The 250,227-nt window shown below is 46.9% G+C and overlaps 3 protein-coding genes across 6 annotated transcripts in view; 2 read left to right on the top strand and 1 right to left on the bottom strand.

The window, feature by feature from the left end:
• MAJIN (membrane anchored junction protein) overlaps positions 1 to 19,384 on the top strand; it is a 40,925-nt gene extending 21,541 nt beyond the window's left edge. The window contains exons 7-10 of the mRNA XM_075325385.1: positions 161 to 190; positions 15,968 to 16,007; positions 16,107 to 16,222; positions 19,313 to 19,384. Coding sequence (XP_075181500.1) covers positions 161 to 190; positions 15,968 to 16,007; positions 16,107 to 16,222; positions 19,313 to 19,384 — 258 coding nt within the window. The remainder of the gene's footprint in view (positions 1 to 160; positions 191 to 15,967; positions 16,008 to 16,106; positions 16,223 to 19,312) is intronic.
• Positions 19,385 to 65,876: 46,492 nt separating this feature from the next.
• Positions 65,877 to 71,248, top strand: GPHA2 (glycoprotein hormone subunit alpha 2). The gene is made up of 3 exons (XM_075326297.1): positions 65,877 to 65,973; positions 69,100 to 69,284; positions 71,147 to 71,248. The coding sequence occupies exons 1-3, from the start codon at positions 65,877 to 65,879 to the stop codon at positions 71,246 to 71,248; spliced, it is 384 nt and encodes a 127-aa protein (XP_075182412.1).
• Positions 71,249 to 77,266: 6,018 nt separating this feature from the next.
• PPP2R5B (protein phosphatase 2 regulatory subunit B'beta) lies at positions 77,267 to 204,553 on the bottom strand. 4 transcript variants are annotated; one of them, XM_075326762.1, is made up of 15 exons: positions 204,119 to 204,553; positions 203,517 to 204,013; positions 202,293 to 202,635; positions 159,700 to 159,896; positions 137,378 to 137,479; positions 127,708 to 127,800; positions 119,076 to 119,206; positions 115,631 to 115,690; positions 102,141 to 102,249; positions 100,291 to 100,344; positions 99,826 to 99,876; positions 94,775 to 94,894; positions 90,050 to 90,177; positions 84,786 to 84,887; positions 77,267 to 80,303 (listed from the first exon to the last, which is right to left on the bottom strand). In XM_075326762.1, the coding sequence occupies exons 3-15, from the start codon at positions 202,483 to 202,485 to the stop codon at positions 80,168 to 80,170; spliced, it is 1,476 nt and encodes a 491-aa protein (XP_075182877.1). In that variant the 5' UTR covers positions 202,486 to 202,635; positions 203,517 to 204,013; positions 204,119 to 204,553; the 3' UTR covers positions 77,267 to 80,167. The 4 variants fall into 4 exon arrangements, with proteins under 4 accessions (XP_075182877.1, XP_075182876.1, XP_075182879.1 ...); XM_075326761.1 differs by having other exon boundaries at positions 203,517 to 204,553; XM_075326764.1 differs by lacking the exon at positions 203,517 to 204,013.
• Positions 204,554 to 250,227: the final 45,674 nt, after the last annotated feature.

The following is a 250,227-nucleotide window of genomic DNA, read 5'->3' as shown; positions in this document are numbered from 1 at the left end:
CCGCTGCAGCCAAACAATGGACACCAGGGCAGTGGTGGAGACAAAGCATGTTTTTTTTTCCAGTTTTTTTTTTTATGAACTATGCATATAGAGAAAGCTTTTCTGAAGCAGGACAGGTCTATGGCTGCAACATAATTGTCTTTTATATTTTTATATTCAGATCAGGGAAAATCCAGTAGCGGAAACTCAGGTGAGTGCACTACTTCTTTATTCACCCCACACACTAACCCTATTGATCTCCGAATTTGGCATCTATGGCCAGATCTAAATGAATTATTATAATAGCAATGAATAATGCAAAATCCTCTTTCTTTATATTTACAGGTGAATTAAAATCTAAAACTAATCATGTTCATAGAACAATTACTGACCATTGACTCATCAGCTAATTAGATTATCACACTTAATTACATAACAGACTACGGGGAGTTGCGCACATTACCTGCAGCACGTACACAGCTTAGAAATTAATAAACTGTGATTTGCCTTATCAGAAAAAGACAAGGCAGAAAGTGTACGTTGTGTAGATCTATTATGCCGTTCATTGTTAAAGTGAAGGCTGCTTTAAAGACAAATTATATTTTTTGTGAGTACTTAAAACCTGGGTGAACTTCAGTGAAAAAATACAGGATGTTAATAAGTTCTGTTCTTATGATTTTATTTACTAAGGTATTGTATTTCAAAATAGTTTAGCCAGGTTCACACACACCCTCACACACACCCCCACCCCCCCCCCCCCACACACACACACACCCACACACAAACGTGTTAGTGATGTACTGTAATTGGCGATTTAAAGGGCATGTCTAGAAAGTCACCATTGTTTATGCCAAGGGGACAAAGTGGTATAATAATAATAGATATGATACTCACCATACTTGTTCTACAGTTCTATAAATTCCCAGGTTCCCTATTTCCTGGTCATCTCTCCATATACAGGAAATGGAATCTTACACAGCCATGTCCTTGTAAAGCAGGGTCTCACCGCTGCAGGCAGTGATTGGCTCAGTTTGCAATTCCTGATATTTTCTGTGTACAGGACACAGAAGTAGAGGCCAGCAGGGATCCTATACTTAGGCCGGAGTCACACTTGTGAGTGACTCACGCGAGTCTCACATCGCATCACCCGGCATGGCTTGCCACTCTCCGGACAGGGGCATCTCAGGTTCGTAGAAATACATACAGCTGACTCGATCCTGTCCAGAGCAAGCCATGCCAGGTGATGTGATGCGAGACTCGCGTGCGTCACTCACAAGTGTGACTGCGGCCTAAGGGGTACTTTGCACACTACGACATCGCAAGCCGATGCTGCGATGCCGAGTGCGATAGTCCCCGCCCCTGTCGCAGCTGCGATATGTGGTGATAGCTGGCATAGCGAAAATTATCGCTACGCCAGCTTCACATGCACTCACCTTGCCCTGCGACGTCGCTCTGGCCGGCGACCCGCCTCTTTATTAAGGGGGCGGGCCGTGCAGCGTCATAGCAACGTCACACGGCAGGCGGCCAATAGAAGTGGACGGGCGGAGATGAGCGGGACGTAAACATCCCGCCCACCTCCTTCCTTCCGCATAGCCGACAGGAGCCGCTTTGAAGGAGGTAGGAGATGTTCCTCGCTCCTGCAACTTCACACACAGCGATGTGTGCTGCTGCAGGAACGAGGAACAACATCGGACCATCGCAGCAAGGTAATTATGGTTTTCGCCGACGCTACACCGATGATACGATTACGACGCTTTTGCGCTCGTTAATCGTATCATCTAGGCTTTACACACTACGATGTCGAGAGCGACGCCAGAAGTGCGTCACTTTCGAAATGACTCCACCGACATCGCACCTGCGATGTCGTAGTGTGCAAAGTACCCCTTAGACTAGCAAAATCCATCTGGTACATATCTATATGGGGAACAGAGCCACTCTGCAATGACATTTACATCATAAACAAGGGGAAATGTAGACTCTTGAGGCTAATAATGACATGTTATTAATATAGAAATTTAAAACATTGATAATACTAACATTAAGAAAAGGATGGCAGGTTCAGTAAAGTGCTAGCCTTAAACCAAGTGCATCAAATGTATGATAAAAAAGAATGTCCACATAAGTACTACAAAGAATGTACATATAGGTATAATGCACATAATGGTCATTTTCTTTAAGAATAATGATTGTGGGCACACATAAATAATCACATATTGTGAATGTTACCAAAAGAGTTCAAAGTAGAAAGTTAGCACCAAAAAGGACCCCAAGGGACCCCTGACACACGTTTCATGTGTTCAAATTCTATGCTTATTCATGGGGATAGTCTCTCCCTGTGCCCTGACTGGACCTTAAATTTCCCTGGCAATTGGCTATGTGACAAGAGTGGCGGACAAGGAAAGTGAAGTAATATAAGCAATGCGCACCCACCGTGGCTGCCACATAAGATCTATTAGTTTATATTAAATAGGCTTTTCCCATCAACCAATCCAAAGGTGGTGCTGCAAGAGATACTGGCACACACAAGATAGTGGCCACACAGAAAACACCCTTAACCCGTTTTTCAAATTTAGCCTCAGTAGAGCAAATTCACTTCAGAGAGGTACATTGCAAGGCTGTTTCCAGTCTTGGGCCCCTTTCTGCTATATATGCCCTCCATCCTGGTATATACAGTATGTCCTCCCATCCTGGGCCCATTACTGGTAAATATGTCCTCCATTCTGTTTTATATGTCCCCCATCCTCGTATACATGCCCACAATCCTATTCCCCTTCCTGGTAAATATGAACCCCATCCTGATATATATATGTCCCCCATCCTGGGCCCATTCCTGGTAAATATGTCCTCCATTCTGTTATATATGTCCCCCATCCTCGTATACTTGTCCTTAATCCTATTCCCCTTCCTGGTAAATATGAACCCCATCCTGATATATATGCCCCCATCCTGGTATATGTCTTTCATCCTATGCCCCTTCCTGGTATATTTGTCCTCCATCCTTGTATATATGTCCTGAGTCCCTTCCTGGTAAATATAAACCCCATCCTGGTAAATATGTCCCCCATTCTTGTGTGTATGTCCCCCATCCTCGTGTATATGTCCCCCAGCCTCGTGTATATGTCCCCCATCCTGGTATTTATGTCCCTTCTCCTGGTAAATATGTGTGATACCAATGTGATATGACTGAAGTATGAATGTGATTAAATAGGGATCATTATCAAAAGATAGGAGTGATCCCAGATATTATTTGACCTATCAATAATTCAGTATCAAAGAGATGTCCTCTGAATAGCCAATATGATGACCAAGGAATACATGTCAAACAGATAATGAGGAAGTCACATTTACAGTTCCACTTACCGGAAACTTGTGGTTGGCTTAAAGACAGGTTTAAGGAAGCTTGCATATGAAATTTACGGCTCATTGCAATATTTCACTAACACTATGGTCAACTGGCAGGATGTACAAGTAAATGTGCAGGAAGCTGCTGGTGCCCACAGCAGCTTGTGGTCAAGTTACATGAACATGACTCAGCTGTCACATGCTGGTGACCATTTAAACACAACCTACAAAGTTTTCCTATAAAATTACACCGGACTCGCTTAATGTTAGGGGAAACCTTCCAGGACATTGAAGTGTATGTACGCACTGTTCCTGTGATGCAAGATGCCATGTTGTTTCCTTATCATTAACTCGAGTTCCCTCCGATGTGAAAGGATTGCTACAACAAACGGTAATGTTGATGCATATTTCTGTTATTGTATAAGATTCTATGACTAAAAAAATAGTTCTTATGCCTATGTACCATTGACTATATATTCATGTGCTATTAAAATAAATAAGTATCTTGCTATAAAGAATCTTAGTATTCGTGCCTGATTAGGATATGTGAGGTAGCGCGGTCGGCTGCGCAGCAGAAGACACGGGATCCAGGCATCAAGGTTCACAGCACACGGTGTTTAATGTCCAAACAAAAATCCACAGCAATATACATGTCTCTCCAGCAGAGACTCAGGGAGTTGTGATCACTCCCTCACACCCGGCACACCTGCCCTCGTTCCTGATTCTATTTAACCCTTCCTTCAGTCTGTAGGGAAACAGCATTAACCCTATAGTGGATTCACTTTCTATCATGGAGTGAGCACAACCTGGGCGAGACATACCGGCCGTCATAGATAACCCCGGTCACAGTCTCACATACCCCCCCCCTCAGTTCAAGCGTGTGGGGTTGAACTCCAGCCATCAAACACGGGCCGCGGGACAAGGCATCGGCGTTGCCCTGCAACCTACCGGCCCGGTGTTCAACCGTAAACCGGAAGTTCTGCAGAGAAAGGAACCACCGGGTAACCCGGGCATTCCGTTCCTTGGCGGACCTCATCCAGACCAGTGGAGAGTGATCCGTCACCAAGCGAAACTGCCGTCCCAGCAGGTAATAGCGTAGGGACTCCAAGGCCCACTTGATCGCCAGGCACTCCTTCTCCACTACGCTATAATTCCGCTCGGGAGGGGTGAGCTTCCTACTTAAGAAGGTGACGGGGTGTTCCTCCCCCTGAACCACCTGAGACAGCACTGCCCCCAGGCCGACCTCCGAGGCGTCAGTCTGTACTATGAACTCCTTCCGGAAATCAGGGTTGACAAGAACGGGCCGTCCGCACAGGACCCCCTTCAGGGCCCGGAAGGAGTCCTCGGCCTGCGGAGTCCAGCGCACCATGACGGACTTCTTGCCTTTGAGAAGGTCAGTCAAGGGGGCTGATAGTCCCGCAAAATCCTTTACAAACCTCCTGTAGTACCCCACGATACCCAGGAAGGCCCTAACCTGCTTCGTGGTCAGGGGTCTAGGCCACTTCTGGATCGCCTCAACCTTGTTAATTTGGGGCTTAATCACTCCTTGGCCTATCACGTAGCCCAAGTAGCGGGCTTCCGTGAGTCCCAATGCACATTTCTTGGGATTGGCTGTCAATCCGGCTGTTCGAAGCGCGTCCACCACCGCTTGTACCTGTTCCAAGTGGGTCTGCCAATCGGAGCTGTAAATAATGATGTCATCCAGGTACGCTGATGCATACGCCTGGTGGGGTTCCAGCACTAAGTCCATCAACCTCTGGAACGTGGCCGGAGCGCCATGTAACCCAAAAGGCAAGACAACATAGTGGAAGAGACCCTCCGGCGTAACAAAAGCTGTTTTCTCCTTGGCGGACTCCGTTAGTGGCACCTGCCAGTACCCTTTGGTCAGGTCGAGCGTGGTAAAATATCGCGCCTGTCCCAGCCTATCAATCAGCTCATCCACCCGGGGCATGGGGTAGAGATCGAACTTGGATATTTCGTTCAATCTCCTAAAGTCATTGCAGAACCTTAAGGAGCCATCGGGTTTTGGTATTAGGACAATCGGACTAGCCCATTCACTCCGGGATTTTTCGATGACCCCCAGGCGTAACATTGTCTTTACTTCCTCCGATATGGCTTGTCGTCGAGCCTCCGGCACCCGGTATGACTTCAGGCGTACCTTCAGGTGGGGCTCGGTGACAATATCATGTCGTATCAGACTGGTCCTACCGGGCAGCTCGGAGAAGACATCGGGGTTCTGCTGAACCAACCGTCTGGCCTCTCGCCTCTGTTGCTTGGTGAGGGCTTCTCCAATCCTTACTTCCGGTTCGTCCTCTCCGGAGGTCGCTGGAGCCGGATGTGAACGACCCGAAGAGGAGGGAGGTGGGGAAAAAACAGCCATCAGGCTTTCCCGTTCCTGCCAAGGTTTTAATAGGTTGACATGGTATATTTGTTCAGGTTTCCGCCTACCGGGCTGCAATACTTTATAGTTAACCACCCCTACTCTTTCCTTTATCTCGTAGGGGCCTTGCCACTGAGCCAGGAATTTGCTCTCCGCCGTGGGGATCAATACCAACACCCGATCCCCGGGTTTAAAGGTCCGCACGGTGGCTTGTCTATTGTAGCCGCCGCTTTGCGCGGCCTGAGCCTCCTGTAAATGCTCCTTCACAATTGGCATGACCGCGCTTATGCGGTTCTGCATTCCTAAAATGTGTTCGATCACACTTTTATGGGGGGTGGGCTCTTGTTCCCATGTTTCCTTTGCCAGGTCCAACAATCCCCGGGGATGTCGCCCGTATAACAACTCAAAAGGCGAAAACCCCGTGGATGCCTGTGGCACCTCACGGATGGCAAACATCAAATAGGGAAGCATCATATCCCAGTCTTTCCCGTCTTTTGAAATCACCCTTCTTAGCATGGTTTTCAGGGTTTTATTGAAACGCTCGACTAAACCGTCCGTTTGAGGATGATACACAGACGTACGCAACTGCTTGATCTGGAGTAGCCGGCATAGCTCTTTGGTCACTTTAGACATGAATGGGGTCCCCTGATCCGTAAGGATCTCCTTGGGCAACCCCACCCGGCAGAACACAGCAAACAACTCCCGAGCTATAAGCTTTGCTGCAGTATGTCTGAGAGGTATCGCCTCGGGATACCGGGTGGCATAGTCAACGATCACTAGGATGTGTTGGTGCCCTCGAGCGGACTTTACGAGGGGCCCCACCAGATCCATCCCTATCCGTTCAAAAGGGACTTCTATAATGGGTAACGGTACCAACGGACTGCGAAAATGGGTCAGGGGTGCAGTAAGCTGACACTCCGGGCAGGTTTCGCAGAACCGTTTTACCTCCCCAAAGACCCCGGGCCAATAGAACCTTTGCAATATTCGCTCCTGCGTTTTCTTGACCCCTAGGTGACCACTCATCAGGTGTTTATGAGCCAAGTCGAGGACCCGCCGGCGATGCGGCTGGGGCACCACCAACTGTTCTACCCCTACGCCCCGTATTTCATCTACCCGGTAGAGTAAATCCTGCTTAAGAGCGAAATGGGGGTACCTTACCTGGGCACCGGGCAGCTGTGCCACCCCGTCAACTACTGTCACCCGACTCCGGGCATGTATTAACGTAGGGTCCTGGAGTTGGGCTGTCCCAAACGTATCCGGGGACGCCTCCAACTCCGGGATGGGCTCGACCGTCTCAGCCTCTCCTGCCAATACCTCTAGGGGCGACCTATCGGGTTCACACTCTGTCCCTATCATGGTGACCCCTACGGCAGGTGTCCCGGATTCAGGATTGTAGGGCTCAGGTCCCGGACCGACCAATATCTGAGGGGACTTAGGGGGTCCCCTCCATAAAGTCCAAAAATAGGGCAGATCCCTTCCTAGGATCACGTCATAAGGAAGAGTGTTAAGAAGTCCCACCTCATGTTGCACCTGACCGCAAGGTGCTGTGATGGTGACAATCCCCGTGGGATAGTCGCGGCGGTCCCCATGTATGCAAACCACCCCCACGGTGCGTCCTGTGGCCTTTACTTTAGCTCTCAAGGTGGATCGCACAAGGGTCACTAAGCTTCCGGAATCCAACAATCCTGTAACCGGACATCCATTCACCTGTATTTGGCACAAGTGGGGCTCTGTCTCTGGGGAGACCAGGTCAGCGGTACACACCACCTGAGCATACATTGAACCCCGCCGGGTAACCCCACAATCCATGGGCTCCGTGGTCAGGGGACACTGGGCTTCCATATGTCCCACCCGCTGGCACCGCCAACATCTAATAGGGAAGGAAACCCCCTTGACAAGTTGTCGTTTAGGGTACATGGCCTTCCGGACCTCAGGAACGGCGGGCGCGGCCTCAGCCAGGATGGTAGCGGACTCCTGTACCGGTGTCGGCGGTGGGTCCTTGGCCCTAGGCTTGGAGGGGCCGGACCGACGGGCGGTACGCAAAGTCTCAGTGTCCCGTATCAAGTCCTGCGTAGCCACATGCCGCTCTACCAGGGACACTAATTGGTCCAGGGTACTCGGGTCACCCTGTCCTACCCACCGTTGAACGGTGACGGGTAAAGTGCGCACAAAACGATCCACTACTACCCTTTCCACCATTTGCGCCGGGCTCAGAGTGTCAGGCTGCAACCACTTTTTTACAAGATGTAATAAGTCATAGGCCTGGGAGCGTACGGGTTTGGCTTCCTCATAGAACCACTGATTTACCCGCTGAGCCCGTACATAGGTATTCACCCCCAACCGAGCCAGTATTTCGGCTTTCAGGGTCACATAGTCAATGGCGTCCTCGGTACCGAGGTCCAGGTACGCTTTTTGGGGTTCCCCCGTCAGATAGGGCGACAATACCTCAGCCCACTGCGGGGTCGGCAGCTTTTCCCGCTCGGCCACCCGCTCAAACACCGCCAGGAACGCTTCCACATCATCACCCGGGGTCATCTTTTGCAACGCTTGTCTCACCGCTTTCCGGACGCTGCCGTCGTCACCCGGTCCCGGGGTTGTTGCTGCCGGTCCGGCACGGATCGACTTGGCCAGGAGAACCATCTGTTCTTGGTGCCTTTTTTCCTGCAATTGTAAGGCTTGCTGCTGACGTGCATTGGCCTGCTCCATCTGTTCTTGGTGCATTTTGTCCTGCACTTGCAAGGATTGCTGCTGACGTGCATTGGCCTGCTCCATCTGTTCTTGGTGCATTTTGACCTGCACTTGCAAGGATTGCTGCTGACGTGCATTGGCCTGATCCAACTGTTCTTGGAGTTTTTTTTCCTGCACTTGCAAGGATTGGAGCAGGTGTGCATTGGTCTGTTGCTGCTGTGCATTAGCCTGTTGCTGCTGTGCATTAGCCTGAGCCAAATGCTTTAGTATGTCCTCCATGGCGTCGCCGGGTTTGGGCTGTAGTATAGCCGCTCGAATCCAGGACATGCGCAGCTGGGTCACCAGGGATGGATGCTACACCTCACCGGCTGTCATGCCCGCCGATTCTCCACCATATGTGAGGTAGCGCGGTCGGCTGCGCAGCAGAAGACACGGGATCCAGGCACCAAGGTTCACAGCACACGGTGTTTAATGTCCAAACAAAAATCCACAGCAATATACATGTCTCTCCAGCAGAGACTCAGGGAGTTGTGATCACTCCCTCACACCCGGCACACCTGCCCTCGTTCCTGATTCTATTTAACCCTTCCTTCAGTCTGTAGGGAAACAGCATTAACCCTATAGTGGATTCACTTTCTATCATGGAGTGAGCACAACCTGGGCGAGACATACCGGCCGTCATAGATAACCCCGGTCACAGTCTCACAGATATCAGTGAGCGCTTCGTAAGTACGGGCTTTCAGCCCCCTTTTTAGTAGAATTTAGCAAGACATAAATTGGCGTAGTCGGCAGGATTACTTCTATAAGAAGTAATTAACGAATTTTTGTAATTTAGAAGTTAAAAACATATATTTGGCAAATTTCCAGATATTTTTTTCAATCTTTTTGCATAGTGTCAAAATGTTCAAAAAACGTAAGGATAATGTTAAGGAGGTTGTTGTGGAGATCCCGAGCTGGATTGAGGCTCCCTACAATCTTATAGCACATGAATTGGTCAATTGTGGATTGGCAGAACAATGGCAGAATAAGCTCAAGGGTTGTGAAGCTACTGATGTTGTTAACGTACTCAGCGGTGCCCCTGTGAAAGCAGGTGATGTAGTGTCTTTAGCACGGCACAAACAATGGCAGGATAAGCTTAAGGGTAGTGAAGCTACTGATGTTGTGAATGTATTCGGTAGTGTCCCTGTGAAAGCAGGTGATGTAGTGTCTTTAGCACGGCACAAACAATGGCAGGATAAGCTTAAGGGTAGTGAAGCTACTGATGTTGTGAATGTATTCGGTAGTGTCCCTGTGAAAGCAGGTGATGTAGTGTCTTTAGCACGGCGCAAACAATGGCAGGATAAGCTTAAGGGTAGTGAAGCTACTGATGTGAATGTATTCGGTAGTGTCCCTGTGAAAGCAGGTGAAGTAGTGTCTTTAGGACGGCGCATCTGGATTTTGGCAAGTGCATATAGTGTAATGCATGAGCGTAATCTAAAGATAGAGAAGAAAAGTTCCCAGATGGAACAAAAGATGATAGAATCAGGTTGCCTGAAAACAGTTCTGGAATGTAATACCAGACTGTTGAAGGATAAATTGGAACATTATCAGAATGTGGCACAAAAAGCTGTCATAAAAATTGCTCAAAATAAGTACAAGAAAAGAAGAGGAAAGGTAAATAAAATCCAAATTGCTCAAAATAAGTACAAGAAAAGAAGAGGAAAGGTAAATAAAACCAAAGTACATAAAAGTATCGTCTCAGCTTCTATAAACTGGGATCCCGATACTTGGGATGGGGATGTGTGGGATTCATCTTCATCATCTGATGAGGAGGATTACCATAAAGGGAGCATTCAGGCTAACCCAGTAAGGAGGCGCCTAGAGAGGACAGAGAATGAGATCATCCGGGAACATGTCCGGGATGGTCAGGGGAATCTGCAATATGACGAAGATGGTAATGCCATCACAAATGAGAGAACGATTCCTCATGTAAAAAATCGAGTTACCATTGAAGATTACTCTCAGGGAGAAGTTGATAGCATTTTAACACAGTTTAGACAAAAACCAGGAGAAGGAGAAATTCCCTGGTTGGTCAGGGTGCACGATCTCGGAGGAGGTGGAGTGCACTTTGACGCCGGAGACGTGGCAAAATTTGTCACCATGTCTCGTGACCCAGAAATTCAGAGATCAATAAAAAATTATTTTGTTGATCATAATGAGCATGGTACTCAAAACTTAATCATGATCTTAGCCCATGCTTTTCTGGACAAATACCCATCAGAAGCAGACTTTCCTATCAATGGTAAACCTTGGTATACCTTAAAAGATGGTATGGAAAGACTGAAGGAAGAAGCAATGAGGAATGCTCTTCCTCTTTTGGGAATGGATGATGATGATTATCTCCAGTACCCATTGACAGCCAGCATAAGAAATAGGCTGGTTAAACATGCTCCTCCAGCATACAAAACAGTTATTTTAACCTTAACTGTAGCGCTGACTGGAGAATCAATCGGTGTAGTTTTAGGGAGGATGAGGGAGTCACAGGATATGGGACAGTGGGCTAAATCGTCCCCTGGAGGCCATGTTGGTAACAGTAAGCCAAACAATCCTGATTGGAAAGAGAAATCAGTAGGGAAGGCCCCACGGGTGTCTCGCAAAGACATGTTCCAGGCTTTGCTTAAAGCCGGGATCAATAAGGAAAGGATTGATGGAAAGGAGACAGGAGAATTATGGAAGTTGTACAAACAGAAAGTTTTATCTGCAAAGAAAGTGACCACTACAAATGTGGAAGGGGGTTCAAAAACCCCCAAGGTAAAGAAATCAGAAGGAAAAGGGGAAAACCCCCCAAAGAAAGTGTCTTGGGAAGATTTTCAGTCAGTTTATCCATGGGAAGGACTGGCTGCAGCCGTGGCCACAAAGGTCATGGAAGGAAGGGCTAATACACAGACTGAAGTCTGTGTAAATGAAAGTTCAGAAGGAAGTGATTTACCATAGGTAGCCAGCCAAGCCCCCCTATTGATAAAAAGGGACGAACGTCCCTACGTCAATCTTAGCATACATTGGAAAGGGGGAAATGTTCAGAGAGTCCCAGCTTTGATTGACACGGGGGCGGAGGCTACTTTAATTCATGGAAACCCAGAAAAAATAAAAGGACCTCGAGTAAAAATTGCTGGACTAGGTGGTCAAGTGATCACCGGGGTTCAGACACAGGTAGCTTTGAAGATAGGTAAATTACCTATCAAGGAGTATATGGTACTGGTAGTACCTATACCAGAATATATTTTGGGAATTGATATCCTAAAATGGATGACTCTTAATCTAACCGAAGGAAAATTCTCCTTTGGTGTTATGTCTTGTCATAAGGAAATGCAGATTTCACATTATATCAATGATATAATGATACAAGGACAAGATGAGCAAAGTGTGAGAGATCAATTGACAAAACTGGTTGCTCATATGAGGAGTAAAGGATGGGAAATCAATGATGCCAAGGTTCAAGGACCGTCTCAGGTGGTAACATTTCTAGGGATTCAGTGGAACAAGGGGCACAGAGAGATCTTGCCCAATGCCAGACAGAAAATTATTAATTTTCCGGTCCCTAAATTTAAACAGGAGACTCAGTCTTATATTGGATTGTTTGATTTTTGGAGACAACGTATCCCTCATTTGGGACAAATGTTGGCTCCTTTGTACAAAGTAACGAGGAAAAAATATGAGTTCCACTGGGGAGAGGAACAGCAAAATGTGTTTGAGATGGTCAGGGAAGTGTGGCAAGACATTGAAGGGATTATTCAATCTACCAAGACCACTGTATTTCATGTCGATGCTCATGTCCCTACTAACTCACTTGAACGTTTGTTTAATTCAGAAGCAGATAAAGCAGCAGCCATCAGACAAGTCAGTCCAACAGTTGACAAGGCAAGGTACAGCTGTTTGGGCACACCAGAAAGAGCGACACCTTATTCAGCAGGTGTAGCCCTCAGTACATTGGAAACTGTCGTGGTACCCCCAGGTAAGGTAAAACCAATTTCAACAGGATTGGGTTGCCATACACCAAAGGATCATTATGGTCAAATAGCCACTCGTTCTAGTTTAGTGTTAAAAGGAGCCATAGTGGTGGGAGGGGTAATAGAGGCAGATTATCAGGGAGAAATCAAGGTACTGATGCTAAATTTGGGAAATGAACCTTTGATATTGATGAAACACCAGAAGGTGGCTCAGATGTTGATAATTCCAATAAACTTGTCTGAAATAAGAGAAGGAACTGCCCCGGCAGAATTAACAATACGGGGTACTAAAGGTTTTGGATCCTCTAATATTACAAATCTAGGAGCAAAAATATGGATTCAAAACCTCCAAGGACCGCCCTCAGAGACAGAGGTAATAGCGGTCGGAAAAGATCGTACTCTCCTGATGAGACCAGGAGTGGAGAAGTGGGAATATGTCCCACAAGAAAAATGTTATTTACGAGAATAATAGTGTATCTTTATTTGCAGAAGGTGTTGTAAATAAGCGGAATCCATGGTATCGGTCACTGGGAAGAGCTCGACAGTGATGAGATGGAGAAATTCCTGTGTTTGATGTTTGCCTCTTTGGTCGTTGGATGGACAAGTCTACATCAGGAGGAACCTATGGCGAATAAATTTCTGATGCACCATCACATTTTCAACACACAGATTGCTGGATCTGTACACATTCTCCGGTTACAGCCACCAGTATCCCTTATCTGGATGTCCCGGTATCGATGGAGGAAATCTTAAAGTAGAAAAGTTGTTCTGATCATCTTGCTGATAAAGACACTCGAAGTGTTCATCTATAGAATGCGACAGTACCTATTTCCATAGTGGGATGGATCAATCTTCCATGGTGGCAAGGCAATTTGAATGCAACAGTCACCAATTTGCAATATCTGGCTTTTAAGGGAGGAATTTGGGTACCAAGAAATAAGACTGGACTGACTAACCTGGAATTCATCCCTATAGAGAATATAAAAATAAGTTTTGGGACAGCTATAAATACTGTAGATGCTTTTAAACCCAGCTTAGTGGAAAGGACAATTCATGATATGTTATGGCCTTATGCCAATATGTTCATAAATGGGAGTAGTGAAACTTGTAGTAACATATCGGGAAATGTAATGTGTAATGATTCCTTTGAATATCGAGCAAATGCCAAAACACATGATGTCCAAGGGAGCTTTTCAGATAATATTGCTTTTAGTTTTAATATACATAGTAGTGAAAGTGATTATATTTGTGATTCAACGTTTATCCAAACAAACCAAGAAAACAAAATTTGTGGCAAACGATATTTCTTGGTCATGGTATGGTATATTCCGAGTGATCTTCCTCTAGTGGAATACTGATGATGAAAAATAATCCCTGGGATCAAGGACCGATTGTGATACCAATGTGATATGAATGAAGTATGAATGTGATTAAATAGGGTTCATAATCAAAAGATAGGAGTGATCCCAGATATTATTTGACCTATCAATAATTCAGTATCAAAGAGATGTCCTCTGAGTAGCCAATATGATGACCAAGGAATACATGTCAAACAGATAATGAGGAAGTCACATTTACAGTTCCACTTACCGGAAACTTGTGGTTGGCTTAAAGACAGGTTTAAGGAAGCTTGCATATGAAATTTACGGCTCATTGCAATATTTCACTAACACTATGGTCAACTGGCAGGATGTACAAGTAAATGTGCAGGAAGCTGCTGGTGCCCACAGCAGCTTGTGGTCAAGTTACATTAACATGACTCAGCTGTCACATGCTGGTGACCATTTAAACACAACCTACAAAGTTTTCCTATAAAATTACACCGGACTCGCTTAATGTTAGGGGAAACCTTCCAGGACATTGAAGTGTATGTACGCACTGTTCCTGTGATGCAAGATGCCATGTTGTTTCCTTATCATTAACTCGAGTTCCCTCCGATGTGAAAGGATTGCTACAACAAACGGTAATGTTGATGCATATTTCTGTTATTGTATAAGATTCTATGACTAAAAAAATAGTTCTTATGCCTATGTACCATTGACTATATATTCATGTGCTATTAAAATAAATAAGTATCTTGCTATTAAGAATCTTAGTATTCGTGCCTGATTAGGATATCAGTGAGCGCTTCGTAAGTACGGGCTTTCAGCCCCCTTTTTAGTAGAATTTAGCAAGACAATATGTCCTTATCCTGGGCCACTTTATGGTTTATATAATCCTCATTCTACCTGTAAAAAAACTCAAAAACATTCTACTCACCTTCCCGGTTCCCATGTTGTGCAGCATCCTCTTCTGTAGCTGGCGCAGTGGCTAGCAGCTGAAATTGCGTGACTGCTGCTATGGCTATGCATGATATCACTGCTATGCGTATCCAGTCACGGGCACGCTGGTGTCAGCTGCCGATCTCTGTTTGGCCGACAGTGCCTATTGTAGTGCAGGGAGCCAGCTGGTCTCTGTGCAGCAAAGCATTTCAACTGGAAGTTAATTCTCGGACGCACATCCAACTAAAGTAGGGGCTGGTGTCTGTGAGTCCCCTCAACCCCTGGGCCTAGTACCTTGCCAACCACAATCATTTAGCTGCTTCACAGCTATCAAAGTCTGAAGCAGTTAAAAGTTAAGGGTACTTTACACGCTGCGACATCTCTACCGATATATCGTCGGGGTCACGTCGTTAGTGATGCACATCCGGCGCCGGTAGCGACATCGCAGCGTGTAACACTAATGAGCGACGATCAACGATCGCATAATCGTTCCAAAACGGTGATCGTTGACACGTCGTTAATTTCCTTAATATCGCTGCAGCCACCAGTACGCTGTTGTTCGTCGTTCCTGCGGCATCACACATCGCTATGTGTGACACCGCAGGAGCGACGAACATCTCCTTACCTGCGTCCACCGGTAATGCGGAAGGAAGGAGGTGGGCGGGATGTTACGTCCCGCTCATCTCCGCCCCTCCTCTGCTATTGGCCGGCTGCTTAGTGACGCCGCAGTGACGTCGCTATGACGCTGAACGCACCTCCCCCTTGAGGGAGGGATTGTTCGACAGTCACAGCGATGTCGCTGACCAGGTATGTGCATGTGACGCTGCCGTAGCGATAATGTTTGCTACAGCAGCGAGCACCAAATGTCGCACGAGCGACGGGGGCGGGAGCTATCGCGCTCGACATCGCTAGCAAACGCTAGCAATGTCACAGCGTGTAAAGTACCCCTTAAAAAAATCACCAAAAAAATGAATATAATGTATAGAAATGTCAAGACAACTTGTACATATGTTCTGTGTTTTGTAACGCTTTATCAGACAGCTTCCAGACATTGTGTGAACACACCCTTAGAAGTCTCACTGTTATTTAGTTTTTAGTGTCTGTTTTCCATATATTTGGCAGTGTCCAAACTTGCCCAAATTATAACATGTAAAGCTATGATGAATTTTGAAGGAAGCTCTTTTAGGGTATACTACTTCAGAATTACACTGTAGTGTAATAATGTTATAGTGCGAATATGTGTGGAAGTCTTTATAATGTTAACATTCATTTTTTTTTGACAATCTGTTCTGTTTTTTTCATCAAATTTTTTTGGAAAAAAAAAAATAAAGGATGAGGAAACACCAGACAGAGAAAAGTGCCAGGACAGTGGTGAGGACTGGAGTTACTGTCCTTTTCTCATACACGTATTTGCTTTATTGAGAAGGCATGACATGGTTTTCTTCACAAAATCTAACATTCTAATTACAGATAATGAAGAATGTCGTATAATTAACCAGCCAGATGATCTACAAAGCATTTCATGCCCAACTCCAGGTCATAACACTCAGAAAAATGAAGGCTTTCTAGATTTCTTTATGGGGCAAGTACTTTTAGTATGTGTCTATGTAGACTTTTTAGGCTAAATCAAAGAGTATATCTGGCCCATATTTGCTATGGACCACACACAATGCTATCCTATTAAAGAGGGTCTTTTTCAGCTCCCCTGACAAGTCTAGTTAAGTAAACACATGTATCAGAATAATAATTCTGATGGATCTTTTCTAAGAACTGTTTTTGTCTGTCTAAAAATGCGTAATGAAGTGATAGCCTGACATCGACAGCTCTGAATGGACTTTAGTAAAAAAAAACCTGTGGATATAAAAAGCGCATATAGGGTCTTACCAGGATAACAACAGCAAGGGTTAATGAAAACCACTCACCTGAGATAGTTGTGTGACACACAACCAGTATTAAATCATGTATCAGCTGCTGCAGACTCCACGTGCCAAAGGCAGAAGCAAGAAAAAAACAAGGATAAAAAGTGGAAAAACGTCCTCGCTGATGTGCAAATAAAGAGTTAATTCCAAATAAGAGCAATGCAGGGTGGTTTATTCTACGCGTTTCGGAGATAACCCCTCTCCTTCATCAGGAAATCCACAAAAAAAGGTGGATTTCCTGATGGAGAGGGATTATCTCCGAAACGCGTAGAATAAACCACCCTGCATTGCTCTTATTTGGAATTAACTCTTTATTTGCACAGCAGCGAGGACGTTTTTCCACTTTTTATCCATGTTTTTTTCATGAATAGACTTTGTCAGAGTGTTTAGGACATAACATAAAAAAGGTTAAACCTCTTAACAAAGTTAAATATATTGGCAGGCCTGAATCTGCTGTGACTGCCAACAAACACAAAAATACAACACAGCAACCTATGGGATCTAAGATATATGCCAGCGAGGGATATTTTTTATTATTTCATTCAATTTCAGCAGTATTTAGTATAAACTTGTGGCACATTGATCAAAATGTGTGAGCCCACCTACCACGCCAAGGCGATCTTAATCTAAACTGTATACGTCACTCCTTTCTTTTGCACCCACGTCTAACAAAGGTAACATAGAATAGGTAGGAATCACATTATTTAAATTAAAAAAAAAAGTTTTGGACAGATGTGATTAGAGGATGATATGTGCACATGTTAAGTATTTGCTGCAGAAATTTCTGCATCAAAAACAGGTTTCTTCGCAGGAAAAATACAGCATAAAAACATGCGTTTTTGCGGCATTTTGTTTTTCATGCATTTTGTATGGTTTTTTTTTTTTTCATTCGTTAAATGGATGAAAAAAAATCCTTAAAGAATTGACATGCTACAGATTTGAACCTGCTTCAAAGTAAAACATAAGCAACATGTGCATAAAATTTCAGAAATCTTATTGACTTTGACGGGATAGAAAAATGCAGCTTTTTTTCCACTGCAAAAAGGCGCAAGAAAAATTGTCTGAAAAACGTGGCAAAAGCGCAAAGTGTGAACATACTCTAAGATAAGGGCATTCACTGCCTCCGTTGCCAAAAATTCAACAGCTCCCAACAAAATTAAATATATAGGCAGTTACAAATTTGATCTGAGTGCAATGCAAAAGGAAGCCAAAATGTACAGCATCCTGTGCACATTATATGCAAACATTAAATATTTCTATTACTGTATTTTATATTATATTACTGCCTTGTTAGCTATACTTCAGGTTGTAACAATCAAAAAGACTGCTGGAACACCATTGTAAATGTGAATAGGGTGCTAGCCAAAATATACACAATGTATATGAAGTGAAAGCTGCACACCAACTGGTGTGCAGCTTTCACTTTATATACTTCAGGTTGTAGATATGTACATCGAGGTCAAGGGAATTGGTAACACCCAATTGTCAATTTATTCATACATTTCAGTAAAGAATAACAGAAACAACACAAGAATGGTTTTTAAGAAAATATACTCCACCATTGTAATTTTATGGAAAATACAACTATTTACTAGATCAAACATGTCAGGAGAGACAGCAAGTTTTCCTTAATCACCTTACTGTCACATGGAGATTTTTACAAACTTCGCCAACTGTCATGGTGGCTTCAGGTTCTATTCACACTATAGATTCTGCTGACACTCCGATACTTTTTTGGTGTCTTTGGTCAACTCAGGTAGACTCGGAAGTCGACCAGCAGAGTGGTGATTCATAGGCAAGCTAGAAAGAGTTGATCTCTGCTAGTCTGCTTGTTAGTCTCCTTTTTATATCATATGTTTTGGGGGAGCCAATCACATGTGCTCCCCTCCTATATATGCTGGCTAGATCCTTTCACCTATGCCAGCTATAAACCAAAAGAAAAAAATGGAAGCTCACCATGCTGTATGTAGCAGTTTCAGTCCATGAAATGGGTGCCAGATCCTCTGGTAAGGCTAGACCAGAAAGGTAGAAGTGAAGAAGTGAAGGAACGACATCTTCCAAGGAGCGATGAGTAAAATAAAAAATCTTTATTCAAAGCATTTTAAAAACACTAAAAAAAAACTGCAGCATCATGCATTTCTGGTGCACACAAAGACACCCTTTTGTGTCTTTTTGTGTGCCAGAAATGCATCAGGTGTTAACATACTGCAGGTTTTTTTTAGTGTTTTTAAAATGCTTTGAATAAAGCTTTTTGATTTTACTCATCGCTCCTTGGAGGATACCGTTCCTTCACTCCTTCATTTGTGACAGCTATAGTTTATCTTAGCTGTTCTGGTGAGGTGTTGTGATCCAGACTATCTGGTGGTTGCTATACTTGTTGTGCGGGAGTGCTTGTTGCCTTTTTGTTGCTACCTTCCTGCTCTTGCTTTACTCCTGAGTCTCTCATTATCTATTCCTGTTGTGTGTGCAGTTGGTTAGAGTTTTGGTTTTCTTTTGTCTGTCTTTATTTGTTTTCTATTAAATTCCTGCATCGCCCTTCTTTTCTGAGAGGAAAGTATCAGAGTAGTACTGTTCAGGAGCATAGCCAGGAACAAGACTCAGGCATCTCCACCATCAGGAGTAACCCTGATATCAGGGATAGCCTAGGGTCCCCTAGCGTGAGGGACAGCATAGGAGCCCCTATTCCCGGCTATCCTAACAGTTACCTTGTGACACTTACAGACTGGACTTATTCTCAATAATGTTCATTGATTTCAGCTTTACTCCACTCAGGTTCCTGTTCGGGAAATGATAATCTGCATAATACAGAACCTTCAGGACGAAAAGTGAACCCTTGAAGAACTGTTCATTCTGTTTTCTTGTTCAACTATAATTTTATTTCTGAATAATTGTTCTTATCTTATATACAAACAACCAAATAAAATGTACATGTTTAAAACCTTTTCCATTGTCAAAGAATATATTACGAGTGCTAAGCTCGGTCACAAAACATTATACAGTAATGGCTCATTAATCTATATTATAGACCTCAGGAAATTCCAAACATTCTTATTTCTGAGGGAAGTTAGAGAAGGGGATATTTAAAGAGGTTATCCTCAAATAGGTGTTAAAGACCTATCCACAAGATGGGTATTAATAGCAGATTGACGGGGGTCCAATATCTGGCACCCCCCAATCAGCTGCTATTTGCTCCAGTGGCATGTGAATACAAGCTAAGTTGACAGAGCAAATAACAGTTGATCTTCAGGGTGCCGGATGTTGGATCCGTATCTGCTATTGTGGAAAGCTCATTCAATGCTCTATCCAGCCATCGCCTTCAGTAATAACTCAATGCGATCAATATAATATGTTAAAACAAAATGAAACACCAAATTGCTTTGGAGGGAGGGGCAGGGGTAGCCACAGCATTTAGGCACATGCACATATTGATAATGATACCAGATAATTGTTTTCTATAACAATGTGTATGGTGAAATTTCTCTATTATTCCTCTAGGAAGTTTATGAGTAATTGACAACTGGGTGTTACCAGTTGGAGGCGTGTCTCTACACACTTTGCCCAATCAGAGCTGACAGTATCATATTGCATCAGGACAAACTCTTTGACAAGGTACAATGGTAATGTTAGGGTGAACTCTAACCCGAGATCACTAGTTGCCTACTGCCTGGCCTAATTGGTGTGGATCGAATGCATGCTTGAAAAATGAGATCAGACACACAGTCGGATATTCATCTTTCCTCGACAAAAGTCGGCCCGGACTCTCCTTTATTTCAACTGAAGCATGCCCTGATATAACCTTGGAAAGGGGCATGTACGGATGTGTTCATTGGTCAGAGGGTTGAACAATGTGTTAGTCCATGAGCTGATTGGTGGGTGTCATCGTAGGCAGGTCTATGATGTCATTGGATGGATCCATGGTGATGGGAGGGACGTCATCTGGTGGATCCATGCTGATGGTAGGGTCTGTGATGTTATCGGGGGCCATCTTGGGTTCCTCTGAAGACTGACTGGCTTATGTATAGAGAATTGATTTCATTGAACACACTTCTCACAGTGCTCTATGTCCAGAGGTTAATTAAGTATTTCATCTTATGGTTCTCCTCAACAGTAACACCCATTTGTCAATGTGTTCATAATTATTCAGGCAAAATAACAAAAGAATAGCACAATACATAGTTAGAGAACTTGCACCAAAATTGTCATTTCATGAGAAATACAACTCTTTAATAAAACATTTATTGCTTTTGTGATGACTGTCACAAGGTGGCTCTAGACAGGAGGGGTAGTCAGACAGGCTGAGATCATAAACCAAGAGGCCACGGCAGTACATGGGTAGCAGACAGAGACGAGGTTGAGATACAAGCCGAAGGTCAGGGTTCCAGGAGAGTACATGCAAGATACAGGGAACAGGCGAGGACACATTCAGGAGGAAATCCGAGGTCAAAAGCCAGGAAGTCACAACAGAAACGGGAGGACAGGCAGAGACGGGTAAACAGCTGTCCGGAGATAAGAGTCAAAGATCTGAACACTGAGCACCATGGGAGCCAACAGGACAACTGTAAACAAGAATTACGACTGGCGGCGTCCTGAGCTAATACGCTCCCTAAAGAAGCAGAGCAATCACCGGGTACGGGAAGCATCTGCGAGAGCACCTCCCAGGACCAGCGTGAAACCCAGTGCTGTGAAACAACCAGCAGAGCATTCATCCTGCAAAACGCTCTGCACCATAGGAAACATATAACGGCTCTCTGCAGGAGAGCATAGCAGAACAATATAGAATGTTCTGCACCACGGAATCGTGATAGTGTTCATTTGCAATCACCTTACATTTTGGTTAAATTCAGGGCATCTCAATGTACTGTAAGGCCTAAGCCACACGGCATGAAAATCAGTGCAAGTGCAGTGCGATAAAAAATCGCATTCCACTCGGACCAATATTAGCCTGTGTGTCAGCACAGATGAGCGATTATTTTCTCAGCCCTAATCGAACCAAGAAAACAATCGCAGCATGCTGTGATTGTAATGCGAGACTCTTTCTCTTGCACCCATTCAAGTCTATGGGGCGAGAGAAAAATCACACTGCACTCGCGGTACACCGGTGTACCGCGAGTGCAGAGTGAGAATCACAATAGCCAGCTACAGAGGAGAGAGGGAGATAAATCCCTCTTTCCCCTCTGCAGTGCTGGCCCGCCCCTCCTCAGTGACGGCCCGTCCCCCGCAGCTGAGGTCCGCTCGCACGGTCGGACATCAGTCGCAGGGACACTAGCATGACACTCGGCTCTGCTGTACTGCCAGCGTAAGCCGAGTGTCAAGCGAGGGGATCGCAGTAATCCCCAGGTGGCCCCAGCCTTAGTAGATGTATGTTTGTTTTTTGGAGCTGGATGTTGACATTTTGGACATATTCACTGATATGTGTGGGAACTCATCCTCACTATATAAAGTTAACAGTATTTTCGGACTCAAGTAAAACCCCAACTCCAAAAGAGTTGGGACACTGTGTAAAATGTAAGGAAAAGAAAACAGGAATGCAACGATTTGGAAATCTGTTCATCACCATATTTTATTCACTAAATAACACAGAATAGAAATCCTGACTGTTGGACATTTTTCCATTTACCGGCAATCAAAAAAAAAAACCAAAAACTAAATAAGAAACTGATGGCAGTGACAAATCTAAAAAAACAAACAGATAGGGAATTTAGATTGTGAGCCCCAATGGGGACAGTAAGGATAATCTCTGTAAAACATTGTGGAATTAATAGCGCTATACAAGTGAGAAAATGAAATAAATAAATAAAAAATGTTACAAAGGCAGAGTCTCTCAGAAGCAAAGATGGTCACAACTGTGTCTAAAAATTCTACAACAAAAATAGTTTGGGCTGTAGGTGGAGGTTATTAATTCTTATTTCTTTAAAATTTCAGTAGCCATTAGGGACATTGGACAAAAAAACCCCCATTTATTTCCATCATTATATTTTTATGACATAAGTTATATATATACAAAAGTCAGAGTGGTTCTCTGTTACTTTATATTGATGGCCTATCCTTAGGATAATTCATCAATATCATATTGGAGAGGGTGCACAACTTGGTAGCCCTGTCGATCAGCTGTTTTTGGTGGTAGGCAGATGTGCTCAGTTGCGGAGTGGAACTACACAACTTCATCATCTGTATAGTGGCCGGGTACTGCATGTACATGGCTATGTATTTGAATAGTGGTGGATGTGCAGTTCGGCCACTATACAGATGATAGAGCTGTGCTGTTGATCACTTCCGGTTGCCACTGGTATCATGAATAGCTAGCTGATCAGTGGGAGTGCCACGTATAGCACCCCCCCACTGATCTGATATTGATGAACTATACTACGGATAGACCATCAATATAAAGTACCTTTAAGCTTTAACTTGAATGTCCACCTAAATAGAGTTATCATGGAGCCTACAATTAATATTTTTAGTAGAGTGAGAATAAAGTTTTTTTTTTGCTCAGGCAGGGTACTGTGGTGAATGAAATTGTAATAAAATACTACTCATAGTTGCAAATACTCTACCGTTATAGAATGGTTTAGTATTACTACTTATTATTATTATTACTATTATAGCACCATTTATTTCAAGGAGGTTTACATTTGAAAAAGGGGGGGCATACATAGACAAGTACAATAATCATGAACAATACAAAGCACAGACTGGTACAGGAGGAGAGAGGTCCCTGCCCGTGAGGGCTCAAAGTCTACAGGGGATGGGTGAGGATACAGTAGGTGAGGGTAGTGCTGATCATGAAGTGGTATAGTGAACTGAGGCTTTTTGCAGGTTGTAGGCTAGTCGGGAGAGGTGGGTCTTCAGTTTCCTTTTGAAGGTTTCCACGGTAGACGAGAGTCTGATGTGTTGGGGTTGAGAGTTCCAGAGTATGGGGGAGGCACGAGAGAAATCTTGTATGCGATTGTGGGAAGAAGAGATGAGAGGGCAGTAGAGAAGGAGATCTTGTGAGGTTCAGAGGTTGCGTGCAGATAAGTACCAGGAGACTAGGTCACAGATGTATGGAGGGGACAGGTTGTGGATGGCTTTGTATATCATGGTTAGGGTTTTGAACTGGAGTCATTGGGTAATGAGAAGCCAGTGAAGAGATTGGCAGAGTGGAGAGACTGGAGCATAGCGAGAGAGGAGAGGTGGATTAGTCGGGCAGCAGAGTTTTGGATAGATTGGAGGGGTGCAAGAGTGTTAGAAGGGAGGCCACAGAGCAGGAGGTTGCAGTAGTTGCGCCAAGAGATAATAGGGGCATGCACTAATGTTTTTGTAGATTCTTGGTCAAGGATTGACCTAGTATGTTATTAGGGGTTCATTCAGACAAGCTCATAATCGGTCCATATGCTGTCTGTGTGCACCACGGAATACACACGACACCATTATAGCCAGTGTGCCAGTGGACATGGTGTTACGAACCGGCGCCGCCATAGCTGCAAGCAGCCTGCTGCGTTTCCTGTTGCGCCCAGGCGCCGGCTGCCGTTCTTGGCCGTGCTTCGGGTCGTCCAGTTGGCTGCTCCTTCCACCACGTCTAAGTGTGGAGAGGCGGCTAGTGCGCATGCGCGCGACGAATCACCCCAGTCAGAGTCTAAGTCCGGTGTTTTGCCTAGTGAGCATGCTCAGCCTGATTGTGTCATTTCTGAGACTAAAGGCCGCTTAACACGTATCAATTTATCATGCGGTCGCCCCCGCCCCCATTGTTTGTGCGATACGGGCAATTTGTTGCCCGTGTCACACAAACTCGGTAACCCCCGTCACACATACCTCCCGAACGACCTCGTTGTGGGCGGCGAACATGCTCTTCCTGAAGGGGGAGGGACGTTCGGCGTCACAGCGACGTCACACAGCGGCCAACCAATAGAAGCGGAGCGGCGGAGATGAGCGGGACGTAACATCCCGCCCACCTCCTTCCTTCCGCATTGCCGGTGGCCGCAGGTAAGCTGCAGTTCATCGTTCCCGGGGTGTCACATGGAGCAACGTGTGTTGCCTCGGGAACGATGAACAACCGGAGCACAGAAGAACGTTCGATTTTTTTAAAATGAGCGACATGTCAACGAGCAACGATAAGGTGAGTATTTTTACTCGTTCACAGTCGCTTATTTGTGTTACACGCTACGATATCTCTAACGATACCGGATGTGTGTCACTAATGATGTGACCCTGACGACATATAGTTAGATATATCGTAGCGTGTAAAGCGGCCTTAAGTCCTCAGTTCAGGCTACTGAGCATGCTCCCACAATTAATCCTAACAGCCTCTTTGCACAGGTACTTGGACTTCGTGCTGTGTCTAAGTTCTGGGATGTGCCTACTGAGCATGCTCAGGCAGATAGTCTGATTTCTGAGTCTGTTGGTCAGGCTACTGAGCATGCTCAGGCACTTAGTGCATCAGAGGCTAGGTCCGGTAAGGACCTCACTGAGCATGTCCGTGAGGTGGCAGGCCCTGATAGGGCAGAGGGTGTCAGGTGTCCTGATGACATGGCCACTCCGGACTGGCTCGCAGAGGCCCTCCCCTATCATCTGGCACCTCACCATTGGTCATCAGACTGGTGAAGTGTTTGGGGCGTGGCTGCCATGAGGTCATCAATGACGTGGCGGTTCCTGATAGGCCACTGGTGATGTCACTGATGACATGGCACTCTGCTATTGGACCTTGGTGGTTCCACCCTGTGTTTGGGGCGGACCCAGGTTATAAAAGGGGCTGAATACAACATGGAGGTGCGCAGTCTTCTCATATGCACTTAGAGTTCATGGTGGCATAAGCTTTGTTGGAAGTGGTAGGTAGGGCTAGGCAAACAGTGCCTCTCATGCCAAGATTCGTGGCTCAGCACATCAGGGTCAGGCGCCGTGCTTCCTTGCTGCCCTTCCAGTTGTGCTATAGCAGTCCAGTGGCGTTAACTGGACTGCGGCTGCTGCGTTACTTGTTTGTTTGTGCCTCTGATGCACACAGACAGCGTACCTGCTGCGTCACCTGTCCGAGAGTGCCCTCTATGCACACGGACAGCATACCTGCTGCGCCACCGGTTCGGTTGTGCCCTCTACGCGCACGGACAGCGTATTCCAGAACCCCTGTGGAGTTAACAGGGTGTTCCTGGATTGGGTGTGTGAACCCTATTTCCCTCCTCGGCTTCCCAGTCAAATGCTACTGGTGTGACTACCTGGTCTGACGTGTCTTTCACACACATCGCCAGTCGAGTGATGACCAGAAACGCTAATCGGAGGACCGCTCGGCCTGACAGGGCGCTGTCGCAGCGGTCTTCTCGGTCAACGCTAACTGGTTACCATCCGGCCTGACGTGTTCCCTACACACGTGGTCGGAGTAGCGCCCACTCCACGGAAACGCTAACTGGGTTGTCGTCCGGGTTGATGTGTCCCTACACACGTGACCGGTTCCCAGGTCTCCTGGGTTATCTCTGCGTCATCAGCTCTATAGTCTCTGCCTAACCCACAGGGTGCCAGCAGCTCCATTACCATCTGTAGCACGGAGGGCCCTGACTGGCGATTGGGATATATACTCCCTGGTCCTAATCTGCCGGTCCCCCGTAACACATGGCTGATTTTCCACAGGAACTGATGATCTCCTTGGAAAAAAATGCAAACCAAAGCACACAACTGCACCCTGTAAGCACTAACATGCATGCAACCATTGAATAGATGAAATTTGAATAGCATTACTGCTACATAGAACATACTAGAAAAATGAAGACACTTAGTGCACAAGTTGGCTATATTCTGAGAGCCCATCATCCACGACAAGGTGTGCCTTTCTTTGATTGAACCCTAGACTAATATACATCTCTTGTTCTAAAAGCCTACAAATTGAAGGGGCAGGTCGGATACAGCTATCAGAAATGGCCTTACACTGATGGGAGGAGTGCTCAGTCAGAAGGGAGAATGTCATAGCCTCCCAAAGTATGCTGAAAAAGCAAAAAAAAAACTGACCAGACCCTCCGAATAGAAAAAAAGCAAGTGTGAACAGGTGCAAGCTGCCATGACTATACATTATAAAAACAAAAGGATACAGCTGCACACTGTGAGCTCTAAGATGTATGCAAACATTGAATTTATGAAAATTGAGCATCACTAATGCTAGATACAATATACTAGAAAAATGAAGGTACTTAGCGCACAAAAGGACCAAATCACGAGAGCCCATCAAACCAGAATAATGCATGTAATGTAAAGGCAGCTCTGGCATCTGTCCACAATGCGGATGAGCACACAGAGCTGCACAGAGTCGGTCACGTCTGCAGTTTATGTACACAGCTTACTAGATATTCAATATGGCTGTGTGAACTCGGCCCGAGAGCAATGCCAGAAAAGAAACAGAGAACGCTGCTGTTTCTCTGAAAGTCATTTCTGAATTTGTGAAATATTAAATGTGTCATGTTAAACTAAGCATAAGATTCGTATTTAAAAGCACAGAGATTAAATAGTCGTATAGCTACTCCTCGCCATGTAATTCCTAAGGTGTAACAAGGAAACAGTGTTCTTTATCCAGTTTACACTTGACAACACTTCTCTCCAGAAAGTTTCACTTGCTTCCAGATGACTTGTCAGACGACCTACGGAACCTTTACTGCACAACATCCATTTTTTTTTTAATTATAATCTAAAGGTTATGTACTACACAATTGAATATTACTATTCTGAGGATTGTTGAAAAGACCACTCAGCAATGACAATAAAAAACTATAGCTGATCCCTGGGTGACATTTATAAAAGCCACTTGACCTTCAGACCGGATCACAGAGCTTTGTACATATGACATTTCTTGCCTCTTAGAATAAAGAATACATGTTATTTCAAGTTATTGCTCTGAATGGGACCGGATTTAGACAAAGTGGGGTCCTGGCATGGGTGAAGATTGAAGTGGGGCCCAATATGTTCACATATGACACCATCACACTCAAACATTTAAGTTGCATTTACATGCGTTGAGTTCAGACTGTTAAACAAGTGCGATTAATAATATTGAAGTCACTCAGCGCTTGTTTACCAGCGTCTTTACACAGGGTACCTAAGAACGAGGGGCACAGAACGATCACTAGCATATCGCTCTACAGATGTGTGATGCCCCTGAGGCTTCAGTCTGCACAGAGGTACTGCACCTTATCCAGAGGTGTGGTATTCCATCCTGGGTAAGGAGGAGGTCATTCACCGGTTCACACAAAACACAACACCCCGACTCAGCAACACCTCATCAGACATGGCAAGGGTGGGCTGTACCCAAAGTCAGGCTGGGGCGGTGGAGTCTTCGGCGTGGGAACACAATAGTGAAATGGGAGTTAGTTGGAGCAGAGACAGAAGGAGCAGTGGAGGAGCGAAGACCTGTGGTCTGGAGCTGGAGCAGCTCGAGCCAGGCACAAGACAGAAGGAGTCCCAGGGACCACGGGAAGTTAGCCATACCCTCGTGGTCCTGTTCCACATACAGCAACCGAGTGGAGCGACTTGGTCGCAAATCGGGGACTGGTCCCTAGGCTAGAGGAGAAGAACCTACGTGCTCCGCTAGTAAAACCAGCGGCCGAGGTGACGCACCGAGGCCACATCCACCCACAAAATCACTGGAAGGTGACTCAAAAGGGCCAAGGGATAGAGCTTCACGCTGCCCAACAAGGCCCACGGGCACTGGCTCAGAGTTCAGTGTGTGAAGGCGCAAGGCAGGAGGGCGAAGCAAGAGCAGGAAGACAACCAGGGAAGGGATACATAAGAAAGGTGCACTGGACTCGACCTCTGAACTACCTAGGATCGACTGGAGCCCTTTACAGTGAAACCTGGCACTCCAATGGTGGTCACTGACGTCGGGTTACCTTGAAACCTGCTACAGTGAGTAAACATTTTGAGACTACATCCCTGTGTCACTCCGTTATTCACCTGCGCCCGAGCCCTGCATCACCGCCATCATAGACTACTACTACCACCATCCGCCCTAGGGCCCAGCTCTACCTGTGGGGAGCTATACCATCTCAGCTGGTCCCCATCTGCCCCAGAGGCCCCCATCCCACAGCGGCGGCACCTAACTTGCCTTATACCACAGGTGACGTTACGACTAAACTGCCATCATCCCCTTCCTATTCATTAAATAACACCACTGGGGTCACGGAACCGGGCCTGGCCACCGCGGCACCCTAGAAGCAGGACGCAGCCCAGTGACGAGTCGCCCCGGTGGGCGTGTCAGATGGATCTCCATCCAGTATCATATTATCAGCAGCACCGTCACATGGAGTTTTGCACAAACTTCGCCAACTGTCATTGCGGCGTCTGGCTCTGTTCACATTGCAGATTCTGACACTCAGCCTGATGGTTTCTCTGGTGTCTCTGATTAACACAGGCAGACTCTGGCATCGACCTGTTGTGTGCACAGTCATTATCAGGCTACCAAGAGTTAACCTCTGCTAGCCTGCTTGTTAGGTTCCTTTGGTCACATGTTGTGAAGAAACCAATCACATCTGCTCAATTAAATCATCTACCTACAGCGGGTACGGAAAGTATTCAGACCCCTTTAAATTTTTCACTCTTTGTTTCATTGCTGCCATTTGGTAAATTCAGACTCATGGCTGTACTAGCTCAAAAGGGGGCTTCTACTCAATACTGAGCAAAGGGTCTGAACACTTATGAACATGTGATATTTCAGTTTTTCTTGTTTAATAGATTTGCAAAAATTTATACATTTCTGTATTTTTCTGTCAAGATGAAGTGCAGAGTGTACATTAATGAGAAAAAAATGAACTTTTTTGACTTTACCAAATGGCTGCAATGACATAAAGAGTGAAATATTTAAAGGGGTCTGAATACTTTCCGTACCCACTGTATACTGTGTTGGTATATGTGGTTTGGGGTACCAGACTATCTGGAAAGTGTTGCTTTTTCCCTGGAGTGGTTGTGGACTTTACCTGCTTTCTTGTTGTTTCCTCCCTGCTCTTGTTTTCCTCCTTATCTTTTATTGTCTTTACCCCTATGAGCGTGTTCTGTGCGACAGAGTTTTGGTTTCCACAGTCTGTCTATTTTTAGAGGTTTAATCTCACTCCAGTCCCAGTTCACCCTGAGGAAGGGGGAATCAGATCAGGGCGGCTCAGGAGCAGGACCAGGAAGGAGACTTGGGCATCCTCACATTTATGGGTATCCCTGAGACTAGGGACAGCATAGGGCCCCCTAGCCTGAGGGTCAGCTTAGGAGCCCCGGTTTCCTGCTATCCCACAGTCATTGTATCAAGCACATCTGCATTTTGCAAAGTAATGCTAAGAACAATAATTTTTGTTCCTCCTTAAACAATCCAATCTCCTAATGAATGAGCAGCATTTTTCTCAATCGTTGGCCGATTGCCGACATATTTACACCTATGAACGCTTATCTGTGCATCGAGTAATTATAAATGGATACTACATACACACAATATGTGACACACGCAATGCATATTACACAGACATAAGTATACAGACGCATAACGCACACACACACACATGTATACACTGTGCACATACATACACACACACACACACACACACACACACACACACACTAGCAAACATATATGTACACACAGAGCATCTTCATACATATCAAAAGCGCATACATATGTGACGCCCCTAGACTAGTCAGGGTGTCACAGGGTACTGCACTCTCTACTCTTTGGTGCAGGACTCAACCCCTCATGGTTCTGGGTTCCCAACCTATGGTACTGCCTCCATCAGCGTCCAAATCCCAACCACACCTCACACCACACCCTTTCAGGCACACCAGTGGACTGCCTGGCTGGAATAGGGCCGCACACCTAGGGGTCAGGCAGACTGTTGGGAGGGAAGTAGGAGAGTTGAGTGTTAGCCCTCAGAGAGTGAGGAGCTAAGGGAGTGGTGGCTCCCTGTATGTTGTAGGTTGGGTCGCAGATGGTGGTCTGGGCCCGGAGGAGTCGGAGATTCGGTCGCAGGGTATTGAGACTGGGTACCTAGACCCGGTCTTGGAGGACGATCCGCATCTCAACCCTAATAACTGGTCCGGGACTGAAAGCACGGCGGGGTAATGGACCCTAGGTTGGGGAGTAGCTTCAGGCAACCCGGCAATTAACCTGTGGAGGATAGTATCTCTATGGACTGTCCCCAAGAAGCTCAGAGATCGAGGGCACTAGCGCAACAAGGGGGATAGGGCTTTCCAACCCACGCAGCCAACTGAAATCTCAAGCGTGAGCCCTTGAGAGCACAGCTCCACTACCAGCAAGTAGGGAGCAGGGCCCGGACAGCTTTAATCCAACGGGCCACCAGAACACTTCTAAATTGTGCACGGAGGCAGGCTCCGGACCATCCGGCAGTACCAGATGGGACTGACACCTGGATGAGCTTCCCCAAGAGGGCAGCGGCCCCCAGAGACTTGGTTTACCTTTGTGTCAGAGTCTGCTTTGCGGTCACTTTACCACCAACACTGCCTGAGTGAGTACATGTGTGGCGCCCTGGACAAGCCAGGACGTCACAGGTACTGCAACAACACACCCCACACCCCGGTTAGGCACACCAGCCACACATACACAAATCCTTGTTGCCTCCCTCCAGGGGCTGATGTCCACACCAGGTGGGGCGGAGCCAGGCGGTTGGCTCCTCCCACCGAGGAGTTCACAGTCCTGGAGGCGGGAAAGAAGGTCAGATAGTAAAAAGGAGTGGAGGAGGAGAGTTTGAAGCTGAAGGAGGTAGTAGTGGAGGAGCAGACTGACCGTGTCCGGGTACGTGGCCCGGGCACATACAGCAAGGTTGGCAGACGGTGGTGACCGTCTGCAGGAGAGGCAGATTGATGCACAACCGTAAGGACCGGGGACGGGCGGTTGCCCGCCGGTAACGGATCGGGGAGCGAAGAGAAGCCAGCACCATCCGGCAGGGCCTACGGACACCGACCAGGCTAGGAGTCGCCGTTAAACCGGTCAAATCCGTCAGCGACGGGAACCTCCGGGGTTTCCCAACAATAAAGACCCGACTGAAGGCAACCGTCCAAACCGTGAGGGAGATAAAGCTACCGCCAGAGCTAGAGCTCCCAGGGCCGGAGCCTGCGGGCAACAAAAGGGGCTCCCTTAGCCAACACACCGCTGGGGAGCGGGTTACCGGTGGGAAGCCATCGGGACCGAGAACATAACACCGGTGCAGGGAGAGACCGTTAATGGCAACCGACCGTGAGTGACTGCCGCAGCCGTCTGTGGGACTCGTCCATCCAGCCGTTTGTTTTACAAGAGACTCCGTGTTAGTTACTGGCTGAGTAAGTACCACCGTGCCGTCTGGCACTGCGCTGCCCCGCGACCCTGCACCTGGCCAGGCCCCGCAATCCACCAGACAATAACTCCGGGCCCCAGGACTACCAAAATCCCCCTACCCACGGAGGGGAGAGAAACATCCCAGCTGCTCCCTGTCATCACTCCCGGGATCCCCGTACAGAGCAGCGGTGGTGCCCCAACCTCACCACACACCGTGGGTGGCGTCACGAACCGACATCCCAAACCCCAACAAACCACCCTTTTCACTCACGGGCGAGGAGCGCCGCTCGAGTCCCCGGATCCAGCCCACCGCTCGAGCCACCGAGCAGCAGCAGCGCCGGACCCGAGCGTGGTGAGCGCAGCGTCCCCTCCCCGCCCGCGACAACTTGACGTCACGAACAGGATCCTACCGCTCTGCCGTCTGGTAGAGGTGCGCCTTGTGTCTCACCAGAGGGTCCGGCCGAAAATTTTCAGTAGCCGCCATTTTGGGCGCGAAGAGTCCCCGCTCGAGCATCTTCCTGAGCAGTGGAGGCACGAAGCCGAAGCTCCGCCCCTGAAGAGGAGGTGCCGGAAAGAGACCAAGGGGGGACGGAAACAAGATGTCTGCGACCGACGGAGCCGCTGGAGGAGCGGTGGATGTAGCCGTAGGAGTACCTGTGGATGGGAATGGGCCCAGCCGTACTCCGGCCGCAGGAGCGGCAGGGGCCGCGGCGGCCGTGGCACGCTGTGACCAGGCCACCCAAGTTCCTGAACCAGCCCTGATTGAGTGGGAGCCGGGGACCGGCCCTGCCGCAAGGGGTCCAGAGAGAGTGCAGCTGATGGAGGAGGAGGTCCCAAGCACGCTGCCCCCGCTGCCGTTTCCAACAGCGATCAGTGGTTCTGGACTGCACTGCTTATGGAAGGAGAACCCGATGTACCGTCCGGTCCCGGACTGGGTCGACCCTCCGCGGTGGTAGCCGCCCCAGGGTCAGCGGTCCCCCACTGCAAGTTGTCCCCGTTGGGACCACCAGCACCGTTGTGATGTTGTTGAATGTAACCGAATGATAAGTAAAGTATAATCAACCGAACTGTGACCAGATTAACACCGTGATTTAACCGGCCGTTGCCGGCAACTAGTCCCCGTTGGAACTTTCTGCAACCGTTCCATAAGGAACTGCTTACGGACAAGCCCGAGAACTTGCAGGGCAACCACAAACTTGTGGAATGTAAATAAAAATGTTGGCTTGTTACCGTTGCCGCCTCCGGAGAGGCTGATTTGGGAGGATGGGCCTGGAGGAAAGGGATGGCCCAGGCCCGCCACTACCATAACCGGTGGCAATCCTCCGGGGGTTCAGGGGTTCCCAATGGACGTGGGTTCCCCTGAAAGAGACCGTACCCGCTCGGGCAATTTGGTTCTGGACTGGGGCAAGGGGTGCTGCCCACTTCTTAGGGGCAGCATCAGGGCCAGGTTGTTTGGGCGGGGGGTGAGCGGAAGCCGTACCGTTAATAAAACTGACTACCGTTTGTAACGTTAAAGGTACCGTGCCTCCCGTTATGGGAAGTTATAAAGAAAGCTTATGTTGTGTTTTTACATGTTTACCGTTTTTCTACCTTTTACAGTTAACAAAAATAAAACCGGTGATGGACAAGCAGCCCGCGGACGGTCTGCGTTTAACCAAGGGGGAATGTGGCGCCCTGGACAAGCCAGGACATCACAGGTACTGCAACAACACACCCCACACCCCGGTTAGGCACACCAGCCACACACACACAAATCCTTGTTGCCTCCCTCCAGGGGCTGATGTCCACACCAGGTGGGGCGGAGCCAGGCGGTTGGCTCCTCCCACCGAGGAGTTCACAGTCCTGGAGGCGGGAAAGAAGGTCAGGTAGTAAGAAGGAGTGGAGGAGGAGAGATTGAAGCTGAAGGAGGTAGTAGTGGAGGAGCAGACTGACCGTGTCCGGGTACGTGGCCCGGGCACATACAGCAAGGTTGGCAGACGGTGGTGACCGTCTGCAGGAGAGGCAGATTGACGCACAACCGTAAGGACCGGGAACGGGCGGTGGCCCGCCGGTACCGGACCGGGGAGCGAAGAGAAGCCAGCACCATCCGGCAGGGCCTACGGACCCCGACCAGGCTAGGAGTCACCGTTAAACCGGGCAAATCCATCAGCGACGGGAACCTCCGGGGTTTCCCAGCAATAAAGACCCGACTGAAGGCAACCGTCTAAACCGTGAGGGAGATAAAGCTACCGCCAGAGCTAGAGCTCCCAGAGCCAGAGCCTGCGGGCAACAAAAGGGGCTCCCTTAGCCAACACAACGCTGGTTTACCGGTGGGAAGCCATCGGGACCGAGAACATAACACCGGTGCAGGGAGAGACCGTTACCGCCAACGGACCGGGAGTGACCGCCGCAGCCGTCTGTGGGACTCGTCCATCCAGCCGTTTGTTTTACAAGAGACTTCGTGTTAGTTACTGGCTGAGTAAGTACCACCGTGCCGTCTGGCACTGCGCTGCCCCGCGACCCTGCACCTGGCCAGGCCCCGCAATCCACCAAACAGACAATAACTCCGGGCCCCAGGACTACCAAAATCCCCCTACCCACGGAGGGGAGAGAAACATCCCAGCTGCTCCCTGTCATCGCTCCCGGGATCCCCGTACAGAGCAGCGGTGGTGCCCCAACCTCACCACACACCGTGGGTGACGTCACGAACCGACATCCCAAACCCCAACAAACCACTCTTTTCACTCACGGGCGAGAAGCGCCGCTCGAGTCCCCGGATCCGGCCCACCGCTCGAGCCACCGAGCAGCAGCAGCACCGGACCCGAGCGTGGTGAGCGCAGCGTCCCCTCCCCGCCCGCGACACATGGTCCTCCCCTGCTTGCAATCAGCCCTGCTCTCCACTACACCACCCTCCAACCATCCAGAGTCCCGGGGCCTCCCCTACCCGTGGAGGGAACGTCATCTAGCTGCCCGACTCTATCTTCCCCGAGTACTCCCATCGGCAGCGGCAGTACTCTCCTTCTACCCATGCAGGGAACGTCATCTGGCTGCCCCACTCTATCTTCCCCGAGTACTCCCATCGGCAGCGGCAGTACTCTCCTTCTACCCGTGCAGGGAACGTCATCTGGCTGCCCCATTCTATCTTCCCCGAGTACTCCCATCGGCAGCGGCGGTACTCCCCTTACCGCTAACCACAGGTGGCGTCACGAACTCTTATCCCTAAATACCCCCTTTTCATTTGAAGTGGCCATGAGCCCCCGGGTCCGGAGACCCTCGAGCCACAGCAGACCCCGGATCCGAGCGGTTCGACCGCTGCAGGGGCGGCACACATACAGAATCTAGACACATACTGTATATACCTACTGGGATCCCATACAAAATGATGTCCTCATTAACCCCTTCAGGACAGAAACAATTTCCATATATGCAATTTCATTTTTTCATATGCACTCCCCTTTTTCCCAGAGCCATGAATTTTATATTTTTCTGGCCACATAAGCATTTGAGGGCTTGTTTTTTGTGGAACGAGATGTGTTTTTGAATGAAACCATTACATATACCACAGTGTACAGGAAAATTGGAACGATATTCTAAATGTGTGGACAATTCTGCCATTTGTTTTGGCAATTGTTTGTACATTTTGTGGTAAAAATGACCTGGCAATATGATTCTCTTCATCAGTATGATTACGGCGATACGAAACATGTCCAGATTTTTAATTATTTGATTGGTGAAAAAAAAATTGGAAGTTTGCAAAAAAAAATTAAAAAAATCTGGACTTGTGCCAGCATATTTCAAGACCTGTAACGTTTTCATTTATTGGGCAATGGAGCCGTGAGATGGCTTATTTTTTGCTTGGTGAGACATTTTTATTGGTACCATTTTGGAATAGATATGTTTTCATTGCTTGTCACAGCTGTTTTTTGTGGTATTGCAGTGATCCAAAAAATGGAATTTTGGCATTCTTGAATTTTTTTGTTTACTGATCTGACTAATTAATTGTATATTTTGACAGATCGGACTTTTCTGAACACAGCGATACCAAATTATGTGTATTTTTTATTAGCTTTCTTTATAAAGGGGGCAAAAAGGGGGTGATTTGAACTTTTATCTTTTCTAATACTTTTTTGTTTACTTTTTACTGTTTTTAATTTCCATGTTCTCATCATTTTATATCTTTACCATGTATATTAATCTTGTTATTTTCATAATTCCATAATTTCTCCTTGATGTTGCAGTTTTATTGCTGAGTAGTGTAAGAAATACAACTTTAAAGCTTTGAGCAAGGTATAAGAAGTGCCTTGTTCCCTGGAATCATCCAGGAATCCTTATGAGATGAGATTATTTTTAAAAACTATTTTATTGTAAACTAAAACATGTTTCGGCCCTTAGAGAGCCTTCATCAGGTAAAATTATAAAACATTTTTTAGCAAGATCTGATGAAGGGCTCTCTAAGTGCCGGTGGGGTGCTCGGTCCAGCGGATCCACCTCCTGGGTCTACCAGTCCTCCCGGTCCTGACACATTGGTCCAAGTGCAATGTGAGATTTTCTAGTATTGCACTCGTCCGAGTCATACGCTTCTGTGAGCGTATCCTTAGAGAGGTCCTCCATGTGGCCGATATAACTGTATCATCATGTTTGGTTACGATTAGTGGGGAATATTTTCTGCCAAAACCTGCAAATGGATTCACAAGGGATTTTAATTATCTCATGTGGATTACTCATTGTTTGGTATCCAGAAACTTTATTTTATGGGCTCTTCCATCTATATACAGTACTGTGCAAACGTTTCAGCCAGCTATGGGAAAAGGCTGCAAAGTAAGAATACTTACAAAAATAGAAGTGTAAATAGTTTATTTTTATCAATTAGGAAAATGAATAAACAAAATGGAAATCTATATTAAATCAATATTTGTTTTCACCACTTTTTTGGCTTCAAAACAACATCAGTTCTTCTAGATACACTTGTACACAATTTTTGATGGAATCTTGGAAAACTAACCACAGATTTTATATGCAAAGTGTGGTGACATCAAATATTGATTTGATATACAGGTGATATACAGGTGCATGAATATAATAAAAAAATTATTTATTTCAGTAATTCAATACAAAAATTATATAGCGTCATTACACACAGCGGGATCTATTCCTACAGTCATATGAAAAAGTTTGGGCACCCCTATTAATGTTAACCTTTTTTCTTTATAACAATTTGGGTTTTTGCAACAGCTATTTCAGTTTCATATATCTAGTAACTGATGGACTAAGTAATATTTCTGGATTGAAATGAGGTTTATTGTACTAACAGAAAATGTGCAATCCGGATTTAAATAAAATTGACCGGTGCAAAAGTATGGGCACCCTTATCAATTTCTTGATTTGAACACTCCTACCTACTTTTTACTGACTTACTAAAGCACTAAATTGGTTTTGTAACCTCATTGAGCTTTGAACTTCATAGGCAGGTGTATCCAATCATGAGAAAAGGTATTTAAGGTGGCCACTTGCAAGTAGTTCTCCTATTTGAATCTCCTATGAAGAGTGGCATCATGGGCTCCTCAAAACAACTCTCAAATGATCTGAAAACAAAGATTATTCAACATAGTTGTTCAGGGGAAGGACACAAAAAGTTGTCTCAGAGATTTAAACTCTCAGTTTCCACTGTGAGGAACATAGTAAGGAAATGGAAGAACACAGGTACAGTTCTTGTTAAGCCCAGAAGTGGCAGGCCAAGAAAAATATAAGAAAGGCAGAGAAGAAGAATGGTGAGAACAGTCAAGGACAATCCACAGACCACCTCAAAAGACCTGCAGCATCATCTTGCTGCAGATGGTGTCAATGTGCATCGGTCAACAATACAGCGCACGTTGCACAAGGAGAAGCTGTATGGGAGAGTGATGCGCAAGAAGCCGTTTCTGCAAGCACGCCACAAACAGAGTCGCCTGAGGTATGTAAAAGCACATTTGGACAAGCCAGTTACATTTTGGAAGAAGGCCCTGTGGACTGATGAAACAAAGATTGAGTTGTTTGGTCATACAAAAAGGTGTTATGCATGGAGGCAAAAAAACACGGCATTCCAAGAAAAGCACTTGCTACCCACAGTAAAATTTGGTGGAGGTTCCATCATGCTTTGGGGCTGTGTGGCCAATGCCGGCACCGGGAATCTTGTTAAAGTTGAGGGTCACATGGATTCAACTCAGTATCAGCAGATTCTTGACAATAATGTGCAAGAATCAGTGACGAAGTTGAAGTTACGCAGGGGATGGATATTTCAGCAAGACAATGATCCAAAACACCGCTCCAAATCTACTCAGGCATTCATGCAGAGGAACAATTACAATGTTCTGGAATGGCCATCCCAGTCCCCAGACCTGAATATCATTGAACATCTGTGGAATGATGTGAAGCGGCTGTCCATGCTCGGCGACTATCAAACTTAACTGAACTGGAATTGTTTTGTAAACAGGAATGGTCAAATATACCTTCATCCAGGATCCAGGAACTCATTAAAAGCTACAGGAAGTGACTAGAGGCTGTTATTTTTGCAAAAGGAGGATCTACAAAATATTAATGTTACTTTTATGTTGAGGTGTCCATACTTTTGCACCTGTCAAATTTTGTTTAAATGCAGATTGCACATTTTCTGTTAGTACAATAAACCTCATTTCAATCCAGAAATATTACTCAGTCCATCAGTTATTAGATATATGAAACTAAAATAGCTGCTGCAAAAACCCAAATTGTTATAAAGAAAAAAGGTTAACATTAATAGGGGTGCCCAAACTTTTTCATATGACTGTATATATTATATAGAGTCCTTACACACAGAGGGATCTATTTCTATATATTATATAGAGTCATTACACTCAGAGGGATCTATTTCTTTTTTTAAACATCTTTTTAAGGGATCTATTTCTATATATTATATAGAGTCATTACACACAGAGGGATCTATTTCAAGTGTTTATTTCTGTCAATGTTGATGATTATGGCTTGCAGCCAATGAAAACCCAAAAGTCATTATCTCAGAAAATTAGAATATTATATAAGACCAACTGAAAAAATGATTTTAAACTCAGAAATGTTGGCGCCTACTGAAAAGTCTGTACAGTAAATTCCTTAATACTTGGTCAGGGCTCCTTTTGCATGAATTACTGCATCAATGCGGCGTGGCATGGAGATGATCAGCCTGTGGCACTGCTGAGGTGTTATGGAATCTCAGGTTGCTTTGATAGCAGCCTTCAGCTCATCTGCATTGTTGGGTCTGGTGTTTCTCATCTTCTTCTTAACAATAACCCAAAGGGTTCTCTATGGGGTTTAGGTCAGGCGAGTTTGCTGGCCAATCAAGCACAGTGATACTGTGGTTATTAAACCAGATATTGGTACGTTTGGCAGTGTGGACACATGCCACATCCTGCTGGAAGATGAAATTTCCATCTCCAAAAAGCTTGTCTGCAGAGGGAAGCATGATGTGCTCTAAAATTTCCTGGTAAAGGGCTGCGCTGACTTGGTCTTGATAAAACACAGTGGACCTACACCAGCAGATGATATGGCTCCCCAAACCATCACTGATTGTGGAAACTTCACACTAGACCTCAGCAGCTTGGATTGTGGCCTCTCCACTCTTCCTCCGGACTCTGGGACCGCGATTTCCAAATGAAATGCAAAATTTACTTTCATCTGAAAACAACACCTTGGACCACTGAGCAACAGTCCAGTTTTTTTCTCCTTGGTCCAGGTAAGACGCTTCTGGCATTGTCTATTGGTCATGAGTGGCTTGATACAAGAAATGCAAAGTTGTACTCCGTGTCCTGGATACGTCTGTGTGTGGTGGCTCTTGAAGCACTGACTCCAGCAGCAGTCTAATCCTTGTGAATCTCTCCAAAATTTTTGAATGGCCTTTTCTTAACAATCCTATTGTCAGGGCCAGGTGGACGGGCAGACCCAGGAGGTGGATCCACTGGGCCGAACTCCTAGATGGTGGTAAGGGGTCCGGTAGCTGGAGCACTATAGGCAGCAGAACAGTCCGTGCACAGGAGTATAACGGAGAAGTCCCTGGGACTACGGAGTCACTGGTGGTAGTCCGGGTGACGCAGCTCAGGTTCGGAAGCCGAGAAGATGTCAGGCGGGGTCCGGAACCTTTGGAGCGAGATGACAGGTCACCGCAGGGATCCGAGATGGTACGGACTGTCAGGATGGCAGATGGACTGCGTTCGGGGTTCGGGATTCGGTCTGGACCGGATGGCGAGGCAGGCACGGCTCTACAAGAGAGATAGGTGAGTATATACACATATACACCAGGAGACCTGACTCCTAGCTTAAGAAACACGAAGATCAGGCCCCGCCCCCTTGGACATAAACCCCCTTTATACCCTGTACCTGTTTTGCATCATTTCCTGTTAATGGACGCTGGCCCTTTAAGAAAGGGTCAATGACCGCGCGCGCGCCCTAATGCGCATGCGCGCTGCCCGAGTGCCAGAAGCCAGAGCAGGAAGCTGCGAGGAGGAAGCAGCAGGGCCAGGATGGGGCTGTGAAGCCGACGGACGCCGGGTGCGGGGACCAGGACGCTGGGGACGCGCTGGCAAGGGGTGCTGGAGAGCGGGGAGCGGCGGTGACCGGACCAAGGAACCGGGAAGCGAGACGGGGGACCCGGGGAGCGTGACAGGTGAGCCGGAGGGCAGCACAGGGGACCCGGGGAGCGTGACAGTACCCCCCCCCCCCCACGCCCCCCTCCCCGCAACCGGGACAGGAAGGCACGGATCAGCGGAGTACCCACATTCTCCCGGGGCTCCCAGGACCTATCCTCAGGACCATACCCTGCCCAGTCCACCAGGAAGAACTGCCGACCCCGTACGGTCTTCATGGCCACGATATCCCTTACCGCATAGATGTCGTCATCGGCAATAGGTGGAGGAGCCGAACTGGCAGCAGCGGAGAAGGGACCCAGGACAACCGGCTTGAGCAGGGAGACGTGGAATGAGTTGGGTATCCTCAACGTGGCCGGGAGCTGTAGCTTGTAGGAGACCTCATTGATCTTGTTGAGGACTTTAAACGGCCCGATGTAGCGAGGACCCAGCTTGTAGGATGGTATCTTCAATCGGACGTACTTGGATGCAAGCCAGACTAGATCTCCAGGAGAGAAACATGGAGGATCCAGACGTCTCTTGTCTGCGTGTCTTTTCATCCGCAGGGAAGCACGCCCAAGGGACGCCTTGACAGAGTCCCAAATGGTTGCAAAGTCACGGGCTACAGTATCAGCAGCAGGGACATCCGAAGAAGGGGATACAGGCAATGGGACGGAGGGCTGAAGTCCGTAAACGACATGGAAGGGAGAGCTGGAGGACGACTCACTGATGTGGTGGTTATGGGAGAATTCAGCCCAAGGAAGAAGCGTGGACCAGTCGTCGTGATGGGCGTTGACATAGTGACGTAAGAAAGAGGTCAATATTTGATTGACCCTCTCCACTTGGCCATTAGACTGAGGATGGTATGCAGATGAAAAGTCCAGAGTCACTCCCAGATGGTTGCAGAGAGCCCTCCAGAAGCGGGAGGTGAACTGAGTTCCTCTATCGGATACGATGTGAGATGGAAAGCCATGCAAGCGGAAGATGTGATGTATGTAGGCGTCCGCAAGTTCCTGAGCAGAGGGCAATCCAGCCATAGGGACGAAATGAGCCATTTTAGAGAATCGATCCACCACGACCCATATGACTGTGTGTCCGGAGGACAATGGCAAGTCTGTAATAAAGTCCATCGCTATGTGTTGCCACGGAACTGAAGGTATCGGCAGAGGCAGAAGACGGCCATATGGCAAGTGTTTGGGCGTCTTGTTCCTGGCACAAGAGGAGCAGGCAGAGACAAAAGCAGTGACGTCCGTGCGAAGGGATGGCCACCAGTAATGGCGTACAATCGCACCCCATGTTCTCTTCTGACCAGCATGACCGGCTGTTTTCGAGGCATGACCCCAGTGTAACACTTTTTGCCTGTCAGTCTCAGAGACATAGGTCTTCCCGGGCGGTATCTGGGCCAGGGTGACAGGAGCCACTGGAATGATTTTGCTAGGACAGATGATGGGTTGGGTAGTCTCCTCCTCCTGCTCCATGGGCATGAAAGACCTGGACAAGGCATCAGCGCGTACATTCTTGTCCGCGGGTCGGAAATGGAGCTGGAAATCAAACCTGGCAAAGAATAAGGACCAACTGGCTTGCCGTGGGTTCAGTCGCGGAGCAGACCGCAGGTATTCCAGGTTCTTGTGGTCCGTGTAAATGATAACGGGGTACACTGCTCCTTCCAGAAGGTAGCGCCATTCCTCCAGAGCCAGTTTGACTGCCAAGAGCTCTCGGTCACCGATGGTGTAGTTGCGTTCAGGCGCTGAGAAGCTCTTGGAGAAGAATCCGCAAGTCACCATCTTCCCGGAGGAGGATTTCTGCATGAGCACTGCTCCGGCTCCTGAGGAGGAGGCATCCACCTCCAAGGTGAACTGGCGGTTTAACTCCGGACGGTGAAGTACAGGAGAGGAGGCAAATGCCCGCTTCAGCGAGCCAAACGCGGCGTCGGCCGCAGGTGACCAGTCCTTTGGATTAGCCTCCTTCTTGGTCAAAGCGGAGAGAGGAGCAGTCAGAGCCGAGAAGTGAGGGATGAACTGGCGGTAGTAGTTGGCGAATCCCAGGAAGCGTTGGATTGCCTTCAGTCCAGAAGGAGGAGGCCAGTTGAGAATGGAGGAGACCTTCTTTGGATCCATCTGCAGTCCGGTATCAGAGATGATGTACCCCAGGAAGGGGAGAGAAGACTGCTCAAAGACACACTTCTCATACTTCGCGTACAGACGATTCTCTCTCAGTCTTTGTAGAACCAGCTGCACGTTCTCTCTGTGGGTCTGGAGGTCCGGAGAGAAGACAAGGATGTCATCCAGATATACTACCACACAGAGGTAAAGAAGGTCCCGGAAGACGTCGTTCACCAGTTCTTGAAAGACGGCTGGGGCGTTACACAGGCCGAAGGGCATCACGCAGTATTCATAGTGCCCATCGCGAGTGTTGAACGCGGTCTTCCATTCGTCCCCAGAGCGGATGCGTACCAGATTGTAAGCACCCCGAAGATCCAGCTTGGTGAACACACGAGCTCCTCTAAGCCGGTCAAACAATTCAGGGATGAGCGGCAGGGGGTACTTGTTTTTTACGGTGATTTGATTCAAACCCCGGTAGTCTATGCATGGGCGTAAGTCGCCCTCTTTCTTCTTGACAAAGAAGAAACCTGCTCCAGCAGGAGAGGAGGATCTCCGGATGAATCCCTTAGCCAGGCTCTCTGTGATGTAAGTAGACATGGCCCTTGTTTCGGCTGGAGACAATGGATATATCCGTCCTCGAGGTGGTGTAGTTCCAGGGAGCAGGTCGATGGCACAATCGTAGGGACGATGTGGCGGAAGTACCTCGGATTCCTTTTTATCAAAGACGTCTGCAAAGGACCAATAGGCCGAGGGCAGCCCCGGTAGGTTCTCTGGAACCGGAGGTCGTCGGATGGGTTGTATGGTCTTCAGGCACTTCTCATGGCACGAAGAGCCCCATCGGGTGATTTCGCCAGTGCCCCAGCTGACTGATGGTTCGTGTGTCCGCAACCAGGGAAGTCCCAGCAGGATTTGATGGGACATGTGTGGGAGGACGTAGAGAGCGATGTTCTCGGTGTGCAGGGCACCGATACGCAGTTCCACCGGCTTGGTGATCCAGGAGATGGTGTAAGAGAGGGGTCTCCCATCCACAGAGGCAATCACGAGGGGCTTGTCAAGTGGAGTAACAGGCACCTGGTACTTGTCCACCGTGGCCTGCTGGATGAAATTGCCTGCTGCCCCGGAATCGAGGTATGCCTCAGCCGTGAACCGCGTCTCTCCCGTTGTCACTTGCACAGTCCATGTAACCGGGTCTGAGAGAGTCCCAGCACCTAGGGTGGCCTCTCCTACCAACCCTAGGCTTTGGAGTTTCCCGGCCTCTCAGGACAGGAGCGTAGCAGGTGTGTGTCCTCTCCGCAGTAAAAGCAGAGGCCCTTGGCGAGCCGCTCAGCTCTACGTTGTTCAGACTGCCGCACTCTGTCGATCTGCATGGGCTCGTGGACGGGGGCCCCAGCTGTTGATGACTGAAGTACGGAGGGCTTCTGCGGAGGAGAGGAATGCCGTACCGGACGTCTCTCACGGGACACTTCCTTGGACCGCTCCTGAAAGCGGATGTCCACTCGAGTCGCTAGGGTAATCAAGGCATCCAGGGTGGTCGGTACGTCACGACCCGCCAGCTCATCTTTAATTCGCCCCGAGAGTCCTTCCCAGAAGGCGGCGGTTAGGGCCTCGTTGTTCCACCCGAGTTCCGAAGCCAAGGTGCGAAACCGGATTGCGTATTGGCCCACCGTCAGAGTCCCCTGACGCAGCCGGAGAAGAGACGAAGCAGACGCGGAGGCGCGTCCGGGCTCATCAAAGGTGCCACGGAATGCCTGCAGGAAGTCCTGGATGTTCGTGGTCACAGGATCCCCCTTCTCCCACAAGGGGTTCATCCACGCCAGTGCCTCACCCTCTAGATGGGACATGATGAAGGCGACCTTGGCTTGATCAGAGGCAAACAAATGCGGCAGCTGCGTGAAATGGAGGGAGCATTGGTTTAAGAATCCCCTGCAGGTCTTGGGGTCTCCGGCGTACCGGGGTGGTGAGGCCAAACGAAGTCTGGAAGTATCTGAAGAAGTCGCCACGGGAGCTGGAGCCGTGGCTTGACTAGTGGAGGCCCGGGATGCTGAAGACGTGACTGCCGCTTGTAGCGTGTTCAGGCGGGCGTCCACAGAAGACATAAATTGCAGCATGCGGGTCTGAGTCTCACGCTGGCGTTGGAGTTCCTCCTGTACGGCTGCTAGTGCTGCAGCGGGATCCATGGCCTGATCTTACTGTCAGGGCCAGGTGGACGGGCAGACCCAGGAGGTGGATCCACTGGGCCGAACTCCTAGATGGTGGTAAGGGGTCCGGTAGCTGGAGCACTATAGGCAGCAGAACAGTCCGTGCACAGGAGTATAACGGAGAAGTCCCTGGGACTACGGAGTCACTGGTGGTAGTCCGGGTGACGCAGCTCAGGTTCGGAAGCCGAGAAGATGTCAGGCGGGGTCCGGAACCTTTGGAGCGAGATGACAGGTCACCGCAGGGATCCGAGATGGTACGGACTGTCAGGATGGCAGATGGACTGCGTTCGGGGTTCGGGATTCGGTCTGGACCGGATGGCGAGGCAGGCACGGCTCTACAAGAGAGATAGGTGAGTATATACACATATACACCAGGAGACCTGACTCCTAGCTTAAGAAACACGAAGATCAGGCCCCGCCCCCTTGGACATAAACCCCCTTTATACCCTGTACCTGTTTTGCATCATTTCCTGTTAATGGACGCTGGCCCTTTAAGAAAGGGTCAATGACCGCGCGCGCGCCCTAATGCGCATGCGCGCTGCCCGAGTGCCAGAAGCCAGAGCAGGAAGCTGCGAGGAGGAAGCAGCAGGGCCAGGATGGGGCTGTGAAGCCGACGGACGCCGGGTGCGGGGACCAGGACGCTGGGGACGCGCTGGCAAGGGGTGCTGGAGAGCGGGGAGCGGCGGTGACCGGACCAAGGAACCGGGAAGCGAGACGGGGGACCCGGGGAGCGTGACAGGTGAGCCGGAGGGCAGCACAGGGGACCCGGGGAGCGTGACACCTATCAAGGCTGTGGTTATCCCGGTTGCTTGTGCACCTTTTTCTACCACACTTTTTCCTTCCGCTCAACTTTTCATTAATAAGCTTGGCTACAGCCATCTTCTTTAGCAATGACCTTTTGTGGCTTACCCTCCTTCTGGAGTGCGTCAATGACTGCCTTCTGGACATCTGTCAAGTCAGCAGTCTTCCCTATGATTGTGTAGCCTACTGAACCAGACTATGGGACCATTTTAAACGCTTAGGAAGTGTCTAATTTTCTGATATAATGGACTTTTGGGTTTTCATTGGCTCTAAGCCATAATCATCAACATTAACAGAAATAAACTCTTTAAATAAATCACTCTGTGTGTAATGACTTTATATAATATATAGGAATACATCCCTCTGTGTGTAATGACTCTATCTAATATATAAAGCTAAATGTGTGTGTGTGTGTGTGTGTGTGTGTGTGTGTTCGGGATTGGCATCTGCACCGTCGCAGCTACAGCCACAAAATTTTGCACACTCACACTTCTGGACCCCGAGAGCGTCATAGGCTATGATTTGAGGGGGAATTTTAACCCCGCACTTTACAGTTATTCACCAAAAGACCTGCCTCCATTAAAGCGAATGGAGCTGGGAGCCGCAGTGCAGCCAGAACGTCAGAAGAATGAGCAGCCACGCCCTTAAATGGAATGTTGGTGTGTCACAATGCAGCCAGGGAAAGAGACAGACACAGACAGGGAAAGAGGCAGACACAGACAGGGTAAGAAACAGACATAGACAGGGTAAGAGACAGACACAAAGAGACAGACACAGACAAAGAGACAGACTGACAGGGAAAGAGACAGACAGGGAAAGAGAGGGAGACAGACAGGGAAAGTGACAGAGATAGACAGAAACGGAAAGAGATAGACAGACAGGGAAAGAGATTGAGACAGACGGAGAAAGAGACAGACAGACAAAGAGATAGAGAGCGACAGAGAGATATATTCAGAGGGGGAGACAGACATTATAATTACATTTCTATCTATTTGTTTTGTGTGTTTTGTGTGCAGAATACATTTTTGTTAATACATTCTATTTTGTTAACAGCAGTTATTAACCCGGGCGAAGCCGGGTAGTACAGCTAGTATAATATATAGAAATAGATCCCTCTGTGTGTAATGACTAGAATTGAGCGCGGTTCTAGGTTCGAGGTTCTCCAGTTCTAGGCTCGAGTGATTTTGGGGCCTGTTCTAGATCGAACTAGAACTCGAGCTTTTTGCAAAAGCTCGATAGTTCTAGAAACGTTCGATAATGGTTCTAGCAGCAAAAAAAACAGCTAATTCCTAGCTGGCTTTCCGCTGTAATAGTGTAAGTCACTCTGTGACTCACACTATTATGAAATTTCAGTGTATAGTGTGCGTGAACAGCGCCTTCAGATAACTGCTGTTTGTATAATGGCGATCGCCATTTTTTTTTTTTTTTTCCCTTGTCTTCCTTTCCTAAGCGCGCGCGTCTTGTGGGGCGGGCCAGCATGTCAGCCAATCCCAGACACACACACAGCTAAGTGGACTTTTAGCCAGAGAAGCAACGGCATGTGTGATAGGATGTCCATGTCACATGTCCCTGCATTATAAAACCGGACATTTTCCTCCAGCACGCCATTATCTGCCTTCTGCGTCCTTGGTGTCAGACATCACTGGCGCAGCTCCGTCCTTTGTCCTATCACCGATACTGCTGTATGCGCTCCATACACAGCGCTGGACAGCTTAGGGAGAGCACTTTCTATCAGTCCTTTTAAGGGCTCATACCGGCAGGGTCAGAGCCATAGGTGACAGGTCCTGAAAACAGAGACAGCGTCTGTGTAGCTAAGGTCAGGGATTTCGTCGCTGCATTTCCCCATTAGGAGGGAATAGAAAGGCAGGCTTCCATTCCTCTACCCAGAGCCCCACAATCCTGGCACTGTACCCTCCTGTCCTCTGCACACTCCAACTCATTATAACTAAGCCATTATACTAGCAAACACTCAGTGTACCTAGTGGCATCCTAAACGTGGCTATTGGACTTTTGTCTAGTCCCACTAGTGCAAAGATATTTGCAGCACGTCTGCATGCATTGCACACTCAAACTCCTTATAACTAAGCCATTATACTAGCAAACACGGAGTGTACCTAGTGACATCCTAAACGTGGCTATTGGACTTTTGTCTAGTCCCACTAGTGCAAAGATATTTGCAGCACGTCTGCCTGCATTGCACACTCAAACTCCTTATAACTAAGCCATTATACTAGCAAACACGGAGTGTACCTAGTGGCATCCTAAACGTGGCTATTGGACTGTTGTCTAGTCACACTAGTGCAAAGATATTTGCAGCACGTCTGCCTGCATTGCACACTCAAACTCATTGTTACTAAGCCATTATACTAGCAAACAGTCAGTGTACCTAGTGGTATCCTAAACGTGGCTATTGGACTTTTGTCTAGTCCCACTAGTGCAAAGATATTTGCAGCACGTCTGCCTGCATTGCACACTCCAACTCATTATAACTAAGCCATTATACTAGCAAACACTGAGTGTACCTAGTGGCATCCTAAACGTGGCTATTGGACTTTTGTCTAGTCCCACTAGTGCAAAGATATTTGCAGCACGTCTGCCTGCATTGCACACTCAAACTCATTGTTACTAATACATTATAATACCAAAAATTGAGTAAACTTAGTGGCATACAAGAAGTGGCTGTTGTACTCCATTAGTGCCCCACTGGTGCAAATCTATGTGCAGCACCTCTGCATGACACCCTCCTGCTCTGTTTTTAATAAGCTATAATGATAGCAAAAAATACTGCCATTTAGTGGCATCATAGAACTGGCTGTTGTATTCCATTAGTGCCCCACTGGTGCCAAGCTATTTCTAGCACTTCTGCATGACACCCTCATGCACATTTTGCTATGCTAATTTTATAGCAAACTCAGGGAATTCCTTGCTGCATTTGATCATTAGGAGGGATAGAAAGTGAGGCTTCTTTTACTGTCCTGGTACACACAGAACACGGCCACTGTACCCATCTGTCCACTTTTGCCACGCTATTTAATTTGCACAAAGAGCTGATTCTTTTTCTGCCTTCCTAAAATTGTCTGGAATACTAAGTTAGTGTTCCTTTGCTGCCAAGCAAGGTAGAACACATGTGCATTCTACACTCCTTTCCATTTCTGGAATGCAATTATTAACTGCAGGTAGTCCAGGCAATCTGTGACGAAGGTGCAGGCGTGGATATAATGTAGCCTGCATCCAATGATGGTTCTCTCGATGTCTGACAGCTCAACAATACCTTCTGTTTCCACTTCCAAAACAAGTGATGACCTGCCAATCACACTCCCTGTTGCGGGTTAAGGAGTGGAAGTTCAGTGTGAAAAACCATGTGTGACTGCTGTCCCCACAGTCACAGAGGATGAAGAGCACGCAGATGCACTTGATGGGGCAGGCGGTGGTTGCACAGGCACGCTAGGCCGCATTGTAGCACAGTGAAATTCACATTGCGACTTATGCTTCATTTTAAGTCGTGTACAGGGTGGGCTCCCCAGTATGCAGCAAAACCAGGCAACAGGAAAAGGACTCTAGGCAGTTGGGTTGATAAATGATTGTTTAACTTTACCAAAACAAACAATAACAACCATGCATACAATTTAAATAATTGAACAATCTATTCTGTTGCCTACTACCTGCTAATCCCTCTGTGTAGCAGTAATTGTGTGTTTGTGCGTGTGTGTGTGTGTGTGTGCGAACACGACTTACCAGTGGCGCATCACAAGAGCTTCCAAGTTATCTACCTAAACATAGACAAAACACATGACCCCCCCTGAATACCCTTGTTAGCTGAAGCCTCACAGATAATGCAGATGATAACAGTGTGAATGCAAACCACACAGCTCTGCAACACAGTCATGGAAATCTTGAAAAGCAACAGTCAATGCAAACATGTGTTGCTGTCACTCTATGATTTAATCTGTACGTGACAATTTGACAGTGCAGAGGCAGCAAGTCTTATTGTCTATATAGTCGGCCTACCCAGAACAGATATGTGTTTTGCTAATAAAACAAAGTGTTGCGTGCCCGCATTATTGTCTGGGCACAGCCTACCGTACCCGGGTACTGTGATGTCCAGTTGCCAGAAATACAGACTTTACACTCCTCTCACGGTAAACAGTATAGACAGCACCGTAAGAATGTTGGTCTGTGGCACAGGATGCTGCTCACTGACGTTACAGTGCTCATCATCAAAGTACAACACAACTCCCCTCACAATTGAACGAAGTGTTTCCGCGGTGGCTCCTTGCTGTAACACACACCTTTAGCTTTTCCTTCTGTTCATAGACAGCATCTCCAAGTCCACCCCCGAAGAGCAATTTTCTATTGCTATAGTGACCAAAGGCAGATCCAAAAAAACAGCAGCCCCTTGTGTGTAGTCTGCAACAATGCATGCAATGAACGGCAAATAAGCATATTGCGTTGACAGTTGCTAAAGCTGAGCAATACACCTTCACGCTGTCAATTCATATCCATGTGAATACTTCATGGAGGAAGTACTCAAAAGTGTGAGTTTTTGCCTTCTACTTACAGATTGTTGACAAATCTTACAGATTCCATGACTTGGGTGATCCTTTGCGATGTCCAAAAATTCACAGGCTAGGAAAGGCTTACAGCCCATGCGACCTGCATAGCCAACACGATATCTGCTCAGAGTCAAAGTTGTGGTCCAGGATTCAGTTGTTGACGTGCTTCCAGTACTTTGTCTCTGGCCAGGAAGACGCAACGTAACCTCGTCGTCAATAGCATCCTCCTCCACCTCCTCTGCTGACCTCATCGACTGGCTGACTTTGGTTTGACAGTAAGTGTGGTCTCCAACCTCATCAATAACCCTGTGTGTTTTCATTCCCCTCGTCCTGAGTCCTCCGAGACAACCTCTTCCTGCCCTGACCGAATAGTAAAGTTGTCCTTCCAATCAGGTATCTGTGCTCCTCATCATGTTCCCCATTGTCTCCACCAGGAGGATTTACTTTTTGGAAATGAGGGTGTAGATTAGGCTCAGCACCTTCTTCATCGGGGCCTGGATCCCAGTCACAAAGCTTCTGGCCATCTGCGCAGATCATTTCCCCTGTCTCATGGAACTCGCTACCTCAACACGTTAGATTATCTGCTACACACGCAAGCTTCAAACTGAATCTGAAAACTCATCTGTTCAGAAATTACTATAACCTTCAATGACACCACCACCATACGTACTTGACGCTCAACCTAAACAACTCCTACCGTCTCCTCCCAAAAATCCTTTAGAATGTAATCCCGCAAGGGCAGGGCCATCTTCCCTCTGTACCAGTCTGTCTATAGTTACTTGTATATGTATTCTGTATGTAACCCCCTTCTCATGTACAGCACCATGGAATCAATGGTGCTCTATAAATCAATAATAATAAAAATAATAATAGCTTCCTTGTCTGTACTCATTGCAGTTTTGGAGCAGACCTCTGATTCCCAGGCTATAGTGCGACTGAACAGCTATGCAAACTCAACCATCTCTGTCACCCCATACTCAGCAGGGCTGGTGGAAACTTGAGAGCTTTTAGGAAGCAAGTGCGATTGGATTGACACCACAGAGGAATGGAGTATTTGGGATCTTGAAATTGGGGTGGAGGAGAGGCCACTTTATGGAGCAATTCAGATCCATTGAAGCAGCTGCTGATTTGGCCTCATCTACATTTGTTAGCGATGGTCGTGTCCATGAAAAAAGGGATCATATCAGATTATCCATGGGAAGAAGTACACCTGTTCTTTTGGATGTTATTTGTTGTTACAAAACAGTGACGCCTTAAACGCAAGCAGCCTGCTGCGGTTTCAGTTGCGCCCAGGCATCAGCTGCCATTTAGGCCTGTGCCTCGGGTTGTCCAGCTGGCTGCTTTCTTCTCCACGTCTAAGTGTGGAGAGGCAGCTAGTGCGCATGCGTGTGCCGATTTACCCCAGCCGCAGCCTAACTCCAGTGTTTCGCCTAGTGAGTATGCTCAGCCTGACTGTGCCATTCCTGAGGCTAAGTCTTCATTTCGGGCTACAGCGCATGCTCCCACACTTAGTGCGAAAAGCCTCTTTGCACAGGTACTTGCACTCCGTGCCGGGTCTAAGTCCTGTGTTGTGCATAGACACCATGCTAAAGCTGATAGTCTTTTTTCAGAGACTGTATTTCATGCAACTGACCATGGTCAGGCACTTACTGCATCATAAACTAGGTCCGGTAATGAACTCTTTGGCCCTGCCCCTGATGTGGGGGGCCCATTTAGACGACAGGGCATCAGGTGTCCTGACGATGTGGCCAGGCCACTCCCAAATGGCTTGCAGAGGCCCGCCCCTATGACTTGTCACCTCATTATTGATGGTCAGACGATGACTGGTGAGGTGTTTGGGTCATGACAGCCATGAGGTCATCATTGAAGTTGCGGTTCCAAATAGGACGCTAGTTATGCCACTCATGACGTATCACTCTGCTTTTGTCTCCATGAGGTGCATTGTGGTCCACCCTGGTTTGGGGCGGACCCAGGTTATAGAAGGGGCTGGAGCACACAAGGAGGTGCGCAGTCTTCTATTATGCTCCAAAAGAGCACACCTCCATGTGTTGAACCCATTGCGGCTTTAGGCCAGAGGTAGGCAGGGATAGGGCGTCGATGCAGGCCGCCACCACAGTTGGTAACGCAGAACGGTTAAGACCAGCTCCTGTCCTACAAGTCCTGCTTGTGCAGCCCAGTGGCATTAACAGGCCTGCTGCTGCTGATGCGCCTGCTGTTCACAGGTGTGGCCCCAATGCACACGGTCAGCGTACTGAATGGCCCCTGTGATGTTAACAGGGAGTTCCTGGGCTGGGTGGGCATGTGGACCCTGTGACGCTAACAGGGCTCCCAGTCTCAAGATCCGAGTGGCGTCTAACTTGGTTCAGGCTACTATTAGTTTCATAGCCACACAGCTCTGTATCCTCCACCTAACCTTCCAGTTGCCAACCTCTCCTTTTCCATCTGGGAGCACGGTGGACATTGACTGCTGATGGGGATATATACCTTTCTCTTTCTTTTCATATTAATTTTCGTTATATAGCGGTAACATAGTATATACCACCTTATCCAAATCTGCCAGTCCCACCGTAACAGATGGTGTTTCTTCATCAAATGTTACTTTTGCTTAACCACCAAACCCACGGACCAAAACTTTTTTCCCCTTTCCAACACACCTGTTCCCCTTTTCACCAGCATCTGTCCTTTTTCAACTCATTTTGTATATGACCAAAAGTGCAACTCTGCAGGGACACCGTACTCAATGCCATCTCAGCACAGCAGCCAGTCCTCGGTCCCTCAGATGTGGACAAGTAAAAGACCATTTCCTCCTATCCAGGACAAACCGTTGAGATTCACTCTGTACAGCACTGGTGTTTAGTGGAAAAGCAGATCGAAGATTGCGTACCACCTTCTGAAGATACTCCTGTACACGTGCGTCCCTTTCTATGGCAGGAATTATTTCGCCAAATTTTGTCTTGTACCGGGGATCTAACAGTGTGGCAACCCAGTAGTTAGCATTACTTCGAATTCGAGGGTCATGTTGTAGGTAGTGCAGCAAGAAGATGCTCATGTGTCTTGTGCATCCAGGAGGACCAAGTCCTTGGTGTGTTGGTGGCAGAGAGGTGAGAATCGTGCCTCCTTCCTCTGCCCTCTCCCCCCAACCTCGCACAACCGAAATGTGAGCAAGCTCTCACTCATCTGCTGAGTCTTCCATGCCCATCGCAAGTTCGTACTCCATTTCTTCATGGCTCCTGCACCTTCCTCACCAATTTTTGCTGATACTATGCGCCCTTGTTAATCCCTATCCCCCACCATAACTGCTGCCTAGGTGCCGCTTACCGTATGGACCTTGTAGATCTTATTATCCCTTCTGCATATGACTCCTCCTGTACTTCCTCACCTTTCTCTTGGACCAATACCTGACTCCGAATAATGCTTACAGTGTGCTCCATCATGTAGATGACCAGAATTGTCACGCTGAGAATGGCATTGCCAGTGCTAAACATCTTCGTCGACATTTGTAAACTGTGTAGAAGGGTGCATAGGTCCTTGATCTGACACCACTCCAGCAGCGTGATCTGCACCACCCCTGGATCAAGTTAGCCCAGGGTATACGTCATACCGTATTTCAGCAGGGCTCTGCGGTGCTGCCACACACGCTGCAACATGTGCAGATTCCAATTCCTGCGTGTCGGAACATCGCATTTCCGGCGTTTAACCGCCAGACCCTAAGACTTCCGGAGCGATGAAAGTTGTTGAGCTGCTGGGTGCGAAGGATGAAAGTGACCACATAGCAGCGTGCCCGCTGCACAAGGCCATGTAGGCCGGGATGGTATTTTAAAAGTTGCTGGAGAATCAGATTCAACACGTGAGCCATACAAGGCCCGTGTGTCACATTGCCCTGACGAAGGGCCGCAGACAGGTTTGCATCATTGCCGCACACGGCTGTTAAGTCACCAACGTAGTCCACTCAATCAATTTGTACTCTGGTCCCAATGGGAAGACACCACACCCTTTTTTAGGCCCCTCCTGTCTGCAGACCACTGCCAGACAAAGCTATGAACCTCTTGTTACTGTTACCCCCAGTTCAGTTTCATGAGTTTGTGTGCTTGTTACCTGACTATGTTTCCTGCTTGCTGTTTATGTACCTCGTTGGCCGATCCGCATTTCACCTCTGCTTGTTTTCTGATTAAGTCCTGGCCATCCCATTCTGTTCCTCTTCCTCAATTAATGTTTTTGACCCTGCATGACTACTATTCTCTGGAACTGCAGCCTTCCACAGGTATTGATCAACTTGGGCCCTGTGTAATTCCAAATCACTGTATAGGGGTTAAAGGGTTTCAGGGTTCTGGGTGTCCAGCTTGGTGAGTGGCTTGCCTCTAGCCTATCCTTTACAGCCCATCTGAGTGTGTCGATCCAGGCAGGCGTTACACCGTGCCCTCTGCAGAAGGCCATGTAGGCCGGGATAGTGTTTTAAAAATTGCTGGACAACCAGGTTCAACACGTGAGCCATACAAGGCACGTGTGTCACATTGCCCTGAAGAAGGGTCGCAGACTGGTTTGCATCATTGTCGCACCCGACCTTCCCTGACTGCTGGTTGAGTGGAGACAACCATTGATGAAACTCGTTCTCACTCTCCAGAGCTAACCGTCCACAATTCCTCAGCGGTGTCTCACATTTCCCCTACATTTCAAAGTAAACATTTGACCGCCTGATGGCCTTGAGTTCTGCTGCCAGCATAGTAAGGAGGTGTGTGGGATTCCTTGGGCGCAGTTACAAGGAAGGGTGGCCTGACCACACAGGGTTTGGGCCGAGGTGGAGGACCCACACGAGGTTGAGGAGGCAGAAGCAGTGGAGGAACTTGTACATACAGAGGAAGGATTGACACACAAGTCGTGGGGACGGCAAGACTTGTACAGCAAACCCTTCTCCATCTCTCACCATAGTTACCCAGTGCCCAGTCAGCAACATGTAACTCCCCTGTCCATGCTTACTGGTCCAAGTATCTGTGTTGAAATGCACCCTATCACACACAGAGTTTCTCAAGGAATCGGTGAGGTTGTGTGCGACCTACTGTGGTAGCGCGGGCACGCCTTTCTTGGAGAAGGAGTGACGACTGGCCATCGGCTCTTGGGGCGCTGCAATGGGCATAAGGTCTCGAAAATCCTCGGTCTCAAAAGGGTGTAAAGGCAGCCTTTCTGTTGCCAACAAGTTGCAGATGATGAAACTCAACCTCTTAGGCATGTCATGCCCTTCGAAAATCATGTAAAACATAGCGAGGGGACTCCAACCACAGTCTCCCTCGTTGCCACTAATTGTGCCACACACACCCCACTTGACTGGCATCAGTTGACCCCCCTTTTGAAAAAGGAAAAGATGCTTTGCATGAAGCACTCTCAAAAATACGCGTGCCTTTCCCGTCCCCTGGCTGACCCAGGGGAAGAAAAGTCCTCTGAGAGCCATGACTTGTTCATCTTGGTTCTTTTAGAAACACAGCGAGGGGACTCCAACCACAGTCTCCCTCGTTGCCACTAATTGTGCCACACACACCCCACTTGACTGGCATCAGTTGACCCCCTTTTGAAAAAGAAAAAGATGCTTTGCATGAAGCACTATCAAAAATACGCGTGCCTTTCCCGTCCCCTGGCTGACCCAGGGGAAGAAAAGTCCTCTGAGAGCCATGACTTGTTCATCTTGGTTCTTTTAGAAACACAGCGAGGGGACTCCAACCACAGTCTCCCTCGTTGCCACTAATTGTGCCACACACACCCCACTTGACTGGCATCAGTTGACCCCCCTTTTGAAAAAGGAAAAGATGCTTTGCATGAAGCACTATCAAAAATACGCATGCCTTTCCCGTCCCCTGGCTGACCCAGGGGAAGAAAAGTCCTCTGAGAGCCATGACTTGTTCATCTTGGTTCTTTTAGAAACACAGCGAGGGGACTCCAACCACAGTCTCCCTCGTTGCCACTAATTGTGCCACACACACCCCACTTGACTGGCATCAGTTGACCCCCCTTTTGAAAAAGGAAAAGATGCTTTGCATGAAGCACTCTCAAAAATACGCGTGCCTTTCCCGTCCCCTGGCTGACCCAGGGGAAGAAAAGTCCTCTGAGAGCCATGACTTGTTCATCTTGGTTCTTTTAGAAACACAGCGAGGGGACTCCAACCACAGTCTCCCTCGTTGCCACTAATTGTGCCACACACACCCCACTTGACTGGCATCAGTTGACCCCCCTTTTGAAAAAGAAAAAGATGCTTTGCATGAAGCACTCTCAAAAATACGCGTGCCTTTCCCGTCCCCTGGCTGACCCAGGGGAAGAAAAGTCCTCTGAGAGCCATGTCCACATTGTCAGTGGACAGACACGTGTGCTTATCTGCCAGCAGACCCCCAGCAGCACTGAAGACAGGTTCCGAGAGAACGCTGGCTGCAGGACACGACAAGATCCCCAAGGCGTACGTGGCGAGCTCAGGCAATTTATCCAGATTGGAAGCCTAAAATGAGCAGGGCTCAAGTTGCTCAGTAATGGCATCGACGTTCCCTTGCATATACTCATATCTGTGTCTCCTCCTCTTTTTCCTTGTCCAGCTCCTTTGTTTTCGCATGAGTATATGTCCTTGTCACTTTCCCATGTGTTTGTGTTGTGTTGTGAGTTGTTTGTAACCTTTTGGACACCTTTGAGGGTGTTTTGTAGGTGTTTTTATGTGTTTGTGATTGCCTGCCATTGTTTCCTATGCGGTTCGAGTTCGGTTCGTCGAACGTTCGACGAACCGAACTCGAACGGGACCTCCGTTCGGCGAACCGACCTCGAGCCGAACCGGGACCGGTTCGCTCATCTCTAGTAATGACTATATAATATATAGGAATAGATCCCTCTGTGTGTAATGACTCTATATAATATATAGGAATAGATCCCTCTGTGTGTAATGACTCTATATAATATATAGGAATAGATCCCTCTGTGTGTAATGACTCTATATAATATATAGGAATAGATCCCTCTGTGTGTAATGACTATATAATATATAGGAATAGATCCCTCTGTGTGTAATGACTCCATATAATATATAGGAATAGATCACTCTGTGTGTAATGACTCTATATAATATATTTGTTTCCCTTTTTGTATTGAATTACTGAAATAAATTAATTTTTTGATGATATTCTAAGTTATTGAGATGCACTTGTATACTGTACTTGTACTTAGTTTTTGATGGAATCTTGGAAAACTAAACAGATTTTGTATGTAAAGGGTGGTGACATCAATATTGATTAAATATAGATGTTTCTTTGGTTTACTTTGAATTGTGTTAGTTTATAAAAATAAACTATTACCACTTCTATTTTTAAAAGCATTCTTACTTTGCTGCATTTTTTTCCTCACCTGCTTAAAATCGTTGCATAGTACTGTATTTGTTCCTTTATAACAAAGCAACGCAACCTACCACTCAGATTCGTTTTTGATATTGTTCAAAGTGAATAGGTCAGAGGAAAAAAGTGGACGGCACACGGGTTTCATTCGAGTTGCATTAGTGTTCTGTCCTATTATCACTGACAGATTGCTAAAGATCGGTTGGATCATAAACTCATAACCAAAAACGCATACATTAAAATCAGATGCAAAATCGGATACCGCAAACTGATGAAGAAATATGAACGTGTGAATTTTCCTTAGTAGAAACCTGTTACCATTTCTACCCTAAGTAGCAAATATAGGCAAGATTTTCATGTTAGATACTGTTCCAGGCCTGGACTAGTACAGCATATTTCTGGAGACCATTTCTTTTACCAAACTGAGGAATTTTTCGGCAGTGATCATTGTTTTCCATCAGGAAGTGGAAATTGTGACATTTCTGTAGTGGAGCGGGCTTAACAGATTACTAGCATTATGTTTTCTTTGCTGTAACCCTGTTCTCTAACATGCTTTTTATCATCAGCAAATGACATGGGCTGAGTTGTGTGCTCATCATCGATGTACATAATACTAAAGGATAACTGAAGTGAGCACCAATATGTATATATGTATACAGAGTGCAAGCCAAAAAATACATAATCAATAAAGATGAAGGCTGCACATCCAATAATATGAAAATGGTATAATGGTACAAGGATGCTGACAATTATAATGAAAAATGCAATTTGCTAACTGGAAAGTGAACATGTGAATAATGAAATGCATACCTGCCAAGACTATTAGGAAAAAAGAGATATTTAGCAATCGCATTGATCAATGTAACCGAGCCCCAATACCTCGCCAAGGTATATCTCTGTATTGGGGTCCCTAGCTCTGTGACCCTAAAGGGGGCTTTACATGCTGCGATATCGATAACGATATATCGTCGGGGTCACGTCGTTAGTGACGCACATCCGGTGCCGGTAGCGACATCGCAGCGCGTGACACCAAGGAGCGACAATCAATGAGCACAAAAACGTGAAAAATCGTTGCTCGTTGACACGTTGCTCATTTTCTTAATATCGTTGCTGCTGATGGTACGATGTTAATTAAAGAGGTAGAGGAAAAAGCAGGTTAAATACCGCGCCAAACTACAGAAGTCCAGATGTTGTTAGTAAATCCCTTTTTCTTTATTTTCACAGGTCTACGCGTTTCGAGGACATGTCCGTCCTCATCCTCAGGACAATGTACAGAGAAAAACTACATTGTCCTGAGGACGAGGACGGACATGTCCTCGAAACGCATAGACCAGTGAAAATAAAGAAAAAGGGATTTACTAACAACATCTGGACTTCTGTGGTTTGGCGCGGTATTTAACCTGCTTTTTCCTCTACCTCTTTAATTACCTCAACGCTGCGTGACCGCTGCCTTCCATGTTTACTACATGCCTGCATAGGGGTTGTGACTTGCACAACCTTACCAGGTGAGTGTTCTAGCCAACATTCACCCCCCGTGTGTCATACCGGGTAAGACCCTTATTTCTCCACAGCTTCTCTTGCCGATGGTACGATGTTGTTCGTCGCTCCTGCGGCAACACACATCGCTATGTTTGACACCGACGGAGCGACGAACATCTCCTTACCTGCCTCCACTGGCAATGCGGAAGGAAGGAGGTGGGTGTCACTTTCTTTCGGCTGCTCTCCGCCCCTCCGCTTCTATTGGACGACTGCTGTGAGATGTCGCTGTGACGCCGCACAAACTGCCCCCTTAGAAAGGAGGCGGTTCGCCGGGCAGAGCAACGTCGCAGGGAAGGTAAGTCCGTGTGACGGGGACCAATGAGGTTGTGCGCCACGGGCAGCGATTTGCCCGTATCGCACAACTGATGGGGCGGGTATGCTCGCTTGCGATCTCGCTAGCGAGATCACAGCGTGTAAAGTACCCTTAACTCTGTGTCATCCCATTGCAATTAAAAACTGCTGTGTGTGGAGAGGGGTAACCAAGGACTTGCTTATATAGGAGATGGAAAAAACATGGCTGAAAGGGGCGGAGTTGTGTTCACATTCAGAAAAAAACATCATAATACTAAAGGATAACTGAAGTGAGCACCAATATGTATATATGTATACAGAGTGCAAGCCAAAACATACATAATCAATAAAGATGAAGGCTGCACATCCAATAATATGATAATGGTATAATGCTACAAGCATGCTGACAACTGAACACAGCTCCGCCCCTTTCGGCCATGTTTTTTCCATCTCCTATATAAGCAAGTCCTTGGTTACCCCTCTCCACACATAGCAGTTTTTAATTGCAATGAGATGACACAGAGTTAAGGTCACAGAGCTATGGACCCCAATATAGAGATATACCTTGGCGAGGTATATTATTACAATTGTAAAGCGCTGTGGAATATGTTGGCGCTATAGAAATAAAACTCTATTATTATTGATTACACATATTTTGTAATACAAGTTTATTTCCTATGTTTATATTAGAATAACACAAAAATAAACTGAGAAAAAAAGGCAAATGGTACATAATGTCACACAAAACTCCAAAAATGAACCAGATAAAATTATTGACACCTTTCCTAAATTGTGGGTAAACCCCTTTGTTTCAAGCATGTGATGCTCATTCAAACTCACCTATGGTAAGTAACAGGTGTGGGCAATATAAAAATCACACCTGATACCTGACAGAAAGGGGAGAAGTTGAGTCTATCGCAATCTTTACATTATGTGTCTGTGTGTGCCACACTAACTATGGAGAACAGAAAGAAGAGAACTGTCTGAGGACTTGAGAACCTCAATTGTGGAAAAATACCAACAATCTCAAGCTTACAAGTCCATCTCCAGAGAAATGGGTCCAGTGAGCCGCGACCAGTCCGTGCATTGTGATCCAACATCGGATCGAATTGGATGGATGTGTGAAAGAGCGACTGATAGTAAGAAAATTTCACCTCACTGCAATCGTCACCCACGACACTTGGAGCACGGAATCGTCTCTGCTGGGACGTGAAACTCCATTGGAAAGGTGAAGGATAATCCAGCTTTATAAGTGAAACAATTTCTTTATTGTAGATATAATAAAAGTCCAGGAAGGATAACAAAAGTTAAAATCAGTCAATATCTATGACACTCTCAACGTGTTTTTGGTGTGGACACCCTTAATCATGATAGCGCTAGAAACGCTTCAAGAGTGCCATGGATATTGACAGATTTTAACTTTTGCTATCCTTCTTGAACTTTTTTTATATTTACAATAAAGAAATTATTTTACTTGTGAAGCTTGATTATCCTTCACCTTTCCATTGTGTGAAAGAGCCCTGATAGTAAAGTATTTAAAGCGCTTGTCTGGGTTAGTATTATCATTGTCACATGGTGTTTGGCGCTAAACTCGCCGAGTGTCATGGCGGCATCTGACGCTGTTCACACTGCAGAATCTGACACTCCTTATTATGCCTTCACTGGTGCTTCTGAGTTGCACAGACAAGCTCAGGCATCAACCAGCTGTGTGCTCATAAGGCTGTGTGCGCACGTTGCGTTTTTTCATGCGTTTACGCAGCATTTTAAACTGCAGTGTAAATGCATGCGTTCTGCGTCCCCAGCAAAGTCTATGAGAAGTTAGCAAATTCCATGCGCATGTTGCGTTTTTAAACGCAGCGTTTAGGATGCCAAATATTTGACAAAATTGATGCGTTCTAGAAAGCAACATGTCACTTCTTTTGGGCGTTTTAGATGCTTTTCCTACTCTGTCTGTGGGAGAGCAAGCATCCAGAGCGCATCCACACTGCATTCAAAATGCATTCAAAATGCATCCAAAACGCAGCATTTTGGATGCTTCTTTGAAACGCACATGCAGTGACAAAACGCTGCAGTTTATTTGTCAAGCCAGAACGCAATGTGTGCATTTACCCTTAGTGATCGGGCTTGCAGGTGTTAATCTCTGCTAGCCTGCTAGTTACCTTTTGGATCACATGTTGTGTGAGACCTATCACAGTTACTCCCGCCTTTTTAAGATGGTAGAGCTGTCTTCACATGTGGACTATAGCTTTTGCTAAATCGGTCCGTGTGCTGTTGTGTTCCAGTTGCTGGTGATTTATTGAGTGCTATGGAAATCCTCTTGACATGGGATTATTTTCTCCCTACTCTTTATTTCCTCTTTATCACGTATTGTCCTATATCTCCTTGTGTGCATGCTGTGTGATAGAGTTTTTGGTTTCCCAGTTTGTCTATATCTGTGGATTCAAGCACTTCTGTCCCAGTTCTAACCTGGGGTTTGGGAGAGGGGGTATTAGATGAGAGCTGGCCAGGAGCAGTGCAAGGAAAGCAGCCATCATCATTAGAAGTATCACTAGGATTAGTGACAGGTAGGGCCCCCTAGCCAAAGGGCCAGTCTAGGAGCCCCGGTCCCCTGTTATCCCCTCACATCCTGTGATATTTATGCTATTTAAAACTGACCATCTATGGCCATGTTTAAACAAATTAGAAAACTTTTACGTCAATTTGCATTAAACATGACTTCTGACATATGTATCTGTTGAAATATGGGCAATATCTCCCACCGATGACAGATGTCATGGGTATAATACTGTAACAAATTTCATTAGAAATAAGGTACCGGTGTGCTATACTGTTAGTCATATAAGACTGTTTATATGGTTGTACATAGGGAGTCTTGTGTTTATTGCACATGAATAATACTGACGTGTTCCACATATCACTTATCGCTGTATAGTAATGTACTATAAATTGAGCACCAAACAACATGCTAGATTTTCCAGTACAATGGAGATGAATGAAATACCTTTCAGTGATCATTCGGAAAGCCCCCGAGGGAAGGACATGTAGGACAGGAGAAGGACGGAGGTGTGAATCAGGTGTGGACGGGTGTGTCTAGTACAATACATGGAGGTGTATATATACTCCTGGGGTTGAGACATTTTCCTTAACATTTCATAACCATCTACTTATTACTCAGGTAAGGCATTTGATATTTTTTCTACTTTTAATCATGTTATTGTACATGGGCATCTAAGAAGAGGCGGCAGCACTAGTATGGGTTTATTATTCAGCGCCGATGGTTATTTCTAACTTAAAATATCAGGATATTTCTATTTCAGCAAATGTTCTTATTTTTGTACAAAAAAAATGTATAAAATATCCCAATATAATTTCTTTATTCCTGATTGTTTTCAAAAGCTCATTCATATTGACTTTGTTTGCTCCAAGATAATATATATATATATATATATATTAATTAAATAATATATTTATTATAATATATATATTATAATATATATATATATATATATACATATATATATATATTATAATAAATAAATAAATGTGTATATATATATATATATATATATATATATATATATATATATATATATATATATATGCAACATTATGCACAAGGGACCTCGGCACAGGACAACTCTGATGACCGCACTGTAATTAAATCAGTCCTATGAGGGATTTATCGTCAAGAAGAGTTATTGAAAATCAGGAAGGAATTGATAAAATTTGTTTTATAATTTTTTCAATAATTAAAAGGATCATTCACACTTTATTTTTTACAAATACATAATTATTTTTTGTGTTTTTATTAAAAAAATATTGCTAGCACATTGTTTTTATTATTTGCTTTTTTTGTTTTTGATATGCACATTTTTTTAAGTGTGTTTACACCTAACGACCGGCAGCACTAAATGCTGAGCTACTTCTTTGCCGATTGTCATTTATTAGCCTGTGTACACTGGTAGACCTCAGAGGCGCACTGGATGAATCTGTTTGGCTACGTTTCCACGATATGGATGACAGAGTTCTAGACGTAGTGTCATCCCTACTGCGGAGACACGAGTGTCCTTTGCGGGGAAAAGGCAGCGTCTGTGCCCACAATTAGACTTTGTACAGCTGTGGAGTCTTTTGCTGTTTTCTCCCCACACAGAACACTTGCTGTCATGGGGTCCTTCTCCCATATCACACAATCAACAGAGCAAGAGATGATTGAACACTCCAAAGAACATGTAGTCCAAGCAAGTCAGAAGGTCCATACAATAACACACCACAGAGAGGCTAAAGTAGTCCAGTAATGGGATAAATGTCCCGGGGATGAGTCACAATCCTCCAGCAGTCCTTTTCCAGGGAAATCGAGGTTTCTGAATGGCTCTCTGGGGTGCTGCCTGTAGCTGCAGCTTCTGCCCCAGAGGATGAATCTTCCTGCTTGTCTTTTCTCCTTCTCAGCCAGACTGAATAATCCCCCAGGTAAACAGAGAGTTTGGGTGGATTCCAGGCCCCCCACACTAAGGGACAGAACCACTGCAGGGGGTTATTAACCTGCAGACAGGACGAATAATACATAGAATGGACAGAGCAACACACCCTACACAAAATGATACACAGCCCACAATATCACACCATCACACTTGCGTCTCCGCAAGCATAAATGGACATGCTGAGGCTCAAGAAGCCAGCTAGTGGGCAAGGGATTTCTACAAGTCCCATCCACTGTGCTTGTACTGTAGAACACAGCGTTTTGGACGCAGTGAAAACACGCTGCATTCAAAACGCAGCAGACACTGATTGTGCAAACATACCCTAACAGGTTGATCAGTTCACATGGGCTATCATTGTTTTTGGCAACACTGGTCTCATTAAGAAAGGATAACATGCTGCCGAGAGACAGCACAAAAGATCATTTCCCCCCAAAGAGAATTTTGCTGTTATGTTGGGTGACTGTCAGCCTCTATTTAGATTGCAGAATTATCGTAAAATGAGAATTTGTAGGAATGCATATTGTTAATTTTGGAGTTTAAAAGGACCTTTATTTTCAGTACTTTGCATGTTTCAATGGATTATCATCAGAAAAGTCAGTGGGTTGCTTTAAGGCTATGTGCGCACTAGAGCTTTTTACCCGCGGATTTACCCGCGGATTTGCCGCGGAAATTTCTTGAGAAATGTCTGCAATCTTTGTGCAGACATTTCCCAGCAATTTCTATGGAAAAAAAAAAAAGCTGTGCGCACTTGTGCGGATTTTTCTCAAGAAATTTCCGCATGAAGAATTTCTCCAGAAACTTTCTTGAGAAAATGAACATGTCCATTATTTCCGCAGGTACCCTGCGGATTTCTGCAGTACAGCCTGCAAAAATCCGCAGGGAACCACCCGCGGGAAAATCGCGGCAATTCCGCGGCTAATCCGCGGCAAATCCGCATGCGGATTTGGTGCGGAATTTTTCCGGAGGTCCGGAAATCTTTCACTCCCAGAAGTTTCTCGAGAAATTTTCTTGAGAAACTTCACATCTCTCTAGTGCGCACATAGCCTAAAAGCCCATTCCCTGATTTTGCATGGAAAACATGCGTATTTCATCCTTTTTGTTTTTTTATTATCTATACATCATCAACATCGCATGCACGGCAAAAAAAAATAAAATAAAGTGAACTCTTTTATAAAGAACAAAAATGGAACAGTCCAGATCAAAACAGACAACTGAGCAAATATGTACAAAAAATGAATACAGAACAGAAAGAAATAGAGGAAAAATAGTTACAAAATTTGCATTTGAACAGTAGTTTTTGAAACAAATATAAAGAAACAAAAACATTCATTCCCTGAAATCAGAATATTCCTCTGAGGGCTCACACAAGCTCAGCTCTGCTCAAAAACATATGGGGAACACTTAAACAGGGATTTTGTATTTTGGTACCCCCTTTATTTTTTTGAGCAGTATATATGTATATATATATATATATATATATATATATATATATATATATATATATATATATATATATATATATATATATACACATATATATATGTATATTGCTCAAAAAAATATGGGGAACACATAAGCAAGGATTTTGTATTTCGGTACTCCCTCTACTTGTTTGAGCAGTATATATGTGTGTGTGTGTGTATATATATATGTATATTTATATATATATATATATATATATATATATATATATATATGTTTGTTTTCCACTTTTTGTTGAGTTTTTCTTTACTAAATGTCACTTGACACTGATATTGGAGTGGAGCAAATGAATTTGTGCTGTCCTGATCCAAAATGCAGTCTGATCCACCATGGCTGCCAGATCAGGATGATCTTCGCCTCTGCCCCCGGCATCTTTAACTTGCAATCCTGGTTGCCTCTTACCCTTACTAGGCCACATGACATCATAACGTTGCACTGTTATACAGTATACGTCCTGGATGCAGTAGGAGGACTAGTGATGTCATGAGATTCTGGGTCCTAGTAAGTGCAAAAGGTCACCAGAATACTGACCAAGGATCCCAAGCACAGAAGTGCTCAACTTTAATCAATATAATGTGTTATATAATATAAGTCCGAAATAATCATCCTGATGTCTTTTTCACTTTGACATTTAATCCTGTATTCATTGACTCCACAGATATTTTCACCATGTATCTTGCTTCAGTCTCAGTCTTTCTCATGTTGACTGTCTTGAGCTTTGAGACAAAGAGCATTGTTGCCACCACTCCAGGATGTCAGCTCCATCGTAAGTGATCTCTGCACTAAGATATGTTACAAAAACTAATTTTAGAGAATATGTCGCTATATTCAACACCTCACAGCTGATATAACTGCTGGCTAGGCGCAAGGCAACTATTCCTAAAGATGTGTTTAGTAGTTGTTCTCATTAGCGGTCTCCTTTTGTATTCTTGCAATCTCTCCTGACAGAGTAGTGCTTCGGAGGTAGAGTTGAATGAACCCGAGCTTCGTTGTTTCTACCAAACACAAACTTTACGGAAAAAAACATTCATAGTTTGGATGCTTTACATTTGCAAACTACCCGTAGTCAGTATTTGATTGGCTCGCACTGGGGGTAACAACAGTGTGATTGGATGTAATGTGCACCAAACAAAAACGGAAAAACCCATTCACCCCCGGAAGTGATCTGTTTATGGCTGGCTGTATGTGGGTGGAGACCCGAACTGCCCAATTAGTGACTTCCATTTGGGTTCAGGTCAAGTCCGGGTCCCAAACTGAACTTTATCTAAAGTACAGCAGAACCCGCCAAAGTAAACTTCCACGGGTCCGCTCATCTCTACTTAGGAGTCCTCTGTGCTGTTACCCTACATTTAGGAGTCTTCTGTTTTGCAATAACTCAAGCCGCTCCCCCAATCCAGCCCAATTCTTCTTTGATTAATGGTAGCCCAGCCACCTCTGGCACCGGCCAACTGCCACGGCACTAACTGAACATTGTGTGAGGTTGGCCAACAGGACTATATAGCGCTATTAATTTCACAGCTCTACATAGATTTGGCAATACTCTCCCCACTGGGGCTCACAATCTAAATTCCCTATCTGTTTGTCTTTGGAGTGTAGGAGGAAACCATAGAACCCAGAGGAAACTCAAGATATACAGGCAGAACATACAAACTCCTTGCAGATGTTGTCCTTGGTGGGATTTGAACCCAGCACCCCAGTGCTGCAAGACTGCAGTGCTAACCACTGAACTACTGTGCCACCCATGAAACTTTTACAAGCAGGGCTAGTGTGCACTATAAGGCTATGTGCCCACGGGACAACGTACTTACGGATTTTTCCGCAGGTTTGTCCGCAGGTTTCCTGCAGCTGCTTCCCGGAATTCGCAGCTATTCATTGCTGCGGGTTTCGAGCATTTTTGTTGCGGTAAACCTGCGGGACAAGTGCGGAAATACCTACGGTACTCTGGCCCGGTTTCTCGATAGTGGAGGAGTGGGAATTCCGCAGATATTTCCGCAGGAATAATTGACATGTAGTTACGTGGACATCCGCAGCATATTCCGCAGCCGCACATACCGCAGCATTGATACAGCACTGCCCAAATCCTATAGGGTAACATGGGGAGTGTCTGTACTTGCTTAAACCTGCGGATTTACCTGGAAAAGCCAGATAAATCCGCAGGTTTTCCACGGCAAAATCTGCGGGTACGTTGTCCCGTTGGCACATAGCCTAATAGTAGAAGTATATGTGCCGCCCCTGCAGCGGTCGAACCGCTCGGATCCGGGGTCGCTGCTGTGGCTCGAGGGTCTCCGGACCCGGTGGGTCGCGGCCACTCAAATATAAAGATGGGGGACAATTTACAGGGGATACTAGTTTGTGACGCCACCCGTGGTTCGCGGTAAGGGAGTACCGCCGCTGCCGAAGGGAGTACCCGCTGAAGATGGAGCGGGGCAGCCAGATCACGTTCCCTCCACGGGTAGAGGCCCCGGGACTCTGGATGATGGTGGAGTGGGGGTGCGCAGGGCCAGTTGGAAGCAGGGGAGGATCATGTACTCACTCAGGCAGTATTGGTGGTAGTGCGACGGCAAAGCAGACTCTGAAAACAAGGTGAACCAAGTCTCTGGGTGCCACTGCCCTCTTGGGGGAGCCTGTCTGGGTATGTATCCCCTGTAGTACTGCCAGGTGATCCGGAGCCTGCCTCCTTGCACAAATTTGAAAGTGTCCTTGTGGCCCGTTGGCGTAAAGCTGTCCGGGCTCCACTCCCTCCTTTTTGGTAGTGGAGCTGTGCTCTCAAGGGCTCACGCTTGGGATTTCTGTGGGCTGCATGGGTTGGAAAGCCCTATCCCCCTCATTGTGCTAGTGCCCCTGATCTCTGAGCTTCTTGGGGACAGTCCATAAAGTCACTATCCTCTACAGGTTAATTGCCGGGTTGCCTGAAGCTACTCCCCGGCCTAGGGTCCTGTACCCTGCCGTGCTTTCGGTCGCGGACCGGTTACTAGACTCAGATGCCTCCTGTCCTCCAAGAGACCAGGTCTAGACACCCAGCCTCAATACCCTGCGATCGGTCTCCGACTCCTCCGGGCCCAGACCACCGTCTGCGACGCAACCTGCCATAAACAGGGTACCACACACTCCCCAGCTCCTCACGTCTTGAGTGCTACTACAGACTGACTACTTCCCTCCCACCAGTCTGCCTGACCCCTAGGTGGGCGGCCCTATTCCAGCTCAGCAGCCCACTGGTGTGTCTGACAGGGTGTGGTGTGAGGTGTGGTTGGGATTTTGGATGCTGATGGAGGCAGTACCACAGGTTGGGAATTCAGAACCATGAGTGGTTGAATACTGCACCAAAGAGCAGGAAGTGCAGTACCCTGTGACGCCCTGACTAGTCCAGGGGCGTCACATATATATTTTAAGATTATGTCATAATTGTAGAATATGTGGGTACCACCAATGAAACCGGCATATTTCTGAAGAACAAGACCTCGAAATTCACCGCTGTCAGCTGTGAGGGGGCAGGAGTTATAATAAATTTGTATGGGAATTCCCACCATCTCTCCACAGATGCCGGTCTCACTGGTGACACCTGAATATATAATACATTAATGGCGTACCACAGAATATGATATTTTTTCTTTGTGATGTTGGGTGCTGGCAAAAAAATATTAATACAGTGAAATAACAGAGAGCTATATTTGTTGCAGAATGTAAATTGCTGTAATATTTTGTAATAATATTTGTGTTTTTTTTAGACCAGTTTTACCTTACATTTCATTGATATGTGCCTTGGGCAGTTATTCTGCCATAGAACCAATGCTTCAGCGGCTGAATTATGTCCCTCCACAATACAGTATCCTGTTGATGAATAGTATTATACAATCTTATACATTTTATCATTATTTGTTCCTCTTTACCACAGCATTTAATGTTACTATAAGGAGTGACCGCAAAGGGACTTGTAGAGGAACCCAAGTCATCAATGCCTGTGTGGGATACTGTGAATCCAGTGCATTCCCATCCAAGTATTCGGTTCTGGCAGCCAGCGGATACAAGCACAATATAACATCTGTGTCACAATGCTGTACCATAGGCAAACTACAGAAGGTAAGAGCAGATAACTAAGGCTGAGTTCACATGTCCTGTAATCATCCGTCAGAATGAATCCCGCAGAGATCAGTTGCCGAAATGATTTCTGCCGGATCCGTTTTTTTTTTTTAACATTGGAGTCTATGGAGAAAAAAAACAGTTATTGCTATTTATCTTCCATCTGTAATGGACGCTGTAAGAAAACAACGGATTTGTTACAAATGCACGAAAAATGGATGGCTAAATAGTAATCTGTTAACGAATCCATTCTCCATAGACTCCAATATTAAAACAAACGGATCTGGCAGACATAAGTTATTTAAAAAGGACAAAAAAGTGTTTGCAGAACTTTTTTCCCAACGGATCTCTGCAGGATCCGCTCTAACAGATGATTACAGGATATGTGAACTGAGCCTTATTGAGCTAATATGTCAGATTTCACAAATAATAATAAAAATAACGGATTGGATTTTAAAGGATCCATCTGTATATACTTGATCTATGCAATTTAAAAAAACCCACTCTTCATTCCTGTTCTGGCGCTGCCATGGCCCTGTGTCCTTCCCAGTCATCCATGGCAGGTGGAACAGTCTTCACTCCTGCTTTGGAGCTGCCATGGCCCTGCGTCCATCCCAGTCATATATGGCAGGTGGAACAGTGTTCACTCCTGCTTTGGCGCTGCCATGGCCCTGCGTCCATCCCAGTCCTCCATGGCAGGTGGAGCAGTCTTCACTCCTGCTTTGGTGCTGCCATGGCCCTGCGTCCATCCCAGTCCTCCATGGCAGGTGGAACAGTGTTCACTCCTGCTTTGGCGCTGCCATGGCCCTGCGTCCATCCCAGTCCTCCATGGCAGGTGGAGCAGTCTTCACTCCTGCTTTGGCGCTGCAATGGGCCTGCGTCCATCCCAGTCATCCATGGCAGGTGGAGCAGTCTTCACTCCTGCTTTGGTGCTGCCATGGCCCTGCGTCCATCCCAGTCATCCATGGCAGGTGGAGCAGTCTTCACTCCTGCTTTGGCGCTGCCATGGCCCTGCGTCCATCCCAGTCCTCCATGGCAGGTGGAGCAGTCTTCACTCCTGCTTTGGCGCTGCAATGGCCCTGCGTCCATCCCAGTCATCCATGGCAGGTGGAGCAGTCTTCACTCCTGCATTGGCGCTGCCATGGCCCTGCGTCCATCCCAGTCCTCCATGGCAGGTGGAGCAGTCTTCACTCCTGCTTTGGTGCTGCCATGGCCCTGCGTCCATCCCAGTCCTCCATGGCAGGTGGAGCAGTCTTCACTCCTGCTTTGGTGCTGCCATGGCCCTGCGTCCATCCCAGTTCTCCATGGCAGGTGGAGCAGTCTTCACTCCAGCTTTGGTGCTGCAATGGCCCTGCGTCCATCCTAGTCCTCTATGGCAGGTGGAGCGGTCTTCACTCCTGCTTTGGCGCTGCCATGGCCCTGCGTCCATCCCAGTCCTCCATGGCAGGTGGAGCGGTCTTCACTCTTGCTTTGGCGCTGCCATGGCCCTGCATCCATCCCAGTCCTGTATGGCAGGTAGAGCAGTCTTCACTCCTGTTTGTGACTTCGATGTTTACTAAGACCCAGGATGACCTGACATGATAACATGCAACAACTAATGAGCAGTGGTTTTAAGTTCTATTGGTAAAAAGCTTGTAAGCATTGGAGTCCCTGCAGGAGACTGGACACTGATGATATTCTGTAGTGGTGGCTGGTGACCTGGACAATGAGCAGTATACAGTAGAATTAAAGATTCTCATTGCTAAGTTGCTTCTTTTTATTAGCCCTTCGCCATTTTAACAATTTATGACAATGCTAACTCTTTTTTGTTTGAATCCATTTCTATCCCCCCAAAAATTAAATTACTATTTTTTGTTTTACAGGTGAAGGTTCGACTATTTTGTGGGGCATCTCGATGGGAAGAAATAGAGATGGGTTCAGCAGAGTCGTGCCAATGTGCAACGTGTCGCTCATCCCGGTATTAGTCTGTACATGCACACTCGGCTAGTAGTGGCCAGCTTCAATTCATCAGTAGCCCACTTGTTCTTCATACTGTCGTCCAGCACCCCTTCAGGCATTATTGAAACTTTTAGGTCAGGAGACTACACTGCGACTTTTTTTAGAGCTATGGACAGATTTCAACTATTTCGCTAAAGCTGCAGTCCAGAGCAATACATGGAGTTCAAAGAAATTGGGTGGACTGCAGCATCCACTTAAAGAGGACCAACCACCAGGATTTTCCTATATAAACTAAAGCCAGTGCTATACTGGTGCTATCATGCTGATTCTAAACATACCTTTAGTTGTGAGATCGGATGTATAGTTTCTGAAATACCGGCAAGTAAAGTTTGTGAAATGCACTATTTGATGATAGGTGCTACAGAATATCTAATAGGTGGGTCGGGTTTTGCTAGTTATTCTTGCCCCTCTTTGCCTGCCTGTCCTTCCTCCTCCTGTCCTTCCTCCCCCAGTAATAACAGAGACAGGGGGGAGAAAGGACAGCCAGGCAGACAGGGGTGAGAATAACTAGGAAAACTTGACTCATCTATTAGATATGCTGTAGCTGCTATCAATCAAATAACAGTGCATTTCACAAACTTTACTTGCCTGTATTTCAGAAACTATACACCCGATCTCACAACTAAGGGTATGTATAGAATCAGCATGATAGCACCAGTATAGCACTGGCTTTTATATATGAAATTCCTGGTGGTTGGTCCTCTTTAATAGATAAAATCAATGAATGAGTAGTGTTACATAAAGCCATAGTGTAGCCCAAGCCATATACAAACTGATACTAAACCAACAGCGGCCAATCTCCATATAACTCATCTTGTCTTTGTTTCAATCTTTATTTATATTAATATGTAACATTATTTATAAATATATATATAAAAATAACTTGTGCTTTGGTCAGATCTGAATGGAAATTCTGTTCTTAGATGTGTTATTATTTTATTTAAGTATTTATAATAATTGTGGTTCAGTTATTTTACAATAAAATGATACATTTATTTATTGGCCTCGGCAATTTGTTTTTGGACTTACTAAAAGGGTAATTTCCTAATTATTGGATAGGCGATAACTTACTGACTGCTGCTACCTGCAGTAATCCCATGACCAGTGCTCTTCTCCCTGAGGGGTACATTGCACGTTGCAACATCGCTAGCATCGGCTAGTGATGCCGAGCGCGATAGCACCCGCCCCCGTCGCACATGCGATATCTTGTGATAGCTGCCGTAGCGAACATTATCGCTACGGCAGCTTCACACGCACTTACCTGCCCTGCGACAGCGCTCTGGCCGGCGACCCGCCTCCTTCCTAAGGGGGCAGGTCGTGCGGCGTCACAGCGACGTCACACGGCAGGCGGCCAATAGAAGCGGAGGGGCGGGGATGAGCGGGACATAAACATCCCGCCCACCTCCTTCCTTCCGCATAGCCGGTGGAGGCAGGTAAGGAGATGTTCCTCACTCCTGCGGCTTCACACACAGCAATGTGTGCTGCCGCAGGAACGAGGAACAACATCGTATCTCCTATTGGTGCGACATTATGAAAATGACCGACGCTACACAGATCACCAATTTACGACGCTTTTGCGATCGTTTATCGGCGCATCTAGGCTTTAGACATTGCGACGTCGTTACCGCCGCCGGATGAGCGTCACTTTCGATTTGACCCCGACGATATCGCAGTAGCGATGTCGCAGCATGCAAAGTAGCCCTAAAGGATACTTTACACGCTGCGACATCGCTAGCGATCGCATTAGCAATGTGAAATTCTAGATCGCAAAAGATTACACTTGCGATCTAGAATTTCACATCACTAACGAGATCGCTAGCGATGTCGCAGCATGCAAAGCACCCCTAAGAATGGCTTCCGCAGAGCACTGTTCTGAATGAAGAATGCCAATGTAACGTAGCACAGGGTGGTAGCCGTGGTCTAGGTACTTGTCGTTAACACCCCGTCATGTTACATGAAGATGGGTCTTGACTGGGTGTGTTGACTTGTACTTTGGCTGTGCTATGCCCTTGCAGGCTGCATGATGCTGTTGGCTCCAGCTGGGAAGGACCAGATGTTGGACAGTTCAATGAGAGAGACCACCAATCAAAAATAAACTCTTTACTGGACGATAACTTGGTAGGGATTGTGTACAATATATAGCGTGTGCACAGCTTCACAAACGTTTCTCTTACAACAACACAGTCCATTCTTCTTCCAGTCTACCTGTCACGGCTTCAATGTCTCAGTTACATCCCCACCCCCCACCTCAGCACTACAGTTCAGTTAGTGAGCGTCCTATTCTCAACGAGGTTCCTCATCTTCTTCCTCTTACAGGAATGAATTTATCAATATGATCTGTCTTCAGCTTTTCTACTTCTGAGACATTTGGACTCCTGCCCATGGCACTCTCTTCATCTCTCCTTCTGTTCCATCCTGGCCCTGGTACTTTTCTGAGTTACAAACTCGTGGACGTTCTGCTAGGCGACCCATTTTAGGACCCGTCCTCGGTTGATCACTTTGCCCTTTGGTCAATTTTTTTCTCGTTCTCTCAGCATCACGCTATCCACTGTTCCGGTCTCCTCTCGCGTCAGGGACACCCACTTCACGCGGCTCTGCTCACTAGTCAGACCATAGATCTGCTCTTACTGCACACTGGGCCCGGTCTGATCTCCTGACAGAAAGCTGTTTCTATCCGTTCACTATAGTCCCAAACATTAACCCTAATGCTCCCTAATTTTTATTTTAGCAAATTAAAAAAGCCATCTTGCGTGTGTCTGACAGAAAAAGTATTCTTAGATCTTAGCTTCAGACAACGTGTTTCGACGTGCTTGATGTCTTCATCATGGTCTAAGTTGAAGATGTCAAGCACGTTGAAACGCGTTGTCTGAAGCCAAGATCTAAGAATACTTTTTGCCTGTCAGACACACGCAAGATGTTTTTTTTAATATACTAAAATGAAAGTTATATTTTAATTCACAAGACCGCTTATTGGAGTGATACGCTGGATGAAAAACGCTTATTTTCTATCTTGATTTCTGGGTGTGCTTCCACCCCTCCCTCCCGTGTCGGATCCTCCTGAGTCTACAGCCATCTAACCGGACAACTGAGTGGGGTAATCTGGCTCTTGTATACTTACCTTGAATGCTCTCTAATGTCAACAAAATACTATCTGTCATTAATAACACATATCACAATACACATAATGCACTATTTCACCAGGTTTGGAGGTAGAAAAGGGCCTCTCACCTGTTGGGCCCTGTGCGACTGCTTAAGTTGCACGAATGGTCTGTCTGACCCATAGATAGATAGACTGGCTAGAGAGAATTTCTCTTTAGTCATATACCATTGCCATGCTGCTGACACTATATTTCTTAGACCAATAGGTGTCACTGCTGTACAGGTTGAAATTCTTCCATGAGATTTCCACTTTAGGAGGAGATTTGGAAACCTGGTTTTTTAAACTTTTTATGATCTCACCCCAGAATCCAGAGTTTACACTTCCACGAGTTTTCAAGTTCACGGTTTCCAGCATCTGAGAGATTACAGTGGATAACTTTGTTAAAGTAAAAATACATTCTTTTGCATTTGTAAACCTACTGAAAGTTACTGCAATGATGATTATAGATTTATGTTAAAGGGAACCTGTCATCAGTTTTTTCAGTAGTAAACCAAAAGAATCACCTTCTGCAGCTCCTGGGCTGCATTCTATGAAGGTGCACCTTATTGCTGACTCCCCTTGCAGACCCCAGAAATAACTATAAAATTTGACCACCACGCATGCTAATGACCTGTTCAGGTCAGATGGGCATGCTCATTTTCGGCTCCTGTCCCTCCTTCTGGCCTTGTTCGCTGTCCTCCTATCATGATTGCTCTGCCAAATCTCGCGCCTGTGCAGTCGTTCACAGCTCGGGCAGGCGCAGTTCGCTCTGCCCCATCATGGGCTGAGCCAAAAACATAGTTGCCCTAACACGAGCCGATGAGGTGTTTGCGCAGGCACAAGATTATGGTCGGGTATGAGGATGATGCAGGTGACGTCATGCACATCGCAGACCATAATCTCGCGCATGTGCAAAGACCTCACTGGCTCATGCGAGGGCAACTATGTTTTCTGCTTGGCCCGCAATGGGGAAGAGCGAACTGCGCCTGCGCGAGCTGGGAATGACTCTGCACAGGAATATAATGCAGCCCAGGAGCTGGAGAAGGTGATACTTTTGGTTTAATACTGAAAAAAAATGGTGACCGGTTCCCTTTAATCCTCTCTGCTCCTGCAGTTGTACCTACCAGCATCAGTTTAACAAAAAAAAGGTCAAGGATGAATTTATAGCAGAATGATTTGTTACTGAATTTTTTTTAAGATTAAAAATCAGTTACATACATCTGGGATTGTTTACAAGACAGAAGTAATTCATACAATTGAAAACTGCGCTTTAATATTGCTGAACGCATTAAAAGAAAGTATCTTCATGGCTGTGTAAGAGGTTCAGTGCCCTGATGCCCTTGAAGAGTGTTTTGATCAAGTATAGAGGTTTTAGACTGATGTATTTAAGTGTGCATTTTTCCTGTGTAATTTGGCCGGCCGTCACTAGGTGTCACTGAATTCCTGGTCCCACATTGTAAGGGAAGGTGAGGGAGTAACAGGCTGGTGTGGATTAAAAGAGGGAGGACTGTCACCAGCACAGAGGAGATATAGGAAAAGCAGCTTCCTGGTACAGGCAGATAGGAGGTAGTGACAAGAAGTGAAAGGACTGTCAGGGTTAGATGCAGCGGAGTAGAGTAGTGTGGTGTGGAGGAGTCAGGCAGAGAGAGAAGAGTCAAGGAGACTGAAGTGAAGTGTGAACCCCTTTAGCTATGGAAAGTGCAGCCAGTAAAACAGAGAAAAAGAGGAGAGCTTCCCTTTCTTAGGCCGGCAGCTGTAAGTAGTGCAGACAGATGACCTATGGGGTCCCTGGAACGGCGAGAATAAGGGTTTCTGGGTTCTAGGAGTCCTCTCGTTTGTATGGAGCGGGATTGTTAGTAAAGAGGAAGATAGAGTGTCCATTCCTCCCCTCCTTGGTGGCCGTAGCAAAAGTGCCGGGTTCTGTAAAGAATGCAATGCCTATGAAACACCCTGATGTAAAAACTGCCTCTATGAAGTGGAAGCTGTGTTTTTACAGTAAAGTTGTTACAGTTTTGACCGGTGGTGGACTCGTTACTGATAGTGCGGTGCGTGATGCCAGTCAGAGTGAATGGGATCCAGAGAAGCCAAATGAAATCCCAGATGAGCAACTTCGAGGTGGTACCACCTCCACACCCACTTCATGCACCACTCTAACCCCCCCCTCACCCGTGTCTGTAGCGTGCTGGGGTGGGGTGAGGACTGCAGTCCTCGCCCATGACTTCTCCTCCCTGGTACGTTACAGCCGCAGTCAAACCATATAATTCTCCAGATCAACCTGCCTTAGGCTACATTCTCACGAGAAGCTTTTGATGTTGCAGAATTTCTGCGCCATTTATTCTCCTATAGTGAAAAGTGTTTTACAGGGCTGATTAGGGAGGGAATTTAGGCATACATGTATGAATGCTGCTGGGGTGGAGAGCAAAGGGGGCCTGACACTACTATTCTTTTTAATAGGCTGCTCCGCAGTACTCTACAGTAGTGACTACTCAATGAATGGAGCTGGACTTGCTCCATTCAAGGTGCTTGCATCCAGAGCTGAAAACAACTCATAGTTGGAGGTGTTGAGTGTCGGGTGCCCATCGATCACATATTGATGAATGTCCTACGTGATAAGTCATCAGTATGGGGTGACTGGACAACCCCATTAACATAGTTATAACGCGTAATTAACTTTGGGAAATATACCCAGATGGAACTGTGTTCTCCAGAATGTGTTTGTGATATGGAGTTTCGGTAGATAGTGGTTGCATTGTTTGGCACCAATATATACATATAGCAAGAGTAATAATTCCAGATTGTAAAATTTTACAATGCCATTACTTTTGAACAAAGCATCACTCAGACATGATTGTTACCCTTATTTTACTCAGCAAGAAGAGTCATGCAAAACATATGGTTTTCCAAAAAAATAATACATCTTTCAGTATTATGTCTGTTTAAAAAGAATCCCTAATATGCCCCCCCCCCTCCGACCTCACTAATTAGATACTAAGCATCCTCTTAATCAGTCACGGATAGTGGAATCGTACAAATATTAAATTCGATTTCTCTAAGACATTCTTTTTTCTTTTATTTTTCATAAAGCTAATGACTAAGTGTGCGAATGAGTATACGTTATCGCCAGTGGTAGACATAAAAACAGGACATATTTCTGAGACCCAGCATTTAATTCAGCAGTGGACAGGTTAAATATCATAGACACCCCCACTCCTCCCCGTTCCCTCCGTGAACTAAACAGATCAAACGCTGACCATAATAAATTACGAAATAAATAATACAATAAATAATTGTTTTAAAAAAATAAAATTGAAAATAAAAACATTGCACGTAATATATTTATATATACTCTCTGCAAATAGGCTATTTTAGACCGTTAATAAGAGGAACAAGGCCCCCTCCCCCACGCTCATACAACTGCATACAATGGCACCTTAGCTCATAATGTGGCTAGGTCTTGCTAGGTTAGGACTCAAAAAAGAACAGCTAAGATCTGGGTCACCGTTTGGGGGGGGATATTTTAGAGGCGATAGTCAGATTTTTCCTCATGATCTGACTCGCGCTCACAGTAGAGGTCAGTCTTTTTTTTTTTCCCAAAAATCTAAAAAAAAAAAATTCACAGAAAAGGCCATTATACATGGTGGCTAAGACAGTTCTGCTTCTCGTATTCATATACTCGGCTGAAATATGCAACTAATTAAAGGGTACACAAATTGATTAATGCAGGAGCAGACACCGACAGAAGAGTACCCCTGTGCAAAAACAATATATGGGCCAATAGCTCATCACAATGCTTTGGAGGTGGCAGTGGCCTCCTAACATTTTGGCCCGGTGCAGCTGCACAGGGAGCACCAGTGGAATGTCCGCCCCTGGATTAATGGGTAGAATAAGGTTATAACGAGACATATTTGATACAATCATATCTTCTTCTGGCCATCTTGTAAACTAGAAGGGTCCTGACTCTAAGTGCCCTTCGGCTAAACTAGAGTATGAAAGTATGACTTGGCTTTCATCTGTAGGGACACGAGACACCATTATTTTTTGCCAAATACAGAAATGAACTGCTAAAGTACTGTCATAAAAGCTCAACTCTGGACATTTTAGACACCAAGTGGACATCTTATTGCAGTGATATCTAAGAATGTAGCTACTGGGCTTGCCTTGAAGTCAGATCTTTACGGAAACTGATTGAGGCCAAAACTTGGCCAGAAAATATCGTCGTCTTTATGTTTATTATCTTCTGGCTTTTAAAGCAAGCATTAAGTCCTCGCAGTCAGTTCTGCCAGTCCAGCTGACCACAGCGCTGTACAGTTGTCTGCCATGAAGCCCAGAACTCTTGCACTCAACAGATGACAATGGGAAGCAGACACGTTGGAAGTTGGATTGGAGATGGGTGGCTACCACCAAGCCCTTGGCTGCTGAAGATGAAGCGGCTTCTTTAATCCATCACGATTGTGTTTGTTCTCCGAGCTCCTACGAAACGATTGTTTGTCTTATTGTTATTCAGCTACAACGAGGGGAGCGACTGGTTGACGACACATTTGTACAGGGAAAGCTAAACACGAATCATTTGCTCTTGTTAAAAAATAGGTTTCCCTTTGTATTATTTCCACGAACAATGTGGTGGTATCATCAAAATGCATCTTGTCGTAATCAAGCAGCATGAAATCTTTTAGAAAGTCTTGGGATTTAAAGAAGGTTTCGAGTGGATGCCAATTGCTATGCTAAAACTTTTCATCGCAACTTATTAAACTTCATCCATGCATTTCCAAAATCCATTATTTCTCATTTCAGTTCTTTCTATTCATAAGCTTCGATAGCCGGCCACGTACATTCTTGGGACTAGCTATCTTACTGGACGGTGGTGGGACAGGACAAGGCTACCTTAAATACTTTGCGCCCATGAACCCAGCATGGTGGTAAGTCCAGAGATAGATCTTAGTTGGACATTATTTTTCTCTCGAATGTTTTCTTACAACAGTAGCAGTGTGTACGTGTAGGGGGTACAGAGGTGGTCATGGTCATCATAGCGGTTCGGAAGTGGCTTCCCAGAAGCCTTGTCTCTTATTGACGGACTAAAGATGATCGTTGGAGAGACTTTCCCAGAAGTCTGCTCTCACAAACACGAAGTGACGGACAGGACACGCAGGCCTTTCCAGAAGCCTCTGTTTTTTTACAAACAGAAAGTGACGATGGTTGTATTTTAAGAAGGCTTTCCCAGAAGCCTCAGCTGTCATGTTCAGAATATGACTGTAGTTGATCTGTGACAGGCTTGCCCGGAAGCCTTTACTTTGACAAAGAGTGACAGGTCCAGGGAACTTCCCAGAAGCCCCTGCTTACTCTGGACAGAGAATGGCAAATTGTTGCAGTGTTTTTCTCCAAGGAGCCTTTCATGTGGTAGAAACCAGCGCAGAGATCCTTCTCCAATGAGACTTTGCTAAGAAGGAACAAGAGATGACAATGGCTTTTCCCAAAAGTCTTTTGGGGTTGATCATTTGCACAGAAGCCTTCAAAATGTTTGACCCCCTTTAGGAATAGGAAATGCACCAGCTACATCATGAAAAGAGACCTGTGATGTCCTGAACCATGTGCCATTGATGGTTCTATGATACCAGCATGAGTGGCTGCTATTCCCCTTCTTAGGGAAGAAGTGAGGAATTTCTCAAACAAAAAGAGGGTAGAATATGGGGAGGAGGGGTGTTTATTGGCTGTAGTGGTCTTAGTGGAAAGTGGTGTTGTTGGGGGTCTTCTAACTTTTACTCGCTCGGCTGTGCTGTAAATTAAGCTGGTTCATCTGCGCTTCTTCTAGGCCGTTCAATTTTTTAAGACGAAGTTCATCCAGTTTTTTCCAAAGCTCCTGACGTTCTTTGTCTCGCTTCAACTCCCTGTGGGATAAAGTGTACATGTTAATAGTGATTTTGCTTATTGAATTGCTCATCTACATTTATGCTTAGGTACAGTTAGGTCCAGAAATATTTGGACAGTGACACAAGTTTTGTTATTTTAGCTGTTTACAAAAACATGTTCAGAAATACAATTATATATATAATATGGGCTGAAAGTGCACACTCCCAGCTGCAATATGAGAGTTTTCACATCCAAATCGGAGAAAGGGTTTAGGAATCATAGCTCTGTAATGCATAGCCTCCTCTTTTTCAAGGGACCAAAAGTAATTGGACAAGGGACTCTAAGGGCTGCAATTAACTCTGAAGGCGTCTCCCTCGTTAACCTGTAATCAATGAAGTAGTTAAAAGGTCTGGGGTTGATTACAGGTGTGTGGTTTTGCATTTGGAAGCTATTGCTGTGACCAGACAACATGCGGTCTAAGGAACTCTCAATTGAGGTGAAGCAGAACATCCTGAGGCTGAAAAAAAAGAAAAAATACATCAGAGAGATAGCAGACATGCTTGGAGTAGCAAAATCAACAGTCGGGTACATTCTGAGAAAAAAGGAATTGACTGGTGAGCTTGGGAACTCAAAAAGGCCTGGGCGTCCACGGATGACAACAGTGGTGGATGATCGCCACATACTTTCGTTGGTGAAGAAGAACCCGTTCACAACATCAACTGAAGTCCAGACCACTCTCAGTGAAGTAGGTGTATCTGTCTCTAAGTCAACAGTAAAGAGAAGACTCCATGAAAGTAAATACAAAGGGTTCACATCTAGATGCAAACCATTCATCAATTCCAAAAATAGACAGGCCAGAGTTAAATTTGCTGAAAAACATCTCATGAAGCCAGCTCAGTTCTGGAAAAGTATTCTATGGACAGATGAGACAAAGATCAACCTGTACCAGAATGATGGGAAGAAAAAAGTTTGGAGAAGAAAGGGAACGGCACATGATCCAAGGCACACCACATCCTCTGTAAAACATGGTGGAGGCAACGTGATGGCATGGGCATGCATGGCTTTCAATGGCACTGGGTCACTTGTGTTTATTGATGACATAACAGCAGACAAGAGTAGCCGGATGAATTCTGAAGTGTACCGGGATATACTTTCAGCCCAGATTCAGCCAAATGCCGCAAAGTTGATCGGACGGCGCTTCATAGTACAGATGGACAATGACCCCAAGCATACAGCCAAAGCTACCCAGGAGTTCATGAGTGCAAAAAAGTGGAACATTCTGCAATGGCCAAGTCAATCACCAGATCTTAACCCAATTGAGCATGCATTTCACTTGCTCAAATCCAGACTTAAGACGGAAAGACCCACAAACAACCAAGACCTGAAGGCTGCAGCTGTAAAGGCCTGGCAAAGCATTAAGAAGGAGGAAACCCAGCGTTTGGTGATGTCCATGGGTTCCAGACTTAAGGCAGTGATTGCCTCCAAAGGATTCGCAACAAAATATTGAAAATAAAAATATTTTGTTTGGGTTTGGTTTATTTGTCCAATTGCTTTTGACCTCCTAAAATGTGGAGTGTTTGTAAAGAAATGTGACAATTCCTACAATTTCTATCAGATATTTTTGTTCAAACCTTCAAATTAAACGTTACAATCTGCACTTGAATTCTGTTGTAGAGGTTTCATTTCAAATCCAATGTGGTGGCATGCAGAGCCCAACTCGCGAAAATTGTGTCACTGTCCAAATATTTCTGGACCTAACTGTATCTGAGATAAAGGGCTTGCTCACATCACCGTCTACATCTGATTTTTTTTTTTTTTATCGGCTAGCACTCAGACCAATTGTAAGGGGGAGATACGGATAATACAGAGGCTCCTCAGCTGACCCTAAGATTGGGGACCCTGTGCTGTCCTTTATCCCGACAATACACTTTAGGGTAGACAGGCTCCAACGTGGCCCTGTCTCCTGTCCTGGCCCACCACCCAGGAAACAGACCAGGACGGGGATCCCAAAACCCACCAACAAGGTATGACAAACAGGGGTAAAATAAAATCTCATACACACCAAAAACCTACACCAGGAACAATCAAAAAAATACAGGTAAGGAATAATAAGGGAAAGGAGGTAGTACTATAACACACAATTTGTACAAACCGCAGCAGACAGCACAGCAGCAACCGCCACGTCCTCTCTGCTCCCAGGCTAGCTCCTAACTGAATAGAATAACCAGCACAATACCCAGGAAGCAGACGGCTTATATCCCAGATGTAAGTGATTAAGTACTGAAGCTGAGCAAGTCTGCTGCTGCACCAGTGAAGGAATAAACCCTTTGGCGGGCTTTGCACACTACGACATCGCAGGTGCGATGTCGGTGGGGTCAAATCAAAAGTGATGCACATCCGGCGTCGCAGTCGATATCGTAGTGTGCAAAAGCGTCGTTATCGTATCATCGGTGTAGGGTCCGACATTTCCATAATGCCGGTGCAGCGACAGGTACGATGTAGTTCCTCGTTCCTGAGGCAGAACACATCGCTGTGTGTGAAGCCGCAGGAGCGAGGAACATCTACCTGCATCCCGGCTGAAATGCGGAAGGACGTCGGTGGGCGGGATGTTTACATCCTGCTCATCTCCGCCCCTCCGCTGCTATTGGCCGCCTGCCGTGTGACGTCGCTGTGACGCCGCACGACCCGCCCCCTTAGGAAGGAGGTGGGTCGCCGGCCAGAGCGACGTCGTGGGACAGGCGAGTGCATGTGAAGCTGCCGTAGGGATAATGTTCACTACGGCAGCTATCACAAGAGATCGCTGCTGCAACGGGGCGGGGACTATCGCGCTCGACATCGCAGCGTTGGCTTGAGATGTCGCAGTGGGCAAAGTACTCCTTAATGTGCCCGAAGGAAAAAACTACATTTAAAGTGCACGGTCCCAGATGATAAATGAAAAAGGTGACCCTGTCTGCCCTTTTGTACGTGACACCAAAGCACTGGCAGACACAGAGAGAAAAAAGTCCCTGTGCAAGAACAATATATGGGTCCTTTACAGCCAAAAATCTCATGAAAATACAAAATTCCACCTACTTTGCAGCTAGAAATGGGCTCCCATACCCTTCGCTGCACAGTGGCACTAATGGTATGCCCGCCACTGGACCAATGTTACTTAATGGGGCAGTGCTGACACCCAATTTTGTTCACTGACAGGTTCTGCCCCGCAAATCGTACAAGACTAACCCATTCAAATCTACTGGTGCGTGGAAATTATCGGACTACACTCGGTTGACAACTGAGTGCAGTCTGATTTCCGTGGACTCACAGAATAGAGAAGATGGAGAAATTTTGTTCTCCATCTTCTCCTTATCTGTTATGCGAGACTCTCATCCAAGAGAATCAGATCACATTAAGCTGACATGCAGATCAAGCTCAAATCAAAGTTTGATTGGAGTGTCATTAACATAATTCAATATTCTCTTGGATGAGAAAATAATAAAAAATAAAGAATTAGAAATCTTGCATTTTTCACAATGACCACTGGGGCTTTTCTTACTGTTTCAGGAAATACACACATACATTAGCCACAATGAACAAACTCTGAACCTATGTTTTGAATTAAAGCGTCTAATGAGCGTGTGCAAAGGTCATTAAATAATAATAATAATAAATCTTTATTTTTATATAGCGCTAACATATTCCGCAGTGCTTTACATACATTAGGAACACTGTCCCCATTGGGGCTCACAATCTAAATTCCCTATCTGTATGTCTTTGGAGTGTGGGAGGAAACCGGAGAACCCGTAGGAAACCCACGCAAACACGGGGAGAACATACAGATCTTGTCCATGGTGGGATTTGAACCCAGGACCCCAGCGCTGCAAGACTGCAGTGCTAACCACTGAGCCACTTGTGACCAGAGAAGCAGAATCAGCTGTGACATCACCTATTGTAACTGGTGACATCCTCACATGCTGTGTCTTGAGGTGTTTCTTATCATTGTAACCCTGCCTCTGCTGGTAAGTAGACTAGTGAAAACTCTTCCTGAAATGACTTGAAATTTGAGTCTAAAAAGCCCCAGTGGTATATGTGAAAACTGTATGATTACTAATTTTGTTTGTAAAAGAAATAATGGTAATATCAAATAAAAAATGTTACTATTTTAACAAATACATGTAACATAAGAATTTGATTTAAACAATAGGTCATTTTCTGATATCTTCCCTTTAATTGAGACTTATCTGTAAAAGGCACAGACATTATATCTGCATTTACAAAGGGACCCCTGGGACTACAGAACGTACTTCATACCGGCTATTGGATTACATGTAAATGACTGCATAAACTAATATATTGGCTTATTGATTGATTGCAGTCCACTAAAAGATATTGACCAGTAATGTTGTGATCAATGATGACTGCTCAGCTTTTAGCTGTTTAGTTGCTGGAGTACAAAAGGTTTATATAATCTTTTTGTGAAGGACTCCTTCTGTTTCTGCCTCGGTATCCGTCCACAAGATTTCTAAAAAAAAGGGACTTACTGTTGTCTGTCCAGCTTATATGAGGCTGTGAGTTCATCAAAGAGTTTCCCATTCATCTCCATAAAAGTCTTTAGGACATTGTAAATCAAAGAGACAATTGTCCTGGAAAAAGACACAGAAAAAATATGAGCACAGATAGAAAGGCAAAATGTTACAAAATACTTTGGTGATTTATCAGGAGAATAGGTATCATGTGTTTGTCTATTTGAGAACAAAACTTTCTGACCATTGCATGATATTTGTCCTGTATATTTATTCAGTTTTCTCTTTATGTCACTCTGCCCCGTCTTTACCTCCTTCATCTTTTTTCTCCTTACTTCTCCATAGACTTCTATAGGCAGCAACTATAATCCAAAGGCCGCCTTACACGCTACGATTTATCTGACGATCTCGTTAGCGATGTGACACGTCCAGATCGTAGTTACAATTTGCTGAGATTGCTCATAGGTCATTTATTAGCGGTCACACGTAACGATCTCAAAAACGACGCAACATCGTTCAGCGATATATTGTTTGACCAAGGCGGTCATGTGGATGTTGTTCGTCATTGGCAGGGTGTCAAACGTATCAATATGTCTGCTGCATTCCAAACGACGAACAATATTTTGAAACTGAACGACGTGTCAATGATCAACGATTTTCAACCTATCCTATTTGCGATTGTTCGGAGTCGCACGTAGGGGTCACATGCAACGACGATGGATGTGCGTCACAGAAACCGCGACCCCGACGACATATCGTAAGATAAATCGTAGCATGTAACGCCGCCTTAAATCCTCAGTGAGCTGATAACCTACCATATTTTCATTGAAAACAGCCCTAACCCAAATAATCAGAAAACAAACCAATAAGTTCCATATGAATTTTATATTTTGGTTTCCTAAATACAGTGTCTCCCAAAAATAAGACAGGGTCTTATATTATTTTTCAGGGGATGTCTTTTATTTCCCCATTAACAACAATCCACATTTATTCTTGAACACAAAAATCAGCGTTTATTAAAATATAATCCTGTCCCTACATTCTGGAACATCAATATTTTGTGTTAGTCCTGTTACTGGGTCAGATGCACATTTTCTTAAATGATCTGCTATTCTCATGGGGCACAACCCGTCCTATAGTGGTGGGTACAGACCATATTTACAAAGGTTTACATTACGTGCTTGAATTAATTATTCTCTATGTACAGATAAGTTTACCCCCAAAAGAAAGAGACACTCCCTACAAGAATCACACTTACCAGACCTCAAACAATTAAGAGTTGGCAAGTGAATGGGCTCTCACATACAAATCTGCGTCACTGCCAGGTTCCCCTGCAATCTACAGCATTTGTCTCCTCCTGGTGACTGGAAACCGTTTCACTTGTGTGAAGGGATGCTGGTACCCGATCTGCGTGTGAGAGCTACAGTGCAATGCAGCTGGAATGGCGAGGGATTTGACAGCGATGCAGATCTCTGTGTGAGGGCCCATCCACCATCGGCACTTGCCAACTGTAATTGTTTGGGGTTTGGTGAGTGTGATTTTTTTGTGGGGTGAGGGCTGCTTTCTTTTGAGGGGTATCTGCTTTCTTTGGTGAAGAGTTCTGCTGTATTCTTTAACCTTTTTAGCTGCTTGGACACTTCCTTATGGATCTGCATTTGGGGTTATTTTTTGAGTAGGGCTTATATTTAACCATACTAAAAAAAAAGCCCCAAATATCATACAAGGGCTTATTTTCGGGGTAGGCCTTATTTTGGGGGGGAAAGGTACTAAAAAAAAACTTTCAGCGGCGAAATCAGAGAAGAAATATATGATAGGTGAGGAAAGATGCAATTTTGTTAAACCCTTTCCCATTTGAGCCAATTTTTAATTTTGCTCTTTTTTTTCCTCCCATTTTTGTAAGAGCCTTAACATTTTTACTTTAACATCATCTTATTTGTTTATGACCCCATTCATTTTACTATATAAAAAGGTACTTACAAAAATATATTTTTCTGAGACTAGAGATGAGTGATTTGATACTAGCTAATTAAAAGTCTTCCCCAGGGAATGTCAGAATGTCAGAGATTCGGGGGCCTCCCATCTATCCGCCAGGTACCATTAAACTGGACACTGGACTGGAGTCCTGCAAATCGATTTGTTCATCTCTAGCTGAGACCCATAACATTTGACATCTTCTGCCAGTGGTGTTATATGAGCTCTTGTTTTCTGAGTGTCGAGCTGTACTTTTTATTGTCATTATTTTTGGAATACATACATTTTGATCGCTTTTTATTCTGTTTTGATCGCTTTTTATTCTGTTTCTTTTAGAGATGGCTGAAAAAAATCTCTTCCAGTTTACTATTAATTTAGAAATAAAATGAAACAATGGTGACTCCTAAAAGGGAACCTGATAACAGACCTGTGACAGATCGGAGACCTAGAGACCTGATCTAAGAAGAATCCTGCTATTTTACTTTATCTCTAACATAAATAATCAGAAAACAGACCAATATATTTTATATTTTGATTTTCACAATACTAAAAAAGAAAACATTGTATATATACTGAATAAAAATATAAACGCAACACTTGTTTTTGCTCTCATTTTCATTAGCTCATCTCAAAGATCTCAGACTTTTTCTATGTACACAAAAAGGCCTTATTCTCTCAAATATTGTTCACAAATTTGTCTAAATCTGTTAGTGATCACTTCTCCTTTGCCGAGAAAATTCATCCACCTCACAGGTGCGACATATCAAGATGCTGATTAAACAGCATGATTATTGCACAGGTGTGCCTTAAGGCCCCTTTACACACTGCAACATCGCTAGCGATACCGCTGTAATGTCACCGGTTTTGTGACGTAATAGCGACCTCCCCAGCGACATTGCAGTGTGTGACGCGCATCAGTGACATGGCCCCCGCTGTGAGGTCACTGATCGCTACAAATCTTTCAGGACCATTCTTTGGTCCTTTGTTTCCCGCTGCACAGCATGCATCGGTGTGTTTAACATCATTACAACAACTTCGTTAGCGACTTCCCTTTCAAATAGCTGCTTTGACACGTCCCCAACGACCAGCTAGGTCGTTCTGCAGGTCCGTATCGCTGCTGCGTCGTTGGCACTGCCTGTTTGACAACTCACTAGAGACTTTCCAACAATCCCGGCCAGGTCGGGATCGCTGGTGGGATCGCTAGAAAATCTCAGTGTGTAAAGGGGCCTTTAGGCTGGCCACAATAAAGGGCCACTCTAAAACATGCAACTTTACAGTATTTGGAGGGTGGGTGGAGGGTAAAAAAAACTTTTCAGTATCTAGTGTGACTACCCTTTGCCAGTATTATATAATGAAAACTGTGATTCATCAGTGAAGAGAACACCTCTCCAATGTGGCAGAAGCCATCGAATGTGAGCATTTGCCCACTCAAGTCTGTTACGAACTGCAGTCAGGTGTTGACTCTGATGAGGATGACGAGCAGCACTGATGAGCTTTCCCGAGACAATTTCTGACAATTTCTGCAGAAATTCTTTGGTTTTGCACCGATTGTTTCAGCCGTTGTCCGGATGGGCAGTCTCAGACTTTCTTGGAAGTGAAGATTCTGAATGTGGAAGACCTGGGCTGGTGTGGCTACAAGTAGTCTGCGATTGTGAGGCCGGTTGAATGTTCTGCCAGCCTTTGTAGATGACTTATGGTAAAGAAATGAACATTCAATTCACGGGCAACAGCTCTGGTGGACATTAATGCATCAGTATGGCACTCTCCCTCAAAAATTGCGACATCCCTGGCATTGTGCTGTGTGATAAAACTGCACATTTTAGAGTGACCTTTTATTGTGGCCAGCCTAAGGCGGGCTTTGCACATTACGACATCGCATGCCGATGCTGCGATGTCGAGTGCGATATTCCCCGCCCCCGTCCTACGTGCGATATCTTGTGATAGCTGCCGTAGCGAACATTATCGCTACGGCAGCTTCACATGCACTTACCTGTCCTGCGACGTCGCTCTGGCCGGTGAACCGCCTCCTTCCTAAAGGGGCGGGTCGTGCGGCGTCACAGCGACGTCACACGGCAGGCGGCCAATAGCAATGGAGGGGCGGAGATGAGCGGGACGTAAACATCCCACCCACCTCCTTCCTTCCCATAGCAGCCGGGACGCAGGTAAGGTGATGTTCCTCGCTCCTGCGGCTTTACACACAGCGATGTGTGCTGCCGCAGGAATGAGGAACAACATCGTACCTGTCGCGGCACCGGCATTATGGAAATGTCGGAGACTACACCGATGATACGATAACAACGCTTTTGCGCTCGTTCATCGTATCAAAAAGGTTTTACACACTACGACATCGCAAGTGACGCCGGATGTGCGTCACTTTCAATTTGACCCCACCGACATCGCACCTGCGATGTCGTAGTGTGCAAACCCGCCCAAAGGCACACCTGTGCAATAATCATGCTGCCTAATCAGCATCTTGATAAGCCACACTTGTGAGGTGGATGGATTATCTCGGCAAAAGGAGCAGTGCTCACTAAGGCCTCTTTCACACGTCCGTGTCTCCGGCACGTGTTTGGTCCGTTTCCTCACGTACCGAAGACACGGGCACACGTAGACCCATTTAAATCAATGGGTCTGCGCTCACGTGCGTATTCTGCCATGGACCGTGTGTACGTGTGGAGCATACGTGTGTCCGTGTGCTCCACACGTAGACATGTCAGTTTTTCTCCGGCATCACGGGTGTCACACGGAACAAAACGGACCACACGGAGGTGTTCCGTGTGGCACGCACCGGAGAAAACACACGTGTCTGAGAAAATAATAAAAAAAACTTTACTCACCTTCTCCTGCGCTGCTGTCTTTGCCGTTGCTGTCACTTGCTTCCGACCGCCGCTCATTATGCTCATTGCATATTCACTTCACTGCGGCTGGAAGCTGCAGCAGCGGGGAGTCGGCAGGACCGGAGACCGAAGATCAGCACCACGGACAGTGACGCCAGGGACAGGTGAGTAGAAAGTTCCCATTCTCCGTGTGTTATCACGGATAACACACGGAGAACACACGTGTGCCATAAACACGGCTCACGGAGGGCAAAACGCACCTTTGACATGTTTGTGAAAAACGTGCGTGGTTTTTCACGGACGTGTGAAAGAGGCCTAACATAGATTTTGCCAAAGTTGTGAACAATATTTGAGAGAAAAAGTCCTGTTGTGAACATAGAAAAAGTCTTGGTCTTTGAGTCCAGCTCATGAAAAATGGGAGCAAGAACAAAAGTGTTGCGTGTACATTTTGTTAGTCTGCGGTCAGACACTTACTGGTTCCAGTGTTCTTTGGAGACCTGGTAGAGAGTGCCAAATATCAGGGGCAGGATGGTGTGACAGTTCTCCTCTATCAGACTGAGGATGTACTCATTGTTCCAGAAATACAGGGCTCGCTCAGCAACCTGAGAATTAAAACATAAAATAATACTGAAAGACAACATAATGAAAAAACAGAGATAAATACTGTAAATGATGCACAATCAATTTTATATTTATATGGAACATGTACACCAATTCATCATTTGTAATTTTTTTAAACTCACTTTCCTTTTTTATCTTGTGGTATTAGTTTTCATGTTTGAAGGCATATTTTTTTTTTACAAATGATGCACATGATTCCTCTAATTAACGCAAAAACAAAAATGTTATTTTTCTGTCTTGAATTGTTTTTGTGACTTTTTGGAACCAAAACACGTACATTTTGCAAAAATTTTGTTAAAATACTGGCACACTGAAAAGTACAACTAGGGAAGAGGGGACTGAAGTGGAGTTGAGCCAAATTTTGCGACTTTTATAAAATTTGCAATTGCTGACATAGGCGAAAACATCTGAAATCGCTAGACTCTGCCCATAAAGAGGGAAAAAAACGGGCAGGCTGTCACACTGCACTGAGAGTAGTACAGCGGAGTCACCACAAGGTGGCAGCAGAGTAACGTCACGCTGTACTAAGACGTGATCCAGAGTAGTACAGAAAAGTCACCACAAGGTGGCAGCGGAGTAGTAAGAGAGCTGAGTCAGCAACTGGAAGTCAAAACAATGTACAAGGGGTGAGCAAACTCAGAGTCAGAAGCAAGCAGAGGGGTCAGGAGCCGAACGGTAATAGAGAAAACTGAAGAGAGAGAGAGAGAGCCAAGTCAGGGATGGGAGCGAAAGTCAAGTAGCGGGAAGTTTAAACTACAAACAAAGGTATGACGAGCGGGATGTGTGACGACCCTGACTATATCAGGGTGTCACAGGGGACTGCATCCTCGTTTTCTATGATGCAGGACCTACCCCCCATGATTCCAGGTTCTGGAAAACCGGTATCACTCCCATCAGCACCACAAATCCCAACCACACCTCACATCATGACCTTTCAAGCACACCAGTGGGGTGGTCTAGCTGGAAAAGTGCCATCCACCTAGGGGTCAGGCAGACTGGTGGGAGGGAAGGAAGTTAGTTGCGTTTGGAGTTGGAAAGTAGCCCTCAGTGAGTGAGGAGCTGGGAGTTTTAGCTCCCTGGAGTGACCTAGGTTGGGTCGCAGATGGTGGTCCTGGACCAGAGGAGTCAGAGACCCGGTCGCAGGGTATTGGGAGAGGGTGCCCAGACTTAGTCTTGGAGGATGGTCGGCACCAGGAAGTCCAGTAACCGGATCGGTACTGAGCACTGCGGGGTACAGGACCCTAGATCAGGGAAGAGCTTCAGGCGCCCTGATAATTAACATGTGGAGGACAGTCTCCTTATGAACTTTCCCCAAGAGCTCAGAGATCGAAGGCACCTGCACAATGAGGGGGATAGGGTTTTCCAGCTGATGCGACCCACTGAGATCCCAAGTGCCAGCCATCGTGCGCACAGCTCCACTACATATAGGGAGCGGGACCCTGACAGCTTCAAGGCCAAGGGGTCACAAGAACAACTAAATTTGTGCATGGATGCAGGCTCCGGACAATTAAAGTGATACCGGTGGGAGCGGAAACCCGGACGGGCTCCCCGCAGTTGCAGTAGTACCCAGAGACTTTGGTTTACTACAGTGTGTGAGTCTGCTTCATTGACTGCATCTAACAACACAACAACATGAGTGAGTACACTGCCCCTCTCCCTGCATCCTGCCTGCCCGCATAGCACCATCCACCAACCCTACAGAGTCCCGGGGCCTCCCTACCTGCGGAGGGACCTGTCATAGAGCTGTCCCCACATCATCCGCCCCGGTACTCCCCTCGGCAGCGGCGGTACTCCCCTATTACTGCACCCCACAGGTGACGTCACGAACTAATCCCCTGTATATATCTCTCCCTGTCAATCGATTGGCCACTGAGCCCCGGGTCCGGGGACCCTCGAGCCACAGCAATCCTGGATCTGAGCAGTTTGCCTGCTTAGGGGCGGCACAAATGGGGCCGAGGGAGGACAACAGACACAGGTTAGGCAGGAGAGGGTGCACTGCAGGACAGGTAGGGTACCTCAACAGAGACAACAGCCACACACACTATGAGACATAGACTATCACTGGCGCTAAACCAGGGGTGCAGCACCCAGATATAGCATCCCGGAAAAATCTGGGAGATTCCACAGCGGCAGATACCGGCCTGGATCATGACACAGACACATAAAATAGTAGTAATGGCGCAAGAGAATTGTGAATTTGGTGCAAAAAAAAAAAAAAAAGGTGCAAAACACAGAACAAGACTAAAAACAAACACAAAGGCAATGATGATTCAGGACCATTGTGCCTTACAAGGATTGCCACCATGCTTATTGTGATTAGTGTGCTGATATCTTTCTTTATGTAACAAGGGCCTACAGCTTCTCACAAGGCTTTCTATAAGATTTTGAAGGTGTCTACGAGACTTTTTTCCCCTTCATCCATAACAGCATTTGTGAGGTCAGATGATAGAGGACAGGGCCGGGTTTATAATCTCCATTCTAGTTCATCCCAAAGGTGATGGTTGAGGTTGAGGTCCGGGCTCTGTACGGCCGGTCATGGTCTTCCAAACCAAGCTCACTCAGTCATGGCTTAATGGACCTTGTGCACTGGGCACCATCATGGGGAACAGAAAAGGTCCTTACCCATCCTTCCTCTACCTGCCCTCGGGAGTAGTCCCCGTGCTCTTTAGCATATAATATACAATCTTTAGAAGTAATTTTTCAAAAGTTTGGTCTTCCAAACCAAGCTCACTCAGTCATGGCTTAATGGACCTTGTGCACTGGGCACCATCATGGGGAACAGAAAAGGTCCTTACCGATCCTTTCTCTACCTGCCCTCGGGAGTAGTCCCCGTGCTCTTTAGCATATAATATACAATCTTTAGAAGTAATTTTTCAAAAGATCTCTTGATGTATGATACTAGATACAAGGACAGTTAGGCAGGGTTTAGCAATATACACCCAGAACTGCTCGTGGGTCTGGGTGCATATTGCACCTGGCAGGTTCCCTTTAAAATTTGCTTCAGAGTGCAGTGGCCCATGCCTTACACCACTCCATTCTACACTCAGCATTGTGCTTGGTGATGTAAGGCTTACACGCAACTGCTCTGCCATGAAATCCCTTAACATCAAGCCGGTGGTGCAAAGGTTTTGTGCTAATAAGGGTTGAAACTCTGCAGTCATTGAGTCTCCTCAGTACTCAGCAATCCCTTTCTGTGACTTTACGTGGTCTCCACTCCATGGCTGAGTTACTGCAGTTCTATCCACTCTTCAATATCACCACTTACAGTTCATGATTAGGAAGTAAGACGTTTCATGACCTAACTTGTTACAATGGCAGCGTCTTATGACAGGAACACGCTCAAGTTCAGTGTATTTCATGGCTACAAATTTATCAATCTACTTAGCTATTGTGGTGCCCTGGACAAGCCAGGTCGTCACAGGTACTACACCAACACACCCTACACCCCGGCTAGGTACACCGAAGCCAAACACAAAATCCTTGTTGCCTTCCTCCAGGGGCTGATGTTCACACCAGGGGGTGGGCCAGGCGGTTGGTCCCGGCCACCGAGGAGTTCACAGTCCTGGAGGCGGGAAAACGGGTCAGTGTAGTTTTGGAGAGACGTGGTAGAGGAGCAGCCTGACCGTGTCCGGGTTTGTGGCCCGGGCACTCAGCAAGGTTGGCAGACGGTGGTGACCGTCTGCAGGAGAGGCTAATTGGAGCAAACCGTATGGACCGTGGACGGGCGGTGGCCCGGCAGTACCGGATCGGGGAGTAAAGAGAAGCCAGCACCATCCGGCAGGGCCTACGGACCCCGACTAGGCTAGGAATCGCCGTAAAACTGGTCAAATCCGTTAGCAAAGGGAACCTCCGGGGTTTCCCAGCAGCCAAGACCCGATTGAAGGCAACAGCTCACACCGTAGAGGGAAACACAGTCACCGCCAAGGCTACAGTTTCCAGGGCCAGAGCCTGCGGGCAAAAGGGGCTCCCTCAGAATCCATCCAAGCTGGGGAGCGGGTTACCGGTGGGAAGCCATTGGAACCGTAAACACAACACAGGTGCAGGGAAAGGCAGTCACCATCAACCTACCGGGAGGAGAAAAACCTCAGCCGCCTGTGGGACCCGTCCATCCAGCCGTTTGTTTGACCAGAGACTCTGTGTGAATTACTGGCTGAGTAAGTACCACCGTGCCGTGCGGCACAGCGCTGCCCCTGCGATCTTGCACCTCACCAGGCCCTGTAACCCGCCTGCCATCCCTAAAACCCTCACCGGGCCCCGGGACAACCAATCCCCTACCCACGGAGGGGAGAACCAACATCCAAGCTGCTCTCTGTCATCGCTCCCGGGATCCCTGTCCAGAGCAGCAGTGGTGTCACAACTTCACCACAACCGTGGGTGGCGTCACGGACAATATCTCCCCAAACCACACACCACCCCCCTTTCACTCACGGGCGAGGAACGCCGCTCGAGACCCCGGGATCCGGCCCACCGCTCGAGCCACCACCGAGCAGCAGCAGCCGGACGCGAGCAGTGGGTGAGCGCAGCGTCCCCTCCTCCGCCCGCGACACTATCACTTTAGAAGAGGACTTAGCTTTATACCTGGAAATGTGGACTGGAAACACAACGGGCAATTTGTTTAAAAAGTGGTTCTTGTATTTTAACAAACTGGGATGGTTCAATGACATCCAGAATCTCTTCCAACTCTCCAAGGAACATCACCTGTGAAAAGAAACCATTGATTATAAAGCTAGAAAAATGTCTTAGCTGCTGGTTAAAGGGAATCTGTTAGCAGTTTTTTTGCTATCTAATCTGAGAGCAGGGACCCTGATTCCAGTGACGTGTCACTTACTAGGCTGTGGTTTGCTGTTTCCACAAAATCAGTAGACAAAGAAAAGTGTTTGTCCAGCACCAATATGGATAAAATTTATTGACATTTTTTTTAAAACATCATAAAACACAGGACACCTGACGCGTTTTGGACGTCAGTCCTTAGTCGTAGGTACTATAAATAAAATGTGTTTTATCAGAAGGAATTATCACTACAAGACTAGGTGCCTCCTATCAACTGCTCTGTGTAACCCCACCCCCACCACTGATTGGCAACTTTATATCACTGTATAGTGTACACAGCAAGCTGCCAATCAGTGGTGTGGGCGGAGCTATACAGGGCTCAGCATTCTGAGTTCAGCTAAATCTGCAGCAGAGAAAACAGTGATTTTATCAAAACTGCAATAAGCACCGCAGTAAGTGACACATAACTGGAATCAGGAACTCTGCCCCTACAGCATGCTTCTGTCAGATTACATAGCAAAAACCCGGTGACAGATTCCTTTTAAGAGGTCATTCAATGTGGTCACAGTGCATAGACTAAATGAGGTATTTGTATAATTGGCATAAGAAATGTAGCATAAGTGACATAAAGGGAAGTATAAACATTGTGGAATCAATATGCTCATTGGAACCTACCAATTCTCTAACGTGACATTACAAAGACTACATTGGGCAACTTTCCCTCTTTTAGCAATAAAAACAAGCCCTCCAACAGGTCCATTGAAGTAAAGGGGGCTTTACACCCTGCGACATCGCTACTGATATATCGTCGGTGTCACATCGTTAGTGACGCACATCCGGCGCCGGTAGCGACATCGCAGTGTGTGACACCGAGGAGCGACGAACAAGAAGCGCAAAAAACGTGAAAAATCGTTGCTCGTTGACACGTCGTTCATTTCCTTAATATCGTTGCTGAGGCAGGTACGATGTTGTCTGTCGTTCCTGCAGCACCACACATCTCTGTGTGTGACACCGCAGGAACGACGAACATCTCCTTACCTGCGTCCACCGGCAATGAGGAAGATGACTGAAGTGTCGGGGATTCTGATCATGTACACTGACTCTAAACCCGGCGTCTTAGGCGGTGAGAACGGACACAGGTACGCACGTCACTTCCGATGCCCTGTGGGTGTGCTAACATGCTAAGAGGGCGGACAAGTCGAGGGAACTAACACCCTTGTGACTAGTCCCTGCGCTCATTAGCATAAGATAAAAGATCTTTAGAAATACTTTTTCTATAGATCTCTTTATCTATTCTAGTGTATACAGGGACGATTAGGCAGGGATCAGCAATATACACCCAGAACTGCTCGTGCCTCTGGGTGCATATTGCACCTGACAGGTTCCCTTTAACGGTTTAAGACCTGTCTAATGTATTTTTAGAGACTTTTATATAGAAATCCATCCATAAATATATCTTACTTCATGCCAGAGGGTTAACCACAACCCTTTTTCTTGGCCTTTTTACTTTTTTGGCATAGGTATTAAAAATATTTTAATGAATATTGAAAAAAAAAAAAAAGAAAAAATAAATTTTATATATACTGTATATATATATATATATATATATATATATATATATATATATATATATATATATATATATATATATATATATATATATATATATATATATATATATATATATATGTATATATATATATGGAGTGTCTGGTTGGATTATGATGGCGGTGAGCATCCACAGAACATCCTGATATATCTTTTGTCTTATCATATTGCCCAAATGTTAGGAATATAGTGTGTATTGTGATAATAGTTATTGTCCCACATAGTGAAGCTTTGAATAATTGCAGTATCAATATTACCGCCATGGAGTTCCTTGCACCTATGACACTAGTTGATGTATGTCCAATAAACGTTCTCACCAATAGATTTGATTAGCCGGATTATATTGGTTAATAAGCTGGAAAATTACATTCACGGCTGCTTTATCAATGTCTAAACTGAACCAGAAAAGCTATAGCAAGCAAAATTGTTTCCATGGATACAAGAGTTGCTAAGGAATGTCAGATATTCACAAGATATCTACTCCATGGGTACAAGAACGCTGTGATCATCAACTCAAACTTCCGCATAAAGCCAGACTGGTTTATTACATAACATATGCACACCTGCATCATTACACTACTGCATCGGTGCATCGTGACACTGTTTACTATTTCTATTTCACATGCATTTTTGCAAAAATAGTATTAATGAAAGAAACAATATAAAAAATGCAAAAAAAACACAAAAAACACAAAACCTTTCATATAAAAAATCTGGTACATTTATAAACAGAAGGAACAGGGCTTGTCTTCTATTGCAGACAGAGATTTGGGGCAAGGATCCTTCTGCTGCAGCAAGTTGTCTTACAGCCAGACACAAAGACAATGGCAAGGAGGGGGAAATGGCTGACCTAGGATAAATTTTATATATATATATATATATATATATATATATATACATATATATATATATACATACATATATATATATATATACATACATACATACATATATATATATATATATATATATATATATATATATATATATATATATATATATATATATATATATATATATATATATATATATATATATATATATATATATATATATATATATATATATATATATATATATATGTCGATAGACACACATCGAGAAAGGACACAATGTCCGAAACATGTCTGTGTGTACACAGACTCTAGGCATCTCGGGGATGTTTGTGTTTTGGATTTGTTTTTACCCTTCATGCACCAATGGTTGTGTTTTTAAAAAAGGCTTGAATTAAAATTGATCTAAGAAAAACGGACACTGGAGAATTTTTTTTACTCTACTTCTACTGTACAATGGTATACTGTATACAGATACAGTACATATGTACAGAAAGTTACCTCCCGAGCGATCAGACGATGGAGAAAGGACGGATCCAGAAGTGTGAACGGCGAGTATTTGCTCTTATTGCAAAGCATTGCTCTTAAACCAAGTTACACATTTTTAAAAAGCTTTGCTTGTTTTGCAAAACGCTCTCAAACCAAGTTACTCTTAATCCGAGGTCCCATGTATATATATATATGTACTGTATACTGATACAGTATATCATATTTTCCTGGATTAGCTATTTCCCCCTTTTCCTCACTGTCCTGTGTCTGGCTGTAAGACAACTTGCAAAAAGACCTTTGCCTGAAATCTGTCTGCAATAAGAGACAAAAAGGCAGCACCTGCCCTTTAGCTAAGGTCCAACTTTCAGTCCATCAATAGAAAAGTTCAGAAGGAATCTGACAAAGACTTTGGGCAGTTTCCCTGATACTTCCCAACTCTTTTCATAGTACCGGTTGAAAGGAAAGTGACGGAAGGGAACTTTTCCCATATAGCCGCACCATTATTCAGGCAACATAACTCCATGCTTCTACCATTTTCCCTATAGAAGCCACTCGAAACCTGCTTTCCGAAAGGTTTTGGGAGGCTTTGGTAGTGCAAAGATTTGCCAACTCTTCTTGGAATCCAGTACTCTTGCTGTGACTGTATAAGGGGCATTGTTGGCAGTACTTTTTGGTGGTACTTTTGAACAGTATGAAGAGCACTGTGCCTGGCAATATACATACAAATTGTCTCTTCAGAGAGGAAGAGGACATGATCCTATTGGAAGTAACAATCCTAATTGACCATTTAATGAGCCTTTGCACATGACCTTGGATAACAGACAACGCAGACACTCTATTTTCAGACACATGTTTCAGGGTGTTTGCCCCTGCTCAGTGCAAATAAAGAAGTCTGATTTGGCTGGATGAGAGACCTCTGATGAGAACCTAAGGGGTAGCGTCTCTCCTTGTGGATAGTGGCAAGTCATTGTAAGGAGACATAGGACATGCAAAGCTCATCTGGCAAATTAAATATGCACATTATCTCTTCAGAGAGGAGGTGGACTTGAATAGGTTACAGTAAAGTTCAAGGTCTCTTCCTATCTGAAGAGACAATTTACACATTTAAAGGGAATCTGTCAGGTACTGTATGCACCCAGAACCAAGAGCGGTTTTGGATGCATATTGATAATCCCAGCCTAACTGACCAAGACTATAGTAGCTTAGATAAAGGGATCTTTAGAAAAAGTGTTTCTAAAGATCCTTTATGATATGCTAATGAGCGAGGGGACTAGTCACAAGGACGTTAGTTCCCTTGGCTAGTCGACTCCCTTAGCATGTAAGCACGCCCTTGTGCATTTGCTAACATGCTAATGAATGTGCAGCGTCAGAGGCATGGTCGATCTCACCTCTCTGCTGCCACCGCACCCGACAATGGATTTCGACTAAATGCACATGATCAGAAGCCCTGTACTTCCGGTCATGCATGCTAGGAGGCTGGGTGTACGCGTCCTGGCTTCAAACTGATGAAGTGCGCATGACTTGAAGTCCAGGGATGTTCTGATCATGCGCACTGAGCCGAAAACCAGTGGTGGTAGCAGAGGTGAGAGCGACCATGCCTCTGATGCTGTGCATTTGTTAGCATGTTAGCATGACCACAGGGGCATGCTTACATGCTAAGAGGGCCGTCTAGCCAAGGGAAGTAACATCCTTGCGACTAGTCCCTGGTATTATTAGCATATCATAAAGGATCTTTAGAAATACTTTTTCTAAAGATCTTATTAGAAATATGCCCCCCAGAACTGCTCTTGGCTCTGGGTGCATACAGGACCTGACAGGTTCACTTTAATTTCCCAGAGGAGCATTGCATAGCCTTTGATCTCAAGCTTTGAGCCTTCCTTTTTCTATATACTGTATTTAGCTTCTTTACCACCTTGGACACTGACTCACCTCTTTTTGGGTACAGGTCTTTGGCCAATACTTTAACAAACCTCGAATTACCTGTAAAGAAACATATTAACTTTGTTAACGTCTGTTCTTGGCTCAGTTTATCGTTTTATTTAATTAGCGCCAAATGAAAAGTTTAGTTGGAGGAAAAAAGTCAAAAGTGGATCACACATTGGGGATTTCAGTTAACTGTTTTCTAAATCACTTGTCATTAATGGTTGGTTTGTAAAGGTCGTTGTCTTGGATGTCTATGCCATAAGTTTAATCGCTGATGGATTTTTGCCATCATCTGTGGTCCAGACCAGGCTTCCATTGTTGGGATGCAGATATCTTGTTCAGCATGAACAACATTTCATCTACAGCACCCACAAGAATTGAAGAAATCCAACATGGCAGATCCCCTTTTCCTCATATATTCCGTGGCTATGCTGTAAAAATCTCCAATGTGACATATACATTGGTACTTACATGCTCTGTTAATGAGGAGTCTTTTTCCAGAAATTGAACTGCACAATAAGCAAGCTGGGGATAGAATATATAAGCAGCGATTATTACAAGTCAACTATTATATTCATGAATTTAACGTTTATACTTTACTAGCTGTAGAACCAGATGTTCCCCTGGATAGTAACTAAACCTCTCTCTCTTCCACTCTCCCAGTCACTCTCCAGCTCCCCCACTCACCACAGAAATCATATTAACTGACACATAAGCTTCTTATACTAAGAATGTTCTTTGTTGCCTATAGCAACCAATCACAGCTCCTATTAATGACCTGTAGTATGTCTCTGTGTGTGTGTGTCTCTTTCGATGTGTCTCTTTCTGTGTGTGTGTCTCGCTTTCTATGTGTGTGTGTGTCTCGTTTCCTATGTGTGTGTGTGTGGGTCTTGCTTTCTATGTGTGTGTGTGTGGGTCTTGCTTTCTATGTGTGTGTGAGTCTCTTTCTATAAGTGGGTGTGTTTTTCTGTGTGGGTGTGTCTTTTTCTGTGCTGGTGTGTCTCTGTGTGGGTGTGTCTCTTTCTGTGTGGGTGTGTCTCTTTCTGTGTGGGTGTGTCTCTTTCTGTGTGGGTGTGTCTCTTTCTGTGTGGGTGTGTGTCTCTGTCCATAATAGAAAATGCATACAGCTGCACACTAAAAATGCCAACAATGTATAAGGGAACTCTGGTACTGCATTAATGCTATATGAAAAAATGAGATTTTTAGTTTATGAATTGGCCAATGCATGTAAGCCCGGAAACCAATGGCAAGATAAATCTCAACAATCCGGGTACCTAAGTAAAATGCCACTATCTAGGTTAAAAACATCCATGTCTGGGTAGCTAGACTAAAAAAAAAAATCTAACTTGAAATACCACTATTTGGACTAACCTCCATGTTTGGGCAGCTAGGGCTCCTCCTGGTATAAGGATTATGAATACAGCTTGGTTTATAGGGCGGAGTGCTCAGTCAGAAAGAGACTCACTACAAATATTTAAAAAAAACTGACCCGCACATCCTACAAGTGTGAATAGGCGCCAGCTGAAAAAACATAGCAAATACAAAATGCATACAGCTGCACACTAAAAATGCCAACAATGTATAACTCTGGTACTGCATTACTGCTATATGAAAAAATGAGATTTTTAGTTTATGAATTATTGAGATTTACCTTGCCATTGGTTTCCGGGCTTACATGCATTGGCCAATTTGTAAACTAAAAATCTAATTTTTTCATATAGCAGTAATGCAGTACCAGAGTTCCCTTATACATTGTTGGCATTTTTAGTGTGCAGCTGTATGCATTTTGTATTTGCTATGTTTTTTCAGCTGGCACCTATTCACACTTGTAGGATGTGCGGGTCAGTTTTTTTAAAATATCTGTCCATAATAGGTGTCTATAATAACAGATTAATTCCTAGCTCCGTTGACTTTAATGTAAGCAGTTTTTTGGCGAATAACTGTAAAGTGCGGGGTTACATTTTCCTCTCAAAACCTAGTCTATGAAGTTCCTTGAGTAAAATGCGGCGGCTGTGCAAAATTTTGTGATTGTAAATGCGACGGTGTGGATTCTTTTAGCACACATACATACATACGCACACTCAGCTTTATATATTAGATTAGTAAAATCTTTTTAGGAAATGCAACATACTAACGTACAGCAATTCACATTCACAGACCCTCTAAAAAGCGCCGATGGCATGAGGGCTCCTATACTCAGCATCAGAGAATTTTTTTTTAATGCGGTATGTGATGAACCATTATTGTTTCTATAAGATTCTGACTTGTGTTTCTATAGAATTTAAGCTATATACAGAATGCAGTAAACTCTTTCCTCTTACCTGTGCATGAAATATAGAAAGGGATTTTGCGGAGTGCAGAGGTATCAATACTCGGACAAGAAACTGCTTGTGTTCAGATTTTAGAGGTAAAGCAAATCCATTGATGATACTATACAAAATGAAGAATAGTCAGTTTAGATTTAAGAAACTTCTGTACACACTCATTTATCATTTATCCATAAATGCTACATCAGTGGGTGTCCGATCACTGGGACCACCATCGATTGTTAAAACAAGGGACTTCAGTTCTTGTCCCTCCTGGCCACAAGACCATAACTAGGAAGAGTTTGCTTGGAGTGGCGATGGAGCATGCGCACTGCAACTACTTCACAGTCTATGGTAATGGTGGAAGCAGGCATCAAACTTTGCTCACATCTACTAAATAATATAAAACATGTAACGTGAAGGACCACAATATAGTCAGTGGGGGTTCATCAAGTGCCCTTGCACTCAGTCATAGGATGGAACTGTCATCCATCATGTATTTAATTCTATTTGTCAACTATTTTTCTACTAGAAGGTGGCCCGATTCTACGCATCGGGTATTCTAGAATTTACGTATTGTGTAGTTAATGTATGATTTTTGTTATATATATATATATATATATATATAGATGTTGTTGTGTGTAGTTACCAAGTGTTTGTGTAGGGGCTGTACATGTTCTGGGTGTTGTCTGGGTGTAGCGGGGGGTGAGAGCGGTGTTGTTTGTGTCTTGCGTTGTGTGTCGTTATTTGTGGAGCGCTGTGTGTCTGTATCGTTGTGTATGTGTGTGTGTGTTTTGGGGGGAGGTATGTTTTGTGCAATGTGTGTGTTGTGCGGTATGTGCGTATATTTGTGTGTGCTGCGGTGTTTGTGTGTTGGGTGTTGTGTGTCTGCGGCGTTGTCTGTGTGTGTGGGTGTCTGTGTAGGGTGGTGTTTGTGGTTCCCAGTGTGTGTGTGGTGTGTTGTGCAGTGCGTGTGTGGCAGTGTGTGTGTGTGTTTTGGGGGGAGGTGTGCACCCCCCATCGTGGTCCACCCCCCATCGTGCTCCATCCCCCATGCTGTGCACCCCCCATCATGCTCCATCCCCCATGCTGCGCACCCCCATCGTGCTCCATCCCCACTCCCCATTGTGCTCCATCCTCCATGCTGCGCATTCCCCATCGTGCTCCATCCCCCATGCTGCGCATTCCCAATCGTGCTCCATCCCCCATGCTGCGCATTCCTCATCGTGCTCCATCCCCCATGCTGCGCACTCCCAAACGTGCTCCATCCCCCATGCTGCGCACTCCCCATCGTGCTCCATCCCCCATGCTGCGCACTCCCCATCGTGCTCCATCCCCCATGCTGCACACTCCCCATCGTGCTCCATCCCCCATGCTGCGCACCCCCCATCGTGCTCCATCTCCCATGCTGCGCACTCCCCATCGTGCTCCATCCCCCATGCTACGCATTCCCCATCATGCTCCATCCCCCATGCTGCGCACTCCCCATCGTGCTCCATCCCCCATGCTACGCATTCCCCATCATGCTCCATCCCCCATGCTGCGCACTCCCCATCGTGCTCCATCCCCCATGCTGCGCACTCCCCATCGTGCTCCATCCCCCATGCTGCGCACTCCCCATCGTGCTCCATCCCCCATGCTGCGCACTCCCCATCGTGCTCCATCCCCATGCTGCACACTCCCCATCGTGCTCCATCCCCCATGCTGCGCACCCATCGTGCTCCATCCCCCATGCTGCGCACACCCCATCGTGCTCCATCCCCCATGCTGCGCACTCCCCATCGTGCTCCATCCCCCATGCTGCGCACTCCCCATCGTGCTCCATCCCCCATGCTGCGCACTCCCAAACGTGCTCCATCACCCATGCTGCGCACTCCCCATCGTGCTCCATCCCCCATGCTGCGCACCCCCATCGTGCTCCATCCCCCATGCTGCGCACCCCCCATCGTGCTCCATCCCCCATGCTGCGCACTCCCCATCGTGCTCCATCCCCCATGCTGCACACTCCCCATCGTGCTCCATCCCCCATGCTGCGCACTCCCCATCGTGCTACATCCCCCATGCTGTGCACCCCCCATCGTGCTCCATCCCCCATGCTGTGCACCCCCCATCGTGCTCCACAGTCACACATCAGACAGTAAACACGCACACATATGATCGCATACACTCACACACACACCCCACTTCTCCCTGTGCCCACCGGTGGGCGGTCCCAGCAGCTGTGCTGCACGCCGTGCTCCTCTGCCGACACTCACAGATCCGATCGCAAACACTCACACACACACACACACACACACTCACACACATCCGATCACATACACTCACACACACTCACACACATCCGATCGCATACACACACACACTGACGATATCGCACATACGCGCTGACACACTCACAACATCCGGAGATACCACATGCTTCCGGCCATGTGATCCTCCAGCAGGTCCTGGAAGCTCACAGCACAGTATCGCCGCCGAGAAGCAAGCGATATCACGGGATGTTGTGAGTGTGTGGATGCGATGTGAGGTGTGTGTGAGAGTGAGTGTGATCTGATGTGTGCGTGTGTGTGTCTGTTCTTATGTGTGTGTTCCGCCGCTGCAGGAAGTGGATGCGATCTGATGTGTGTGTGAGGTGTGTGTGTTCCGCCGCTGCAGGACGTGGATGCGATCTGATGTGAGTGTGAGTGTGAGTGAGTGTGAGTGTGAGTCTGAGTGTGAGTCTGAGTGTGAGTCTGAGTGTGAGTGTGCATGTGAGTGTGAGTCTGAGTGTGAGTGTGCATGTGAGTGTGAGTGTGCATGTGAGTGTGAGTGTGCATGTGAGTGTGAGTGTGCATGTGAGTGTGAGTCTGAGTGTGAGTCTGAGTGTGAGTCTGAGTGTGAGTCTGAGTGTGAGTGTGCATGTGAGTGTGAGTGTGCATGTGAGTGTGAGTGTGCATGTGAGTGTGAGTCTGAGTGTGAGTGTGAGTCTGAGTGTGAGTGTGCATGTGAGTGTGAGTCTGCATGTGAGTGTGAGTGTGCATGTGAGTGTGAGTCTGAGTGTGAGTGTGAGTCTGAGTGTGAGTGTGAGTGTGAGTGTGCATGTGAGTGTGAGTGTGCATGTGAGTGTGAGTGTGCATGTGAGTGTGAGTCTGAGTGTGAGTGTGAGTCTGAGTGTGAGTGTGCATGTGAGTGTGAGTGTGCATGTGAGTGTGAGTGTGCATGTGAGTGTGAGTGTGCATGTGAGTGTGCATGTGAGTCTGAGTGTGAGTCTGAGTGTGAGTCTGAGTGTGAGTGTGCATGTGAGTGTGAGTGTGCATGTGAGTGTGAGTGTGCATGTGAGTGTGAGTCTGAGTGTGAGTCTGAGTGTGAGTGTGCATGTGAGTGTGAGTCTGCATGTGAGTGTGAGTGTGCATGTGAGTGTGAGTCTGAGTGTGAGTGTGAGTGTGAGTCTGAGTGTGAGTGTGCATGTGAGTGTGAGTGTGCATGTGAGTGTGAGTGTGCATGTGAGTGTGAGTCTGAGTGTGAGTGTGCGTCTGAGTGTGAGTGTGCATGTGAGTGTGAGTGTGCATGTGAGCGTGAGTGTGCATGTGAGTGTGAGTCTGAGTGTGAGTGTGCATGTGAGTGTGAGTCTGAGTGTGAGTGTGCATGTGAGTCTGAGTGTGAGTGTGCATGTGAGTGTGAGTCTGAGTGTGAGTGTGCATGTGAGTGTCAGTCTGAGTGTGAGTGTGCATGTGAGTGTCAGTCTGAGTGTGAGTGTGCATGTGAGTGTGAGTCTGAGTGTGAGTGTGCATGTGAGTGTGAGTCTGAGTGTGAGTGTGCATGTGAGTGTGAGTCTGAGTGAGAGTGTGCATGTGAGTGTGAGTCTGAGTGTGAGTGTGCATGTGAGTGTGAGTCTGAGTGTGAGTGTGCATGTGAGTGTGAGTCTGAGTGTGAGTGTGCATGTGAGTGTGAGTCTGAGTGTGAGTGTGCATGTGAGTGTGAGTCTGAGTGTGAGTGTGCATGTGAGTGTGAGTGTGAGTGTGCATGTGAGTCTGAGTGTGAGTCTGAGTGTGAGTGTGAGTGTGCATGTGAGTGTGAGTGTGCATGTGAGTGTGAGTCTGAGTCTGAGTGTGAGTCTGAGTGTGAGTGTGCATGTGAGTGTGAGTCTGAGTGTGAGTCTGAGTGTGAGTGTGCATGTGAGTGTGAGTCTGAGTGTGAGTGTGCATGTGAGTGAGTGTGAGTGTGAGTCTGAGTGTGAGTGTGCATGTGAGTGTGAGTCTGAGTCTGAGTGTGAGTGTGTGTGAGTGTGAGTCTGAGTGTGCGTGTGAGTCTGAGTCTGAGTGTGAGTGTGCATGTGAGTGTGAGTCTGAGTCTGAGTCTGAGTCTGCGTGTGAGTCTGCGTGTGAGTCTGAGTGTGAGTGTGCATGTGAGTCTGAGTCTGAGTGTGAGTGTGTGTGAGTCTGAGTCTGAGTCTGAGTGTGAGTGTGAGTGTGCATGTGAGTCTGAGTCTGAGTCTGAGTCTGCGTGTGAGTCTGCGTGTGAGTGTGCATGTGAGTCTGAGTCTGAGTGTGCATGTGAGTCTGAGTCTGAGTGTGAGTCTGAGTGTGAGTCTGAGTGTGAGTCTGAGTGTGAGTCTGAGTGTGAGTGTGCATGTGAGTGTGAGTCTGAGTGTGAGTGTGCATGTGAGTGTGAGTCTGAGTGTGAGTGTGCATGTGAGTGTGAGTCTGAGTGTGAGTGTGCATGTGAGTGTGAGTCTGAGTGTGAGTGTGCATGTGAGTGTGAGTCTGAGTGTGAGTGTGCATGTGAGTGTGAGTCTGAGTCTGAGTGTGAGTGTGCATGTGAGTGTGCATGTGAGTCTGAGTGTGAGTGTGAGTCTGAGTGTGAGTGTGAGTCTGAGTGTGCATGTGAGTGTGAGTGTGCATGTGAGTGTGAGTCTGAGTGTGAGTGTGCATGTGAGTGTGAGTCTGAGTGTGAGTGTGCATGTGAGTGTGAGTCTGAGTGTGAGTGTGCATGTGAGTGTGAGTCTGAGTGTGAGTCTGAGTGTGAGTGTGCATGTGAGTGTGAGTCTGAGTGTGAGTGTGCATGTGAGTGTGAGTCTGAGTGTGAGTGTGCATGTGAGTCTGAGTGAGAGTGTGCATGTGAGTGTGAGTCTGAGTGTGAGTGTGCATGTGAGTGTGAGTCTGAGTGTGAGTCTGAGTGTGAGTGTGCATGTGAGTGTGAGTCTGAGTGTGAGTCTGAGTGTGAGTGTGCATGTGAGTGTGAGTCTGAGTGTGAGTCTGAGTGTGAGTGTGCATGTGAGTGTGAGTCTGAGTGTGAGTGTGCATGTGAGTGTGAGTGTGCATGTGAGTGTGAGTCTGAGTGTGAGTCTGAGTGTGAGTGTGAGTCTGAGTGTGAGTGTGCATGTGAGTGTGAGTGTGCATGTGAGTGTGAGTCTGAGTGTGAGTCTGAGTGTGAGTGTGAGTCTGAGTGTGAGTGTGCATGTGAGTGTGAGTCTGCATGTGAGTGTGAGTGTGCATGTGAGTGTGAGTCTGAGTGTGAGTGTGAGTCTGAGTGTGAGTCTGAGTGTGAGTCTGAGTGTGAGTGTGCATGTGAGTGTGAGTGTGCATGTGAGTGTGAGTGTGCATGTGAGTGTGAGTCTGAGTGTGAGTGTGAGTCTGAGTGTGAGTGTGCATGTGAGTGTGCATGTGAGTGTGAGTGTGCATGTGAGTGTGAGTCTGAGTGTGAGTGTGCATGTGAGTGTGAGTCTGAGTGTGAGTGTGCATGTGAGTGTGAGTCTGAGTGTGAGTGTGCATGTGAGTGTGAGTCTGAGTGTGAGTGTGCATGTGAGTGTGAGTGTGCATGTGAGTCTGAGTGTGAGTGTGAGTCTGAGTGTGAGTGTGCATGTGAGTGTGAGTGTGCATGTGAGTGTGAGTGTGCATGTGAGTGTGAGTCTGAGTGTGAGTGTGCATGTGAGTGTGAGTCTGAGTGTGAGTGTGCATGTGAGTGTGAGTCTGAGTGTGAGTGTGCATGTGAGTGTGAGTCTGAGTGTGAGTGTGCATGTGAGTGTGAGTCTGAGTGTGAGTGTGCATGTGAGTGTGAGTCTGAGTGTGAGTGTGCATGTGAGTGTGAGTCTGAGTGTGAGTGTGCATGTGAGTGTGAGTCTGAGTGAGAGTGTGCATGTGAGTGTGAGTCTGAGTGTGAGTGTGCATGTGAGTGTGAGTCTGAGTGTGAGTGTGAGTCTGAGTGTGAGTCTGAGTCTGAGTGTGCATGTGAGTGTGAGTCTGAGTGTGAGTCTGAGTGTGAGTGTGCATGTGAGTGTGAGTCTGAGTGTGAGTGTGCATGTGAGTGAGTGTGAGTCTGAGTGTGAGTGTGCATGTGAGTGTGAGTCTGAGTGTGAGTGTGCATGTGAGTCTGAGTGAGAGTGTGCATGTGAGTGTGAGTCTGAGTGTGAGTGTGCATGTGAGTGTGAGTCTGAGTGTGAGTGTGAGTCTGAGTGTGAGTCTGAGTGTGAGTCTGAGTGTGAGTGTGCATGTGAGTGTGAGTCTGAGTGTGAGTCTGAGTGTGAGTGTGCATGTGAGTGTGAGTCTGAGTGTGAGTCTGAGTGTGAGTGTGCATGTGAGTGTGAGTCTGAGTGTGAGTCTGAGTGTGAGTGTGCATGTGAGTGTGAGTCTGAGTGTGAGTCTGAGTGTGAGTGTGCATGTGAGTGTGAGTCTGAGTGTGAGTGTGCATGTGAGTGTGAGTGTGCATGTGAGTGTGAGTCTGAGTGTGAGTCTGAGTGTGAGTGTGAGTCTGAGTGTGAGTGTGCATGTGAGTGTGAGTGTGCATGTGAGTGTGAGTCTGAGTGTGAGTCTGAGTCTGCGTGTGAGTCTGCGTGTGAGTCTGCGTGTGAGTGTGCATGTGAGTCTGAGTCTGAGTCTGAGTGTGAGTCTGAGTGTGAGTCTGAGTGTGAGTGTGCATGTGAGTGTGAGTCTGAGTGTGAGTGTGCATGTGAGTGTGAGTCTGAGTGTGAGTGTGCATGTGAGTGTGAGTCTGAGTGTGAGTGTGCATGTGAGTCTGAGTGTGCATGTGAGTCTGAGTGTGAGTGTGAGTCTGAGTGTGAGTGTGCATGTGAGTGTGAGTGTGCATGTGAGTGTGAGTGTGCATGTGAGTGTGAGTCTGAGTCTGAGTCTGCGTGTGAGTCTGCGTGTGAGTCTGAGTGTGAGTGTGCATGTGAGTCTGAGTCTGAGTCTGAGTGTGAGTCTGAGTGTGAGTGTGCATGTGAGTGTGAGTCTGAGTGTGAGTGTGCATGTGAGTGTGAGTCTGAGCGTGAGTGTGCATGTGAGTGTGAGTCTGAGTGTGAGTGTGCATGTGAGTGTGAGTCTGAGTGTGAGTCTGAGTGTGAGTGTGCATGTGAGTGTGAGTCTGAGTGTGCATGTGAGTGAGTGTGAGTGTGAGTGTGAGTCTGAGTGTGAGTGTGCATATGAGTGTGAGTCTGAGTGTGAGTGAGTGTGAGTCTGAGTGTGCGTGTGAGTCTGAGTGTGAGTCTGAGTGTGAGTGTGCATGTGAGTGTGAGTGTGAGTCTGAGTCTGAGTCTGAGTCTGAGTGTGAGTGTGTGTGAGTCTGAGTCTGAGTGTGAGTGTGCGTGAGTCTGAGTCTGAGTGTGAGTGTGAGTGTGTGTGAGTCTGAGTCTGAGTCTGAGTGTGAGTCTGAGTCTGCGTGTGAGTCTGAGTGTGAGTCTGAGTGTGAGTGTGCATGTGAGTCTGAGTGTGAGTCTGAGTGTGAGTCTGAGTGTGAGTCTGAGTGTGCGTGTCAGTCTGAGTGTGAGTCTGAGTGTGAGTGTGCATGTGAGTGTGAGTCTGAGTGTGAGTCTGAGTGTGAGTCTGAGTGTGAGTGTGAGTCTGAGTGTGTGTGAGTGTGAGTCTGAGTGTGCGTGTGAGTCTGTGTGAGTGTGCGTGTGAGTCTGTGTGAGTGTGCGTGTGAGTGTGCATGTGAGTGTGCATGTGAGTGTGCATGTGAGTGTGCATGTGAGTGTGAGTGTGCGTGTGAGTCTGAGTGTGAGTGTGCATGTGAGTCTGAGTGTGAGTCTGAGTGTGAGTGTGCATGTGAGTCTGAGTGTGAGTGTGCGTGTGAGTCAGAGTGAGTGGAGGCCAATCCGTGCGGGGGGGCGGACCCGAGGCGAGGCGAGCGGCCAATCCGTGCGGGGGGAGGAGCCGAGGCGAGGCGAGCGGCCAATCCGTGCGGGGGGCGGGGCCATTGCGAGCCCAGCGGCCAATCAGCTTTGTGTCACCGTAAGGACACAATTTTGGAGCATGACAGACAGACAGACAGACAGATAGACAGACAGACAGACAGAATAAGGCAATTATATATATAGATAACAGTACACAAAAATTGAATTCTTAAAGGGAATCTGTCATCAGGTAATGTGAGATAAGCATGATGTAGGGACAGAGATCCTGATTCCAAGTATATGTCACTTACTGGACTGCTTGGTGCAGTTTTGATAGAATCCTTGTTTTTTCTGCTTCAGAATACTGAACTGTGTATAACCCCACCCACACCACTGATTAGCAGCTTCCTGTGTACATTGTAAGCAAGCTGCCAATCAGTGGTGGGAGCGTGGTAACAGAGATTAGCTGGACTGGCCTGCACGAGACCTAGTCAAGGAGTGATATTCTCCCGCTGATAAAACACTGATTGTATTGAAACTGCAGGACATAGCCCAAGAAATGAAACACCGCTGCAATCAGAGTCTCTTGCCCTATATTATGCTGCTCTCAGATTAAACAACAACAAAAAATATGCTATTGCCTGCCTTTAGCATCTCTGCAATTGTGACGCCCTGGGCAAGCCAGGGGTCACAGGTCATGACACCACCAAACCCTACACCCCGGATAGGTACACCGAAGCTAAACCAGAAACCCTTGTTGCCTTCCTCCAGGGGCTGATGTTCACACCAGGGGGTGGGCCAGGCGGTTGGCTCCACCCACCGAGGAGTTCACAGTCCTGGAGGCGGGAAAACCAGGCAGTTTAGTGAGAGCTGAAGTTGAAGTTAGAGTGAAGTGGTAGAGGAGCAAGTGAGAGGAGTTAAAGTGGAAGAGAAAGTGACAGTTGAGAAAGCCTGAAGTTGGTCCGGGTGTGTGCCCCGGACTGAGATAGCAAGGTTGGCAGACGGCGGTGACCGTCTGCAGGAGAGGCTGATCGGAGGTTGCCGAAAGGACCGTGGATGGGTGGTGGCCCGGCGGTACCGGAACGGTATACGAAGAGAAGCCAGCACCATTGGCAGGGGCCTTTCGGATCCCGGCAAGGCTAGGAGTCTCCGTGAATTTGCCAAATCCGTCAGTGAAGGGGACGTCTGTCTCCAAACAACCAAGTCCCGATTGAAGGCAACAGTCCAACCGTAGGAGAGAGACACCGCCACCGCCAAGGCACCAGTTTCTCAGGGCCAGCGCCTGCGGGCAAAGAAGGGCTCCTCCGGCTCATATCCAAGCCGGGGAGCGGGTTACCGGTGGGAACCCATCGCTACCAACATTTCATTAGGTGCAGGGACAGAGACCGTCACCGTCAACTACCGGGGAAAAGCAACAGCAGCCGTCCGTGGGAACCGTCTTTCCAGCCGTGTGTTTTACCGAGAACTGTGTCACCGTCTCAGGCTGAGTGAGTACCACCGTGCCGTGAGGCACAGCACTGCCCCCGCGACCGTGCACCTCACCAGGCCCCGCACCTGGCCTGCCATCCCTCATTCTCCACCTCATCACCGGGCCCCGGGACAACCAACCCCTATCCACGGAGGGAGGAATAACAACAAAGCTGCTCCCTGTCACCGCTCCTGGGATCCCCATACAGAGCAGCGGTGGTGTCCACGCAATCACCACAACCGTGGGTGGCGTCACGGACAATAAATCCCCAAAACCAATCCCCTTTTCACTCACGGGCGAGGAGCGCCGCTCGAGTCCCCGGGATCCGGCCCATCGCTCGAGCCACCGAGCAGCAGAGGCCGTGGCAGCAGCGGCAGCCGGACCCGAGCAGTGGGAGAGCGCGGCGTCCCCTCCTTCGCCCGCGACAACTTGGCGTCACAAACAGGATCTTACCGCTCTGCCGTTGGGTAGAGGTGCGCCTTGTTACCGCCGGAGGTGTCCGGCCGAAAAATTTCGGAAGTCGCCATCTTTGGCGCGAAAAGTTCCTGCTCGAGCGTCTTCTCGAGTAGCGGAGGCGCGAAGGCCAAAACCCCGCCCCGATAGAGGAGGGGCCGGAAAGAGGCTAAGGGGGACGAAATGGCGACTGGTTGCATGTAGCCGCGGCTATAAAAGCGGGGACACCAGGACTCTGCAGCCATCTTGTTACTGGGAGAAGCCGCCAGCAACATGTGGATGCCGTCCCGAAGCACCGTAGCCCCTGCGCCTGGAACCGCGGCGTGGGTGGAAATCCGGACTGCACAGCTCTACCAGAGGCTGCAGGTCAAGATGCAGCTCCTCATGGAGGAGTGGGAGACCGACATGGCGGATGTCATAGTGACCGTGCGGAGACGCGAGGAGGAAGCTGCGGAAGGGAGGGTGAGTGACCCACGCCCCGATGCCCTTGAAGGGCCGGTCATCGCGGCTGCGAGACCCGGTCTAAACCCTCTCGCCCTGCTACCTCCCTCGCCACCCGTCCCGGAAGCCGTGACCCCGCCACTAGGCCCGCTGCCACCGCCACCGGTAGCGATACCCAGCATGTCCGCCCAGGCAGACTGACCTGTAGCCGGAGCCCGTAGCCGACCGGAGATGCTGCCGTGGAAAGCCCCGAAAACCGAACCGGAGGCGTCCCCCGAGAAAGTCCCCGAGCCGGAGCCGATAGCCCGCTCCGTGCCGAAGGCCCAACAGAGCCCCTGTGCCCATCCCCCACACCTCGGCTGAGGTTGCGCCGGGTTGCCGCTGCAAGGCGGCGCCCAATGCCAAGTCACTGCGGGGCCTGCCGCCCAGATCACCAGCGGTGGGCAGTGTCCAACAGGTCCCGCGGGGCCCGACCCGTGCGCAGGAGCTCGCAGCAGCGCCGTACTGGGACAGGGAGCCGGTACCGTTGGGCCTGGAAATCGAGGAGAGAGAAAGAAGGAAGGCGGAGATAGTGGCCCGTACGATACGGGAGAAGGAGGGCCTGAGACAAGCGACCTTCCGTGTCCGGGGCCCGCTGTATGAGGGGCAGGTGAGGCGGTTTGATGTCCGCCGGGGCTATGGATTAATTTATGAACCGGGCCTGGAGGCCGAAGTGTTTATAGCCCGGCGGGATGTGAATGCTCACCTGCCAGAAGAGCACCCAGGCCGCAACTTGATGCCAGGGGACCTTGTACAATACACCCGGCACTGCGGGGAGAGGGGGTGGTTTGCGCTGGATGCAAAGCTGAGGGGCAGCCAGGAAGCCCGTGTGAGCACCGCGCCCCTTCACCAAAGTGATGTCGAGGACTCTGAGTGATGGCAGCGGAGCACCGTTGCACCGTCCCCGTTGGGACCACTGTATGTGTGTTTAAAAGTTTTAAAGTTGAAAATTTTGAAGAAAATGAAAATGATTACCGAAGGTTAACCTGATTGTCTGCAACCGTGATTTGGAACCAGCTGTAGCCGGCATTGTTGTCCCCGTGGGGACCATCCACAGTTCATGCATAGAAACTTCTATGAACAGGCAGGGCAACCACAAACGTTAGTGGGTTGTAAATAAAAATGTTTTGTTGCAGCTAACCGTTACCGCCTCCGGAGAGGCAGGTTGGAGGGAGGGCCCGCAGTGGAGCAGGCTGGGGCCCAGCCACCACCGGAACCGGTGGCTACCGTCTGGAGGGGAAGGACAGATCCCGCTCGGGTGACTTGGTTCAGGACTGGGGTCAAGGGGTGCTGCCTGTTTCTTAGGGGCAGCATCAGGGCCAGGTTACTTGGGTGGGAGAGAGCAACAGCCGCAACCGTTACCGTAACATTTAAGAAAAGTGCCTCCCGTTGTGGGATGATGTTCTTCTATTTGTATTATGCTTTATCTTTTTCAGAAAAATAAAACCGGTGTTGGACAGGCAGCCCGCGGACGGTCTGCATTTTGCTAAGGGGGAATGTGACGCCCTGGGCAAGCCAGGGGTCACAGGTCATGACATCACCACACCCTACACCCCGGATAGCTACACCGAAGGTACACCAGAAACCCTTGTTGCCTTCCTCCAGGGGCTGATGTTCACACCAGGGGGTGGGCCAGGCGGTTGGCTCCGCCCACCGAGGAGTTCACAGTCCTGGAGGCGGGAAAACCAGGCAGTTTAGTGAGAGCTGAAGTTGAAGTTAGAGTGAAGTGGTAGAGGAGCAAGTGAGAGGAGTTAAAGTGGAAGAGAAAGTGACAGTTGAGAAAGCCTGAAGTTGGTCTGGGTGTGTGCCCCGGACTGAGATAGCAAGGTTGGCAGACGGCGGTGACCGTCTGCAGGAGAGGCTGATCGGAGGTTGCCGAAAGGACCGTGGACGGGTGGTGGCCCGGCGGTACCGGAACGGTATACGAAGAGAAGCCAGCACCATTGGCAGGGGCCTTTCGGATCCCGGCAAGGCTAGGAGTCGCCGTGAATTTGCCAAATCCGTCAGTGAAGGGGACCTCTGGGTCTCCCAACAACTAAGATTGAAGGCAACAGTCCAACCGTAGGAGAGAGACACCGCCACCGCCAAGGCACCAGTTTCTCAGGGCCAGCGCCTGCAGGCAAAGAGGGGCTCCTCCGGCTCATATCCAAGCCGGGGAGTGGGTTACCGGTGGGAACCCATCGCTACCAACATTTCATTAGGTGCAGGGACAGAGACCGTCACCGTCAACTACCGGGGAAAAGCAACAGCAGCCATCTGTGGGAACCGTCTTTCCAGCCGTGTGTTTTACCGAGAACTGTGTCACCGTCTCAGGCTGAGTGAGTACCACCGTGCCGTGAGGCACAGCGCTGCCCCCGCGACCCTGCACCTCACCAGGCCCCGCACCTGGCCTGCCATCCCTCATCCTCCACCTCATCACCGGGCCCCGGGACAACCAACCCCTACCCACGGAGGGAGGAATAACAACAAAGCTGCTCCCTGTCACCGCTCCTGGGATCCCCATACAGAGCAGTGGTAGTGTCCACGCAATCACCACAACCGTGGGTGGCGTCACGGACAATAAATCCCCAAAACCAATCCCCTTTTCACTTACGGGCGAGGAGCGCCGCTCGGGTCCCCGGGATCCGGCCCATCGCTCGAGCCACCGAGCAGCAGAGGCCGCGGCAGCAGCGGCAGCCGGACCCGAGCAGTGGGAGAACGCGGCGTCCCCTCCTCCGCCCGCGACACAATCTTTCTTGATAGTAAGAATTGAAGGCTTGTAGGCAAACTACACTTACGACAATCTCCACCACTGGACTCTCATTCTTCCAAAGGTAAGGACCTCAGCGGTACGACAGGCAGCTATACGGTATTAATGGCATAATTAATTATGTGGATATTTTTTAATTGCTGAAAATGGAAATACCTCTTTATTGGCAAGAAATATTATGAGAGTACTAGTCTACTAGGCTAGCCTGTACATCTGTAATATGTCCCACTAAGAGAAATGTAAAGCTACTGCTTTTGTGCATCACTCACCTGCCCAGGATTTCAAGCAGTTCAGCCACACCATTAAACCGCTCTGTCTCATAGATAAATCTGCAATACACACGAAAAAAAAACAATTAGGGCCCCCCTTACACATTAGCATAAAGTTGTCTGAACCTTCCAGTTTAGGTGGGAGAGCCAACAATCTAATATGTATGGAAGCCTCTCAACTTTGCCTCAAGGACCGGGGTCAAACGAGCATTGATTTTCCCATGCAAGAGAACTGAATTTTGAAAATGATACTCTGATACTGTCACGGGTGACAGACAGTTCTGTGGTGTCCGGCAATAGAAGGTCACAGTGTGTGACTGCACAAAATACTCCCTGACTTTCTATTGTTACTGCTTTCAGTATTCTGTGTACTAGGTATCTCTTCTGCTGGATTTTTATCTTTTTCCCTTTAAGACCCAGCGGAGTTCTTCTTACCTTCAGCTGCTAATCATCTGAAATTCCCCCTTGGGTTTAAATACTCATCTTCCCTGGACTTGTGCTGGTGTGACGCCCTGGCCTATCAGGTCGTCACAGGGTATTGTGCAATCTGCCCTTCTGTGCAATATTCATCTCCTACTTGGTTATGGGTCCCCAACCAAAGGTGTTGCCAACAGCAGCTAATTAAAATCCTATGAACACTCTGCACCACACCCACCAGACACACCAGTGAACGGCCTGAATGGAATTGGGTCGCCCAATTGGGGGGTTGCTTAAGGGGAGGTCAGGAGTGTTAGGAGTAGGTCAGTTAGTGAGGAAGTGAGAGGAGGTCAGGAGCTGGGCTCCTTTGAAGTACTAGGTGGCAGACAGTGGTCTGGGCCTGGTAGGAGCTGGACCCCCGGTCGCAGGGAACGGGACCCAAACATGCTTCCCCCAGCGGCAGCGGTGTCAAGAACTTTGGTTTACCCAATTGTCGGTGTCAGCTTTATGGACTGAGTACACAAGTGACCCTTACCTCCCCAACGGCACGTTCCTGTCACCATCACTGAGTCCCGGGGCATCCCCCCTACCTGTGGAGGGGTTAAACACCTAGCTGCCCACTCCATCGCCACCGGGTAATCCCCAGCTGCAGCGGTGGTACGCCACCTTACCACACACCACGGGTGGCGTCAAGAACTTTAACTATACAGCCCCTGTAAATACCCCTTTTTATTTTGAGTGGCCGCATGATCCCGACCCCCGGGTTCGGACGCCCCTCGAGCCACCACGGATCCGGATCTGATCAGCCCTGCTGCTGACGCGGGGGCGGCACACTGGTGATATTATTCAGTTCATTTAAGCCCTTGTTTCAAGCAGGAGGCTCATACTCCTCTGTGGTATTGTTACTGAAACTTTGCTGAACTTCTACCTGAATCATCTAATGATAAGTAGTTCATACTTTTTCCCCGTGTGTCCTCCTTGTGTATTCTTTAGTATATAGTGGGGTTGACGAAGAGCTCATCCCATCTGTTCCCTATTTAGGTCCCTGCACTAGGCATACCAAGGGTCAGGTATCCAGCTCGGAACATAGGTGCGGAACCTATCTAAGGTGGTGAAGGACCCCAGGGACCAGCAGTAGGTTTGGTCAGGGGTCACCATCTTCCCCTTCCCTAATCGCAGGGTTCCCCTTCTCTTCCCTTTCGCTTGGTACTTCCCCGTACCTAGCGTGCCAGACAAGAGTTTGATCAGAGTGCCAGCTTAGTCTGATCCAACTCTCTTGCATGAGAGAATTGGAGCACACTGTGAAGAGAAGATGGAAAAATCATTGTTTTCTATCTTCTCTACCCTGTTGTCCGTGGGAGTCAGACTGCACTCATGTTATTCGAGTGCAGTCCAATGTTTTCCACGCACCCCTAGACTTGAATGGGTGTGCACCGTCAGATATATGCTGCCACTCTCAGTATGCTGCATTTTTTTTCTCATGCTGAATGTCACAAGGGGGTCATGGCCTGATGTGATCTTGGAGGGATCTGGGATCAGGTCACAGTGTATTGTGGATCGCAACTATGCTTTAGTGCCCGCAAGAGTTGGAGCGTATTTTATTCCATCTGGTACTGAAGGGGTTAAGGTTCATTTTTATCCTGCAGTGATATTTATAGCCTCAGCTACAGCCACTCCCTTCTTTTATTATTATCCGATCCTCTATAGCACATATCTATGCTGACCTTGTTGAAGGAGCTCGTCGCTGCATAGCTGTGGTGTTGTTTCTTTTGCAGCTGCGAGTTTCCAACTGAAGGAACCCAAGAGTGCTTTTTGTTGTGTCTTTCCCCACCTGTTTGTCTTAGGCTAGTTTTCCAATGACATCCGTTGCATTGCGTTGTGTGACGGATGCAACGGATTCGTTGCATATAATAGCACAACGGATGCAACGGATCGTACAAAACAACAGAAAGCTTTTTTTATTTTTTATTTTTTTTTCTTCTTTACAGTTTTACTGGCAGCAGACTATTGTGAACGATCAGCTGATCACCCGGCGGCCGGGCGCTCAGCTGAGCGCTCTAACATGCCGGCTGCCGGGCTCTCAGCTGAACGTTCGGCCACCGAGGGACAAAATAAAGTTTCTGTGATTTTAAAAAAAAAAAAAAAGATGAGCATGTGCAGTGAAAAATAGAGGATTCCGCCGCTCAAAATAGTTACATGCTGCGTTCCTTCCGGCGGACGCAACGCAGCGTTGGCCAGCGGAAGCAACGCACGTACTTTTGGCACAATCCATCATCCATACAAATCTATGGGAAACAGCGGAATCGGTTAAGGGATTCTGCTGTTTTCCAAAAGGGCGGATTAAGTGTGAAAGTACCCTTACCTACATCGTGTTGTCTTAATGTAGCGTCTCACCGGCCTGTGAAGACTTGTCCTGGCTTGTGAAGACAAGACAGGGTGAGTTTAGGGCCAGCAATTGCCTAGTCACGTGATGGTGGACAGGGGGAAGGACCCGCCTAGGGATGTTAGGGAGTGCAATGTTTAGCCTCAAATGAGTGTAAGGAGGTAACTCTACCCCCCTCTCCCTAACGCACGGGCCTACTGTTATATTATTTTCCTGGTGTACCCTGTGGCACTCACCGGTAGTCCCTTTATACCTGGCGGACACCGGTAGTCACTGCTTGACACTGAATCAGCATGAGAAAAAAACGCTGATCAGCACTACCCCATAGCATAACATGTAACATTGGACCTAGGGCTATCTGATAAAACATCAGATAGCACTCGTCCAAGTTATACGGTTGTGTGAACGAGCCCTAAAGATATCTTCCTGGTGATTGGACCCCATGAACATAAAGTGATTTGAGTTCTATTGTTCCCTAAAGAGAAAAAAAAATAATCTTGCAGACAAGCTACCTAAGTATAACTGAAGGATATGCCATCAGAATTTTTTATTATGGTGGATCTAATAAACCTACTGTTATTACTATCATTGTTATGTAAGATCCATGTATAATAGTCCTAAGAGACATTGTGTTGCAGTCAGTACCTGAGGAAGATATTGTTGCACTGTTTTCTGATGTAAGCTCTGAGTCCCAGGAATTTTCCATAAACACGATGCAGAATGGTCTTCAAATATTCTCGCTCACGGGGGTCCTCACTGTCAAAGAGTTCCAGTAGCTAAAAAAGTACAAAGATAATAAAAAGCAATTCAAATTAAGGGGCTGATCTGTTACGTGTGGTGTTGCAAGGGTTCACTGGTGTATGATGCACCAAATTTGTTAGGGTACTTTCACACTTGCGTTGAACAGTATCCGTTGCATTGCGTTGTGTAACGGATGCAACGGATGTGTTGCATATAGTGGCACAACGGATGCAACGGATGCTGCAAAACAACGCAATTCGTTTTGATTTTTTTTTTTTTTACAGTTTTACCAGCGGCAGACTATTGTAAACGATCAGCTGATCACCCGGCGGCCGGCTACTGGGAGCGATCAGCTGATCGTTTACAATAGCTGATCGCTCCCAGTAGCCGGCCGCCGGGTGATCAGCTGATCGCTCCCTGCAGCCGGCCGCCGGGTGATCAGCTGATCGCTCCCTGCAGCCGGCCGCCGGGTGATCAGCTGAGCGCTGTCACTTGCCGGCGGCCGGGCATGCCGGCGGGCGGGCATGCCAGCGGGCGGGCGCTCAGCTGAGCGCTGTCACTTGCCGGCGCCCGGGCATGCCGGCGGGCGGGCGCTCAGCTGAGTGCTGTCACTTGCCGGCGCCCGGGCATGCCGGCGGGCGGGCGCTCAGCTGAGCGCTGTCACTTGCCGGCGGCCGGGCATGCCGGTGGCCGGTCGCTCAGCTGAGCGCTGTCGCTTGCCGACGGCCGGGCGCTCAGCTGAACATTCGGCCACCGCGAGCCAAAATAAAGTTTGATTTAAAAAAAAAAAAAAAAAAGAGCATGCGCAGTGGAATCCAGAGGATTCCGCTGCTCAAAATAACGTTACATGCTGCGTTCCTCCCGCTGGGCGGAAGCAACTGAGCGTCGCCCAGCGGAAGCAACGCAGGTCCTTTTGGTACAATCCGTCACCCATACAAGTCTATGGGAAACAGCGGAATCCGTTAACGGATTCCGCTGTTTTCCAAAAGGGCGGATTGTAACGGAAGGAAATAAACGCAAGTGTGAAAGTACCCTTACTGGGCACACGCCACCTAATGAATTCAGCGCATCTTCTCTGTAGCCTGCGTCTCTTTCCATCTCACCAGAGGTGTTGTTTAAGTCAAGAACTGAAGTAACAGTTCTGGCATAAGAAATGCTGCCATTTTTTTATTAATTTGACATGCGGGTGTGACCATGCCACGTACGGCCCATCCATTTTGGAAAAACTGCTTCAAACTGGCGTGGTAATGACAAAAGCTGCAACAATTTTTGCACTAATACTTTGCAACTTATCAAAGTCTTTACACCAGTTTTCTAACATAAAAGCTTTGATGAATTGGCCCCTAAGACTCTAGATCTGTCACTAGATTTCACTGTACAAACTGCATAAATTAGTAAATAGATTTCTTCTAATCGATATGACTTACTTTAAAAACCTATATCAGAATGGCTGTATCATCCTTTTTTTAAAATTTAAAGGGGTGGTTCATTACTCTTCAATAGTGGCCACATCTCTGTAAAACTGATACAGAAGGATTTTTCTAAATACCTTGTTCAGCCAATTCTGCCTGTGAGCAGCCACTATCGCGGTCCGCTCATCCCCATGAAGTGCCCCCCCCCCCGGGCTCTGTGACCTCTGAGATCCAGTGATGTCACGTCAACTTGTTGACTTGACATCAGCGAGCCCAGCCCCAGTCTCCATGAGTGACTGTGCTGGGGGCAGAGCTTCACCGCTCATCACAGCACAGCATCACTCCTGCTTGCGGTGCTCTGCAGTGAAGAAGAGAGCGCGTGACATGCTGGGCTGTGAAACGCTTCCCCAGCCCAGTCACTCAGGGAGCCTGGGGCCCACCTTGGTGATGTCAAGTCAACTGGAAGTTGACCTGACATCAGCGGATCTCAGAGGTCATGGGGGGGTCATTTAATGGGGATGAGTGGACCGCAATAGCGCCGCCCACAGGCAGAATTGGCTGAACAAGGTATTTCAAAAAAGCCTTCCCTATCAGTGTTATAGGGATGTGGCCACTATTGGAGAGTAGTGAACCACCCCTTTAAACACACTCTACGCCCACCAAGACTGATTGACAGCTCCTCAGTGTACCTCCTCCCTGCAGCTGAGATCCCACTCTGCTCAGTACAAGCTGCAGCTGTGAGTCAGGCTTGGTGGGCGGGGTCTGAATGCATTTGGGCTCACGAGCTACTTCATAAAATGCTCATTTTAATATCAGGATTGTACAGCCATTCTGACCTGAATTTTCAAAGTACGTACACCAGTCTCATCAGGTCTAAGAGCTCTATGTAATTATGTATGCAATTTATAGTCTAAAATTCGGTGACAGATCCGCTTTAAGAGTTCATTGGGTTTTTTGGTGCTACGATTCCAGTTCATGGATGGATGTAATAACAAAAAACAATACTAAGACAATTCCTCTGTTGGAGAAGTAGCAATTTTTTTCATGCTTTACAAATTGTAGCTATTAAGGGAGACAAATAGGGGGAGAATGGTGGAAGAAAGACAGTAATGCACACCGGTGAGCGGGCACATTATATCTGTCTGCACAAACATGGTTACCTAGTAACATCAATATTAAATATGTTTGTGCTGATTATGGTAATTACAGCCAGGGCGGCGTATGTTTTGAGCTCGGAGAACATGACCATTGAGGAAGGATTCTCCAGTCGTGCTGTATGTGTGTTACCCACCAATACCATCTGTAAATAATACACGAACTGCATGTGACTTGGTTTAAAATTGGCCACAGCAGCCTTTATTACCTATTATTTACATACTAACACAAGGGGGCGCCGTCCAACGGGCGACCCCAACAAATAACAATAGGTAACACAGTAACCAATACAGTAAATATACAACCCTGAGTAGGCCCAGTCCAGGAACCACTTCTCACCCCAGTATCCCTGGCCGCAACACACCGACCCAGAGATGAGGTATTAATCACCTACGGATTAACCCCCCAACTTTGCAGAACCCCGTGCCTGCAACATCCCGGAACCTGGAGCCACCATACCAAGATGGTGTCTCTCTGTCCAGTTACCATTGCCTTCAACCGCCTCTGGACCAGACCTACCCCCCGCCACAGGACAGGGCACGTGACTCCTTACGTGGCCTGGACCCGCCACACACCAAAAGCTTGTACCACACCTCCACGCAATCCCAGCGTCCACAAAACAGCACCAAGCACGTGAAGATGCACCCCCATCGCATCCCCGAAACCACCAGTTCAGCGCCACCAACTTTTGGCGCCCCCCCCCCCAATAAGACTCGATTGATACTGCCTATCGCACGAGCCACACGCCATTCCAACCTGGTCACACTATCAAAACTACCCCACGATTAAGCTCAGGTATGTCTTACACAATGCAACAACCAACAATTTTTTTTTTTTTTTTTTTTTTTTTTAAAACATTCATAAATAACTTCTCGAGATACCAAATCGCTGCCTCCAATTTACTGGACCAGTACCATCGACCCGTCCAGACCCAACTGGCAACATTCAGGCGAGCCTCAGACCGTCGAGGCCCCGAGAACCAACGAATGCCCAAATATCCAAATGAGGCACACCCTCACCACCAAAACCCAGGGGTTATAAACCCACAGATAGCACCAACCTGTTACGCCAACCCATTCCACTCCCAAAAGACTCAAATGCCCCCATTGCCTTAACCCGATAACAACTGAGGCCAAACGTAACACCGAAACAAGAGGACTCCCACCTCCCAATACTTCTCACAACCCCTTTTCTGAGCCCACCGAGGGGCCTCCGTGGCAGCCCAATCCAGAAGGAATACGACCCATAGTATTCCGGGCGCCCACCCCCGCCACCTGCAATCAAGTCTGCAGCACTGCCACAAAATGGTACCTTAACAAACGCGACACAATAATGAGCCTGGGCGCCCTCACAACATAATTCCGCACCCGGGACCGCGTATAACAACACCAACCTTCACCACCCGCCTAATCTAATTCGGTGAGCGACAAAGCCGGCGCTCAACCCACTGCACCACCTCGGACACATCCTCCAACATCCAACCTCCGCTCTTGACCGTAGATGGGCTGACCAACCCCACAATCTCAAAGCCCCCCAAAAGGCTAACACAAACAGTTTTGGACAAGGGAAACAAAAACCCGCTCGTGCTCAGATGAACATAGCCGCCACAAACCACTCACCAAACGCTGCCACAAAACAACGGAGACGGACCCTTGTATCCCGCTCCCTCACACCCTTACGACCAAACCCTTCAAGGCCTGCCGCGCCCTAAGATCCTGCGAAAACATCTCTCCACATCTAATCCTTAACAAGACAGCCACAGCCGCCACCCTCTGCTCCACTGCGGACGCTGGCCTAGCAGCCTGAAAACCGTTACTCACCACTGCCAACGCCACCATCAAATACTCCACCGGGCCTTCCTCACACATTGTCCCAAACGTTATCCGCGCCACCCATACTTCTGAATATCAGCCCCAAATAACCTCAGTCACTGGGCACCGAGCCGCTCCCCAACACAGCCACACCAGACTCCACAAGCCCTCCGGACACACCGTACCCACCTCGTCTGCTACCCGGCCTCAACTCCCGAGACCTGCAGAACTGGAAGGAAACACAGCAGCTGCTATTCCCTTGGCGAACCCCAGTACTGGTTGCGCCACGCATAACATTTTTTTTTTTTTTTTTAAAACACATCCAATTGAGAAACCAACTGTCGCAAGTACGCCACCCTTGGCCCCAGGATTAGCAAACCAACTATTAATCGAATTCTCCACCAACTGATAGCCAGAATGACAGCACACCTTCCTCTTGGAAAAAACTGCCAACCTCCACCACCCGACCACTACCACCGATTGGAAGCGCTACCCCACAATGCCCAACCAGAAAACAACTGGACCCGCTGCCTCCGAGTACCGCAGCTGCGTTCCATCAGGTAGCACCTTACCCAGACACAATCCGCGGCCACTAAATCGCCGTAAGAAAAAACCTCCTACACCATCAGATCATCATTGATCTCCCTCGTGACCACACACAAAGGATCCGATGGCTGCACCCTTGGCGCAGCCATCGCCAGCCGTCCAGCAGACACGCACCCCAGCGGCGTAACTCTGCACCCGTGGTTCGACCGCCCCTGCAAAGACTGCACCGCCTGAAACCGCACCGTCTTAGCTGACCTAACTGCCTCTATCGCAGCCCATAGGACCACACCATTACCCACGAATCCTACCCCTCTGACCATAACATCAAACTTTATCCCCACAAACCGTATCACTGGCGTTGGACCCTCAGTCTTCGCCTGCGCCAACAGGCCCAAAAGAGTATCCACCACCATCTGTAATAAAACAATCAACCTCAACGAATCATCAACCCGCCAACCCGATGTAAAGAGAATCAACCTATAATGAATAAGAGGTGTAAGCTGGGACACACCACGCACAAACCACTCCACCAAGAAATAACCGCCTCCAAAGGAACATAAAATGGGACAACAACCCATTAGCACCCACCGATCAACATAATAATAACTCCCCTCCCCACCGCAGCACCAGAACTGCTAGCTAGCAGGGTGGACCAGTAACAACCTAAATGCCGCCTCCAAATTCGCCTTTGCCATCAATGCTCCCCGGCTCACCGCCTTTACCAAATCCCACCCTCTGTCAAACGACACATAATAAACCGCTGACAATTCTGGAGCCAAGCAGGCATACACCGATGACTCCTCCAGATAAGATACGTTTTGAACAAGCCGAAATATATACATCTATATACGGCTCATTTCCGGCACTACCCCCCAACAGAGAAACCCAATCGTGACAAGGAGGGCCCCGAATGGCCCACCCATCCTGCCCAACACCACTTCCTGACCCCTCTTTCCACTGACAACCACCAGGTGTCCCCTAGCCCAGCGCAACTTCCAATAAGGAGGCAAAGATCCACCAATATAAATAGAATGACGCAGAATTACTATGTTCCTTACCACAACCCAACACTTATGCTTAAGACAACCGTCCGCGCCAAATCTGCACCACCCATCCTTCTATTCCCCCCAAAAAACCCTCATCGTCCGTGTCGTCGGGGTTCCAAGCCCCGAACAGCCAACTACCCCCCAAAAAGGGGGGGGGGGGCTGACTAGGAGCCGCCATCCACTGCAGCCATAAGGATGTGCCCGTATGATCCTACCGCATACTGGCACGCAACACCTTCCCTTGCTGAAATTACTCGGCGTACTGAAGCCAGACTAAACCGCCATATGACCTAACAAGCCACCGCAAATGGATCCATATAACCGAACCATGCCGAACCAATTACCCAATTCCTTCCCCCGATACCCTTGCCAAAAACGCAAATGCCCGCAGCCACGTTGCAAATGTACGAGGGTGAGCCTCCACCGGCGCTCCCCTCCCTCTACTTATCCTTCCTGGAATCACTTGGCTTAACCTAATCCAGGTGAAACTGTTCCCGGGGGAGCAGCGAAACTATTGCTACACGTTCCCCATTCAAATCTTATCCCTCTCATCCTCCAGCAAGTGAGCCCCTCCAGCGGGCCTTTGAAGCACCCATACCTCTCACACTTGGCCACTGTCAGCCAGACGCACCACCTCATCCCCCTCTTCGTTCCTCACCACTCACTCTGTCACAGCCCTTGCCGCCTCTGCCCGAAAATGCTCCCCTGCCGCCTCATGCGCCCTCACTCTGCCTGCCGCACCTGCGCCTACTAACCACCGATCCCGTCCATGCCGCCGGCGGTGCATGCGCACTCTCCACAACCGTATCCACCACTTCAGTAAACCCCATACCTGGTCAAAACACCAACCCACTCGGCGCTGCCGTGTCCGCAGCCGCCCCCCCCCAGCCCTGCCAAATCCACGGCCGTCTCACCCGACCGCGACCCGGCATATCCTGGAATAAAAATCACGCCATCCGGACGTCTGATTCATCCGTCGCTGCTTCCTCCTCCTCCTCGCTGGAGCCGACCGCCTCTGGCTCATGTAATGCAGACGCCGCCGAAGCGCTGCCACCACCACGGCCGTCCTCCTGGTACGCCGCGTGGGCACCATCCTCCAAGCTCCATCTTCTGTCCCGCGGCGACAACCCCGGAAACCGTCCCGTCCTACGGGCTGCCACCGCGGGCCTTATCTTCTGGCCTGACCCCCCCTTGCTACCTGCAAGGACAGGGGGTACCTGTGGCCCGACCCGCTGCCAGCAGACTCCCATCCAGAGCCGCCAGCCTCCTGCCCTTGGGGGAGACCGCCGCTGCCGGGAGCTGCACGCCTGCTCTGGGTGACCAGGCGGCATCCGTCGCACCATGCTCGCCTGCCCTGGTGCCGGACCCCGGACCCCTTGCTGGCTGCAGCCCCCCGGCCCCCCCCCCTCCACCCGCGGGGGGGGGGGTAACGCTGGCCTCCGTCCTCGCCGGGCGCTCTCCTGGCCAGGAGCCGCCGCATCCAGCCCTCCTGGGCCCCATGAAAGCCTCTGTCCGCTGGGCCCTCCCCCTCCTGGGGGAGACCGCCGCGGCCGGGAGCTGCAACCTGATCTGGGTGACCAAGCAGGAACTGCAGGGCCCCTGCCGTCACCCCCACTCACCGACGCTTCCTGGGCACCCGTCGCCCCAGGCCCGCCTGCCCTGGTGCCGGACCCACCACTGGCTGCAGCTCCGCGGCCCCCCCGCCTTCCGCGAGGGGTAAAGCTGGCCTCTGTCACCGCCGGGCGCTCTCCCCGTCCGGGAGCCGCCGCATCCAGCAATCCAGGCCGCGGCTTGGACCGGAAGTAGGCCGCAGCCAAGCCACGCTCCCCTCCCGGCTGCCGCGGCCCGGACGGAGATTCCTCCCGCGGCCGGAGCAGCAGCTGAGTACTGCCCTGCCCACGTCCTACCGCGGAGGGTCCCCGAAGGGGCTCTCGCATCTCCTCCTCGCTCCCCCCGCACACGGCAAGTACCTGAGATATGAGGGAGGGGGGACGCCGCCCGCAGCTGACAGGGGAGCGAGGGGAAAGTGCCAACGGGTTAACCCCCAGCAGCCAAGACGTGGGACCGCGCTGCCAGGGGCCCGTGCACTGCCATGATGAATCCGCTGCTCCCGGGTAGCAGCCATCCTGTCGCACGTCCGGATCGTTCCATATCCGGAAGTCTGGTGATGTGAGGGGCTGGGGAACCTCCATCATGACGTCCTTGTACAGATCTTTGTGTCCTTCTAAATACTCCCACTCCTCCATGGAGAAATAGAAGGTGACGTCCTGACACCTTATAGGAACCTCTCCAGTCAGATCGTTCCATATCCGGAAGTCAAGAGAGAGGGGGTAAGTCAAAGTCCTTTACTTACACCCCTCAACTGTCCCACCTCTTCCTCCAGGGAACTCCTCCTACCCACCAATCCCTTTACTCTGCCTTATAAACAAACCATTCCTGTTTCCATTAACCCCATCACTCCTTCCCTTCCCTCTAGTCATGTCGCCCCTCCACCCTATGGGTTCCATGGCTTTCTACACGGTAGTAGGAGAGCATGGTTTCCGGTATTGTTAGCAGACGCACTTACCATAAGGACAAACTTCTGGTCCACATATCTCTTAGCCAGGGAAGGCTGAAAGTCCTGACTCTCCAAGAATCGGAGGAAGAATTCATATACCAGCTAGAGATAGACATAAGGAGACAAAGCACATTAAGGAGCTGATACCAGCCGAGGTCACACAATGCATTCATCTGGTATAATGTCTGATCAGGGAAGGTGCCACGGCACAAAACACAGATCAATTGTTTTAAGGGGCTTCGAGGTCCTGCAACCTCTTCAGCTTTGTGTTTCTGCATGCCAATCACATAAAAGAAAAAGAAAACCACGACCAAAGGCCCAATATGCTGAAAGGTGATGAATTTTATTGAAAATAGGGTAGGTGCAGAGCGGCACAATTACAAGTGGGAACACAGGCAAAGGGGATCACTGGTAAATAGGGGATAATTACCCAACTACTGACAATCAAATAGCCTATTCGTAAACATGATGACGAAGGCTTCTATAGCCGAAACGGCCGTCGGGTGGACACCTTGTGGATCACCGGTTCTCCCTCCAGGTATTGTTATAATAGAGACTATGTTGTCTCAGTTTTGTTGGTATATTTGTACCAGCCTTAGGTGTGCCAGTGTCTTCCTCCCACCACGTTTGCTATAAGCAGCAGTACACAATTCTGACTTTTCATGATATTATTGTAGGCATCTCATTTAATTGCTTTATTGCTGTGGTAGCGATGAGGATATAACATGTGGTGGGATCTTTAGGCCCTGTGACGCCCATCAATTCACCTCCTGCATGGAGAATCTCTGGCATCTCTGTGCTTTGAACATGTAAGTATGAAACAATTTTCCACGTATATCATGTTTACGAATAGGCTATTTGATTGTCAGTAGTTGGGTAATTATCCCCTATTTACCAGTGATCCCCTTTGCCTGTGTTCCCACTTGTAATTGTGCCGCTCTGCACCTACCCTATTTTCAATAAAATTCATCACCTTTCAGCATATTGGGCCTTCGGTCGTGGTTTTCTTTTTCTTTTGGTTGTACATTAATAGTGACTTGCCTGAGTCCCCATCCAGTTCCTTTTAACACTATGATTTTTATACTATACCTATACATATTCATCTGGTAAATCATGGTGTGGCTGTGGCTTTTCTTTAATGCCAATCACATAGTAGCGACTGTTTAATGATGTTCCATTGAACTGAATGGGACAACAATGCAATACTGCTGCCGAGTTTATCCCAGCACAGCAACTCATGCATGTGCTTAAGAAAGCCACTCTCACGCTCGGTGCATCGCGAAATACAAGGGGTACAACAGGGAGGGAATGGGTAGGTGTCACCCATGGACCTGAGGAAGGTGCAGTGTGGGGCAAGACACACAACAAACAGGGGTTTCAGCACAACAAACAAGGGGTACACCGGGGACACTGTAACAGTGGGCCCTTGTGCTAGGGAGAGAGATGATGGGACACCTACTGCACTCACCTGCAGCTGCACCATGCAGTCCTAGCCAGTCCCTATACAGGTTCCGCACCTATTGCAGAGCAGTAAACCTGAAGCCCTGAGAGACCCTGTTATAACCCTGGCTAGTGAGTTGGTAGGTGAGGATCACTAGTCCTACTAATACTACAAAAAGTGAAGGTATAACAGACAGGGGAAACAACAAAGGATAAAGACCAGCTTCATTACTTCATGAGAGACCCTGAAATAACCCTGGCTAGTGAGTTGGCAGGTTAGGATCACTAGTCCTACTGATACTACAAGAAGTTAGGGTACAACAGACAGGGAAAAAGAAAAAAAAAACAAAGGATAAAGCCCAGCTGCATGACTTCAGTCAGACACCAGGACTGCAGCCTACACCAATTCACTGAATCATGCTCATGCCACATCGAAGCCTAGCTACAGAATGGATTCAGAATAACCGGCATCCTCTACTGAGAGATGTGGCCATATATAGGGAAATGGAGTGGTCAACAACTGGAAACATAAGGCCTGCAGTCAGAAGCTGCTGGAAAGCAAGACTGACATTAACACTTTGAGCAGCAACGCGCTTTACTTAGTAACCCGATGTGTATCCTGGCTACGTGTGCAAGGAGCCAGCGCTAAGCGGTGTACGCTGGTAACCAGGGTAAATATCAGGTAACCAAGCAAAGCACTTTGCTTAGTTACCCGATATTTACCCTGGTTACCAAGCAAAGAGTCGCTGGTGGCTGGTGAGATCTGCCTGATTGACAGCTCACCAACGACCATGTAGCGACGCACCAGCGATCCTGACCAGGTCATATCGTGGTCGGAATCGCTGGTACGTCGTTTAGTGAGACGGTACCCTTAGGAGTCATTATGTTGTTTACTTACAATGTTTGTTTTAGCTTTAGGAGATTATCATTGCCTGAGTAAAGGCCCCGTCACACTAAGCAACATCGCTAGCAACATCGCTGCTAACGAACAACTTTTGTGACGTTGCTAGCGATGTTGCTGTGTGTGACATCCAGCAACAACCTGGCCCCTGCTGTGAGGTCGCTGGTTGTTGCTGAATGTCCTGGGCCATTTTTTAGTTGTTGCTGTCCCGCTGTGAAGCACAGATCGCTGTGTGTGACAGCGAGACAGCAACAACTAAATGTGCAGGCAGCAGGAGCCGGCTTCTGCGGAGGCTGGTAACCACAGTAAACATCGGGTAACCAAGAAGCCCTGTCCTTGGTTACCCGATATTTACCTTTGTTACCAGCCTCCGCCGCTCTCACTGTCAGTGCCGGCTCCTGCTCTGTGCACATGTAGCTGCAGGACACATCGGGTTAATTAACCCGATGTGTGCTGTAGCTAGGAGAGCAGGGAGCCAGCGCTAAGCATTGTGCGCTGCTCCCTGCTCTGTGCACATTTAGCTGCAGTACACATCGGGTAATTAACCCGATGTGTGCTGTAACTAGGAGAGCAGGGAGCCAGCGCTAAGCATTGTGCGCTGCTCCCTGCTCTGTGCACATTTAGCTGCAGCACACATCAGGTAATTAACCCGATGTGTGCTGTAACTAGGAGAGCAGGGAGCCAGCGCTCAGTGTGCGCTGCTCCCTGCTCTCTGCACGTGTAGCTCCGTGCGCTGGTAACCAAGGTAAATATCGGGTTGGTTACCCGATATTTACCTTAGTTACCAAGCGCAGCATCTTCCACGCGGCGCTGGGGGCTGGTCACTGGTTGCTGGTGAGCTCACCAGCAACTCGTGTAGCCACGCTCCAGCGATCCCTGCCAGGTCAGGTTGCTGGTGGGATCGCTGGAGCGTCGCAGTGTGACATCTCACCAGCAACCTCCTAGCAACTTACCAGCGATGCCTATCGTTGTTGGGATCGCTGGTAAGTTGCTTAGTGTGACTGGACCTTAAGTCAACTAGAGGTCAGCTAATCTGTGATTAGCAGCTCACTGTCTATAGACATTTTACATTGAAAGCCTAGTCTGGGCAGCGACAGCTCTCTCAGCTCTGCTGCATTGCTAAATCTAAAAGCTCTGTGTCACGATTCCTCTGTGCAGAGCATCTTGGACACAGGTGATGCTCTGCCGTGCCTGCCTGATCTAAAGAGCCAACAGTGACATGTTTCCTTTGTGCAGAGCATCTTGCATTTGGACATGCTCTGCTGTGTTTCTCGGAGCACCAGCTGGCTGGTTGTTTGACAGTACAGGACTCCATGCAGGTTCTGAGAGGTGCTGATTACTCAGGTGTTCCACCATCCTGGTAATTGCTCTGTTTCATTACTGGGCATGCTCTCACAGAACCTCGCCAGTCGTACTCTCTGGTTCTGTAGTTGTGCTCTTTGCTTGTGTTTGTGCTTGTGTTCTGATCTAAGTGTCTTGACCCCAGACCGTTGTTTGACTCTTCTGTGCCCCTGTTTTTGTCATTACGTCCTGGTTCTGACCTCGGACCGTTACCTGACCACGTCTCTGTCTGCTCCCTGAATCTAATATGCACTGTCCTTGAATTCTGACCCTCGGCCTGTGACCTGACAGCGTTTCTGAGTACTCCATGTGTCCTATCGTGTCCTCCTTTTTCCTGACCTTGGCTTGTCTGACTATACTTCTATCTATACTATCCGTAAGTAGTGACAAGAACCATACTCTGTCAGAACGGCTGCACCCATTAAACTAAGTGATACATCGTTGGATTCAGAGTCTCTTTGCCTACATCAGGCTGCTCTCAGATGAGGTAGCAAAAACGTTAAAGGCTGTGTCATGTACGAGAGTGCAGATACTTTCTGTTCCCTGTTTTCTCTCCTTGGCAGAAAATGATGATCAGAAAACCTGCCATTACATTTTATTATTGGTCCCTCTAGTCAAAAAGCTATCACAGAGCGTTGTGGTCAATGATTCATACTCTGGATGTTCTACTGTTACCATCTGTGCAATGGTTCAGGGCTGCGATGGTTATTCTTCAAAGTATTCAGAAATGATATAGAGTGCAGCAATCAGCAGTACTGCTCCCATAGGAAATATTCACAGACTTACCTAGACACATCACTGGCCATTTAGCTGCTAAGTAAGGATCCATGAAGAGACACTCATAATGATTCATCTGGGGGTAAATATGGTGCAAATGTAAAGGGGGGTGATTACTATGCTATATGAAAGGACTTTTTACAGAGGATACTTGCTTGTTTGCTTTGCCCTCTATATACTGTATGTGTTTCATTTTATATAATGTATACAGTAAAATTATGAAAAGGAGAGTATTACCATTGCCTGGCGACTGAGCCATAGTGAGGACTGTTGTATACCTTAGCATCTTAAAGGGAATCTGTCACCAGGTTTTTGCTCCCCCATCTGAGAGCAGCATAATGTAGAGACAGAGACCCTGATTCCAGCGATGTGTCACTTACTGAGCTGTTTGTTGTCATTTTGATAAAATCAATGTTTTCTCTGCTGCAGATCTAGCAGTTATACAGAGCTCAGGAATATGCTTGACTACCTGTAATGATAATCTCCTACTGATTAAACAGTGATTTTATAAAAACTACACTAAGCAGCTTAGTAAGTGACACATCGCTGGAGTCAGGATCTCTGCCCCTAGGTTATGCTGCTCTCATACTAGGTGGCAAACACTTGGTGACAGATTCCCTTTAAGCTCATTTAAGTAATAACCGGATAATTTTTCTAAAGCTTCTGGGTCCAATGCAAAATCTGTATGAGGGGGTTCTAGGGGCTGCATAACCCTAAAATTCGGAATATAGTCAGCAAACTACTATTCTTTTTTAGGTCATCCCCAAAGTAAATTAAAACTATCCGTAACCATAGAAAAAAAAAGATTCAATCTGTCTACAAATAAACTTTTTACGGTAAGGGTATGTGCCCATAATACAGACATACAGATAGGGACTTTAGATTGTGAGCCCCAATGGGGACAGTGTTCCTGATGTATGTAAAGCGCTGTGGAATATGTTAGCGCTATATAAAAATAAAGATTTGATTTATTTTTTTTTTTACATGCCGCACACTGGACGCAGAGTTTCTTCCCCTGCGGCGCCATGAATGCTCTTTGCAGGAGACCGCAGTGTCCCGTGTCCACGATCAGCGGACTTTAGCTCTATTCTCCCTTGCATCTCCACAGCATAAATTGACATGCTGCGGCTCAGAAAGTCGCACCGCAGGTCAGTTAATGCTGCAGAGAAAAGAAGCATAGTGGGCAGGAGATTTCTATATATCCCATCCACTGTGCTTGTACTGTACAATGCAGTAATTTGGAAGCAGCGAAAACACACTACATCCAAAACACTGCAAACCCCAATTGTGCGCACCCATCCTAAGGGCTAGGAAGTGGTGCTGTACTGTCTTAGGAGATATGACAATAATTAATAAGAAAGAAAAAAAAGATTTAGAAACATGCTGACCAGTTAAGAAAAGATTGATTGCTCTCAGCAGGATAAACAAAACAATAATCTTGCATTTAGATTTGTTTTCTTCAGATACTTTGTTATACCATGCCTGATGAAGAGACCTAAGCAGTCTGGAAAGCTTGCTTTGTAACATCATTTATTTTATTTTTGTTAGCCATTAAAAAGATATCATAACTGCAAGATTATTATTTTTTCTCCTACTGAGAGCAATCAATAAATAATAAATAACATTCTCACCCAGCACCACAATAATAAATAACAATCTCACCCAGCATTGTTCATGGTTAAATTTGATAAGCGCATTTCTTCTTTTTCCACCATGCTATGTTCGCATTGTATAAATATAACATGCTAGTTATCAATACGTACGATATCACATTGTTTCATCTGACATTTTAGGACGGATTGCAAATAAACTTACTACAATGTTCTGGAGAACATAAAAATAAACCTAAAATTACACTTCAGGCCTCTTGTATCAGTAAAAGCATTATAGACTTCCGCTACATGTACTCCTCCTTTCTCTTTAAAGGGAACCTGTCAGGTGCAATATGTACTCAGAACCACGAGCAGTTCTGGGTGTATATTGCTAATCCCTGCCTAACCGTCCCTGTATACACTAGCATAGATGAAGAGAACTTTAGAAAAAGTATTTATATAGATCCTCTATGATATGCTAATGATCGCAGGGACTAGTCATATGGGCGTTAGTTCCAGCGCTCATTCTACACAGGGGCGTAATAACATGCTATTCAATGCCCACTGCCCAGTGTCATCATCAGCAGTGACGCATGTACCTGTGTCCATTGAATCACCTCAGAACCCCAGGCTTGGGGTCAGTGCCCAAGGATCATAAGTCCCTGACACTTCCGGTCAGGTGCACTAGACCTCTCTGAAGCAGGGACATGTACACGGCTTCATAGTGCGCATGAACGGAAGTGGGGTGACTTCTGATCATGCACACTGCCAGGCATTTTGATACAGTGACAACGGAGACAACTACGCGTGTGACCGATGAGGACGCTAGGCAGTTGGCAGTGAATAGCATGTAGTATGCCCCTGTGGGTGAGCTAACATGCTAAGAGGGCGGAATGAGCGCAGAAAGTAACACCCTTGTGACTAGTCCCTGCGCTCATTAGCATATCATAAAAGGAACTTTAGAAATACTTTTTCTAAAGATCCCTTTATCTAGCTACTAGATACAGGGACAGTTAGGCAGGGATTAGCAATATGTATCCAGAACTGCTTGTGATTCTGGGTGCATATTGGACCTGACAGGTTCCCTTTAAGTTGCCACTATACTAAATAGACTTAAGCAGGCTCTACACGCTACAATATCGTTAATGAATTATCGTCGGGGTCACGTTGTTTGTGACGCACATCCGGCGTCATTAACGATATTGCAGCGTGTAACAGTCATGTGTGACCTAAAACGATCGCAAAAGCGGCAAAAATCGTTTGCCGCGGAGAGGTCGTCCTAAAACAAAAAATCGTTTTCTTTTAATTAGCGATGTTGTTTGTCGTTCCTGAGGCAGCACACATCGCTATGTGTGACACCGCAGGAACGAGGAACAACATCGTACCTGCGGCCACCGGCAATGCGGAAGGAAGGAGGTGGGCGGGATGTTACGTTCTGCTCATCTCCGCCCCTCCACTTCTATTGGCCGCCTGCCGTGTGACGTCGCTGTGACGCCGCACGACCCGCCCCCTTAGAAAGGAGGCGGATCGCCGGCCAGAGCGACGTCGCAGGACAGGTAAGTACGTGTGACGTGGGTAAGCGAGGTTGTGCGACACGGGCAGCGATATGCCCGTGTCGCACAAATGACAGGGGCGGGTACGATCGCTTGCGATCTCGCTAGCGAGATCGCAGCGTGTAAAGCCCGCTTTAAAGGGCTTGTTCGAGACCAAACAATGGATAGGTCATCGATACTTAAGTCCTGGACAACCCCTTTAAATTGTATCTGTCACCAGATTTCACAATACAAACTGCATAGCTTATTAAATTGATTTATTACACCTTATCAGGCTGGTGTACTTACTGTAAAAAAAATAAAATAAAAAAAAAATAATAATAAATCGATGTCAGAATGGTTGTATAATTCTTAAATTAAAATGAGGATTTTAAGAAGTCCTTCTAGACTTATGAAATGCCTGTTTTAATATTAGGCAGGAAAACTTTCATAAAGAATTAAAAATGGATTTTCAAAGGAAGTACATCAGCCTCATCAAGTCTATGAGCCATATAAAAATGTATACAGCTTGTACTGGTAAACTGTCACAAGTGTGTCGTGATGTGAACTTGAGACTATCTGGGATCAGAAGGTCATAGCGTAGCGTATTGTTGATCGCAGATCCGCTTTAGTGCCTTCTTGTCATTTACCCGGAGTTGGAGCGTATTTAATTCCATCAAGTTCTGAAGGGGTTAAGGGTCACTTCTATCCTACAGTGATCTAACAGGTAGTTGTAACCTCAGCTGACACCATTCAATTCTTCTATAAATCTCCGCTCCTCACACCTCCGTATGCCGGCTATAGCTCATACCTACGCTGTCCATATTGAAGGAGCTCGTTGTTGCATAGCTGTGGTGTCGTTTTTGTTGCAGCTGCGAAATTTCCTGCTCAAGAAACCAAGGAGTGCTTTTTGTTGTGTCTTTCTTCACCAGTTTGTCTTACCTTCGTTGTGTTGTCTTATTGCAGTGATAAGACTAGCGTCTCACTGGCCTTCACTACTCAGTGTGTGAGTTCAAAGCCAGCGAGGGCCTAGGCATTTAGTGGCGCACAGGGGGAAGGACCTATGTAGGGAAGTTAGGGAGTGCAGGGATCAGTCTCAGGTGACTATTAGGAGGTGACCCCACTCCCCTCTCCCTAGCGCCAGGGCCTTCTGTTGTATTTCTACCTTGGTGTTCCCTCTGTGTTGCGCAGCTCATCGAAGTCCTCTTGTACCACATGTGATACCTGCAGTCAGATTGTGACAGAAACCTGATGACAGATTTGCTTTAATATTGTGTATATCTGTAACACAGGTAGATGTGGACCCACTACCCCACAAGGCTGGGCTTACCTTGGAGGGGCTTGACTTAGCGGCTACCTGGTTCTTCATTAGAGCCATTGATGGTGTGGCTAGGCTTACTGCTGCACGTAGCCGCCAAGTGCCACTCCAGGGCAGTCCCCAGTACTGCGGCAGCTGTCCAGCTGTCACCAGGGATCAGGAATGGAGGTTCAGACTTAAAGTATCAGGTGGGATGGATAGTACAGACTGGACAGGTGATACAGGCAGGACAGCGGATACAGACTGGAACACCGGAGAGTTACGGGTTCAAGATCAGGTTCACAGGACAAGTTCTGGTTTTTGGAACACAGCTTTGGGTATACAGGACGAGTACTGGACAACAGGGACCTGACAACTAGCAAACGTACAGGCAACCTGAAAGTACACGTTGATCAGGCACCTGCCTAAGGTGGAGGATGCCTTAAGTATCCAGTGCCTCTCAGCCATAGGCTGAGAGGGATTTCCGAATTAAGTGCTCTAAGGGAGAGAGTGTAAGCGAGCCCTAAGTAGCAAGCACAGGCCCCAGGAACCGGAAGCTGCGGTGGGGACCAAAGACACTGCAGAGCAGCTGGGATGATGAGTGCGCCGGTGTCCCTGCCAGGTGGAGGAAGTGGAACAGAGCAGGGACCCTGGCACCAGAGTTGCAGTTTTTTTGAGACTGTAGAGGCAGTTTTGAAATGTGCATAGTAAGGAAGCATGTTTCCAAGCCGAGGTTAGATGTAATAAAACAGCCATTGTTATGTCATGCATCAATTGTGCCTAGCACATGCCCATTTACCTGAAGATGTGGCCAGGAAGGCTCAAAATTTGGCTCATCCTCCTCAGGATCGAACTCTGGGTTGTCTGTTGGAGGCAGTGTTCGAAATATATTCACTGAGATCTGCAGAAAAATAATAATATTGGGAGTATTAATTATCAAAAAATGGTCTCATTTTTTATTAAACTTCTATTTTACCTTTTTTTCTAAGTAATCCAACAAATGACACAATAGTGAAAGGTGAGATCCCTCAGCAACACTGATTACTAGACATTCCATATATACACATTACAGATGAGCAAATCTTCTGAAATCCAAATTTGCTGGGTTAATTGAATTTAAAAAAAATTACATTTGTGGTGAATTGGTGATTTACAAGTATTCTAATCACCCTGAAAAGATGTGTGTAACACTCTGAGGTCTCCTAGGACTGTATCCAAGTAATTTCAAGCTCTTTCATGAAAACAGTGACCTTAACATATATGGCTATGGGTTAACAAGTGGTAATTGACTGTTTTTCACTGCAGTTCCGTCATGTACTAACTGTAATGTTTATTCAGTATTTTATAGCTTTCTCCCCGTATCTATATTGCTAAGTGGGGACCTGTAACATCTCATGATCCAGATTTACTGTCACGGGTGGGCTAGGCTAGCTGGGAGACCTGAACTGGCCCTAAGATTGGGATCCCTGCGCTGACCCTCAACCCAGAGGTACACTTAAGGGTAGTGAGGTCTGGGTCCGCAGCATGTCCCTGTCTCCTATTCATGCCCTGACCTAACCTCCCACACACCCCCTTCACCCCTGAGGTGGGCAGGAGACACCAAGATAACCCGCCTCCCGAAAAGATACCGACAGGGGGAAGAATTGAAACTAACAAACACAAAGGGAAGGCAATAAAAGCACAGGGGAAAAAAAAAATCTAAGGAAGGAAGTAACGCATACCAAGGGACACTTCCATACCACACTAGCAACAGATAACAGGTCACCAAAGAGGATTACCAAGGGCACCGGATATTCGCAAGAGCACAAGCTATCTTTGGCCATCTCCTAACAAACTCCCCATCCTTAAATAGGGAGAGAACAGCTGTGGATGATAATCAACAACCTGACTCTCACAAAAGTCGCACACTGCTCAGAGAAGGATTAATTCCTACATGACTGGGAGCAGTTTACACAACTCAGCCGACGCCCGGCAGAGCTGAGCATTAGGGCTCTTTTCCATCTGCGATTTTCAAGGTCAAGTGCAATCAGATAAAAAAAATCGGATTGCACTTGCACCAATGTTAATTAATGAGGCAGTTTCCTCTGTCCTGTTTTTTCTCCATACCAATCGTGTTCTCGGTGCAATTGCACCATGCTGCGTTTTGCACTGAGTCTCGGCTCACGCGTGTGTAAAATTGCACTGCACTCGCATGTTATGCGACTGCAGTGCGGTACACGCAGAGACCGACAATAGAGGACATGAGGAGAAAGTGCTCCCTCCCTCTTCTCCCATCTTGAGATGCAATTGCCAGATCGCTTCACAGTTGCATGACACCCGCAGCAAAGGGTCATTAGCATATCGCTTCCGATGCTCCCGCATCGGAAGCGATACGCAAGTGGAAATGATCCCTTCAAGAGGAATCAGGTTGCCTGTTGGACTTTGCAATGTGACCAGGATCCGACGCCGTTACTGTATTCCGCGAGTGTGCATCCGGACAGCACATGGCAAATACTGGCTCCTGCATTCCCTGCCTCAGCTTTTATGCAGGCTATAATAAACATTCCTGATTAGCTCTGTTGCGATAGCTGCAAAACCATTATGTTAAAATCCGCCTATACACACCCAAGGTCATGTAAGCCTTTCCTAGCTGATGCAATCTTCTACAAATTTGTAAAATGACAGTGAACATTTTTTTGCAGGAATTCATACATATCGAATCACAAATTTAAGAATTTGACAGGTCCATAAAATTTCCTAAAATTCAAACACAAATTAGATTTGTATTGAATTGATTCGTTCATCCCTACTACACATGTTAATGCGTACAGAACTTTAATCACCACTAAAAGAGTATAGAAGTTCTCTTTTACAATAAGGTGACCACTTTACAGTATCCAATCGAGACTTCCCATTTAGCTTATGCCTCCCAGTGTATATTGTGAGGCTGAGCTAACTGAATGTAGTGGGGGACACTCGCTTGGCTGCTAGATTAAAGACACAGAGGAACGTGCTTCTATTAAACAGTCCAGTTGGTTTATTTACCCACATAAACCAGTACTGCAGCAATATAACAAAGGCCTTCTTGCAGCTTCAAAGAAACACAAACATGAGCCTTCCTTCGGCTTTACAGAAACCTATATGACTCACAGTCCGTTTCAGCCGCGGGTACGTCTGCATGGCTTCAGATACAATGCCTCGCTGCAGTATCCCAGTGGAGGTGTAGCACTGTCCACTCACTGACCTCGGTCAGGATACAACCTCCTTTTGTGAGGTTACCTTTCTGGAGCTTGAGCCAGGCTCCATCAGACACTTAGGAACACTGCCTCACTGGGCTCACCAACCAGGAACTATGACTTCCTCTAGACACTGACTCCTGCCAGTCCAGATTCCTCAGAAGGACTCCAGCTCCCTAAGCACAGAGCGACCACAGGCTCTATATGCCTGGCCTCCTAGCCAGTGTATCTCCAGGGAAATCTGCAGTTGACTCTAAACCCACATGGTCTGCACGCAGAGTGCCTCCAAGAAGTAAACTGCTTCCAAGCGCACAGAGAGACCATGTGACCAAACAACTAGCCTCATATAATAGACCAGACACACCCATGCGTGGAGTTATGTGAATAGCCAGAGCTGCCCAGCACTCTGACTATTCTTAAAGTCAGACCTTTAAACACATTACCCAGACTTGTGGTACTACTTGTCTCATAGTAAAAATTTCAGGTTTTACATTGCAGAGGACCTCCTGCCGTGCGATACATAGCGACCATTTACAATATAGGTTGTTCCTACTTCACAATACATAAAACAGATGCCTAAATAGGGTACAGTGGCACTATTTTGTACAAAGTGGGGATTGGATAAACAGTTGCACATCTACTAAACCGCTGCACACTTGACTCATTACAGATATCTGGTTTTCTGAACATTATTCCTATGGGGATTTTATGTCGATATCTGCAATGCAGATACAAACTTTGCACATCTTGAACTTTTCTTTTTGCTCCTAAGGTTCTACTTTGGTCAGACTTTTCACCATAAACATATATTTTAAGTATTTCTTTTCTTTTTTTAAACAAAACAATACCATTCAATGCAAATTTGCTAGTAAAACAAGCGGTTGCATTTTGACAGGTATTAACTTTAAAACTGATCTGTTACGATATTTCTCAATACCAACATTACTAAATAGATCTGTTAGTCCTGATGAGGCTATTGTACTTACTGTGAAGTTAGAATGGCTGTATAATCCTCTATTAAAGTTTTCCTGCTTAACATTAAGATTGTCTCACTGCTGGATTGTACCAAAATTTTTAGATAGTTGACAACCATGGAAGACCGCAGCCAGATCAGCAGGGAACATGCACAATCAGCCGCACCCTTCAACCTCTCCTGGCAGTGATCTTACGGACAAGAGAGAACAATGGTGCAATGGGGTGCATAGTTACAGTTTTAGTAGGGTTAAAAAAAAAACAAAAAAAACCCCCACATGTCCATCACGTTCATCCGAGGGATGGGAGTTGATAAGAAGTAGGGATTTACAGTGGGTGAAATAAGTATTGGAAACATATATTTACTAAGTAAATATACAGGTGCATCTCAATAAATTAGAATATCCTCAAAAAGTTAATAAATTTCCTTTTTTCCAGTAATTCAATACAAAAATGGAAACACATATATTATATAGAGTCATAACACACAGAGTGATCAATTTCTATATATTATATAGAGTCATTACACACAGGGATCTGTTCCTATATATTACATCGAGTCATTACACACAGGGATCTGTTCCTATATATTATATCAAGTCATTACACTCAGAGGGATCTATTTCAAGTGTTTATTTCTGTTAATGTTGGTGATTATGGCTTACAGCCAATAAAAACCCAAAAGTCATTATCTCAGAAAATTCGAATAATTAGCACAAAACACCTGCAAAGGCTTCTAAGTGTTTAAAATGGTCCCTTAGTCTGGTTCAGTAGACTACACAATCATGGGTAAGACTGCTGACTTGACATACAGTTAGGTCCAGAAATATTTGGACAGTGACACAAGTTTTGTTATTTTAGCTGTTTACAAAAACATGTTCAGAAATACAATTATATATATAATATGGGCTGAAAGTGCACACTCCCAGCTGCAATATGAGAGTTTTCACATCCAAATCGGAGAAAGGGTTTAGGAATCATAGCTCTGTAATGCATAGCCTCCTCTTTTTCAAGGGACCAAAAGTAATTGGACAAGGGACTCTAAGGGCTGCAATTAACTCTGAAGGCGTCTCCCTCGTTAACCTGTAATCAATGAAGTAGTTAAAAGGTCTGGGGTTGATTACAGGTGTGTGGTTTTGCATTTGGAAGTTGTTGCTGTGACCAGACAACATGCGGTCTAAGGAACTCTCAATTGAGGTGAAGCAGAACATCCTGAGGCTGAAAAAAAAGAAAAAATCCATCAGAGAGATAGCAGACATGCTTGGAGTAGCAAAATCAACAGTCGGGTACATTCTGAGAAAAAAGGAATTGACTGGTGAGCTTGGGAACTCAAAAAGGCCTGGGCGTCCACGGATGACAACAGTGGTGGATGATCGCCGCATACTTTCTTTGGTGAAGAAGAACCCGTTCACAACATCAACTGAAGTCCAGAACACTCTCAGTGAAGTAGGTGTATCTGTCTCTAAGTCAACAGTAAAGAGGAGACTCCATGAAAGTAAATACAAAGGGTTCACATCTAGATGCAAACCATTCATCAATTCCAAAAATAGACAGGCCAGAGTTAAATTTGCTGAAAAACACCTCATGAAGCCAGCTCAGTTCTGGAAAAGTATTCTATGGACAGATGAGACAAAGATCAACCTGTACCAGAATGATGGGAAGAAAAAAGTTTGGAGAAGACAGGGAACGGCACATTATCCAAGGCACACCACATCCTCTGTAAAACATGGTGGAGGCAACGTGATGGCATGGGCATGCATGGCTTTCAATGGCACTGGGTCACTTGTGTTTATTGATGACATAACAGCAGACAAGAGTAGCCGGATGAATTCTGAAGTGTACCGGGATATACTTTCAGCCCAGATTCAGCCAAATGCCGCAAGGTTTATCGGACGGCGCTTCATAGTACAGATGGACAATGACCCCAAGCATACAGCCAAAGCTACCCAGGAGTTCATGAGTGCAAAAAAGTGGAACATTCTGCAATGGCCAAGTCAATCACCAGATCTTAACCCAATTGAGCATGCATTTCCCTTGCTCAAATCCAGACTTAAGACGGAAAGACCCACAAACAAGCAAGACCTGAAAGCTGCGGCTGTAAAGGCCTGGCAAAGCATTAAGAAGGAGGAAACCCAGCGTTTGGTGATGTCCATGGGTTCCAGACTTAAGGCAGTGATTGCCTCCAAAGAATTCGCAACAAAATATTGAAAATAAAAATATTTTGTTTGGGTTTGGTTTATTTGTCCAATTACTTTTGACCTCCTAAAATGTGGAGTGTTTGTAAAGAAATGTGACAATTCCTACAATTTCTATCAGATATTTTTGTTCAAACCTTCAAATTAAACGTTACAATCTGCACTTGAATTCTGTTGTAGAGATTTCATTTCAAATCCAATGTGGTGGCATGCAGAGCCCAACTCGCCAAAATTGTGTCACTGTCCAAATATTTCTGGACCAAACTGTATGTCCAGAAGGCAGTCATTGACACACTCCACAAGGAGGGTAAGCAACAAAAGGTCATTGCTAATGAAGAGTGCTGTATCCAATCATATTAATGAAAAGTTGAGTGGAAGGAAAAAGTGTGGTAGAAAAAGGTGCACAAGCAACCGGGATAACCACAGCCTTGAAAGGATTGTTAAGAAAAGGCCATTCAAAAATTTGGGGAGATTCACAAGGAGTTGACTGCTGCTGGAGTAAATTAAATTTTGCATTTCATTTGGAAATCGCGGTCCCAGAGTCTGGAAGAAGAGTGGAGAGGCCACAATCCAAGCTGCTGAGGTCTAGTGTGAAGTGTCCACAATTAGTGATGGTTTGGGGAGCAATGTCATCTGCTGGTGAAGGTCTACTGTGTTTTATCAACACCAAAGTCAGTGCAGCCGTCTACCAGAAAATTTTAGAGCACTTCATGCTTCCCTCTGCCAACAAGCTTTTTGGAGATGGAAATTTCATTTTCCAGCAGGACTTGGCCCCTGTCCACACTGCCAAAAGTACCAATACATGGTATAATAGCCACAGTATCACTATGCTTGATTGATCAGCAAACTCGCCTGACCTGAACCCCATAGAGAATCTATGGTGTATTGTCAAGAGGAAGATGAGAGACACCAGACCCAACAATGCAGACAAGCTGAAGGCTGCTATAAAAGAAACCTGGGCTTCCATAACACCTCAGCAGTGCCACAGGCTGATCGCTTCCATGCCACGCTGCATTGATGCAGTAATTCATGCAAAAGAAGCCCCGACCAAGTATTGAGGCATTTACTGTACAGACTTTTCAGTAGGCGCCAACATTTCTGAGTTTAAGATAATTTTTTTTCAGTTGGTCTTATATAACATTCTAATTTTCTGAGATAATGACTTTTGGGCTTTTATTGGCTGTAAGCCATAATCATCAACATTAACATAAATAAACACTTGAAATAGATCCCTCTGTGTGTAATGACTATATATAATATATAGGAATAGATCCCTCTGTGTGTAATGACTCTATATAATATATAGAAATAGATCACTCTGTGTGTAATGACTCTATATAATATATAGGAATAGATCCCTCTGTGTGTAATGACTCTATATAATATATAGGAATAGATCCCTCTGTGTGTAATGACTCTATATAATATATAGAAATAGATCCCTCTGTGTGTAATGACTCTATATAATATATAGAAATAGATCCCTCTGTGTGTAATGACTCTATATAATATGTGTGTTTCCCTTTTTGTATTGAATTACTGGAATAAATTAACTTTTTGATGATATTCTAATTTATTGTGAAGCACCTGTATCTCTAAAGATGCTATTAACATGAATTTCTCACCAGATGTTGGTAAAAAGAACATTTAATATAGCAATCCGATAAGAAGGTATAACAGGTCTCAGTATTTTTTATTTATTTTTTTGAACCATTCACGTTGAAACACGAAGAACGAAAAATTATCATAAACTGTGGCATCAGCGAGGCATGTGATGCACTTCGTGCCTACTTTCTCTGTATTGTCACTGGTACATCATGAATCAATAGACTAAATATAGAAATGTTCAGCTGAAAAACATGCAGCATTACATTATCACTGTTAGTGTCTAACTATTACTGTCATATTAAAAAATAACACCTCCAAGTTGCTTCTTTTGGTAAGAATTTGTCATGGGGGTGTAGGAGGGGTGCAGTGATACCTCCGTTTTAGTCGTCTCTTTTTGCCTTTATGTATCAAGAAACAAACCAATGATTGAAAGCTGCCATCGGAGATAGATCTAAAACAACCCACACGGCTGGCTCCTGCCAGGGTCTGTGTAAAAGGGTGTATAACTAAAAGACTGACTAACGTAGCACCCACAGTGGAAGAGATTCGGAAGCAGCAATTCCAGCAAGCAATCAAAAGGTTTTCAATGAAAATAGTATCAAAAATTCTCTAAACCAAATATCTCTATACAGGATCATTCAAGATAAGGATATCAGAAGAGTTCAGGTGCAAAAAGACAGTTTGTACATCCCAACATCCCCACCCATCACATTTAGTAAGAAATGGGTATATGTGACATAGCATCAATATGCCATCAATATTGATAGTATTCACCAGTTATTAATATTTACATGTATCATGGTCCCCCGAGGAAGCCATACGTGAAACGCGCGTCGGGGCCCATGATTGGTGGCATCCTCGCTCTTCCCCCTGAGCAGGACAAAATGGGTGAGTGACACTGTGCTCAATTATTGAGAACTTTCTGCATTAGCATTATACCTTAGTTATACGCTGGGCATTCTATTAAATTATTAGTGGGTATCTATATAGGATTTACTTGGCTTTTAACTTGGTCTGGTTGGATTGTATGTTGTGACCAGCATCTGCCATAGAGGCACCTTAAAGGGCACCCATTTTGTCCTGCTCAGGGTGGAGAGAGAGGATGCCACCAATCATGGGCCCCAACGCGCGTTTCGCGTATGTCTTCCTCGGGGGGCCATGATACGGGTATATATTAATAACTGGTGGATACTATCAATATTGATGGCATATTGATGCTATGTCACATATACCCATGTCTTACTAAATGTGATGGGTGGGGATGTTGGGATGTACAAACTGTCTGTTTGCACCTGAACTCTTTTGATATCCTTATCTTGAATGATTTTTTTTATATTTGTAACTGTTTAATAAAATTGTGCATTTTTAAATATATTGGAATTGTTGGACTTATTGCGCCATAGTTGCTTAGAGGAAACATATGATACCTGGAGTTTGGTCATTGCTTTTGTCTGCATACATGGCATTCTTTCAGAGATTTATTATTATTATATGAATGATATATCATGCAGCCATTCTTCATTTTTTTCCTAAAAGGAAGACCTTTCCTCTGCGAACAGACATGACCACATTTTAGATTACCTACTGTGCGTTCTGTGTGCAAACTAGGCAAAGTAAAATCAGTATATTATTAAAAAAAAAATGCATTGTGAACCCCTACTGTATATAACTTAAGTTGCTAGAGTCAAGAAGGTGGAGATTTTGGGGGTAATCCATTCGGCTTGATTTACATCTGAAGCTGGTCCAAATTCTTGCACATGCATCTCTATGTGTTAGTTCTGGCGCAGGTGCAGTGCACCACATTACACTTACCCTGGCATTCTAATGATGGCATTATTAGCCAACGCTCTTGAAGTCTAGAGCACCGCATGTTGCCATATGAGGAGAAATCCTTTGCCCCGGTTTCATTGATACAGTAGAAACACATCTTTCTTCACAGCGCATGCAACGGAAGAAGCTTCATAAAATTTCAGACCAGCTTGATATGATGCACCCCGTCCTTAAAGGGGTTGTCCACTACTTTTACATTGATGGCCTCTCTTTAGGAGAGATCATCAATGTCTGGTCAACCGGGGTCCAAACGCACCAACCGTGCCAATCAGCTATTCTTAGTCCCGCCGGTGTCAGCAGGCACCCAGAAATGCTCAGTTCCGGAACTGCTCGTCTTCTGATAGCGGCCACTGCTGGGTACTCAACATCCGCCTCCTATTTATTTGAATGAGAGTTGGATGTGCACTACAAGGCCGTGGCTGCTATCAGAGGACGGGACAGCTCTGGAACCGAGCATTTCCAGGTGCCTGCTGTCGCCGGCGGAACTGAGAACAGCTGATCAGCGGGGTTACTGCATTCGGACCATGGTTGACCAGTACCCGGCCACTACCGCTATCAGAGAACGGAGCATCTCTTGCCGCCTGCTGCCATCGGTGGGACTGGAACAGTTAATCGATGGGGGTTCGGGGTGTCAGATCCCGGCCGATCAGCCATTGATAACCTGTCCTAAGGATAGGCAATCAATGTAAAAGTAGTGGATAACCTCTTTTATAGTTACTTTGTTTTTTCGGCTAGCACCTGTTCACATTTGTTGGATGTGCGGGTCAGTTTTTTGGATATGTGTAGTGAGTCTCTTTCTGACTGAGCACTCCGCCCTAAGACCTGGCTGTGTTCATAACCATTATAGCAGGAGCCTAGCTGCCCATACATGGAGGTTTGCAGTCCAAATAGTGGCATTTTGCCCAGACTCGGATGTTTTTAACCTAGATAGTGGCATTTAAGTTAGGTTCCCGGGTTAAAGAGATATACCTTGCCGTTGGTTTCCGGACTTACATGCATTGGCCAATACATAAACTAAATATCTCTCTTTTGCAGTAATGCAGTGCCATATTTTCCCTTGTACATTTTTGGCTTTTCAGTGTGCAGCTGTATGCATTTTATCTTTAAATAAGTCAAGCACACAGAAAAGTGATAGCTCAACTATTCTCCTTAGCAGCTCCACCTTCTTGTTAATTTGTCCAAAACACCGATATTTTGGCATTTAAAGGGGCAATGGGTTCTGATAATGTCCCTTTAACTAGTATTGTATTCATGAAATAAAAAAAACAACAACAACATTACAATATAAACCCCTTTCTATTCTGTCTTCTATGCTTTCTGTGCCATAGCAGTGTCATATATTACATAATGTCTACTCTATTTGACATGATTATGCAGGAGACAATTAGCTTTTACATTCTTGTAATAAACATTATTAATTAAACTTTCCTTGAACAGAACATGATAAAAAAAAACGATTGCAGTAAAAGACCTTCAAAATGAAAAAGATACCATCTGAAATATTGAAGAAATAGAAATCCCACACAAAAAGAAAAATCTGGAAATAAAGGCCCAAAACTAAGGAATAATAATTCACATTATTGATAGCGTTTCTATGTAATGATTTTATGTGACATTTTTTCTTCTGGAAATCCGTGCGAGTACAGATAGGGGACAAACTGCACTGAGCTATGAATCATAATGATTGGCATTGCCGATGCTAGGAAAAGATGCTCCGGTGACATCTATCACAATGCCAGGATGCATATGCATGAGGATCTTCAGTATTCTGGAATATCAATCCAGTATCTCATCCTCTGTAATCCAAATGAGCGTCTCCAGCATGCGGATCTGTGACGCCCTGGCCTATCAGGTCATCACAGGGCATTGTGCAATCTGCCCTTCTGCATGGTATCCATCTCCTCCTTGGTTACGGGTCCCTGGCCTTTGGTGTTGCTAAGAACAAGCCAATCAAAAATCCTAGAAACACTCTTCACCACACCCACCAGACACACCAGTGGGTAGCCTGAAGGGAATAGGGCCGCCCACTTGGGGGGTTGTTTTTGGAGGGTCAGTAGTGTCAGGAGTAGGTAGTTGTGTTGTGACTCTTGTGAGGAGAGGTCACAAGTCAGTCGGAGGAGGTTAGGAGCTGGGCTCCTCAGTTACTAGGTGACAGACGTTGGTCTGGGCCTGGTAGGAGCTGGAACCCCGGTCGCAGGGGATCTTGTCAATGGGCACGGAACTGCCAAGGAGGGCAGCCGGCGGCCTTGAGCTATCTCCGGGGCAGGGACCAGGGCACGGCGGGGTACGTGGACCCTATGCCGGGAAGTAGCTTCAAGCGTCCTGGTAATTTGCCTGACAAGGGCGAAGACTTCACGATTCGTCCTCCACCCGCTCCAAAATTGGGGTACTAGCGCAACGAGGGGGATAGGACTTTCCCAAGACGAAGTCCAGAAAATCCCAAGCATGAACCCCGAGAGCAAGCTCACTCCTGTTTTGATCCGGAACCATGGAAGATCACAATAGATCATTGGCAAAAAGATGACAAGAGCATCATTCCCTTACTAACCATCAACACTAGAAGTAGCTGAGGGGTGAACTAACATCCTATGCACCACAAACCCAGCCGGAGAACTAGCTATCCTAAAGGAAGGAAGGATGAATAACTCTCTGCCTCAGAAATAGACCGCAAAAGGTATAGCAAGCCCCCCACATTCAAAGACTACAGTGGTATAGGAAAATAGGAAAATACAATACACAGATGGATGAAAGGTGAGGCCCCACTGCCTAAATAGGAAAGTATAGCAAAGGGGCTGATGGTGGCCAGAGAAACACCCTACAAAAACCCAAATACCTGATAGCACAAAAAGGTCCTCAGATCGCACGATCTGCACGCCGTCCTATATCAGGCGCTCTTGTCAAACCAATGAACAGAAAACAGGAACAATTACAAATTTAAGAAGCAACAAACACATGGACTTATAGGAACAAAACTCCAAACATAGCTGCAGGGAGCTTCCCAGCTAAGCAACAGAGAGGGAAGATTCCTGCATGCAAATAAACTGAAAACAACCACAATAATTGACATCCCAGATAAGAACAAAAACATCATAAGAAAGAACCAAGCACTTATCTGGGGTAGATGTGGTCTGGAGCAAGATGAAAAGGCTGGAGAGCTACAGGACAATGATAACCGGCTCAGCCTGCCAGGAGGCCAGGGTTTAAATAGGCAGAGAGTTAGCAATGGAAACACCCTTTGCTCCAGCACACCTGGTCTCTGTCCAAACCATTCCTGGCCACATGAGGGAGCCTCACAGCAGCAAAAGCATAAATGACATTCACAACAGTACCCCCCCCCTTGAGGAGGGGTCACCGAACCCTCACCAATGCCACCGGGTTGCTCAGGATGAGCATGATGGAAGGCATGAGCCAACCTGTCTGCATGAATGTCAGAAGCCACAACCCAAGAGTTATCCTCCTACCCATAACCCTTCCGTTTGACAAGGTACTGAAGCTTCCGTCTACAACGACGGGAATACAGAATTTTTTCAACCTCATACCCCAGATCCCCTTGTACCAAAACAGGGTTAGGAGGCGCTGCTGCAGGAACTGTTGGCTCCACATGTCTCTTCAACAAGAACTTATGGAAGACATTGTGAATCTTAAATGATGCAGGCAGAGCCAAACTGAACGATACAGGGTTGATAATCTCCGAAATCCTATAAGGTCCAATAAATCTGGGTTTAAATTTAGGAGACGGAACTCTCATAGGAATATTTCTAGAGGACAACCACACCATGTCTCCCACTTTAAACCGGGATCAACAGTCCGACGCCGGTTGGCAAATTTTTGGGCTGTATCTTGGGATTGAAACAATTTATCCACTACCTGCCCCAAATCTGCTGCATCCTGTTTACCACTGAATCCACCCCCAGACAGTCAGACGCCAAAGAGAAGGCCCAGTCCTGAGGGTCACCACGTAGTAAGGAGATGACAATCTTGACCTGCTGTACGGGATTCCCTGAGGACTTAGGGCGCAGGTCAAAAAATAATTTACAATTATTTTTGAACCTCAAAAATCTCGACCTATCTCCCGAAAAAAATTCAGGAACGGGAATCTTAGGCTCTGCAAGGGGAATCTATGTAAGATAAGACTCTATATGACGAATCTTAGCATCAAGATGAGCAACACGCTCACCCAAATCATCCATGCTAGAAAAAGATCTTCCACGGAACCCAAAGAAAAAGAGGAAAAAATACTCAAAAAAAAAAAAATTTCAGCAGACTTTTTTTTTTTCCTTCTTAACAGTACCCTTTAAATTGTAGGCCGGTTATACTGTTATGATCCGGAACCATGGAAGATCACAATAGATCATTGGCAAAAAGGTGACAAGAGCATTGGTAACTAATCTGGCCGCCATCCCCTTACTAACCATCAACACTAGAAGTAGCTGAGGAGTGAACTAACATCCGAAGCACCGCGAACCTAGCCGGAGAACTAGCTATCCTAAAGGAAGGAAGGATGGATAACTCTCTGCCTCAGAAATAGACCGCAAAAGGTATAGCAAGCCCCCCACATTCAAAGACTACGGTGATTTAGGAAAATACAATACACAGATGGATGACAGGATTAGCAAAGGTGAGGCCCCACTGACTAAATAGGAAAGGATAGGAAAGGGGCTGATGGTGGCCAGAGAAAAACCCTACAAAAACCCAAATACCTGACAGTACAAAAAAGGTCCTCAGATCGCATGATCTGCACTCCATCCTATATCAAGCACTCTTGTCAAACCAATGAACAGAAAACAGGAACAATTACAAATTTTACGGTTTACAAGTTGTCGGTGTCAACGTTATTGGACTGAGTGAGTACGCAGTGACCCTTTCCTCCCAAACGGCATCCCCCTCTCACCGAGCCCCGGGGAATTCCCTCCTACCCACAGAGGGGTTAAACACCTGGCTGCAATTCCATCACTACCGGGCTCTCCCAACAGCAGCGGTGGTACTCCACCTTACCACACACCGTGGGTGGCGTTAAGATCTCTAAACACAAAATACCCTGTAAATACCCCCCTTTTATTTCGAGTGTCCGCGCGACCCCTCCCGGGTCCAGAGAGCACTCGAGCCACCGCAGATCCGGATCCCAGCAGCAGCCCCGCTGCTGGCGCTGGGGCGGTACAGATCCTTCACTGTAGTACAGGTCAGACTCGGGTGTATGCCCTTAAAGGAGTACTTCAGTCGTATTAGTTTCCGGAAACAGCGATACACCTGTCCATGGCTGTGTTTGTCATTGCAGATAAACTTAAAGGGATTGTCTTGTTAAAACAAGTTATCATCTATCCTTATAGGTGATAACTTGTTGATCGATATGGATCTGCACCAATTGGCAGAATGGAGCAGCAGTGAGCATATGTGACCTGCTGTCATGATGACTTTGGGATAGTGGGGAACCGGAGCTCCAAAGCTGTCCCTCAAGCTAGGAGACCCAACGCTATCCCTAATCTCAGCAATACTCCTGATGGTGGAGAGGCCTGAGTCGCCTTCCTGGCCCTGCTCTAGACCAGTCCTGATCTCATTCCCCCTCCCCCTCTCCTCAGAGATGGGACAGGAGTGTGTTGAAACCACAGATATAGACAGACAAGAGAAAAAACAAAACTTTGTCCCACAGCAGGTGCACAGAAAGGGAAAGACAATAAGAGATTCAGAGAGAAAAACAAGAGCAAGAAGGAAATACAAAACAACTTGGGGAAACTCCACAACTATTCCAAACAAGAGGCACAACTAAAGCACCAACTTTCATCAGAGAGTCTGGGACATCACACCTCACAGACCAACATAGAATAAACTATAGCTGGCATGGTTAGAAGGATTCCACCAGCATAAATAGGAGGGGAGCAGATGTGATAGGTCTCCCTATAACGTGATTAAAAGAGCAAGCAGACTAGCAGAGATTAACTTTTGCTAGCCTGCGTATGAATCAGCACACAGCAGGTCGATGCCTGAGTTTGCCTGTATTGATCACAGACACCAGAGAAACCATTGGGTGGAGTGTCAGAATCTGCAATCTGGACAAGGTCCAATGTCGCCATGACGGTTGGGAAAGTTTGTACAAAATTCCGTGTGACACGTGCTCCATTCATTCCCTATGGGACTGGAGAGCAGTGCTCTCGGCTTTTTCTAGCAATCCCAGATGGAATAAATAAAGTAGCGGTCACGCGCCCAACCCTCTGCAACATCATGTAACAGAGGTTAAAGTTGCCAATCAAAGATAACAGTTCCCCAATATGCCAAATAGTACGGGTCCCGGAAGTGGGACATTCACCGCTCTCTCCCGTGGATAGATGATAACTTGCTTTCAATGGACAACCCCTTTAAGCCTCATTCTCTTGAATACTGTTGAACTTCAATACTAGGAATAATATACAGACAAAAAAAAAACAAACAACAGATACTTTCTCTCTAATTCTGGACAAGTCCAGCCCTAAATGTGAATGAATATAAACTGTTATGAAGCGTAGATTGTTTATCAATATATACTCAGCTCTCATTTACACTCAATGCTCCATGAAACTGATAGATTTATTTGTCTCAGAGCATTGATAATGGTAGACCCTGAGGCACCGACAGACACTAGGTCACAGATAATTTATAGGCTAGGCTTAGAATTAGAGTAGCCGACATAATGGTCTGACAAAGATGGAGAGCATAAAGAAAGCAAAATGAATGATGGCCTAATTCAATCAATCACTGTATGGCTATATTATTCAGTCTATATGTAACTGTATTATTTAGTGACGGTATAGTGGTATTAATTAAATGTAATCTAGCAGCAGGATTAGCCTATTTAATCTGAGAGCAGCATAATGTAGGAGCAAAGACACTGATTACTGTAATGTGTCACTTATTAGGCTGAGTGCTGGGGTTTCAATACAATCAGTGTTTTATCATGCAATACAGTCCAGCTTATCTGTGTAACCCCGCCCACACCATTAATTGGTAGCTTGGTGACAATGCACAGTGTGTACACAGGAAGCAGCCAATCAGTGATGTGGGCGGGGTTATACATAGCTTAAAAATCTGAGCTCTGATACATTTACAGCAGAGAAAACAGCTAATCTATCAAAATTGCACCAAGCAGTCCAGTAAGGGGTGCTTCACACACAGCGAGCTCGCTGCCGAGATCGCTGCTGAGTCACACTTTTTGTGACGCAGCAGTGACCTCATTAGCGATCTCGCTGTGTGTGACAATGAGCAGCGATCTGGCCCCTGCTGCGAGATCGCTGCTCGTTACACACAGCCCTGGTTCGTTTTCTTCAAAGCCGCTCTCCCGCTGTGACACACAGATCGCTGTGTGTGACAGCGAGAGAGCGACAAATGAAGCAAGCAGGGAGCAGGAGCCGGCATCTGACAGCTGAGGTAAGCTGTATCCAAGATAAACATCGGGTAACCAAGGTGGTTACCCGATATTTACCTTAGTTACGAGCCTCTGCAGCTCTCACGCTGCCTGTGCTGCCGGCTCCGGCTCTCTGCACATGTAGCTGCTGTACACATCGGGTTAATTAACCCGATGTGTACAGCAGCTAGGAGAGCAAGGAGCCAGCGCTAAGCAGTGTGCGCGGCTCCCTGCTCTCTGAACATGTAGCTGCATTACACATCGGGTTAATTAACCCGATGTGTACTGTAGCTATGGTAGGAGAGCAAGGAGCCAGCGCTCAGTGTGCGCGGCTCCCTGCTCCCTGCACACACAGCTAAGCGGTGTGCGCTGGTAACTAATGTAAACATCGGGTAACCATACCCGATGTTTACCTTAGTTACCAGTCTCCGCAGCTTCCAGACGGCAGCTCCGTGCAAGCGCAGCGTCGCTTGCACGTCGCTGCTGGCTGGGGGCTGTTCACTGGTCGCTGGTGAGATCTGCCTGTTTGACAGCTCACCAGCGACCATGTAGCGATGCAGCAGCGATCCTGACCAGGTCAGATCGCTGGTCGGATCGCTGCTGCATCGCTAAGTGTGAAGGTACCCTAAGGGTACCTTCACACTTAGCGATGCAGCAGCGATCCGACCAGCGATCTGACCTGGTCAGGATCGCTGCTGCATCGCTACATGGTCGCTGGTGAGCTGTCAAACAGGCAGCTCTCACCAGCGACCAGTGAACAGCCCCCAGCCAGCAGCGACGTGCAAGCGACGCTGCGCTTGCACAGAGCCGGCGTCTGGAAGCTGCGGAGACTGGTAACTAAGGTAAACATCGGGTATGGTTACCCGATGTTTACATTAGTTACCAGCGCACACCGCTTAGCTGTGTGTGCAGGGAGCAGGAGCCGCGCACACTGAGCGCTGGCTCCTTGCTCTCCTAGCTACAGTACACATCGGGTTAATTAACCCGATGTGTAATGCAGCTACATGTGCAGAGAGCAGGGAGCCGCGCACACTGCTTAGCGCTGGCTCCTTGCTCTCCTAGCTACAGTACACATCGGGTTAATTAACCCGATGTGTACAGCAGCTACATGTGCAGAGAGCCGGAGCCGGCAGCACAGGCAGCGTGAGAGCTGCAGAGGCTGGTAACTAAGGTAAATATCGGGTAACCACCTTGGTTACCCGATGTTTATCTTGGTTACAAGCTTACCTCAGCTGTCAGACGCCGGCTCCTGCTCCCTGCTCGCTTCATTTGTCGCTCTCTCGCTGTCACACACAGCGATCTGTGTGTCACAGCGGGAGAGCGCCTTTGAAGAAAACGAACCAGGGCTGTGTGTAACGAGCAGCGATCTCACAGCAGGGGCCAGATCGCTGCTCAGTGTCACACACAGCGAGATCGCTAATGAGGTCACTGCTGCGTCACAAAAAGCGTGACTCAGCAGCGATCTCGGCAGCGAGCTCGCTGTGTGTGAAGCACCCCTAAGTGACACACTGCAAGACTCAAGCTCCCTTCCCCTATTTCATGCTGTTCTCAGATTGCATAAAAAAAACCTGCTGACAGATTCCCTTTAATGTCCATGATGAGCAAATCTTTTTTTTAATATGTATGTAAATCTTTTACCAATTATTCTGCATTGTCTAATATTTACAACTTGTATTTAAAATATGCAGATAACTGTATATAAGGTAGTAATGGTGTAGCATTAACTGATGTAGCAGTTTTTTTGTAGCAGTTTTTTCTTCAGTAGTTAAAGGAGACACTACATGCCCAACTTGGGGTCTAGTTTGACTCCTCCACTCAGCCGCATTTGCACTTATATGATTAAAAGGGATCTCTCAGTAGGATCAACCCTTGTTAGTTGTCTATATGGGCATGTAGGTCATAGTAAAATGAATAAAATAATAAAATGATATCTGTGATATTTTAGTCCAGGTAAATCCACAGTTTTGTATATGTAAATGTAGCGCCCCTGAAGCCCTCAGGGTGCTACAAGGTTCTGCATCCCCATCAGGACGCAGGGCCTACCCCCTTAGGGACCCAGAACCCAAGTGCCGGTACCACTAAGAACCCAGGTAATGCTAGTTTTCCCCAACAATCCCCCATATAATGGTACCCAGCTAGGGTGGGACCATGGTTGGCCGCCTAGAGATGGAGCCAATCCAGTCCACTAGTTGACCAGGCGGGAGGGGCAGACTGTGGAGAGTAGTCAGTGACACAGTGAAGGTGAAGGGTGTGACTGAGCAACGTCATGACTCGGGTTGACGGTGACATGGTACCCAAGAGAGGTGGTTGCCAGTGAAGTACTCCCGGAACTACACACCGACGGGGTACAGGACCCTAGGACATGAAAGAGCTTCAAGCCGACCTGTTAACACCTGCACAGCAAAGGGGAACCATCAGGGACCTTGCTGACCCTAAAGAATCCGAAGACTCAGCAGCAAAGGGACAAACGGGGAAAGGACCAGAGATTCCAACCCCACAGGGTTCATGCTACCGTCAGGCGGACAGAAGTGGACAAACCACAGACCGGGGACCGCCAGTGTTCCATATCACGGGGACCCACTTACCAGAGACTGATGCAGGGGAAGAAGGTACCAGAGAACCAGACTGGCACTGGGACAACAGGAACTGGAGGCGAAACCAGCCGGCCTCGGGCAACCAGTTAACACCCGAAGAGTGAGTAAACCAGTTGCACTGAATACCTGTCTGGACTCCTTCTTCCAACGTTCACCGCACCACACACCCGCTGGGGCAATACCCTACATGCGGAGGGACTACCATACTAGCTGCTCATACCATTAGCCCCAGTAAGGACATTCTGCAGCGGCGGCTCCCTACACTTCGCCGCAACACCGCAAGTGGCGTCACAAATAACTTTACTCACAAATCCCCTGTAAATATCCTCCATTACAAAAAGGGCCCAGGGCATGGAACTCGGCAAAGGCCACCACCGTGACATTCCCAATAGAGACTCTGCCCGGAACCGAGTACCCCATATCCCTGGGTGCTACATAAATGTGTTGATACAGGCTATTGGCCGGACACTGATCGCCCTGAGAATCTGACTCCAGAGCTTCATTTTAGTAAAAGGGGGCATCATCACCAGTTTGAGACATGTAACTAACACAGAACGGGAAAACTGAACTTTATCTCATAACAAACATGTTAGTGCTGCAGCTCTCACAGCTCTGCTGTATTGCAACAACAGTGCATCACTGTCTGCCTGTGAGATGGAGGCTGAAGCTAAGAGGGACCTGCAGATGTGTCAGTTATAATCACACAGCTCTGCAGTCAGATCAGTAACAGTCACACATCACACTGGTAATGCCCCTTTTATTTAACGTAAGCTCAGGAGGCAAATGCTGGATTATCCTTCACCTTTGCATTGTGTGAAAGAGTCCTTATAGTAAAGTTTTTAAAGGGCTTATCAGGGGTAGTATTATTATTATTGTCACATAGTGTGTAGCTCTAAACTGTCATGGCGGCATCAGATGCTGTTCACACTACTGATTCTGACACACCATATAGTTTCTTTGGTGTTTCTGAGTTACACAGGCAGGCTCGGGCATCGACAAGCTGTGTGCTAATTAAAGGATAGGCTAGCAAGAGTTAACCTCTGCTAGCCTGCTGGTTACCTTTGGGATCATATGTTGTTGGAAACCTATCACCTTTACTCCCGGCCTTTTTAACATGGTGGACTCTGTCTTCCCATGCAGACTATAGTTTATTACTGTGTTGGTCCTGTTGTGTCCTAGTCCTGCTAGTGATTATATTGCGCTTGGAGTAGTTGAGGAATTCTCTCGTTATTGTCTTATAACTTTGTGTGAGCTGTGAGTTTTGGTTTCCTCTGTTTGTCTATATCTGTTGGTTTTATCACACTCATGTCCCGGCCCTCCCCTGGGGTAGGAGGGGAGACTGTATAAGATTAGTACTGGTCGGGAGCAGGGTCAGGTAGGCGGCTCAGACATCCTCACCTTCAGAGGTAACTCTGAGATAAGGGATAGCTAGGGTCCCCCTTGTCTATGTGCTCTCCCCGCTCATTGTGACAGCAAATTCTGAGGGAAATCTATTTCCGTCCCATATTCCTGAAACAGCTCATTTACATATAACCAAAACATGGATTTCTCTGGAATAAGACATCGGATTGCATATATTAAGGTATCATTTTATTCAGCTTCCTATGACCTATATGCCCATATATATGCCCTGTGAGAACTGATCATACTGACAGATTCTCTTTAAGATGGTTTAATATGTCCATGTAGCATGGACCGTACTCACTTTTTAATACCTAGCAGTTAGCATCGGTCAAGTACCTGGCGGTTGAGCAGAGAGTTGCAATGCAAGCACGGTACGTGTGAATCCCGCCTTATTCATAGTTGTATGCAGATCAATATGACTTAATAAGTCTACTTGTGGTCTGCGCAAGGTAATTGTGACACTAGCTGGGTCCCTCCTTACCAAGTACATACTATAGACCACTTTATTTGTAGAGGGACCCCATATTTTAAATATGTAAAAAGTCATAGAGATTACATCTGGTCTACTATACCAGGAATATCAGCATAGCAGCTTATTCATACTGGTACCTGCACTGGGCACTGCAGCTCAGCCTCATTTATTCTGGGGTCACATGAGTGTATCTTCTTTCGGCGAGAGAATCGGATCAATTATGTTAATGACACTGCGATCAGACTCTGATCCGAGTTTGATCAGAGTGTCAGCTCAGTGTGATCAGATTTGCTCCGATGAAAGAATTGGAGCACACAGTCCAGAGAAGATGGAGAAGAAAATTTTTCCATCTTCTCCATTCTGTGAGTCTGCGGAAATTGGACTGCACTCATATGTCATCTGAGCGCAGTCCGATGATTTCCACTCATGAATAAATATGCGCCTTCTGATTTGTGCTGCCACTCGCAGAATGCTGCGCTTTTTTTCTCACGCAGAATCGGCATGAGAATAAAGGCACTTCCCCATAATATACCATTGGTCTGAATGCTATCCGAAAAAACATTGGCTGGCACACGTCCATGTTTTATGGGGGTGTGAGAGAGCCCTAAATGCTGTAAATTGCAGTACCATTCACGTATCAGTATTGATGTGTCATTGCTAAAGAAATTAACCCTAGAACGCACAACCATAGAAAATAAGTAACCTAGCAGGCCTGCGAGGCCCCAGGTATGCTTCTGGGGTTAAAGGGAATTTGTCAGCAGGTTTTTCTTATGTAATCTGAAGCCAGCATGCTGTAAGGGTTAACACAGAGATTTTAGGGATGACTGTCTTGTCAAGGTCCGATATGTTGTTTATTTGCTATGTTTATTTAAGCAGCATCACTTTTCATTTCTCGGACTAAAGTGTCACCCGCACGTCAGACCGATACGCCCCATCCTCTGATTGACACTTCACTGTCAATCTACAATCTTTATTTAGAGCCTGGTATGGGCAGGGCCAGCTCTATCAGCTCTGCTACATGGCTAAAATTAAAAATTTTGATTGTGTCAGAACTGCTGCACCCAGTAATCTAAGTGATACATCTATGGATTCAGGATCTCTTTACCTACATCAGGCTGCTCTCAGATGAGGTAGCAAAAACCTGCTGACATTCCCTTTAAGGAGATATCACACTCATAGAAACCCAGTGGCTTCTTCATTATGTCAATCTGCAGACGTGTTTGAGGTCAGGTCCCTCTTTTCATCCCTAGGTAATACTTTATTGGTTGTAGGGTCCAGGATAAGGTTAACTCAGTTGCGGAGTGGACTAGTCAATCTGTTAATCCAGTTCTTCCCTCATTATTTTGTATCTAAAGCTGCCAATACACTTTATAGACCCGTCAGCAGAATGATTTACAGAGTCGTCGTTATTAAGTTCAATAAGAATCAATTTCCCAATGTTCCCATGTGACTTACTCACCATTTTAATGATCTCTGGATAAACAGGTTCTATGAGCACTCCTCTGTTTGTAGCAATGCATTCCACCAGCTCGTTCAAGGCTGCTCTCTTAATCTCCTTGCCTTTCAGGTCGGCCACACAGTCCATAAAATGGAAGATAACTGAGCATTGTTGCAACTTCTTACAGAACAAGTCATGGAGCTCAGACACGGGAGCATCTGCAAAGCGAAGCAGAAGACAAGAGTCAATGGTGCTTAGGACGCGTCAAAGAGTTTCTGCAGTCAAAAAAACGGAGCAAAACTGCTCCCCGGCAAACTCATAATTACATGGTAGCAGGTGGTTAGAATATTGAGGGTTGACTATGCCTCGCGCCCACCTGATGTCTTGCGCCTGTCTTCTCCTGACATCAGGTGGAAAGCGAAAAGCCACGAATAGCGAAACATTCTGACACTTCTATAACACATCACAAACACATACATTTTGACTGATTCATTGGATAATATCTATAATATTTGTAAAGCTGTGTGGAATTAATGGTAAAATAAATACAAATAAATAGATCTCATTCCGATGTCCATGTTTTCCACGTATGAATAAAAGACCAATTTTTTGGGGTTTAGACTATGATCAGTGTTGTCTATTTATCATTAGTGGAGAAAAAAAAAACAAACAAAAAACATGTTTCTCCACCTTCTCCTTTCTGACAGCCTGTGAAAATAGGACTCCACTTGGATGTCATCCAAGTGCAGTCCGATTGTGATGGTGTGATATGGTGGATTGGGTATCATTTTGCCTATGTTTAGATATTTACTGATTTTAGGAATGTTGGCATGTTGCTTTGCGTATTCCTCATCATGCCTGGAGTTTTAATCACATTACAGAAGGTCCGATAATTAAATTAGCTCAGTTACTATCTGCAGCCTGGATGTGTCCATGCCTCTTGATGAACCCCTGCTGACATTTCCTGACCATCCATTCATGACCCCTCTCTGCTCTCCAAATGCTGCAAATCGCCCCTTCTAGTGCCTTGATCGCTGAGGCGCTGTTCCTAGGTCTGAGGGCGTGAACGCCATCCAATCTGTCTCCCTACCCCTGGATATAGGGAGAGGGCATGAGGAGGACAAGGAGAGCAGTAAGATACATCCTTTGTAGGACACTGATGCTAAGGCCAGCACCCCAGAGAAACTTGAAGAAACCCTGATTACCCTGGACCAGTTGAAGCACCACAGCTGGTGCGAAACGGCAGCCTTAGTCCGGATGTGCTTTGCACTCACTTCCTCCCCTGATGCATGAAGTCTGAATAAAGCATCTACTTGCTATGATGGTGAGTGCCTCCAATCCTTTTCGTATTTGGGATTACCCTGGAAAACACTGCTGGGGGAGCCTATACAGAGAATAAGTAGCTGGAGCCGCACTGCCATATCAATCTCTAAGGATTGTGACCCTCATCTCCTGGGACACTTATCCGTTACTGGACTATATCCCTTTTCCTGGACTATTTTACCCTCTGTGTAGTCGGTTTGCATGTAATAAAGGTTCTTGGGACTGTTCACCCATTTCTCACTCTTAGGCCCCTTTCACACGTCAGTGATTCTGGTACGTTTGTGCTTTTTTTTATACGTACCAGAATCACTGACATATGCAGACCCATTCTAATCAATGGGTCTGCTCACTCATCAGTGATTTTTCACTGAACGTGTCTCTGTGCAGAGTGCACGCGTGGCCGTGATTCTGCACGGAGACATGTCAGTTTTTGTCTGGCATCACTGATGACCCACAGACCACACTGTGGTGTGATACGTGTGTGATCAGTGAAACATGTACAAGAAAATCACGGACATATTAAATATTAAAAATTTTCAACTTACCTTGCCTGCGATTCGCTGTGCAGCCTCTGTTCTCGGCAGCTTCTGCCTGGCTCATGAATATTCATGAAAGCAGGGACTGCCGACCAGGAAGTAGGTGCTGAGAGCGGTGGGCGGACGCTGGAGGCCCGAGGAGATCAGCACCATGGACAGCAGCAGTGAAGGCAGGTGAGTAATGTCGATATGCAATCACAGGATCACGGATTGCACATGGACAACCCACGTGTGCCGTGAATCAAGGAACATGGAGGGACATGTGCGTGTTTTACACGTCAGTGAAGAACGTCAGTGTTTTTCACTGACGTGTGAAACGGGCCTTAATTATGTGATATAGTAGTAGGACCCAGGAACACCGATATTTTTTCACGGACCCATAGATTTGCATTGCCGATTTTAATCCAACCCTCAGATCAAAATAGAACATGTCTTCGCAATGAACAAAAATCACGGACATGTGAATGACCCCATGGACTAGTGCAGCGCTCCTAAATAACTGAATAACAAGTATTTACAAAATAACAAGAAAGAAATGCAGTTGTGGGACCAAGAGTAAGTTCACACTGCGTCTTTTCTAGCTGTCCATTAAAAAAATGGTGGAAAAAGCGCTAAAACAAAGCAATCAAACTTGTAATTTATATGGTAAAATGACTTGCTGCTCTATTAAAGGCTTTTAAAGAAGTGACATGTACATTCATTTCCATTAGATAGACGCTGAATATTTACAATAAAGGTCAATGTGAATGTTAAAAGGACGCCCGAAAAAAACTTGGCCATCTTTTTGAGCATTTTGTCAGCATTCTTAATTCAAAAAAAACACTAGCATTTTCTTCATTTTTTATAAATTTAAAAACGTTCGTAAGGCACCAATAAAGAGAGAGAAAAAAAAACATTGAAAGATATTACTGGAAAAAAGGTGAGCAGAAAGAAAACATAGAAATATTGTTCAATAAACAAAAAAAAATGGAGAGATTCAGGTTTATAAAAGTCCAGAGAGCGTCTTTTGACTGCTGGCAAAATGCACAGTGTGAACATACCCTAAAGAGGACAAGTCAATTGGCCCACAGGAGCCTCATAGATGTTGAATGGTGCGGTAGTGCACAGATACTTAGAAATCATACATTTTGCCCCTAAAGCCATGTTTTTTTATCTCAGAATTTTTAAGCCAAAACCAGGAGTGGGTAAAAAATGCAGAAGTGGTGCCCGTGTTTCTATTAGGCTGGAGTCACACTTGTGAGAGGCTCGCGCTAGTCTCGCATCGCATCACCCGGCACGGCCTGATGCTCTCCGGATAGGAGCTTCTCAGCTGCATAGAAATACATGCTGCCATCCCGCTCCTGTCTGGAGAGTGTGCGGCCATGCCGGGTGATGCGATGCGAGACTAGCGCGAGTCTCTCACAAGTGTGATTCTGGCCTTATACTTTTACTCTGATTGCCTCACTACTGGTTTTGGCTACAAATACAGAGGTAAAATAAACCTCACCAAATTGTTACGTATAATAAAAAAAAAAACCTTATCAAATACTGAGGTAAAAAAACCTCACTAAATACTGAGGTAAAAATCCACACCAATTACTGAGGTAAAAAACCTCACCAAATATTGAGGTACAAAAAAAAACAAAACACCAAATACTGAGGTAAAAAACCTCACCAAATACTACACATGTGCATGTGTCCTTAGTTGTCTGTCTTTTCATAATGAGGCCACATGCACATGTTGAGTGAGTATTTGGTGATTTTTTTTACCTCAGTATTTGTAAGCCAAAACCAGGAGTGGGCGATAAATACAGAAGTGGAGCCCGTGTTTCTATTCTACTTTTCCTCCGATTGCCTCATTACTGGTTTTGGCTACAAATACTGAGGTAAAAAACTCACCAAATACTCAACGTGTGCACGTGGCCTTACCTATGGATAGGGATGTTATTTTTGTGGTCTTAATCCTTTAAAAACAACTGAACTCTGTATTTATTCAGAACTCCTTGACTACTCCTTAGCTTTTAATCCATTACAATCAATTATATCAATGATAGAAAGATCGTTGGAGAGATTGGCCAAACGTCTAATGTATATTGGGGTCTCCTAACTGTCTGTTGATGTTAGGGGAAAGAGGAATTTAAACATGCCTGACTCTTTTGCTCCCGGGAGACCAGTGCCAGTAGCAAGAAAAACCCAGGTAATCTCAGTTTTTCCCCAACAATCCCCCATACAATGGATGGCCACCTAGAGGTGCAGCAAAACAAGTCTACTAGTTGACCAGGTGGAAGGGGCAGACCGAAGAGTTAGGCTATGTGCGCACTTTGTGTTTTTTCATGCGTTTCCGCAGCGTTTTCAACTGCAGCATTTTAATGCAAAAATGCATGCGTTTTGATTTTCAGGCAAAGTCTATAGAAAATGGGGCTTTCTTGTGCGCACTATGCTGATAAAAATGCAGCGTTTTACTTGCAGAAAATTTGTCAAAATCTCTGCGTTTAAAGAAGCAACATGTCAATTGTTTTTGCCATTTTGGCAGCGTTTTGCTAACATTAGAGTCAATAAATGTTTCAAAACGCATCCTAAATCAAAATTCTAGCGTTTTACATGCTTTTTTGATGCAGAAACCATGCTTTTTTGACATTATATTAGGGCATGATATGTCTGTGGCGCCCTGGACAAGCCAGGACGTCACAGGTACTGCAACAACACACCCCACCCCCCGGTTAGGAACATCAAAGTCAGACACAAATCCTTGTTGCCTCCCTCCAGGGGCTGATGTCCACACCATGTGGGGCGGAGCCAGGCGGTTGGCTCCTCCCACCAAGGAGTTCACAGTCCTGGAGGCGGGAAAAGGAAGGGAGTTAGTTGAGTTTGGAGCTTGAAGTGTGAGTTAGGGAAGTGGTAGTGGAGGAACTGACTGGCCATGTCCAGGTACGTGGCCCGGGCACAGAAACAGCAAGGTTGGCAGGAGAGGCCGATTGACGCACAACCGTAAGGACCGGGGACGGGCGGTGGCCCGCCGGTACCGGATCGGGGAGCGAAGAGAAGCGAGCACCATCCGGCAGGGCCTACGGACCCCAACCAGGCTAGGAGTCGCCGTTAAACCGGTCAAATCCGTCAGCGACGGGAAACTCCGGGGTTTCCCAGCAATAAAGACCCGACTGAAGGCAACCGCTCAACCGTGAAGGGAAAAACAGCTACCGCCACAGGTAGAGTTCCCAGGGCCAGCGCCTGCGGGCAAAAAGGGGCTCCTCCGGCAAATATACCGCTGGGGAGCGGGTTACCGGTGGGAAGCCATCGGGGCCGAGAACATAACACCGGTGCAGGGAGAGACAGTTACCGCCAACCTACCGGGAGTGACTGTCGCAGCCGTCTGTGGGACTCGTCCATCCAGCCGTTTGTTTTACCAGAGACTCCGTGTGCGTTACTGGCTGAGTAAGTACCACCGTGCCGCCTGGCACTGCGCTGCCCCGCGACCCTGCACCTGGCCAAGCCCCGCAATCCACCAAACAGACAACAACTCCGGGCCCCGGGACTACCAAAATCCCCCTACCCACGGAGGGGAGAGAAACATCCCAGCTGCTCCCTGTCATCACCCCCGGGAGTCCCGTACAGAGCAGCGGTGGTGTCCCAACCTCACCACACACCGTGGGTGGCGTCACAAACCGACATCCCAAACACCAACAAAACACACCTTTCACTCACGGGCGAGGATAGCCGCTCGAGTCCCCGGATCCGGCCCACCGCTCGAGCCACCGAGCAGCAGCAGCAGCGTCTGACCCGAGCGTGGTGAGCGCAGCGCCCCACCGCCCGTGACATGTCCCTTTACACACACACACAGTCCGACAATTAAATTAATGAAAATCAATAATTTAACGTTATTTTAAACATAAATATTAGAACACAGTTATCATTTTAATAAAATTAGCTATTTTGTGTATGATTTTAATCATGATATTTGTTATCATTTTATTCCTTTTTTTCATAGTGCTTGAATCTTTAAACTTTATTTATTAGTGTATTTGTATTCAAAACGCATCTGACTAAGCAATGAAAAAGCATGTAAAACGCGGTAAAAACGCGGTCAAAATGCGGTTAAAAAGCATGCGTATTTTTAGCGTTTTTGGGGTCAAAACCAAATTTGGCAAAGGCAATTTCTGCCAGAGGATGCGTTTACAACTGCAAGTAACTGAATGCAATGTGTGCACACAGCCTTAGAGAAAGTCTGAGCGTGAAGGTGGATGTGAGGAGATGTTCTGACCCAGGTTAACGGTATCCTGGTACCCAGGAGAGTAGTTGCTAGTGGAGTATGGTGGAGTACTCCCGGAACTATACACTGACGGGGTACAAAACCTTGGGACAGGAAAGACCTCCAAGCCGACCTGTTAACACCTGCACAGCGAGGGGATCATCAAGGACCTTGCTGACCCTAAACATCCGAAGACTCAGTAGCAAAGGGAGAACCGGGGACAGGACTAGAGACTCCATCCCCACAGGGTTCACGCTATCGTCAGGCGGACAGAAGTGGACAAACCACCGGACAGGGACCCCCAGTTGCTCTACGCCACGGGGACCCATTTACCAGAGACAGGTGCGGGGAAGAAGGTACCTGTCACGCTCTCCGGGTCCCCTGCTCTGCTCCCCGGCTCACCTGCCACGCTCCCCGGCTTCCCTGCTTCTCTCCCCGGTCTCCAGCCTCCATTGCCTGCGGTCTCCAGGCGGCCCGGTCCCCGCTCCCGGCGCCCGTCGGCTACTCAGCCCCAGCCTGGCTCTCCTGCGTCCTTCTCACCGCTCCCTGCCCTGGCTTCTGGCACCCGGGCCTCGCGCATGCGCATTAGGGCGCGCGCGCGGTCATTGACCCTTTCTTAAAGGGCCAGCGTCCACTGACAGGAAATTGAACACACAGGTACAGGGTATAAAGGGGTTTAGTGTCCAAGTGGGTGGGGCCTGTTCTTCGTGTTTCCCAAGCTAGGAGTCAGGTCTCCTTGTGTCTCTGTGCCATACTTACCTATCTCTCTTCTAGAGCCGCTCCTGCCTCGCCATCCGGTCTTGCCGATTCCCGAACGCTGACTATCTGCCATCCCGTCAGCCCGTACCATCTCTGATCCCTGTGGTGACCAGTCCTCTCGCTCCATCGGTTCCGGACCCTGCCTGACAACATCTCGGCCTCCGAACCTGAGCTCCGTCACCCGGACTACCATCAGTGACTCCGTGGTCCCAGGGACTTCTCCATTCCACTCTTGTGCACGGACTGTCCTGCTACCCGTAGTGCTCCGGCTACCGGACCCCTTGCCTTCATCAAGGAGTTCGGCCCAGTGGATCCACCTCCTGGGTCTGCCCGTCCACCTGGCCCTAACAGTACCAGACTACTGAACTGGCACTGGGATGAAGGACACCTGAATTTGAAACCAGCCGGCCTCAGGTAACCTGTTACCACCTACTAGCAGTGAGTAAAAACTAGTTGCACTATACCTCTGTGTGGACTACCTTCTTCCGACGCCCGTCACAACACCCATCCTTTGGGGCCTCACCCTGCTTGCGGAGGGCCTACCACCCAGGCTGCGATTACCACCAGCCCCAGTAGTGATATTCTACAGTGGCGGCTATATATATATATATATATATATATATATATATATATATATATATACACACATATATATACACAGTCAGGGCCAGAAATATTTGGACAATGACACAAGTTTTGTTATTTTAGCTGTTTACAAAAACATGTTCAGAAATACAATTATATATATATATATATATATATATATATATAATATGGGCTGAAAGTGCACACTCCCAGCTGCAATATGAGAGTTTTCACATCCAAATCGGAGAAAGGGTTTAGGAATCATAGCTCTGTAATGCATAGCCTCCTCTTTTTCAAGGGACCAAAAGTAATTGGACAAGGGACTCTAAGGGCTGCAATTAACTCTGAAGGCGTCTCCCTCGTTAACCTGTAATCAATGAAGTAGTTAAAAGGTCTGGGGTTGATTACAGGTGTGAGGTTTTGCATTTGGAAGCTGTTGCTGTGACCAGACAACATGCGGTCTAAGGAACTCTCAATTGAGGTGAAGCAGAACATCCTGAGGCTGAAAAAAAAGAAAAAAATCCAGAGAGATAGCAGACATGCTTGGAGTAGCAAAATCAACAGTCGGGTACATTCTGAGAAAAAAGGAATTGACTGGTGAGCTTGGCAACTCAAAAAGGCCTGGGCGTCCACGGATGACAACAGTGGTGGATGATCGCCGCATACTTTCTTTGGTGAAGAAGAACCCGTTCACAACATCAACTGAAGTCCAGAACACTCTCAGTGAAGTAGGTGTATCTGTCTCTAAGTCAACAGTAAAGAGAAGACTCCATGAAAGTAAATACAAAGCGTTCACATCTAGATGCAAACCATTCATCAATTCCAAAAATAGACAGGCCAGAGTTAAATTTGCTGAAAAACACCTCATGAAGCCAGCTCAGTTCTGGAAAAGTATTCTATGGACAGATGAGACAAAGATCAACCTGTACCAGAATGATGGGAAGAAAAAATTTTGGAGAAGAAAGGGAACGGCACATGATCCAAGGCACACCACATTCTCTGTAAAACATGGTGGAGGCAACGTGATGGCATGGGCATGCATGGCTTTCAATGGCACTGGGTCACTTGTGTTTATTGATGCCATAACAGCAGACAAGAGTAGCCGGATGAATTCTGAAGTGTACCGGGATATACTTTCAGCCCAGATTCAGCCAAATGCCGCAAAGTTGATCGGACGACGCTTCATAGTACAGATGGACAATGACCCCAAGCATACAGCCAAAGCTACCCAGGAGTTCATGAGTGCAAAAAAGTGGAACATTCTGCAATGGCCAAGTCAATCACCAGATCTTAACCCAATTGAGCATGCATTTCACTTGCTCAAATCCAGACTTAAGACGGAAAGACCCACAAACAAGCAAGACCTAAAGGCTGCGGCTGTAAAGGCCTGGCAAAGCATTAAGAAGGAGGAAACCCAGCGTTTGGTGATGTCCATGGGTTCCAGACTTAAGGCAGTGATTGCCTCCAAAGGATTCGCAACAAAATATTGAAAATAAAAATACTTTGTTTGGGTTTGGTTTATTTGTCCAATTACTTTTGACCTCCTAAAATGTGGAGTGTTTGTAAAGAAATGTGTACAATTCCTACAATTTCTATCAGATATTTTTGTTCAAACCTTCAAATTAAACGTTACAATCTGCACTTGAATTCTGTTGTAGAGGTTTCATTTCAAATCCAATGTGGTGGCATGCAGAGCCCAACTCGCGAAAATTGTGTCACTGTCCAAATATTTCTGGACCTAACTGTATATATATATATATATATATATATATATATATATATATAGCGCCGCAGCATCGCAAGCGGTGTCACGTATGAACACCAACCTAAATCCCTTGTAAATACACCCCATTACAAAAAGGGCCCAGGGCATGGATCCTGGCAATGGCCACCCCAGTGACATTCCCAAGAGAGACACTGCCCGGGATTGAGTCCCCGATATCCCTGGGTGCAACAACCCCAGACTCTGGGACCGTGATTTCCAAATGAAGTGCAAAATTTACTTTCATCTGAAAACAACACCTTGGACCACTGAGCAACAGTCCAGTTCTTCTTCTCCTTGGCTCAGGTAAGACGCTGCTGGCATTGTCTACTGGTCATGAGCGGCTTGACACAAGGAATGTGACAGTTGTAGCCCATGTTCTGGATACATGTGTGTGGTGGCTCTTGAAGCACTGACTCCAGCAGCGTCCACTCCTTGTGACTCTCCCCCAAATTTTGAATGGCTTTTTCTTAACAATCCTATCAAGGCTGCGGTTATCCCGGTTGCTTGTGTATCTTTTTCTACCACACTTTTTTCCTTCCTCTCAACTTTTCATTAATATGCTTGGATACAGCACTCTGTGAACAGCCAGCTTTGTAAGCAATCACCTTTTGTGGCTTACCCTCCTTGTGGAGTGTGTCAATGACTGCCTTCTGGACATCTGTCAAGTCAGCAGTCTTCCCAACGATTGTGTTGCCTACTGAACTAGATGAATGGACGATTTTAAATGCTTAGGAAGCCTTTGCGCGTGTTTTGTGTTAATTATTCTAATTTTCTGAGATAATGACTTTTGGGTTTTCATTGGCTGTAAGCCATAATCATCAACATTAACAGAAATAAACACTTGAAATAGATCCCTCTGTGTGAAATGACTCTATATAATATATGCGGTTCTCTTTTTGTATTGAATTAATGAAATAAATCAACTTTTTGATTATATTCTGATTTATTAAGATGCACTTGTAAGTCAATCTGGTCGAATTGCAACCCCTAAAGCACCATGACAAAAACATTGACCTGGTTGGATTATTTGTGACTTGCTTGCCGTGGTTGCAGTCACTTGTATTACGCTTTGATGTAGCAGCTTCATACAGGCATTTTTGGCTGTGGGACCTGTGTCGCTGCCAAAGTCCCCATATAACCCTAACATAATGGAAATTCTGCAGGAACTGAATGAGATGCTTGAATTTTAAAGATGACAACTTTATTAATACTGAGTTTTGATGCTTGGCATCAGTTGGCATTTGAGTTTGCCTGGTCTTTTAGGGAGTATGTGCGGCTCAAATCTCTGCAGCCCTTTTATACAGGCAAATAACAAGCATCGATCATTACTATGGCAAGTCAATTAGCGCTCACTTACTTGCAATTATGGTTATATTGTGAGTGAAAGATTACAGATTACTCCTCACTCCTCAATCTTACAATGATAGTATCCTCTAATATTGAGTTAACCTTCTGTGGATGTTCTCCCATTTTCCCTATAGGACTATAACTGTAACGGGTGTGTCACGGGTGACAGACAGTCGTGTTTTCGGGTCATAATAATAATAATGATAATAATAATAATCTTTATTTCTCTAACGCCAACATATTCCACAGTGCTTTACAATTCAGGAGAAGGGACATAGAAGGTCATAGCGTTTGGCTACGCAGAATGCTCCCTGACTTTCTATTGTTCCTGCTGTCAGTATTTATTGGTATAGGTAGCTTTCCTGCAGGATTCATCTCTCTCCCTTTTGGACCCAGCGGGAGCTCAACTTACACCCAACTGTTGATTATGGTATTTAAATACCCTTTCTTTGCTATGGACTGTGCTGGTGATATTTTTCAGTTCCTTCAAGCAGAGGTTGCAAGCAGGTGGTTTGTACTCCTTTGTGGTATTATGGATGAAAGCTCCGCTGAACTTCCACCTGAGTCATCTGTGGATAAGTAGTTCATGCTTTTTTCCTCGTATGTGTCCACCTTGTGTTTTCTATAGTTGTTTAGCAGGGTTGACAAAGAGCTCATCCCATCCGTTCCCTATTTAGGGCCCAGCACTAGGGATACCAAGAGTCAGGTATCCGGCTTGGCACATAGGTGCGGAACCTATCTAGGGTGGTGAGGGACCCCAGGGACCAGCAGTAGGTTCAGTCAGGGCGTCCCCTTCTTTCTTTTCCCCAGACACATGGTTCCCCTTCCCTTTTGCCATGTGCTTGGTACTTCTCCATACCTAGCGTGACACATACAGCTTCAGCCATAGGCTTCAAGCAACTTTAATGATATCACTGGAGGAGCACTCATGATGTCACTTCTCGATGACAGTCCACAAAGACCCGGCTAATAATTCTGGGCAAAGACTGTTGAAATCCTGTTTTATATTTTTGGTGAAAGCTCTGAGCCTGGCGGGATGGCTGCTCCCCACTTTTTGAGAATTGCTTTACTAGGTGCAGCTTCTCTCACTTTTAAATCCATTTTGTAATGACATAAATAATTCAATACCTCAGTAATGGAAGATAAACAAATATGCAAAATTCCAGCATTCCTTTTTCCTTTCCACTGTGTAAATGATTCTTACAGCATTTAACTCATTTCACCCCTGGATATAAAGTCATATGACAAGCTGGAAATGTATGTATTTATACCGAACAGATAGCATCAGCGATCCATTACACCATACATAATGATGGCATTAACGAGGCTCAAAGTCATCATTCTCAATAAATATCCATTCAGAAAGTATTTAAGGATGGTGACCATGCCAAATTAATTCCAGCAGAAACGAATACCTGACCACTTATTACTGGGCGCTGGCCTAAGGGGTACTTTGCACGCTGCGACATCGCAAGCCGATGCTGCGATGCTGAGCGCGATAGTCCCCGCCCCCGTCGCAGCTGCGATTTCCTTGTGATAGCTGCTGTAGCGAACATTATCGCTACGGCAGCTTCACATGGACTCACCTGTCCTGGGACGTCGCTCTGGCCGGCAACCCGCCTCCTTATTAAGGGGGCGGGTCGTATGGCGTCACTGCGACGTCACACGGCAGGCAGCCAATAGGAGCGGAGGGGCGGAGATGAGCGGGATGTAAACATCCCGCCCACCGTCTCCCTTCCACATATCCCACGGGAGCCGCGGTGACGCCGGTAGGAGATGTTCCTCGCTCCTGCGGCTTCACACACAGCGATGTGTGCTGCCGCAGGAGCGAGGAACAACATCGGACCGTCGCGTCAGCGTAATTATGGATTACGCCGACGCTGCACCGATGATACGATTACGACGCTTTTGCGCTCGTTAATCGTATCATCTAGGCTTTACACACTGCGATGTCGCCTGCGATGCCGGATGTGCGTCACTTTCAATTTCACCCCACTGACATCGCACCTGCGATGTCGTAGTGTGCAAAGTACCCCTAAGAGGTTAGAGTCCTAATTTGGCAAAGGGGATTTTGGTTACAAAAATATCTAAAAGATGAGTGAAATCTTGGTTCTGTAGGACCATTTCAATACGGTTCATGGTCATAGAACATGTTGCCATCTGGCAAACTAAAGTGATTAGGTGGAGAAGATGAAGTTGTGAGATGTTTTTGCATGTGCCCGGCTCTTCTCATTCGAGCCTAACAGGCACCATGGTTTTCCAAATGTCTTTCAAGAGTTGAACAATTCCCCAACAGGTGCAGATCTTGCGTTTGGGACTCCCCCACCAACCCCACAGCAGATGCTGGGAAGACGAGGGTAGGACATATTAGATTTCAACAAACTTGCCATACAAAATGCCGTAAAAAGTGAATGGCAACCTTGTATGAATACTGGTTCCATCCATCATACGTTGTCCACAATATAGTTACAAGAGACCAACCACCACTGCAGTATATTCTGTAAATATAAAGCTCAAGTCCGCCTGTCATTGCAGAAGAACAATCACAGAATATATTAATGGTAAGAAATAAATCCCCCATCAACTCATGTTTTGAAAAATTTACACACTGGTGCAGATTACTATCCAAGATACATGTCCTCACACCTGACATTGACCCTAGGTGTTGGAGGTGTGGAGGGAACGAGGGCACCTTCCTATACATCTTTTCGTCATTCCCATCCCACCCTTCCTTTTGGAAGGAAACTTATATGGTAATTCATAAAACCACAGAAACTAGATTTGATATCTGTCACCATGTGACTGTAGCATTGTGAGGGACAGGGGGTTCCTATACTGTCTCTTAAGGCTGCTTTACACGGTACGACCGATTGTGCGATTTCACAATCGATCGTACCCGCCCCCGTCCTTTTTGCATCACGGGCAAATCGCTGCCCTTGTCGCACAAAGTCAGTAACCCCCGTCACACATACTTACCTCTCGTGCGACCTCGCTGTGGGCGGCGAACGTCCACTTCCTGGAGTGGGAGGGACGTTCGGCGTCACAGCGACATCACACGGCCGCCGGCCAATGGAAGCAGAGGGGCGGAGATGAGCGGGACGTAAACATCCCGCCCACCTCCTTCCTTCCACATAGAGCCGGCGGCGGCCGCGGGAGGCAGGTGAGCTGCTCATCGTTCCCATGGTGTCACACGGAGCGGCGTGTGCTACCACGGAAACGATGGTCAACTAAATTAAACGATATTATGGAACCTAGCGAGCAGTACCCGACTCACGATTTGTGAGCGATACTGCGTCGCTAGAAGGTGTCACACAGGCCGGCATCGCCAGCGATGCCGGATGTGCGTCACAAAAACCGTGACCCCGACGATCTATCGCACGATAGATTGTCTGGTGTAAAGCAGCCTTTACACTAGGGAAACCTATGCTATCATTAAATTCCGGATTACCCCTGATGGTGGAGATGCCGGAGTCCCGTGCCTTACTATTCTCCTGATCAGAATTAAACTGTCCCCCCCCAGGGAAGGAAGGGGCAGGAATATGATGGCAACACAGATTAAGACAGACTAGGAAAAAACGAAACTCAGGCACATTGAAAACTCACAGGAACAAACAGTAAGAAACTCAGTAGAAAAGCAAGAGAAGAAAGGCAGCAACAAAAGAACAACAAGGGTTAACACCACAATCGCTCACAGAAACAAAGTGCTACAACCACCAGTAATTCTGGATCCCACCTCACCAGACCAGTATAGAGAAGCTAGAGCTGGCATTAAAGGAACTGTCCAGCCAGCATACATAGGAGGGGAGTGAATGTGACTGGCTCCCCCACAACATCTTTGCTGCATTTACCGCTGCATCTCTTAAGGCCCCGTCACACACAGAGATAAAACTTTGGCAGATCTGTGGTTGCAGTGAAATCATGGACATATTGTTCCATTTGTACATAGCCACAAACCTGCCACTGATTGTCCACAATTTCACTGCAACCACAGATCTGCCGCAGATTTATCTGTGTGTGTGACAGGGCCTTTACTCTTCTTTTCATTACTTTTTTCACCTTTGTCAGTGGATTATAATTACCGTAATGATTAGGATATATCCATTATAAGATCTTATTTAGAGCTGTAAAAGTAATTTTTTTTTGCCATGGGATAACCCTAGATTTTGTAAACTGTACCACTGACAATATTGAAAGTAGCAGGCATAATCTTACATTATTACTGATAACTTACTTTGATACTTAGAATGTATATATATCATAAGTAGCCATAAAGAAATCACTTCAATGACAGGCTTATAAGCGGTTTCTGGGACTTAAAGGGAGTATTCATTCACAAGATAAGAAATTATCCCCTATACATTGGACGGGATAACTTCTGGATCACTGGGGGTCTAACAACTTGGACCCCCCACCAATACTGAGAACTGGAGCTCTAGAAGAGAATGGAGCAGTGGTTCATTCAATGAGACCACTGGAGGTAACCAAGTGCTACACTTAGCTAGTCTTTGGCACTCCTATAGGAATGAATGGAGCAGCAGTGCGTATGATCAACCACCATTCTATTAACATGGGGCTCTTTAGAGCCCTGGTTCTCTGGTTTGGTGGGGGTCCCAGTGGTGGGATCCCCAGTATTTGGGAAGTTATCCCCTAACCATTGGAGAATACCCCTTTAAATATTGATGTCCTATCTGTGGCGCCCTGGACCAGCCAGGGGCCACAGAGAACAACACCAACACACCCCACACTCCCGGTCAGGCACACCAAAGTCAGACACAAACCCTTGTTGCCTTCCTCCAGGGGCTGATGTTAACACCAGGGGGTGGGCCAGGCGGTTGGTCCCGCCCACCGAAGAGTTCACAGTCCTGGAGGCGGAAAAAGTAGACAGATCAGCTAGGGAAGTGAAAGTAGAAGGAAGGAAAGTGGCAAGTGAGCAGACTGAAGTTGGTCCGGGTGTGTGGCCCGGACGGATCAGCAAGGTTGGCAGACGGTGGTGACCATCTACAGAAGTGGCCTATTGGAGCTTACCGTAAAGACCGTGGACGGGCGGTGGCCCGGCGGTACCAGACCGGTACGCAAAGAGAAGCCAGCACCATCTGGCAGGGGCTTACGGACCCCGGCAAGGATAGGAGTCGCCGTGAATTTGCCAAATTCGTTAGCGAAGGGAACCTCCTGGGTTTCCCAGCAGCCAAGTCCCGACAGAAGGCAACAGTCCAACCGAGGGAAACACAGTCACCGCCAAGGCTAAAGTTCCCAGGGCCAGAGCCTGCGGGCAAAAGGGGCTCCAGCCCATATCCAAGCTGGGGAGCGGGTTACCGGTGGGAACCCATTGGAACCGTTTACATTACGTAGGTGCAGGGAAAGGCAGTTACCACCAACCTGCCGGGAGAAACAACACCGCAGCCGTCTGTGGGACCCGTCCATCCAGCCGTGTGTTTTACCGAGAACTGTGTCCTCATCATTGGCTGAGTGAGTACCACCGTGCCGTGCGGCACAGCGCTGCCCCCGCGACCCTGCACCTCACCAGGCCCTGTAACCCGCCTGTCATCCATCCCTACCCCATCACCGGGCCCCGGGACAAGCAACCCCCTACCCACGGAGGGGAGAACTAACAACAAAGCTGCTCCCTGTCAGCGCTCCCGGGATCCCCGTCCAGAGCAGCAGTGGTGTAACCAATATCACCACAACCGTGGGTGGCGTCACGGACAATAATCAAATCCCCCAATCAAAATCCCTTTTCACTCACGGGCGAGGAACGCCGCTCGAGTCCCCGGGATCCGGCCCACCCCTCGAGCCACCACCGAGCAGCAGCAGCAGCAGCCGGACCCGAGCAGTGGGAGAGCGCAGCGTCCCCTCCTCCGCCCGCGACATATCCATAGGGTACGGTACGTATTACCCTTCACTGTCTACACAGGCACACTTTTGCCCTTTACCTAGTGCTGCAGATCAGTCCCACTCAATGCATTTTTCCATTTAGTCTCAGGGGCCAGGTATTCATTAATCACCTATTATAAGGGTAAAGGCCCCGTCACACTAAGCAACATCGCTAGCAACATCGCTGCTAACGAACAACTTTTGTGACGTTGCTAGCGATGTTGCTGTGTGTGACATCCAGCAACAACCTGGCCCCTGCTGTGAGGTCGTTGGTTGTTGCTGAATGTCCTGGGCCATTTTTTAGTTGTTGCTGTTGACTCACCCACCCCAGGGCTATGGGACACCCGGTGCCGGGCCGGACTAGTCCGGTGGTAGTCAGTGGTGGCTGGGCCCGGCTCCGTGGCCCTGGTGGGTGTCAGTTGAATATGTGGCTTGCTTGTTAATGGTTGTGTTCGTGACGCCACCTGTGGCATGCGGCTATTAAGCCGCCGCTGCTGTGTGAGGCCTCCGGGATGATGATATAGCAGCTATGGTAGTACTGCTCCCCACAGGTGGAGCAATGCCCGGGGCACAGTTGGTGCTTGTGAAAGTCTATGGTGCTGTGTGACTAACACGGTGCAGGGCCGACAGGCGAGGAAAGAACCAGGCACAAACAACAGTCTCTTTACCTTTTCCTCTTTTACTCTGGGAACAGTCCAGTCCTGGGAGACCGTTACAGGTGGTGATGGGGATCCGGTCGGCCTGGAAGTACTTGGGGTGATCTTTCTGGCCAGCTGAGTATGAGGCCTACTCCTGTACCTTTCTTGGTGATGATAGGACCCTGCTTCTCTGAATCCAGCAAGGGCCCTCTTCGCTGCTGGGACCAATAGCACGTCCCTTCCCTCTGTAGGTGGCTGCGCAGGCCCACTCTCTGGTGCTTCTCCGCTGGGGTCCACACCGGGCCCTGATGCTGCAGCTGTACCTTGGATGTGTCTGGGCCAGGGGCTTGCAGCTCCCCTGCCCTTCGGATTCGGCTACCAGGGACGGATTTTATACCCTGGCAACCACAGACTCCGATGTCCGAGTCTCTCTGCTGCCTCTCAGCTACTCCTGCTTCTCTGGGCCAAACTGCTCCAGCTCTAGGCCCCAGATTCACAGGACAGCTCACTCTGTGTTTGTTCACTTCTGCTGCTCCCTACAGACTAACTAACTCCTCCCCCAGGTCAGGCTTAAGGAAGCTCCCTGAAACTTCAGGTTCAGAGCTCCCCCTACTGGCCTGAGGGAGAAACTGCGGTGGATGTTAACTTACTGGCCAGTAGATTTCCCCATTACCTCCAGGCTCAGCATTAACCCTCAGGAGGGCAATGCCGTTGTGGCGACCAGGTCCTAGGGCGCCACACTCCCCCTTAGTTAAATTCAGTACTCCCGGACTGTAGAAACAAAACATAACATGTCATACATTTCATCCCAATATGGGAGGCACATTCTCTTTAACGTTACAATCTTAAACATTTCTATAAGAGTCCAGTGTGGCTCCCTGCCGGGTGTCCATTACACTGCTCCATGGGGGATGGTTGTTACCTGGGACCCCGTATCCAGGAGGGCATTCAAAGGGATCCCATCCAGCACAATAGGAAGGACCGGTCGTCCTCCCACATACTTGCTGCGGCTGGGGGTTGAGCCGGGCTTCCTTACACCTGGGGGTCGGCTCCTGGCCCCAGGCTCGGCCCATTTAAAGGACAGCGTCGTGCAATGTGGCCCGCCTGGTTGCAGTTGCGGCAGATCGGTTGTCCTGTTGAATCGTACCGGTCTGTGTCTCTGCCTCGGGTCGGCGGAATCCTTCTCTGTCGCATCCATGGGACGTCCTCTGGGCTGGAGGCCAACTCGATTTTCGCAGGCGAGGGGGTCATTTGTAGAGACTGCACGGTCTTGGCAAGGGCAGCCACAGTCCTGGTCAGCTCCTGGACCTGTTGTCTGAGCTCCGCAGTGGGATCCTTATCCAGGGACTGCGCCTCAGCCCCTGCAGTGGCTCGTGTTGCAGGCACCACCCCGGGGTACGTGATAGCAGGAGGCCGGAGGGGTACTGGGTCATTCGGCGTAGATTCTCTCAGTACCCTGATGGCCTGGTCCTTAAACTTGGCAAAGTCCAGAGCAGGGTTCTGCAGGACCAGGATACGCAGCTGGGTCCTGTGGGCATCTGACAGGAGCCCCTCTATGAACTGCTCGGTTAGGAGTTTGTCTCCTTCACGCACACTCTCTGGGTCCACCTGTTTAACTGCTTTCAGGGCCTCTTGCAGGTTTAGGGCATAGTCCCTTATGCTGTCTGTGGCCCGCTGCTTGCACCCAAAGAATCTCATCTTTATCTCTGCTGCGGTGCGGGTGTCAAAAGTACTCTTTAGCTTGGCCAGTATCTGGGCTGCTGTCCCTTTATCTGTATCAGGCCATGACTTCGCTTCACGCTGGGCTGCGCCGGCTAGCTGTCCCATTAATATGCCCACCTTCTGGCTCTCAGTCAGCGGATACACCCGGAATAAGCTGTGCAGGCTTTCTCTGAAGTCACTCAAGGTATGGGACTCCCCGGAGTATTGCGGCAGCCATTCTGCTCCCGGTATGTATGGCATGGTGATCGGCATTACCGGCGCTACAGTGGGGGCCGGGGCGACGGCGACTGGGATTGCTTCTGCTGGTGCTGCGGCGTCTCGGGCTATGGCAGCCACCTGCTCTCCCTCTGAGTCGGACATCTTCCTCCCCCTTAGTGAACCTTACCAGGCTCCGTTCACTTTTCAAATTTTCTTCCGGGTCGCGCGGGGTTAACAGCGCTCTGCTCTGATGGCGCGCTCCCTTCGCGCTCTTTGTCAGGCACGCCCCCCTTCTTCCTGCGCTCGGCGAGGCTAATGGCGGCGGTGGTCTGCAGCCAGTACACAGTCTTTTAAGCACAATTCCGGCAGGCGCACAGTACCCGGTGGGACCGGGCACGAAATCCTGTTCGTGACGCCAAATTTGACTCACCCACCCCAGGGCTATGGGACACCCGGTGCCGGGCCGGACTAGTCCGGTGGTAGTCAGTGGTGGCTGGGCCCGGCTCCGTGGCCCTGGTGGGTGTCAGTTGAATATGTGGCTTGCTTGTTAATGGTTGTGTTCGTGACGCCACCTGTGGCATGCGGCTATTAAGCCGCCGCTGCTGTGTGAGGCCTCCGGGATGATGATATAGCAGCTATGGTAGTACTGCTCCCCACAGGTGGAGCAATGCCCGGGGCACAGTTGGTGCTTGTGAAAGTCTATGGTGCTGTGTGACTAACACGGTGCAGGGCCGACAGGCGAGGAAAGAACCAGGCACAAACAACAGTCTCTTTACCTTTTCCTCTTTTACTCTGGGAACAGTCCAGTCCTGGGAGACCGTTACAGGTGGTGATGGGGATCCGGTCGGCCTGGAAGTACTTGGGGTGATCTTTCTGGCCAGCTGAGTATGAGGCCTACTCCTGTACCTTTCTTGGTGATGATAGGACCCTGCTTCTCTGAATCCAGCAAGGGCCCTCTTCGCTGCTGGGACCAATAGCACGTCCCTTCCCTCTGTAGGTGGCTGCGCAGGCCCACTCTCTGGTGCTTCTCCGCTGGGGTCCACACCGGGCCCTGATGCTGCAGCTGTACCTTGGATGTGTCTGGGCCAGGGGCTTGCAGCTCCCCTGCCCTTCGGATTCGGCTACCAGGGACGGATTTTATACCCTGGCAACCACAGACTCCGATGTCCGAGTCTCTCTGCTGCCTCTCAGCTACTCCTGCTTCTCTGGGCCAAACTGCTCCAGCTCTAGGCCCCAGATTCACAGGACAGCTCACTCTGTGTTTGTTCACTTCTGCTGCTCCCTACAGACTAACTAACTCCTCCCCCAGGTCAGGCTTAAGGAAGCTCCCTGAAACTTCAGGTTCAGAGCTCCCCCTACTGGCCTGAGGGAGAAACTGCGGTGGATGTTAACTTACTGGCCAGTAGATTTCCCCATTACCTCCAGGCTCAGCATTAACCCTCAGGAGGGCAATGCCGTTGTGGCGACCAGGTCCTAGGGCGCCACACTGTCCCGCTGTGAAGTACAGATCGCTGGGTGTGACAGCGAGACAGCAACAACTAAATGTGCAGGCAGCAGGAGCCGGCTTCTGCGGAGGCTGGTAACCAATGTAAACATCGGGTAACCAAGAAGCCCTGTCCTTGGTTACCCAATATTTACCTTTGTTACCAGCCTCCGCCGCTCTCACTGTCAGTGCCGGCTCCTGCTCTGTGCACATGTAGCTGCAGGACACATCGGGTTAATTAACCCGATGTGTGCTGTAGCTAGGAGAGCAGGGAGCCAGCGCTCAGTGTGCGCTGCTCCCTGTTCTCTGCACGTGTAGCTCCGTGCACTGGTAACCAAGGTAAATATCGGGTTGGTTACCCGATATTTACCTTAGTTACCAAGCGCAGCATCTTCCACGCGGCGCTGGGGGCTGGTCACTGGTTGCTGGTGAGCTCACCAGCAACTCGTGTATCGACACTCCAGCGATCCCTGCCAGGTCAGGTTGCTGGTGGGATCGCTGGAGTGTCGCAGTGTGACATCTCACCAGCAACCTCCTAGCAACTTACCAGCGATCCCTATCGTTGTTGGGATCGCTGGTAAGTTGCTTAGTGTGACTGGACCTTAAGTCATCAATAGGGAAGTCCTGAACAACTCCTTTAGGACTCCTAATTATGTGTTTAACAATTACATCTACAATTATCTTCAAAAGCAAGATAAGGGCTTGATATTTTAGATGCATTATATAATAGTGTGTAGTATGTGTAGTATACTATAAAATAATAGAAATGTAAGTATCATAAAACGGGACTTGACATTATCATGCACAGCAAAAGGTGAAATAAGTTATAAAGTTCATTACTTTACTGCCTTGTTTAGTAAATGATCTTTTCTATGATACAAAGATGAGGTGTGGATATATGTATATGTGGCGCCCCTGAGGGTTCAGTCACCACAGGGTACTGCATCTCCCTTAAGATGTTGTACTCATCCCGGGTAAGGAGAGGTTAATCGCTGGTGTTACCAAACACAGTTAGGTGCTTTCCTACCGGGAGGATGGCCTGGGGTAGATAGTGGGGTGGCCATCATGCAGCATGGGACTTTCCCGGTCACTAGGACAGCCACCTCGAGGGCAGGCACCACATGGGGAAAAGGAAGGAGCATCTTCACATTTAGTCAGTTAGCCTCGGGCACAGCTTGGGGTGAGGAGCACAGTCGGGACTTCGGTCCATGCACATTCTCTCTACCTTCACACTTCTGGGAGCACTGCAAGACCCGTGGCTTGGAGCAGGCTGCTCGGCCTGGGCTCTCACAGCCACACAGGATTCCAGGGTCTGCGGAGAGTGCAGGAAACACCCGCAGCCCAATCCACATTACACATACACTGGGACTGGAGGGACCCCAGCCAGAAAGGACTCACAGTGGGAACACCGGTTGTGACCTCGAATTACTCGGGATCGACTGGGGCCCATCACGGTGGTGACCGGTAACTCCCGGGTAAACCAGAACTGTAAGTAAAGAAACTTTGAGCCCGCCCTGCGCTTTGGCGCCAGCCATCACTACAACCCTGATCTTCCTCACCGGGGCCCACTCCACCTGTGGGGAGCATAAACATCTTAGCTGCTACAACCATCCGCACCAGAGAACAGCGTCAACAGTGGTGGCTATTCCCTGACCGCGTACTGCAGGTGGCGTCACGATACAAACGTCCATTATCATTCCCCCTTCTTTATTGTATACATTGAGTCCACGAAGCCAGGTAGGGCCACCCGTGACATCTCCAGAGCTGACATCACCAGGCCCGGCGACGAGTAACAAGTTTAACCCTTGCCCCGTGGGTGCTACACACATATATCATATATTATATATATATATATATATATATATATATATATATATATAGATACACACACACACACACACACACAAACACTATATGACAGAACTCTGCACACATTATACACAGAAATTCCACTATTACTTCATATATACGTATCTGAGGTTCTTTGCACATATCCGATTAATTGTATAAACCCATCATCTACCAATGAAACTAGTTTTTATAAAATTACCCCCAATTTTTTTTTACCCCTAAGCACAGTGTACAGGATGAACATTGGTTGGTAAATGCTCTAGTAAGGAGCTATACTGGAACCTGTCATCAGTTTTGACCCCTTATAACTGCGATATAGGGGTTAGGGGTTTGAGAGACATTTGAAAACATTTTCAAGTAAAGATTGATGCCTTAAAAGAGGATAATAAAAGTTGCAGAAGTGTCAACCAAGTCTAAATGGGATGGGGCTCCACCAAGATTGCAAGAAGTGCCCAGCGAGTAATGTGCATATGGCACAGGAGCTTTAAATGGGAACTGTACTTTTAAGAAACTTTTCACAAATGAATAGAATACATGAATATAAAAAAGTTTAATATATGTCTTATCAGAGAAATGTGTTTCCTTCCCCTCTTATGAGCCACTTCTTCTCTTCCCTCCTGAACGCACTACCCAAAGATGGACTGCCAGCTCACTGTAGTGTCATGAGACACAGCCCATTATACTCTGTGGAGAGGGGGAGAGGAGGAGGAATAAGGAGCAAAGTGTGGAAGCAGGCAGAGGAAGACATTGAAAGATTTTGCTGAGCTTTCTAACAAGTCTTTTACCTCACCCCAGAGCTGGATTCATATCTACAGTAGCCTCATCATTACTGCTGTGTAATGTTTTCCATGGTGCTGCTCCAGCTTCTCTCTGAGTGCTAAAAAGGGTAAATAAGAGCTGGAATCCTTTTCTGAGAATAGGAGAAATCACTGCAGCTGCTCTCCTCCCACCAGCTCAGAGCGGGAAACTGATGAAAATGCAGCATAGAAGTCATGTAATGGCCATAGTTTTATTCCGCATGTAGACACATAGGACAGCTTAGTCTGAAAAATTACTTAAAAGGGTTTTCCCGCAAATAAAGTTAATTATGATTAATAGATCTTAGAATAATAATTTCCACAATTGGATGGGTTTAAAAAAAAATATTCTTGTGCTGAGATAATCTTATATATGTGTTCCTGCTATATACTGTGTAATGGCAAGTCTGACCATACAGGGACTTAGTCTGATCATGCCACATCTCCTGGGCTGAGGAGGACACAAGAAGTATACAGATATTACAGCATGGGATCATAGCTGATTCTTTCTGTGACGCAAAACATTAAAAAAAAACAAAACAAACAGGCAGGGATCTATCGATCTATCTTATTTATCCATCTGTGCATGGAAAAAGTCACAATGTACACAGATCTCTTCCATATTGGTATATGATTTGTCCTGAGGAAGAAGCCATAAAGCTTTGAAACGCGTAGACAAATAAACTCATTCCTTCTACATGGGTCCTCTTTTCTGCGGTGGCGCGGTCTATTAACCCTTTTCTCTCCAAATTTGAACTATAGTATATGATTTGTCCCGAGGAAGAAGCCATAAGGCTTAGAAACGTGTAGACAAATAAAATAATTCCTCCTACATGGATCCTCTTTTATACAACAGCGTGGTCTATTAACCCACATCCATGGTCTTTTCTGTAACAGCGCGGTCTATTAACCCTTTTCTTTCCAAATTTGAAGCATAGGTATATGATTTGTCCTGAGGAAGAAGCCATAAGGCTTTGAAACGCGTAGACTAATAAACTCATTCCTCCTACATGGATCCTCTTTTCTGCAGCAGCGTGGTGTATTAACCCACATGGATCCTCTTTTCTGCAGCAGCGTGGTCTACTAACCCACATGGATCCTCTTTTCTGCAGCAGCGTGGTCTATTAACCCACATGGATCCTCTTTTCTACAGCAGCGTGGTCTATTAACCCACATGGATCCTCTTTTCTGCAGCAGCGTGGTCTATTAACCCACATCGATCCTCTTTTCTGCAGCAGCGTGGTGTATTAACCCACATGGATCCTCTTTTCTGCAGCAGCGTAGTCTATTAACCCACATGGATCCTCTTTTCTGCAGCAGCGTGATGTATTAACCCACATGGATCCTCTTTTCTGCAGCAGCGTGATGTATTAACCCACATGGATCCTCTTTTCTGCAGCAGCGTGGTCTATTAACCCACATCGATCCTCTTTTCTGCAGCAGCGTGGTGTATTAACCCACATGGATCCTCTTTTCTGCAGCAGCGTGGTCTATTAACCCACATGGATCCTCTTTTCTGCAGCAGCGTGATGTATTAACCCACATGGATCCTCTTTTCTGCAGCAGCGTGGTGTATTAACCCACATGGATCCTCTTTTCTGCAGCAGCGTGATGTATTAACCCACATGGATCCTCTTTTCTGCAGCAGCGTGGTGTATTAACCCACATGGATCCTCTTTTCTGCAGCAGCGTGGTCTACTAACCCACATGGATCCTCTTTTCTGCAGCAGCGTGGGCTATTAACCCACATGGATCCTCTTTTCTGCAGCAGCGTGGTCTACTAACCCACATGGATCCTCTTTTCTGCAGCAGCGTGATGTATTAACCCACATGGATCCTCTTTTCTGCAGCAGCGTGGTCTATTAACCCACATCGATCCTCTTTTCTGCAGCAGCTTGGTCTATTAACCCACATGTATCCTCTTTTCTGCAGCAGCGTGGTCTATTAACCCACATGGATCCTCTTTTCTGCAGCAGCGTGGTCTACTAACCCACATGGATCCTCTTTTCTGCAGCAGCGTGGTGTATTAACCCACATGGATCCTCTTTTCTGCAGCAGCGTGGTGTATTAACCCACATGGATCCTCTTTTCTGCATCAGCGTGGTCTATTAACCCACATGGATCCTCTTTTCTGCAGCAGCGTGATGTATTAACCCACATGGATCCTCTTTTCTGCAGCAGCGTGGTCTATTAACCCACATGGATCCTCTTTTCTGCAGCAGCGTGGTCTATTATCCCACATCGATCCTCTTTTCTGCAGCAGCGTGGTGTATTAACCCACATGGATCCTCTTTTCTGCAGCAGCGTGGTCTATTAACCCACATGGATCCTCTTTTCTGCAGCAGCGTGATGTATTAACCCACATGGATCCTCTTTTCTGCAGCAGCGTGGTGTATTAACCCACATGGATCCTCTTTTCTGCAGCAGCGTGGTCTATTAACCCACATGGATCCTCTGTTCTGCAGCAGCGTGATGTATTAACCCACATGGATCCTCTTTTCTGCAGCAGCGTGGTGTATTAACCCACATGGATCCTCTTTTCTGCAGCAGCGTGGTCTATTAACCCACATGGATCCTCTTTTCTGCAGCAGCGTGATGTATTAACCCACATCGATCCTCTTTTCTGCAGCAGCGTGGTGTATTAACCCACATGGATCCTCTTTTCTGCAGCAGCGTGGTCTATTAACCCACATGGATCCTCTTTTCTGCAGCAGTGTGATGTATTAACCCACATGGATCCTCTTTTCTGCAGCAGCGTGGTGTATTAACCCACATGGATCCTCTTTTCTGCAGCAGCGTGGTCTATTAACCCACATGGATCCTCTGTTCTGCAGCAGCGTGATGTATTAACCCACATGGATCCTCTTTTCTGCAGCAGCGTGGTCTATTAACCCACATCGATCCTCTTTTCTGCAGCAGCGTGGTGTATTAACCCACATGGATCCTCTTTTCTGCAGCAGCGTGGTGTATTAACCCACATGGATCCTCTTTTCTGCAGCAGCGTGGTCTATTAACCCACATGGATCCTCTTTTCTGCAGCAGCGTGGTGTATTAACCCACATGGATCCTCTTTTCTGCAGCAGCGTGGTGTATTAACCCACATGGATCCTCTTTTCTGCAGCAGCGTGGTGTATTAACCCACATGGATCCTCTTTTCTGCAGCAGCGTGGTTTATTAACCCACATGAATCCTCTTTTCTGCAGCAGCGTGGTGTATTAACCCACATGGATCCTCTTTTCTGCAGCAGCGTGGTTTATTAACCCACATGAATCCTCTTTTCTGCAGCAGCGTGGTCTATTAACCCACATGGATCCTCTTTTCTGCAGCAGCGTGGTGTATTAACCCACATGGATCCTCTTTTCTGCAGCAGCATGGTCTACTAACCCACATGGATCCTCTTTTCTGCAGCAGCGTGATCTATTAACCCACATGGATCCTCTTTTCTGCAGCAGCATGGTCTACTAACCCACATGGATCCTCTTTTTTGCAGCAGCGTGGTGTATTAACCCACATGGATCCTCTTTTCTGCAGCAGCGTGGTCTACTAACCCACATGGCTCCTCTTTTCTGCAGCAGCGTGGTCAATTAACCCTTTTCTCTCCAAATTTGAACTGCATCTCCACGTGGGTTCTGCTGCAGCCGTATTGACGCCATTACAGTGGTTGTGAACCACATCCGGGGAGTCTACCCCTTACAGCACCTTTGCTGACAGTGTTTTAGGGTAAGACCCTATTTGCGCTTACTGTCTCTTTCAGTATTTTTAACCATGGAGGCCGGACAGCCAACGTTGTAGAGCGTTTCCTATTGCATCTTTCCCATAGCTCTCCATGGTATTTCTATGTTGGTCTGTCTATCTTATCTATGTTATGTCTATCCATCTATCTATGTCAAGGAGCCATGGATATAAAGAAAAAAAATCTCCCTGAAGAAAATCTAATATAGCATAGACTGTATGACGCGGTCAGTGTTTTATTTCATTTCCTGAGTGGCTGGATAATGATTTGCTGACAGCAGAAAGAAATGAGAGTAAGATGAGCGAAGAACAATACACAGGGGGATAGGTGAATGGAAAGAACGGGGGGGGGGTCGGGAAATTCGGAGGTAGAGAAAAATCAGACAGGAGGGGTTGGTGTGAAAGCAGGAAAAATGTGGAAGAGACAGATATATGGGAGATGAAGGGAAAGACGAGAGACGGTGTGAAGCCATGGAGAGAGACTGGGATATCATGTGAGGCAGAATTAGGAGACATACGGCAGAGACAGATACACATGGGAGAAAACCTACAGAGACTGTAACCAAGGACACCCACAGAGCGCCTCTGTCACCATATGTCTCACTCCCAAAACTCAGCTCCAGCCCCGCGCCAAGAACAAGCGAAAAAATAACAGAATACACTAATAATGACAAGTAAGCACAAATAATAGATGAATAAATAACTTATGATATTTTAAAATCTATGTAAAGCTTCTATTATGTGCTGAATATCATCATGCAGGCTGTACTAAATGCTATAATAGTAATGACTAGCGATGACTGTAAGGTGGTTTTACATGCTGCGACATCGCTAACGATATATCGTCGGGGTCACGTCATTAGTGACGCACATCCGGCGCCGTTACCGACATCGCAGCGTGTGACACCAAGAAGCGACGATCACAAAACCGTCAAGAATCGTTGATCCTTTTCATAATATCGTTAGTGGTGGTCGTCGTTCCTGCGGTGTCACACATCGCTATGTGTGACGCCGCAGGAACGACGAACATCTCCTTACCTGCGTCTGGCAATGAGAAAGGAAGGAGGTGGGCGGCATATTCCGGCCGCTCATTTCCGCCCCTCCTCTGCTATTGGGCAGCCGCTTAGTGACGTTGCTATGACGCAGAACGCACCTCCCCCTTGAAGGAGGGATTGTTCGGCGGTCACAGCGACGTCGCTGACAAGGTATGTGCGTGTGACGCTGCCGTAGCGATAATGTTCGCTACAGCAGCGATCACCAAATGTCGCTCGAACGACGGGGGCAGGTGCTATCGCGCACGACATCGCTAGCGATGTCGCAGTGTATAAAGCACCCTTAAGGCCACGTGCATACGCTGCAGTTTTTGACCTTTTTTTTGTTTTTAAATCTGCATGCTTCTCCTTAAGCCAGCAAAGTCTATGGGATTTTGGATTTGCTGTGCACACTTTGCATTTTCTTTCCATGCAGTTTTTGTGCAGATTTTGATGCAGGAAAAATGTGCAGCATGTCAATTATTGGTCCGGTTTACAGCATTTTTCACTTTTTCACACATTGACTTCAGTGACATCAAAAACCGTACCTAAACCAAACCCACACCACACCCGGTTTTTGATGCAGTTTTTGCCATAACATGCAGATTTAGTGCAGAAAATTTCTGCTCCAAATCTGCAGTGTGTGACTCGCCCACCCCAGGGCTATGGGACACCCGGTGCCGGGCCGGACTAGTCCGGGGGTCGTCAGTGGTGGCGGGGCCCGGCTCCGTGGCCCTGGTGGGTGTCAGTTTAAATATGGCTGATGACTTGGTGATGAATAAAGTTTGTGTTCGTGACACCACCTGTGGTATGCGGCTATTAAGCCGCCGCTGCTGTGTAATGCCTCCGGGGTGATGATATGGCAGCAATGATGGTACTGCTCCCCACAGGTGGAGCAATGCCCCGGGGCACACTGTTGGTGCTCGTGAGAGTCTATGGTGTAATGGAAGGCTAAGCAGATAAAATAACAGAGGCAGCTCCAAGGGTGCAGTTTCAAGTTCTTTACTCACACGTCCTGGTATGCGCACACTGGTGCCCTCAGACGACTGGAACCCACTGTCAGGGACCTCCGCCGTTTCTGGGTGATTCTTGGAGTAAAAACCGGTACCCTTCTCTCTAAGGTGTCTCTGTCTTCAGCTGTCTTCCTAAGCCTAGCTCTTTTAGGATGAACCTGCTCGGCCTCCACTACAGCCTCCAGGCTGGGGGGTCACCTGTCGGATGATTATCCCCTTTCTAAAGGTTCTGCTGTGGGCTGTGGCCTGGGGAGTTTACAACTTTCCCTGGGCCTCGGTTTTTACTGTTTGGAGATGATTTTGCACTCCTCCGGTTTCTAGGGACCGTCCCCTGTTGCAGCTTGATCCCTCCACCGATGTTCCTGTGGAACAGGCCACCGCAGCTCTACAGCTATCCGTGGCCCTGGAATCCCTTCTTTTCTCTGCTTGGTGTCACCTGGACCCTCTGAGTCCCAGGATCTTCACCAGGAAGCGTCTGTTTCTTCTTCTCAGCTCCTGACTGACTAGAGCCTTTCTTCTACTTCTCCTCCTTGCCTGCCTCCTGCAGACCTCCTCCTCCTTCCCCACTCTCTCTCTCAGACTCCTGTTGCTTTCTCTGTTGCGGACACTCTGAACTCACAGAGATCCTTTCTCTTTCACAGCTACATGCTGGCTCCTCACTCTCTCACTCTCTGAGGTAAACTGAAATAGTGATGTGTCGTTCGCGAACGAGCCGATTCTTTGAGCCGGCTCTTTGAAGTGAACGATATGAGCCGAATCATCAAAGTGAACGAGCCATAAAGAGCCGCTTTTTTTTTTTTTTTTTTTTTCTCTGCTTCAGGGGGAAGCAGGAGATAAGGAGAAGAGTAAAGTAAACACAAGCTCTGGGCAGGAGCTGACACTTAAAGCTATACACACATAGTGGTTCTTCCTTAGTTCAGTGGGCACAATTGAGTACCAGGGAATGATGTGCTAGGGTTAAGTTTTCTGACCTCGACTGGCACATATGGTAATGTGTAGGAGGAGAGGGGCTCAGCTTGTTTGCTGATAACAATGATCATCTTCTCTAGGTATTAATTAGGGTTCAGGACCACTACAGTAAAGACCTGACCAGTTGCTGGGTAATAGCATTTTAGACCAAACATATGTAAAGAAGTGTATACAGCTTCAATCATTGTATAGAGTTAAGGTCCAGTCACACTAAGCAACTTACCAGCGATCCCAACAACGATAGGGATCGCTGGTAAGTTGCTAGGAGGTTGCTGGTGAGCTGTCACACTGCGACGCTCCAGCGATCCCACCAGCAACCTGACCTGGCAGGGATCGCTGGAGCGTGGCTACACGAGTTGCTGGTGAGCTCACCAGCAACCAGTGACCAGCCCCCAGTCTCCTAGTTACAGCACACATCAGGTTAATTAACCCGATGTGTGCTGCAGCTAAATGTGCACAGAGCAGGGAGCAGCGCACACTGAGCGCTGGCTCCTTGCTCTCCTAGTTACAGCACACATGGGGTTAATTGCCTGATGTGTGCTGCAGCTATCTGTGCACAGAGCAGGAGCCGGCAGCACAGGCAGTGAGAGCGGAGGAGGCTGGTATCAAAGGTAAATATCGGGTAACCAAGGACAGGGCTTCTTGGTTACCCGATGTTTACATTAGTTACCAGCCTCCGCAGAAGCCGGCTCCTGCTCACTGCACATTAGTTGTTGCTGTCTCGCTGTCACACACAGCGATCTGTGCTTCACAGCAGGACAGCAACAACTAAAAAATGGCCCAGGACATTCAGCAACAACCAACGACCTCACAGCAGGGGCCAGGTTGTTGCTGGATGTCACACACAGCAACATCGCTAGCAACGTCACAAAAGTTGTTCGTTACCAGCGATGTTGCTAGCGATGTTGCTTAGTGTGACGGGGCCTTTAGTGTCCAGTGTGTGCACAGCACAGATGACCGCTGACATGTTCATTTAACCCTGTAAGGTTTTCTTTCTGGCATAAAAAAGAGAAAATCATTGATCATAAGCCATGTCTCCATTCCTTCAATGTTTAGTGGAAGCTGCTGTGTGTGTGAGTGTGTGTGAGTGTCTGTGTGTGTGTGTGTGTGTGTGTGCCTGTGCGTGTGTGTGTGTATTTTTTTTTGTGACCACAATTGATATTTTTTTACTAGTTTGGTGACTACATACAACATATTCATTAGCCTCTATATGCATGTGTCTGTGGCGTTGTGGTGTCACAATTCTCGCAGTTGAGACTTTTTTTCTATTTCTGTTAACAAATCCTGGTATTTTTAGATGTAAATAGATCTGACATCTGCACACATCTATAAAACACTTTTTTTTGTATCGCTTCCTAATTATCAGTGGCGTAACTAGAGTCTGGTGAGCCACAGTGTGAAATGTAGACCTGGGCACTCCCCCACCTGTCACACTCCGCGCGCACACATGTTGGTCAGATCATATGTATGGGCCCCGTGTATATATGTCCCTTATCCTGGTATATATGGTCTTCCCCTCCCACCACCATAGTCATCCAATTATTATAACGCATCCCCATATTCCTCCATATATCACAATGTACCCTCATAGTCATTTATATATTATAATGCATCCCATAGTCCCCATAGTCATCCAATTATAATAATGCACCCCCATTATCCTCCATATAGTATAATACTGCCTCACAGCCCTCCATATAGTATAATGCAGCCTCACAGCCCTCCATATAGTATAATGCAGCCTCACAGCCTTCCACATAGCATAATGCAGCCTCACAACTCGCCATAGACTATAATGCACCCCCCTCCTCCCCCATAATCCTCTGGCGAGCGTGTACTCATTAAAAAATAAATCTGTACTTACCTCTCCTGGTTTCCCCGCAGCTTAATGTGACTCACGATATCGCCACAGCGATGTCACTGTGGCGATATCGTGAGTGCATCGCCACGTGTGACCCGGCAAAATCGCCCCACAATTTATCGCTGGTCGCAGTCGCGAAGTTTTCGGTCCGGACCGAAAACCACGCAACTGCAATCTAGCGACATCGCTGCATGTGACACCTTCACACCAGCGACTTCAGGAGCTGCACTATAGCTCCTGGAGACACTGGTGTGATGCTATGGCATCACACAGCGACATTGCAGGAGAAGTCGCAGGTGAGATCGTCACATATGACATCTCACCCGTGACGTTGATGCGGTGGGCGGGGTCACACGGTCATCAGCGACGTTGCCCACCACATTGACATGTGTGACAGGGCCCTTACTTTAATTCAGAGATGGGAAACTTCAGGTCTTGAGTGCCACACACAGTGTAGATGATTCAATTATCAACTGTGCAATACTAAAGACCCCGTCAGACAGGGAGGTATCACTGGCGATGCTGCAACTTAGTAGGCATGGTCAAGTTACAATGACATCGCCAGTGTGTCGCCTCGTGTGACAGGGCAATTTCCCGCTGCCACCGCTCATCTCCTGAATTCGGAGGTTTCCTAGCACTGCTGGGAAACCTGGCGATGAGGAGCAGGCGATCTGAACACATTGCCGCGTGTGACGCAGCAATAGTGTTCTGACACATGACAGGAGCCATACAAAGTATAGCCCCCTGCCTCGCCTGGACTACAGGCATGTTCAGAGGCGATCCTCCACCAGTGTGACAGTACCATAAGGAAATCCTGAACACATGACCTGCACCCTCCAGACCTGGAGGTCCTCACCTCTGCTTTAGTTGATCAATGTGTGATTGCTGTAGGGCCGCACCCGACACCTCGGATGATCAGCTGTTCTTAATGCTGGCCAGATTTGCCGTTATGAAGGTGCTCCATCTTGTATGTAGTGACAGCGGCTAGATACCGCACATCCGCCCTCCAGCCATCACACATTGATTACCTATTATAATAAGGCCAGGCCATCAATGTTAGTCAGGACAACCTCTATACATTTGTTTTATGTGCAATACTACCTCAATGACATTTATTGTCACTTAACTGTTAAAAAAGTTGGTATGTAACTAGTGTTGCATTGCCATATTGTGTTCCACTTGCTGGGATTTGTAGTGCTCTGCACCACCAGCAGAAGTTGGACCCATGCTATGTTAGCATTTAAACATTTCTGTTCCAGGTTGTGTTGAAAAGAACTGATTTTGCTATTCAGTATCCTATGCTTCCATATGTTGGTGTGCGTACAGTATGTGTGTACAATGTGTGTATGTACAGTGTGTGTGTACAATGTGTGTATGTATGTGTGTCCTTTGTGTTCAGTATGTACAGTGTGTGTGTGTGTTGCACATATAGTGACAGGCAGTACAGTAATTGCAACTCGCCTTTATTTTCAGGAATTATAATCTTTTGTAGGAGCGACACATATCAGAGCACTGACTAATGTAGAAAGGACATGTACAAAAAACACCACATAAAAGAGGAGCGAGGGCCCTGTCCAGAAGAGCTGACAATCTGAGGAAACGGAAACAATAATGCTAAAAACTGTTTTTACTGCTTCACTAGATACATACAAGGGTGTAGAATGAGGTTCCCAATGTACAGGGGAGGTTCTGCATCACCACAAGGTGTAGCAGAGGGTTTTTTTTAAAAAAAGAGCCGTTTTTTGAGCCGAAAGAGCCGATTCTTTTTGGTGAGCCGAGCCAAATGAGCCGGCTCATCAAAAAGAGCCGGACTGCCCATCACTAAACTGAAACTAACTTGACCTTCCGTTCTCTATCTGCTCTCTCGTGGCTCCTCCCACCTCCCCAGTTGCTATGCTGTACCCTATAGAAGCAGGGATGGGTCTTACGGCCCCTCCCAGCATGCAGCATGGGAGGGTTACTGCCACTGTCCCTGGTCCCAGTATGTACCTAACAATGGGTGTTGTGTAGATTTACCAGGGGACCGGTGTTCACTCCCTTCCTCACCCAGAATGGGCATCACACCGCTGGATGGGGTGCAATGTCCTGTGGCGACGGAAGCCGCAGGGGCGCCACATGTGCACATAGCCCAAAGGTCACAACTTTTGGGCTACCCCATTTCACGTGCACCTCGACTCCTTCCGAGTGCAGAACCATTCTCTTCACATAGCCTAAAGGTCGGGGTTCAAACCCAAACACGATCTTTAAAAAAAATGTATACTAACCACTCGCTCGAGCATCGCTGTGCTTGGGTACGCTTGGTGTCCTCGGGTACGCTCGGTGTCCTCGGCACAGTGAGAGCGCTTACAGTCTCCGAATTATTCTCATTGAGGGTATAAATAATGTTTGTGGATGCTGTGTGTCCAAAAAAAACAAAAACCCAAACACCTCCCTTCCTGTATATGGTTGGTGGTATGTGCCGAACCACCCAACCATTGACTTCCATTATACTCGTTACTCAAGTTGAGCCCATTAGTTCGGGTCTCCATTGACTAATATGGGGTTCAGAAACAAGTTCAGGTCAAGTCTAGGTCCCGAAACAAACTGTTAACTAAAGTTTGTCTGAATCTGAACGTGCACAGGTCTGCTCATCTCTAGTAATGACATGAGCCCCTTCATGTCCATGTAAAGTAAAGACGTCATAAGGCAATAGAAAGTATCTGAAACTGGCTTAAAGGGAACCAACCAGCAGGATTTTCATATATAAAGTAAAGCCAGTGCTATACTGGAGCTAGGATGCTGAATGTAAGCATAGGTTTTGTTCAGAGATTTGATGTTTTATTTCAGAAATATGTGCAAATAAGGTTCCAGCAATGCACTGCTATTTGATTGACAGGTGCAACAGGAAGGGAATATGTGGGTCGGGTTTTGCTATCTATTCCTGCCCCTGTCGCCGTCATATACATTAATTCCGGCGCAGGCTGACAGGCAGGGGTGGGAATAGATAGCAAAACCCAAAACACATATTCTCTTCCTGTTGCACCTATCAATCAAATAGCAGTGCATTGCTGGGACTTTACTTGCACATATCTCTGAAATAAAACATCCAATCTCTGAACAAATGGTATACTTACATTCAGCATCCTAGCACCAGTATAGTACTGGATTTACTATATATATGAAAATCCTGCTGGTTCATTCCCTTTAAGAACTGAACCTGATACATATACTATGGAAGCCGGCTGTGTTACACAGCCAGCACCTTTCTTTCTCGGAGTGCAATGCTCGGACCGGCCGTTGGTCTTATGAGTAGCTTCACAGAAATGTTAGAAGCTGTCATGCTCGGGTCAGGTGATGCATAGCCAGTTCAAACATTTGCGGTCCCATCTCGTACCAATTTATACAGTCGTCTGAATGCACCCGAACAGCAATGATCAGAGCTTGCTTTCATTGTTGCTGTTTAACCATTTAAATACCACTGTCAATCATTTGCAGCAATATTTAACTGGCACAGTCTCAAGATACAACCATATGGCGGTCATATTCACTCCTCAATATTGAAATGGCAGAAGGTGGAGTTGCACATGTGCCAAGTTTGTAGTCTTTTCCCCTTGTGCATAAACCGCTGCTACAGTTACAGCCCTGATTTGATTGGCTTCCGTGCAAATGTGTGTTGGTGCCATCTGCACAAATAATCCATTGATAATATTGCGCCCCCTCTTCTTGGTGGTGCTGCTGAGTTAAATAGTATAATATATATATACTGGATGCACTTGGACAAATCATCAAGATCCACTGTTGGCAACTCCTCATTTTCTTAACGGGAGACAAGTCCGGAGAGGCTGCTGACCATGGAAGCACATTTAGGCTGCACAAGCTCCTCACAGTAGCACCAGCACTATGCGACCTGGCATTGTCACGTGTTAAAATGGCTCCAGGGACACTTTGGAGAACTGACTGTACCACTGTTTCATCACCAAATCAATGTACCTGTCACTCGAAGTACAGGGAAGTACCAGGCGAATTGCAAAAGAGAAGGGAAACCCTATGTATAGGGAAGGGGGAGATGGTGACCCCCTGACCAAACGTACTGCTGGTCCCTGGGGTTCCTCACAACCCTAGATGAGTTCCACTCCTATGCACCGAGCCGGATACCTGACCCTAAGTATCCCTAGTGCTGGACCCTAAATAGGGAATGGATGCGATGAGCTATTCGTCAACCCCACTAAACGCTAAAGGAAGACATAAGAGGACACACAGGGGGGAAAATGCATGAACTACTTATCCACAGATGACTCAAGTAGAAGATCAGCAAAGTTTCAGCAATGATACTACAGATGAGTGCAAGCCACCTGCTTGCATCCAGAGCTTGAATGAACTGAATAATATAACCAGCACAAGTCCAGGGAAGATGGGAGTATTTAAGCACAATGGGAATACTGATACTCAGCAGCTGGATGGAAGGAGGGTGCAGCTGGGTCTTAAAGGGGAACAGATGAAAACCCAGCAGGAAAGCAACATATTACAATAAATACTAACAGCAGGAACAATAGAATGTCAGGGAGCATTTTGCGCAGCCAAAAGCTGTGACCTTCTATTGCCAGAAACCACATGACTGTCTGTCACCCATGACACATCAACGACAAAGCTGAGCTGTTAGTGTATCTGGAAAGAAGACTAGAGGGGTCCTGCTTCAGTACATTATGCCACCCCATTAAGACCTATTCATTGACCTCATACCACCGCTCTCAAAAGGCTGTAATCATGATGCAGAGCAAAATAGCAATAGAGGTCTATCCTTTTCATGGATCAGTTGTTTTTTCTTAAACGCATTACTGGCCAAAGATTGGTCCTGGCTTTGAGACCACTTGGACAACGCCATTCTTCACTTGGGAACGTCAGCATGGTCCTACTTTTGGGATTATGTGGATCGGGTGTTGCTACCATGTTTCCCCAAAAATAAGACATAGCAGGAGTTTTCAGGGATGCTTAAATATAAGACATCCCCTGAAAATAAGACCTAGCCGCGGTCAATAATAAAGTGTCATGCAGCGGTAAAAAAGTTGGTGTGGAGTGGCATAATATGCGGTAACCAGATCCCTCTAAGACTAGGCAGATCTGGCTACCACACTTTATGCACCTTCACTTAGAGTACATTAAAATGATGTTACATTGATTTTGTGGTGGAACGAGTGTTACCGCCATTTCTCCCAAGTATGCCAAAAGCCATTTTTCAACATGAGAGCACCAGGCCACATGTTTCTCATGCAACTGTGAGCAGCTTGCATGGCTTAATCATGCTACCATGACCTGCAGCATCTCCAGACTTGTCTCCCATCAAGAAATCTGGTAAATTAGTGGTTGCCAATTACACAGGGGTCTGCCAGCAGTGGATTTTGATGATTTGCCCAAGTGCCTTCAGCAGTCATAATATGGTTTTTCACTATGGAGTTAAGCTTGGGCTCTCACTAGAAGTCAAAATGAGAAATAATTTGGCAAAATGGAAGTTATCATGATGTGTGGGCTGCGCAGGGAAAGAGGTGATATGGAGAGACAAAGCAAGGTTTTTTTTTATTCCATCCAATGCGTTTTGGTGCATGAACGACACCTTTCCCAAGGTATAAAAACAAATGAATATTTATTAGTTTGATAAAGGTGTTGGTCGGGTGGCGAAACGCGTTGAAGTGAATAAAAACCCTGCTTTGATTTTCTGTATCTTCTCCTTTCCATGAGCGCAGTCCACACATCATGATAACCTCCAATTTGCCAAACTGCTCTCTGGATGATGCTCTTCTCCAACCAGCTATGGCACATCAGGCTTCTACAGAGGTTGTATCCTCACACAACCCCTACAGGCAGCGGCGTAACAATTGCAGTCGCAGAGATCACAATCGCGACCGGGCCCGGCAGGGTTGTGGGGCCCGGAACCCACCCTGCAGAGAAGCAGCTGGCACCAATAGGTGCCCATACATCGGACCAACGTCCAGAGGGGGGCACAGGCCTAATTTCACATCTGGGCCCATCGCACTCTAGTTATGCCACTGCTTACAGGTGAGCGCTACCATCACCTTCACCCCCATTTTGTATCTTATGATACTGCCTTATCTGTGCACCTTTGTCCATACAGACCTTCCCAAAATGAGAAGTAACTCACGTCTCACTCTGTTGGGCTGAGCCCATTTGTGTATTACATGATCTGTCTTTCATTTTACTGTTTTCAGTTACAGATACATTTTGTGCTGAAATTTGGAAACAGTCAACAAGAATGCTTACTAGCTTTTAAATCTTATAATGCAATGTGGCGCCCCTGATGCTCTGGTCGCCACAGGGTATTGCACCTCAATTAACGTGCGGTCTATCTTAGGTAAGGAGGGGCTTAATCACTGATGTTCCACATTCACACACTACATACAGCTTAGGAGCCTTCACACAGGGTGGGTTGGCTCAGGGTAGGCAGGGGGGTGGCCATCACGATCATGGGACTTCCCAGTCACTGAAGCCAGCCACCTGGGGATAGGGGTCCACTTGGGTTAGAAATAGGTGCAACACACGGATTTGAGAAACAGACCCATCAGGACCATAGGTCTGGCAAGACATCTCTGGAAAACATGGACTTTACTGGGCCCGGGGCTTGGAGCAGGACCTCAGCCAGGGTACCTAACTGCGTAGGGGGACACCCTAGAAATAGGACTCTCTCTCCTGCTCTCTCAAAACACCGGTGGTGGCCCCTTACCGGATCTGGGATTGACCGGAGCTCATCACGGCAGTGACCAGTGTGACCGGGCTGGCAGCTGACGTTGTGAGTATACTACACCTTGAACCCGCAGAGACTGTGTTGGCTCGTCCTTACCGACACCGCCGCCCAGCACTTAGGCGCCAATGGCCATTAATACCCTCATCATCCACCTGGGGCCTGCTTTGCCTGTGGGGAGCGACACCATCCCAGCTGCCATAGCACCTGCCCCGGCGAGGAATCCGGCAGCATCGGCTACTCCTGGCCGCATACCACAGGTTGAGTCACGACATACGTTTCCCAATTCCCCGCTTCCCCCACTATTTACTGTACGCCTCGGAGCAAGAGAACCGGGCAAGGGCACCCCGTGACAATGCCTGACCTGACCCGGAACGGCCCGGCAATGAGTAGGTTTACCACTTGCCCCGTGGGGAGCTACAGCAACATTAAAGTGTTTGTTCAGGCCCTTTAGTTTCTTAGCTAATAGTATAAAATAACAAACAAAGTGATCCTCACCTACCTATCTCCCTCCACTAGTGTGCCGCTTCTCCCCTCCCCTGGTCCACCTCCATATTTAAACATGGATGTGTATGTAAGCAGCGGGGGATGAGCATCATTGATATTATTCCTTTTGCTATTTTATGGCTTTTTAATTGTTTGGTAAATAAAAAATGTCTAGAAACTGGACACCCCTTAGGCTACATTGCGTTTTTGTTGCGGTTTTTTTCTGCAGCAAATCTGATCACTTGGTAGTAAAAAAAAAAAGCTGCGTTTTTGGGAGAAAAAAAAAGCAGCAGTTTTCCAATTTGGTCAGGAAAAAAAAAAAAGCAAGTGTTTTTGCGGCGTTTTTTTCTTCAGCAAAACCTGATCACTTGGCAATAAAAAAGCTGCGGTTTTTGCTGCGTTTTCAGAAGAAAAAGCATCAGTTTACCATTTCGGTCAGGAACAAAAAAAAGCAAGTGTGTATGCGCATGAGATTTCTGGAATCTGTACAAAGCAGCTTTTTATTTGCATTATTTGCATAAAGCCAATGTAAAAAAAAAACTGCAAAGAAACAGCAGCAAAAATGCAATGTGTGAAAATAGCCTTAAAATGCTGCAAAATCTCTGGATATTAATTGAAATCGTCCGCAAGGTATAGTAAAGCATTAAAGTCACAGACCATTTAGAATGATATTTAAAACGTGCTGGAAACACACAGTAATCACAAGATCAGTCAGGAGCTGCTATCCTTCCTGCTAAGGAGCTGCTATCCTTCCTGCTAAGGAGCTGCTATCCTTCCTGCTGACAGTTTCCAGTTAGCACCATAAGATTTTTTTTTTTTTTTTTACATTGAAGAGTAAAATATGGCAAATTTTTCTAGATGGAATATCACTTTTTTTTATATCCTTATCCTTTTGCCAACAGACAAACACGTTACGGAAACCCATATCTAAATACATGACACTATACATATATGTATACACCGGAAGGATGCAGCTTAGGTCTCTGTGAATGAAGAATGAAGTCATGCTGTGCTTTATAGTATGTGCATCCTCATTGTGCATTCGCTCAGCTAGAGACGATGCTCTGCCATGCAGCGCACATTAATATTTAACATCAGGACAGGGTGGTGTATGGAATATGTAACAATGAATGCTCCGCATTATATAAGAATACTACTGCCTTCCGTTGCACTGCACGTACTGCATAGTGGATCGCTTCTCCCAGGAGAAAAGGAGGGAGAGAGAGAGAGAAATGGGAAGGATAAAGGCAGGATGGGTCCATCCTCTAGAATGGAATTATAAAGGATGATAATGTCATCTGAACCGTTAGAGCTATTGATCTGAGGATCAGTATCATGGAGAGTGAAAGGAGAAGCGGAGAGGACGGATGAGCGAGAAAGGGGGGAGAAGCTAAATTGACAGGGAGGGTGGCAGCAAAAAATGGCCAAGAGGACAAGGTTGAAACATACAGGGGGTTAACAAATCAATACTGGGGTGATAACATTTGTCTCAATTGGGTCATAATTGAGTATAACAAGAAAATATCAGGGGCGGACATATCACTGGTGCAACCTGGGGCCCAGGTGGTAAGGAGGCCACTACCACCACTAATGCATTGTGCGAAATGACCTCAAAGGGCCCCCATATATTGTTCTTGCACAAGGGACCCTCTTCTGCCCGGAAAATACAGCACAAAGTACAATAGTATGGACAGATGTAATAGCTAGAAAGTAGATAGTGTGGACCCATCAGTACTGTAGTCAATCTGTGCACACTAGCGCCAGACTGGATTATGTAGTGCCGAAGACATGTATTAAACAGATGTAGTAAAGCTGAGTTATTTAGCACCAACTACCATGATACCAAGTAAGGTGTCTTTCACACGTCAGTGATTCCCGTAGGTATGATGTCCATTTTCATATGTACCGGAGACATGGACATACACAGACCCTTTAAAATCAATAGGTCTGTGCACACCTCAGTGTTTTCTCACGGACGTGTGTCCGTGTGCTGCACAAGCGTGTCCATGTATTCCGCACAGAGACAAGTCCGTTCTTCCCCGGCAGCACTGATGTCACAAGGACCACACACTGAAGTGACACGTACCGGAGAAAAGACAAGTCTGTGAAATAAAATGATTTTCTATACTCACCTGTCTCCAGCGCTGCTGTCACTCGCTTCCGGGCACGCTCATTATGCTCATGAATATTCACTGATGTTGAAACAGCAGCATTGGAAACAGGTGAGTAAAAAGTTCCTAATCTCCGTGTGCTATCACAGATAGCATACGGTGAACACACGTCTGCCAAAATCACGGCACATGGATAGCCATACGTACCTTCAACACAGACCATGAATAATGTGCATGTTTATCACGGACGTGTGTAGGGGGCCTAAGGCTGAGTTCACATGTCCAGTACTCATCCATTAGAATGGATCCTGCAGAAGAGATCCGTTGGGAAAAATATTGTACAAACACAACCTTTTTGTCTGTTAAACAGCCGATTTCTGCCGTATCCGTTTTTAGTCATCTGTTTTTCTTGCATCCGTTTTTTGCTTACTGGATCAGTTTCATATGGAACATAAATAGCAATCCGTTCTCCATAGACTCCCACGTTAAAAAAAACGGATCCGGCAGAAATCATTTTGCCAATGGATCTCTATAGAATCTGCTCTAACAGATAATTATAGGACATGTGAACTCAGCCTAAGTTTACAGCTTTAGGCCGGGTTTAGCTGGCTGTTTCAAAGATGGGCCAGTCAAGTCCGTAAGATTTGGAGATAACTAACTATGTGCTCTTCCGTATTTCAAATAGGTGCAATAGCTGCATTCAATTCCATCCATTATTGTGGTCTATAAACACTCATGCGCACTAGCTACAAGTAGCCTGTGTGCTATCCAACTGTGGTCCATTGAGCACAAGGACCCAAAAATTACACTTATCTGAACAAGCGCTTATCCTAATGCAATAAGTTATCATAATGCACAAACTATTCAACCCAACATTCACCTCTGTTACATCTTAGGCTAGTTTCACACTTGCGTTGGATGGCTTCCGTAGCATTGCGTTGTGTTACGGCTGCAACGAATGCGTTGCATATAGTGGCACAGCGGATGCTACGGATCGTACAAAACAACGGAAAGCTATTTTTTTTTTTATTTATTTTTTTTTATTCTTTACAGTTTTACCGGCAGCAGACTATTGTGAACGATCAGCTGATCGATCTCAATAGCCGGCGGCCGGTGGTTCAGCTGAGCGCTGTCACTTGCCGGCGGCCGGGCATGCCGGCGGGCAGGCGCTTAGCTGAACGTTCGGCCACCACGTGACAAAATAAAGTTTTTGATTTAAAAAAAAAAAAAAAGAAGAGCATGCGCAGTGAAATCCTGAGGATTCCGCTGCTCAAAACAACGTTACATGCTGTGTTCCTCCCGCTGGGCGGAAGCAACGGAGCGTCGCCCAGCGGAAGCAACGCAGGTCCTTTTGGCACAATCAGTCACCCATACAAGTCTATGGGAAACAGCGAAATCCGTTAACGGATTCTGCTGTTTTCCAAAAGGGCGGATTGTAACGGAAGGAAAACAGCGCAAGTGTGAAAGTACCCTAATCCTAAAGGATCTCGAAAGGGCCGGGCATCCAAGGAGATCATCCATTTTTGCCCAGTCCAAAACACTGGCTATAAGGCATTAAGACATTTTGGAAGACATGCCTACCTTTCAAGGGAGGTAAGGGCGTTAACTCTTGTTGCTTGCTTTGGTAGCGGAACTGAGACGAGCTGTGTGATCTTCGTTGACGGGAGCGAGGAAGAGTACGACGGGAAAATCCATCTACCTTGTCAGCCGCTAGGACAGGGGAAAGACCCGGGGAGGATGGACTGGTGGGGGTAATGGGAAGTTTGGTCTCCATTAGTATGTTCAAGGCAGCAGCAGTAGGAAGATGTTGGTGGTTGTTAGCAACTGCAGAAAATGATGGACGCACACTGGGGAATTATTAGCAATCTAGGCCCAGGTGGGTCCTGGTGGAAGCAGGATCACCCATGGGCAGCAGATGAAGAAGCTGGGGGAAAAAAATAAGATATGATTAAAAAACATATATGTAAAAAATTAAAACAACAAAGTAAGAAAATGTATTGCTACATAGTAATATTGGTATATATTACAGATAATGGATGTATATAAATCAATAACATCTGGTGGAATACGGAACATTGGGAAATATGATCTAAACATGGAAGATAAAAGGCTGGGTCATTTCCGATAAAAATTAAGACAACAAAGTAACAAAATGTAATTATGTTACATAGTAATATTGAATGAATGTATATGACCAAGTAGGAATATATCCTCAAATACCAACTGGTGGAATACGGAACATTGGGGAATGTATATAAACATGGAAGATAAAAGGCTGGGTCATTTCCGATGTATCACCAATATTTCTGAAGATACTGCAGTAAAATTACCAATCACTTGCTAAGAATTAGATAAGACAAATGTCGCATTCGTCACATTGTATTAAGTTTATGTATCATATAATGTATTTATATACATATTTATGTAGTTGACATCACATTGAGAAACTTCCAATGGACCAGTTCCATTCTACACACCCTGGGATGGTCACCATCAAATCTTTAGCCAAAAATCTCTACCTTTACTGCCAACATTATGAAGACACCATGTTGTATATATCCTTGACAAGACTGTCATGTAAAAACAACCTCAACCAAATGCATAAAACATGTCCCAAGACCTGAATTTCAGCTCAAGACAATCGAGATTATTAAAAGACCAATGGTGCCAAGATCTGGCATCTTAAGATTAAAAAAAAATGAACATTTTAGACTATATTTGCACACCTTTTCAAGATTTTGATTATTTTTGAAGAAACCCTTTGTGTGATATCCCCCATTCCCAATGTCGGGGGATCAAACTTACAGCTGCAGCTTTGCCTAAAGGCTCTTGCTTTAAGAATTCACCTTCCCGTGTAGATCGTTGTATGTAATCTGCATCCAAAGTCTGATAGTAATCAATGAAGGCTAGGCCGCAAGCGGGATGAAAATCAAATTTACACTTGAACGATATCCAGATTGCCCGGCCCAAGGTAAAAAAAAAAAAAAAAGCAAGTAGTTTCCGCGTCTCCGAAGAAGTAGGTCCTTCAAGGGGTTGTAGAATAGGCACGGATGATTCCTGCACCATGCAATTTCTACACGATTCCTCCTGATATATGGTGCAATCTTATTCTTCCTTCTATAGGGTTAAACATATATCCTCGGACTATGCACCGCTTTTGATATTCCACAAATTGGACGCGGAGAGAGCAGTGTATGTATGGGCAGGATCCGGAAGAATAATATATTCAGGAAATTGATACTGGCAGCCGATACGGTGTGCAGAACCCATGCATTCCTGATTTTTTTTAAAGGACTCGAGGCCTGGAAAAAAAATTCTGTATTATTAACCCTTTAATCTTCTCTGAATCGAGAGCATCCAATTCCTGCTGCAAAAAAAAAAAAAGAAGGAGCGTTAGGTAGAATCACCTTTTCACTTCTAGCTTCCCTGTGGGATCAGGTGGAGGAGCGTAAAATAATTCTGGCATTGCATTAAAATGATCACCAGACCCGCCAATTAGAATAAATTCTGCAAGATGGTAATTAGAGAAGGAGCCGGCACAGATGAGACCCTCCGCAGTGAATAGGATCCTAGTTTTAGGTTTTTCTCCTTTATGGGATTTTGCATAGGCCCCTGTGACCCTCCTTTCTGTCAACCTGTCCTTGATCCATAGAAGCCGTCTTCACGTGATTGGAAAGATCTGCAGTTTCCCTGTTTTCGGATAATAGGCAGATGCAATGATTGCATGGAATTAGGAGGATTTCCCAGTTTTTTTTCTCCTCCAATATCAGCAGCCTTGTTTTATCTCTCGCTGCAGGATCAGTACAATGACAAAACCCAAACCTATTCCTCCCCCCCTGCACTTCTCCCAAATGTCATGTGACCATGAATGAGTCGGAGATTGGCCTTTTAATAATAGGGTCTGCGTCACTGCTGGGGGGTGATGTCACTTCTCTATAAAACCATTGGTTGCAGTCATGCTGGATTTAAAGAGACAGCTGCCTGTGCAGTAGTGCTGTGTTACTCTAGGAACAGGGAGGAAGCAGTGTGTGTAGAATTGATACATGTATACAGTGGAAATATGACTGTAGCTAATGTATTACCAATTCTACAGGCACTGCAGCTGTGTCTGCCTGATTCCACAGATCTACACCTGCAGACACAGCGTGAGGGACACAGCATGCATCTGCATCTCATATCATATTGCAAGATCTATACGATCTGTAGGTGCTTATACCATATATTAGATATCTATAAATGTGTATATATATATATATATATATATATATATATCTATATGTGTGTGTATAAATGTACATATTTACAAATATGTATATATATATGCAGTATATATATATATATATATATATATATAATGATCTAATATATGGTAGAAGATTATATATATATACACACACACATTTATAGCTATGTATATTTATACATAGATACACACACACACACACACATATATATATATATATATATAGTTATAGAGATCTAATGATCTAATATATGGTATAAAATATATATACAGACACACACATTACTGAATATGTATATCTTTACACATACCTATATATATATATATATATATATATATATACATATATATATACCGTATATATATATATATGTCGCGGGCGGGGAGGGGACTCTGCGCTCACCACGCTCGGGTCCGGCGCTGCTGCTGCTCAGTGGCTCGAGCGGTGGGCCGGATCCGGGGACTCGAGCGGCGCTCCTCGCCCGTGAGTGAAAAGGGGAATGCTGTTGGGGATTTATTGTCCGTGACGCCACCCACGGTTGTGTTGAGGTTGTGACACCACCGCTGCTCTGGACGGGGATCCCGGGAGCGATGACAGGGAGCAGCTTGGATGTTGTTCTTCCCCTCCGTGGGTAGGGGGATTGGTTGTCCCGGGGCCCGGTGAGGGAGGGAAGGCAAGCGGGTTACGGGGCCTGGTGAGGTGCAGGGTCGCGGGGGCAGCATTGTGCCGCACGGCACGGTGGTACTCACTCAGCCAATGACGAATGCAAAGTCTCCGGTAAAACAAACGGCTGGATGGACGGGTCCCACAGACGGTTGCGGTAGTTCTCCCGGTAGGTTGGTGGTGACTGCCTTTCCCTGCACCTGTGTTATGTTCCCGGTTCTAGTGGCTTCCCACCGGTAACCCGCTCCCCAGCTTGGATGGAGGCTGAGGGAGCCCCTTTTGCCCGCAGGCTCTGGCCCTGGGAACTGTAGCCTTGGCGGTGACTGTATTTCCCTTCACGGTTTGAGCTGTTGCCTTCAATCGGGTCTTGACTGCTGGGAAACCCCGGAGGTTCCCTTCGCTAACGGATTTGACCGGTTTTACGGCGACTCCTAGCCTGGTCGGGGTCCGTAAGCCCTGCCAAGTGGTGCTGGCTTCTCTTCGCTCCCCGATCTGGTACCGGCAGGCCACCGCCCGTCCCCGGTCCTTACGGTTCACGTCAATCAGCCTCTCCTGCAGACAGTCACCACCGTCTGCCAACCTTGCTGTATGTGCCCGGGCCACGCACCCGGACACGGTCAGTCTGCTCCACTACCACTTCACTCCTCCATCTCGACTTCGGTAAAGCATTTGACACTGTCCCACATAAAAGACTGCTAAGTAAAATGAGAAAGCTTGGGCTCGGGGAAAATGTGTGTAGATGGGTAGGTAGCTGGCTTAGTGGTAGAAAACAAAGAGTGGTTATTAATGGCGCATACTCAGATTGGGCCAGGGTTACTAGTGGGGTGCCACAGGGGTCTGTATTGGGCCCCCTACTATTTAATATATTTATTAATGATCTGGCGGATGGTTTACAGAGTAAAATATCAGTATTTGCAGATGACACAAAACTATGTAAGGTAGTTAACACAAAGGAAGACAGTTTGCAACTACAGATGGATTTGAGTAAATTGGAGAATTGGGCTGAAAAATGGCAAATGAGGTTTAACATGGATAAGTGTAAGGTTATGCACATGGGAAGGAGAAACAGATGCTACGATTACTTACTAAATGGGAAACTGCTGGGGAAATCAGACATGGAAAAAGACTTAGGCATCTTAGTCAATAAGAAGCTAAATTGGAGTGCCCAGTGTCAGGCAGCAGCCACCAAAGCAAATAGGGTGATGGGATGCATTAGAAGAGGTCTGGGGGCACGAGATTAAAATATCATTCTCCCTCTGTACAAATCACTCGTCAGACCACACTTGGAGTATTGTGTGCAATTTTGGGCGCCGGTGCTGAAGAAAGACATTACTGAACTTGAAAGGGTTCAGAGGCGGGCTACTAAAATAATAAATGGAGTGGGTGCATTACAATACACGGAAAGGTTATCAAAATTAGGTCTATTTACTCTAGAAAACAGAAGACTTAGGGGAGACCTAATAAACATGTACAAATATATCAGAGGGCCATATAGAGATCTCTCCCATGATCTGTTTGTACCAAGGACTATGACAAGAACAAGGGGGCATTCTCTTCGATTGGAGGAAAGAAAATTCCTACATCAGCATAGAAGAGGGTTCTTCACGGTAAGAGCAGTGAGGCTCTGGAACTCTCTTCCTGGGGAAGTGGTGATGGCCAACTCACTGAATGAATTTAAGAGAGGAATGGATGCTTTTCTTGATAGCAAAAGTATAGAAGGTTATAAATAACATAATCTTACAGGTAGATAGAAGAGCGACCAAGATTATTAGAGGAATGGGTGGGCTGCAACACCAAGACAGGTTATTAAACTTGGGGTTATTTAGTTTGGAAAAACAAAGGCTTAGGGAGGATCTAATTACAATGTATAAACATATGAGGGGACAGTACAGAGACCTTTCCAAAGATCTCTCTACACCTAGGCCTACGACTGGAACACGGGAGCATCCGCTACGTCTTGAGGAAGGAGGGTTTAATCATAGTCACAGACGAGGATTCTTTACTGTACGAGCAGTGAGACTATGGAACTCTCTGCCGCATGATGTTGTAATGAGTGATTCACTACTAACATTTAAGCAGAGCCTGGATGCCTTTCTTGAAAAATATAATATTACCAGTTATGTATATTAGATTTTATGACAGGGTGTTGATCCAGGGAACTAGTCTGATTGCCGTATGTAGAGTCAGGAAGGAATTTTTTTCCCCATTGGAGCTTATTTGACACATTGGGGTTTTTTGCCTTCCTCTGGATCAACATGTTAGGCTACGGGTTGAACTAGATGGACTTAGAGTCTCCCTTCAACCTTAAAAAACTATGAAACTGTGAAACTCCAAAACTCTTCACTATCTGCCCTTCTTTTCTCACCTCCAGGATTGTGAACTCCTTGGTGGGTGGGGCCAACCACCTGGCTCCACCCCCTGGTGTGGACATCAGCCCCTGGAGGGAGGCAACAAGGATTGTTTGACCTAGATGTGCCTAGCCGGGGTGTGGGGTGTGTTGTTGCACTACCTGTGACGTCCTGGCTTGTCCAGGGCGCCACATATATATATATATATGCACACACACTCTTATACATACAGTGCTGGCCAAAAGTATTGGCACCCCTACAATTCTGTCAGATAATACTCAGTTTCTTGAAGAAAGAAAGAAGAAAACTGAGTATTATCTGACAGAATTGCAGGGGTGCCAATACTTTTGGCCAGCACTGTATGTATATTTATACACACCAATATATATATATATATATATATATATATATATATATATATATATATATATATATACAGTGCCTACAAGTAGTATTCAACCCCCTGCAGATTTAGCAGGTTTGATAAGATGCAAATAAGTTAGAGCCTTCAAACTTCAAACAAGAGCAGGATTTATTAACAGATGCATAAATCTTACAAACCAACAAGTTATGTTGCTCAGTTAAATTTTAATAAATTTTCAACATAAAAGTGTGGGTCAATTATTATTCAACCCCTAGGTTTAATATTTTGTGGAATAACCCTTGTTTGCAATTACAGCTAATAATCATCTTTTATAAGACCTGATCAGGCCGGCACAGGTCTCTGGAGTTATCTTGGCCCACTCCTCCATGCAGATCTTCTCCAAGTTATCTAGGTTCTTTGGGTGTCTCATGTGGACTTTAATCTTGAGCTCCTTCCACAAGTTTTCAATTGGGTTAAGGTCAGGAGACTGACTAGGCCACTGCAACACCTTGATTTTTTCCCTCTTGAACAAGGCCTTGGTTTTCTTGGCTGTGTGCTTTGGGTCGTTGTCTTGTTGGAAGATGAAATGACGACCCATCTTAAGATCCTTGATGGAGGAGCGGAGGTTCTTGGCCAAAATCTCCAGGTAGGCCGTGCTATCCATCTTCCCATGGATGCGGACCAGATGGCCAGGCCCCTTGGCTGAGAAACAGCCCCACAGCATGATGCTGCCACCACCATGCTTGACTGTAGGGATGGTATTGTTGGGGTCGTATGCAGTGCCATCCAGTCTCCAAACGTCACGTGTGTGGTTGGCACCAAAGATCTCGATCTTGGTCTCATCAGACCAGAGAACCTTGAACCAGTCTGTCTCAGAGTCCTCCAAGTGATCATGAGCAAACTGTAGACGAGCCTTGACATGACGCTTTGAAAGTAAAGGTACCTTACGGGCTCGTCTGGAACGGAGACCATTGCGATGGAGTACATTACTTATGGTATCGACTGAAACCAATGTCCCCACTGCCATGAGATCTTCCCGGAGCTCCTTCCTTGTTGTCCTTGGGTTAGCCTTGACTCTTCGGACAAGCCTGGCCTCGGCACGGGAGGAAACTTTCAAAAGCTGTCCAGGCCGTGGAAGGCTAACAGTAGTTCCATAAGCCTTCCACTTCCGGATGATGCTCCCAACAGTGGAGACAGGTAGGCCCAACTCCTTGGAAAGGGTTTTGTACCCCTTGCCAGCCTTGTGACTCTCCACGATCTTGTCTCTGATGGCCTTGGAATGCTCCTTTGTCTTTCCCATGTTGACCATGTATGAGTGCTGTTCACAAGTTTGGGGAGGGTCTTAATTAGTCAGAAAAGGCTGGAAAAAGAGATAATTAATCCAAACACGTGAAGCTCATTGTTCTTTGTGCATGAAATACTTCTTAATACTTTAGGGGAACCAAACAGAATTCTGGTGGTTTGAGGGGTTGAATAATAAATGACCCTCTGAATAAACTTTTCACAATTTAAAAAACAAAAAAAAAACAAAAAACAAATAACATTCTTTTTTGCTACAGTGCATTTCACACTTCCAGGCTGATCTACAGTCCAAATGTCACAATGCCAAGTTAATTCCAAATGTGTAAACCTGCTAAATCTGCAGGGGGTTGAATACTACTTGTAGGCACTGTATATTATATATATATATATATATATATATATATATATATATATATATATATACATATATATATATATATATACATATATATATATAAAAAAATCTAATATATGGTATAATTTATATATATATATATATAAATATATATACATATATAAACACAGTATATATACAGGCATACATTTACACCCCTCACATTTTTGTAAATATTTTACTTTATCTTTCCATGGGACAACACTGAAGATCTGACCCTGTGATACAAAGTGCAGTGTCAGTGTGCAGCTTGTATAACAGTGTAAATTTGGTGTCCTCTAAATAACTCAGCACAGAGCCATTAATGTCTAAACCGCTGGCAACAAATGTGAGTACACCCCCTAAGTAAAAATAGTCAAATTGTCCCCAATTAGCCATTTTGCCTCTCCAATGTCATGTGACTCATTAGTGTTACAAGGTCTCAGGTATGAATGGGGAGCAGGTGTGTTACATTTGGTGTTATCCCTCACACACTATCACACTGGTCATTGAAAGTTCAATATGGCACCTCATGGCAAAGAATTCTCTGAGGATCTTACAAAAAGAATTGTTGCTCTACATAAAGATGGCCGAGGCTATAAGAAGATTGTCACCACCCTGAAACTGAGCTGCAGCACGGTGGCCAAGACCATACAGTGGTATAACAAGACAGGAACCACTCAGAACAGAGCTTGCCCAGTCGACCAAAGAGTTGACTGCATGTGTTCAGCATCATACCCAGAGCTGTCTTTTCAAAATATACGTATGAGTGCTGCAAGCATTGCTGCAGGGGTTTCAGGGGTGGAGGGTCAACCTGTTAGTGCTCAGATTATACACCGAACACTGCATCAAACTGGTCTGCATAGCTGGCATTCCAGGAGGAAGCCTTTTCCAAACATATTGTGCAAGAAAGCCCACAAACAGTTTGCTGAAGACAGGCACACTAAGGACATTGATTACTGGAACCATCCTGTGGTCTAATGAAAACAAGATAAACATATTTGGTTCAGATAGGGTCAAGCGTGTGTGGCGGTAACCAGAGGAAGATTACAAAGACAAGTGTGTCCTGCCTACAGTCAGGCATGGTGGTGGAGGGTCATAGTTTGTTGCTGCTTGAGTACTGCCGGCTGTGGGGAGCTACGGTGCATTGAGGGAACCATGAATGCCAACATGTACAGTGATACTCTGGAGCAGAGCATGATCCCCTCCCTTTGAAAATTGGGCCTCAGGGCAGGATTCCAACATAATAAAGACTAGTCATGAGCAAGCACTAAACTGCTGGAGTGCTTGTTACTCGAATTGAGCAGGTACGACATTCGGATGGGCTTAATTCGAGTAATGAGTATAACGGAAGTTATTGAGGAACTCAAGCATTTTTCCTGCAGACCCCCTTTGGAGGTCTGGGGAGCCAGAAAATTGCTAAAATAGATGGAAACATTGCTGAAATGTAATGGGACCAGCATGGGGAAAAATCACTGGATGCATCTCTATAATGACTTGTAAATAAGGCAATATAAAAAAGAAGAAAAAAAATGTTGACCCGTAGCATTTTTACACTTTCTAATTGCTTTCAATATTAAAAAAAACACTGAAAAAATGCTTCTTCTTCTTTCAAATATGTAGCAATTTTCCATTCAAGTCAGGAATATGCATTAGATTTATGAAATCTTGTAGCTTTTCCTGATACTATAAAAATCAGCTTATAATTTGCATAAAACTCATGAAAAAAACCTGAAAAGATGCAGCAAAAATGTAATGTGTGAACATAGCCTTAATAGCCGGGCCATCCCTCATCGTATTTCCCCGTCGCCTATAACTACAGTACATGACATATTAGAGGGGGAAATAACACTACACCCAACGACAGTCACTGGTAAAAGTAATGTTGACATGTTACTACCTTATCTAGGCATTTGGTATGTGTGACATGGTCAGACACATCCTGTTTCATTTATGAAGGAGGGACTCTGAACTTCACAAACCCTTTGCAGACAATGAAAGAACTGGCAAAAAGTAAAAGGAAGAGAGACTCCTTACATTAGGTATAAAGGAGGGCCTCATACACATTCTGTTAAAATTGTTAGATAGTGGGACTCCTAGACTCAAAGGTTATGCACTATATGCAAGGGTTGCCAAAAATTAGAAGGCACTGCAATACACACTGAAAGACAAGTAGAGGAGGGCCTCAGAAAACCATTTTTCCCATTATTAACATTAGGACCCCTGCATAAGTAAAGCTTTTGCATTATGTGCAAGGGCTGCCAAATATTAAAAGGAGGGACTGCAGTACACCCTGAAAGACATGAAGAGGAGGGCCTCTTCATCTTCTTTAATAATAGGAAACAGTTTTTCCTATTATTAAAAATGGGACTCCTGCACTGTACAGTAGTAAGGCCAATGCACTATGTGCAAGGACTGCAATACACCCTGGAAGAGATGTAGAGGAGGGCCTCAGAAAACAATTTTTTTCCCCTTTATTAAGGAGTGGGACTTCTAGACTGGGAAAGCCTTTGCACTAAGGGCAAGTGTTCAGTGGTGGAGCCTGTGGATGGGTGGCTGTGTATTTCAGTTTGAATTCCAAGACCTGGGGTAAGGACAGCTGCACACTGCGCTGGTACAAAGAACCAGACATAGTTGCTGATGGAGCTTGAGATTGTGCATCGGCAGATGCAGGGTGAGAGGCATCCACACCTGTGTCCTAAACAGGTGATTGGTAAGGACGTAGCATAGGGGAAGAGGCAGTGGTGTCACCTGCAGACACTGATTGTGGACCCAGGCATTTATTTAGCCCACCTAGTTGATTGCTCTGATGACATGTGCCTGAGTATGCTGGTGGTGGTCAGGCTGGTAATGGTATGGCTAACAGAGTGAGCTTGCTCTCAGGGTTTCACGCTTGGGATTTTCTGGACTATGCAGTGGGTAAGTCCTATCCCCCTCGTTGCGCTAGTACCCCAATTTTGGAGCGGGTGGAGAACGAATCTTGAAGGCTCCATCCTCGTCGGGTGAATTACCAGGACGCCTGAAGCTACTTCCTGGCCTAGGGTCCACGTACCCCGTCATGCCCTGGCCCTTGCCCGGTGATGGCACAAGGCCGCCGGCTGTCCTCCTCGACAGTCCGTGCCCCTTGTCACAATCCCCTGCGACTGGGGTCCAGCTCCTACCAGGCCCAGAACAACGTCTGCCACCTAATAGTTCACGGAGCCCAGCTCCTGACCTCTCCTCTCGAGAGTCACTTCTCAACTGACTGTCTCCTAACACTCCTGACCTCCCCTTAACCATCCCCCCAAGTGGCCAACCCTATTCCCTTCAGGTTGTCCACTGGTGTGTCTGGTGGGTGTGGTGCAGAGTGTTCCTAGGGTTTTGATTAGCTTGTTCTTAGCAACACCAAAGGTCAGGGACCCGTAACCATGGAGGAAGTGGATATCATGCAGAAGGGCAGATTGCACAATACCTGTGACGACCTGAAAGGCCAGGGCGTCACACATGGACTTAATGAGTGTCAAACAGTACTCTACATTAATCTGGCTCCAACTTTCTCTGATTGCTGTTGCCAGATCATCTTTGCAGGTTGGAGCCTTGTCATGGACCATTTTCTTCAACTTCCACCAAAGATTTTCAATTGGATTGAGATCCGGACTATTTGCAGGCCATGTCATTGACCTTATGTGTCTTCTTTCAAGGAATGTTTTCACAGTTTTTGCTCTATGGCAGGATGCATATCATCTTGATAATGTATTTCATCATCCCCAAAAATCCTTTCAATTGATGGGATAAGAAAAGTGTCCAAAATTTCAATGTAAACTTGGGCATATATAGAAGATGTAATGACAGCCATCTCCCCAGTGCCTTTACCTGACATGCAGCCCCATATAATCAATGACTGTGGAAATTTACATGTTCTCTTCAAGCAGTCATCTTTTTATTGTTTAGCTTTTCTGTATATAAATCCCCTTTCCTTTAGGCGGTATCTTACAGTTCGGTCACAGACATTGACTCCAGTTTCCTCCCATTCGTTCCTCATTTGTTTTATTGTGCATTTCCTGTTTTGGAGACATATTGCTTTAAGTTTCCTGTCTTGATGCTTTGATGTCTTCCTTGGTCTATCAGTATGTTTGCCTTTAACAACCTTCCCATGTTGTTTGTATTTGGTCCAGATTTTAGACAGCTGACTGTGAACAACCAACATCTTTTGCAACATTGTGTGATGATTTACCCTCTTCTGAGAGTTTGATAATCCTCTCCTTTGTTTGAATTGACATCTCTCGTGTTGGAGCCATGATTCATGTCAGTCCACTTGGTGCAACAGCTCTCCAAGGTGTGATCACTCCTTTTTAGATGCAGACTAATGAGCAGATCTTATGTGATGCAGGTGTTAGTTTTGGGAATGAAAATTTACAGGGTGATTCCATACTTTTTTCCTCATAATTGAGTGATTCCATAATTTTTTCCCCTTGTTTGGTCTTGAAAAGTAACCATTACTGGCCAGCACATTATGTTTTCATGATTTTTTTTTTAGTGTTTCTTAAAGCCAGAAAGTTGCCATTTAAAATGACTTTATAGTTTTGTGCCATGTCTGTGATCTGCTTTTTTATACAAAAGTAAACAACTGAATGAACATCCTCAGAGTTAGGTGATTCCATAATTTTTGCCACGGGTTGTAGGGTGATAGCATAACACAATTGTGTATAGACTAAGGAGCAAGAAAATACAGATTACAGACACTTATTTTATTTCAGATATTTTTATTTTAATGTCTACAAAATAAATCATATATATATATATATATATATATATATATATATATTATCACAAATTTCATGCCAAATTGGCAATATACATGTCATTTCAGCATGATTGTAAAACGTTTTGTTAAATCTCTTTTTTGCATACTGTTACTTTTGAATTAAACTGGCAGTGAAGTCTGACATGTCCTGTGCTCATCCTTGTAATGTGTTTTTTTTCCTGATGAAAAGTTTGGAATAGTTTGAAACGTGTTTGAAAATAAACAGCAAGAATCATCTTGTGTACGCTGCATCCATTTTTCTGGTTATTTTCAGCAGCACCCCCTCCCTCCCCAAGCGAGTAACGTCACCCACTTTCCTACACAGCCTCCCAGTACACAGCCCCACTTCACGCGTTTCCCCATCCAGCCTGACATATTTAAAATCATCCCTTCCCATGTACAATGCCCCAATATGCAGCCCCCAAGTAGGAACATCCAGTTATTCTGTGCCCACAGAAAACAAACACATTACTTACCCTTAGCCCTTTGCTCCATGGTGCAGCCCTTTAATCCTCTCAGTGTGGTTTCTTCACAGCTCCTCATCCCCTAAAGCCACAGCATACGGTGAACACTGGATGATGGGATCAGCTCCGCGCTGGAGGAGGAAGCCCCTCCCCTTCCGGTGACATCATCACCTCACAGGAGCAACTCCATCCTATCCACAGGGGGATTCCTGTGGCTTTGCTCCATGCACTGTACAACGGAGCAACAGGATCGCTCTCTGCCTGGCGCAACAAATGATGGAAATCTGGAAAGGGGCCCCGGGAGCCTCAGGTTCCAAACAGCTGGCCAGATTTCCCTCATTAGAAATTGCCCTGCATAGGCCCCCTTCACCTCTGGGCCCCAGTGCAGTTGCATCGGCTGCACCAGCGGTATGTTCGCCAGTGCCCCCACCCCTGGTGGGGCTGTGACAATAGAGGTTAATCCCATACAAAAAGACAGACAGGGAAAAACCAAAACTCAATCTAACTGCAAGCACACACAAGCACACACAGAGGTAATACATGCTCAGGAGTAAATAAAGAACAAGGAGGAAATAAACAAACAACAAGAATATTTCCACATGACACCAAATAATGCACAGAAGATATCCAGCAACTGGAACACCACAGCACAGGGACCGGTATTGCAACAAGCTATAATAGGCATGGGAGGATCAAATCCACCATCTTAAAAGGGAGTAGCTGTGATAGGTCTCTCTCAACATTTGACTCCAGAGATACTCACCAGGCTAGTAGAACTTAACTCCTGCAATCCTGAATCAAAGAGAACACAGCTTGGATGATGCCCGAGCCTGTCTGAGAAACTGAGAAGCCTAACAAGAGACCTAATGTATAGTGTCAGGCTCTGCTATTTGAACAGGGTCAGGTGCCGCCCCGACACTCCGTGAGTTCTAGACCTTGTGTGACAATTAGATGTGGAAAATCTGCAGGGGATATCATACACATGCACGTTTCTGCTACAGAAACACATCCACAAGGCGTAAAAAAATTCACATAAAAAAATGTAAGTGACCTAAAATAAAGAAATTATGCAACATCAAAAACTCACGAAAAACTCATAGTGGGAACGTAGCTTTGATTGTCTTTTACTGTTTTAGGTTTCCGTTGATATCAAGCCGTAAATGAGGTGACTGGACCATTCTCTAGGTGTTTTCCACGTGGAAATGACTCTATATTTTACAATAGAAGTGAATGGGAAGGATACAAAAATGTCTGCAAGACGCCTAGGCATTTTTTGAACTTTTTGCCACAAAAGATGTTAAGGAAGCCCTCCTATTAAGTTTTTTATTCGTTAAATGAAAAACTTAATGTGTGGGCTTCTTTAATTTCTTTATAGGTATCAAAAACATTTGCAAAATATCAGAAAAAATTGCTCAAAAAATCCCAAAATTTCAGGAGACTTAAAAAAATAAAAATAAACACTAGCAAAGGAAGCTGTAGCTTTGCAAAATTACTGAGAAAAAAATAATTTCCTGGAGAATCTTCTGCTTGAAAAATGGATGCTTTTGACGCAGTGTAAACATCTCCTTAGGCCTCATTCAGACATTGATATTTCACATACCCTTCTATCTGTATTTTTCACTGTTTACATCCATGTTATTTTGCAGGACGTATGTCAAAACGTTCTCCAGGAAAAATGTCCACTTTTGATCTGTGTAATGGATCAAACTCACCCATCCAAATCAATGGATCCATTAAGATATCGTGCGGTGTTCGACGTTTCACTCGTTCGGTGTCATGGCGGCCACGGACTAAGTTCACACTGCAGAGTTTGACAAACAGCTTGGGATCACTTAGTTGCACAGCCTGTCATGGGCATCAGCTGGTTCTTGCTTCACTGCTGCCCAGTACAGCAGGAGTTAATTCCTGCTGGCTTGTAATCATCTTGTGATCATCTTCTGGGAGCTCAGACTGCTGATAACCAGCTGCCTTTACCCTTTATAAGGATATGGATACTGGGGCTGAGTGCCGGATATAGCTTTTCTGCCTGGTTCCTGTGGGTTTCCTGTGATATGGTGATCTACAAGGTGAGGTTTTGCGTGGTGTGTGAGTTCTCAATTTCTGCAATAATACCCTACCCCTTTTGCTTTACTCCCCTGTTCACATACTGTCCCCCCTTCGTGTTTAAGTGCAGTGTGTGCGAGTTTTCACTTACCCTTGTCTGTGCCTATTTATGGGGTTTTAGTTTCTGGGTTTCTGGCCCACTCCCAGGTTGGGGGAGCGTAGTATAAGGGCTTGGACAGGAGACAGGGTCACGCTGGGGGCTCGAACCCGGCTACCATCAAGCCTACCTTTGAGATAAGAGACAGTGCAGGGGCCCCAGCCTTAGGGTCAGCCTAGGAGCTCCTGTTCCATCAGTACATACCCTGTGACATTAGGAGAAACTTGTGATATGGTGGTCTACAAGTTGCGGTTTCACGTGGTGTGTGAGTCCTCCAGTTGTGCGTTAATTCCCTACCCCTTTTGCTTTACTCCCCAGTTCACAGACTGTCCCTCCTTCATGTTTAAGTGTAGTATGTGCGAGTTTTCGTTTACCGTTGTCTGTGCCTATTTGTGGGGTTTTGGTTACTGAGTTTTCGGCCTACTACTCCCAGGGTGGGGGAGAGTAGTATCATGGCTCGGACAGGAGGTAGGGTCACGCTGGGGGCTCAAACCTGGCTACCATCAAGCCTACTTTCGAGATAAGGGACAGCGCAGAGTTCCCAGCCTTAGGGTAAGCCTAGGAGCCCCTGTTCCATCAGTACATACCCTATGAGAGTAGGAAAAACTTGCAAATTATTTTCTTTTTGCATAAGAGAAAAATGGATGCCCTACTGATGGTTAAGAAGAAGCCAAAAAATACATGAAAACTGAATCCTGGGCATGATGAAAAACATTTTTTTCAGAAAATAAATTGACGTCTGAATGAAGCGAAGAAAGGGGTCACACTTAGCGGCTCGGGTGTGGTTCGTGGGCGGCTGCCTCCTGACAGTTAAAGGTGCTTTACACGCCACAATATATCTTACGATGTGTCGGCGGAGTCACGTCGTAAATGATGCACATCCGGCATCGTAAGTTACATTGTAGTGTGTGACAGCTATGTGCGATTGCGATTGAACGGTAAAACGTTCATCGCATGCACGTCGTTCATTTCCTAAAAATTGAATGTCAGGTTGTTCATCGTACCCGGAGCAGCACACATCGCAGTATGTGACACCCCGGGAACGATGAACAGATCTTACCTGCGTCCTGCGGCTCCAGCCGGCAATGTGGAAGGAAGGAGGTGGGCGGGATGTTTACGTCCCGCTCATCTCCGCCCCTCCACTTCTATTGGCCGGCTGCCGCGTGATGTCGCTGTGATGCCGAACGTCCCTCCCACTCCAGGAAGTGGACGTTCGCCGCCCACAGCGAGGTCGTATGGACGGGTAAGTGCGTGTGACGGGAAATAATCGTTTGTGCGACACGGGCCACAAAATTGAACGTGTCGCACATACGATGGGGGTGAGTACGATCGCATACGATATCGTATGCAGAATTGAAAGGTGTAAAGCAGGCTTTACAGTCGCTGTCCAGTGGAAATTCATCTAATCATATTAGTTATTGTTAATTACTATGCACAAAAAAGCGCAATAATTGATTAATAAGCAATTTACCCACATTTTTCTATAAAACATATCCGACAGTCGTATTGAGTGTCAGAATGTGGCCGCATCACATAGGACAGTTGCAGAAATTTCTGCAATAAGTCTGTTGTGTGTGAATATACCCCAAAGGGTATTCAGCTCTCCCTTTATTTGCAGATCATATAAAATACAAGCCTTTCTTGTCACGGATTAGCATGTATAAGATTACCAATCTGCATATGTACAGCATTAGAAAACATGAATACGTAGAAGGAAAGTATCCTACAATTTCTAAGAGCAAATCATTTCCTCAGCATGGGAACAGATGGTAAATTCAGGCAATGGTGGCAAGAAGATAAAGAAACAGTTACCCCTCAGGCCACCATTGTTCTCGCAGATGAAGATTGGCACTGAAGGGTTCTCGAATAACTCACTTAGTTTTTGCGATAATCCAGGCTGGCATAAACTGGGTACAAATTATGCTACTGCCAACCGTGAAAAGGCATTTAGTAAAAAAAAGAAATACAATGAATATTGTATCTCCTGCGTCATCGCTGTATTTAATAACTATTCCTTACTGAGCATTGCAGCATACAGAATGGAAATTGTATAAAATAAATCCCCCATCCATGGTGCACGTCCTCTTCTTTAGTTGCCAATCCCAAACACTTTGCAGCTCATGTGCATCCTGAACGGCAGCTGCCCCTTTGTTATTCTTACTGGCAACAGATCTTATGTGTGGATGTGTACTGTTAGGCAGTGTGCACACTGAGGCTTTTTGCTGATGTCACGATTCCTCTGTGCAGAGCATCTTGTCTTTGGAGATGCTCTACTGCACTTTCTTGTGTTACTAGCTAGCAGTGTGTTTGACAGTGCAGGATTCCATGTTGGTGCTGATTACTCAGGTTTCCCACCTTCCTGTAATTGCTCAGGCTTCTTTAGTGAGCATGCTCTCCCAGGACATCACCAGTTGTATTTTTTGGTTCTGCAGTTGTGTTGTTGGTTTGTGTCTCTGTCCTGATCTTTGTTCTCTGACCACGGACCGTTATTTGACTCCTCTCTGCCCACTCCCTGTAACTGTCGTGACCGTCTGCCTGTTTGAACTCGGACCAATACCTGATTACATCTCTGCTTTCTCCCTGAACTTATTATGTGCTCTCCTGGACTTCTGACCCTCGGATATTGCCCTGACTATGCTTCTGTTTTCTCCTTGTGCTTATACGTGTCCTCCTGTTAACAGATCCTGGCTTTCCTGACTACGCTCCTGTCCACACGTCCTATAAGTAGTGGCTAGTGTGTCACCCCAGGGCTCTGGGGTACTCGGTCTTGGTCTGTATGTTTACCGGGATGTCACTGGGTGGCCGTTGCCCGGTTCCATGACCCTGGGGTCGCTCCAAAAAGGGGGGTGATTTACAGGGGAGATGAAATAAAGGTTTTTGTCGTGACGCCACTTGCGGGTTGCGGCTATTTAAGTGGAGCTGCCTGTGCACAGTTCTCACTACTGGGGCTGGTGTTAATGGCAGCCTGAATGTTGGGCCCTCCGCAAGTAGGGCCAGGCCCCAGGGGATAGATGGTGTTGTTGGGCGCGGAAAGAAGGTAGGCCACACAAGGGATTGCAGTGTAACTGGTTGCTTTACTCACAGCGTTGTTATGGATGGTAACCCGAGGAAGGCTGGTCCTCACCGCTGGTTCCCTTAGTCCCAGTGTCGGTTTGGTAAACTGGTGGCTTTTTTCCCCTGCACCTATCTCTGGTTGGTGGGTCCCTGTGGCTTGAAGCATCTGGGGGTCCCCTCCTGGTTCTCGTTCAGTCTTAGTCCATATAACAGGTAGCTTGAACCCTGTGGGGTCAGAGTCTCTGGTCCTGTTTCCCGGTTCTCCCATGGCTACTGTGTCCCAAACTTTACGATCAGTGAGGTCCTGTATGGTCCCCTCACTGTGCAGATTTTATCAGGTCTGCCTGGAGTGTTTGCCTGACCTAGGATTCTGTACCCCATTGGTGCTATGGTTCTGGGAGTACTCAAACGGCAACCACACGCCTAGGCCCTAAGGTCACCATTACACTCTCCTGTCAGTGCGGTTACGTCCGTCTCCTCTCACTTCCACTTACTGACTGTCTGACCCCTCCTCCCTGGTTGTCGTCTAGTGGACTGGATCAGCTCCACCCATAGGTGGCCATGCATTGGGTCCAACCTTAGTCTGTCACCAGTCTTTGGGAAGGGAAAAATAGGGATTAAAATGTGTTTTGCTGTTACCAGCACTTGTCTTCTTCGTCCCTGGGGGTAGGTCCTGCATCTTTGACAGGATGCAGTACCTTGTAGCTCCTGATGGCTTCAGGGGTGCTACACTAGCTGAGTTGCATACAAACTAAGCATCAAAATTGAGATGCCAGGTGTTTGGAGGCCACATGTAACACCACTGTACTCAGCCCTCTGGTTTTCCCAGTCCGCGGGCCTGCATAAAAATAACTAAAGGGCCACATGTAGCCTCTGGGACACACTTTCCCCCGTTTATTGTAAGTGGATGTTATGATGTCTCCCTGTCACGTTGGGGGATGGGAGGACCGCCAGTGAGTCACACAACACAAAGGGTATAACAGGAAAATGATACTGTCACGCACGGACTATGGGAAATTCCAGCGTTGGGTAAGAAACACAACTAACTCTGGTTATACCACGACAAACAAGGGGTAAACCAGGCACATTTTACAATGGTGGGCCCTTGCGCTAGTGAGAGGGAAGATGGACACTTCATCCACTTACTTGTCGCTGTACCCTGCACTCCTAGCCAATCCCTATACAGATTACTCACCTGTCGCCGAGCAGGATCCTGAAGCCTTGAGTGACCCTACAATAGTCCCTGGCTAGGGAGTGGGCAGATAAGGGACGCTAGCTCCACAGCTGAACTGAAATAACACACAAGGGAAGGAAGACAGGCAGGGGGAAACACAACTGCTGCAGTCAGCACCAACATTGCAGCCACCAAAGCAACTTCAAGAGAGTTTCAGCAGCTCCTTCCACCTCCTGGCTTAGCATCCAAATGGCAAAGAGAATTACTGGCACCCACTGCTGGTAGCAGATGGTAAATAAAGGGACTGGGGGTGGTCCCAAAAAGTAAGCACTTGAGGAGAAGGTAATGAGTAAGCTGCTAGCAAGACGAAACTGACATTAACCCATTACATGCCAAAAGAAAGCAAATACATTTAATATTGAGAGTCTTACATGGAAATGACTCTCAAGTCCTGGATTTGTTACTAAACTCTTATAGCAGAGGGATGACCATGACAGATACAATGGACTAGGGAAAGGGAAGCGGGGTCACCTCCTATCACCTGAGGCTGATCCCTGCACTCCCTAATATCCCTAGACATGTCCTTCCCCGGTGCACCGTCACATTGCCTAGGCCCTTGCTGACCACAATTTCACCCTGACAAGTGAAGGCCAGCGAGACGCTAGTTTCGCCAATGCAATAATACAACACGAAGAAGGTAAGACAAATGGGTGGGAAAAGACAACAAAAAGCACTCCTTGGTTTATTCAGTAGAAAACTTTGCAGCTGCAATAGTAATGGCACCACAGCTATGCAGTGACGACCTCCTTCAACATGGACAGCATAGGTATGAGCTATAGCCAGCATAGGGAGAAGTGAGGAGTGGATATGTCGCGGGCGGAGGAGGGGACGCTGTGCTCTCCCACTGCTCGGGTCCGGCCGCTGCTGCTGCGGCTGCCGCTGCTCGGTGGTGGCTCGAGCGGTGGGCCGGATCCCAGGGACTCGAGCGGCGTTCCTCGCCCGTGAGTGAAAAGGGGGTTTGATTGTGGGGATTTGGTTATTGTCCGTGACGCCACCCACGGTTGTGGTGAAGTTGGTGACACCACCGCTGCTCTGGACGGGGATCCCGGGAGCAGTGACAGGGAGCAGCTTTGATGTTAGTTCTCCCCTCCGTGGGTAGGGGGTTGGTTGTCCCGGGGCCCGGTGATGGGGTAGGAGTGGATGGCAGGCGGGTTACAGGGCCTGGTGAGGTGCAGGGTCGCGGGGGCAGCGCTGTGCCGCACGGCACGATGGTACTCACTCAGCCAATGATGAGGACACAGTTCTCGGTAAAACACACGGCTGGATGGACGGGTCCCACAGACGGCTGCGGTGTTGTTTCTCCCGGCAGGTTGATGGTGACTGCCTTTCCCTGCACCTATGTACTGTAAACGGTTCCAATGGGTTCCCACCGGTAACCCGCTCCCCAGCTTGGATATGGGCTGGAGGAGCCCCTTTTGCCCGCAGGCTCTGGCCCTGGGAATGGTAGCCTTGGCGGTGGCTGTGTTTCCCTCTCACGGTTGGACTGTTGCCTTCTGTCGGGACTTGGCTGCTGGGAAACCCAGTAGGCTCCCTTCGCTGACGGATTTGGCAAATTCACGGCGACTCCTAGCCTTGCCGGGGTCCGTAAGCCCCTGCCAGATGGTGCTGACTTCTCTTTGTGTACCGGTCCGGTACCGCCGGGCCACCGCCCGTCCACGGTCCTTACGGTAAACTCCGATAGGCCACTCCTGCAGACGGTCACCACCATCTGCCAACCTTGCTGTACCGCCCGGGCCACACACCCGGACGCTGTCAGTTAGTTGCTCCACTACCACTTTCCTTCCGTCCACTTTCACCTCCAAAACTGAACTGCTCGGTTTTCCCGCCTCCAGGACTGTGAACTCCTCGGTGGGCGGGACCAACCGCCTGGCCCACCCCCCTGGTGTGAACATCAGCCCCTGGAGGAAGGCAACAAGGGTTTGTGTCTGACTTCGGTGTGCCTGACAGGGAGTGTGGGGTGTGGTGGTGTTGTTCTCTGTGGCCCCTGGCTTGTCCAGGGCGCCACATTCCTCCTTAGTAAAATGCAGACCGTCCACGGGCTGCCTGTCCATCACCAGTTTTATTTTCACAACTGAAAAAGATAACGGTAAAACAGTGATTACAAGTAAAATAACATCTTCCCACATCGGGAGGTACTCTTACTTAAAACGTTGCGTAACAGTTACGGCTTCCGCTCTCTCCCACGCAAGCAACCTGGCCCTGATGCTGCCCCTAAGCAAACAGGCAGCACCCCTTGACCCCAGTCCAGTACAAGTTGCCCGAGAGGGTTCTGTCCTTTTCAGGGGACCCAGGTCCATGGGGAACCCTCTGAAACCCCCAGAGGATCGCCACCGGTTCCGGTGGTGGCTGAGCCCCAGCCTGCTCCACTGCGGGCCCTTTCTTCAATCTGCCTCTCCGGAGGCGGTAACGGTATAGCCACAAAACATTTTTATTTACATGCCACAAGTTTGTGGTTGCCCTGCTAGTTCTCGGGCCTGTTCGTAGTAGTTTCTACGCATAATTTGAAAAAGGGGGGGTCCCAACAGGGACCAGTTGCCGGCAACGACCGGTGCAATCAAGCTGACAATCAGGTGAATCTTCGGTTAATCATTTACTTATCATTCTTTTAAACGGTACTTTCAACACACACACAATTTTTCCCCTTTAAAGAACAATTTCCCTGTACCTAAGTGGGGGTCTACCTAGGTTGGGCCGAGTGGACCTCCGGGGTCCGGTGTCAGTGGGGACAGGCAGTGGGGCAGAGGGAACAATCAGTTCCTCTTCCCTGCTATCGTGTGGGGCAGGCGGAGGCATAGGGGAGCTGGGTACAGGTTCATCCCTCGGCACTGGCTCATGGTTGACCACTTCCATTACTTCCTCATCCACGGGTTGTGGGAATAGTATCACTGGAAGAATCACCGCGCCATTCTGTGTAGGCCAGTCTGCTGGAAAGTCACCCATCACGGTGTGGATTACCTCTTTTGCCTTCTCCGCCGGTCTAGGAACCGGAGCTTCAGCTGCTGCCCTCAATGCTGGTGGGCACCTCTTTAAATGGTCCCGGGAACCGTGGCCAAAGTGCCCCCTTGGTCACGACTGATCTGGTAGGCCTTCCCATCTTCCCATCCTGTGGGCTGTATGACATATGGGGTCTGCTCCCATTGATCATCCAGCTTGTGGGTCCTCCTCTTTCGCTTCAGCACTACATCTCCAGGCTGGAAAGGGCCAGCAGACGCCTTCTGGTTAAAGCGCTGCTCCTGTTGTTCCCGACTCCGACTCAAGTTCTTCTCAAAATACTCCTGAATTTGTCGATACTGCACCCTCCGCCGAGTGTCCCATTCAGCTGTCGAAGGGAGTGCTTCTGGGGCTTCCAATCCCATGTCCAGATCCACCGGTAGCCGGCCGGGGCGTGCCCTCATCAGGTATGCTGGGGTGCATTTCGTCGAGCTGGAAGGGATATTGTTGTACATATCGACCAAGTCAGGTAGCTTCTCCGGCCACAGGTTCCGCTCTTCTAGCGGCAACGTCTTGAGGAGGCCCAGGACCAGGTGGTTCATCTTTTCATACATGCCTTTGGTTTGGGCATGGTAAGGCGTGGTCCGGATTTTCTTGCAGCCGTACAACTGACAAAATTCATGGAATACCTTCGCTTCAAAGGCCGGGCCTTGGTCAGTAAGCACCTTCTCAGGGTATCCATGTGGTCGGCAGAAATAGGCCTGGAACGCTCTGGCGGCGGTACGGCCAGTTAGGTCTTTGACTGGGACAACTACCATGAACCTTGAATAGTGGTCTACAATGGTTAGAGCGTAGGTGTACCCACTTCGGCTGGGGGTGAGCTTTACATGGTCCAGGGCAACCAGCTCCAACGGTTGATGTGTAACGATCGGGTGTAGGGGCTCCTTCTGGCTGGCCTCATCCTTCCTTCTCAGCGTGCAAGGGCCACACTCTCGGCACCAGGCCTCTACAGATTCCCGCATTCCACTCCAATAGAACCGCTCTCTCAACAGCATCTCTAGCTTCTTCCATCCGAAGTGTCCAGCACCATCATGGTATGCTTGCAGGACGGTGGGCATGTTAGCTTGGGGAATCACCAACTGGCGGATCTTCTCATGGGTCTTCGGGTTAATCAGCTCACGGTACAACTTCCCCTGGTGCAGATACAGCCGGGTCCGTTCCCGCCACAGGCGTTGGGCTTCATCTGGGGCGGCAGGGTCTATCCCAGCAGCGCCCTGTTCCACCAAGATCTTAACTAAGCGGACAGCAGGTGCCTGGTCCTGAGCTTCTTGCCACTCCTGGCTGGGCAGCGGGTCCAGGTTTACCCGTTGTTGATAGACATGCACCTTCTCAGTCGGTGGCTGATGAAATGCGGGCAGCTCAATCTCTTCGAGGTCGTCATCCTCAGGCCCTTCTTCCGACAAGTGGGGCATCCGAGAGAGTGCATCGGCATTAACGTTGACACGGCCGGCCCTGTACTTGATTGTGAAATCGTAGTTGGCTAGCCTAGCCACCCACCGCTGTTCCAACGCGCCCAGCTTGGCGGTGTCCAGGTGGGTCAGCGGGTTATTTTACGTGAAAGCGGTGAACTTAGCTGCTGCCAGGTAATGGCGGAACCGCTCGGTGATAGCCCACACCAGTGCCAGGAGTTCAAGCTTGAAAGAGCTGTAGTTCTCGGGGTTCCTCTCAGTCGGTCGAAGCTTTCGGCTAGCCTAAGCAATCACTTTCTCTTTTCCGTCTTGGACCTGGGATAGGACTGCCCCTAAGCCTACATTGCTGGCATCGGTGTAAAGGATGAAGGGGTGGTTGTAGTCAGGGTATGCTAGGATTTCTTCTTTGGTCAGGGCCGCTCTCAGCTGACGGAAGGACTCCTCATGCCTTTCTTCCCACACCAATGGGGCTCCTAGGGGTCTACCACCTTTGGTCTGTCCCACGAGGAGGTCTTGCATGGGGGCAGCCATCTTCGTGTACCCCTTGATGAAGCGACGGTAATACCCCACCAGGTCCAGGAACTGCCTCACCTCCTTCACCGTGGTCGGCCTCGGCCAGTCCTGAATGGCGGTGATTTTATCAGGGTCAGGGGCGACACCCTCTGCACCGACCACATGCCCTTGGTACTGCACTTTGGGTTTCAGCAGATGACATTTTGAGAGCTTCAACTTCATCCCATATTTGGCAAGGGACGCGAACACCTCGGCTAGGTGCTCCAGGTGGGCTTCATATGTCTGGAAGTACACAATCACACCATCCAGGTACATCATGTTCGTCTCAAAGTTTAGATGCCCCAGACAGCATTCCATCAGCCGTTGGAAGGTTCCAGGGGCATTGCACAGCCCGAACGGCATGCTATTAAACTCACAGAGTCTCATAGGGGTAGCAAATGCAGTCTTCTCTCGGTCTTCTGGTGCCACAACCACCTGCCAGTACCCACTGGTGAGGTCAAGGGTGGAAAAGTAATTAGCGGTTCTCAGCGCAGCCAGAGATTCCTCAATGCGGGGCAGAGGGTAAGCATCCTTATGTGTTATCTGGTTAATTTTTCGGTAATCCACACACATCCGCATGGTGCCATCCTTCTTCTTAACCAGTACCAACGGGGCGGCCCAGGGACTACAGCTGTCCCTAATAACCCCTGCCTCCTTCATGTTCCTCAACATGTCCTTGGCACATTGGTAGTGTGCAGGGGGAATAGGCCTGTACCTCTCTTTGATAGGGGGTATCGTCAGTGCCTACGTGTAGTTGTCGACACCACTCGTCTAACTCCCCTTGGGATGGGTGAGTGCTGGCAGTAGGTGGTGAGGTTGGGGGAATGGCCTCGTGGATGGTGTGGGGATCCAAGGTGAACAACTTGGCAAGGGTAGCGTACCGGGGAAGCCTGACTTCTTCCTCCCCGCAGTTCAGCACCCTCACGGGCACTCTCCCCTTCGTTACATCTACCACCCCTCGGGCGGCCATTACTGTGGGCCAGTGTTCAGAGGGCATGGGCTCTATCATGGCGGGGTAGTCACGCCCCTGGGGCCCTACCGCTGCCCTACACCAAATCATCATCTCGCTCCTGGGAGGCACAATCAAAGGGGCAACATCCATCACTCTCACCCCACCAATCTCTCCTCCTGTCGAGTTCACATGTTGGCGGTACATCAAGGCTCGGATCTCATGATGCACAGCTCTCTGTCGGCTCCCCGCCGCCGTGGCGGCCAGCTGCTGCAGTAGGGTCAGCACGTCACTCATACAGTGCTCCATCACGTTGGTCCCTAGCACTACCTTCGGGTTATGATCACTGGGTTCATTCATTATCACAATCATACCCTGGTGTTGCAGTTCAGCTCGCCCCACGGTCATGGCCACTTGTTTGTATCCCACTTGGGTCAATGGGAGTCCATCAGCAGCAATCAGTGTTATACTGGCATCTGGGGGAGCCAGCTCATCGTTTCCCCAATACCGTTGATACAGTGTGTATGGTATGGTGGTTACCTGTGATCCAGTGTCCAGGAGAGCCATCACCGGTATGCCGTCCACAGCCACGGGGATGATGGGCCGGGCCCCGATGTACCGGTCCCGCCAGTCTGGGGGGCCATGGGGTTCTACTACTGAGGATTGGCCCATGGCCCCAGGGGTTGCTCGTTTAACGGACACCGTCGGGAGTAGTGGCCGGGTTTGCTGCACCTGTAACAGATTGGGGGTCCGTTCCGTGAGTCATTGGCCCTTCTCCGCTGCATCCAGGGGACATCCTCAGGGCTGTCGGCGAGCTGCATCTTCACCGGGGCCTGGGATCTGGTCGGAGGCTGGAGTGCGGCAAGGATCTTAGCGAGGTCCCCATCCATGCGGCGAACTTGAGCAGCGAGCTCTTCCATCGCTCCGCTTGGGGCTGCAGGCTCTGGAGGTGCTGATGGGGTAGGGGCCACCACGACGGGAGTAGTCTCGACCGGCCATGGGGCTGGCTCAGGAGCTTCAAATGCAGGGGGTTGCAGAGCTTTGATGGCCCGTTCCTTTAATACGGCAAAGTCCACATCAGGGTGTTCTAGGGCCCACAGCCAAAGCTGTTTGTGGTCCTCTGAGGACCTCATCCCCTGCACAAACTGCTCACTTAACATTTTGTTACTGTCCACACTGTTGATGGTGTCCACCCGCTTCAGTGTGCGGAGTGTGGTTTGCAGGCGCAGGGCATAGTCCTGAATGCTATCTGCGGGCCGTTGCCGGAATTGATAGAACTGCATCCGCAACTCGGCCTAGGTACGGGTCTCAAATGCAGTCTGCAGCTTTTCAAATATGGTGGCTACAGAGGACCGGTCCCCCTCGGCCCAGGTCTCCGCCTCTTGCTCAGCTGCGCCGGTTAGCTGCCCCAGCACTAGCGCTGCACGTTGCTTATCAGTCAGGGGGTACAGTTCTAGTAGCGGACTAAGTTTTTTTCGGAAAACCTGCAAGGCATCAGGTTTCCCATCGTACTGCGGTAGCCAGGCAGCTCCGGGCACATAGGGCAAAGAGAACGGCATCACCTGAGCGAGAGCTGGGGCCGTGGCGCCCCCCACCAGTGCGGCCGGGACCTCTGCAGGCCCATTCCCAGCTACAGGTGCTCCGGCGGCTGCGTCCGCCGCTCTTCCAGCGGCTCCGTTGGGCGCAGACATCTTGTTTCCGTCCCCCTTAGTCTCTTTCCGGCTCCTCCTCTACAGGGGCGGGGTTTTGGCCTTCGCGCCTCCACTACTCGAGGAGACGCTCGAGCGGCAATTCTTCGCGCCCAAGATGGCGGCTTCACAAATTTTTCCACCGGACACCTCCGGCAGTCACACAAGGCGCACTTACACCAGTTGGTAGAACGGTAGGATCCTGTTCGTGACGCCAAGTTGTCGCGGGCGGAGGAGGGGACGCTGCGCTCTCCCACTGCTCGGGTCCGGCTGCTGCTGCTGCGGCTGCCGCTGCTCGGTGGTGGCTCGAGCGGTGGGCCGGATCCCGGGGACTCGAGCGGCGTTCCTCGCCCGTGAGTGAAAAGGGGGTTTGATTGTGGGGATTTGGTTATTGTCCATGACGCCACCCACGGTTGTGGTGAAGTTGGTGACACCACCGCTGCTCTGGACGGGGATCCCGGGAGCAGTGACAGGGAGCAGCTTTGATGTTAGTTCTCCCCTCCGTGGGTAGGGGGTTGGTTGTCCCGGGGCCCGGTGATGGGGTAGGAGTGGATGGCAGGCGGGTTACAGGTCCTGGTGAGGTGCAGGGTCGCGGGGGCAGCGCTGTGCCGCACAGCACGGTGGTACTCACTCAGCCAATGATGAGGACACAGTTCTCGGTAAAACACACGGCTGGATGGACGGGTCCCACAGACGGCTGCGGTGTTGTTTCTCCAGGCAGGTTGATGGTGACTGCCTTTCCCTGCACCTATGTACTGTAAACGGTTCCAATGGGTTCCCACCGGTAACCCGCTCCCCAGCTTGGATATGGGCTGGAGCAGCCCCTTTTGCCCGCAGGCTCTGGCCCTGGGAATGGTAGCCTTGGCGGTGGCTGTGTTTCCCTCTCACGGTTGGACTGTTGCCTTCTGTCGGGACTTGGCTGCTGGGAAACCCAGGAGGTTCCCTTCGCTGATGGATTTGGCGAATTCACGGCGACTCCTAGCCTTGCCGGGGTCCGTAAGCGCCTGCCAGATGGTGCTGACTTCTCTTTGTGTACCGGCCCGGTACCGCTGGGCCACCGCCCGTCCACGGTCCTTACGGTAAACTCCGATAGGCCACTCCTGCAGACGGTCACCACCGTCTGCCAACCTTGCTGTACCGCCCGGGCCACACACCCGGACGCTGTCAGTTAGTTGCTCCACTACCGCTTTCCTTCCTTCCACTTTCACCTCCAAAACTGAACTTCTCGGTTTTCCCGCCTCCAGGACTGTGAACTCCTCGGTGGGCGGGGCCAACTGCCTGGCCCACCCCCCTGGTGTGAACATCAGCCCCTGGAGGAAGGCAACAAGGGTTTGTGTCTGACTTCGGTGTGCCTGACCGGGAGTGTGGGGTGTGGTGGTGTTGTTCTCTGTGGCCCCTGGCTTGTCCAGGGCGCCACAGATATTTCTAGCAGAACAGAGTGGCTGAAGCTGAGGTTTACAAACTACCTGTTAGATCACTGCAGGATAGATATGAACCTTAACCCCTTCAGCAGTGGGTGGAATAAAATACACTCCAACTCAAAGGGGGACTAAAGCGAATCTGTGATTCACAATATGCTGTGCCCTTCTGATCCCTGATCCCCCCCCCAAGATAGCAAGATTAAATTAGGCTGTGACAAACTTGTGACACTCCCATACATAATACACAGTGATATAGATTTCAGATTCCTACTTTTCTTTCTCTATAGGAAGCAGCAGCATAGATGGCATTGTATAACAGTACTGAGCTGTGTGGCTGTGATTCCAGTTCTGAAGTAAAAAACAAAAAGAATTGTTAGAAGCTGCAGTACAATACAGTATGCCTGTGTCTGTCTGGTGTCTCACTGTGCTGAGTGCTCCTTACTCCTAGTCGCCTCTCCATACAGTATAATTAGAGGTGTAACCTGGCTTCTCACTGTACTGCCAGTTCTTCTTGCTCTAACCAAGATCGCCTGGTATAGGACGGAGTGCAGATCGTGCGATCTGAGGGCCTTTTTGTACTATCAGGAATTTGGAATTTTGCAGAGTTTTTCTCTGGCCACCATCAGCCCCTTTCCTGTCCTTTCCTATTTTAGTCAGTGGGGGCCTCACCTTTTGCTAATCCTATCATCTATCTGTGTATTGTGTTTTCCTATATCACCACAGTCTTTGAATGTGGGGGGGCTTGCTATTCTTTATCTATTTTCTGAGGCAGAGAGTTATTCATCTTTCCTTCCTTTAGGATAGCTAGTTCTCCGGCTGGGTTCGCGGTGCACAAGATGTTAGTTCACCCCTCAGCTACTTCTAGTGTTGATAGTTAGTAAGGGAATGGCGGCCAGATTAGTTGCCAATGCTCTTGTCACCTTTTACCAATGAGTTATGGTGGTCTTCCATGGTTCCGGATCATAACACCCTTGCCTTACTATTCTCCTGACCAGATCTAATCTGTTCCCTCCCCCCAGGGAAGGAAGGGGCGATAGTATGATGGTAACACAAATTAAGACAGACAGTGGAAAATCAAAACTCAGACACACTGAAAACTGACAGTAAGAAACTAAGGAGAAAAGCAAGAGCAGAAAGGCAGCAACAAAAAGAGAACAAGAGTTAACACCACAGCCGCTCACAGCAATAATGCAAAACAACCACCAGTAAGTCTGGATCACAACACCTCACCAGACCAGTATAGAGAAGCTATAGCTGGCATTAATGGAATAGCCCAGCCATCATATATAGGAGGGGAGCGATCGTGACTGGCTTCCCAACAGCATCTAATCAAAGAGAGTAACAAGCAGCACAGCAGAGATTAACTCTTGCTGGCCTGCCTAAGTCTGTAGGTTGACGCTCTGCACTGATCACAGACATCAGAGAAGTTAGCAGGCAGCGTGCCAGAATAAGTAGTTTCCACAGATCCTGATGCCGCTATGACAGTTGGTGATGCCGGCAAAAATCTCCTGCGGTCAATATGATAACATGGATCCCAATATCTTTGTGAGTGTGAGCTCTAAAATTCCATGGTTGCATATGTGTAGGTATTAGGCTAGGGCTGCACAGTGACACCTGTTCATTTGGTGTTATTGTAACATCACAGCACAATACAAGTGAAACGGGTCACACAGCAACTCCAAGGGTACTGTGACTGCAACAGGGAGGATGCAAAAAATCAAACAGTTAGACATCTTGCAACTTGCATGTCACAGTCACAGTACCCGTGAAGCCGCAATGTGACTAGATTCACTTGTATTGCGCGGTGATGTAGCAGCGGCACCGAAGGAACCTTGGTCATGCGACAAATGTCATGGATAAAGCCACCATGTAGTCCTAGGCTGAGGGCTCACATGAGTGGAAGCTAATAAAAAAAAGAAGCCACTTGGACCAACGTTATTCAATGAGGTATTTCAGATCTGCTGTTTTTTTCTCAGCTGTATATGACCCTGAAATTGGAATAGAGCGAGAAAAAAATCGGATGCCAAACGGACCATCAGTACGACATCGCCTTTTTTCCATCCACAGTGAGTGCCCCCTGGTCCTTAGTATTGTCTTTGGAAGGAATAAGTCATGTGCCAGTCCTTTATATTGACCACACATGTATTTATACATATAAATGAGATCTCCTCTGAGACGTCTTTTTTCTAAGCTAAACAAATCCAACTTTTCCATCCTCTCATCATATGGGAGGCCTCCAGTCCTTGTAATTATCTAGTTGAACCGACTCTAACTTCTCAATGTACCTTTTAAAATGTGGTGCCCAAAACTGGATCCCGTATTCCAGATGTGGCCTTACAAGTGATTTATAGAGGGGTAACAATACATTGGGATCACGGGATCTAATTTCTCTTTTTATACACCCTAAAATCTTGTTTGCTTTTGCAGCTGCTGCCTGACATTGAGTGCTGCTGCTCAGCTTATTTGTAATGAGAATACCCAAGTCCTTCTCCTGTTCTGTAGTCCTGAGTTTACGTCCATTTAATGTATATGCAGCTATAGGATTACTCCGTCCTAGGTGCATTACTCTACATTTATAAACATTAAATCTCATTTACCAAGTATTTGCCCATTCTGACATCTTATCCAGATCTTTGTGTAATATTGTACTATCAAGGTCCATTTTTATCATCCTACATAGTTTGGTGTTGTCAGGAAAGACCAGGGTCGGACTGCAGTGTCTGAGGCCCACAGGGGGAATTGACTCCAGGGACCCACTGTACAGCAATATGTAAATACCTGTTAGCCGTTATCCCCGTTATAGTGGAGCATTGAGTGTAAAACACAGGCGGCTCCTGCACATCTACTGTGCGCACCATAACTGATGTACTATTAGGCTATGTTCACACAGGGCATCTTTTACTGCGTTTTTGAGGTCATAAAGATGCACCTAAATGCATGCATTTCTTTCTCCCAGCAAAGTTTACGAGATTTCTATTTTGCTGTCCACATTGGCCATCTTTTTTTGGCTGCATCTTGGCTGCGTTTTTGAAGATGTAGCATGGCAATTCTTTTTGCGTTTTTCCAGCGTTTTTGAGCCCTTCCAGTCAATAGATTTGACTTAAAAAACCGCACTGGGCAAAACGCGTTAAAAACGTGTCAAAAACGCATTGCGTTTTTCTATGCGTTTTTGCAGCGGTGCATTTTTTTGGGTCAAACACGCTGCATCTTTGAGGTAAAAAAAAAGATGCCGCGTGTGAACATAGCCTTACAGTAGTTTTGGTGAAAACAAATTACCACCGATCCACAGGTTAGGTAGGTGATAACTTATTGAATGAATGGATCAGGGGGCGAGTCGGACATGAGCTCCACTTTCAAGGGGATAAAAGTTGTACCTTAGGCCACGTTCACACGCTCAGTATTTGGTCAGAATGTTACATCAGTATTTCTAAGCCAAAACTAGAAGTGGCTTAAAAATGCGTTCCTATTATACTTTTCCTCTGATTTTACCGCTCCTGGTTTTGGCTACAAATACTGAGGTAAAATACTGACCAAACATTCAACATGGGCACATGGCCTTAGAATAGGTGATTACTTACCATATTTGCTACAGAGTAATAGTCACAGGACAGGGAGGGGTTAAACGTTCACGTTTTTAATCTCTACTGGAAATCATCTTTATTTTATTGATAGAGAGAAAAAGTGACCTCCATACACAACACAATCCATTATACCAAGACCAATAATACCACATACAAGGGAGAAATACCGCCACACCATGACCAATAACATATTACCACCACATGATACCCAAATACAACCACATAGAAGAGAGAAATGCCGCCACACCATAATCAGAGCACATAGTGACCGAATATTACCACATACAATGGAGAAATACCGTAACATTATGCCGAGACCTCATAAATGACCAAATACCACATACACCAGAGAAATACCCCCCACACTGTGACCAGTTACGGCTCTTGGAAGGAGGGGAAAGAAAAAAAACAAACGGAAAATCGCCCGGGGGTGAAAGGGTTAAAGATGCACCAAGAAATGAACAACGTTGAGCACTGTAGATACAATGATCGGTCAAGGAAACAGGGCAGCAGAGGAAAGACATGACATGATCACTTCCCTTCTGAATCAGAAAATCTCCCTCAGCCGCATCAGCTCAGAACTTACTGCAACCGATGGATCCCAGTGATGATATTGGAGTCAGGCTGACACCTCGGCCGCAGTCAGATTCATTCATTTAAATGTCAGTAATGTAGAAATAACCATCAGCCGTGTGATAAAAAGAACATTTTATAAAAATGCCCTATTTAGGAAGAGGTAATAGAAAATAATATAATTTATAATTAACTCCTTCATGCACTGGTACTCTAATAATATGTAGAATATAATGTTCTGACCATATTGATAGTGACATTTTAATTGCTGTGTATGAAAACATAAAGCTGCTTCCCCAGATTATCTCCCCAGCTTCATATATTAAGCAGAGTTATAGCACGTCTATATGAAATACACTGTGGAGAAATAAGAGCATCCTGTCCCTTTAAATTCTGTGTGTTCCATGACTCTGGTCAGCAGCCAATAAGATTGCTGAATTTGAATCTGAAAAATAAACACAAACAAACTGTCCCTCTCCTCAGTCTGTTGCAGACAGTGACGAGTGGAGTTGTATATCGGTGAGTAGCCGCCATCACATCCCCTGATGACCTGACACTGATTTATCTCATCTCCTCGATGCTTCTTTCCTGTTTTCTGGAATCCGCTGATGATTTTATTATTTTACCTAAACTCAAAACAGGCGAGAACACCGGGCAGAGCAGAGAATTCTGCCACAACGGCTACTGTCACCGGCCACTAGGGGGCGCTATCAGTGTAATCTGTATTTACTGGTGCACTGGGATCCCCCTAGTGGCTGCAGGAAAGCAGAGGTTTATCATTAGGTTACACAGGACAGTGCTGCCGGTATTATTTATTGGGGCATTATTTACCACTAATGTCAGTGGGATTAGTATCCTGTTATTGGGGGTCCGGCTCTATGTGCTGGTAATGAAGTCACTTTCACTGTCAATTTTGCAGAGTTACCTGTATTTATTTACATGAAGAACATAGAAATCCATGTATGCCATATATCTTTATATACAGGCCCCAGTACAATCCAATGTACAATGTTTTCCATGTCGTATTACCTATACTGCAGACTACAAACACCCAGTAAAGACTTTGCTCCATGTGATCCTGTTGCCTCCATGTATGGGTGTAATGGGGTCCGATACCTGGGGGGACGCTCACTATGAATATGTGTGGGAAGCTGCAGTGTTTGTGTCTTTATCAAATCTGTGACTAAACCTTTTTTGGATTCACAGATTTTCCTATGGATTCGTCAGTACAGGACTTATACAGTATGGCAGCGAGCCGCAGCTCTCCGGAGGTCCGCAGCTGTATTATACACAGACCCTCGTTCTATTGTCCATCCCTGATGAGTGATGAGTGGACACTCACCGGATTCTGTTTTCTTTAGGACGTCTAGTGACGCAAGGCATGAGTCTTCAGTCCTGGACTCTTCTCATATGAGATTATTATTTCATATAATAAGAATTTCCAGTTCATCTGAGAATAAAGTGTCATTCCTATAATCCAGCATTTAATAATCCAGATCATGTATTAGTCCAGCACAGAATTACAGCACATTGCAGATTGAGCAGAAAGTCAGTTAGAAAATAGTTTTCCATAGTAATTTGTGTGATTTTCTGTGCACAGAATTATTCAGAATTTAGTAGGTCACGGGCAGGGGTGGGATTCAAATTTTTAACAACAAGTTCTCTGTAAACCCCGCCCATTTGAAACCCACACCCATTCTGTAACCACACCCATTTTGTTAGCCACACCCATTTTCACGCACTTTCCTCAACCAAAAAATACAAGTAACTTAAAGTAAAATCTCCTTCCCCTCCTATACCGTCACTCTCCTGTCCAGTATCAGTTGTTCCAGTCACTGTCAGTCGTATTGTATTAAATTATTTTTCTACAGTTTTTAAAAATTATTACTAAAGGAGCCCTGCTAAAATTAGAATGGACGACCTTCCCCATACAGATCTCATCCCATGTGGTCTCTTTCCCCTGCAGATCTCATCCCATGTGGTCTCTTTCCCATGCAGACCCCATCCCATGTGATCTCTTTCCCCTGCAGATCCCATCTCATTATGGCCTCTTTCCCCCTGCAGATCCCATCCTATTATGGCCCCTTTCCCCCTGCAGATTCCATCCCATTATGGCCTCTTTCCCCTGCAGATCCCATCCCATTATGGCCTCTTTCCCCCTGCAGATCCCATCCCATTATGGCCTCTTTCCCCTGCAGATCCCATCTCATTATGGCCTCTTTCCCCTGCAGATCTCATCCCATTATGGCCTCTTTCCCTTACAGATCCCATCCTATTATGGCCTCTTTCCCCTGCATATCCGATCCCATTATGGCTTCTTTCTCTTGCAGATCCCATCTCATTATGGCCTCTTTCCCCCTGCATATCCCATCCCATTATGGCCTCTTTCCCCCTGCAGATCCCATCCCATTATGGCCTCTTTCCCTTGCAGATCCCATCCCATTATGGCCTCTTTCCCCCTGCAGATCCCATCCCATTATGGCCTCTTTCCCCAGCAGATCTCATCCCATGTGCTCCTTTTCCCCTGCAGATCCTGTCGCATATGGCTCCTTTCCCATATAGCTCCCATCTTATGTGGCCCCTCTCTCCACATATCTCCCATCTTATGTGGCCTCTCCCCATATAGCTACATATAGCTCCCATCTTCTGTGGCCTCTCCCCATATAGCCAGTGCCACATATAGCTCTCATCTTATGTGACCTCTCCCCAAATAGCTACATATAGCTCCCATCTTATGTGGCCTCTCCCCATATAGCCACATATAGCTGCCATCTTATATGGCCTCCTCTCCCCATATAGCCACATATAGCTGCCATCTTATATGGCCTCCTCTCCCCATATAGCCACATATAGCTGCCATCTTAATGCGGCTCCTCTCCCTGCTCCCTGCATCTTCAGCCCACTGAGCACTTACCTACTCCAAGCACTGGCGGCCTCTCCTGTGTCTCCCGTCCTCCGCGGCACTCTGCACACACTGACGCTGACAGATGGCAGGAGGAGGAGCGACCTCTCCACGCTGCCGTGACCTCTGCTGCGTCAGCGCGTCGCTGCACGCCGGGTCAGGGAGCCGACAGGCTCTACTGAACCCGGAAGTGCGGCGCATACGGAGGTACGGGGATTCATTTATGTTAGAGTTTTAAAGACACTAACACAAATGAATACAGCAGGGAACCGGATCGCTGGAGCTGTTTCTTGCCGGTTCTGGGAACCGGCTGCTATTTTAACAACCGGTTCTCCAGAACCGGACAAAACCGGCTGAATCCCACCCCTGGTCACGGGGATTTGGGTTAATGGAATTTTCCTGTAATTTTAAGGATCTGACACCTTCTAGACATTGTATGATTGGCCCCATTATATGCTTGTGTTTTCTCTCCAGCTTGTCCCGGCATCAAGAAGGAGGCAGAGGATCAACTTCTCATCTACTGCACCAGATTCCTTCCTTCACTGATCTTCAAGATGGAGGTGACTGATCACACTGCATATTATGTCCTCATGTTCTGTCCATAGATGTAAAGGAACGTCTCAATATGCAATTAACTGATCCTTCTTTTCTTAGCGCCTGATGCCGACCAACCGCGAAGCCCAGGAAAGATATCTGCTGTTTCCTTTATATGAAAAAAGACCTGAGCCGTCATCAGTGACTCCAGAAAAGCAGAATGAAGTGGTAGAAGATGAGAAAGAAGACAATAAGAAGACGCCAGAGCAGCAGAATGAACTGGTGATAACGGAACCTATGAAGTATCGAGAGGTGAAAGACCTGGAAGAAGATGAGAAAGAAGACACTAAGAAGAAAAACAGAAAGATTCAGGAGTTAAACGAAGAATGGTGCAAAATACGACAACAAGCGTTCAGAACCAGCTGGCAAAGAGACAAGTTCAGAACCAGCGGCACAAAAACAACGAGTTCAGAACCAGCCAGCAAAGAGACGAGTTCAGAACCAACCGGCACGGAAACAACGAGTTCAGAACCAGACGGCAAAGAGACAATGGGTTCAGAACCAGTCGGTACAGAGTCAACAAGTTCAGAACCGGCCGGCACAAATCAACGAGTTCAGAACCAGCCAGCAAAGAGACAACGAGTTCAGAACAAGCCGGCGCAGAGTCAACGAGTTCAGAGCCAGCTGGCAAAGACACAGTGAGTTCAGAACCAGCCGAAACAGAGTCAACGAGTTCAGAACCAGCCGGCAAAGAAACAACGAGTTCAGAACCAGCCGGCAAAGAAACAACGAGTCCAGAACCAGCTGGCACTGAGTCAATGAGTCCAGAACTAGCTGACACAGAGTCAACGAATTCAGAACCAGCAGGTACAAAGTCAACAATTTCAGAACCAGCTGGCACGGAGACAGATGATCCGCCAGCAGTCCATGTTCAAATACATCAGCAGCAACCTCAGAGGAATAAAAAACACCATGTGTAACATCCTCCTCAAACCGATAAAACGCTGATTCTGTATGGCCCCAACATACAAGCTGTAAAAACATTAACAGCATCAAATCTAGTAAGTATAGTAATAAACATAAAATAGTAATTAGTAGGTTTAGAAACAGGTTAAAAATGTAGTAAAAATATTAAAAAGACATATAGTAGAAGCAGTAATATAGTATCTAATATAATAATAAGAGCAGTAACGCTAACATTAATTGTATAATAATGATAATTAGAGCCATAAAAATAATCTCAGCAGGTTTGATCCAGGGTTCTCAGACTGATTGCCTTTTCCCGGGGTCGAGAAGGAATTTTTCCCCCTGAGACACAAATTGGCTGCATGTGTCCAGGGGTTTTTGCCTTCTGCTGGATCAACAGTTTTAGAAATAGGGATCTAATTAATAGTAAATAGAGAAATAATAGAAATATTAGTACTAATAATCATAAAATTAGAAAGAATAAGTAAAAAAGGGTAGAAATAGTATTTAAAAAAATAATAGTAATATAAATTAGAATATTACATTATTATTAGAAATAATATAATAATAACATAATACATTATTAGGTACCGTTAGATTTGATCCAGGGTTCTCGGACTGATCGCCTTTTCTTGGGGTTGAGAAGGAATTTTTCCCCTGTGACATTAATTGGCGGAATGTGTCAGGGTTTTTTTGCCTTCTTCTGGATCAGCAGTTTTAGGAATAGGTATCTAATTAATAGTAAATAGAGAAATAATAGAAATATTAGTAATCATAATCATAATATTAGAAAGAATAAGTTAAAAAGCATAGAAATAGTATTTTAAAAATAATAGTAATAAAAATTACAATATTACATTATTATTAGGAATAATATAATAATAACATAATACATTATTAGGCACCAGCAGGTTTGATCCAGGGTTCTCAAACTGATCGCCTTTTCCCAGGGTCGAGAAAGATTTTTTCTCCTTGACACAAATTGGCTAAATGTGTCCGAGGGTTTTCGCCTTCTTCTGGATCAACCGCTTTAATTCTAGTGATCTTATAGTACTAGAGTAATGATAGTAATAATAAGTATAATAATATTGTACTAGTAATGAATAGGTTACTAGGATAATAAAAAGAATATTACAAATACAATAAATAGGTTAGTGTAGGGCCCCATCTGATGAGGTCGCCTTGTCATTGGAGATGGGCTTGCACAATTTGCACTAAGAAGAGGAGGTCGGCGCTGTACACTGAAAGAAGCGGTAGCTGAGTGTATTATCACACTCACACTACATCTGTGTCACCCAGGGTTATGGGGTACTCGGTTCCGGGCAGTGTAAACTAGGGATGGTCACTTTGGTGGCCGTTACCCGGTTCCGTGCCCTGGGTGCTTTTTTAAAGGGGAGTATTTACAGGGGAGATTAAAGTCATCAGTGTGATGCCACCTGCGGGTTGCGGTTAATATGATGTAACCACCGCTGCTGACTTTGTTATCCCCGTTGCAGGTGGTAATGGCAGCTGTGGTGGTAGGCCCTCTGCAGGTAGGACTGAGCCTGAGAGATGTATGGTGGAGACTTTCGCCGTTAATAAAGGAGGCCACACCGTGGGTGTAGTTAACAGTCTCTACTCACTCTTGACCCTCGGATGGCTGGTTCAGGTCCCTGTAGTTCCAGTGCCAGTTGATGACTTGGTTGCTCTGTCCCCGGCACCCTCAGTGTGGTTGGGTCTCCGTAGCTTGGAGTGGTTTGGGGCCCGACTGTCCCTTTTTGTGGCAGTCTCCTTGTCTGTATGGCGGGCAGTGTGGACCCTGTAGGGCTGGTCTGTGCCCCGAACCCTGATCCTTGCTTTACTGCTGATGCCCCCGGATCTGTGAGTCAGTGAGGTCCGTGAAGGTCCCCTCACTGTGCAGGTATTTGCCAGGCCGTCTGAAACTGTCACCTGACCTAGAGCCCTGTGCTCATCGGTGTTCTGGTCCCAGCTGTACTCGGGTGTACCTGCTCTGGCGACCACTCTCCTGTGCCCCCGGATCACCATTACATGACCCAGCTTGAGGCCCGTCTTTCCACTTTCACTCTCCAGACTTGACTGCTGTCCCCTCCCACCAGGCAGTCTAGTCCCCTGGACTGGCTCCACCCTCTAGGTGACCATTCCCTTTGGGGTCTGACTAGCCAATTAACCCTGGTGTGGAGTGGTAACTAGGATTTTGGTGTGTGCAGATGTCACTGGCACTGGTGTTCCAGGTCCCTGGGTTTAGGCCTGCATCCTGTTGAGGATGCAGTATCTAGTTGTGCCCTGAGTGGCTTAGGGGCGCTACACATCACAAGCACATACACACATTTAATGAGTACAAAAGTCAATGAGAGGCTTTTTTAACAATGGTAAGGGTGTTACCAGAAAACATCAGATTTCCCTCACCATACTGTCCATCCTAAGCTCCCACTAGTGTTCCTCCTCTGTTCCCAGTTCTCCATGCTGCCACCCATGCTCGCACTTATTCATACTGCCCCCATGCTCCCACTTAGCCATACTGATCCCCCTATGCTCACATTTAGCCATACTGCCCCCCATGCTCCCACTTATCCATGCTGACCAACTATGCTTCCACTTATCCATACTGCCCCTATATGCTTGCACTTATCTTACTGTCCCCCAAAGTTCATAACTCTCCATACTGCTCCTCTCCTTCACTTCAAATTACTGTGCTCCCCATTTCCATGGGGTCCACCTAATCCCAGGCTGCTCTCTCTCACACTGTCCCATATAGTGCACTTACAGAGTCTCTGGCTCCAGTCCTCGCACCATGTTACTGGCGCCTCTGCGGCACAGCGTGATGTGAAAGCAGTGACAGGCCAGACATTGAGCATCAGTGCTATGTGCCGTGTGCTGACACCACCTCGGGCACATAGCAGTGACGTTCAATATCTACCGGCCAATCAGAGACCGCTCGCCGCCTTTGATAGGCCGGTGACCACTAAATGTCACTGCTATGACGTCAGCTCACGGCGCAGAGCACTGACATTTGATGACCCAAAGCCCATTTATAAACATGGTTACCGGTGGCAGGCCCCCTCTATATCCAGCATGGAGGCCCAACGAGGACATTGTGCCCACTGGGGATACCACGCTGTCCCGCCAGTCCATTCTGAGCCTGTATGCGCAGGAGGCAGGAGAATAGCTCTGATGTTTTATGGCCCAAAACCCATTCACAAAGGGTTACCAGTGGTGGGCCCCCTCTATATCCAGCACAGGGGCCAGTTGCGTAACTACAGTCTGATGGGCCACGATGCAGAGTTTGAGCCTGGGCCCCCCATCTTGGTCCATTTCCTTTTAAATATATCCCCATCCTGGTAAATATGTCCACATTATGGCCCCTTCCTGGTGTATGATCCCATCATGGCTATATCCTGGTATATATGGTCCCATCCTGGTATATATGTCCACTATCATGGCCTCTATCATGGTATATCTCCCCATCATGGACCCATTCTGGTGTATGACCCCCATCATGCCTATATCCTAGTATATATGGTCCCATCCTGGTAAATATCCCCCTCCTGGTGTATGACCCCGATCATGGATATACCCTGGTATATATGGACCTACCCTGGTATAGATGTCCCCATAATTGCCTATCCTGGTATATATGACCCCATCATGGCCCATCTTGGTATATAGCTCCTCATCCTGGTATATAGCCTCCATTGTGGTATATAACCAGCTATCCTGGTATATAGCTCCCTCATCCTGGTATATAGCCCCCATCATGCTATATAGCCCACTCATCCTGGTATATAGCCCCCCCACCACGCTGCACACAGTAAAAAAAAAAAATGATTGTACTATGTGTTCACTTTCATAATGAGGCATATGGAATTTTGTATAGATAAATGGTATGGTTGTATAGATAGATAGATGTACAGACAGACAGATAGGATGGATGGATAGATAGGATGGACAGACAGTATACACAGACAGACTGTTTACACAGACAGACAGTATACACAGATAGATAGTGTGAGGGAAATCCTGGGATATTAAGAGGAATGATGATGTCCAGTCATCATTTCTCTCATCACCCCCCTGAGGGCAACCCCCCTCCCTTGTCCCTTCACACACTGAGGTACTTCTCAGATGCCAGCATCTGGAAAGGTGTGAAGTCCCACTTACACCTCCAACAGCCATCTCCTCTGATATGGAGATTGCTTGTTCTCTCAGGCCTCTAAAACACAGAGAGAGGAAGACCCCCTGGGAGCTGTGTCCACTCATCAAAGAGAGTGGGCAGGGACCTAGCAAAACCAAAAGTAGCTAGTCCCCACAGGAGAGCATACTGCTGGCTCCGTAATATCATACCCAGTTATGATATTACCGTGCGTCTCAGCCATACACCCCCTACATCGTTAGAATCGGGACTTCAAGCCGAATCTGTGCATATCCTCGACGTCTATGTGGCACCCTGGGGCGGCGAGATATAGAGAACTGCTAGTAGGAGTCCGGTAAATGAGTTGTGCTTGGACTCAAAATGCAGAGGGGACCCGGGCGGATCTGATGGCACCAGAACCATCCCGATCGGACCTCCCAGTCCGGAGTTGCAGGTAATAGTCCCTTCTGGGATATTACTCTGACTCAATGCAGGGGGGAGTGGCAGTGCTTCCCTGTGAGGTCACTAAGGTAGGAGGGGACCTGGATTTGCCCAGGTTGATAACCCTACTTCGGCCATTTCCCAGTGTTCTTTTGCTCGGGGGTCTGGTCAGAGAAGACCTGTAAGGGAGATCCTGGAAACCTGGTCCACGGCGCCCCCCTGTGGCCAGACGCACAAGGTAACTGCTCGAACTGTGTATGCCTGTTTGTAAACCATGCTTTGTCTGTAACTGTACTCTGACACAACTGTATATTCTGTAGATTCCCTATTGTATATATTGTAGTTCTAGTGTGCTTTAGGCTGATTAAATTATATAATTAATCTTGGGCTGTTCTGTTATCTCGATCTTGAATCCCACGTCTGTGTGTTCGGCTAATAGTTACCGTAAATCGGTTGGTGGCAGCGAGTTTGTGCCAAGGATTATTGTGGGGAGGCCAGTGAGATTCGGGGAGATTTTATATATTCCGCCCGCGGAGGTCGGGGGAATATATACCCTACTCTCACCGGGGACCCTTCAATAATCGGCATAAGTAGTATAGCGGCATCCTTGCTTATTGTCGGGCAATTCCATAATTGGCCTGACTATAAGAGGGGCGCTAGAGAGCGCGTCACGTGCTCTGTCTGTCGGTCGGGAGGTATAAAGGAGGGTTGACCCCCACTTGTTACCCCCCGATTGTGACGTACTGGTAGCCAGCGCGGGGGATTTCTGAGTGACCCCCCCTGTGGTTCGTGACAGATAGTATAGACAGACAGTATACACAGACAAATAGTCAGACAGACAGTATGCACAGACAGACAGTATAGACAGATAGACAGTATAGATAGACAGACAGACAGTATACACAGACATACAGTATACACAGACAGACAGTATACAGCCAGTCTGACCCTGGCAAAGGCTAAAGCTGGGTTCACACTAAACGACAGCGACAACGACGTCGCTGTTACGTCACCATTTTCGGTGACGTAACAGCGACCTTGTAAGTCGCTGTTATGATCGCTGCTTAGCTGTCAAACACAGCAGAAGCAGCGATCATAACGTCGCTGTGCTACATGTTCAGAGAGCAGGGAGCCGCGCTTAGCGCTGGCTCCTTGCTCTCCTGCAGCACACATCGGGTTAATTAACCCGATGTGTGCTGCAGCTACATGTCACAGTTCAGAGAGCAGGGAGCCGCGCGCACTGCTTAGCGCTGGCTCCTTGCTCTCCTTGCTACAGTATACATCGGGTTAATTACCCGATGCATACTGCAGCCACATGTCACAGTGCAGGAGCCGGCACTGGCAGCAAGAGCGGCGGAGGCTGGTAACCAGCGTAAACATCGGGTAACCAGGGAAAGGTCTTCCCTTGGTTACCCGATGTTTACGCTGGTTACAGCTTACCGCAGCTGCCAGTGCCGGCTCCTGCTCGCTTCATTTCGTCGCTCTCTCGCTGTCACACACAGCGATGTGTGTGTCACAGCGGGAGAGTGACGACCAAAAAATGAAGCTGGACATTCAGCAACGACCGGCGACCTCACAGCAGGGGCCAGGTCGTTGCTGGATGTCACACACAGCGACAGCGACGGGACGTCGCTGAAACGTCACAGAAAATGGTGACGTAGCAGCGACGTCGTTGTCGTTGTCGCTGTGTGTGACACCAGCTTTACACTTTACTCTCAATCCCATCCACAAGGTCATTAATATAGAGATTAGAAAGAATCGGTCCTAGCACAGATCTCTGCGGTAACCCACTGCTGACTATAGCCCATTTAGAGAATATACCATTATAGCCAAGTAATCCCTCATTACACCTGGCTTCAGCTCTCTCCTTGGTCTGCTCCATTTAGTCACCAGTGTCCATTCGTACCGCAGATCTACATTTTAACAGTACAGTTTAGCGAGTTTGCCTGAATTTTTTTTGTAAACTTGCTTTTAAGTTTCACAAATCAGTGGGGGGATAATGTGAAAAAGTATCTTATGTCTCTAGTAGCTAATGGCAAGTGTAATTATACAGTGGTCATTAGCAGAGATGGGCAAAGAGTAACTATTCATGTTCGGATAAAGCTTACCGAATACTGACAACTACTGCAGTATTCGTCACAACAAAAAAAATGCTCACTCTCCCCATTGACTTATATTAGGTTCATTATTCGTGACGAATACCAGAATAGTACTTTGGGATTTGTTACGAAAATTCCGAAAACAAATAGTTACTATTCACCTATCATTATTAGGGATAATCGAATACTTCAATTATATTTATTTATATTTATTATTCAATATTTTCCGAATACCTCACCGCTATTCGATTATTCGCGAATATTCGATGCGCAATGTAAGTCTATAGGAATCCCGAATAACTATTTGGAACTATTCGGGCTTCCCATAGACTTACATTGCGCATCAAATAGTCAAATAGCGGCGAGGTATTCGGAAAATATTCTCGAAGCCGAATAATTTAAGTATTCTATCATCCCTAATCATTATTAACAACAATGGTATTTTGGTAGAAACATAATGCACTGCACTGTTCCACCAGAAGGTGGTGCTACATTCATTAAAAGCAGTGCCACAAATATGACTGGCACATTGCTGGCAAAGACGGCCGGTATCAGCTGTGACGCTGGCAGCCACTCTGCATAATGGGTTAAATTATTCTATGGTATATTAATCACTGTCAAATTATTCTTACCTATGTAAGTAGCCCCACAATACGGATCCGTGCAGGCGGTGGTCACTTTTCATCATCCAGCCCAAACCTGTGCCAGGAAAAAAAAGCCTTGTGACTCAAATGCATCAGGTTCCGAAAACCGAGTGTGATGCATTGGATCTATGCGGGTGCATTGGACATCTTTGTTACAATATTTAGATTCTTTTGTTACATTATATTGTATCACCGGATAAAAGCTACTATTTGTTCAATGTTGTGCAGATTCACATTGTGTCTTTTCTATCTCAATGGTCAGAGGCTTTGATGACGCTCTCAGATATGCCACACATGGTACCCGGGCATCTAAGTACAACAGCTTTACCGCCTGTGACAGTTGTAATAGCCTATAGACATGGCAGCGATGGCAATGAAATCACGCTGCCCTCTGCATCCTGAACAGTATCACGAGCTGTACAGATTTTCTTTGTCACTTTGCCAGCAATGTCTCTAAAGATATGGATATTATTTATTAATATGTGTAAATACTGCCTGCACGATGAGTGCCGGAACAACGGGCGGCAAGAATCAGAGAGCGGCTCCTGCAGTCTAAACATCTATACGTTCCAATCTGAAATGCTGCGGTGTTACAGAATAAAACCAAGATTAAAGCCGAGACTTGGACGAGGTGACTGGGAGCCGATCATAAATCAGCAGTCACGTTCCTGTAGGCCGTGTGTCCACATAGTGTACATACTTTTTTTTCAGTTTCACTATTTGTGCTGAAAATCGGCTGCAAAGTGGATGTACGTGTAGGAAAAAATGTAAGGCTGTGTTCACATGATGCATAGTTCACTTTTTTATTTGTTTGGTTTTGGAAAATTGGGTAAAAAAATTGCATGTTCACACTGTGTCATGAGTGTATCTCGCTCGGGGGAGACCCTGCGTGAATCTAATTTCAGAAGGTCAAAGCGTCTTGCCTCAGGATCACTACTGTTATTTAATAACATCTCCTTTGTGGTGCTGTAAGAGTTAAGCACCGTTTCCTACCTGGCTGCTGGCTGTAGCTTTCAATCTCAGGTGTGGCTCTTTGGGATTACTACCCTTCCCTATTTAAGTCATGTGATCTGATCACACTATGCCTGTGTTAGAAACGGATTCCCTCATCTCTATGTGGTCCACTTTAGAAGGAGCCTGCTCTGGAAGACGTCTGTTGTGATGTTTGCTGCACTGATGGTGCCTGGAGTGTTTTTCCTTTGCTTGTCTATTTCCCCTGTTTATATACCTACCCTTGTCGTTCTGTATTGTAGTGGCGAGTCTAGTGATCTCGTCGGTCTGCTCACTAGCCAGGGTCAGTGTAGGGTTAGCTGAGGGCCTAAGGTATCCAACTCAGCGACAGGTTGCAAGGGACGCTAGGGAGCTCCGGAGTCAACTTGAGGTGAGTTCAGGAGGTACCCCCTCACCCCACTCCCTAGTGGCAGAGACCTCCGTTGTATCGTGACCCCTGTGTTCCCTGTGTGTTGTAACATCTGGGGGTTTACCAGGTACTAGGTAAACCCCACTAATCACGTGCGTTGACATTATTGATTTCTGCTTTTTTTGGCACGTTGTTTTCTCTTTAGACTTCTATAAGAAGCCTGAAAATACCCATATAATAAACCCTGTTGCCTTTTTAAGTGCTGAATCAAAGATTTTCTATACTAAAAAAATGTATTTCTTTAAATTTTCATCAAATAAAGTGGAAAACGCAGCAAAAAAAAAACAATAATAAGAGATGACCATTGCATAATTTGGTGCAGACATCTCCAGAAACATAAAGTTAAAAAACAGCAGGAAAAACGCAGCTTTGATGCTACATGTGAACAAGGCCTCAATGTCTGTTAGGCCCCCTTCACACATGCGCATAAAAAACATGTGGCACATTCTGTTTTGTACATCTGGGTGGCCATCCATGTGTATGTGTGTGTCATCTGTGTGGCCATTCGCGTGCACGGTCCGTGTGACATGTACCATAAAAAAAATGCAGGACACTGAAATGAATGTCCTTTATGTGTTATATAGATTGATAGGTCCTCCCCAGCCTAAAAATTCCAACCCACAGTCACCCCAAAAGTTGTGCATCATATTAGATCCGCACTTTGCCTCGGCTCTTCCCGATTGCTCTGGTGCGGTGGCAATTAGAGTAATGGTATTTGTGTAATGTCAGCTGGCATCAAGCCCAGGGGTTAGTAATGGAGAGGCGTCTATCAGACTCTCCTATTACCAACCCAGTGAGTAAAAAGAAAAAAACACATAGCATGATATTAGGTGTAGGGCACTATATGGCTGCATTAGTAAAGCAATTTATATATGGAACTATAATCGGGGCACTGCATGGCAGTATTACTTGTGTGCTTGATTCCTCTTTTTTGGAGGAATATTACTAAGAATTTTGCCACGACTCAACATTTTGTGCTTATGTCTATGATATAAAACAAGGAAAAGAGAAAAAAAATTCTTATCACAACAATTTTTTTCTTTTAAACTGACCCTGGCACATATAATAAAACTATTTAGCCATTGCTGTTTGGGTTCACTAGGTAACAAGTGAAATTGGAGCCTTTACAGCTCTTTCTCCACTTTTCCACATTCATGGATGATCGGCTAGTTACTCAGCAATATACTAGCATGGGATGAACACCATTGAGTTTTACAGATTTCCTATTTGACACTTTAGGAAAGTTGGGTGGGTATTCTGAGGGAACAGTAATAGAGGTCACATTCGTTGTCGCAACAGATTTTTTATATCTGAATATTAACTTTTAAAATCTCGAAATATACCTGTCATTTCAGGATAAGCTGCCATGTGTGTACATAAGGATTAACACTATTTCTAGCCTTTATATGACTTGCATCCTGCATTTTTCTGAAGTTTTCCCCTTTGTATGCTCTGCCTCCAATTTACAATTCACTATGAGCTGGTGGGTAGAAACTAGCTGCTATGATGAATCCTATACACAGCACACACAGAGACATAGACTCCCACTCCTATTTTCTATCGCACACATACAGACAGAGCAACATGAAGGGCATAATTGTTCCATAGAGTTTTGCACAAACTTTGCCCACTTTCATGGCAGTGTCAGGCTCTGTTCACATTGCAGAGTCTGACACTCCGTCCAGTGGTTTCTCTGGTGTATGTGATCTACACAGGCAGACTCGGGTGTCGACCTGTTGTGTGCTCAGTCAGAGTCAGGCTAGTAAATGTTAACCTCTGCTAGCCTGCTTGTTAGACTCTTTTGATCACATGTTGTCAGGAAGCCAATCACATCTGCTCCTTTCTTATTTAAGCTGGATGAAATATTCTACCCATGCCAGCTATAGGTTATACTGTGTTGGTATGTGTCAATATAATAAACAGAACTGTGCAATACCTTACACCGAAACCTTGGAACAGCCTCAGTCCTCCTTTTAGAAGAAATGGTAATGGAGGCACGTGGACGAGGAGAAGAGATATCCAGAACAAGAGTCCATGAAGTAGAAAACCATGGCATACACCATCCAAGATCCAAAAAGTGCTTTTATTCCATATAATGTGCAGGTAAAATAGCGGGAAGGAGAGAGCCGGGTGCTGGCCCCCCAAGGACGACGGCCATTTTGCACCTTGTGTGCTTCTACGGGTCCAA

Source organism: Anomaloglossus baeobatrachus, chromosome 10 (genome assembly GCF_048569485.1).
Source record: "Anomaloglossus baeobatrachus isolate aAnoBae1 chromosome 10, aAnoBae1.hap1, whole genome shotgun sequence".
Taxonomy (NCBI): domain Eukaryota; kingdom Metazoa; phylum Chordata; class Amphibia; order Anura; family Aromobatidae; genus Anomaloglossus; species Anomaloglossus baeobatrachus.
This window is presented reverse-complemented; position numbering and strand designations above follow the sequence as displayed.

Coding starts and splice junctions, on each gene's coding strand:
- PPP2R5B (XM_075326761.1), bottom strand. CDS start 202,485: ATGGAGACCAAACTTCCCATTACCCCCACCAGTCCATCCTCCCCGGGT. Junction 159,897..202,292: donor GCCCTTACCTCCCTTGAAAG/GTAGGCATGTCT, acceptor TTCGCTTTGCAG/ATGCTCCCGTGTCTGAGCTC. Junction 137,480..159,699: donor ATCCAGAGATCATTAAAATG/GTGAGTAAGTCA, acceptor ATTTTTCTGCAG/ATCTCAGTGAATATATTTCG.
- GPHA2 (XM_075326297.1), top strand. CDS start 65,877: ATGTATCTTGCTTCAGTCTCAGTCTTTCTCATGTTGACTGTCTTGAGC. Junction 65,974..69,099: donor TCCAGGATGTCAGCTCCATC/GTAAGTGATCTC, acceptor TCTTTACCACAG/CATTTAATGTTACTATAAGG. Junction 69,285..71,146: donor CCATAGGCAAACTACAGAAG/GTAAGAGCAGAT, acceptor TTTGTTTTACAG/GTGAAGGTTCGACTATTTTG.